We start from the raw sequence: 288,358 nt of genomic DNA on the forward strand, positions 1-288,358 counted from the left end.
AATCCTGAATTAATTAAACAGAAACCGAATTGCCTCTATTAGTTTCTCTGTCTTCCTTTGATTTTTTTTTTTTTTCTACTTTCACAAACACACTGGGAAAAGACTTTGGTGTGTATGGAAGTGAGCTAATTGCTCCCCAGAGAATGGGCTTTTTTTTTACACGGATTCGGTAATTTGGGAATAGGATGGATTTATAGGACAAGAGGTTTGTGAAAAGGAAAGGTTTTTATTAGTACTTCTGTGGAAGCGATCACTTTCCGGAGAAATGATTGCTTCTTGCCAATCGAGACAATAATTTAAATATCAAAGCCTGTGCCCTAGAAATGAAAGGCAACAGAAAATGAGGTATGATGGATTGATAGAGGTTTGGGGTAATATAAAATAGGCATACTGACTTCGAAAGAAGTCTTCATGTTCTCAGTGGGAAAAGTGTGTTCTTAAGGAGGTTTATAGCATAGAAGAAATCCCAATGATGAGGAAACCAGGGACAGAGAGGTGAGGAGACCTGCTCAAGGCAACACAGCTCGTGAAGGGGCAGAAGGGAGCCTGGGGTCAGGCCTCCTGCGTGTCCTTCAAGATTCTTTCTCCAGGGATGTTCTTTGGGGGTTTTCTTTTGAAGTTAAAGATAGTACAGTAGGGAAGATGGTTTAAAAAGTTAAACAGCTTTTCAAAGGTTTTATGATCTTGAGGAAAGATCTGAAAAGGTAGATTACAAGGCAATTTGAAAATCTAACTTGACGACACCTTGTTTAGTTTTAAATATTTAACAAATGGCAAAGGTGCCATATAAAATCAAAATTTGCTTCAAAAATAGTGTGGCCACTAGGAAAATTTTAATACAGATTAGTCCTCGTAATTTTCAGAAAAGGAAGGTGGGAACGTAAAATAGCTATTAATATGCAATACTAGCAAGACTAAGCATTTCTCTTAGCAACCTAAGAATTCCTTGTTAGAATGTTTTAGGAAATGATTCTGAGGAAAATACAACAAAATTGCTGGTATAGACGAGAGGAATCTACCGTTTGTTTTCACTTGAGTTTTGTTTGTTGCCATTTCGTTCTTTCAAATGGAAATGTATATTTTCTGTTTAGTGTCTGTGCCTTTAGTTGAGGTTTGAGAATGAAGTCATTTGGGTATTTGTGACCTCATTGTTTAAAGAAGAGATTGGAACTATGTGTATACCCAGGACCTGATGTATAATAGACTGATACTAACTAATGTATTAATATTCTTTGTGAAATAATGATCAGAAGTTCTTTTGTTTGGTTTCATTTATCCTGCTTTGGGTAGACTCCTTGTGGTAAGATTGTGAAGTGTATAGACTGATTAGCAATATGTATTTATTCTAAGCTGTTTATCTATTTATTTGTTTTATTTTTTCCCAAATCCTTTGCAGTTGGGATTCTTAAAGGTTTGTGCTCAATATTGCTCCTGGCATGTTTATTTCCTGTGATTATCCACTCTTTCCTCCTGCAACGTGAGAAAACTGTGACTAGGAAAGATTCTGGAGACAACTAAGCTGTGTGTTTATAGAATATTCTGGAAGCTGTCTCACGAGTTTAGTGCAGTAGATATTATTTTAAATTTTAAATTGGTTAAACTGGATTCAAGACAGTAGGTGTAATCTTAGGTCCTTGACTTGTAGACGTGACACATTGATCCCAAGAGGACAACATACAGCTCTACAAACCTAGTGCACTTCTGGTCATTCAGAAAGCAGCTAGCTTAGTGGACACTGCACATTGCATAGATGAAATATGGTGAGTGAAGGATGAGGGGAGACTATACTGTGTATTTGTACATGGATCTCTGTGAGCACAGAGAAAAGACTTACACGAGTATGAGTCTAAATATGTTTAGAAATATATACCAATGAAACCAAATGGTTCACAATGGGTCAGATAAGTAGCCAAAGGGAAATAAGAAAATTCCAGGAAATAAAAGATAACTCCTATGAAATGTAGTGACTTAAAGACCATCGGTAAATAATTGACTACAAATCTTGTCTTTAAAAAGCCATTTCAAAGGAGTAATAAACGGGTTCTGTCACAGCATGATAATGCAAAGAAACTGAATACAGTACATGATTCTGCACAGGTGCAAAATCTGAATGTGTTGAGTACATTAAGATGTGTTGAGTACATTAAATAATTTTTATTTTTTTAAAAAAGTCTCTGGACAAAATAAAAAGGAAACTTTTTTTGGTATATCTTTTAAAAATGTGTACAATTGGATTTATTAATTGCCCTGAGAATTTTAGTTTATTCAGAAATCAAGAGAGTAATCTTTGAACCAAAGCTATTTTCCTGTCTTTCTAGTGCAGTATTAGCTTCCCCATTTCTTTTATCATATTTTAGAAAAATCATGTTTCTTTTTTCAAATGCCTTTTTATTTATTTTTTTTAATTATCAAATGATTACATGTCTCATTTTAGATTGAATAGACAAATCTTTTTTTCGGGTGTCTGCAGGGGCTTGGATTTTCTGCTACATCTCAAAGCTCTTTTAATTCACTGCTCACAACCAAATTTACATCTTAATTGCAGAGTTCACATTTAACAATATAGACAGCATAATGCTACTGGTAATTAAGCTTTTACTACCTGCTTTTATACAGTATTCTCAGGCACAGTTTTTGCTATGTGAGTTCTCATCTACTAACTTGTCTGCATTTAGACCACAAATAAAAAGAATCAGGCCAATATCTTAGATATGGCTAAATACATGGCAGGGAAATTGCTCTCTTCTTGGGGGGACCACATCATGTCTGTCATTTTTATGTTCTGAATTTTAATGTGGCTGTTCTGTTTTAGTGTTTTGTCTTTTAAAGACCTCGGAATTTGAGAGGGTTGAGAAAAAGAGTTGGGTTCTGATTTAGTGAATTTAACACACACCAAATATCTGAACTAATTTATTTTGATCTCAAAGATTATACTATTTATGTCTGTAAGACAAGATGCAAAAGCTTGGTAAGCAGTAGAGCTGAATTATATCAAAACTGTGGGTCTTTCAACTCTCCATAAGGTAGCATTTATCTCTTTGCCATAAATAGCTTGTATCTATTTCAATATCCATTTGCTAGTATAAAAAATTCTGTATTTTAAAGTGGACCTAAGAAAACTCTGTTACATGGAAACTAAAAGCACGCTATATACTATTGGAGGAAAAACACCCTTCTCTTCTTAGATCCTCTTTTTTTAAAAACAACACTTTTGATTAAGTCTTAGTTTTGCAAATTATTATCTGTTTGAAACTAGTCCTTATAATGACCAGACTGTGTGATGATTTACAAACTGTTTCTGAGTGGATTTTTTAAAGCCTTTAGGGTGTGTTACGTGTAGAAACAAATATGTAAACTGCATTTTATTCGAAAGCTCATGTTTTGGGTAAAATCATATATATTTGTATATGTCTCCCAGTTTGGAAGCTTGTATTGAAATAAGTATATGATTAAGAACATTTCAGCGCACTGTTCAGTAATGCTCTCCCTTCAAAATGCGTTGAGATGGATTTAATGTTCTTTTTACCCCACAGCCCCCGGTCTCCCACCTCTGAAGCTGAAAAAGCCAATTTGCCCTACAGTTGTTTACGTTTGTTTTGAAAAGCTATGCATTGTCTATCGATATGTAGAGAGACAGCAGCAGGTAAAGAAATATTTACACGTGTAATTTACATGGGCATTTTCTCAAATTGTCCTGATGCACTATTTCCTCTTCCGTAGTTGTGTAAAACTGCATTCCACCTCAGGGATGACGATCCCAGTTCCTATGCCCGAAGCATTTGGAAGAACGTCTTTGATTTCTAAAATGCCCGGGATACATCAGGAAAACAGGAAAAGACACGAGTACGAATAAACGAGAAAGCACCTCACTACACCAGAAGCAGCCCCCAGTGGAATAAAACAGACAACGGCTGGACAAACTTAATTCTCTACCTTCCGCAGAATCCTTTCCCAAATTAACTGAGAGTCTGCGTGAGTTCTTCTTTGCCAGGCAAAAGAGATCTTAGGTTAGAAAGCAAAGAAAAATCCCTCCAGTGCTTAGAGAGTTAAGTTAGTTATGTTTCTTTGGTAGCTTCCGAGGGAAAAAAAAAAAAGAAAAGAAAAAACAGTCTCTAATGGGAGCGTTGCAATCTCCCTCGTCCTCGCTCTCTGTTTCTCTCCCACTCCCAGTTTTCAGCCCCCTTCCCTCTGTGCACCCTTGCTACCTGCCTGGCTCGCTCGCTCGGTGCAGCCTCCCGTCGCCTCCCTCCTGATTGGGCAGAGGCCCCCCAATCGGCTGCGCGCCTGGGCCGGTGGGACTGCATATGTAAAGCCCTACTTCATATTAATAAGCTCCAATCGGGGCTTTAAGTCCTTGATTAGGAGAGTGTGAGAGCTTTGGTCCCAACTGGCCGTGCCTATAGGCTTGTCACTAGGAGAACATTTGTGTTAATTGCACTGTGCTCTGTCAAGGAAACTTTGATTTATAGCTGGGGTGCACAAATAATGGTTGCCGGTCGCACATGGATTCGGTAGAACTTTGCCTTCCTGAATCTTTTTCCCTGCACTACGAGGAAGAGTAGGTACCTTTTTCTTTCCTTTTGAAACTCGTCGTGGGGGTGCGTGCGTGGGGGTAGACAGAAGGTGTCTTTGCACACTGATTCAGGTAATGCCCCGGGTGTGTTGCGTGCACGAGTGCTTGTTTGTGTCTGTCTTGTGCCTTTTGTGTGGAGGGTGAGCTCCTAATTCAGCAAGTCGAGAATTGTTCTCTGACTACAGTGTTACCTTTGAGTCGAAGCTCAGTTGGCTGTCGGTAAAACAGCTGTGTGACAGTCACTTCTTATTCAGGTGCTAAGAATAGGCACTTGGCACAAATGCTTAGTGAACTGTTAAAACGCATCTTTTACTAGGACCCATTTTCCCAAGGAAAGATGTTTTAAAATACAATATTCAAAATGATTTATCGTATTGAGTGCCTCTTATGTATTTGCAGTTTGACAGATATTTCCAGCTCCCTGTCATTTCTGACCGCGCAGAGTTAGAGGCAAAATTGCACATTTACTAATTCTCCTTCGGAGAACAATTTAAAAACTAGCCCTCTGCATTTCAGGGCTAGAATAATGTTATTTGCATGGTTAGCGTTAAGTCAGCACTTAACTGACAAATCAGTCCATTAAGTAACATGAGATTTTCACACATTATAAATATTTAAGGAGAGAAAAAACTAAAGATAAAACAGCAGTGACTTTTAAAATTTCCCCTTGAATAGACAATGCTGAGATTGTGGATTTATTTCATGTATCGTGTCCAGAAAATCTAGAAAAGTACTTTTGTTCTTAAATGCAGTTTAATTCATATTTGTGAATATCTTTATGCACATGGAAACATATATATATATATATATATATTTGGATTACTCAAGGTGAGAGAGAAGTGAGTAGGGGGTAGGAGAAGTAAATTAGGCATTCTTGTGTAAATGAAGAGGTCGTAAACTTAATTTCAACCCACTGTTAAGATAAAATATTAGTATATCACGGGAGCTGTCACTGGTTCATCTTTCTGTTGAGTCAGTTATATTGCTTTGCTTTCACATTACGGTAATACCAACTGTTATAATTCTGAAAAGAGTGCTCTTGGCAAACGTTTCTCTCTATAGATTGTGGAGAAAATATAAAACTCTAGAAGACGAGGTCGTGCATTAGAGGTAGATGGCCACTAGCTGCCCTTAGTGACTGCATATTGCATTGCTTTGTAATTAAGTAAGGGAAGAAAGTGGCTTGCCGTCTCAGTGGCTGCTCGTGTGTGAGAGAGTGTGTGTGTGTATATATATGTATGCATGCTCTCACACACATACACACTCACACAAGAGATATTAACCAAGAGATGGACTTAGGAGAAACTGAAAGATTGAAAGGCTGTGCCTGCATCAGTTTAAAACACGCAAAGGAAGAAACAAACTTAAATTGTGTGAAAATAAAAATGAAATATAAACAAAGGTAGAACTGCTCACTTGAGTGTAGTTTAAAGGTTAGTGCACCTGGAACTGTAGTACTGGAGAGTTTAAAATGTCTTCATGTCAGGAGGAATGCATTATCCAAGCTCACCCAGATTCTGAACTTTCTCTTGTAAATAAATAAACAAAACAAACTTTAAAAATCCCCTGGAGGCTTCTTTTAAAAGTAGTTTCCTTGAATTGAACTTCTTATAGCCAATTTGAATAATTTAGATAAGCCTCTTAAAGCAGATGCGTTGAAATGAAATCAGGGCACATGTCCTTTTGGCTTTGGCGCAAGATTCAAAGTAGCTTTCTTTTTGGCTCAATTAAAAGTCATCTTTAAAAAATACGGATTTATTGTCTGGATGCAGTTCTGATGGTTACGTGGTTCACTGGACAGACAGAAAGATCTAATGCTAAGCAACGCATCTGCCTTTCTGTCTCAATTAATAAACCACAGAATTTATACATGCTATTAATATTTATAGTAATTGTACTGGGTTAAACCCCATCACGTGTCTGTGTATACATGGAAACGAAACCAGAGTTATGCAGTTTCAGAGGAAAATATCGGACAATTTCTGCTTCCGAGGCTGTTAAAAAGATTCGTGCAATTTATTGACCACCATTAGGAGAGCCTAAAATGTTAACCTGTAACTATGTATTTTTTATTTTAGATGTGCCAGCATATTAAAGAACATAATACTTGCAAGCTTGTTTCACATTTAATAGCAGTAATAACTGATAGCATAAATAGACGAAAATAATATATCTGCTCATTTTGACATATGTGTCAGTCTAATCATTCTAAATGAGCGTGCTTGTCACATGAGTCCCTTTCAACCTCTGATTAAAATGTAACATTGACTACAGGATTATAGAGCGGACTTAATTTTACTGACTGTTTTAACAGTTGTCACAGCTGTTGGAAGAAGGAAAGGCAATTGAAACACTCCAAAACAGGCAGGGCGAGGAGGGAACAGTTTAGTAAATTTCAGCCCGATCCCTGAAATCCAGACATTGAAAATTAAACAGATTTATGTTTTAAGGTTCCTGTTTGGAACTATGCAAGTTTCATTTTGTCTGGTCCACTCTTTCTGGTTCAGAGTTTTGAATATTTTTCTCTGCTTCATCTCGCCTGATGAAAAGCTAGAGTAAATTGAAATACAACTATCCAAAAGTAATATTATAATATAAAAAATATATGGGATAAAAATAGGAAGGAAGGAAAAATTTATACAGTAACAACAACAGCAAAAAGCCTAAATCAGAGTGGATGCAATTTTTTAAAAAAAATAGGAGCTTGCCCAAGTCTCTTTAAATGTGATATTATTTGAGAACTATGAACAGACACTTTAAGTTTATTTTTCTAAGAAAGGATACTTAAACTCCAGACTTGGAGCTCATATTACTTTTCTTCCTGTTTCGTCTCTATAAATCTGTTGAAAACACCTGAAGCCTTAAAGGTAGGTGGTGTAGGTGTGGTTTTCAGAGGATTTCTTTGTAAATGGCTGGAAGTGACAACCAACTGCACTTAGGGGCGAGTGTTCCAGAGCTGTAGAGTCTTGTAACCTTGCCCATCACATCACTAAAGCATACAGATTAATGCTATTTTTCTAAAAATTAAATAATCACTGTACATATCCCAAACGCTATATGGTCAAAATAGCCAGACAGTATGTATTATGTAACATGTGATTTTCTCATTGGAGTAAACAAAAAAGTGTTCCTGAGTTAATGGAATAAATGTTGAATGGGAGTGGTGAGTAGATGATGGCACCCCATGTTTCACCAGCCCTTTGTGTCAATGTATTTATGTATAACCCTCTACACAATTGGTGGTAAGTTTAGAAATCCTCCTTTTACAGAAAGGGGTGGAAAACAGCTTTCCAATTCCTGGGCAGAGGCAAGGGTGATGGTGTTGGCTGGTCCTTATAGTGATGGTTTCTCACCTTAATGTGTTTATAGCACTGCTGCTTTATTTACTGAGCCTAGTGTGTTGCAGCGGTAATTAACCCATGTTATTAGCAAAGCCCTTGTGGATATCCATTAATTCTCTTGCATGGATGATCATTTTTCCAGTGTTTTCCCCCCAATAAGGTATCACTGTGCTTTTTTTTTTTTAATTCTAAATCGACGGCCTTTGATACATTTCTTTGATTTATCTGACCTGTAATATATATTGGCCATCTTATAAAGAATGGTATTGTAACTAAGCTTTACAAAATGCTAATAGAGGCCAGAGAAAAGATTTTTTTGTTGTTCTTTTCAAAGTAAAAGAGAAGAGAAATGAAGGCGTAAAAAGAAAATAATGCAGGGCATCAGTTTTAACTCCAAATTTTCCACATCTTAGAATTTATGATAATTTGTGTCTTTGAGGTCTTTTAATCAGATTTTTACTTAGTTAATAATACTTTAGGCATTTTTGTAAAATATTGAGCCAGCAGAAAAATACTTGTGCTTCCTGTGCTGAAAAAAGATAAGGTCCATCTCATTAGCAGGGCCATACTTTTGCAATTAATTTTAGATACATGGTGCTATTCATCAAAGAGGGCAGGTAACTTCTCTATGAGTCTATTTAACAATACTTTCACATTACTGCACTCCTGCGAGAACTACAGACAAAGGAGAGACCGTTCTTTTGGAGGGTAGGCATAATGCCCAATCTCAAGTCCGTATGACTTGTGAAAAATTCCTCAACATTTGTTTTAGCCTAGTGACCAAACAAAATATTCCTTTGTTTTACTTCTAAAGTGCTGTTCAGCACTGAAGGTTTTGCTTCTATTATTTCATAAAAGAAATTAAAACCTGTGCTTTTGGTTGATAGTTTGTCATACAAGTGGCAATGAATAGCAGTGATTTCTATCAAACCAATTAATATCCAATAAACTTTTGAGAATCACGTATCAAGCATTTAGAAATATGAGGACAGAATTTGATTCGAGGTATCGCAATAGAACTTTCAAGTCATTGCAGCCGGTAAGCGTTGCTCTGAATTTTGCTTCATAGCAAATTCATGGACGAGAGAAACAATGCAGTGTTGATCTGTTATAAGTGCATATGAGCTCCGGCCCTCGCCAGCTCTCTGGAGAAAATCTTTGATTACACTGGCCTAGTTTGTTCAGTTTTTATCTCTTTTACATCCACTGGCCTTGTATTAAATTGTCATTGTCCTAAAGCACATGAGATAGAAATGAATTGCGGTTCTCTACATTCTGTGACAGTGAAATATTTAGGTTCTCTTTCTCCAATCATACTTATGTGTGTATTTGATAGTGCGAGGATGACACCACGCAGCTCTGCCTCTGGACATTCTTCTTATTACATTTGGTATGTTTTGCTGTTGATTATTATTCTCATAGCCATGTGTATATGGATATACATGGTCTGTACCATTATGAATAAATAAATACACATATGGCACTTTAAAATCCAAAGCAGTCAATAGAATCCACCATACACGTGTGTGTATTTGTGTGCATGTATGGTATGCATATGAAATATGTATATATATGGGAAAAGGTATATATGTAGACTATAGTTATGCTGCTAAGCATGTTCATGTACATTTATATAATAAAGTAGATCTCAAGTATTATTCTAATCAGTCAGTTGCCAATTAAATTTGCCAGGCATGATTTTAACCTGGAATTAGTATTTCCCAGGTCCAATTTTAAACTGAATTTGTTTAACTACTATATAAAAGACAGGTAACAGGTAACCTAATAAGTAAATTTGTTTCTGATTGTATAAAATTTTAATTATCATTGCTAAATTTAATATCTAGTAATCATAAATAATTTGTAAAGTAGGAAATAAGCTACTAATATTAAATGCATAATTTAATGGTTTGGGCCCATATCCAAGAAACAGTTTTGGATTAGCTCTTGGCTATATTCTTTTCTTATACAAATGGGCCTGACAAGTATATCTTAATGTAAACGTGATAGCTTTCAAATAAATGCAAAAAAATGTGAATTTCATTTATCTGCACTACATAAATATGTCATTTGCTTGGGGTTTTTTTGCTAAAAGCAAATATAAAAAATTAATAAGTATTCTATTTGTATAAAGTACATCAGAGATTTCAGAATTTTTGAATTTTATTCCAAGAGGTAAGTTTAGAGGTCTGTGATTTTGCTTAGGAAATTTGAATGAGTGTTTTGAGAAAAGATTTATCCAAATGCTCTTTCTATTCTAATTCTTGTTCAAATTCCTGAATTCATTTTCTACCTTTATTTGTTTGTATAACACTTTAACAAATTTAATGTTTCTGCATTAAAAAAAAAAATCCTGCTGTTTCTCTATGGCAATCCATCAGATCAAAGTTACCTCCTATATTATCTGAGGGTGATAAGTGACAGCCTTCTGCCTTTTGAAGGATTGATCTGGCATCTTGTTTTAAGTTCATTTTAGACTCATACTTTTTAAGGTTTAGAAAAGTCAGCTAATGAAAATAATTTCCATTCAGAGTTTTAGCAAACACATCTTTCTTCTCTGCTTTTTTCTTTTTTTTTTATGGAAGTGCCAGATGTTTCTTTTTCTCTGATTTGGACAATATTTATCAATCTTTTCCCAATGTATTTTCTAATCAATTATACAAAACCATTGAATTGAGAAGATCTAGATTCTGTGTGTGTTGTGTGTGTGTATGTGTGAACATACATACATCCCCCTTGTAATTAAAAAAAACATTTTTAAATGTTTGGAGTAAACTTGCTTATTATGTTTTGATTTCTTCAAATGTTATGCCATTTTAATTTATGGCAACGCATATATATTTGGAAGATAACTCCCTAAGACAAAGCAATAAAGAAAAGGTACAATTTTAAATAAATTGGCTGCTCACTGGTCAATTAAAGTCCATTTCAGTATACTGGCATAAGTCTCTATGTACATTTGAATATAGATATATAACATGCAATATTAGCCATTAGAAATGCAGCCTATGGCTATATGGAATTCTTTCATACAATATAGTCAACAAAAACACGGGCTTTTGGCATTTAAAATCTATTACTTATTAAAAGTGTTAAACTCATGGAGAACCTACCTAAGATTAGATTACATTATTAAAAAAAGAACTTAAAAGTAAATTTATGTTTTAATTATAAAAGGAAATTCTTTGTCATAAACATTCCTGTACCTTCTCGTATTGCTTTGAGTGAAACAAAATTGCATATATACTTTTCATCATTTTGATTGGAAGTACACATTATATGTAATATGATTTGGCAGCACTTACCCAGCCAAAGAAAACAAATTAATATTGGGCATACTGAGGGCTGTCAGGCATATTACAGACATGTCAATTTAACTTTCCTTCATCATACACCTTCTCCACAAACAGTTGGTTAGGATGGTACTAAATAAAAGGGAAGCTACCAATGAATTCTCCTATTGTATCAGAGATTGATGGCTAGTAGAAGTGTAATGAAAACCATCTTGCTTGCTTACTTCTCTTTAAAACTCTGTAGGAATACAGAGAGCATAGATAATAATGGGTTTTGCAAAATAATAATAATAATAATAAGAGTATAACTTAAATTTGTTCAAATCTTTCTTCTACCTTGGAAGTAACAATGGGATTTATTTTTTAAAAAGTCTCTGAAGGGATGAACCTCAGTTGTTCTTAGTGTGAAGTAAATAAAGACTTTAAGAAGTGGAGAACCAGAAGGAGTGTTATCAATCCATTTTTAACAAGGAACGTCTCTGTTTTGTTGCACTTTACATATGTTTTCTGAGAAAGAAAAAAAATCGTGGGTTTCTTTTTGTATGGCTTATTCAATGTGCAAAAAATGAGATTTTAAAAAATAAATAAATAAAAATTAAAAAGTGAATTAAGAATTTGTACAGAGAAAATAGGCAGAAGCACACTAAATTCTTTTTTTTCCCTCCATGATCAGAATGGTATCTTTGTACATGATAATTCCTTTTCCATCTACTCTAGGAAGATTTGACTCACTTGTAATGGCTTTTGAGAATTTAAACAAAGGATTCATTAAATAAATACATTTCCTTTCCTTTTAGTACTCCCAATGTGAGTTAAAATATTTTAAAAGGTATACTTGTAAGGCAGTTAATATGTAGTTACATTTTATATTTATAAGAATTTATTTTGCTTTGAAAAGAATGTCTAAAATTATACCTAGAGTTAGCAAAAATAGTGGTAATGTGAAAAATTATGGAGACTAAGTTACTTATTTAAGAGAAAAAATTCAAATATGAGGTTGTTTAATTGATTGCCCTTTGCCTTCCGTAATTCCAAATTATTGAAGTACTTTAACTTCTCCAAAAATGTAAGATGGCCATGTTCAATTGTATTTATTTTTCCATGAATGAAAGAATACTCTGACAATGCTTTATTCACAGCCATTGAGCTATTAAAATAGATCAGATATTTTGAGGAGGAATGTACCTGTAACCAACTGTTCATGACCAAAGAAAGGGATGAGAATCGTGTTTTTTTCCTATCAGAAAGTGACTGTATACAGTTGGTGCTGGGTCCTATAAAATGACAGAAGCATCCCTTTTATCCAGACTTAACTGAGACCTGCCTCATCAGTCATGGGATCATAGTGTCACAGATGGAAAAGCAACCATCAGCTGAATTGTACTGAACTACACACTTGGCTAATTCATCTTATTGCTCTACACATCTAAGGGAAGGCTCATTCTGTTCTTGGAGTCTAGACAGAATCAGGAGTTGGGCTCAGGTGGGAGCAGGTGGCCGCATTTTTTTGTTCTCTCCTAGCCATTCAGCAAAGGGAGGTGAGGAACAAATGGACAATTCATGCACAGAAGCCCAAGCAGAGATTCTTTCCTAGGGTCAACAATTTGTTATTCAGTTGTTCAAGTAAATTTCAGATTTCTCTTCTGTTCTAGAAATGTCATTGTTGTCTTGCATGCTCCAAAGAACTACCCATGAATGATTAGGTGTGTCTCTCAATTTGTATGAACCATGAACTGGTTTAAGAATTTTTTAATAGACAGAAATAGAGAGCAGATCATCTACTTATGTTAGTCTGGATGATGCTTCTTTTTTCATACCTTTATATGGAACTATTCAGTTGGTTAAGTCTGAAGAATGAGAAAAATAATGAGGTTAAACACTCAAATTGTATTTTTTTTATTTTTTTATTTCCTTATAGTGAACAAAACTTTAATGTCTAGAGCATTTATGAGGGTTTTAATGATTGGAAAATCTATCCTGAGAATGTGGTCACCATATGTGACAGCCTTGCTTTCTATCTTGTCTTCAGTTTATGGGGTAAGTTCGGTGATATTGTCTATTGTCTTACTTTGCTTATGTTAAAGAACCTCTCTGCCTCCACATTGCAATAACCTGAAATGTGGGAAATGCCTGCTCAATTCTAAAAAACTTTCCTGAACCTCTTCAATCCCAGCCGTATTTTCTTTTAAAATTTGTTTCTATTCGTCTGTTTTGCTAAAGGATCATTTACTTTGGTAAAAGGTAAGTGCATGATATTTATCCCTCTTTGCATACACAGTACATTTTATTCCCCCCGTGATTTCCAAAGAGATTGCCTTAACTTTTCATATTTGTTTTCCTTTTGTTTCTGTTTGTTGTGCATTCTAGTTGAGTGCTTTTATAGTGTTTTCTTGGTTGTTGTTGGTTTGGGGTAGTGGCTGCTGACATTTTTGTTAAGTTAATGTCACAGCAGAGAAACCAATGGCAAACTGGAATCTGGCTACAGCGTGTGGAAGATCCAACTTATGTTTGATTGTGTGTAAATACAGTTAGTTAGTCGGGGGTTTATCAGATAGCTTGGCAGAAAGAGAGAGGAGCAGTACAAACTGTTTTCAGTAACTGTGCTGTTCATACACCTGATAAGATTGAGAGAGCTTTTCGAAATGCTGATAGCTTGGAATAAGAAAAGAATAATCACTTCTGCTGGCACCAGCTTATCGGGAATGAAGTAAAATGCCAACACTTTTGCATTAGCAAAAGTAAATGTTTTAGACACTCTGTGCCTTTTTTCATTCAAGTTAAATAGTCGGAGTGCTTTTGAGTGTGCTGTAATGAATAGCAGGATTTATTACCTTGACTAAATTACAGGTGACTATGTTGATAAAGGAAACTTCAGCATCAACAGCAGCTTCTGTGATAAGCAGGTGCATCTATGTTGTACATTCTCTGGAGAAATCAAGTATTCCTTTTTGCACTTCAATTCTATTAAACATCATTTCTGATGTAAGAAGATGCAGTTATGTCCTATGTCAGTGAAGCCTCCTTGTTTTCTAGCAAATGGGTGACAAACATTTGAAACTTAGCCTATCAGATTTGTAAAATGCTGGGGTGCTGTTAAATAAGTTGGGGCATCTGTAAGTTTATATCACTTGTGCTGAACCAGCAAATTCTTATACACGAAATCTTATTTTTTTCCTCAGGAATGCAATGAGATTAATTATAAATTTAGGGTACTGTAATGAGAAGATAAATGTATCTGTCCAAATAATAGTCCATTTTCAAGCACCTCCTCTGAAACAAAAGAGATATTGGTTTTGCTCTTCAATATAAACCATTAACTTTCTCAGCTCTACCATTTTCTCTGCTGTGTAACTTGATGCTTACAAATAATTTGGCGTATTCAGATTTGATAAATGATAGTGCAAGACCAGATTGATTGATTTTGGATTACTATTGATTACTCTCAATGAGATCACTGTGACACACTCGAATCAATAGTATTCGATTAAGCGAGGCACCACTGTTCTATACATTCAGCAGGAGTGGGGATCAGGAACAGAATGTTCACAAGCTGATAAATTGACAAAGCATTCAGCTTTAAATAGCTCTTTGTACAGCACTAGTTCCTTAAAATATATTTCATTGGAAAGTTCGTTTTTGCAACTCTGGGCCTTCCTGTGGAAGAACGGTCATCAGTTTAAGGTTTATTAAATTTTAACTAAAAACAACTGGGCTCCATTTAGGTGTAAAATAATTTAAGTACTTACTGCAGGCAACCTTCATGCTTTTGAGCTGTTGCTCAAAGGTTTCATTCTTTTACGGAGATGTCAATTGTAAACATAAAAATGCATCACTGGAAATGGAATGCTTTAAGATTCAAACTGAAATAAAAATTCCTGCCTCAGGAAAGCACTATAATCAAAATGAGGTGGTCTTCACTTCCTTCAGAGGCAGGCATGCTCAAGAGCAGCGCTGGAAGGCAGCGGCAGGTAGAACACCTTGATCAAGCTACTGATTCTTTTTTCCCTTCTTATCTGCGAGTATTCATCACGTCACCAATATTACATGCAAAACACTAAATATCATTTGATCTGAAAGCCGCTAGTGCTGCGGAGACACTGAAATCTTTCTGTCCTGAGCAAACTTACAAAGTCAGTCGGGAAAAAAAAATCATCCATGTTTCAAGTCCTTTAGGGAAGGACCTCAAGGATAAGATTTTCCATCATATTCCGTCGTTGTGCAGTCTTGGCACTCAGAAGGAAGCATTTGCTCTTATGTTATACGGGATTGCCAAGTTGCTTCTCAAAAGGTGAGCATTATAGTATTATAGTAAAATCCATTGAATATGTGAATGTTCTTACGTGCAAAACTTGACTTCCAATGAAGTTTTGACTCCTATGGCCTGTGTATCCAAAATCTTAATAGGTTCAAGTCTTAAATATACTTAGCTAAATTCTCTCTCTTGTTTTATTTATTTATTTTTTTGGTGAAGAAGATCAGCCTTGAGCTAACATCTGTTGCCAATCCTCCTCTTGTTGCTGAGGAAGATTGGCCCTGGGCTAACGTCCGTGCCCATCTTCCTCTACTTTATATGTGGGACACCTGTCACAGCATGGCTTGATAAGCGGTGCGTGAGTCGGCACCTGGGATCTGAACCCGCGAACCCCAGGCTGCCAAAGCAGAGCGCTGGAACTTAACCAGTACGCCACGGGGCCGGCACCATAAATTCTCTCATTTTGATAGTAATGAGAAAAAAAAAAAGAAAAAAAAAAAAAACTAGATGTGGCTTTCCGAGGGAAAATCAGTAGAAAAGTCAAGTTTGGAATCGTGAAATTCCCCAAAAAAACTTCAGGCTTTTTTGCATGAAAGTGAGTTAATAGGATTTTAATTAGACTGGGCTGAAGCACCTGAAATTGCCATTTTTATAGGTCAAAAAATGGTCAAATATCAGCAATTTCATGTGATTCAGCATAATAATTGAATTTATTCCTATACTGTTCATAGTCCGTAAACAAATTGAAAGCGACAACTGTGTTTTTTGTTTTGTGATGGGCTGTGTCAGGTTGTGGGAGACAGAAGGATGCTGTCTATGATTATGCAAGTGTATTATACTATCATTTTTTAACAACTGTTTTTTGTCTTTAGCACCATTAGAGAATTCGCAAGCATGCAGTGTTAAACTCTCTGAAAAAGTGTGCGTTTATCTGGCTTCTCACCTGTTGTTCTGTAGCTAAGCTCCTTCTGAGCATCCATGTAAATTTTTCATCTGCTGAGGAAGAGTATGGCACAAGCAAAAAGAGTAGGCTCCAAAAAGAGCACATTGTGAAGGGTAAATAGTTGAAAAGCAAATTGGGAAAAAGATGCTGACCCCTCAAATATTTCATCCTCACATTCATTCGTTAACAGAACTTTAATATGCTAGTTAGCGCTTTTTGTGCTCCCCCCAGAGAAGTATTAAAACTGTGCTCCATTAAATCTGGGCACCATTGTGGGTTAGACAGATGCAGAACCCCCCGAGCTGGCAGTGGAGCCCAAGATGCTTTATTGGCTATTGCAGGGAGGAAAGGTGCTACGGGAGACATAATAAAATGGTCCCAGAGCCTCTGTTTGACCCCCCCAGATGTGCAGCTCATAGTAGAGCTGTGCTGTGCTGGCCAATAGAAGCTTTCTGCGCCCACCTGCGGGCAGAATCGGGCTCCCAGATAGGAAGGAAATTGTCTCTGTCTGTCTTCAGGAAGGAGGGAGGGCCTCCGGTGCCATCGCCACCGCTGGCGATGTCAGCACGTAGACCATCTTGACATAGGGTCACGTCAGGACTGGGTAAGTTTTTCTCAGTCGGGGTGAGCGCACAACAGCCTACATCTTGTTTCAGAGAGGAAAGTGGGCGTCGTTTACTGGAACTTGATTGAGTGAGTGCCCCCGACTGGTCCCACTGTCAGTCTTGGAGTTTTCCCTTCCCTTAGTAGTGCATCCCCCTGTGTGTGGCACTGAATTTGATTTATCGCTGGTACTAAGATCAAAAAAGAAGTCATTCCTTTTGATGTTTGCTATTAGGCACACGCAGTGCAGGCTGGGGGGCGGTCTTAGCATACCAGTCACTGTCCTGGTCATACAGTGGCCACTGATGGCAGAATATATATTCTGTATCTCTGTTCATTTTGAATGTAAAATTCTATGAATAGAGAGATTACCAATAGGGTATTTTAAATTAATAATTGGGTTTGTTTCAGGTACAGATTCTTTTGGTAAGGACAAAGAGGAGAGGCTGGCATGTACACCTGATTAGAACATTTTTTTTTTTTTTTACTGTATTGGCATTAATTTTACCAACAGCCATAAAAAGCTGGAGAGTATAAATAAGCCAATGGGGTTCCGTGTTTCTTTCAAAAAGGATCAATTGGTTGCATTTATTGTGGGGTGGCCAACTTGGGACATCGGAGCCTGAGCTGCAAACGAGAGAAAGATTTTGCGGGGTCTGCTTCTCCCGTATTCCGGACCCTGCTCGAGCTTTGTTTCCAGCCCTGTCCAGTAGGTTTTGTCCAGCATCTCAGTTCGTGGGATTTCTCTGAGCGGCGTGAGCCCCAGCCCATCAGCAGGCTGCTAATCAGCAGCAGGTGTGAACAACACGAAACAGGATTAACACTGAACCAAAGTGTGTACTAAAAACAGAACCCCTGCCTTGCTTTTAAAAGGACGGCAGGACTGGGAGATAGAAGCCACTCTGGTGCCGCACACCCCTGTTTCCTAAACAGTGTTCAATGGACTATGCAAATAGCTCTGTTTAGGGGCCGGGAAGGCATGCAAGGGATTGTGGACTCCTCCCTCTTTTCTTTGAACTGTAAACTCAAAACTTACGTAGAAAATTCTTCTCAGACTTTCAGAGGGGAAGCAAAACAGAACAAAAGTAGTCTGGGTAGATCTTGAACCAGGATTACAGGTGAATATTGCAAAGGTACTGTCTTTACTTACAAATTAAAAGTTGATAGCCATTCAGTGTGCTGTATTTCCCACATCTAGAAAATATTATTGGTTAGTGCATTCTGTTATATTTTGTATTTAATTATGTGACAATTTATATTTTTACCTAGGTAGATAAACCACAAATAAGCAAAATAAGTAATTTCATTAGAGATTATAACCTCCCCTCCCAATTTTTTTTTCAATCAGCACTAACTACATAGGAACAAGAAAGCCAGCAAAAAAAAAAAATCATAGTTAATATAGGAAATTGCATGAGTTTAACAATTTGGGCATGGCATTGAATTTACAGCATATGCACCACTTTATCAATATTTTGTTTAGGAAAGATGGCATTTAAAAATACGTTTCTCTTTGAATTATACTAATTCTAGGATACACTATATATCAGATCAAAATTTGGATATCTGTGTTTTCTTTATTAGGTTTATACTAACTTGTATTTTGAAACTTTAAGACTTGGTCACATCCAGAAAGTGGTGTGAAATAAGGAAGTAACAATTCAATCAGCTAGAGAAATTGTATTTTATACGTATATATATATACATATATATATATACATAGACACACATACACAAACACATATATACACACAAATACAGACACAAACATAAACTAACTCTTCTTTAAACACACACAAAGCAAATGTAGATTTGTTTTGCATGTGTATATAATGGCATTACACTGATTTCTGATGCTCCAAAAATATGTTCAAATATAGACATTTATATAAAATGGATCTGTTTGAGGATATCATATAGACTATACTAAAAGAATAATTTTGAAATGTCAAAAATTAAAATTTTAATTATCTATCACTTTCAGCAGCATCTTATATATTATCTTTATTATCTTCTATGTCTGGGGCTTAAATGGTAATTACTTACTCATTCCTTCACCCTTTGCTTATACTTACTGTTTTTTATTTTTAAAATGGAAATATTTTTTATTTAAGCCTTTGCTACTACTTTTATTTGAGAAGTAATATTGTCTGCCAGTTTAATTGTGGCAGTCTTAACTCGCACCGAATACACCAGGAATATTCAAATCATTATGAAATATATAAATTCTAAAAGTACTATTTTGATTCCACCGTTACTATCTTTAAATGTTAATTTATTACTGTTTACCTTATCATGTGTTTCTAAGAAATGTCCATTTCCTTCTGTTTAGTATTATTAAGTACCTTCAGTTATGTACATTAATTAGATTGTGGACAAATAGCTTAATGATAGTTAATGAAATCAAGTTTAGAAGATATCAGTTTAAAATTGATTTTTGAAGTGTATATTTTATAACCAACTCTCTGGCGTCAAATTGATTGCTTATGGTAACTTCCCATGTTGCAAAAAAGATTACATGCATTCCTTTGCAATTTTTAAATTCATTAAAGTAATCAATTTAGTGCATTAAACTGCATTTTCTTGATCATTCATTCAAAAATATTTGACTGTGTGCAGGCACTGTCCTGGGCACTACGACCCTGAAATAAATGATAAAAATATAAAATGATCTTGAGTGCATAAAAAGCACTTAAAAATAGGACTTTTTATACCTAAGTCTCCAGTTTAAGTTTGGATCAGTCTTCAGGAAATGATTTCAGGAATTTAGGTAGCAAGAGTTTCACAAAAAACTTGAGCAAATTGAAGCTTCCATGCTGTTTTTCCGATTTTGGCTTTTTAGAGCTGATATGACGTTAACATCAGGAACACAATTAGGAATTGTACATTTAGATCCTGAATATTGAGAGAGTGTGGTTGGAGGTCTTGGAGCGCTCAAGTCTGGTCTAGCCTGTGCTCCTCCAGCTAAAAAGCTGGCCCGACACTGCTTCCTTGTGAAGCCTTTGAAGATTTGATCACCAAAGTTGTCTTTACATCTCAAAATGCTCTAATTTACTTGTATATGTGTGTATATGTTTGTTTTTAGACTGAAAATGAAAGGGGAAAAAATACTTTAAAAAGATCATGTCAGAAGAAATATTCCCCCCCAAAAAAGAAATATTTCCCAGATTGTAGGGAAAGCAAACAGAATTTATTTGAACTCTAGAAGGTTTATGTGGTTTGACTTGGAGGGAAAGGCCTGAATTACTAAATTCATTCTAATCGAAGTAAACGACTATTGAAAGGTAGTTTTTATAAGGAAACCTTGTCCTTAATCTTGTGATAATCTCCCAGTTACTGTCTTTGTCCAGCATTCCTGCAAAACTGGTCAACAGAGTTCCCAAAAGCCTGGGATTTCAATTTGCCCGAGGACTCAAAGACGGAATTCAAAGCAGTTTTGTCTCTCTGCAGCATCTAGTCAGTGGCTGCATTTTATTCAAGTGTTTATTTGTGTTTTTTGAAGATACAGATTGGTTTGCTTCAAGTCATTAAAATTATTGTCTTTTGCCTTTTTAAGTGTTTATAATGAGATGATTAGTGAAGTTGGGTAATAAGATTTATATTGGCATCAGTTAAGTTGATAGAAGGATTAAAATCATGGTATCATGGTACCATTGCCAATCGGAATATGCCAGAAATATCTCGGGAGAATTTTTGTCAAGTGTTTATGCTCAATTAAAATTTACACTACATGTTACTGAGTGATTGCCTCATGATAGTTTGGCATCATGGTGTTGCAAATTTTCAATTTCAAGTAATATGCAGTGCAATTTGTTTTGTGTTACAGTACTATAGAATTACAAACTTTGGAAGAGAAATGCCACACTTCTTGGAAATGACACTAGAAATATGAGACAAAGAACTGTCTCAACTTGGGCACAGCTAATATTTTCTGCAGCACCCAAAAGCTGTAAAAGTACAGTTTTTCTCTCCTCTACTTGATAATATGCAGAGGGCAGCTTACCTTTATATAAGAGCATTGCAGACATGAGCTGAGGCATCTTACCTGTGTTTTCACTTCGTTTGTGTTTTTGCAAAATATTTATGAAAATATGTTTTTTTCCTTGTGGTCTTCCTGACTCTTCCGGCATCCGTCCCCTTGAATCCTCTTTTCTTCGCTTTTTATTAAGCTGAGGTGGAATTTTAAAATAGTTGCGTCCTTCTTTATTCAGAGTGCCAAAATGCATTACGACACCTTCACCATAGTCTTAAAAAACTCACTAACAAAGCAGCAGTGGAAAACATCTCGAGGTGGGGAGGTGGGGGGTGGGGGGGAAGGCAGGGAGGAAGAGGGCGGCTGGTAATTTATGATTCCTCTAGTATTGCACGTAAAGGATTTGCCAGTGTGCCCCACTTCCACCCCACCCCCAAACTACACACCACTCAGGGTTCGGATGATGATAATGTACCTGGAAGGAAAAGGCAGTCCGTGCCGGAGCAAGCAGCATCAGACAGGGCGCCTTACCACCTGCCCCACCTGCTGCATCGTGAGTCCATCTGGTGACTGCAATAGCTCATTGTAGGCCTCTTCCGAGGAACATGCAGGCTGAAAAGCAGGCAGTGTGAATTATTTAGGTAGCTAGTATAAATAAATAGAGGGAGAAGAGGAGAGGCTGAGGGAACCTGATGCTCCCGTAGCCCTGGGAGCTTTGGAATGCTGGAACGCATGAAAGCATTCGATTTGCATATAGATTTAGATGTATAGATCATTGTGCAGATTACAAACCAATGAGTTTTATCTAGATTTAGATAGCGCTCAGCCTGTTTTGCCCTTAAAATATGGCCAGCTTCAGGTAGAGAACCTTGGGGACTTTCACCATAAGTGAAACTGATGAAATGTAATATTTTTAGGCATTGATTGAGCAGAAATAAAACAACTGTGTGCCCTCTCTGAAACAGATGATTTTTGTGTGTGTGTAGGGACGACATATTTGACTTTTTAGTGAATTGTGATTTATACATGTTGTGTCCTTTTTTTTTCCTACTGGATAGAAAAACATGGGAAACGTTTCTATGTTCATTTTATTTGTATATGTAGCCTGTCAAAAATATTTTAGTTAGCTACTGTGTACAAAACGCTGTTACTGAATTCAGCATACACATTAATGTATACCAAGTATGAAATGAAAACTTTCAATCATAGAAATCTGTGTATGACTTTGTGCGTTTTGGATCTAAATAAACCACGTAGACAGGCACAAACACTCTAGGAATTACCTGATTAACATGGAAACAAAATACTTAAAGTATTACTTAATACTTCACTTAAATTAACTGGAGTCAAATAAGTCATTTATACTGAAATAGACTCTTTATTGAAATAAGGAAAGTTTAAACAAAATGGTTTTAAAAGACTTATTGGTATCGTTTTGTATTTAACAAGCTAGGTTTACAAGGCTATCTTTGTCATTGACGTCTAGGAAGATCTCATTTGTATAGAAATGATTCTAAATTGTAAATGAAGGTTTAGAACTGTGAATGGAATTGGTAGTATCTAGACTTGAAACAAACTGTTCCTATTTTTCTTTCCTAAGAATCATTTAGAGGGTAATATAATTTGGGATTGGGGAGGGGGGCTTCATTTAAATTAATTTATGATTATGTACGCTTCTTGTTTTTACTGTATAGAGTAATACAGATATATGGATAGTGTTATATAGCTAGCCTGTTTATGTTTTAACTGACAAGCCTGTGATAGAGCCATGAAAAAGAGAACATGTTGGTGAATATTTCCCCTGGTTCTATATATATAGAAAGGCGTATGGTGTTTTGTGTTCTAGAATAGACTAGATTCTTTAGGGTTCATTTACTCCATCCCACTTGACTCAATTCAGTTGCAAAGTAAATTTAATGGATCTGCTTTTTTGAGTCAGTAAAGTGCTAGCCTTCACTTAAATAAGCAACATCTGTCTGGAGCAAAATATGCATGAAAATGAATCAGATTGCTAAAGCAAAATATAGCTGGTAACCCACTTCATATTTGTTCAAATAAAATCCTTTTTTATTTTAAGGAAATTTATTTATAACCAACCTCTTCCCAAAAGTATTTGAGATGATTCCTTTTTATCTGCATTTGAAACCATTTTCCAGCGCCAAATAAAATGAGATATTTGTCTTAAGCCAAGCAACTCTGTAAAATTTAAGGACATTAAATAAAATTCAAGAGGCAACACCTAGTTCACCCCCTCACCCAATCTTTCTTCTTTGGCCCCCACATTTCCTCTTGTGACATCCCAGCTCCCTCTCTCCCCACAGTAAACAATAGAACCCCCACCCCCAGCTTTGAAAACATGCCATTATAAAAATAAAGCCAAAAAAAAAAAAAAAGGATTATATTTTCCCAGAATTGGTAACAAGGACCTTTACTCACTCTTCTTAAGTTATCTTTTCCTGGAAAACAGTCTATTCCTCTTTGAAACTGTTTGCTCTTGACAGGCCAAGAAGGAGGAAGTTGAGAGAGACATGAATTAATTAGAAGTAACATGTGCATGTTAGTGGTGGTGGTTAACTACAAGAACAAGAGTTGATTCTGTTTAATTGGCAACTTCAGGGAACATGTATAGATATTTTGAGGCTCCATACATTTCATATACAAAGTAATGAAATGTTTTAGAAAAAGTTTTAAATATATCTATACGAGAACCCTTAAGCTTTTTACATATTGCCTTAAATAATCACTTGTATTCACCACTATTTAATGTGCTCACTTTTTAAATTTTATTTTTATTTAAGACTTACGAGCAAGAGTCCTCCTGAGCATTGCTTTATCGCCTTTTGTATTCCAGTGTTAGGGTGTTGGAACATCTCTGATCTAATCTGGACAGGGCCGGCTTTATATTATCTTTGAATAATTCACATATGTATGATTTCATCAAATCATGTGCTTGTGTCAACTTTGCCTGGAGTATATAATTACTTAGTTTATCTTAAACTCATGATAAAAAATATATTTGTTTTGACAGGAAGAGTTTAGAGTGTGTTTATTTCTATAAAATGACAGTGGAAACTAAGTAGATGAACATGTATGGTCACATTGTACTTGCTGTAAACTTCTCTTTTTAGCATTTTTCAGATTTCTTCCTTCATTCTCTTTCATAAGACCAGAAAATTCATAATCTGCAAGTTGATTTTATTTTTATTTGGTGGTTGTTTTCATTGAAGGTGTTATTTAATGACATGAACATCAACTTTTAAAGGAAGTTCTGTGCCCAAATATTTGTCAGGAATTTTAAAAGAGAAACTTCATAATTTGTCAAGGAAATACCCAGAAGGAAATTAATTAGTGTTACTATTTGCTTTTTAAGAATGCTGACTTTATGTAGTCAATTGGTAAGTCTAATTATTTAATTAGAACCAAAAAATAAATTAAATAAATGTTAGTAAAAGCCTTTGTGTAACACATTATGTATTTCAAAAACAAATCTCCTCTTAGTGGTCCTTCTTAATATTTGCCATTGACAGTTTAGTCAAATCAGCTTTATTTATGGAAGACTAACTGCTTTAAATACTGCTCTCTAATAGCGGTTATGGTGATATTAATTATATGGGATAAGTAGCAAATAGTAGCATCCATGTTACTTCTTAATAGCCTCCCATAAAGAACTTCATTACCCCATTCATAACAAAGAAGAAGGATGTAATATATTATAAATCATGGGTATTTATGGGCTTGTAAGTGGGGAGGTAAGGTGACCATTTGGGGTTTCCCCAAAGCAAGGCTAATAAATAGAATGGTATTTACTTAAACACTGAAGACAGTCAGCATGGCCTGGTCATCTTTTGTTTTGAGTTGTCACAACTGGGCCAGGCATGATGCCAGATTTCTTAAAATATATACTTTAAAGCCTGATTGTGGGGCCGGCCCGGAGGCATAGTGATTAAGTTCTCGAGCTCCACTTTGGCAGACTGGGGTTCGCAGGTTCGGATCCCAGGCGCGGACCTATGCACCGCTTATCAAGCTGTGCTGTGGCAGGCGTCCCACATATAAAGTAGAGGAAGATGGGCACGAATGTTAGCCCAGGGCCAATCTTCCTCAGCAAAAAGAGGAGGATTGGCAGCAGATGTTAGCTCAGGGCTAGTCTTCCTCACACACACACACACAAAAAACAACTTGATTGTAAGTCGTGGGAAAGAACCCATAGCAAGAGAAGAGATGGTTCTGCTGTTGAGTGCAAACAGGAGCAGCACCTGTGCACACAGAGGGATGAAGCAGTTAAGAGAAATCTGCCAGGGCCTTTCTGCTACCCTTTCTGGTCAAGATCTAGCAGAATACCCTCCTGTGAATCTTAGGGTCAGAGCTTGAGGATCCTATTGGATGCAGGAGTTAAAAATAATGCATTGTATTTTGGGATGTAAGATACTATGGTATAGACTCTGGGTTTGGAAGCCTGAGAACTTTATGCTGTTACTTAAAGTATGTTAAGTTTAACGATCTAATAAAATCACATGCAAAAAATGCTTGGTGACAGCAGGCACTCAATAAATATTTCATGCCCCCTCCTACTTTGCTCTTAATAAAGGGGTTGTTAGTAGCACTAGAAGAAAAGTACAAAACTGAGATTTCACTACTCAAAACCAAATTAGCTTCTTACCTCAACCGACAAATTCTGAAGTCAAAATGAGTCATAATAAGGATTAGTCAGGGAAGCTTGAATTGAACCTATTTCTCGTGCGTGTGTGAGTCCTTATCAGTCTCCCACTACTTATAATTGCTGGATTCACTTTCTGAAATTAGCAAAGGGGGAAGCCAAGTAAAGACAGAAACCTAGCCACTTGCAGGTTTTTTCCCTGCCTAGAATGTTCAGGTAAGACTAGGACTATAAAAATATAATATTTAATTATTAGAGGCAATGTAGAAATAAAACTATGAAGGAGAAAATAGAGATTCTACCAAATTACTGTGCCGTTAAAGATCTTTGAAGAGATTCTCCTGTGTTCAGTTTCTCCTATTTTTTTTTTTTTTGGTGAGGAAGATTAGTCCTGAGCCAACATTTGTTGCCAATCCTCCTCTTTTTGCTGAGGAAGATTGGCCCTGGGCTAACATCCGTGCCCATCTTCCTCTACTTTATATGTGGGACGCCTGCCACAGCATGGCTTGATGGGTGGTGCATAGGTCCACACCTGGGATCCAAACCTGTGAACCCCGGGCCACTGAAGTGGAGTGCAAACCCAACTACCACACCACCCGGCTGGCCTGTCTCCTATTTTTTAAACAGCATAGATACACCTCTCTTTTATTCCAATCCAGTTGGAATTGGAATAATAAAATAAACACTGCAATCTGGCTTCTGAAGTTAAGAGTCCCTATAATCCTTGTTACTAGCAGTATGAGTGCCCAGCTCAGATTTTTCAGACTCTGAGTGCACAAGTGTGTGAGTGCCTGTGTGTGTGTGTGTGTGTGTGTGTGTTGTGTTTGTGTCTGAGAGGTGGTCCTGCCTCTATTTCAAGCGAGTTTCCTGAAGGAAGAGTTAAATTAACTGGTCGAGCTGATTTTACTCTCCTGTGGTGATATTTTATTTATATGATAAAATGCTTGGAAAGTGATTAATTTGTCAGGGGAACATCTTGTGACTGTAAATTTGCTGAATACGTAATAAAATTGCCATAACGTAGATGGGAAAATGAAGACTTTTGAAAACTAAAATAGCCAAAGGGTCTTCCTATATTTCCATCAGTTTCTTTTTACTTGAATTTCTCCCCTTAAAAACAACAGCTTTGAAAGACTCCTAGCTTGCAGTTAAGGGAGGCATCTGAGCTGGTGAGGTTACATAAAAGGGAGAGAATGTAATGGGAGAAGCAGAGGTGGCGTGGTAGATGTTGGTGCTTCATTCTCTCTCCCTGGACCAACGATGACTGATACATCCATTAAATTTCAGCCCAGGCTGATTGACTGAGTGGATTTATATAAATTAAAAAATACAGGTCATATACCTTTTCTGATAGACTGTAAATGAGAAATAGGAATTCCTTTAAACCTCAAAGGAGGAAATCCATAGGCGAGGCTCTCTAGTCAATAAAGCTCTTCAGCGTCAACTCTTCTTGCTGTGTTTGTACAATAAGTTTTAGTTAATAGATAAATATTATACCAGCGCTTCCCCAACTTTTTCCAGCAAGAGGTAATTTGTAAATGAATTCACGCGGCGTTGAAGATTTTTCCAGCTTTTGTTGCAGTTGGAACTTGTGCTTTCCAGACATGAAGGAGGCAGAAATCATTCCCTGCTCCATTTTTTTTAGTGTAACAAGTGAAAATGGCATTAGTTAAGGAACAATGACTTTTATTCACACTCTCTTTCTCAGCAACGTGTCCATTTGTCCATTGGAATGAGCCACTTATCTTGCTTCCGGGTTTTTCCTCTTTCAACATCAAGAGTTATGAAAGGAAAATTCCATTTTTTCCCGGCCCTCCATGACAGGCAGACTGAAGATTGTGGTCATTTGGATTAAAAACATATCCATCACCACCAGCCGGCAGGTTATTATGATGTCTCCTTTGAATATATGAATTTCATACACTGCATGTTGGAAGTCTAAGAAGGCCAACTTTTTAGATAAATAATTATCCTATTGGTGATGTACAGCGTACTGTTGCCATATTTTCTCACTTTTACAGCATTCTTGCCCTTATCACCCATAACATAAATCTTTTGCTTTCATATTTAATAAAACTACTAGGGTAACAACCCCCTGTACTCAGTATATAGTCAACCAATCACATGCCATCGTTTGACTATCATTATTTGTTTTCTTGCGACAGATATTTTAGTAGACCGTCTGGTTTAAATTTGACAGCATATTTGATACAGCGATGCAGGTGAATAAGTGGATGACCTTACTTATGTGCTGGCTATGACCTCAGCATGCAGCCCTCAGTTTCATGAGGTTCCGTGGATAGAAAGATGGATGAATGAATAAAGTTCCCAGCATCAGTCAGCGTTATTATCTGAGCCTGCTAATCTGTCAGCTGAATTTTGGAGAGTGGGGAGAAATATGGACATGTTGGGGAAGCCTAGGACAGGAGTGACCATTTCTCAAGAGATTCATTCTTTCTAAGCCTCAGTTCCCTGAGTCACAGAATCTATGGTTCCTTAGGCGTGAGAGAGAGGCCATTACTCCATCTCTCACGGAGGATTCTGAAGTGTTGAAACCAAACTTCTTATTCCATTTCCCATTTCTTTTTCTGATCTCCTCCTCCCCCCTGCCCAAGTTTATTTCTCACTATGGACCTTAGTTTCCATGTCTGTAAAATTCATGCCTATACGTTGATCATCACTTACTGTGAGTTTGGTGGTTTTCCAGTAAACAAATAGGATTAGATAGGAGCATGGAGTTTGCATGAGGGCATGTATGCTCCAGGAGGAGACTTGAAATCTTATATCTTTTTTTTTTTTTTTTTGATGAGATTAGCCCTGAGCTAACATCTGTTGCCAATCCTCCTCTTTTTGCTGGGGAAGATTGGCCCTGGCCTAACATCCGTGCCCATCCTCCTCTATTTTATATATGGGATGCCGCCACAGCATGGCTTGATAAGCAGTGTGCAGGTCCGCGCCCAGGAACCGAACCTGTGAACCCCAGGCTGCCACAGCAGAGCACATGAACTTAACCACTGGGCCAGCCTGAAATCTTATATATCTATTTAGTTAACTACTATGCAACATTGGTCAAGTGTTTCGTGAGATGGACTCCACTAATTTTTCAGTTTTCCTGTTTCCTCTCAATATTTCCTCCTGGACTTTGAATAAGAACGAGACATATTCTTGCCCTGTCCTGCTGTCTGGAAAATGGACAGATTAACTGTCATAGAAGAGCTTTGTCTTAGGGCAAACAGAGGAGGCAGAGAATTAGGTTTTTGAGAGTGTGATCCAGCAGCTGCTGAGGCTGAGAACCATTGTGACTAATACTGTGCATTGTTGGAGTAACTCCACAGAGAAGTTTTCCACGGTTCTGTCATGAAGACTATGCCGCTAGTTGTAGGAGTCCTTTTTTTCCTGAAGTGGTAATAGATAGGTTTATCCACACCATCTTGTCTTGTTCTCCTTGTGGTGAGTTGCTAAGATGGTCGAATGTGGTTAAGCAATGTCAGAAGTTGTCTCTAGCTACATTTTTTTCCCAAACGTGTTAAATTAATTATCCACATTTAATAATAATTAAATTTTTAATAAGGTGGAGAACTCAAACCTTATTAGTTTCTTGCATAACTTCCACACCACCTTAATTCTTAGCGTGGATATTTTGACCTTCTCTGAAACTCACCACATTTTCCTTTGGAAAAAGATCTCATTATTTTTCACAGCCAGCCCCATTCCTTGCACTTAACAGATATTCGCTAAACATTTGTGAATTGATTCATTTAAAGCTCTGCTGTAAACAACTAGTATAACCTCTTAATCTCAGGTACTGAGAAGTTAAGGAGATCATTTTGTGTGATATTGTAAGTTGGTGAAAGATCACTAAAAGTCAGAAATCTTTATCAAAGTATTTAAATAAACACAAATCACAAGAAATCTCAAAAGATGAGTAATTTTTTTGTGAGAACCCCGGGTAAGTATGGACTTACATTTCAAAACTAGGTGCAGATTTACTTTCAGATTCGATTATTCCAAAGATTAAAAATGAGATTTTGTCCTGCAAATTTATAGTAACACTTTATTTTTTGTTTTGTTTTGTTTTTTTTGCTGACAAAGATTCACCCTGAGCTAACATCTACTGCCAGTCTTCCTCTATTTTGTATATGAGTCGCTGCCACAGCATGGCTGCCGATGAGTGGTATAGGTCCGAGCCTGGGAACTGAACTGGGCAGCCAAAGTGGAGGTGCCGAGCTTAACCACTAGGCAACGGGGCTGGCCCCTATAGTAACACCTTAGATTTGCATAACACTTTAAGCTTTTCTAAGTTTTCATATCTATTTTCTCTTTTGAGTCTTAACATTCTTGTGCATTAGCTAGTATAGGCGTTAATTAGTAACCCCATTTTAATGATCAGATTGAGGCACAATGAGTTATTTATTTTTTATTAATTATACATATTGATTCAGTTAATTAATGACAGAAGCTGGTTGGCCAGAAAGTTCTACCTAATATCTAGCTCCATTTTTCCATACTGTGAAATAAGTCAGTTTCTCCTTACTGGAAGGCTCTAATCCTGTACCGATTAAATAATAATCATACTTTAGCCTTCTTCTTTCTGTGATATAAATAATCTAGTATTTTATAAGTTGCTCAGTCATTTTGACTTTTCAACCTTATTATTCTTTGTTCTTGGTCATTTAAGGATTAATCTCCTCTTTTTCTTTTTGGTTTATTTTGGTCACATTTTTGTTATCACGGGTTCAAATAGTCATCACAGATAAATCAAGGCACTTACTGAGTATCCAGTTGTTTAAGAAAATTCAAACATTGAAAAATAACATCTTTAGAAGATTAGAGTGTTAGTAGGTACAGCTATGGCTACAGTTGACATATTTAGTTAGCTATTATAAAGTGTTGTTATTAAATCTTTGTGGTGCAGCATTTTGCAGTTCAGAAGACAGAATTCAGACATGCAAGTTCAGGTTCCGGTTCTATCGCAGTCCTGTTTCCTCCCCTGTAAAACGGAGATAAAACTTGTCTCACAAGGTTGTCTTAAGAACCACTGTGGGACTGTAACTTCTTTTCCCACCATTAAAGAGAAAAAGAAAAAAAAATTCCAGATATCCTCTTTGGACGTATGAAATCGTATCAATATTTCTTAAGAACGTCATCTTGAGAATTCAGCCTACTCTCTTAGAAGTGCCAGAATAGAGGACCATCTATGCCATCATCTTCATGACCTTGACTAACTGTTTTCTGGAGTCAGAGTTTTGTTATTTAAAGGAATGTCATAGACAGATATAAACCACACATAGAAACCCATGTGATCAGGTTTATAACAACATTAGTAAAAAATAATGATGCCTTAAACTGGCATAATGCCTTGCGGTTCATTCATTTATTGATTCAACAAACATCTATTAAGTGACAAATTTATTAAGTAGCTAATATGAGTTCAGCATAGTACAAAGTGTTTAGCATATTAGGTAGAATAGGCTGCAGCTCATGTCTTCAAGGAAAAGGTTAATTTTAAAAAAACTTTTTATGTTGAGATAATTGTAGACCCACATGCAGTTGTATGAAATAATACAGCAAAATACCCATACCCTTCACCCAGTTTCTTTCAGCGGTGACATCTTGCATAATTATAGTACAGTGTCACAACCAGGAAATTGACATGGATATAATCCATAGACTTTATTTGGATCTCACCAGTTGTATTTATTTATTTATTTATTTATTTACTTATTTCTTTGATGAGGAAGATCAGCCCTGAGCTAACATCCGATGCCAATCCTCCTCTTTTATTTGCTGAGGAAGATTGGTCCTGGGCTAACATCCGTGCCCATCTTCCTCTACTTTATATGTGGGACACCTGCCACAGCATGGCTTGAGAAGCAGTGTGTCGGTGCATGCCCTGGATCTGAACCTGGATCTGTACCGGGCTGCCAAGTGGAGTGCACGCACTGCACACACTTAACCGCTACGCCACTGGGCTGGCCCTCTCACCAGTTTTATATGCATTTGTGTGTGTGTGTTTCATTCTATGTAACATTATTGTATATGTAGATTCCTGTGACTACCACCACAGTCAAGATAAAGAACAGGTCTGTCACAAGGCGTTCATTTGTTTTATATTATACTTTACAAAAAATTATACTGTCGAAGAAATTTTAGCTTGACTCATATTATTTATGGATCATTAGGGGTGCAAAAACCGCTTTTGATAATGCTTTTTAATATTTATCTCATTTTTTTCATTCTCTTTGCACTATCTTAGTTCAGGTCTTCCTCATCGTTTACCTGGATGGATGTAATAGCTTCCTGGTTGGGCTTTAAATGCTGTGAGTTCAGAGATCTGCTCTGTTTGTTTTATCAGGTTATATGCCTAAAACATAGTAAGGATGAATGAATGAATCAATAAATAAAAAGCGCAGTGCTACAGCCAAAAGTGTATTTAATGAAAACACAAATTGGGTTATGTCTCTTTTCTTCTTAGAAATCTTCAGTAGCTTCCCATCGCCTACAAAATGACATCTAATTTGCATTCGGACCTTCCACGATCTGGCCCCAACCTACTTTCTGAACCCATAGCAGATGCCAAATCTCCCACGGTTTTCTTTACAACCACCCTCTCCTTTATTCTCTGAGCCTGTCCTGTGCTCTCCCACATCTGAGTCATCCTCCTTCATCCTAAAATGTTTCCTTTCTTCTTGTCACTGATATCCTTCTGAATTCAATGCAAATAATTCTGCAAATAACTTTTATTCAGTCTTCCCACAACTCACTATGAGAAATACTTCCCATTTGTTAATGGGAAGTATTCAGCGACTGAGGTTTGTAGATAACATGTCAGAGTCCACGTTAGTAAATGATAGTGTTGGTGAACTCAAGTTCAGCTTCTAGTTAAAAATCTTATAATCATTTACTAGTTCACCTGGCATTTGTTTTGTTATGATTTAAATCAGATCTCTTAGCAGGTTTACTGTGAACTAAGGAGATATAAAAATAGCTCTTCTGTGCTTAATGCTTTATCTCACAGATTCTTGAGATTGTATGAACAACACTTTCATTTAGGAAATATGTGCTCCAACGTCTAAAGTCCACCACTTTTTGTGTGTGTGTGAATTCATGTTTTGTTCATTCACTCAAAAACCCAGGTACGGGGTGTTAAGTGCAATTGTAGAAAGAGGCTCGTGGAATTGTGGGAACATCAGAGGAAGGAGTGTCAGGAAAGACTTCCTGGAGACGTGATACTCAGTTGAGTTTTTGCTAATGGCTATGAGCTAGCCAGATGATGAGGCAAAGGGAGAAAGAGATGCAGTGCAGAGAGAAGGGAAAGCTGGTTGGCCTTTGGGAGTTACAAATTGTTAAGCATTGCATATCTCTAAGGTACAAGGTAGGGAGAAGAGAGATTGGGTTGAAGAGGACGGCTGGGTCAGTGATGGTGAGACCCCAACTCCTTGGCTAAGGGGCTTGGTTATCAACCTGTGCAGGCATTAAAAGAGATAGATCATAAACTTGGCCAGATTTGTCTTCAGGAATATACCCAGTTTTATTATTCTGCAGAATCCTCTTTTCAGGAAAACGCGAATTCACTGTATAGTGATGTAATTTCTCCTTAGTTACTACTAAATGCTGTAACCTTTGTGTGTATGCAAGTTAAAGAATGAGAGATATGTGCTCTGTGATTTATTTCCTTTCCTGGTAAGGAAAATCATCCAGCTATTTCTACTTGAGAAGCATCTGGTAAATTGGTGATGAAATCATTTTTAAATTTATTTAAGTTACTCTGCAAATTTTCTTTCCTGGCAACTTCTTAGAAATTATACATTTCTTCTGAAATGTATAATTTTACCTACTCAGTTTTTACATATTATACCTTTTCCCATAATACTTTTTACTTTGTTTATACTTATGTCTAAACCATATTTTTAAAAATCAGATGACTCTCCCATTTTTCTTATTTCCACTTCTTAAATCCTAAATTTTTCTTTATCTCCCATAACACCTATCTCCTTGTTATAAACCCCAAACCAAACCAAACCAAAAAAATTTTGAAGCCCACCTTGAATTACTTACAATGACACATTACAACTCACATATTTCCTATCTGCTAAACATGGGCCATGTTTTGGGGGAAGACGATGGGGAACGAAGTAAGGTTAGCTTGCTTTACTTCTAAAATATGTAAATGAATGCTTGGAATTATTTTGTGTTTACAGCGACAAGTATTTTATAAGTTTTTAAACACAGAGTAAGGAAGGTATTTATCACTCAGATCAGTAGACTATGATTCACTATGGGTCTAATTTTGATTTCATGCTTTGCCTCATTAATAAGTTAGAAAATGATCTGGCCTAAGAGAAACCTGGAATCTGGACTCAGTTCTCCCTCTAATTCTCGGTGTCCTTGAATAAGTCATCTGTCTCTCTTCCCTGAGCCACTGTGTCCTTGTGTGTAAATGAAAAGGAGAACTAGGTGTTGAAGAATATTCTAGACCTGATTATTTAAGACCTGGTACAGGGCATAGGAATCAATGAAAACTTCCAGTAATACAAAGTTATTATGTTTAATTAACCTATTGTTCCAGAGTTTCTTTTTAGATCAATTTTATGAGATAAAACTTACATACAACAAAACGCATGTTTTCCATGCATGGTTAAATGAGTTTTGACAAATGTGATCCATTTAACACATACATCCACCAGGTGCCTCATGCCCCCTCCTAGGCAATCCCCACTCCTTGCTCCAGACGACCACTGGTGATTTCTGTCCCTACAGATTAGTTTTGTCTGTTCTAGAACTTCTCAACAGAATCTTAAGAGTATGTACTTGTACCCACCTTGTTTTTGCTCACCAGGATGTCTTTGATATCCAGCCATGTTGCATTTATCACAGTTCATTTCTTTTTCGTTGTTGACTAGGATTCCATTGCTTATATGTATATCACGATTTGTTTATCTATTCATCAATGATAGACATTGATTTGTTTTCAGCTTAAGGCTATTATGAATAAAACTATGATACACATCATGTACAGTTTTTTTTTTTTGTGGATATGTTTTCATTCTTAGTAAATATCTAGGAGTGAATTGTTGTGATCTGATAAGTGTCTGTTTAACTTTATAAGAAACTTCCAAACTATTTTTTCCAAAAAGGGTGTACTGTTTTATACCCCACCAGCAATGTATGTGAGTTCCAGTTTTTCCACATCCTTACCAGCATTTGGTGTTGTCCGTCTTGTGAATTTTAGCCATTCTTATGAGTGTGAAGAAAATAAAAATTTCTCTTTGATTTACAACTATCATAGAAACTCTAAAAATTATACAATACAAATTGCTATATGTAACTTAGGGATATCAGAATTAGCATATTCCTTAATGAATATTGAAAACCTTAACGGTGTTGTTTTATATTTTTATCATCTTTATAATCTTTAATTGCTCATATGCATTTATGACACCAGTTGATGTTTTTATAGGTGATGTATATATAATATGTTCGTGTCTTGTGTATGTGTAACTGTTACAATGTTATGGACAGTTTATCTTCTTCCATAATCTTCCATATCTCTTAAAAATCAGGCTTTTATTGTTGCTAATAGTTGAAAATATCTGGACACCTAATCAGAAGATTCCATCAGTAAAACAGGAGAGTCTTTCCTGAAAGTGTACATCTTTATATAACAGATTTAGGATTTTTTTAAAATTGGGTATTAAGATTTTACCAGTTCACTAATGGATTTTACATGATAAAGTCTTCCCTACAAAAATGTGTTTATGGGTGATAATCATGTCTGTCATGAAAATAAATATTTTGATCATGGCCTCTTTTAATTATTTACTGAAGCTGAGGGATTGATATCATGTGAACCAGCCAGCGTTCTATGCTACTGGGTTGGAGAACAAAAGGATAATTCTTCTAATGTTCATAGAAGAATTAGGTAGTGAGCCAGTTGACTAAACGTGTAATCAAAACTTCTCACCCCAGTATTCAGATAATATCTTTTCTCATTTTGTAATGTATGCCTGCGATCTTTATGTACTATTGCCTTTAGAGATAACAAATTTTCACAGCTTTAGAAAGCAATAAAATACATTTAACACTAAATCTTTACTGAGCGTAGTTTAATCTTTCTCTGATGCAGAAAGCACTTGATAATTTTATATCTCCACTACCTCGTTATTGTGAATGCCAGTTGTTGTATTGGCTAAGAGCAGAAATGATGGTCAAGCGAAAATGTGTGCTAATGGAATCTTAGACTGAGGGAGGCGGAGGTGTGTTTACCCATATACATCTCTTTATTTAAAAACCTGTAGGGTTTTTTTCTGTTTCCATTTCTCCTAGGTTTCTCCCCTACCCTGCTCTACTCTTTCTGAATATATACATCACTCTCTTGATTTTCTTAACCAAAATACTGTTTCAGGCTTTCTCTATGTGAAAACCATGACCAAGTGATTTTATAGCCAGTTCTGAAAGTGACTAAACTTGACAACAATTGTATTTTATGACAACCTCTGCTTTCATGTCCCTGGCCTACTTTGAAATCCGCATTTTTTTTTTTTTACCCCAAATATGAACCATTTCATATCTCTGCTTTGGCCGAAAACAAATCCTTTTACCAGGAATACATTTTCATGCAGGAGAGCGTGCTTCGCTCCAGTCACCAGGGCCTTAACACCTTAACTCTATAATATTCAATTTCTCACTCACCAAGAACCAAAGCTTTTTTTTTTTGTTAGTGGTTTGTGTTCATAGGGGTTGAGGAAGAATTAGTATTATGGAACTAAACCAGATTAAGGGGGAATGTGAATTAGATTTGGTAACAGATGGTGCCGTGGAAATTAAAGGTTCTTTGCGAATGGAAGCGACAGCAGCTTGCCTCAGTCCCTCTGACTCTCTCGTTCGTGCACTTGATAGACGGGTATAAATCATGACAATCCTGTCTTGACAGCCAATTTCGAGAATTTGATCTGGTTAAAGACACGGCTTTCCTGTTCCACTCACCGAAACCTGCTTCTATTTTATTTTTACACCGCACCTCGTCATGTTTAGAAAAGCAGACTCACCCACCTTACCTTAATGAAATTTTTCTTAATTACAGTTTTAGCTCTTTAGCGTTAATTACTTTTCCATTCAGCCTGAGTTTTCGTAATATCTCTGAGGGATTTTTTCTTCTTTTTGTTTCCCCACCCTTTTTACTCATGCGTATGCTTTTGTTGTTTCTAGATGCTTTTCATTGTCAGAAGTTGTTCAGAGAATTCTGTTTGAGAATCCTAATTACCAAAATCATTATTTTTAAGGAGAAAGGCTTTCCTGGGAGGTAGTCAAGTTACCAAATCAGAAAAATGTTTAAAGGTGTCAGAAGCAGTCACCAAAAATAGCCATTATTTCAACAAAATTGCATGAAAAGGTGAGTGACAACTTTTTTTGGCTAATAAGATTTTTTTCAGAAAAATCTTCTCCATCAGCTGAAATAAACCCCACAAAGTCAAAAGATGTGACCACAGTGTGGCCAAACCAGTTTGTGTCTAGGTTGACCTTGTGATGAGCTAGGAAATCAGAATTAAAATGCAGAGAATCTAAATGATTCTCTAGACATCTTGAACCAATTGCAAAGACATCCAGGCCCTCAGGTCTGAAAGCTCAAGAGACAAGAACTTAAGGTTGCATCTTACAAATCCACGTGGCACGTGAGCTTACGACATAGTGAGGAAGAGGAAATAGAAGAGAGGGGAAAAATCACTCCAGAAATGAAGAGACGATTCTTTGAGCGAGCCACTAACAGTTGGTAGAAATGAAGCTTCCTACTGGCAGTGAAATCAAATGTAGTAACAACTCCAGGGCTCCCCGCTGCTCGCTGACAGCGTGGTGTCACACACTGGGACAAACATTCACTTAAGCACTGATTGCACAGAATTGCCCTTTCCGCCAACACCTCCCACCAAAAAAACGTAATGAGCAAAAAGAGGACCATTTCTAGGAAAAACCGAGAGGTCTGCTCCCCAGCTCCCCCCAGATTGTCATTGAACGATTTGTTCTTTTGTAGCCCACTGGGAATGATTCCCCAGTTGAATGTTGTTGCTGTAGTTTCGCTGTTCTGTAGCAAGTTGCTTGTATAATTATTCCTTCTCCTGCAGCACACACACACACACACACACACACGGGCACACACACCGCCATGGTCCTGAATGGTGGCTGAGGGCAGTAGCAGCTAAGGAAATGGAAGTTTGGGAACTGGGCTTTAGTGTCACAGTCCTTGCTGTCAGGTCTGATCTGAATCAGACCAGCAATCAGGCCAGTGTGGTTTTTATGTGAGTAAAATATAGTTTTTAAAAAATGACGGAAGTTACTTTAGAAAGCATGAAGGCGAATCCTCTCATTTTACAAGCGAGGAGACTGAGGGTCAGAGTGGTGCAGTGACTTGTCTCAGGTCACACAGCGTCAGATCCAGAGCTGGAACTCCTGTCTCCTACTGTCAAGTGCTATGAAAAGACAGGGTTTCCTGGGAAAGAAGACGACAAGCTGTGGGAACTCTGGTGCAATACTTTTTTTTTTTTTTTAATCAGTTTTTCAGAATTGTGAATAAGATTTAGAAATTTTTCTCTGCATGTTTATTTTTGGAACTTTGAAAGGCAAATAAGCAAGTCCTTCCCATCTGAACTCCCAGCTTGTCGATGGCTTCCATTGGCTTTGCTGGATGCTGTCTCATTGCTGAATAATCTCTTTTATGAAACCCGTTCTGCTGCAGAACAAACCCTTCGTCATTTCCATGGCTTGAATTAAATATAGGTGTGCATATATGTTATTTTCCCTTGCCTGCAAATAGTGGCTTGTGTGTTTTAGCTTCAACTTCTCTTCAAGCAGCCAGCTCATTGAAATGTTTGAAAAAAGAGAACAGGGGAAAAAGTCTTAAGATGAATAATTAGCTGATTCTCCCTCCTCCACGCCCCCCTCCCACTCTCCTACTTCAGCTGAACAACACCTGATACCAACAGAATATCATCGTAACCTCTGCTATCATAGATCACCGCAGACCAGCTGCATTCGCATCCAGATGTTAACTACTGCAGACTAAGCTATTAAGTTAAAAGTATAAATATAGTTTAATTGCTGTCCAACAGGGAAAGATGCGGTTTGTTATCTCTGGTTGTACTGTGAATCTCTACTATGGAAATGTTCATATCTGCTCGAAGCAACCTTTGTTTCAGCAGTGGTTCCTTCTCAGCATTTAGAGTTCTCTCACCACTGTGATTTACCCACTTTCAGAGTGCGTTTTAGAGTTCCACTCCAAGTGAACTGGCCTCTCTCTATGGAGGCAGCTGGTTTATTGGTCGTTGTAATTGCTGTTGCAAAACATTTTCTTAATCAGTAAAGGGTGACATCAATATTGTGATCTCAGTATCCTTACGTCAGCTCCTGATGGCGTTCTTATTTCTTCTTTCAGTGGAGCAAAGAGAACAGGAAGGGAAAATTTGGGCAGCCTGCGCTTTCATTGACCTGGATTTGATTTGTGAACTCCATCACTGGAGTGCGTGTGTAAAGCAGCTATATTCGATTGTAATTTGTAAAGATCAGTACATAGACTTTCTATGAGTTGAGCGTCTGTTTATTTCTCCTCTACGAGATGCTGTGAGAAGGTCTTCATGTAGCTGTCAGTCCCCTCCTGTTGTGTCGGCGTTTTCTCTTCGGTGAGCTCCTTGACTACTTGGGAATTGTCTGAACACAAGCAAACTTTATTGATCCATATTTCTGTTTGAAAGACCAGAGATTTGTAGAAGTAGCAGACTATTTCTTTTCTCTAGGAAGTTTACTGCAAAGGAGGTCTGCTCATGGCGTAGTAAATCTCTAAGACCGAATAAATGTTACTTTCAGCATATATCATAAGGTTCATTTTGATGATTTATCTTAGGTAGTTTTTTACCCCATACTAACCTTCCTTCCTAGCGGTGGTCCCCAGCTCCTGCCCAGGGCTGTTTTACTCTATCCTGGGAATAGTGACCTGGTCAACTCTTGGGCATTTACTACCCAAGTGGGTTGACATAGGGTACACTATTCTAATGCCCTTCTCATCCTTAATATTTTGGTCCCAGGAGAGTCACGAAATATTCTTTGGAATCGGAGATAAAAGGCTTGCTTTGCATCAGTTGTGCTTCTGAGTTTCTGACTAGGCATTTCCTGAGATTCTCTGTCAACATCCATAGGTGTCACGGAGTTGGGCAGTTGTGAAGATATAGTTAATTAAGCTGCATTAGGGCAAATATACACACTTGTTAAAACACTTAATTTATCTCAATAATATTGATTACATGGCAGAAGTTTGTTTAAACTAAATGGTATTTTTCCCCTACTGTTAAACAGTCCTTGAATGCAATCTGTAGAATAGCTAATAGCCATCATCAGTTAAATATCATGTTAGTTATAAAGTAATGTCATAAGAATTGATTGGGACTTGGCAATGGAGGAGAGCTCCCCCTTCAAAGCCGATGGAGATGATTAGCCAGAGTTTTAAGCAGAATCATGGTTCATATAAACTGTGAATATTTTATAGACTTATAGCTACTCTATATTACATGAGTGCCCATTATATTAAAGAAAAGCTCAGACAGTTAATTATGCAAAGCATCATGTATGCAATTACCCAGCATTATTATGCATTTAACAGTTTTATTGATTTGCCAGTAGCTCACTTACTGTATTTAGAGCTATAAACACGGGATGCTCACCCCCAGATTGAAATAGGTCCAAGGAAACAAGCTAAGGATAAATTACACTGCTAAGGGCCTCTGCATCAGATCGAATCCTTAAATACAGAAACTGTCAACAATCATAATGTGCAACACATTGTGATAGCACGGGACCATTTCTTTTCCCATTAATAAACTTTATCAGCCAGGAAGTATCAGAAATCACCTAGCAATACAAATGGAAGCAACTGCAATTTCCTACATCTAAAATAGTCTGGATAACTTAACAAGGCGATCAGCAGTGGCCTCCAGCTTGCATGGCATAGGAAAGTGGGATGCTGGTGTATTTAGAGGCACTTTCTAAGGCATACGCATGCGTTAGAACACCCCCAGTCTTGGTAGGTTGCATGCTCTTATTAGTGCATTTCTCCTGCCATCGTTCTGGGCCTTCATTGCTGAAAAGTAATGTTCTCCATAACCCCTCCTTTGTTTTGGGTATAACAGCAAGGGTGGAGGCATAGGAATCTATAGGTCTTGCTCTATGTTGGAATGGATGGCCATCTGTCCTGGTTTGCCTGGGACTGAGGGGTTCCCAGGACATGGAATTTCAGTGCTTAAACCAGGATAGTCGACCAATCTAATGTCAGGACAAAATTGAGAAGTCTAGAACTTTCTTTGAGGGTTCTAGACTTCAATGTCTAGAACTTTCTTTGAGAGTTCTAGATTTCAATGTCTAGAACTCTAAAAGCAGACAGGGTTTCACTGAGGTCCTTCTGGTCGTGGTTTAGTCATTAGGTATGAAGTTCTATTCATGGGGCACTTACCTTTCAATGACTGGCTAGAAATGAGTTGCAAGTCTCTGGTTTATTTTTCCTAAATTTCCTTTTTTGGTGTAGCGCACAGCCTTTTACAGAATTGGGAAAGCTTTCTGCTTAGACAGAGGCTCTGATTTGTTACTTTAGGGAGCTGGCCCCTTGTCCCCACGCTACTTAACTACATCTCTGGTCAGTAACTTCAGCACCAGCATTGCAGGGGAGCTGTTTGCTTACTCTTGTTCTTGATGGAGTAAGTTGGAAAGTCTTTTAGACTAAATGCACAAGTTACTTGTTCAAAGGATCAAGAAGCAGCATTGCTAAATCATTGTGATCCTGTAATGCAGAAATCTGTTCCATTAGATGGGCCTCCACGTTTATGAAAGAAGGCCTGAAATGATGCATAAGTGTGTGTGCAGATGTGTGCACGTGTGTTTTAATCTTTCTGAGCATGTGGATCAGGATTTACAGTTCTTTCTTTACAATTAATGATCTCCTTCCGTTCGGTTAACCAGGCAGACCTTAAGATATTTCTTATTAAAAGAAAAAATCCTTTCTCTTCCTTCCCCAACTAAGCCAGTGTACCTTAATGCAATGATGATATGTTAGACCCAGCAGTTGTCAAAGCAGCGTATTACTGTGATGCCATAATGACACCCTGTCTCTCTAAAGTAGTCATGTTTTCTCAAATCACACGTTGCACCGTTGATTTCTGACATGACACTTCATCGGTCGCTCTCCTTTCTTCAGCATCACCATTCTCTGACAATAGCAGCTGGTGCCCATTTTCTTCCTAAGTGATTCGCATTTTTCCACTTTACGAGAGTGCAATTAGTTGAAGCAGGAAGCAAAAAAAAAAAAGCTCATTGTAAAGTAGCTTGCTCAAAGTTGTAACTCAGGCTGCAAAGGGAGCTGCTGGGGTCAGGCGCTCTGAAGCTGGGCCTCCGGGAGTTACAGCGTTAGTCTTGGACGTTTTCTTCAAAAAGCATTAAAACAAAACAAAAAACCTATAGGCTAATAAAAGCTTTTAATTTTTTTAAACAAAAATACTTAAATACTTAATCTGGTGATTCAGAAGGTAGAAAACCAACCAATCCTCGTAGATTCATTCCTATTTTGAATAGGTAGTGATTAGCTGCTAGAAATTGACAACCTTTCTTTCCAACCCAGAAATTCTGTGATTCATTGAGAGAGCTAAGGACTCTGTCTTCTTAGTTCTCTCTCTCTCTCTCTTTCGTATTTGTAAACTTGCAGGTTTGCTGACTTCAGTGTCCTTATATAAAAATTTTGGATATAAATTGATAAAGTGTTTGGAATTTATAATGAAGATAGGTACTTTTTCAGACTCTTAAGGATGACAAGGAAGAAAATAAAATTCTGACTTCTTTAGTTGGTTGTCATTTATTTAGACTGTTAAGATGTCTGTCACTGATATAGATATAATAAAAGTTTCAAAAGATCTTGCCTTAGTGTAACAATCAGGAAGGCCGAAGAAGACTGGTGCATACATGTTCCTTATGAGAGTTTTATGCACCATTTATTTTTAGTAGGGAAAGAAAGTAGTAAATAAATTTGTTTGGTATAAAATTCAAAAGATGAAATACAGCTCTTTGTTAAGAACTTACAGTTTGATGAAAGGGTTAGTAATCTATAAGCCCATGGAATATTAGAGTTATACCAGTGTTTAACAATTACAGTATTGGCTATGCTTACGTCCCAGACTCCTGGGAAATTCCTGGTGATTCATTTCAAGATCACACACTTACCTGCATCTAGGTAGAATCTTTGAAAACAATGAAACTTGATCATTATAATGTAAATTGAATATTAACTTAACAGATTATCTTGTTTTCCCCTACAGCAGCAAATTTAATGGATTCTTATTCTTTCTTTCTCTCACTTTCTCTTTATACATGCACATATATACACACAATTAACTTTCAAAAATTACATTTTTAAACAGTCCAGCAACCAAGAAGTTTTATTTGCCTGGTTATTAGTGTCTAGCACCAAAGATAGGTTTTACCCTTGTTGTCCCTTAGGCAAGGCTAGACGACAAGTTCCTATGTTGAAGCTTGAAAATCAGTGTTATTTGAGACTGTAGCTTGAACTGTATTGAAAATTCTTTTTGGGCCAGCCCCAGTGGCCTAGTGCTTAAGTTTGGCGTGCTCTGCTGTGGTGGCCCGGGTTCAGTTCCGAGGCACGGACCCACACCACTCATCAGTTGTCTTGATCCCCTTGTGCTTCTCTTCTTTTCTCTTAAAATAATAAAATAAAAACAATGGCCCTAAGGCTTTAAAATAAATATTTCCCACATTTTCCAATACATGTTATTTCTATTCATAATTCTTAACTAAACTTAGATTTTTATTAATCCAATGTGACCTAAAATTTCTGCATTAACAGCACAATATGGAATTGGGCTTATTCTCTTTGGCTACAGATAAAGCCATCATCTTGAAAATGGCTCTTTCTGACAAAAAGGTGTTCTTTTGAAATAAAGTCTTATTCACTACATTCCTCTTAGAGTTAATGTGAATTTTAGTGCCTCTAATTTTAGATTGAAGTGAAGTCTAGAATAAAACCCATCAGCTGACAATTGAATTTATAGATAGTTGTGAATATTTCAGGCTTGAATAATAGAGCTGTAGAATTTCAGAGACAGAGAGGGAGAGAATTAAGACCCACTGTAGTTTTAGGGTATAATGTAATGATGTCTAGGAAGTGTTCAGTGTAATGGGCTAAGTAGTAATTAGGAGACAACTGTGTTCTTTCAGAGATTCTGTTTAGGCTTCATTCCAAGTGGAGAGGGTGACTCAACAGAGCAGACCTCCAGCCGGTGTGGTGGTCCCTTCTGCCCCTTTCTACTCATGGATGAGCTGTGGATGTAATAGATCTATGTGTGCCACCTCTACCCCTGCTTGCTTGGCTATTTTTAAAAAATCAGTGAACACCTTTAAAAACTCTCTATTGGGGGCTGGCTCAGTGACGTAGCAGTTAAGTTCATGTGCTTGGCTTCGGCAGCCGGGGTCCGCAGGTTTGGATCCCGGGTGTGCACCTACGCACCGCTCATCAAGCCATGCTGTGGCAGCGTCCTGTATAAAATAGAGGAAGATGGGCACGGATGTGAGCCCAGGGCCAATCTTCCTCAGCATAAAAGAGGAAGATTGGCAACAGATGTTAGCTCAGGGCTAATCTTCCTCAAAACAAAGAAACAAACAAAAAACTCTCTATTGGCTTCAAGATATTTCTGCACTGGACTTTGGAGCCAGCCTGAGTTCAAATCCCGGCTCTTCCGCTTCCTGTCTGCATGACTTTCAGGAAATTGTGTGACGGCTGAGCTCTGTTTCCTAAAGAATAATACCTCCCGCACGAGGTGGTCGTGGGGATTAAATGAGGTAATATTTGTAAAGTGCTCAGGTCACAGCCTGGCACATAATAAGCACTTGATAAATGGTAACTCTGACTATTATTATTTCCACCGGGCAAAAGGTATTAATTAAGAAAGCAGTTGGTGTCTGCAAAGAAACATGTACAACCTGCAGCATAAATCCAGCTTGTTCACTGTCATTTACAGCTGCAGTCGCCACACCTTGTGTAGGAGAAGATACTGCCACTGTCCAAAGACTCCTTTGACAACTTGAACTTCCAGAATTTCCTTGCTTCCATCCAGGTTACTGCAAAGTGATAGACTAGGATTTTGGCTAAGACAGTTGAGTGGAGACTCTCAATTTTTCAGGGATTTAACCCAGTATATTTGACACATAAACATTTGATGACTTAGCAAATAACTGTTCCATAAGTGGAGGGTAATTTCTGACCTTGTTCCTTAATCAAGACTTCTGCGCGGGCTGGCCCAGTGGTGTAGCTGTTAAGTTCGCACACTCTGCTTCGCTGGCCTGGGGTTCGCCAGTTCGGATCCTGCGTGGACCTACTCGCCGCTCATCAAGCTATGCTGAGGCGGCATCCCACACAGAAGAGCTACAACCCTACAACTATGATACACAACTATATACTGGGGCTTTGGGGAGAAAAAAGAATAAAGAGGAAAATTGGCAATAGATGTTAGCAGAGGGCCAATCTTCCTCAAAAAACAAAAAAAAAGAAAGAAAAGAGTTCTGCGCTAAGGTTTCCACTAGAGATGCAAGAAAAAAAGTGTCCTCGTGCTTTCTGTCTGTCTGATTGTGGCAGCCAAGATTGAATGGGGGAATATAGAGGAAAAACACGGAGAGAATTTTTGCAACTCAGAAATAACCTTGTAAATAGTGAAGAGCCTGTTTTACTCCAAGGAAGAATCTAAAATTTGAGTTAAAAATAAAAAAAGAAATCTGCAAATTTTAGAAGTCTATGAGAAAAAGCCTGAGGGGAAGAAAATTGGGATGAAATTGACCACAGATGATGCAAAAAAGAGAGAGAAGAAAAGAGAGCCTGGAGAAAGTGTGGTGTTTTGTGATCAAGCAGCTCACAGCCACTCTCTTCTGGAAGAAGAAAAAAAAGAAACAGTGCCTTGCAGGCAGATGGCGAAAGAGTTAATTGTCATAGCTGTGAGAAATTCAGTGCCCGAGAGAGGAAAGGGTAGCAACCATGTTTTAGTACCCTAATAACTTCTAACTCTCGTCTAAGATCATAATGTATGTGCGAGCAGTCCAGTAATTATAAGGTAATAAGTGAAGTGGTGGGGTAAGTGCTCTAAATTAAAAGGAATTCGCAAGGCTGCTGTAAGTCAGCGCCGACCCGCTTTCTTTCAAACGTTGACTTGAGGAAAAGTGCTTAGCCCAGAGTGCAAGCAGGGAGACAAGGAGAGCGATCTATTAATTACAACGCTCATTAACAGTGACGGGTACAAGGCAGCAGATGCAGACGGGAGAGGACGCCGTAGTTCAGGCTGGCGAGGGGGATACTTTTTTCTTTCACTAGTTCTTGGGGAAAGGACAGTACAAGTGATGGGCGAAAGCCAGAAGATATTTTTGTGGATTTCTCCTTCCTCTTTGCTTTCTCTACATCCTGATTCTGCTTTACTTGAGAAAGCAGAACAAAATTGACAGTGTGCAGTAGATTGGTTAAGAGGCAAATTCTTGCTCTTGAGACTGCCTTCTTGGAACAGTTCAGCAAACATTCCTGATAGGAAATTCCATCTTTTTCTTCATTTTAAAGTAACAGACTGGTGGGGGGAGGGGGACCTGGAGGACAGCATGAAATTTGTGCAATGATAAAATATCATTAGATTTATAGTGAAAGAGGTAATTGCATCCCTTTGGTTATATTGTGACTACTCCCCCAAATTCTAGTGAATGACCATTACCCTGTGGGATTCCCATAAATCAACTTTCCACTGGGAAGCAATTATCTAAGTCCCTTTCTCAACTCTCACCTCTTCTTTCTATAGTGGGCTCTCAGAGGTTCTTAGAGACTACTAAAAGGGGTTTTGCACTGTGGCTAAGCGGAAAGAAAATAGGACCAATTATGTCTTTTCATCTAATTACCTTTTCAGAAATTTGATCACTTATAGGTCCAACAAAGAAAGAGGGGCAGTATGTTTCTTCTAGATAAGAGAGAGAGTTTGTCAGATTAGATGCTTCATCATATTTGCTTTTAGGAAGTATGATGTTAAAAAACCAAAAGAAGGGAGAAAAAGGGACCATCACAAATCTCATTTTTTCAGGAGAAAGTATGACACATTCTTTACTTTGCTGAATGTAAAGTATCAGATTTATAGATGTGCAAGTATACAGAAGGCTCAGATGGCTTCTCCTGATTCATCTTTCAAACAATGGCAAAGCACACACACACAAACACACGCATATGTTTATTAATCATTGCTGGTGATCATTTCACTAACTTTTGTGGGCTGTAGGAAATCATCCTTAAATATTGGCTAGAATTTTATACTTGATGTCTTTCTATATTACTAAATGGCTATGAAATAGAGCAATTTAAATAAAGAAGAACAGTGATCGAGGATATATTCCCTATGTGTCTTCGTCAGATCAATAAAAGACACAGTTATGCTTATGGAAGCGTGCTGACAAACAGTAATTACAGAGCTGAGGAATCATCTGTTCAGTCTTGAAAGTAAAAGTTTGATTCTGCTCATCATAAAATGATTGCAGCTTCAGAATGTGGAAGGGAAAAGTAGAGTGAGGATAAATACAATTTTAGAAATAATATGGGCTCTGCAAATCGCTCCTCTTCCAGGGATAAATTTAGCATCTGGAGAGTAGATTTAGATATTGACATGGTTCCTCCAGGAGAAAGGTAAAATAAAAGGAATTGGACTGTTAGAGCTTTTGTTTATGGCCTGTCTGGGCACTTTGATGTAACCCTGCCATGGCCTAATGCTGATTACCTTCTTGTAGAACAAGAGATATTGACTACGGAATGAATGATGTGTAATCCCCAGCTCTTAGGCAGCGCTCTCAAAGAGCGATGTTTTTAACATATGAATTCTTCTATTTTTTTTTTCCTCCTTTCATCCTTCTCTTTCACTTTCTCTATTTTTTCGTCTTTTTGTTTCTACCTCTTTGGTCTTTGTGTTTGACACTCTTTCCTTCTCTTTCTCCCTCTCTTTGTATCTCCCTACATTTCAGGCTTCTCTGCAGAATGTCAAACAAAGATCGGCACATTGATTCCAGCTGTTCGTCCTTCATCAAGACGGAACCCTCCAGCCCGGCCTCCCTGACGGACAGCGTCAACCACCACAGCCCAGGTGGCTCCTCAGACGCCAGCGGGAGCTACAGTTCAACCATGAATGGCCATCAGAACGGACTGGACTCTCCACCTCTCTACCCTTCCGCTCCTATCCTAGGAGGCAGTGGGCCTGTCAGGAAACTGTATGACGACTGCTCCAGCACCATCGTTGAAGATCCCCAGACCAAGTGTGAATACATGCTCAACTCGATGCCCAAGAGACTGTGTTTAGTGTGTGGTGACATCGCTTCTGGGTACCACTATGGGGTAGCATCGTGTGAAGCCTGTAAGGCCTTCTTCAAGAGGACGATCCAAGGTTAGTGTTGGACCTGGGACTACCCTACCCTCTTCCAGCCTCACAGGATGGTTGGTTGGTTGGTTTTCCTAGTCCTTATCCTTATTAGTCAAGTTTTGCCGTCTTAACTCTATCTTGAGTACAAAATAGAAATCGATTAAAATTGATAGTGGAGGATTTATAGAATAAACCCCCCCTGGATGTACCCCTTGTCAGTTAGTTCTGCTGTCACTGTGCCGTAATGATGGAATGATAGTAAACTTTGGGTGGAGTTTAAAAGAGCACAGCTCCTATTAGAGTAATGTGGGTCTGCTTAGCAGCTGAACAAGTGCACACTGGATTAATAGTGCTTTTTCCCCTTCGGTTCTTCTTACAGACACATGGAAATAATAAATACTTCAGACCAATGGTTCTGGAGAGCTTGTTCAAATGCAGATCACTGGGCCCCATCCCCAGATTTTCTGATTTGTTACACCTGGTGTGGCGGCCCAAGAATTCATATTTCTAACAAATTCCCTGGTGGTGATGATGATGATGCTGGTCCAGGGACCACACTTTGAGAATCACTGCTCTAGACAAATTTAATTATCTGCTACCTTCCTTCTTTTCCTGTGGTTGGATATAGTTTCCCCACTTTTTAATGACTTTGTATAAAAAGTCTTCCAAATAATGCCAAATTATAAAATAGACCTCCAACATATATAAGATATACCCAAACCTTTATAAATCTCAAGACTTATGAATAGCAATATCATTTCCCATATAAGACATAGAAAAACATGAAAAACTTGCGTGTGCCTCTTTAAACTAGTAATCCACAAATATAGAACTCAGCTCTTTTCAAAAGCTATAGATATATATTCCTACAGAAAATTATATTTTACTTTTTTAGATCCTTTGTGATACACTTTTGAGGAAAATAGGGGAAGGAAAGAATAATTGTTTATCGAGGATCCTCAGCACACCAGTGATTCTGTTCTGCTCAATGGTTTACAAAATGTGTCTTCTTAACAACCGGTTGTGGATAAAAGTGTGGCTTCTCACTCATCAGTGGTTCTCAGCCTTGCCAGCTCACTGGAATCACCTGGAGACTTTTAAAAAATACTGATGCCAGGGCTCATAGCCCAAAATTCTCAATTAGTTGGTCTTGGGTACAAGGAGGGATTTTTGAAAGCTTCCTGGTTGATGTTGAATATAAAGCCAAGGTTAAGAACCACAGTGCTGTACTGGGCTGTGTTCTATAACAGGGCTTCTCAAAGTGTGGTCGCTGGACCATGAGTGTCAGCCTCATCTGGGAACTTGTTAGAAATGGAGATTCCCAGGCCTCATCCCAGACTGCCTCAGTCAGAACCTCTGGGGGTGGAGCCCCACCATTTGTGTTTCACTAAGCCCTCCAAGTCATTCTAACGCTCTCCCAAGTTTGAGAACCACCTCTTTATATACCATGGTGCTGCTGATTTACCACTGACAACTAACTGTTGTCATCTAATGGTCCCTTGTTGGACATAACTGAAATCAGTTGAATAACTTAGTGATATACTGATTTTTAAAGTGCAAAAGAGATTATGTTTGTTAAACTAATCGTTCTAAATATTTTAACAAAATCCTGAAACACTTATGTGCACAGAGAGTAATCTCCCCTCCTTCCCTTTTGAGAGCATCTAGGAGGCCAAGTCTTCTTAATCAGTTGCACTGAAGATTTTAGTGACTGTCCTTAGTGGAATAGGTTGTACTGTCTCCCACTTGCTTTTGTGTTGTGTATTACATAGCTTCCTTGATGTGTGGCTGATGAATATGCAGTTAAAGAGTTTACTTAAAGTGCACAATTTTTCAAGACATCATAACTCTTACATAATAGAGTGGCTATTTAAGGCTAACCTTTCCATGGCCTTTTATAGTTTTAACCGAAGAAGACAAGCCAAGTTAGTGTGAGTATGCATGAATTACCTAAATGTTTTAATAGCTGTATCTTCATATTTTATGGATCCTCATTGCCATATTTTATTAGCATTTTCTTACAAAATCTTTCCTCCGCTGGATCTATGCTTTTTGTTTCACCTATAAATGGAAGGCATTAATACTCACCTCATGGAATGCTTAGGGATAAAATGAAATGTAAAATCACATGTAAATCCTTTCACTTTGGGGCATCTGAAAAACCTCTTCAGCCTATTGACTAATATTGCAAAATTTGAGAGTGAACACACACTTCAGATCTTTTGAGTTCTTATCAGCCATTGTCCAACAGTATTAGAATACTTATGTGACAGAGTACCTAAAATTTAAACTGTTAGTAATTCGATTTTGTGAACTCAGTTTATACAGCTCTGAGTTTAACTACACACAGATAAACAAATATTTTGGAATAAATTAACAAATGCTGTGTATGCTGACCTAAGCAAGAAGTTCTCAATATGGGAACCACTCCCATTCACTCAACAAGTATTTACTGAGAACCTGCTGTGAGCCGGGCAGTCTGCTGCCTGGAGATTCATCTTATCAACATCTTTTTAAAGCTTTGCTCCCAAAGGTTTGTGAATTGTGGTGAGTTCCACAGACAAATGTCTCCCGCCTTGAGGGAATACCAAATTTTTGGGGTAGGGTGGGGATTAAACTCCTTGGTCCTCAGTATGTTTTCTAAAGATAAAACAACAATGTGAAAAAATGTCCCGACAGATGTTTAAAAAAAATCATATAGCTTAGATATGAATAGCTATGCAATGGTTATTTATTTATTTACCTTTTTTATTGAGGTCATATTGGCTTTTAACACTGAGTAAATTTCAGGTGTACATTTTTATATTTCGGCTTCTGTATAGACTGCATTGTGTTCACCACCAGTAATCTAGTTTTTATCCATCACCATACACATGTGCCCCTTTACCCCTTTCACCCTCCCCACATGCGATGGTTATTTACTGAGCCATAATTGGAATAGAACAATTGCAATTCTATGCCTGATTCTTCCTTAGGATGCTGAAATGCTCCCAAAAGCTTAACAGAGCAAAGCACAGGGTGATTCCTGGCATTGATGTATAGTGCTCAGTTTTGCTCCATATTGGAGAAAGCAACTTTCAAGGATTTTGAGCAGGAGACAGAGATGTCACTGTCCAGATTAGCGCTCTGGACTGGCCCACCTGGCTGTGTTTGTAGCTGGCAGCTGGGCAGCACTCAGTAAGGGTACCCCGCTAGCCGCATCAGCGGGCGTCACACGGTGGTGCTTACTTAGCCCCCAAAAAGGCACCGAGGCAAATAAAGGGATTAAATTGTGAAAGTCTAATGTAATAATTAGGTGCTTGTAAGGAAGACAGGAACAGCCCCTCCTTTCTGTGGCCAAATAGTGACAGCGATTGAACTCCAAAGATGTTCACAAAGATGTGGCTGGAAGAATCTGTTGTATCATCACAGATTCTTATTCTGATGTTGAAGGGACCATAGAATCCATTCTCATGCCTTGAGGCAGAATTGCAGCCAAACTATGACAGATAGTAGTCTCTCCCTTCCCTCCCTTAAAGCTCTCCAGGGAATGAGAAAGGACTTCGAAACTCCCCTTAAGAACACGTCTTCTACTGTCTCACAACCCTTCTGGCCACAACATTTATGAATGTGGATTATTCCTCACCAGGACCTGGTTCTGCTCTCATTCATTTGACGGAAGGACAATATTCATGGGAAATGTTGCCTCTTTAGAATCTTTATTTCTTGTGATAATAATTTATTTTTAAGATTGGTTATAAAATATGTAATAAATATAAATTTTAAAAGTTGGGCAAAATACTTCTTAAATTTAGAGCCAAAAGAACATACTTCCAGAACACAGCTTGAGAAAAGTAATGAGAATTGTTCTTTTCAAAGCTGAGTGTGGTATTCCAGTTGTGAAAGGCAATTAATCATAGATTTCAGTGAAAGTCAACCAGAAAGGCATATTTTATTTATTGACTGTTTCCAGGTTATCATTGGAAACCTATTGAATGAGGTTAGCACGTAGGTAAAAGTCAAGGTTTTTGTTTTGTTTTTCTGCTGACCAATTTTTTAGAGGACATTGAGAGTTCTACCCTATCATCCAGCAAGGTGACAGTGGCAGTGGTGATTTCATTGTAATTTTCTAGGTTTATTAATTTTTGTGTTTGTGATATCGTTATTTTGATTTTTTTCTAATTCTAGTTTTGGCCTCAATTCGTAAATGACTGGGGTTTTTTTTTTTTTTTCTTTGGAGCTTCTCCTTAAGAGTTTTCCATGGACTCTTGTTAAGGAGACAATAGAAGGAAAATGTCTTTATACCCAAAAAAGGTCAAGACATATTTCCTTATTTAATGCGTAGAACACTAGCCCCCGAAGTTTTTATTTCTATATAAGAATATGGAAAATAAGCTTTATATTTTTTTATATGTATTTGTGTGGTTAATATAGCCGTTTCAACTGTTCACTCTAGGGCTGACAAGAAGCCATCCTTTATTCCTCCACTTTTAAAAATATGAGATTTTTTTTAGATATTTATTGTAGCCTGGATTTTGGATTCACATAAAACCACATCCAAATCTCAACCACTTACCAGCTGAGAGAGACCTTAACTTCCCTGCACCTCTCTTTCCCAGGTGGCGAGGGTTAAATGAGAGAATGTACTGGAAAGTGCCTGGTCCATAGTAAGTGCTCACTAAATTATTGACTTTGGTTGATATTGGCTATATGACTGGGACACTCAAGCACTGGGTGGTTCGAGTACTGTAGCACAAAGAGGTGTCCTTGGTGCTAAACTAGGATGCCTAACCTTTCTCAGCTCACAGCTGTGCACCTTTCTGCTGTGATAATGGACACTCTTTCCCCGTAGCCATTCCTCACAGAGGGTGCCCTTTTATATTAGGAGGCATTTAGGTGAGCTGACTGGAAAGTCCATTGGTTTTATGGTAATCAATTAACTTTTCGTTTGCTGTGACTGTGTATGGGAAACCGGGTAAATCAGAAAGGGAGCCGGGATTTTGGAACTTGCCTAAAACATCAGATTCCCAGTTGAGCTTAAGCCTGTGGGATTTAGGAAATGAAGCAGAATGTCTTTTCCACTTGAGACAGAAGAGTGACCATTATGAGAACTGAAGTCCAATCGGAGCGTTTGTGGGACCCAGGACAGGAATATAGTAGACACCCACATACCATATATGTAAATATTTAAAAGTTTATAAATCGAGGTAACAAACTGCTGAGCAAAATATGTTCTATTCTCTCTCTTTTATTTTTTTTGTGAGGAAGATCAGCCCTGAGCTAACATCCATGCTAATCCTCCTCTTTTTGCTGAGAAAGACTGGCTCTGAGCTAACATCTATTGCCAATCCTCCTCCTTTTTTTCCCCAAAGCCCCAGTAGATAATTGTATGTCTAAGTTGCACATCCTTCTAGTTGCTGTAGGTGGGAAGCAGCCTTAGCATGGCTGGAGAAGCGGTGCGTCGGTGCGCGCCCGGGATCCGAACCCGGGCCACTGGTAGCGGAGTGCGCGCACTTAACTGCTAAGCCACAGGGCCAGCCCTGTTCTATTTTCTTATTTGACAAATACACCTTCATAATGGCCTGGGAGGCCGGCTTTGCATTTTTAATTCTTAGACTCGTAGGAGTTGTATGTCAGAAAGAGACAGAAGAAGGAGAGCAGGTCCTTAGCCTGCAGCTAGCCCATTTCTCTTCCTCCCCCTCTACTTCCCGTCGTGTCTTGTATATAGTGTGGACACTCCTGCCCACATGTCCAGGGCCCATCCACCCTTCCAAACGGCTGCCCCTTGACCATGCAGAGGCCTCTTAATGTGCACATGAGCACTGCACTCCAGTCCAGGCCACCTTCCAGAGGATAGACCCAGCAGGGAGGCCCACACAGGCCCTGGAAGGGATTTTGTGGTGATTTCGCCATGGAATTTGAGAGTCCCAGGTACTGGGGATCATGGGGTACAAGGGGGTCTGCTGCAGCCGGGCTTATCCCCTTAGTCTGTTAAAGGGCTCCTTGCTCTCTGGATGCTTCTAAAGCTCAGGGCTTTTGGGTAGGGGCTCTTCTTGTCTGGGTCTAAAGGTTGCATTGATAAGAGCCTAAATATCACCATAAACATGGGGCATCAAAAAGCAAGCATTTGCCTGGAAGCCATATGCTAAAGGCTATGGGCACAGCCCTAGGATCTGATGCCGCTGACTTCTTTTCTGTATGGAATTGCTGACTCCTTCCTGAAGTGTAGTCCTAGAGGATCTTTCCTGGATGTTTTCTTTGTCATCATGTGCTATTTTAGTCTTAGAATATTTGCAACACTGGAGGCAATAAGAACTTACAAATTGAGTATATGAACAACATATGAACCTTCCAAAGGAAAAAAATAAAATATTGTCTATTTAACTTGAAGAGTGTTTAGGGAAAATAATTACCCCAGTTTATAAATGACAGCTTTAAAACTTAAATGTGTTCTAAAATTAAAATCCAAACGAATCTGGAAATGTTTAAATTGACTTGAAGAATCTCAGTGATTATCAGTTTGGGTGCCGTATTAAGTTAAATATTGAGGTAATATTTTCAAAAGAAATATTGTCTAAAATTCATTTGCTTTAACTCAGAGCTTGCTTTTGTTATAGGTTTAATTGACTTTTCCACTTTTTCTTGCATTTGATGACAACTTTGCCTGATTTTTGGAAATGCATTTATGTTGCCAAATGAGAAATATTATTCTGCTTCTGCTATTTTAATTGTTACCTTCACTGTTTATTTTAATAGTAAAATTTAGTGGTACAGACTTTCTCTGTTGGTAGATAATATGTATTATATGAATGGATGTTTTAGGAAACAGCATAATTTATAGTTTCAGTTCTCTCAGTTTTGGCTTAGTGAACCCAGCTCTTGGGATGAATGAGTAGTAATTCCTTTTCCATGGGTTGTTCTGACTTTTAGGAATTGACCTAAATTGTCATCACTTCTGAGGTTGTTAAAGAGCCACTGGTCAGAAAACTTTTTCTGAAAAGGGTCAGATAGTTAATCAGATAGTAAATACCTTAGGATCTATGGGTCACATGCCTTCTCTGTCACATACTCTGGTTTGCTTTATTTTATTTTTTAAGCTGTTTAAGAATATAAAAAAACACTCTGAGCTTGGGGCATATGAAAACATGCCTAGGACTCCACTTGACTGCTGGTCATAGTTTGGGTAACTGCTAGCCCAAAACACCCTCACTTTATCTTCCTTTTAGTTAGTATTGACTGCCAAGATTTTCATTCCAGAAGACTTCCTAGGCAACTTTGCATACATATCATTTGTTTACTGAAAGCAAATTCTCTATCATGATAACTTTAGTCTATCATCTCAGTCTTCAGAATATTTTTACTTTTTAAGGGATCAGAATTTTCTAGTCTCTTTTCACTATGACATGTAAGTGCATATATTGGCTAACTAATCAGAAAACAGTTCAGTGTAAGTTAAAATAAAGTAACATGTAGAGTGGCTGACAAAAAGTGGGATCTTAGGTTGTATAAAATAAGAGTGATTATTTTCAGAGATTAAATTGCATGGTTGGTCTTTGATCAAGGAAAAGAAAAGGTAATGATCTTCACTCTGTTTTTGTCCTTCAGATATTAAGAATTCAAATTTGCGACACCAGAATCTCTGGTGTCATTTACATGTTTATTAAACACATCATATTATGTTACTGTATTTTGAAAGTCATTTAGAATCGACGAATCATTTTAACTTTTGACTCAGAGGGTATATTTTCCAGTTGGGTGACACTGGATAAGAACCTGTCCCATGTGAGGGGTATATGCCAATGGCATTCGGGGAGGAAATGAATTTGCAATAAAACTTTTCATGCCAGGGTAAAATGTCCCACTGTAGTTCACTCTCAAGTTAGTGGGGTTTGATAATTTGTCAAATTAGGCAGACGAAATTCACTTTCTTAGCAGTGTGTTTGCAAAATGAGTGACTCTCCCTTCTACTGTGTATGTTACTTCAAAGTGGTTGGGAAGAAGGTATAGTATGCGTTTCATGTTCCTGTGATAAATTATATTACGTTTATTTTTATTTAAAGAAAAGATGTTTTGTAGTAGCAGTATCACTAATTCTTAAAAGTACAATAATTCCAATTAATAAAAGGACAAGCTTTTTAATAATTTTTAAAACTTAGTTCTCTCTTCATATTTTCACTGAACTTCTAATATATCTGTAATATGCATATATTCTCCATCAGTTCTACTCGGATATGGCCTACATTATAGGATCAGAAAAAATAACGATGTTATTCTGGATTATCTTTACATATGCGTACTTAAGACCCCATGCGGGCCAGCCCCGTAGCGTAGTGGTTAAGTTTGCGCACTCTGCTTCGACAGCCCAGGGTTCGCAGGTTTGGATCCTGGGCACAGACCTACGCACTGCTCATCAAGCCATGCTGTGGCGGCATTCCGTATACAAAATAGAGGAAGATGGGCACAGATGTTAGCTCAGGGCCAATCTTCCTCACCAAAAAAAAAAAAAAGAACAAATCAATAATAAAATTTAAAAAAAAAAAAAGAGCCTATGCTCTCTTTCATTTATTTTTGGAAACTTCTTTTTTCTTTAACAAAACCCTCTGCACTCAGAAAATAAAATCAGTTTTCCATGGTAGACCTGAGCCACTGTCCTGGGAAGTAGCCACAGGAAGGAAAGATGCTCTCAGAGGCTGATTGTGGGTGGAGCTGGCATGAGACCTGGTACTTCCCTAGTGGCAGGGTGATAACATCCTATGTCCTGAGCCACCTGGGCCACGTGAACATACCTCTTCCTGACTCAGTCGCTCTCTTTCAGAAAGGAAGTTCATTGCCATTTTTTCCAAGGATTTTGTTGGTGAGTAATTCTCTTTTCTTAGCCTGCCCTAGCCTACCACTTGTCAAATCCACAGGCTCTCCTGCCCTTGCACGCAATCCTTCTCCCAGCAAGTAACTGTTTACATGCTCAGGTCTGAGGGACTTTAAGGATCGGTTCCAATTAATTCTTATAAATGCCTTTTACTTTCCTGTCTGTTAGCAAGGTGGACTTTTTACATTTGTGATGGGACTTCTTAAGTTGTGGGGTGTGGCTGCTGCTTTTCTTGCAGATCACTGGACTTTCCTGAGGGTGTGCCCTCCTAGTCACCCTAGTATTATCTGATGACTGTTTTGATGTAGGGGCTGGAGGCCGTTCTTTGATTATACAATAAACACCCAAGCAAAGGTATCAGTGCCTCTCTTAACATTCTAATAGCTTTCATTCTTTCTTTCTTGTTCTCCCTTAATCCAGAACCCAGCCCTGACAAATAACACTGTTTTCATTCAGAGAAACAACCAATAAATTACCTTGTTAGGATAGCCCCAGTCTACAGAGCACCATATTAAATGCTCGAGTACAAATAATAGGAATGATATGTTGTACTCTATATTTTTCAAAATGCATGTTTTTATACATAGGTTAAAGTAATGACATGATAAGATGCTTCCTCCAGCAAACTAGACTTTTGATGGTGAACACGATGCAGCCTATACAGAAGCCGAAATACAAGGATGTATGCCTGAAATTTACACAATGTTATAAACCAACATGACTTCAATAAAATAATTAAAAAATAAATAAAGAAACTCAAAATTGGTTATGGCTAAATCCAGTTAGAGTAGATGGAAACGTTCACCCTAAATGTAGGGAAGAAAACAAAAAATGAGTGTTGAGAATTTTTTTGTCTGAAGTTTCTATTGATGTGAATGTGGGTCACTTTTTTGAGTAATTAGTTGTAGGAGTCAGTGTCTCAGTATGATTTGCTGAACCCTGAGGAAAGGATACATCAGTACTTGTTAAAATTCAAGTTTTGGAAGCTGTGAGACAAGTTATAAGGAATGGCAGGGTGGGGTTCAGAGGCATGGGTCAGAATTTTTTTGTTTACTGGTAAAGCCTAGGGCAGTGATTCATTTTTCTGATATATTACTTGATAAACTGAGATAATATCTTAGAGTGATAAAGTATACACACTGTATGGATTTACTTTCTTTTGAAGTTGTGATAATGGGACTCAACAACGTCAAGGCCTTGTCATTGGAGTTCACTTACACAATTTTAAAAGTTTTACGTAAAAGCAAAATTAGGTAAAGGATGCTGGTAAAGCATTCTAGTTTATACTAAAAGTAAATATAAGTTTATATTTAAAAGAAATGGTGTTTCAACATTAATTTTTAAAATTTATTTTATTTTTTTATTGTAAAAAACACATAACATAAAATACATATAACATAAAATGCACATAACATAAAAAATACATAACAAAATTTTCTATCTTAACCATTTTTAAGTGTATAGTATATTAGTGTTAACTATATGCATCTTGTTGTACAACAGATATTTAGGACTTTTTCTTCTTGCAAAACTGAAACTCTATACCAATTGAACAACTCCCCATTATCCCCTCTCCCCAGCCCCTGGTAAATATCATACTACTTTATATTTCTATATGTTTGACTTCTTTAGATACCTCCTATAAGTGGAATCATGTAATATTTGTCTTTTTTGTGACTGGCTTATTTCAGTTAGCATAATGTCCTCAGGTTATCCATGCTGTAGTACATGACAGGATTTCCTTCTTTTTTAAGGCTGAATAATATTCCATTGTATGTATATAATGCATTTTCTTTATCCATTATCTATCAGTGGATATTAGGTTGTTTCTGCCTCTTGGCTATTGTGAATAATGCTGCAATGAACATGGGTGTAAAATATCTTTTTGAGATCCTGTTTCCAATTTTTTTGATATATACTCAGAAGTGGGATTACTGGATCATATAATTCTATTTTTAATTTTTTGAGGAAGCTGCATACTGTTTTCCGTAATGGCTGCACCATTTTACATTCCCACCAAGAGTGCACAAGGGTTCCAGTTTCTCTGTGTCCTCTCTACCACTTGTATTTTCTTTTTTTTGATAGTGGCCATCCTAAGGAGTGTGAGGAGAATGTTTAAACATTTTTGAGGAGTTTCAGATGCTCCCCAATTTGAAGTTCTAATATTTTACCTCCTTTGGCTTATCCATAAGTAATTACATATGTGGACAATATAAATAGTTGTTTTCAGCCTCTTGAGTTAGTACAGTGCCTTTACCAATAATAGATGAAGAATTTATTAATTTGTCATAGTGATAATGAATATATTAGTTTTTACAATATGCCACACATTGTTCTAAGTGCTTTCCATTAATTATCTTATTTAATTCTTCCATCCTCTCAGTGAAGTAGATACTACTATTATAATATTATTATACTATCTTATTTATAGATGTGGAACTTGAGGCACAAAGAAGTAATTGCCCAAACACGACTGGGTCTCAGACAGTCTGAACCCAGAGCCTGATCTCTTAACTCCTCATTACCCTGCCTTGTATATTTTAAAAGCTTTGAAAGCATTGAATAATTTTAGACTGAATTTTTCTTGAGAGATTTTAGTTTATGGGCAAAATTTTCCATTAAGTTGTTAAAATAAAATAAGAATGGGTAATTAAGAATATTCCCACAGTTATGATGAGATGATATTGAAGGTTTTTAAAAAGGAGGCAGTCAGAAGTGAGTCTTAAAAATATCTAATTTTTTATAATTCATTTTCAGAAACGCCCTAAATATGGTTTAAGAGTTCAACTCTTCAGTCCCACTCTATCAGTTTTCTGTCTCAGTTTTCTGAATTTTTATCTGCTGACACTCATTTCACCACTCGATTTTTAGTTGTTAGTCTTCAATTGATCCTAAAAATGTACCTCCACACACACCACTGATAATACTTCCCAGACTCTTAAATTCTTGATTTCAGGAGGAAAAATGCTTATTTTTCTTCCTGTTTTGATGTGACGATGATTGTCCATTTGCATAAACTTTGTGACCACGATTGAAGACAGCTCAGAATTGATTTATTTTTTTTTTTCTTATGATGAGTACTAGTCAGAAGGAGGGAGGAAAAAAACCGTGATTATATGAATGTATCTGTATTTTTAAAGAAAAAAATTACATTCTTTGGGATTAAATCTTGTTTTATTTTGGTTTGAACAAGCTTAAAGAAACAACCACATTTTTATATACTTTTTTATAGGGCATCACTGAGTAATACTAGAAAGAAGAGAATTTAGGACAAGGAAATCTTGATTAATTTAGAATTTAGAGCTTGAAATCTGACTGTACCTTTAGAGTGAATCAGAAAGTACACCCAAAATCTGCATTCTGATATCCATTTTTTCAGTGCATACTATTAACATAGTTTCCATTTGAGGAAGATCAGAGGCAAGTACAAGAATCTTCAAAAGAATGAATCTAGCCCAAGATTTTGTCCTCGATTTCATCTTTTTTTTTCCTACCACCTCCAAAGCATTTTTACTATTCCCAAGGTACCTCCTTGCTTCTGGAACACCCTCACTGTTCCCCAGAGTCTTCAGACTATGTTTTATATGCAGAACGATTTCGAATGTTGTAAATATTTAAAGCAAAAGCCCTCCAACTCATTCTTCCATTGAATTCTTCTTATCAATTTACTAAGACTTCCTTTTCTAATAGCTGTACTTAACTTGTGGGAAGCTACTTTACAGGATTGTGAACAAGAATGGAAATAATGAATAATAGATTGTGAAGTATCATTGCAATCTTTTGTCCATATGTTTTAGATCAGGGATCAGTAAACCAAGGCCCCGGGGGCCAAATCCATTTTGCTAAAGAAAGTTTTATTGGAACTTTATTGGAGGGGTCGCAGCAGAGACTGAAGGACCTGCAGAGCTGAAATATTTACACTGTAGGCCTTGAAGAGAAAGCTTGTGGACCCCTGCTATTATATGAAGGAGCGAGAGTTAAACAAGGTTCCAGGAGGAGAGAGCGAGGCATCCCTTCTACCTCCCCTGGGCTTTCACCAAACAGGAAACTCCCCACCCTCCCTGGCTAACTTTTCCTCTGTACTCTTCCTCCCGGAGGAAATGCCGGGCACTTTTCTGCAATCCCTATCACAGCTGACAGTTTAGGTGCACGGGTTTCATTTCAGAGAGGAAAATCTTCAGGCACAAACACTACACGTTTGGAGTTTTCCTAGCTCTTGGACTTTCTCTGTTTTATTCTCAATCCAGCTGGCAGCCCTATCTGAGTTCCTGACCCTTGGGGTAATTAGTAATTCCTCTTTCTTCAATGTTTGTTTGCTGGTACTTCTTATAATGTGCCTGTTGATTTAACAGACCTACTGTCCCTACTAGCCTTTTGGCTTACTAGCACCGGACCAGAAGGAATTCTCTGCCTTCTCAAGTCCCTCTTAGCTCTTCTGCATCCTGAATCCCTCCCCCGGGGTATAGTTACAATGTTGTCATTATTGTCGATAATCAGTGCTCACTCTGTGTCAGGCACTCTGCTGGGTACCTTAAATACCACGGTCTCATTTGATTTTCACAGCAACCCTGTAAGGTAGCAGTTCTTAGAACCCATCTGCATTTCATTCACAAAGAAAGTAACTTCAAATTTGAACGTTTTCTCCGAGTCACACAGCAAAGGGTAGGACCAGGACTTGAAGCCAATTTGATTCCAGCATCTTGTTTGTGATTGCTCTTACACCACCTCCTACAGTTTAAGTAGACATCAGTTACCATCACTTGTATCAAGCAAGATTTCCCAAAATCTGTACCAACTTTGGAGGATGCATATAGATACCTGTTGAATACCTGAACTTGATCTTGAAGGAAGAATCTAACACCAATGTCTCTTTTTGTTTTTTTGGTGAGGAACATTGGCCCTGAGCTAACATCTGTGCCCATCTTCCTCCATTTTGTATGTGGGACACAGCATGGCTTGATGAGCAGGGCATTGGTCCGCGCCTGGGATTCGAACCTGCAAACCCTGGGCCGCCAAAGCGGAGCACTCGAACTTAACCACTACGCCACTGGGCCGGCCCCCCAACGTCTCTTTTGTGACAAAGTTCTGGGCACATTGATAGCATTCAAGAACAGAAGCACTTAGGGACACTATTGGGAAAGGATGTGCTTGCTTTCACCTGTTAAAGGTACAAGGAAAATCTCAAGATTGGTATGAAGTCAAGTTCCTATTTGAGTCATTTGCTTTGGTCACATGGGGTAGGATCCAAATGCCTGCACACTTGTCGTATGGACTCACTGTACCATTGGTAACTGCCACTGCAAAATGTAGACATTGAAACGTTTTCCATTGAAAGATAGTGGATGCATAAGACTTACTTAGCATCGCTTTCTTTCACCAAGAGTATTTTATTAACAAACCTTTCTTTTTAGTTGTCTGTTTTAAAAGAGAGAGAGGCTGACTCTATCAAGGTTGTTTAAAATTTGTAGATAGAGAAAGAACATATAAAAGTTGATGTTGGATACTGAGCATAGCAGATTTGGGGGTTATGATGAGCTCAGATACAATGGCTTTCTTGTGGCGGTGTCATTTTTGAGCTCTTTTATGAAGACTTCTGTGACCCCACCCCTACACTACAGAAGCTTAAAAACTAAGATGAAGTGGCTGTACACATCATGTAGGGGATGCGTTCCATACTGCAGGAGAACAGTTGCCTTTCCCGAGAAGATAACATCACGTGGAAGCGGAAAACATTGAATTTTTGCACACTGTGGGTGAGAGATATTCATATTCTCCATCATTTTCATCAATGAGTGTATTTTTATGATATGCTTATTATTCTCTTTTAAACATATTTCAGAACATGCCGTCCTGATTATAGATTAATCCCCCCCCCCATCATGAACAATAGCATTATTTGGGATCTTTAAAATGCATTGTTTACAACTTGACACCTGTTGCTTTGGTGACGTGGTCTGTTTGGTTTCTGTGGAATTAAACTGGTCACAAACCAGAGGGGTACAGAGACAAGTTGAGGGATTTCTTTGGGAGGTGTTGAGAGATTCCATTCTCTAAAAGCAACCCTATCCTCTGCCACAGCTGCCCTTGCCCCATAAGCCTGACAACAGCAAAAGACAATGCCAAGATCCACCCTCATCCTATCCCTCCCAGGCATCAAAATTTCCTTTCCAACCAGCAACAACAGCAACAACAACAGCTACACAAAACACCCTCTCGGAAGATAGAATTTCATTTTTTATTTCTATTCCAAACGACACTCAATTAATTACTTATAAAAGATGAGAGTCAGGCAGCACTGCCTTGTAGTTAGGAGCATAGACTTTGGAGCCGGAGTGCCTGGGTTTAGATCCTGGCTCTGGCACTTATTAGCTATGTGATTCTGGGTATGTTACCTCTTTTCTCTGTGTCTTAATTCTCTCATCTGCAAAATGGGGGTTCATATATGTAAAGCACAGAGAGGAGTGCCTGGCACTCTTAGTGTTTATTATAGGTATTGCAATGTGAGTTTTAATGAGTGCATTTAGGGAGCATTGGACTGGATGTCAGAAAATTTGAGTTTTAGTCTTTTTTCTGCAATGAACTAACCCTTATCCTTGTAAAGAAGGTCAGGTGATCATAGGTAGGTCAGTGCATATTCATTCATATCTCTGTGGTCTGCGTAAAATGAGGGCGCTGAACCAACTGGAATTTAGGATCTCTTTGAAGTCTAATATCCTATACATCTGTGTTGCTTTAGGCCAAATGATATATTATTGGTAGATTGTGGTCAGTTTTATTCTGTCCAATTGATTATACTTAGGTTTTTTTTTTTTAATGAATAATTTGGGGTTAACCATTAAAATGATGGAATGAGGAATAGGATTGCTAAAAATCAAGTTGACAGATAGTGAGTATTTCCTACGGCTTGACTAGAAATTCTCTTGGACACAGAAGGCTCTCAGGGGAGTAAGTCCTTGCCCTCAAGGAGTATGCAGTTGGGACAGGAGATGGGCAATTCAATAGACACATATAATAAAGTATGTTCAGTGCTAAGAGAGGGAGTCACCTGAAGATAAGTGTGAGATGAACTAGTTACAGCCCCTAGGGACCCCTACCTCCGTCTTGTGGGAGAGCTTTATTGAAGAAATGATAAACACATGAGGAGGATGACCAGGAAAGACAATGCTGCTTTCTAGGAACTTGGAGTAATTCAGCGTGGGAGTCAGACAAGGTGGTCGGGATAGGGGTAGAGATTGACCTAGGACTGTAGCAAGAGATACGACTGGGTTGAGATTTTGAAGAGTTTTGCAAATACTTTACCTTCAATTATAATCAGATTACACCCAGTCATAGGCAGTTTATGAACTCCACTGTGGTAACAGGAAATGTTCACGAGAAGATGTGGTTGATGTCTTGGAAATTTACTTCTTAGACAATTTGGTACTTAAAAAAAATAGCTTGAATTATTATACTTCTTCCTCTCCTCTTAGTATCTGTAAAATATAACTATATGTGCTGTAGTGGTTGGCAAGGCAAAATCCTCTTTCAACTTCTCTGGGTGAATGGCATATTCATTTTCACACCGTTGCATAAATCCGAGGAAGGTTGTTTTTATACTATTCCCAAACTCCAGATTTAGGTCTTAGAGTCAAAGTATTTAATAACCAATGGAATCTTACAATATTTCTCTCCTTTCTTCTCAGTAGGGAGATCAAAACCATATGTGGTTTTAATACATCTATTTCATGTTATGCTTACAGTGTTATAAAGCAGATATGAATTTTCCTCTTCTGTAATTTAGCAAACTGAGAGTAATACAAGTAAAGTAACAGTTCAAGTTCACACAGCTCATAAACGGCAGAGCTGGAGTTTAGACCTAGGTCTGCTATACCTTCCTCCCTCTTCTCTCCTCCTCTGCGCTCACTCATTCATCCTCAGATGTTTTCCTGACCCATAAGAAGGCAGGATGCTAAGGATGGACATACAATGGGCATACAAGAATTGTTTCCACCTTTTCTTTGACATGAACGTGCACAGTGCCTAGTGTTGAGTTAATTGTTGCAGAATTAAAGCAATAAAGGAATGGCCATATTCACAAATTTGGGGGAAACTGAGGCAGGATATGTCTTTCCAGTTTAAACAACTGGAAAAAAATTGTCTAAGTAATTTAACCCCATTTTATAGCATTGTTTTCCTGCTAAATCATTTTTTATTCAATACAATGGGGAAATATATTCTTGTGATTAGATATACCATACAGAGAAGTGGTCGATGCTGGTGCCCACTGTCGGCTCGGTGACCCTCCCAACACAGTTCACTGGAGGATGAAACCAGAGTGTGTGGTCTCAGTCTCCAGTCACTGGACATTGCTCAGGGTATATAAGCCTGGCTGCTTGTGGATTTCTTTCTGATCTTTTTTCCTTAAAAGTAAAGCATCATCAATTCCCGTTTGGGAGCTAGGCCTGAGCATCACTGTGAAAATGCAGCAATTTGTGCCAAGCTACTATCATGGCTCTTATATACTGTGTTTGTTATCAGAATTTAATCCTGTAGAACCTTAAAGAACCAAATATCAAAAGACCTTTTCTATACCCACCTGTCTCCCACCTCGTTTTTTAGGGGGTAGAGGGACAGCAGAAAGGAAAAGACCCTGAGACTTTGGCTAACCCTACATATGAAATTGCTTTGATAAGAACTGGATGTGACTATTAACCTGCTAGGACGCTCGTTTCCTCCCACCACCTCAACATGCTACAGCCTCCACTTTGCAGTGGTGTGGGGTCCCTTTAGTCGTCTGGCACTGCCATTCCTTGTAATATTTTTGAGCATCCTCTGTTAGAGCTTGAGGCAGATTCTTGAAATATCTTCAGTGATCTGAAGATCTTTGAAATTTGAAGGTAGATTTAAAATTTAATAATGGACAAAAATAATTTGGCATCACATCTTGTGATAGGGAGGCCTGTTTTGAGTGAATATGAATGACATATAATTTGACTTCTTCCTCCCCCACCCTCACTCCCCCCATAGCTTGTAAAGTGACTGCAGTGGCATTTCTAAAGGAAGCTGCAAAAAGTGTTCAGAGCAATCCCTTGGGAACAGGTATTGTGTCCCTAGGTAACTTATTTTGAAGTCTAACTTAGAGTGTATTCTTTGAAAAAAAAAATAGCACCCTTAACTTATATGCACATTGATAGGATTATGACTTTTTTTGCTACAGATGTGTAATAAATTATTATTCCATATTATGTAGTCCCAGCTATAGATAGTATTATTTTCTTTTTTAGGTGGAATGAGCAGAAAGTAGCTAGAAACAAAGGAGCATTAAAAATAAGAAAGAAAGGAAAGTTGTGTCGCTGTATGGAAAACCCTTTACTACTCTACAACAAAGAGAGGGTTTTCTTTCTTTCTTTTTTTATGTTTTTGGGCACTTAAAACAAAAATACTACAGATTATTGCCTGCATGGTTTTAATGCTCTGTAATTGTGTACTGAGGCAAATCCCATTATTTTTAAATCACTTAATGTTGGAAAACAATTGGATAAACCCCACTTGGAGTGCCCTGTGGGTCATCTCAAGCCATTTGGTTCTGTTAATAAAATTAAAACAATTGAGGGAAATATACAGATGCTTTCAAATTGGTTTTACAATTATGATGTCTGTATGTATGAAAAAGAGGGCAACTCTCAGGAACTACATAAAGCCAAATGCATCATTACTGTGTGCGAGCGATGCGAGTCGCGAGTAAAGATTTGACATATATTTTTATTTTGAGATGCCATGCTAATTTACATCATTCAGCCTTTTCACTGCCAAACTGTAAAAGTCCATTAAGTGACTGAAAGGAATATACAAATTATCCACTGGCACTCCAGGCTGGAGTTTTACATACACCCTGTTATTCTATCCGCCAGCTAGCTGCAAGATTCTATTAAGCAGTAAGTGAGAAAATTATATTGCCTGCAAACTAATTGTACAAAAGACTCTGAAATAAGTAATCAGAGCCCAGGACTTTCTGAAAAGCTGCCAGGAGATATTATAAATTGCTCTATCATTCTTGTCAGCCTGGTTTAAAAACCCAGAGCTTCCATGTTGATTTGGTTCCCTCTGCAACAGAGCACACTTCCCTAGCTATTGACAAAACTGGGAAAATTCCAGTCGTGTCATCAGTAGCTGCCCAATTCAGTCCCTGGTGCCATCTAACAAATGTGTCCCAGAAAATCGCAAGCTATAATCCAAGAAAACTCCGTGTCTGAAATGAGAATCCTAGACTGTGTACAATAACTTCTGCATCCTCCTGAATGACTGTCCAGCATTAACATTCCCAGGTAACCTCGGTTGCTACTGGAAATATTTTTGTCTAGTTTTCACTTTTTGTGAATTAGAGGAAAACAAGTGCCCCATAGAGATCATATGGTCTACTGGGAGTAACGTCTTTGAGCCATTACCAAAATAGATGTAACATTGTTACCCAGGTGTTTGGGGCAGCACATTTTTAGGATAAAATGCTTCCTTTATTGAATAGAAAAAGCACCAGGGAAGGTTTTTCAAGAGCAGAATCTTTGTAGAGTCTAACATGGATCAAAGACTGTTGGGCGGGTGATCATAGCCAGCAACGATGAACTAGGTAACTCAATGGGAGAGCTTGGAAATTAGAGAGGTTTCCCTCCAGCAAATACGTTCTTTAGAGTGATGTTGATTTGTTTTTCAAGATATAAACCAGTGTTACTTAGTGAAATCAAGGTTATCATCCATATACAAGACGAATTTATTGAAAGAGGAGATTTGGCTGAAAGATACCTGATTCATCATAAACAATTTCTATACACTTAGCTGAAAAGATCTCATTTATGAAAACAATCAGGACCACTATATTTTCTATCCATTCACAGTTTTACAAAAATGTTGTGTGTCCTATGGCTTTGGGAAGATTGCTTTACCCCAAGATAGTCATCTATTCATTCTTCCTGGCATAATTCAAGCATTTGCTCCTATGTGAAGAATTCACTGACTTTCCTAAGGGTAATCCTTGCGTTTGTGGGAATGTGTGTGTGTGCACCTTCATGGTAGTACAGAATACAGAACCACTGCACCACACACTAAGTTGTGTTGTTTTGTTTACATGTCTTGTCTCCTCTGTAAGATCATAGACTCCTCAAGAACAGGAACTACATCTTTCTATCTCAACTCTGTGCCTGATACAGAATTGCAGGCTCCTTGATGAGCACTGAGAATTCAGAAATGAATAAGACAGAGCTCCTCCCTCAAGGATTCATTCTAAGGCACTATTAAAAATTTCTCTGCCTCTACGTTTCTCTTTGTCATTGAAGAATTATGGAATGTAATGGTTAGAAAGGGAACTTAGAGTACTTTTTTATATGTCCTCTAAAACTCTCCTGTGGCAATGTGACAATTTCCCTTCTGTTTTTTGAAGAAATTTAAAAATCTTTACTCAGTCATTCATAGAAGGGTCATTCATAGATTTAGCTACTGTTATTGAGTCACTCCTAAATATTTTCTCCAATGTGGCTCCAAATCTTAGAGCACCTATTTTGTAAATAATAATACGTATTATAATAAGATAAAATTAAATAACTCTTTTAGTGCCATCTGTCTGTATTTTCATATCTTCTCTTTCTTTTATTCTTGTCCTATTTATATCAAGATGCACTTTTATTTCCTTTAAAGCCTCTTATAGTTTTTTTTTCTTTTCACACTTTACTCCCCAGAAGCCTTTGTATTTTTCTCATTTTCCCCTTGATGATTGCTCCCTGTTTTGCCATGCATTTTTTGTCAAAGCTACCTTTCAAGATTTTCAAAAATTAACTAGATTTTCTTCTACTTTTTTTTATTTGTGGAGCGGTTTTCCTAGTGTTCTTAATATTGCTTCCTAATAGGCCATCCAGCACACTCGACCTCGAGGATGGTAATGCACCATAATTGATGTTCATAAAAATGACCTTGAGATATCAAGAAAATATTAAGTAATTCTAAGTGCATTATTTTACATACATACTACTTTTTGGTGGGGGATTTCTGTATGGCATAAGACATGGTCCTTGCCTCCAGGATCTTACCATCTAATGGGTCATATGCATGTGAAAAGGGTAACAAAATCTGGCATGTCTGTGTATGATGGGGGTTTCTAAAAAGATATGAGAACCAAGAAATCATTTTCCACTAGGATGGTCTGAGAAGCTTTCATGCAAGATTTGAGTGGAATTTGAGTTGAACACTGAGCCTTGGAAGTAATTTTAAAAAGGAAAGAGGGTCAGAGAGAGATCATTCTCAGAGGGAAGTCTGAAGGACACAGCAAAAAATGAATATATGGACTTGGCTGCCTCTGAAAGTTCATATAAGGTAATGATTGTAATATTGCTGGAAAAGTAGGTGAGAGTTAGATTGGGGCGGGGATTTTGTTTGCTAGTCTAATGTTTTATATTTAATTCAGGAAGCCATAGGATTCCATTGATTTTTTTTTTTTTTTAATTAGGGCAGCGACACGATCAAAGCAGTCATTGGAAGAGGTCTAGGATAGTGGTATGCAGCATGGATTAGAGGAGACAGAACGCCCAGTTAGGAGATAACTGCCATGTCCAGGTGTGGGCTCACACATACTGACTTAGCTTCCTGTCAGAAGTGCGTTGTTGTGATGGGTGAGGATATAATTTTCAAAGAGGAGGAGGAACTAGTTTGAAAGGAAAGATGATTATGTGTGTGATGGTGGATCATCCTGGTAGAAGTTTCCAGCACTAGGTTAAAAGTGTGGGACTAGTGCTCAAGCCTTGATACTAAAAAGTGAACAAGATATGACTTCGTTATGGACTTTTCAGAAACAAAAAAGGGAAAGAAACGCTGTTTGGAAAACATTTTTTTCTTTCTAACTCATCATTGTTTAGCTCTTCCTAAGAAAGCAGAAACCTGAGTTTCTTTTTAAATAAGTATAAGGAGGGGCCAGCCCAGTGGCTTAGTGATTAAGCTCGTGCCCACCGCTTTGGTGGCCCAGGGTTCGCGGGTTCAGATCCTGGGCCCAGACCTACACACCGCTCATCAAACCATGCTGTGGCAGCGTCCCACATGCAAAATAGAGCAAGATTGGCACAGACGTTAGCTCAGGGCAAATCTTCCTCACTGAAAAATAAAAAAGTAAAATAAGTTTGAGGAGAGCCATGTGGAGTGGAAGGATTTGGTTGTAGAATACTAATTAACCCCTAGGAAATTACTAGCAACACTCTCTTGCTGCAAAATAAATTTTCAGTGATGGTTAAAGAAACTCTGCAGTGAAATATGGTTCATCAGAAGTTCAGATTCCAAATTCTTTTATTCTCAGACATGACCCAGCCAGTCTGGTTCCTTTGACTTATCCTTGGTTTTCTGAGTATAGCATCAGTCATATCTCTGAAGAAGGTGATGGTGTGTGCTTCTCTTGATGCAATTAATATTACTCTTGTGATTTAACCTCTTATGTTAAAAAGTAGTTGCTTTTATTATTATAAATGCCCTGAATTAGAATGCTAATTTAGTCAAACAATTTTGCTAGGCTTATCTCAAGTTTTATAATGCACAGCTTTTTTTCTTTTTTAAGTTGTGCATACTCAACCAATTTTCAGTAGTTATAAGCAGTTAGGTATTACTTCCTGTTGAATTAGCAGTTGCTTAGTAGTGGAGTCTTTGTACAATCCTGCAATCCACTAATGTGGTATTTAATGAGGAGACATCAGTCTGGAGAAAGGTAGTCAATATAAATCAGTGTTTACAAAGTGTGATTAACTCTGAAATATTTCATCAATGCTGTGGTCCCAGGCAGACTCTATGCTCATTACCAGAATCTGCGTATGTTCCAGGGGACTTGGACGGACCCTGAGTGTTACAAATATGGAGCAGCAAAATTGCAATTATGCTCGGACCGTCTCTGATGACAATTTATGCGTTTGGTGTGATGACCTCCTCCTTCCCAAGAGGGCAATAAACAGAATGCATTTTCATTAAGATACTAATGCACTTAATCACAAGGGGAAAGGGTTAGGAAGTAACGAAAGACCTTCAAGCACTATGTGACAGAGCTGATAGGGGACAGAGGCTTTATTTTAAAGGCAGCTTCTTTACAAAGCTGTAGGCGGCCCCAGAGCACATCCCACACACTGTCATGGGTGCTCATTGAAAAAATTTTGAATTGAAGTTTGGATCTTCTTCTGGCTACATCCTTATGTAAAATGTTCATGTACTACCATAAATAATGTAAACTCGAATATTAAAAATATAATTTCATAGCGATTTGTTCTTATTTATAACACTTCCATGGAGCTGGAGTGTTTAGCATTCATTATGCAAGTAATGTAACAAACATGATCATCATTTTCATCATCATCAGTAAGCATTCACCACGCATAGAATTCTGCTGTAAGGCTCTGGTAAGTGCGGCAGGAAGAACCGTGTAACTTCAGTTCCTGCCCTCTGGGAGCTTACTGCCAGGTCCCAAATTAGCCTGCTGATTGTTTTGCACAGTGAGGTTTATACTCTTCAGTGTCAGAAAGACAATAAGGCTGATGCATCAGAGCATTCGTAGCCAAAAGACATCCAAGGTGGACGATACAAGAATACAGTTTTGATGTTTATGTTTTTATGGAAATAGTCTGCTTTGAAATTTCTTTTGGATCCTAAGATTCTGAAAGACTGTTACTTTGTGTGGGTGGACTAAGCATAATGTTTTAAAGGCGAATTTTAAACTCTCTTTTGAAAAGCTTTACCCTACGTCTTCTTCTTGCTCAATGCATCTTCAGTGGTGACAGCAGAGCATCTGCTTCATGACATTTGCAACATCCTCATGAATCCCACGTGACTTTTTTTTTTGAGGGAAGGGGGCAGCAGTAACAGAGTTGGCATTGCCTGGAGATGCTAATATTTCCTGGATCTTGCAAATCTAACAGCTTCTTTTCTTCTAACTCTATGTTTTAGGTAATATAGAATATAGCTGCCCTGCCACGAATGAATGTGAAATCACGAAGCGCAGACGTAAATCCTGCCAGGCTTGCCGCTTCATGAAGTGTTTGAAAGTGGGCATGCTGAAGGAAGGTAAGGCACTTTGCCAGTGGCCCTGTGCGTTGGGTGGGGAATGGGGGGAGGGCGTGTGCAGAGAATCACAAAAATGTTAGAGAAACCAGGAAAAAATGGGGTAACAGTAAGTACCCTGAATCTAATGGCAGAATACTCCTTCTTTACACCTGAACTTTCTGATACCTCGTGGCTAACTGCTTGACATCGACAGGATGTACAGCTAAACCCACCAGGTATGCTTGGCAGTTCTGGTCTTTTCATCTGCACAATTTGCAGAAGGCAAAGGATGAAGGACAGCCAAGAGGCTACTGTCATTGTCTTTTTGCTTTTCTTCTCATTACTTGGTTCACAGAGAGATTCCTCCCATCTCTACTGAGGCATAATTGGCAACTAAAAATTGTATTTGTTTAAAATGTATGACTCAATGTTTTGATATACATATCTATTGTCAAATAATCGTCATAATCCAGCTAATTAACATATATATCACTTCATATAGCTACCATTGTTTTAATTAATCTTAGGTTTAAAGCACTCTATTTTTTCCTAATCTTATCTTTTGGACTTATTTTCTATTATAAAGAGCTTGTAATAATGATATTAAAATTGTTTTCCATTTGCTTTCAGTTGGGGATAACAGCCACAAATACCAAATAGTAACAATGGACATGTATTCTGTGCTAAACAAATTGCTTAAGTTCACCCAGCTAACAAGTGGGGGAGCCAGGAACGGAACCCACATAGTCAGATTCTAGAATTCACTCAACTCCTCCATCGATATCAAAGGTGCTGAAATATTTGTGTATTTCAACATGTCTAGTAAAACTAATATTTTAGCTAGGAGATAGGGAGAAATTGTTCTTTTCTCTGGAAGGCCTAGATTTAGTTAAGTTTTTTGTTTTTAATGTATCTCTGTACATGTCTGTGCTTTTGTAGATGTGTATATTACATCCTGCCTTTAGATTTTACTGTTTCCTTCTCTTCCAAAAATTTGCCAGAGTTTAAAACAGATATGGTAGTTTTATAAAGTAGCAAAGTAAAAACGTCGTACTTGAAGTTTGAAAGAAAATTAGCTAAATAAAATATTGAAATGTATGGCTGTTAAGTCATAGAATATTCTTGTCCCTGGGGTCAGCGCTGTGAGTTGGTATATTTTGTTGTTACCGGAGATCACGTGTTTTTTTAACTTCTAAACCCAGATAGATCCAAGTGTTTTACTCCTCCAGAAAGAACCTGAGTTTCAGTTAGGTGTGGCATTGCTAAATCTGATAATTCTTCCTGGTTTGCTCTTATTCTAAGATTTTTACTGTGAACAATGTTATAAGAAGATGAGTGGATCAGATTGTATTTGGGTACGTGGAATTCATGCTGTCTTTCTCTGCGTCTTGTCCGCTAAGAAGTAACTCGTCCCTTGACTAGGAACGAAGAAGACTCTCTCAAATTCTTCTCATTTTCCACTTGATAAGAGCTGTAAACAAATAAGCGTATAACTTTATAATTAAAGCCTTATGAAAAGATGACCAAGAAAAATTGCCAAATAATAAAATAAAAAACAAATTGCTAAGTTGTATGATTCAATTTATATATAAGTATATTTTTATATAAAATATGTGTTTATATTAAATTTATATTAAATAAAAATTTTTATAATAATTTATATTTAAAAAGTAGAGAGAGAGGGGGGCCAGCCCCATGGTGTAGTGATTAAGTTTGCCTGCTCCAGATATGAGGGCGATCTCGCCGGGACATCTGTCACCCCATTTATCGCCAGGGTTGATTTGGTTGATCTGGCTGGCTAGGGGGGTGTCCCCTTCCTCCCTCACCGCTCCATGTGCGTCCCTCGCGAAGCTGCGTGCTGGGTTGAAGAGGACGACCTTCCCCGATAGAGGAGGACCATTCTCCCATCAAGGGTATACGAGTAGCTGTGCGCCCCTGCTGGAACCTCCAAAAAAGCTCTCAAGTTTGCCTGCTCCCCTTTGGCTGCCCGGGGTTCTCAAGTTTGGATCCCAGGCACAGACCTACATACCACTCATCAAGCCATGCTGTGGTGGGCCTCCCACATTCAAAATAGAGGGAGATGGGCACGGATGTTATTTCAGGGCAAATCTTCCTCAGCAAAAAAAAAAAAAAAAATACATTGTATATATGTGTGTGTGTGTGTGTATCTATAGAGAGAGAGAGAGAGAGAAAGGAGAAAGAATGGAAGGCGGCAGATATACAGTGCAATGGTATATGCATAGAGCCGTGGAAGGAAGGATAAAGATTGGTGATGGTGTTACACTGGTGAATAAAAGTGAGGATGGGGTAATCTTCCCCTTTTCACCATACCGTCTTTGGTGCTGTTAGGATTTTTCACAGTTATGTTTTACATTTACAATCCATTTGCTAAATAGTTATTAAGTTCTTCCCAGGTACCAGGCACTATTCTAGGCTCTGATGATGCAACAGCGACAAAGGCCCATATGGTTGCTCTTGCTAGAGAAAGCTTATATGAAAAATGCCAAAAGTACAGTTTGAACCACTACGCCACTGGGCCGCCCCCCGAGGGTTACTTTTTCCAGGTGGAAAACTTTTTCGATCTTAGTAATTGCCTTAAACCCTAGAGCGGAATAACAAACAAAACGTATTTCAGAATATAAGCGATAATAATCATCAGTGATTGACGGTCAATTTTTGGTCTTCATATTGCCACTTAGTTGAGCTGTAGAGACTCAAACTAAATTTATGCTCAAAGAGGCTTAATTAAGAGTTGGTAGTTGAGGACTCATTATTTTTCAAAAGAAAATCAATTTTTTTAAATGATATAAATATCTCAATTAAAACTTTGGAGGCCAGCCACGTGGTTAAGTGCACACGCTCCGCTTCAGCGGCCTGGGGTTCTCGGGTTCGGATTCCGGGGAACGCACCAACACACCGCTTCTCAAGCCATGCTGTGGCAGTGTCCCATATAAAGTAGAGGAAGATGGGCACGGATGTTAGCCCAGGGCCAATCTTCCTCAGCAAAAAGAGGAGGATTGGCATCGGATGTTAGCTCAGGCCTAATCTTCCTCACTAAAAAAAAAAAAGAAAAGAAAGGAAAAAAAATCTTTGAAGTCATGTATCCTAGATTTGGATTTTATTTCAAAAACTAAAGTGCGTGGAGCTATGCCTCCATGTCCAGGTAGATAGAATTTTTTTGATCAGTTTGATTTCACTGCTGTAATTTACTCAACCGTTTGTGCTACCAGGTTTAAGGAAGAAGTAGAAAAAATATCCACTAAATAATTTTCCCCATTGTGATTTTCAAGCAAGAGCAATCCTGAAGGGTGGTTAGAGTGACTGAAGAGGTGTGAACTGTGTTTAATTAAACATTGTTGGTGAAAGTGAGTGGGACTATGCTTATCTGTAATTCACACCTCTTCAGTTGCTGTTATCAAGCCTTTAGAGGGTCTGTTTTCAAGGGAGTTGCTGCTGTTGCTGATACACTCAAATAATAATTTATTTTCCTTTACTTCCTTATGCCCACTTGGATGGGAAAATGTCAGTTCTCTAAGCTTGTCCCCCCCACTAGAAAGGATGGAATGGTTTTAAGTAAATATAGAATATTCTTTTTCTTTGAACTTAAAAAAAAATGCAGTGAAATATAGCATTACACCCTGCATATAAATACACAATTATGCTTGGCCATCTCCTTGGCTCAAGACTTGCCTTCTCAGCCTGGAGAGAATGATAACATCTTAAATGTATCTTTATGGATGGAGAGGGATTTCGGTCCCATGTAGCATGTCAGAGATCATGATGTAGTAAATCTATTCAAATGTAAACCTGTTCAATTCAATTACCAGTTCATAATAAAATTTGCTGCTACAACCCCCGTGTTGACCACAGCAGTCCATACAGGCTGATGGCACAGCAGGTCTGGAAATTGACGGACAAAATCTATTTAAACAAAAAACAACATTAGTTCTAGAATCTGAAATGAAATCAGATTTCAACAGCTTTGATGGGAATCTTCTTTCCTTTAACAGGTATTTTTATTCCACTGGCTAAACACATCTTAGATAAAGTGCTGCCTGAGGGAAATGAAGAAGTTTTCATTAAAAAGGTGGTTTATAGAAAAATGAGACTCTTACTCTTTTAAAAATAATAATCCTCAGTTTTATTGACTGGCATTTCTACCCACGATGTGAGGAGCAAAAGGGAAGTGATGACTTAGTGGGTAAACAATTCCAGTTGCCTCACGTTTCTTATAAGATATAATTTCTCATTAGCCAGCACCAGAATTATATCTGAATGAACATTTGATTTTAACATTAGAATTTTTGAATCAAAAAATTGTTATCAATTGAAGCAAAGAAACAGTTGTGTAGAGAAAACAATGAAATACCACAACATAACAAGACTTTGAGAAGTACAGGTAAAAAAATGATGGTTTGTTCAAATCCTAAATGGTGCAAAGTGGTTGTACCATTTTGCATCCTAAAAAATCCCCTTCTCTCTTTCTGGGCTCTGCTGATGAGCCTCACGAATGACGGGCCAGCATCATTTTTTCAGCACTGTACCGTACTGTATGTCAGAGAAAACCCATCTATTACAAGATATCTGGGCTCAACACTCCCTTTTCATTTTTTTCAGGTATTGCTCATTTGAAGGAAAAAACAAGAACTAATCAAGGTGCACCTATAAATCGGGTCAAGATTTATTTTTATTTTGATCTCTCTCTTTGGTCATTTAAAGGCTATTGTAGGACATTCTGTTCTGTTTTCTCTCTATCATGGCGAACGGAGACACTTTATGAAAGCAATAATTATTTTATTTAGATACAGAATTCACTGATCAAAGGATTGAAGGGCTTTTTGCTGTTTATTGGCATGCTGGTTTCCCCTTAGGCAACTCAAGTATTTTTCTTTAACTTTTGCAAGTGAGAACAATAGATACACATTTATGCACAACATTATAATCCCCGGCCAGGTCAGCCTGTATGCCAAAGTGTAGATGAATCAAGGCAGCATGGAGCAAGTTTAGTTATCTCATCCCAAGGTAGTGTGCTTTTTACTTTGCCTTTAAAAAAAGCATTACTTAACCTTTCTAATCTTCCTTCCTTTTCATCATCTGAAAAATGATGATAGCAATAATAATATTTGCAAATAAAGTATTGTTGTGAATATCCAATAAGATAGTGCAGGTTAAGTGCTCAGCATACCACGTGACCTAGAATAAGGACCAGATCAATATTAGCTCTTGTTGTTGGAGGCAGTAAGGGTCAAGCTTTAGCGTCAGGTGGATCTAGATTGAAGTCCTGTCTCTACCATCTTTTGGACCCGGGGCAACTTATATAACCTCTAGGACTCACTTATTTCAGCCTGTTTATTTGTAAATATGGGATAGAAGATATAACTTACCTTGTGAGGTTTTTGTGAAAAGAAAGAAAGCTAACATAGACACGGAGTCTGGCAGATGGTTGGCGGGAGACGCTATGAGCTAGAATCTGGATATCATATCATATTGACCTGCTGAACTAGCACAAATTCATGTAAAATTTGTTATTCTTTGGTAATATTAATGGCCTTAGGGGTCCTTTCCAAACTTTTCATAGAAGCAACTCAATAGGTGAAAATTTCCTCAGAAATTTCAAGAGGAAATTTAGTCTTTAATATCTGGCCTTAGGTCAAGTGAAGAGAGACAACAATATAAAAAGGAAGAACAATATAAAAAGGAAAATATATATTGTTTTCTATTGACGACAGTATAAAAACAGTAAAAAAAGGATAAGGGACTTCAAGCCAAGCACAAGTTTTTACCAACCACATTATAGGTGAAGAATGCCTTTAATTCCTGATGTAGATTCAGAAAAGAGAACTCATTCCTTTGTCTACCAAAGAAAATGGACAAATCCTGCACATTTTTAAATGTGCAAGAAGAAATACAAGAATTCCACTAACCTCGTAGGTACATTAAATTTTACTGAGGACATTTTCGTATCAGAGAATAGTGGAAAAAATCAGAGGATGGAAATAAGTTTTAGTACACCTCAATAAGTATTAACTGAGAGCTTTCCCCATGTGTCTGGCAAAATATTGTGCTTTAGCTTTTAATTCTGATTTTTCCACTACCTAGAATTGTGATTTGGGGCAAGTCCATTCAACTCTGTCTTCATTTCCATATGTGAAGGGGAGCAGTTCGCCTACTTCCTCGCCCATCTCTTCTATTCTAAAATTACATAAATTTTGTTTAAAAAAAGATATAATTTCCACAGAAACATTATCCCAATATATGACACAAAGATCCTTATAATTATGATGATGATGATTATATCCATAAGTTTGAAAATACAATAAGAAGTATGATTTGATAGATATGGCTAGTGAATTGTGCTATTTTGTTAATTTTGTCTTAACTGAATAATTCTTCGGATGCTTTTCATCTTTTTAGAAAAGCAAGAAGTATGTTATTTTTGTCAAAGTTAACAGCATTGAGAGTTGAAGGAACAGTAGAGCAATTAAGAGACATTTAAATACTTAGGAACTGAAGTCTTGATTATGTATTTTTATCTATGTTTGAAAAACTTTTTCTTCATATTTCCTCTCAATTCTTGCTATCTCTTGTCAATATATTGAAGTGCAGTCAGTAGAGTTTTATTTTTGTGGGCATCTGAAATCTCATCACAGATTGCTGTATTGCTAACAGTCAGACTTATTTGAAGTTACATTTTTAAAATAAAAATATTGACATATTGGGAGAGGAGAAGAGCAAGTTTATATAATTTTAAATGCCTTGTAAATACTTCCTCTAGGGAAAAATGAGTCGTTAAAATGAAACAAATAACATATTTATATGTTTTATTGATAACAATATTTGCTTTTCAAATTTGATTTGACTTCTTTAAAGTAAGTTTCTACTATAGAGGTGCTCAATATTTTTTCCCACTTTGTAAAAGTCTAAAAAATAGAAGCACGATGATTCCAGGTAGGCAATTTAAAAAAATATGTAGAATTTTGAGTCCTCATGTTGAGAATGAAGTCAAAGCAGAGGTTGGGAATCAGCCTTTGGAATAAATTGCCATTCAATGTGGAAAGGGCACAGGATACTAAGGCTTCATTATCACCTAAAACCTCACCCAATAGAGAAAAGTGGGGCCCTGGGTGTCAGATTATCGTTAATCAGATGAGGAGCCCAAGGTTCAGAAAGTTTTGGTGACTTACCTAGGTTTCCATTGCAGATAAAATGGGAATGGGATTAAAAGTCGGGTAGGTCATATTCCCAGGCTTATTTTGTATCTCTGTCAAGCTGTGTGTTGCAGCCTTGGCCAAACAAGGGAACTTTCTTGTTCCAGTCTTGGGTTGATTGCCCACAATCTCAGCACAGCAGGCCTGTAGTGACCTGAAATATTCATTTGGGGGTGGAGGAAATGGGAAAGAGTCCTGGCGCTCCCAGGAAGCAGCAGAGATTATGGGTTTAACAAGAGGTTTGTACCTGAGGTGTACGTGTAAGTGACATTCATAAAGAGGGGTATTCTGATCTCAGGGGACCAAGTTTCTCACCTGGGGTTTGATGGGGCCACTGAAGATACAGATAACGGTGGGACTGGTCCAGGAAAGGTCTTTACAGAATAACCGAGCAGCTAGAGTATTGGCTGATTGTGAGTTGAAGAAGACATTGTGTATCAGGAGCTGTGGAGGTCAAAATGGCAAGGTTTAAGACACTACTTAGAACCATTCGTTTAGGTCTATTCATTTTCTTCAAGTTGAGTTGGTATCTGTCTCTAGATAGGGAAAAAAGTTAAACTAAAAAAGTGTGGGGATCTAAAATGATCTTTATTTTCATTCCTTGATGGATCTCCAGTACCTTAAAAGGGTCATGTCGTCTATTCCCTACTTAAATCCTTTGGCTTGACAAATGATCCTAAATCCATCAAGAGTTACCAGACTCTATAGAAGGGAAGACCCTATCTTTTGCTCTGGCTCCCGGATTAATAGAGCTGACCTAATTAAGCTATGTGCAATGTCCTAATGTTTAGCAAATCTATCGGTGGAAGAAATGGTAGGAGTATAGAGGTGGTAGTAACCCTTCTTCCACATTGGAGGATTCTTTGTGCACAGGCCCTGTTTATTCTAAGCTATCTCATCACAATCCATAGGATATACTTCCTATTTCTACCTTTTAGTTTAGAGAAGGCATTTGTGTATGAGTGTTTGTGTGTGTGTACGTATATACATATATATGAGACAGAGCACAGATTATACATTTATTCATTTAGCTGCTGTTACATCTCTCCAATCAGTTGTCTTGAGCCCCCAGGATATAAAGAAAAATGATCCCAGAACTGTTTTGCTGAAACCACAGCTTGTATCTTGATTTATATATGGTAGTGGGGACTCAGAGAGTCTTCTGGGTTTACCCAATCAGCAGGAGGAGCAAAGAACAACTTACTTGTCCAATTACCCTTCTGTTTCATAGCTTCCATTTTAATAAAATGTTCGCTTAACGGGTGTAGCATTTTCCAGGTAGGTTCCCTTTAAAAAACATAAAGCTATTCAGGTCATTTAGTAACAAGCAGATTTGTTTTTGCTCCCGTAAAGAACCTGCTTAGTACAATTTATCCTAACAAAATATCTTTTGTAAAAACCTCTGAAGAAGACATTGCCAAGGTGAATTTTTTTTTCCTCAAGTCCAATGTCATTATGCTGCCAAGTCGAAAACAGAAATTATTGGTAGGGAAATTTGGGTTCCTACTGCCTTCAAAAAGCAGAACAAAGGAAAAGAGAAAGCTTTAATGGTATTCAAGGAAAATATTTCTGTGTTAGATGACAGTTAATAGAACTGCATTGACCTCACTGGTATTTCTTGCACTCTCTGTTGTAATATTATCCTAAGAAGCTCCCTCATTAATGCAGAGTATTAAACAAAACTCCCAAGTTATATTATAAGTAATAGCAAAGAGCACCTTTTTTGTGAGCTTTGCTTGACATTAAGCCGTTTGGGAATATATTTAAGGTACCACAAAAAGTTATTTCGTGTACAGATACTGCATTACCGGATGGTGATTTTTTTTGTCATTCTTTGTTGGTATGAAACTTGAATAGTCTGTCACAAAACGAATAGTGAAGATTTTGAAGGTAAGAGTAATAACACATCTTCTTGAGAGCTTAATATGCATTAGGCTCTGCGCAATGTGCTTTCATTGGATTTTTATTTTTTTGCTAATCCTTCCAATGACCCCCAGAGGTGGGTATTTCCCCCTTTCGCAGAGGAAATAGAAGCTCAGAGAGATTACATTGCTTGCCAAAGTTCTCACAATACATGATGGAGTCTGGATTTTATAGCAGGCATTCTGGCTCTGGTGTCTGTGCACTGTATTTGTTTAATACAGTTTTTTTTTTTTTTTTTTTGTGAACCACAGGAATATTCATGTATATATTTAGCTTGGGATTCTTCAGAGGCTATGGGTATTATGAGATACTGAGCTCTTAAAAGATTACTTAAGTAAACCCTTTTTTTTTTTGAACCAGGGCTCAATACATTGCTCTGAGTTCTTCACTTAACATCCAGAAATAGAATGAACTGTGTCGGAAGGCAGTGAGTTTCCCATCACTGTGAGAGATGTCGTGGAGAACAAGTTCAAGTACCATGTGGGGATTAGACTAGAATATCTTTTATGGTGACTTCCCATTCTGAGATTCTTGAGATCCCGACATAAACTTTGGAATAACTCACCAGTTTATCAACTGTGTGAATAAACATCAGCAACACTCAAGCTGTTCAGTTCCTGGGAACTCTATTTCAGGGGTCTATGTATTTGTCAAACAGTGTATGACATCTTATTTAAATCCAAATTGCAACAGAGAGGAACATTTGGCTTATGGCATAGTTTTAATCTCTGACTCCAGTTTTTAGGAAGTAAACTTCAGAACCAAATTCCTTATAAATTTTGCCTTTGTAGAGAGGAGTGAATTAGATTTACTGACTTTGAGCACCATCTGCCTCAGTTGTTTTGAAGACATGACCAGAGTATATCACTGGGGTATTACCATCTTATCCTTTTTTTTTTTTTTTTTTTTGCTGAGGAAGATTCACCCTGAGCTAACATCTGTTGTCAATCTCCCTCTTTTTGCTTTAGGAAGATTCACCATGAGCTAATATCTATGCCAGTATTCCTCTATTTTGTATGTAGGTTGCTGCCGCAGCATGGTCGCCGACAAGTGGTATAGGTCCACGCCCAGGAATCAAACCCAGGCCACTAAAGTGGAGCATGCCAAACTTAACCACTAGGCCATGGGGCTGGCCCTCATCCATTTTTATAAACAGGGAAAATTTGATATACTAATATTTAAAGGTTTTTCCATGATTCTGTGTATAGTCTGTGTGGATCTTAGACTATCTCATACTCCCTGTGCATGCCTGGTTCTGGGGAACCATTTTATTTTCTCCTATCTATCTCTCAAAAATACCACTTATGTTAGAAATGGAGTAATTAGATTCTCTCATGTGAACTTACCAAACTCAGCACCAAGAATTATTGGAACTGAATGAATCTACCCTTGCTACCTTTGTGTTAGAGAGGACAGAAAGATTGAAATGATAAGAAACAGTTCTTTTAACTCCCTTCCTCTTGCTTTAATTGGAACATTATTAAAAGTTAATCATTTATTTGACTGTCCCCATTTGTCATTTCCATTTGTGAACTTGAACTAGGAAGCCAGCATTTATCTAATATGCTGCAAATTTTTATTCCTTTTGGATTATAAAAAATCCCCAATGGATTTTGCCCCAAGGGGGGAAAAATCTGCTTCAACATTTGCTCGTGCACTAGAAGGCCAGTGACAGCATGGTAAGTGGTGAGGGAGGAGGGAGGGGAGACCCCAGCCTATAGGACTCTGTTTGACATGTAATTTTTTTCCACTGGCTTCCAGACAACAGATTTCTGTTCTTTTTCCCCAATGCACACATGTATCAAAGTGGCATTGATGTTTATGACATCGTGCTTAAATTTAATGTAAAGAAATTCTCTTATACATTTGAATAAGGCCTGTTTAATGAAGTGCTTCTGGTTTTATTTCATTTGGGCACCATTCCTAACTTGTTAGTTACCTTTCTTGTTAAGACTCTACAGAGTCCTACTCTGTCTATGTTATATCAGATTTCGTACACGATTTTGTTCATTCCTAAGTCTCCCTCAGCTGAAAGTGAGCACTGGTCATTTCTTGAGAGGTTGCTCTGTAGTCTTGCCTTTTTCTCGCTTAGTAGGTTGTAGAGCCACCAACCAGCTTCCCTAAGGCAAGCTGTCTGCAAAGGAACAAGCCAGCTGGCTTGGCCAAGGTTGATCAATGATGAGAGGCAGGCTGGGTTCCAGGTTCACAAAAGCCACTCAGTGGAGAGTAGGTCAGCGGCTTCCCCAAAGCCAATTAGCTGGCAGAAGTCGGAGGTGCCTGGTGCTAGCCAAATTCCCTGAGCCTGATGGTACTGGTGGGGAGTCCATCCTTGGGCTTCCTGGCAAACCAGACTTAAGTGAATGGCAGATTGCGCTGTTTGAGAGCCAGTGTGGCTTTGTGGCTACTAGAACAAATATCAGGGACCTGCCACTCCCACCCAGCCTTACCCAGGGAGACTGCCCAGCCCAGGCACAATAATAACTGATCCTCAGGTGCGATGGGTGTCAGCTGATTAGCCACATAAATTTGTTTTTATCTGACTTCAGCTTAAATGCTTGTTAAAGTTGACATGAGTATGAATCATGCCTTTACAAGAGAATAACGTGGAAATGGTTTTGGAAGCAGGAAGTATTCCAGAGACTTTGACAGGAATGTGGTGATTTCTACTGTTTTTATTTTTTTATTTTTTTTGCCGAGGAAGATTCACCCTGAGCTAACGTCTTTGCCAATCTTCCTCTCTTTTGTACGTGAGTCGCCACAACAACATGGCTGCTGACAAGTGGTCTAGGTTTGCACCCAGGCTCTGAACCTGAGTCGCCAAGGTGGAGCATGCTGAACTTAACCACTAGGTCATGGGGCCAGCCCCGATTTCTACTATTTTTAAAAGCCCCAATTATAAGAGTGTCTTCCTTTATTGATGACTGTCCTTGTAATAAAATGGGACCTTTGGCAAAACCCAAAGGGAGGGTTTCTTAGCAATTCCTCTTTGGTTAACCAGTTTCTGCAAAGATTATGTGTATCTAGGATCATAATCCCTTCCTTATTTTTCTCAACTATTACATTTTCAACTATTAAGTCTTTTCTACATAGGGCGTGTAATCATCATTTTAAGATGCCTGGACTATTTTACTAGAGTTTTTAGATATATTGGGGATGTGGGGAATTTAAGGAATAGAGTATGTAAGAATGAGATCATTTACATTACCTAGTTTAACTCAGCATCTGTTTCTACTTAGATCTGTACTAATTTTCATGTCTGTTTCTTAGTTCCAGCCAGCATGTTACCCCTTAGGAAGTTATGTCCGTTTTGCTCAGCAATAAGTGTTTTTCTTGAGGCCACCTGAGCCCTTATTTAGTAGCTTCTCCCTGGACAGTCCAATTAATTTCCCCCAACTAAACTTCTCCCTCACACATAACTTTTTGGGGCTAACAACTTCCTCTTCCTCCCCCTCCCTTTTTTGTTGACTTATTTTGTTCCAAAATTTCCTCTAAAAGCAAAGTTTCTTCACAACTGTACTGAGTTGCCATTTGGTGATTCTCAAGCTTATGACCTTCATAATTATCCCCTCCTTATCCCCACCTCCCATGGAGTCAACTCTCTGCTCTCTTAGAGGTTTATCTCCAGGCCTATTAAGTCTCTTCAGTATCAACATTATCATAATCATTAGTATATTTGAAGCCAATTAAATGACAATTACTTTGACCTTAGCTAGTCTTAGGTTATTATCAATTCATGCATAATTTGGAAATATTTGGAAGGAAAGTGGATTCTTGCCTTACGGTCTAATCTGTGTAAATATTTCTCTCTGCTATCTGAGAAATCCACTCTGCTCTTTATAACATCTAGAGTTGGGGTCAGGTTATTCCTCTAGGAGCTGCTTTCTAGCTCCTTATGGATCCAAATGATACGTATTTGTCAGGCCCATCTCCAAATGTTTATTCATCCATCCTTTATCCACCCATTCAATGAATATTTTTTGAGGCCTTGCTCGATACCACTCACTTCATTAAATGCCAGGGATTAAAAGTGAACGGAACAAAGACCGGCCCTGTGGCGTAGTGGTTAAGTTTGGCACACTCCACTTCGGCAGCCCGGGTTCTCGGGTTTGATTCCTAGGTACAGACCTACAGCACTCGTCAGCCGTGCTGTGGCGGTAACCCACATACAAAATAGAAGAAGATTGGCACAGATGTTAGCTCAAGGCTAATCTTCCTCAAGCAATAAAAGAGGAAGATTGGCAACAGATGTTAGCTCAGGGCAGATCTTCCACAGCAAAAAAAGAAAAAAAAAGTGAACATGACAGACAAGTTTCTGCCCTCGTAGAGTTTATGATCCATCATAAGCCTGATTAGTTACAGTTATATAGGTTTCCCCCCTTTCTGAATTTCACCAGCATTTATGTTATGTTTCATACAGTTTAACGTTTTAACTTCATGTTTTCCCCTTGGAAGGTAGAGTATAAAGATAAAATACTTGGTCCTTCAGATCAGATGGAGTCTGTGACTGTTGACTGAAGCCCTCGAAATGTGTCTAATGCAATTTTAGTTAATTTTCATTAAATTAAGTAGCCCCACGTGGCTGGAGACTACCATATTAGACAGTGCAGAAATAGAATCTGATCCACTACAAACTTTACTACTTGCTAGCTATGTTATCTCAAGCAAGTTCCTTTACCCTTTTTAAGCCTTATCTATAAAATGGGGGTTGTAATTATAACTTCATCTGAGGATTGTTTTGAAGTTTAAATGAGGTAATAAATGTCATATTCTTGGCACAGTGCCTGTTAAACAAGCACTCAGAAAATATTGTGGTAGTCATAATCTTTAGTATTCTGTTTGCCACATAGTATGTCTCATAGGGAAAAGCATAAACAACTTGAGGACAGGCACTGTGTCTATTTCTAGCTTAGTCCTCCGTAACAGCTAGCATAATAATGATCCCATGGTAGATGTTCAATCAAATATAACTGATTAATTTTTTCTTTCATTTTTTAGCCTACTTTGTAGACTTTCAATGACATTATTAAAACTTGAATGCAGAAATAATTTTGTCATAAATAATAATTTTAGAAACAATTCATGGGCTATCATCCTATATAAATTACTTCTCCATTTTCCTTTATATGTGTGTGACCCTGACAGAATTGTATTTATTTCAGAAGTTATGCTGTATTGAATTTATATTGAATACCCTGACAATATGGCAATTGGTATATCCTGAGTCCAAAAAAAAAGAAAAAGAAAAAAGATGAAAAATGACATTGGTTTTCATCTGTCTTCCCCATAGACATTTGATAAGTTCGTGAATATAAATGAGAAAACTAAGACCTATTTTAAATAACTTGTATAAATAACTTGCCTAAGATCAGACAACTAGTAAATGGTAAAGCCAGGATTCAATCTGGATTTCACAGACTCTGAAGGAATATGCTGTATTGATATTCATAATGAAGCCTTTCGGTTCTTCTCTTAATTAGTTAATCTTACTGGAGTGTCAAGAGGTGAAATATTATTTCTGCCACATGGAAGCCACTGGTCTTTGCTATTACTTCCTTTTGTGACCAAGGAAACCTTTATTTCAGGGAACGGTTTTGGAGCCAGAGCTGTCAGAATTCCAGAATCACTCCTTGCTGGGGCCACTCTGAAACAAGAGGGCTATGCAGTAACAGGAACATTTTCTGAGTTCTGTATATATCGCTCTCTGCAGGACCACAATATCATTTCTTAAAGTTTCTATGTAGAATATTTCTACCTTTTCTTAGAAATGGTTTAAATAATGCTGGAGCTACTCGTATTTCTGAACAGCACCCCTTCCGTGGAGACTTTGATAGGCTATTGTTTAGTGGAAGAAACTGACAGTGCCTAGCATCTGTCCCCAAGAGGCAGTCCAGGTCATTGTCTGATGATTTCATTTTCCGTTTGTAGCATCGCTTTCGTGCTCTGCAGTCAACAGGTCCAAATTGGCAGTCTGTGAACAAATGTATTTTTCAATGATTCCATAAATGTCTATAGGTCTCTCCAGAAGTCATTAATTAGGATCTGGAGGGGATAGTGTGAAAAAATAAAGCTTGAGTAATAGGGACAAAATAAAAGGAAGAGAAATTCAATTCAAACGCTGTGTGCCTAAGAAATGGTAGAGAATCTCTTGGTTATCTTGCAAATCTTTAACTATTTGGTTATGTGCTCCAGCAGAGAAAATCTATCAAAAATTTTGTTAAAGTAGAAAAGAACAAAATCCCCCGGCTTTTACAAGTAATTCTACTTCTATTTTCATGCCACACAGGAGCTGGCCTGTTTGAAAGTTTCCAAGCTTATAAAGCTAGGAATTCTTCCCTTCCTCAGCTTTCTTACTTCACTTGCAGTTACAGAATCTAACTAGCGGCCTCAGTTAATGCATTGATTTTAACTGGAAACCCTGAAGGAGACAGTGCTGTAGTCAGCTGAACTCTTAAACAGTCCTGGGAGACCAGTGATTTGCACATCGGAAAACAGCTAATGGGCCAGGGAAGCAGAGGTTAGTTTCAGGGCTGTTACTACTGTCTCCTTTCCATCACAGTGAAAGAGATCACTGATAAAAAGTCTTCTGAAGTGAAGTGCTAAGGCACCTACACCGTATTCTTTTCCTTTATTTTTACTTTCATTTTTCTTCATGGCTGGATATTTTCAAGAAATTCAGAGCTGAGGGAAGAGGGGGGAAAAATGATGAATCGTTAGTTTCTTCTCATATTGTAAAATTCTAGTAGGTAGTGTGATATCTTACAAAGGCATGGGTTTAATATGTTTGCAAAATAAAGATAATACATTTGGAATTGTATTATAAACACATCACTCTCCATGGCATATTATTAAGATCATGGAATTTGCTAATAGACAGCCCTGAGTTGCTAAGTTGCCAGTTACTAGCAAGTTTCTTAATGTCTCTAGTCTCAGATTTTTCATCTATAAAATAGTGATGATATAGTAATGCCTATCCTGTAGAGTTTGCTGTGAGGATTAAATAAGATAATGTATTTAAAATACTTAGCACAATGTCGGACAAATATAAGTCCTTGGTAAATGTTAGCTATTATTATTATATTCATCATCACTATTATTTCGTTGTTCAAGTGTTTAGGACACTGCCTAGCTAACCCCAAAACAGATTGGTTCTGCCTGGTCTCAAATGTCATCTTTCTGGAGTTCTTTTCCCTCCAAAATGACCGAGTGCTCCGTGCACAGCAGGCCTGAGTTGTCTTCACACTGCTGCTCTCCATGACTTACTGGGGTCAGAGGTCCCTGATATTGCTCTGTGTGACTCCAGCCCAAGATCTGAAGGTGACAGGCAGGGTCAGCAGAACCTGCCAGAAATACAGAGACCCCTCCGTGGATTGTGGGGGGACAGCAGGAAAGTCTGTCACAGACCAGAAACAAATGACCTTGAATCCATGGAGTAGCTTCACATCCAGATCATTGCTAACTTTTCCCAGGTGTCATTTCTGGCATGTCCAGTTACTTTTGTACATGCTGATGTGTTCATTCAGTCCTGGCTTTTCAGGATAAACATTATGAGTCATTAGTGAAGAGAAGGTTTTCACCTCCACCTAGAACTTTTAACAACGATGCCATCCCATAAGACTGTTCTGTTTTAGGTTTTGTTTTTGTGGGGGTTTTTTGGTGTTTTTTTTGTTTGTTTGTTTGCTGAGGAAGATTCGCCCTGAGCTAACATCTGTGCCAGTCTTTCTCTATTTTGTATGTGGGTAACGGCCACAGCATGGCCACTGATGAGTGGTGTAGGTTCATGCCCAGGAACCGAGCCCCAGGCTGCCAAAACAGAGCATGCCAAACTTAACCACTAGGCCACGGGACCAGCCCCTGTTTTGTTTTTAGGGCTTTAAACAATCGGGTTTAAAAGTTGCAGGTCACTTGGAACCCGCGAGTTCTTTACTTGTCTTCTCAAGTTCTGCCTGAAAGGCACTGTTTCAGCAAGGGAAGTGGAGAGTGTAAATTACCCCTGCATGGGAGTCGTTCTCCCCGTGCTCCCTTCCTTCATCTTTCCCTGCCTCCTTTTCACCCTAGGATTGACTTGAGAATATCAAAGAAATGGCAGCATCTCAGAGTTCTGTATGGCACCTGTACCCTTTAAGGCTGGTTTTGTGTCTACACTGCAGTTCTCCTGGCAGTGGTTTCAGTCCCAAAGTATGGAGGTTGGAAGGTTTGGCCTAGAGAGAAAGAGAAAGCGAAGAAAAAAGGAGGAAGGAGAGAGAAAGGAGGGGAAACGAAAAAGGAAAAATAAGCTTAAAGTACAGATGACTTAGTTCTCTGCTTTTCTTTTTTTTTTTTTTTCCCTATGTGTTTGTTTATTGTTGTTATTATCTACTACTTAATGAAGGAAATCATACGGTATTTGACCTTCTCCCTCTGACTTATTTCTCTTTGCATTATACCCTCAATGTCCATCCACGTTGTCACAAATGGCTGGATTTCATCGTTTCTTATGGCTGAGTAGTATTCCATTGTGTATATATACCACATCTGCTTTTCTTAAAACTTGCTTTCTTGAACATGGTTTCTGTTCTTTCTCTGTATATACAATGGCAAACGGGCAGAATACTGATGATCAGAATGATGTTTGAGTCTCTCTCTATAGCCCACCCACCCACACCCCCAGTGTCCTTTTGGGGAAGGAGGAAATGTATCAGCCCCCCAGGTTTGTTCCTTTACTAAGTTGCATCCTTGAGTGAGAGACTTTCCCCCCTGGGCAGTCTGGTTACTAGGTGGACTGCCTGTGGAGCTCTTCCTCCACTGGCTCGTCTCTAATTAAAATACTTGCTATGAACGATTTTTAAGCACTGGCGCTTTAATGAAGTTAGAAAAAGGATTTGGAGACAGTTTGTGAAGACTTCAAATTGTTTGAGTTTTTTCTCTAGGGAGAACTGTAAAGTCTGGAGGCATTTTGAATTACTTAAAATGTATTCCATTTTGTTCTTTTAAAAATTTCTCTTTTAGTGGTGCAGAGCTGAAAAAAAGCTCACTACCCACCTCCCCCCCTGCCCCCCCCCCCACCAGGAAAACACTGTAACTCTTGCATTGCAAAGTGGCTTCTTGGGAATTTACAAGTCTTTGAATACTGTTATCTAATTAAAGGGATGCCTGTGTCTTTAATTCTCATTGGCAGTTCTACCTTTGACCCCCACCGTAAAGTCGCATTCATCCAAGATAACCTGAAGGTTGGTGCTTATCCTTTTACTGATGCCTGCAGCTCTGTGCCTCAGAGATACTGGGCTGAGCAGGAAAACAGTGATCTCTACGGTTCTGTGTAGATCTATGGAGTGAATTCCTCTGTCCATTGGTGGTTTACTGCTGACCAGTCAAATGCTGCATAATACCTTCTGTTAGAGATCGGAGTAGCAGTAATTTGTCATCAATAGCTGTAATTAGGTTTATCTACCCTTTTAACCAATACCATAATCTTTACCATGTTGTTATTGTTTGGGGCCATTGAGAGAATTCTGAAAAACTATTTTAAAGATTGATTTCAAAGCAGTTCAACCTTTAGGGATCCTTCGTTTTATCCATCCCACATTCATTTTCCTCTCAAATATTCAAATGCCTTCTCTGAATAAAATGTCATGAGAGCATGTCACGTATCTGAAAAATAATTAATATAATTGACAGGAATGTCGGTTTTCTGCTGAGGTGTGTTTCTCCTAATCCCAGTGTGCAATCTTTAATATTGATCCAGTTGTTAGGAAATCTTGTCAGTCTCTGCTTACCGTACCTTGGTGAAATATTTTCAGGACTGAATTTCCTTGCACTACATAATATTTACATCAGTATTATAATAATCATTTGACGAAAATGGGTTTCCTTTCACTTTTGCGCTGAGGCATGTGTACATAACATGTATGCATGCTAGGGGTATGTGCAACGTACAGTGCTTGCCTGGAGTTGACAGTTTATTCATTGTGTACATTGCATAGAATATTGCAAATGGCACATCAGTGTGTTGGAATCTAGGCAATAGGAGTTCAGCACTTAAAGTGTCCAGGTTGCACCTGACCTAGCCAGAGCCTGCCAGCCTCTGCAAGCCCACTGAGAGCATCTGTCTCGCCACCGCCCTGCTCATGCTGTCTCCTCTGCAGGCCCTCCGATTCTTCTGACTACGAGCATAAATCATCCACCTGTCAGGAGCTCTTGCCGCCTGGATTATGCAATGTGCCTGCCTTCATTTGGAGGTGGTGTGAGCAGAAGATTGCGGCAAATGGTTTGCATTCATTTTCACGCCATCCCAGCATTTCTTCAGCTTTAATGAGGGGATTAGGGTGGTGACAATGACTTTCAGAGACAATGAAAGTCTTCAAGATTCCGGAATTTGCTTTGTATGTTGGAGATAGCTTAGTTTGAGATTTCATTTTTTTTTAATCCCGAATAAATCAATGGTTTAAACAATTAGGCAAAGGAACAGGGTATTGTGCAAAGCCAGCTGTCTACAGCTCTATTTATTGGGTTTGTAATAGTTTTCTCCAGCTGACAAACTTAAAATCAGTCAAATTTATTGCTGATCTTTAATTAGTTACTTTTATCTTTTTTCCGGGGTTGCATTTACACAGATTGGGGAGGCCCCATCCGCTCCACCCACCCACCCCCACTTTTCTCCTGTGCTTCCTTTTCTTGCTCTGGAATTAAAAAACTAGACACTCTTCAATAACTTCAGCTTTGCTAATCGTTGACTAATAAAGGTGAATCATGCTTTTAAAAAAACCTCCCTTTTGTGTTTTTAATTTTAATCTTCCCTGGTAGATTTAGAATAACCTCTATGCAAAGACTGAAATTCCACTCCCTCACCACCAAAATGTATTAATTTTTGATTAACTCTGTAGTCATGTCAGCTTTATATAAAGGATACATACAAAAACATGAAATTATCCTTTTCTTTAATTAATAGGCCCTTTTGGCATATTCAGACCTCAACCAAAATGAGACCTAAGTAGGACCGTGTTTATTTGAAATTGAGAGAATGAGAATTGCAGTGATTCTGCTGCTTTTGAATAGCGAAAAGTTTTCACAAATGCTGTCATCACATATAGAGACATAAGTTGTCATAAGATCAGAGGATTGAAAGGAAAAATCGCTTTAAAAATAGGACTTGTATCAGTGAGCCATCAGCTAAGATCAGAGCAGTGAGATATGAGATTATATATGTTTCATAATATCTTTTAAAAATGCTTGGATATAGTTTAAGGCAGGAATATTAATGAATTAAATGATATGGTAGTATACTGGACAGAGTATGTGTGTTTTCTAAAATACAGGATTGTTTTATTGTCACAGAGCCTCAGATAAAGTAAGCATGGGATTTAAATTTCTACGTAGGTTTCTTTCTTAGAAGCCTCTGGGATCTGCTGCATGTGTTTATCTGCTGAAGATGGTATTCAGGGTCCCTCAGGAGTGGGGGGATGACAGTTCTCTGCTGGAGTCCTATCCCCCTGCCTACTCTTCTCAATCTTCTTTCCACCATCAAAGCCAGAGAGCTTCCTTGGGTACATGTGTGTGAATTTTATTAAAATCTGAGACACTAACATTCATGAAGAGTAACTTTGACATTCCTTCCACTGTGTGTGTGTATATATGTGTGTGTACATGTAAATATTGTATGTGCACATGTAATACATATATGTATAGTACCTCCATATATAATACATATGTATATGTATATAGATATATCATACATATACATATGTACTGTATATGTATTATATATGTATAATACATATATAATACGTATCTTATATACAAATACATATACATATACACATACACATTCGTATATCCCTTCTGATAAAATACCTAAATTAGGTTTTTGTATTAATGCTGAGCACACTGAGATTTGTTCTACGTTGGGAGGTGGGGGAAGCAGAGAGTTAACAATGCTCTAGAGAGCCTGGCCCTTTTATAAAATAATTATTCAGAACTGAAGAAAAAATAATTTTTTCCCTCAGCAATAGTACCTTTTTTGTGTGTGTGTGAGGAAGATTAGCCCTGGGCTAATATCCGTTGCCAATCTTCCTCTTGTTTGCTGAGGAAGATTGGCCCTGGGCTAACATACGTGCCCATCTTCCTCTACTTTATATGTGGGACGCCTGCCACACATGGTTTGACAAAGTGATGCCTCGGTCTGTGCCTGGGATCTGAACCTGTGAACCCCGGCCACCGAAGTGGAGCGCACGAACTTAACCGCTATGCCACCGGATAGTGCTTTTTAACAACTTAGTTACACAGAAAATTCTTTAATGTGGTGAAAATACATTTTCCTGGGATTCAGCAAACCAACACAATTTGCCAAGGTAATATACCCCTCAAATCTGGAAGTAGCAGCTTTCTGTCTGCTGTAAAGGAGTCGCTGATTCTCTCATGTGCTGAGAAGGTGACTGTGTGGAGACACAGTTTGAACAGAGCAACTTCCTGTGGGCATTTTGAGGAAGCATTTGGTCTCAGTGAATGAAGCACACAGAATCTGAGTTCTGAACTTGGAAGTTTATTAGCCAACGAGTAACAACAAGTTAACCTCCCACTCTTCGTGCCAGTTTTTAATGTGATAGAAAAAGCATCACTTTTTTCCTTCTTTTCCCTCTGTAGTAACCTGAGGGACTCAGCTTCCTAGAACAGAAAATGTGTTTCATCATCATTTTTTTTCCCGTCACTGACAAATCTAAATTTATGTGTATTTAAATAAAAAGAAAACAGGAACATTTGAAGAGATAAATGCAACACAACACTGACAAAGTCTGATGAAAAATCTCGCTCTTTTATCTATGGAGAAATTAGGTTTATCATCAGGAAAGCATTCTCTTTTCATTTTCTGAAAGGTGCTTTCTGACAGACCCTTTGCAGTGGACGTCACACTCACAAAACTTGCTGTCACAGGGCTATTTGAATATGGTGACAGGCTCATTATCATGTTGAAGGCTCCTGACAACATTGCAGAGGGGAAATGGACAGGACTGCCAATCAGCTGTTGAAAAGACTGTGGTTGAAATAGGGTTTTTTGTTCCGAGAACAGTGGTACAAATTGACTGCATTAATTCTTTTTATTATAACCGTGCACACTGTAGTTAAGAGCTCGGGAGGGTTTCCATTATCAACCCCTGTTTTCAGCAGGTTTATTAGCTGGGCATAAAAATTTGTTCCCAGCTGAAATTTGGCAGAGGTAGAAGCCTTTTCCTGTAAGATTTGAGTGTGTGTGTTAGTTTTACCAACAGTTAAAAAAAAAAGTGTCAAAATGAAGTTTGATGAGCAGGTAGACAGAGCTTCTAAAGTCTTACTAGAATTCACTAGGTTGGAAGGGAAAAAGAATTCAAGCTCATAATCTGGGATTGTGATTTAGGGCATCAGAGGCTCTCTGATCACAGAGAAGGAAAGAACTTGATGATTTACAAACCAAAATTCAGAGGAGTGGCTGTCATGAAGCAGATAGTTTTTCATGGCACTCTTCTTGTTTGTCATCGAATTCTGACTTCCTGGTAAAAAAGCAAGGTGCTTAAAAGTCAAGTTATTTCCGCAAAGTTTCCAGTGACTTCGCCACTTCATCAAGATTTCTCTTGTAATGGTGGTGTCAGAGTTTCATCTTTTTTGTGGGTATGTGTGGCTTTTTTTTCTTTTATACAAGAGAAGGATTAACTCACTAGAATATCTAAAGTAACATTATTCAAGTAGTGTTTGAAGCCAACAATTAACAACAGCAAGAATTATAAACTGGCTTTCTTTCCCCAACTTTGAGCCCTGTGAATGTAGGTAAGACTTGGTATTTTACCTAAGTCTCCACTCCAAGGGCACCCAAAAAAACCCATCAAATGCTAACCTTCACATAAGGCAAGGGTATTTGTTTTCATAAGTTTTGTGTAACGGTTTCTAATGATCCCTGTTCTGTTCAGTGCGTAAGTTACTTCCCGGTGGTATGACACGTTAGGAACCCACAAGAGGGACATTAATTATCCTCTGCCATTTGGTGTATTTCAGCATTTACACACTTGATTAGACTCTGCTCTGATGAAAAAAGTTAGCATTCTTATATAAGAGCCAAATTCTCCCCAGGGAATGATTTAGATATTGGAACTAATAAGTCCAATAGGGAAATTTGACTTACCTTCCAGAGTTATTCCATTCTGACGTAACTGGCTATCTATGTCTTAAATTTGCTTCTCACAGTGCTATCTTATATCCATACGCACCAAGCAAGCCAAATTATTTGGCATCCAAATATTATGTTTGGGAAAAAATATCTTTCTTTCCTTTTTTTATGTTTAACAAAACTGAACCCTGAAATCTCCACTTTTCACTCATTGGTTTACGTGGCGATACACCCGTGGCATTTTAGTTTAATTCCTTCATTTATTCCTTGATTCACTCAACAAAGGCATATTGACTACCACCTTCTTCCAAGGTGATGGGGATGAAAAGTGAGCAGGAGTTTGAGGAGTTTACTGTCTGGTTGGTGGAGGGAAGGGGGTGGTGGTGGCAGCAAGGTGGCATGGGAGCACATTCCCATGTACATGTGAGCATCTGCCCCATCTTGTTGGGTTTATGAAGAAAGTGATGGATGAAGTGATACCAGAAGAATGAGCACCTAGTGAAAGACAGGGATAGGAGACCAGAGTCCCCAGGAGAGGGCTGTTGATGCAAAAGCTGAGAGGCTTTGAGAGAGTTCTGCTCCTTTGAGGAAGTAACAGTTGCTAAATGTGGCTAAAGGATCATGGGTGGTACAAAGAGGCAGGTTAGTTGTGCTGAGGATGGAGTCAGGGACTCGATAATGAAGGATCTTGAAATCTAGTTAAGAGTTTTAGACTTTGCCTGAGTTAATGAGGAGTTTTTGTTTGTTTGTTTGCTTTGGTGAGGAAGATTCACTCTAAGCCAACATCTGTTGCCAGTCTGCCTCTTTTTTTGCTCGAGGAAGAGTAGCCCTGAGCTAACATCTGTGCCAATCTTCTTCTGTTTTGTATTTATTTGTGAGTCGCTGCCACAACATGGCTTGATGAGCAGTGCAGGTCCGCGCCCAGGATCCAAACTCACATACTTGGGCCATCGAAGCGGAGCACACCGGACTTAACTACTATGCCACAGGACCGGCCCTTAATGAGGAGTTTTGGAAGGTTTTGTTCTTTCTTGTTTTGGCTAGGATCAGATTTGTGTTTTAGGAAGAACACTATGGTTATAGCCCATGCCCAAGGGTGGGGTATGCCTAGACTCGCTGCCATTTTCAGAATTAATTTTATTAATTTTCTTTCCAGTTTATTTCTGTGATCTTTCTTTCCCCAATCAAATTCAAAAACAGGAATTTTTGTTCATATGATGGTAATAATCAGGCCCATGTTCATTCATGTGCTTCTCAACTCCAGAAGTAAGACCATAAGGGAGCCTATTGCAAATTGGCTTTGAGCTTAAGTCTTTGAGATTTGATTCTGTCAGGCTCAACAGAGTTATTTGTATTCACAAACAGAGTGTTCACTGTGAATGGAGAAAGGGCACGATGAACATTTGTGGCTCCAGACTCTGAGATCCTTTCCAACTCTGAGTCCATTATTCTAATCACAAGGATGTACATGCAGAGGGTGTTAGAAGAAAGCACACCATCAGGCTCTAGGTCTATTGTACAGTTCATAGTCCATGAACGTTGTAAAATAACTGTCCTCATAGAGGAATACATAATATGCTCTCTAGATAACCATACCCATGCCTTAGTGATGAAATTAGTTTTCACATGATTCCAAGCACACCTTATATTCTGTAAATATAAAAACAAAGCATAAGAATATTCTCATTTTCCTAATACTTTAAACTTTGTCACCTAGTATAAGAAAAAAAAAACCTTTTTAATAATTCCTAGAGCATATTTCACAATTATCAAATAAAAATTTATATTTAACTTGACCGTGCTAAATGAAGCCTCCATAATAGGGAAAATAATGATTTGCCTGTCTTTTATTTCTTGATAGAATAGTCCTTATAGTGTGTAATGCTTATGCTGTGACTGAATTGAACACATTTCCACTTCAAATAAGCATACTGTAAGAATTTTAGGTTTCTGTCCAGGTATTTGGGAAATGGGACGTAAGTTATCTAACCAAAGTAAAAGTTTTCATAGCTTTATATCGATATCATTGCCTACGTTTATTTCTTAACCCTTCACAGCAAAGTAGAGTATTACCTTTTTTTAAGCTGGCACCACGCTGTAAAAGAAAGCATTCCACTAGATGGAGCAGAGTGGAAGTCAAACTAAGCAGAAGCGGAGTGTGTTGACAAGCTGAGTTGGCATCTGAGAAAGTAAGAACCAGATTCAATGAGACCGTAAAGAAAAGGAAAGGAATTCAAGGGCGGGATGCATAGGAAGCTGGAGGTAGAGGGAAGTCGTGAGAGAGAGGAGGCTTATGAATGATCAGGAAATTTGTGAATTAAAAAAATGGCACTTAGAATGAAGGGATTTCCAAATTTACAGATGACATTTTAAAATTCATAGCTTCAGACTAGTTATTTTTGTATTGATTAGGGTCATTTTAATTATTATTTGCATCCACAAGGAGCAAGACTTTGTATATCAAATCATACCATCATAACCATATGTAATATTTATTCCAGTTCTGGAAACCAGTGCCTTGAAAATGGGTTAGAAAATCTGCTCTTGAGGATTCCCTTGACCTTCAATATACATTAGTGGCCACAAACCCCAGAGCTCCTGCTTTTCTTATGTTTTAAGTCTTCTAGTTCTGGCAGAACCACTGAGCACAAAGATATGGAAAAATAAATCTTAGCTCCATGGAATAAACTTATGGTATAGCATTACTGTTTTAACTCCAACCTACTATATGTGTCCATCCTTGCCCTGAGTCTGTCTCAATATAAATAACTCTTGTACTGCCTCTCTTGAACCTCAGATGATTATCCCTACTTTTGCCTTGTGGAGCCACACAGAAGTTTATACTTTGGTGCGTATGAAAGTACTTTGAAAATCAGAAACTGCTCACTTTTCTCTTCTTCACGCTTTTCCAGGCTAAGTATCATTAATTCTTGCCTAAAACTACTTGCAGACCCTTTATTGTTCTGGTTGTCTTCCTTTCATTATTTTTTACTTAATAAATGTCCTTTTTAAAAGCCTGGTTCTCAGACCTGCACACAATAGTGCTGCTGTTTTATGACTAAATACTGCCTACCAGATCTGTTAGCTCCATTAGATATTACAGCATCTCTTCCCAGACTGTTGATGCTGTTCACCTTCTCATCTGCTCCAATCCTCAGGTGTTCTTTCATGACTCATTATCTAGTCTTTACTCCCATAGTCTTTACTTACCTAATTGATTTTTCAGCCTAATCTTGAATTTTACATTTAGCCTTATTAGATTTTTTTTTTTAATCTTCTGCAGTTGGATCCTATAGAATCACTTCATCATCCTATATACATTTCTTCTTTGGTTCACCTGTAAATATCATAATAAATTTGAAATCTTTGTCTTCAAGTCATTGTAACTAATATTGAGCAGGACTTACCATAAGAATTCCTAATCCACCTCTGGAGTTCTCCTTCCCTGCAAATTGACATTAATTCATGAATACACATAATTTGAGTATGATAGTACATCCAGCTGTGAGTCCACCTAACTCTAATGTCATTCAGCCTCAAATTCTTCTAAATTTACTATCCTCCACCCCACAAGTTTCTGTCTTGTCCACAGGATTTTCATGGAGATTTTGTTAAGTACCTTGTTGAAAGCACTATCAGGATTATCTGTGGTATTCCACTCATCTACTAGGAGAATAACCCTATGAAAAAGGATAGGAGGTTTTTCATGCTATGATATAATTTGACCTTTACATTTATTTTCTTCCATTTTAAAAGGATTAACTATTCATTCTAGAAAATGAATGTGGAAAATGCAGAATAGGAGGAGGAAGGAAAATTCACCACCAAAAGGTAGCTAGTGTTTCTATTGTGTGCTTGGGTTGAGCACATGCTTGCTCTTAGGCCACTGAGCTTAATTCACTCCAAAATTTGGTAAGGGGTACACATCAGGATCTCTAGTTGATAAAGTCCTCTGTTTCCCCTTTTCTGGAGAGTCTAGACATGTTCACATCTATAGATGGGATTCTTCTGTTCCCATGGTTTCTCAGAGATTAAAGAAAGTACACCTTTAGTTTCATAAGTACGTACATTATCCTAGTACTCTAGATGTAATCTCCTTGAGCCTAGAATTTTGACTTTTATCAAAATGTGTAGATGTTCTCTTATTATTTTATTTTGTAGCGTATTGAGTTTCATGCTGCTTTAGTTAGAGGATGGAGGAAATAGGGAAAAACAACAACAAAAAAGAAGCAGCAAAATAGTTTACTATCACTTGGTCAATTGTTCCTATTACATTATTTTACCAGCCAGGCTCTTGTTGGCAATTAACAGAAATCAACTTTAGTTAACTTGAACAGAAAAGGAATATACATGAGCAGGAAAATTGGTAGCTCAGTGATCAATGGGAAACACTGAGAAACAGGCCCAGGAATTGGGCAGGGGCCGCAGGACACTGAGTGCCTGGACTACAGCTAGTTCATGCCCAGGCACATCCTCTAAAGGACACTACTGTGGCCACCACAGGAGCTGTGCCCACTGGGCACTGGATGCTCCTGGGGTTGGCCCTGGAGTAAGTTCTCAACACTCCCTTCTTTGAGTCATATTCCCTTCTGGGAGATCATTTAGGGGTTCTGATTGGCTGAGCGTGTACCCACCCCTCGCTGCTGGGGCTCAGATTAGCAGATGTCTTGAGTTTTAGTTGTCTTGTGGTGGGAGATGGTCCTCTCCTCTCCCTAAGATTCCCACACTAGTGGATGCTCAAAATGGAAGAGGCCAGTGCCAGCCAGCCATAAATAACCACTTATTATAACCATCCTTCCTAAACATATGAAAAGCAAGACAATTAAAATGGACTAAAAGACATTTGGTGTTTTGACATCTTTTATAAGCCCTGGCTAATTTGGGAATATGTAGTTCTTATCCATGATTTCTTTCCTTCCTTTTGAAATTTTTTCATCTTTCTCTCCTTTTACTTCCATTTTTTGTTTGTTAAAATTCAAATTTGCAAAAGAATGGCCTGTGGTGGGATGGTATATTAGTAAGGTTCTAGGCAAGAGCCAAGGGTTCCACTTTTGACTGTACCACCTAGTAGCTTTGAGCCTTAAATAAGCCATTTAGCCTCTCTGAGACACAAATTCCTCATCTATAAAATGGAAATAACAATACCTACATTGTAAAGTAATTGAAGAACTAAAGAGAAATGTTTCAAAGGAGCAACTCTATAAAAGATGTTCAGTAAGGGATAGCTTTACATTACCATTAGCCACAATGGGTTCTGAAGAGAATGCATTCTTTTCTTCCCTTTTGAAATTGTTAACAGTTTAATAATTAGATTTTAAAAACTAATTAGGTATCTAAAAACTGACTTTCCTGTTGGAGTCATGGTCTGTTGTTAATCTTTCAATTTTTCCATTTCAAAAGCAAATTTATAGCAAATATAATTTTTATTATTATTTCTCTCTGCTCTCTTTATTCACACGTATATTTCATAGTTGTAATCATAGTGTGTACATTACTTCTTACATATACTTTTGTATTTTTCTTAAATGCCATGTTATTAAAAATTAATGTCATAATTCACCTAATTATTTGCTTCATGGGGATCATTTGTTGTTTTGGGTTTTTTTCCCATTATAGGTAAGATCATCCTACATATCTTTACAGTATTTTTTTTCTTTTGAATCATTTCTTCAGGATAACTTCATAAGGGAGGGAAACTAGGTCAAGTTGTATGGGCAGTTTTATAGTTCTTGATGTGACATAAACATCACTGAATTTTTTTACATCTGTATCTATATATACATATATACATATATTAGAGTCTAATATATGCATTGCTGGCATCACCTCTTTCACTATTATAAACTGCAAGGTGATATGGTCACTTACTCTTGAGATTTGTTTTACTTCCACACTCACCGATATTTTTGCCAACAGTGCTTCCTTATTGTAGAGAGTGACGCTATTAACTCTCTTGATATTATCTCTTTCTCCTGAGACATTATTACATTATCAAGCAAGATAGTCATGAAAACTTTTTTTAGACCAAAAATATTATGATGATGCCCATTAGGCACTGAGAGCTGCAGCTAGGTTCATTCATTCATTCATTTGATAAATGCATATTGATCAGCTACTAGGCACCAGTTAGTCTTGTGTTTTGGGGATAAGGTGATGAATAAGATATGAACCGTGCCTCTAAAGAGTTCAGTCTATGAGAGATTGTTTTTATAAAGTAATTATAAGATATCAAGAATTGCAATATTATAGGTATGTAGATCGTGCAAACAAAACTCAAGGAAGGATTGCCTGATTCAATCTTGGAAAGTCAGGGAGGGCTTATGGCAGAGGTGACATCCAAATCCAATGCTAAAGGACAAGTAGGAGTTAGGGAAGCAAAGAAGGGTGACTCCAGAGAATTCCAAATAGAGGGAGTAGAATCTATGAAGGAGAATGGCACTTTAGGCAACTGCAAGTAATTCAGTTTGGCATCTGAGAAGGTGAGTGATGAGAGATGAGGCTGGCAAGATACGCAGGGTCCTGATGGAGATTGTCGCCAAAGAGTTTGTATTTTATCCAGACGGTAGTGGGAGACACAATGAAGAGTTTAACCTGGGAGCTGATAATGATTAGATCCCCATTTTTATAAAGATAGTCCAACTGTAGTGTGGCCAAGGGACAAGGCAGCCAGCAAGGCCAGTTGCAAAGACACCAGTTAGGAACCTAATGTAGGAATCCAAGGTAGAAACAGTGATAGACTGAAATCAGATATTAGCCCTGTACTGAGAGAAGTGGGCAGAGTCAGGAGGTAATAAGGTAGTGAACTAGACAGAACATTGTAAGTGGAATTCAGGACAGGGACATACACAGTCATCTCTGACTTAGGCTACTGAGTCAATTGTGCTGCATTTCAGTGCCCTAGGGAAACCAAGATGAAGAGCAGGACTTGGGGTGAAGGGGAAGAAGGGATGCATATAGCTTTCGACATGCTGAGTTTGAGGTAGGATAGATGAGTAGAGATACTCAGTAGGCAGAATGGAGTGCTAGAAGAGATGTGGGCTGAAGATGAAACTGTGGGACCAGGCAGTGTATGATGGTAATGAAAGCCATGGGGAAATTTGTTTAAAACATAAAAAGAGGAGTGCATTCGGGACAGGATCCTGGGGTTGCTGATGTTAAGTCAAGGATAGGGGGAGAGGAATCTAAAGAAGATTAAGAAGATCAGAGATGTGGAAGGAAAATCCGAGAGAATGTGCTATCGCAGAGGCCAAGGAAATGGAGATTCAAGGAGGGAGTGGTTGAAAAAAACTGTGAAACCTGGAGAATGGTCAATTAAAAGAACTGAAAAGTATCTTTGGCTTGGCAACAAAGAGGTCAACACTGATTTTGGCAAGAACAGTTTCATTAGAATGGTGTGTGCAGAAATCGGGTAGTGGTACTGTGAGGATTTCATGGGATGGAGGAAGTAGAGATAATGAGCATCAACAAATTTTCCCCCAACGAGGTGAGGGAGGTTGAAGAGAGAGAGAGGGATAGAGAGAAAGAGAGAGAGAGAGGTAAGGAGAGGAAGAGAGAATCAATGAATAGTGGCTAGAAGAAATATAACAATAACTAAAAATAACTGAGTTATTAACCATGTTGCATACTCTTCTGAGCACTGTATATGTATATATATGCTCATTTGATTCTTACAACCATCTTAGGAAGTAGATATTAGTATCTTCATTTTACACATGAGAATACTGAGACACAGAAGTTAAAAAGTTTCCTGAGTTTATATAACTTTTAAGTGCTGGATCTGGGATTTGAACCCTAGCAGTCTACTCCAGAGTTTGGATCCCAATTACTACAGTATATTGCCTCTTATGTCACCACCTCTAGCAACCTGGAATTTAGTCTTTGTTTAGGGAAGCATGATGTTCTCAGGTGAAAAAATTGGAAGACAATATTATAAGGATCAACCTCATAAAGGGAACCAATGTTAATATGTGCCTGGGTGTAGGTAGGACAAAAGCGATCAAAGGGTGCTATGGGGACAATCCCTGTGTATTAAGGATTGATGGGTAGGGTGGATGTAGTTTAGAGAGACATTAAAAGACAGCCGTGATAGTTGAGAGTTAACGTGACAAACAGTTGGGGTCCAGTATGGGTTCCTAAGGAAGGAGCCAAGCTATTGTTTTGTGAATCCTAATCCTGTAGAAGTAGGCAGATTAGATGAAAGGGGAAAGAGACAGCTGGTAATCGTGCTAAGCTAGGAGGTAGTTTCATTGGCCCAGGTATTAGGTGATCAGTGTCTGACTGAGGGTTGTAGCCTTCAAAGGGGTAATTCTGACAGAGTTTATGAAGAAAGAATTAAGGGGTTTGGTATTTGAATGAAGGTCCAGGGAGGGGTGGTGGTGGGGAACAACTCAATGAGACTCAATTATTTCAAAGAAGCAAAGTAAGAAACCAGTGGCTGGGAAGTGGAATTGGGGAATGTGGGATTCCTAACTGGTATGGGAAGAAACAATTTGTTTGAAACAAACATGTTTGTTGAGTGCTTTCTCTGTCCTATGAGCCGAGCCCTCTGAGAAGTATTGAACGTGGATTCATCATGAGTTTAGTTCAGGGGTGCTGGGTTTCAGAGTAATATTGGGGTAGCCAAATCAGAATGACTCACAGCAGTTAAACTATGGGGCTGGAATCTGGGTCAGAATTTCAGGGATGGAGATATTTATTTGAGAGCAGTAACATAACGATGCGAGTTGGCTCATGGATTGATTCAAAGATAGTCTAACCTGAACAAGAGTCTCATTTTTTGTGTGTGTGTGTCTCTGTGAATTTCCATGTAGTATTCAAGGGGGGTATGCTGAATATTCGTTTCAGAGTATATTATCTGGTCCAGATAGGGCGTAGAAATGATGTCTCGATCACCTGTCATCAAATATCTCCTGGCGCTTTTTTAGAGTTAGCACTTGGACCCCAGGGTCATGGCTACAGTCTACTGTAGAGGTTTCTTACCTCTGGGAAATTTTGACAGGTTTCTTAGAGGTCTGGAATTATTTCTGTTCTAAACTGTCTTCTATTATTAGACACTGTTAAGTATCTAAATGCTTTTCATCTTTGCAATGATAAGTGAACACAGTAATGGAAACTCACAGTATTGCTGGAAAAGAGCGAAGGTAAGTTTCTACTCATGGTTCTAGAAATTTCTCTTCAGATTTTTTAGTGCTCAACACCCTACTGCCTATGATATAGGAGGGAATGAGACCAAGGCTAACATTTGGTGGCCACTGTGGGTTTTTTGTGCCTCCCTGGGCTTTTTTTATAGGTCTTAGTGGAAATAATATTGGCCGAGCATATTTTGGGAAAAAGGAGAGTGTTTCAGATCTTTTCCAAATAATATTACAAGTCTGAGAATATGGACTTGGCTAGAGGAGATTGAGTTATAAATGATAATCCTGCTGGAACAGAACATTTAAGCTACGTGGATATACACCCTGAGCACACTAAGTATCTACTCTCTATGTAGACCTGCCTTTATTATTTATTTGTTTGTGTTTCTGTGCATTTTGCTGTGCATGCACACACAAGCTATTTATGCCCATTCCAGCCTGCATACGACACTAGCAAATCCTCAATGTATTTCTCATATTTAGTTGCTCTCAACTTGAACGTCATTCAGAGGGTAATGTCTCCTAGAAAGGTCATTAGTTTAATGTAACGTGGGTACATTTTCAGGGCTGCAGGGTGTAGTTATCCTTGTCAGTATTTGTAAGAATCTGACTAGTTCTAAGAGGTCTTTCTTCCTTCCCTGCACCCGCAGAAGTTGATAAAGTAACTCTTCAATTCCCTTAGTCCATCAATAGCCGAATTTTGACACTGAGTCCTTTCCTGCTTTGCCAGAAAAGCAGGGGCAAGGAATATTTTACATTAGTACTTCCTGGTCGCACATGTGGGGATGTTGTTTATAGGATGCAAGAATTTAGCTAGATAATAATGATGTGGGTGACGCTAATCTATATAATGCTGCAAACAAGATCTTTCCTCTTCCCTGTATTATATGTGCTCTTAAAAGATAGAGTTGAATGATTTTGACTGATGCCAAGTTTAGTCATAAGTTGCACTGTATTGTGACTATAGAAGTAAATATTTTGAACTCCTAGAAAAAAAAGAAGATTGTTTCAATGATGATATCTTTGATGGAAAGCATTTAGATTAGTTCACATGACTCTATCTCCCTCGTTTCTTTATTTCCCTATCTTTAAAAAGTGCCAATCTCATCTAGAAATAGGGAAATTCCTTTCAAAGACACTAGTAATTTATTTATTTTGAGATTTCAAAAGGCTCAAATCAATGTAGAGTATTTTGAAAAAAGAAACTTGTAACCAGAATGATTCATACGCATCTAAAATTCTTCGGGAAAATTCTGACTTTATAAATTGAGCTTACAAGAAGCAAAACACTGATAAAAAGCATGGTCTACTAATGACGTCATTAGGTTTACCACCTTACAGGGAAGAATATATATAATTAAATGTATGCATGTGTAAGATATTATATAATTATACATATAATTTTTCTTTGTTTTCCACTGGAGCTATTTAATAAAAGGGAGAAACACACGTTTCTTTTAATATCATAGTAAACAAATTTTCCATTATGTATAGGTCATTCTAATATGTACAGGGAATTTCAAATGTAGAGTCTGTGCCCCTAAAAGGCTAATGATCTAGTTGGGAAAGATCAAAGAACATCTAAAAGAAAATGAACAGTTCTCGAGAGCACAGACAAGGTCCCATATAAATATGGCTGACACTAGCTATCAGAGTTCAGTTCCTGAACTGATTAAAGATGACCAGAGTGTTTTTTGTTTTATATTTTTGTGAGGAAGATCAGCCCTGAGCTAACATCCATGCCAATCTTCCTCTTTTTGTTGAGGAAGACCAGCCCTGAGCTAACATCCATGCCAATCTTCCTCTTTTTGTTGAGGAAGACCAGCCCTGAGCTAACATCCATTGCCAATCCTCCTCCTTTTTTTTTTCCCCATTTTCTCCTCAAGGCCGCAGTAGATAGTTGTATGTCATAGTTGCACATCCTTCTAGTTGCTGTATGTGGGATGCGGCCTCAGCATGGCCGGAGAAGCGGTGCGTCAGTGCGCACTGGGGATCTGAACCCGGGCCGCCAGTAGCGGGGCGCACACACTTAACCGCTAAGCCACGGGGCCGCCCCGACCAAGTGTTTTAAGAAGTCCTTTAGAAGTGGACTTTGTACTATTTTGAAAGACACGTTAGTTCTTAGGACTGCAGAGGTCAGGAGGAAGGACTTTCCTCATAGGGATAACTGTGGTCAGCAAGGTCACACAAGTGTAATTTAAGTCACAGGTATAACTTAAGCGGCGTTTTCAGGATACAGTAAGTATCATTTTGGCTACAGTCAAGATTTTGTGAAAGGCAGAATTTGCAGATAAGGATGGAGAAGTAGATAAGGCCCAGATCATGGAGGGTGTTGCTTGAATTCCAGACCAAGTATGTGCCCTGCGTCCTCTAGATAGTAGACATCCAGTTAAGGCTTTTGTGCCTTAAGGGAAGTCATGGGGGAACATGTGTCTATGGTAGAAGAATGGAGAGAGGGACAGGCATGGAGATATTTCAAGTGTCAAACAATGAGAGTTCACATGAGAATGGTGGCAGAGGGACTAGAAAGAAAGAGATGGACTTGAGAAACATTTCAAAGGCAGAATTAGCCTGACCCAGTGCCTGACTGGATTTGGGAATATAGTTGGAAGGAGCGATAATCACTTAATCAGAAAAATCAGTGTAGCCATCTATGGCAATAGATTAGTCCCTGCATGCCATCAATCTGCAGTTCTGAACAGCAAAGCCAAGATGACTTGAGAGAGTGGAATTTTGTCTTCTGTCATTCATGACTCGCCCCCAAATGGCTTGATCAATTATAGGACATTCTGCTTCCTCAAGATGACAGTGTGGGAATGGCATTGCTGAGAACTTTATATATTGACTAGATATGAAAAATACCTGAGGGGATCCTTCCTTCTAAGGGGTGTGGCTTTATCATCATGTGGGTTAAGATCTTTCTCCATCTCTTTTTCCATCACCTAGCAACAAAACACAAGGCTGCAACCAATGGCTGTCTTTTGATTGCACATGTGGAATTGACAAAAGTAATCACCATGTCTGACCCTCGATATTGCACCTTTTTGTCAAAAGTCTTTTAAGTACATATCACAAGGATGTTTCTTTTAGTAGTATCATGAGGTAGACGGGCGTATTTTTCCAATAAAACATAAAGAAAAGAAAATTCTTTAAATTGGATAATAAATTGGATTTTTGCCCATATGGAAAGGATAGGTCAAGGTTAGTGCTTTGAGTGCTTTAGCCTAGAATAAGTAAGCAAAATTTTATACATAAATATCACTTATATGCCACTTACATTAAGTTTCTGCTGTGGATACATATCAAGGGCCGCTTTCAGGGTCTTATCCATATTCATTGGCTGGTGTAAAAGCATACTGGGATGGGAGTCTTCGTTGGAAAACACTGTGCATCTTGACATCTCGTGTCCAAACTTGGTGTCGATATTGATATTATCTCAAGAGATAGCAGATTACAGATTGGTGATCCAAACATGTTTAGAGATCAATCTCCTTTCCTACATCATTCAAAATACCTTTCTGCCTTGAACTATTTTCTAAAAATAGAGAATATTTAAATAGATAGCTGCTCCAAATGGTAACTACAGACTCAGATCAAAGGATCATGGATGAAGGGAGATTACCACTTTATAGGAACGTACAGTCTTGTAAATATTTACTTTTTTTTCTCTAGATCAAATAAAATACATCTTACACATTTTCCTGGATCACATATAAGTGATTAAACCCCTTATTCATTTTTTGCCCACAATGTAATATGAATGAATTAGAATTAGTGAAGGGAGGATTGGCTTATATAATTCAAATAATTACTCCAGCCCACTGAAATTCATGCATGTTGTCAAGAGTAGGCCTTATTAATTCTTTTTATTGGTTTGCTATTTCTTTAGTGGTTCTCTAAACTCTTTTAGAGAACACAAACGAATGAATGAATGAATAAAAAATTGAATAGGTAAAGAGGATTCTCTAGGAGCAGCATAGTATTTAAACTAGCAAACTGGTTCTGTGATAGACTGATCTAAAATGTATTAGATAATAATGATGGTTTAAAGTTAGAATTTAACTCGTGTTCTAAGTGCTTTAGGTGTATTAAGTCGTTTCATCCTGAAAACAACATTATGGATTAGATGTTGTTTTTAACCCATTTTCTAGATGGGAAAATTGGGGAACAGAGGTATTAAATACCTTACTCAGAATCACACAGCTGATAAGTTACAAAGCTGGCATTCAAACCCAGATATTGACTTCTGAGACCAGGCTTTTAAAAACTATACTATACTATTTGTTATTATAGAGTAGAGAGCTCTTAAATTATATGAAAAGTTCTTTTCTACATATATTGAGAGCTTTTTTAATATCAGAAGGGATTATTTTTTAATTTTTGAAATGTTGGGGGGGACCGTGAGATGGAGAAGCTGTGTGCTTTGGATCTTCTTGGCTCAGTTTTGTATATTCGGGGCTTCTCTAATTCACATTGAATGAGCATTTCAGTTTAAAAACATTTTAAAGTATCTTGGTGACTAGGTATTTCCAGTTAAGTTAGACTCTCTGCTAGCCACATGTGTTGGGTGTACACTGTGGATTATTCAGTTATCAAGTCAGTTTCCTGGGTATCTATTAACTCTTCAATCAAGCAAACCACTCTATGTTATGCAAAATGTAATTGGATTTTGATATTTACCTAAAAAATATAATTGGGAAGGCAAACGTGCTTCAGGGGAAGGGACCATAATACATGGCAAAGTGTTATTTGTAGTCTTGTGTCTTCCATCACCACTGCATATATGTAGAATATAGCAGAACTTCTAGTTTATTGTTAGCTACAGTTTTGCAGGAAAGAAATTAACGTCCTAATTGTAAAGCTCATATAGCTGCCATATAAATTGTTGCTGAAGCCTACTTATTTGACAGGCAATGAAAGTGGGAGACGTTAATTCCCATTTCTTTTTTTTTTTTTTTTGATGAGGAAGCTTAGCCCTGAGCTAACATCTGTTGCTAATCCTCCTCTTTTTGCTGAGGAAGATTGGCCCTGGGCTAACATCCGTGTCCATCTTCCTCTACTTTATGTGTGGGACACCTGCCACAGCATGGCTTGATAAGTAGTGCATAGGTCCATGCCTGGGATCCGAACCTGCGAACCCCGAGCCACCGAAGTTGAGCGTGTGAACTTAACCACTATGCCACCAGTCCGGCCTAATTCCCATTTCTTTGAAGAAGGGAAGCAGGAACAATGACAGTCACAGGCCTTTTGATGAATTCATTATCACAATAGAATGAAGATGGCCCCCAGTATACCTGATGGTTTCTTTTCTCTGTTTATTCAGATAATACTTCTGAAAACATCATTTGACATTTTTTATTTAATATTTTCTATAAATTTCTGATTCAGGCATCTCTGTAATTTCTATAATTATCGCCCTCTTTCATACATGTGAGCAAGTGTACACACACACTCCCCTCAAAATCAGGATATTAGGAAGTCTTTCATTTCTCTGATTTCGTAGTGTTATATATATTGTAAATTCACTAAACAAGGAAAATAGCTAAGGACCCACATATTAGTGTGACTTATTTCTCACTGGATTTTGTGGCTCTGAATGCTGTGCCTAATGAATTTGCCATCCACGAGCCTCAAATTCTGACAGAGTCTACAGGATTCTAGTGAATGTGTTTGCCAGTAAATCACCATCCCACAGAAATCAAAGCGACCTGTGTCAATGGCACGGCCGTTCTTAGAAGACTTGGTTGTTGACCCCAGACCACCCGGTCTCCCTGAGTACCTACATATATCTCTCACTGAGAATTTCTAGTGGCCTACTATTCAGTCATGTTCATTGAATTTACAGTGATCACTCGTAACTTTGAACACATAAGGTAAAGAAAACAAATTCCACCAATATTTTTAGGTTTATGTTCTACACTGGATTTATGTGCAAATTGCAAGGGTCACAATTTTGAAAATTATTTTCTTCAGCATTCTAAAATGCTGTGAAAAACCAACTAAATATTCTAAATATCAAAGTGCTTAAGGACTAGAACTTGCATGAATATTCTAATTTTTTTGTGTGTGTGTGAGGAAGATCAGCCCTGAGCTGACATCCCATGCCAATCCTCCTCTTTTTTTTTTTTTTTTGCTGGGGAAGATTGGCCCTAGGCTAACATTCATGCCCATCTTCCTCTACTTTATATAGGACGCTGCCACAACATGGCTTGACACGTGGTGCGTCAGTGCGCGCCTGGGATCCGAACCAGTGAACCCTGGGCTGCTGCAGCGGAGTGCACGCACTTAACCGCTGTGCCACTGGGCCGGTCTGAAGTATTCTAAAGAGTTTAAAGTGAAAGTGGGCCACATATGCATAGTTATATACATATGACTTATTTATATATATATGTAAAATCAAGTGGTGTACATGTGTAAGTGTTTAGCTAGCAAAATAGGACATGGTACTAAATGAGGCTAAGGTTGCAGGCTCAATTCCTGTCCAGCCTGTTTAGTTAATTCTGTTCTTTTAATCCATAGATTGAACCCCTGACTCTTGGTCGTATCTGGTATAATACCGCAGCTGGTCCAAAAAGGCAGAGCAAATGATTCAGTGCAACTCACCCCACTATAGGGAAAACAAGCAAATCTATCAGGATAGACCCTTAGTGTATCTGTTCTTTTGAGGGCAAGTTTAATTTTACTCTCAAATTCAATGTGATTTTGATGTTTCTATGTAAGTCTTGTTAAAATATGTAAGTAGGGCATTTGCTAAACTGTCTTTATTTAGTGTTCTTTTAAGTGATCATAAAATTGTAATGACTATTATTACTGATACTCTAATAAGTACTTCAATGAATTTTTTGATGGTTAAATATAATTTGTATGTTGTTCTGGAATCTCAATATGGGGATTTTAATATTGAAACATTACCGTAAAATATTCATGCCATCAGCCTTCCGTATTGCTATACCGTAGAATAAATGCATGTTGATTTGAACTTAAATCTTTCTGACAGTCAATGGTTTGGATATCACAGAATCTTGTAACGCGTTCGTCATTCAGCTGAGGGAAAGTGACTTGCATTTTCAGAGTATTTATAAATTGATGTTAAAAACCATTTGATTCTAGCCAAGAAGACTCTTGCTCCACAGTCTAATTTTGGACATATATGTGGGTTACTTAAATAGAGAGATAACATTAAGCTTTCAGTAGCAGCAAGTGCTGGGTGAGGTAAGGCCAAGAGTTAGCATTCCTGTTATCAAAATGCTATTGTCGGACTGAAGGACCACACTATATGATCATTGCTGAATGGTCAAATAATTTGAATTCTTTTGGACTCTGCTGTGTGATACCAGATTTCCTCACATTGTAAGTCCCCCTCACCCCCTGAACGTTTTTTTTTCAAAGGCAGACCAGCAATTAGTAGGAAAGATTTCATCTCCTATGCCTGTGATTAACTTGAGGCCAAATGAAGTAGCTCGTGAGACTGTGTTCATGCTGCTATTTATGTAGACCTTAGGCACAGGAACAGACTTTTAACAATATGACGGCTTGGGATTTATGTTACACATCATGAAGCATTTTGTTGATGCTTTATAAATAGCGTCACCTATTTATAACTTTGAGCCACTATTCTTTTAGTGGCATTCTCAAGTGGCCTTCGGTTTGGTTAACATCAGCCGCTCGTGTGCACTTCTGCTCTGTGGCTTGAAAAGTTCAGTGGCAATATGGGTTTTAGCCAGCCAATCTCATGAAACTCTGGGAAATTGTTAAGAGGTGGAGAAGTGACGATATAATTGACATCATCTAAAAAACGTGGAAAACGTTGAAAAGAAACAGATAGGATGAGTTTTATATTATGAAAATGTCATTTGACAGATACAGAATGGTAATTTTATTTGAAAAGATCTCTACATACACTGAGAGTCTTATATTCCATTAAAAGAAGAAAAGGAAGAAAAAAACCTGAGGTGACAGGAGATTCCTGTGGGGGAAGAGCTGTCTGTGCATATTTCAGGGAGTCTGTGGGGGACATTTATTCTCATCTTGGAGGTAGAGGGAAGATTTTAAAGTTAATACTGTTTCTGCCACCTTACTCTTTGCTCCTCTTGTGCTTACAGGCAAAGGTGAAAAGCTGCCCTTTTTCCCCTGTGTCTAATAGAGGATCTACATCAAAAGCAGGAAAGTGAGAGAAGAGAGAGGAGAGTGAGGAAAAGAGATCAGCTCAGTGGTTTGTGGCAGCCTGTAAAATCAGCAAAGGCCTTTACAGAGACAGGAGCCAGCAGAACTCCCACAAAGTAGAAGTAACCTGTTAGCAAATGCAGGCCAGTTGACAAGCCCGAATGACTTCTGTTTGTCGTCACCATGGGTACAGATCAACAAACAATTCTAACACATTTGCATTTATCAGCATTGTGGAGAAAGAGCAAGATGAAATGAAGGGAAAAAAAAAACCTTTCTAAAATTTTTCATGTGGCACATTTTGATTTGGGGAGGATTATTGCGAAGAGAACGTTGGTCAAACCTGCATTTTCTGTGTTATATGCCCTTTCCCAACTGGTTCAGAGCAGGATGTATACTTTTAACTCACTCCCAACCTCCCGGTAGGCTTTCAGTGATAACAAAAGCCACTCAACCCCGTAGGTTAGGATAGCTTTGCGGTAGTTCCATTCTAGATATCTATGGGCACACAGTAGTGGAGCCAAAATCCGGTAGACCTTCTGTGATCATCCATTGCAGCACCCCTCTTAGTAACTCCTGACAAAGTAGAGCTGCTCGCCATAGGCCCTGGACCCCTCTCCTGGGGATGAAATGCCTTTTCCTGGCTATAGAAATCAAATGGATGACTCCTGTGTGATGTTCAGACTGAAGTTGAGGCCTGCCTTTAATAGGCAAGGTCTGTAGGTCTTATGCATCATATTCTCCCTTTCCACATATGGTAACAATAGGGTGATGACAGGTGTTAAGGCCTGGAGAGGATATAAAGGTCCACCATAATAAGAGTAGATTAGTGTATATCGCAATGCCATGTGCCAAAAAGGGAGGTGACTTCTCTGTCCCAACTGATTACTCTGAAATGCCATAAACTGGGGTCTGCTCTGTAGCCAGCTGAGTTTCTGAAGCAAAGTCATTAACAGGGATCATACATCAAGTGGGATAGTTACTTTAAAATGTGGTTCAAGGAGCCCAAAGTAAAGGAAATGAACCAGGATGAGCAGAATAAGTTGAGCACTCACAGAGTGAGCTACACAGTAGAAAAACATTTTATGCCTAAGAACCTTAAAGTATAACCCTAAAAAAAGTGCTCAAAGAATCTAGATATCCTTTAATATTTTGTAAACAAAGTGGTTTCGGAGTGATTTCCCTGAAGGTTGGCGTTACCCTGCCTAAAGGTTTGTGGTCAACAAAAGTCTTTTGGGAAAGATCTTTAGCCACTTTGAAGTAGAAAGTCAATGCCTATTCTGAAATGTGACAGGCTCATAAACCTCAAACAGGTCTGAATGGAGTGGAGGCAAGAGAGAATCAATTCTCCCTGCCATTCTAGTAGTTAAAAATCTTAGAAACTTTCTTCCATCAGTTTCTCGAATCTTCTATTTTCTTTCTTTAAAGACTAAGCCAGCTATAATAATCCGGCAGATTATACATATAAAACACACTGAGAGGTCTGTTAGTTAATCTGGGCTGTGGGTTCTATCAAGCATTCCTCAATTATTTCCCATAGTCAGTGTTTTTTTTAAACCTGGCAGCGATGTCAGCTTCAGTAAGTGAAGATGCTAAGCTCTCTTTGCTGTTTATGCTCCGGTGCCTTATTAAATGCACCAGCTAAACAGAAAATGCGGTATAAATATGTTTCATGAGTCATTTAAGGATTCAGCCAAGAGACATTGCAATTGACTTTTGAGTCCATTTTTAGAACAAACTCTTTTAAGACTCTTCTCAACAGGAACACTTCCCCGTGTGCTAGAACTGACAAGACTGTATGCATTACTTTATTTTGATACTGACATTTAAACAATAAAATAAAGCCATTTAAAACAAATAGTAGTGCTTTAAGTGTCTGGGCTGTCAAGATATCAAATTATACAACTTGGAAAAAATCAGAATTCATTGTTAATGGTATGCACTTAACACAAAGGGTCGCTGTGGAGGACTCAACAGACATATATTCCGCTACCATGTTGGAGCTAACAGGCTGTATTCCTTTAGATAGAATTGACTATATTCACTTAAATGGACTTGACTCTAGTACAATCACTGTATTCAAATGTCAAAAAAAAAAAAGAGAGAAAGAGGATGTCACAGAGGGTCACAAATTATGTTGAATTTTGACAGATTGTAGCCTTGCTTTACAAGAGCAGTAACATCTCATTTGTCACTGTTTGATCTGTAAGTGCGGGAAGGGGAACGGAAGGCCCTCCATCTCCGCCACAATTTAATCGCTCTGAGGCCGGCCATGGTGGTGGGAGCCACCTGCCCGTGTACCGCACTGCTGATCTGTTTTAATTTAATCGTCCGTCAGCTGGATGAAAGCATAAATCGTCTCTCTTTGATCTGCAAATGGTGTGTTTTTGTAAAGCGGGGTGTGGAATCGGGGAGAAGGGAGTTCAAATTTAGTGCAACCTGAACAGTGTGGCCCTACGGAGCCACCAAAAGTGATGTTTTACTCAACAGGAGTTGCAAACGAAGAAAAAGACTCGCATGAAAGTTAGAACCAAGCAGGGAAAAATAGTGCAAGGAAACCTATTTGTGTTAAAAGGTTAACAGTGAAATAAAAGCTTATGAGCATAATAAGATATTGTTCTCAGAAAACTAAAAACAATTCTTCCATTCATCTCCATCATCTTTCAAATACATTTTGTTGTTGTTACTGTTTAAACTTTGGCTTCCAGAGACACAACAGAGGAGAATGTTAAAGGAGGTTTTATATTGCCACTTTGAATGATCAACATTATTAACTCAACCTGAAGTTTTCTAAGGAGCATGTGAACAGTAAAAGATGACTTTGTGAAAATTGGGATGTGTTGAGAGACAAACTACTTTTAAATAAAATAAGTGAGATGATGATTGAACACAATAAATGTTACATCAAAATAGTTATTATGAGCCTTTAAGTGGTCTCATAGACAAACATTTTAAGGTGCTTTCCACATTATTTCATAGTCTATTTCCCAGAATCACAAATGATGTATTTTTATAAATAAAAAGGAAACACTTTGTAACAATTCTGCCAAAAATAAAGTGGGGAATGAAGAATTGTCAAAACACATTCAGTGTTTTGTAGTTTTTAAAATAATGATTTCTTACCATAGAGATTAAAACAGTAGTATAGGGTTTCATAACAATTAGTAGAAACTCTTCGACCATTATAAGATGTTACCATTATGATAGTATTTTTATGACTCCTGTAAATAGAAACTTAGAGGCATGCTACAAATTTTTGTACAAAAAATTTCCAACATATTTTTTAAATTAATAACCAAACTATTTCTAAAGAAGTATCCATTTCAGGAAAAATCCCCAAGAGTAACCCAGAAATTTCCAAAAGACTTCCCCCAGTCCACAGGGAATCACTTCACAAACCAAAGAAAAATTCCCCCTGAAATTCTTTTAGGATACCATGGAAAGCAGAAACAATTTATAGTTCAGTTCGAAAAGCTAAAATTTCTTCACTGGTAATGGTTCTAATAAAATTGCCAGCAGAGGAGAAGGCCCCTGAAGACCAGTTGAGTCATTCTGCTTATTCTGGCCCATGTATTTAGTTGGCTTTCCCCTTCCATAATTCCCATTAATGGCTTTTCTAAGCAGTATTTGCATAGGAAATATAAAGGTGTCTCTGCCACTTACATTTATTAAGTTATTCCACTGTGCTGCTGCAGGCTCAGAGGTAAACATCGCTGAGCTTTGAGGTTAAATAAGTCCCAGAAAGCAGTTTTGGAAGAACCTGAATTTTTATAATGGGATTCTGAGGAGTGTAAAGTAAATTGTGGTTGTGACACTAATGTTAGTGTGAGTTAAATGGGAGAGCAGATTATGTGGATTCTTCCCGCCTTGTAGGGCAAAGCTCTGCTGATGTGTTTGGGCCTCCAGGAAAGGAGAGGGGGGAGATAGAAGAAAGAGGAATGGAGAGAGGAAGTGTAGAGAATGTTACGTTATGTATATATTTTGGGAAGTGGTGAAGGGCCCCCAACAAGCTCCTTTAGGTGTTCTTCACTGTAACCCAAGATATCTACTCTTCTACTTCAATTTTACAGCATCTTAGAATTGAAACAATTTTTTTCCTGACTTTTCCTCAGAGGTAAGTCCGTCCTTCCTTCCTTCCTTCCTTCTTTCCTTCCTTTCTTCCTTCTTTCCTCCCTCCCTCACTCCCTCCCTTCCTCCTTTCTTTCTTTTTGAGCAAGAGTAAATTTTAAGAGCATCAAGTGTACAGACTACTGTCATTAGACACCTCCCAGAATTCATCCTTTTCCTAATCCTTGCATCTCTTCACTTTCTAAGCCTAGTGGATTCTACCTACAGAGGATGCTTTCAATCCTTCTCTTTCTAGTCATCCCCTTTGCCACGACTTTAGTACAGATCACTTTCCTTTATGGCCTAGGCTATTGAAATAATCTCCACTGGTCTATATGTCTTCAGCACCTCTGTTCCCATCATCTTTTGCACCACATAGGGTAAAGACCCAACTCCCTAGAAGTCAAATAAGCAACCATTCACAATTAGAACCTAATTTATCTTCCTAGCCTTCTTCAGGTACCATATGTTTTAACCAGCTTGCTCTTTTCGGGATTGCCTGCATATAGGATGCTTTTCATGTCTCCATATCTCTGCTTGCTCATTCTCTCAACATGAACATCCTTCTCACCCTCATCTTTGCCTGGACAAGTTCAACACATCTAAAAGAAACCACTTCTATTTTGTGAAGACTTCCTGAATCCTCAGGCAGAAGTAATTGTTTCTTGCTCTGCATTCCCATAGGATTTTTTACATACTTCTAGCATAGCACAAAATACATTACAGTGAGTTATTAAAGAGTCCCCAGTGGGTTCTGGGCCTTTGAGGGCAGACAGTAAGTTTTATTCTTGTCTGACCTCCTCCCCTTCTGCCCCGAAACCCAGCATAGTGTTTGTGACCTGAGTCTGTGTTCCATCAATATTGATGATAAACTCATTGGCAGTGGATATTCCAGAAACTTTCTTTAGAGGCTTACTTGAATTTTATGTGTGTCTGTGTGTTTATATGTGCATTATATTTGTTAGTAGGCTTAATATTTATATACACTCATAAGATTTCCTATCTAGTGACTCCTTGCTAGGATCTGTTACACCAACTGAATTAGTCCTTCAGGTCATTCTAATAGTCGTTCTGGCTATTGATTTACGTGAAAAAGAAACACAAGGAACAAAGAGATAGAGAGAAGACTTTGCCATTTATATTGAGGACCTACTGTGTGCCAAACTGTGCTAGATGCTTTTTATAATCTTAGTTATACCTCTCAGAGGCAGTACAAGAGGTAGGTCCCAGTTCTGCCATTTTGTTGCATAAACTTGGGCAATTACTCATCCACTACGTGCTTCTGTTTCCTTTGCTTTCTTCCTCATAGGGTTCTTGTAAGAATACATGAGTTAATACATGTAAAGCAGTTAAGACGTTGCTTTGATAAGTGTTCAATATTGTCCACAAATAAGATGTATATATATATGTAAATTTACTATCCTCATATCCTTACAGATAGGGAAGTTGAAGCTTAGAGAGTGGATATCCTACCCAAAGTCACACAGTAAGGGGCAGAGCTAGGGCAAGGGGCAGGGGTATGAAATGCAGAGCTTTAGGCACTTAGGTTTTTCTTCCATTGCGCACATCTCCCTCTCCAACATTCACGATCAGAGCGTGTCTTAATCATTGGTTAAAAGATTCAGAAGGAAAAAAAATTAAGATGGTCTTATCACGCTGAAGCTAAGTCAAATGGAAAAAAAAAATACTCCTTTAAATAGTCTTTAAATGCCTTCAAGCCCTGTAAGCTCTGTTGACTTAACCTATTTACAGAGATGGGGAAATTAGGGAAGGATAAAGTTGGTTGATGGGGATATTGTAAGCCTGTAGTTTTCTAAACTCAGTGTTAAATCCTGCCAACAATAAAAATTCTGGCTGGGGAAATGGCAGCATCTTTAGGATCATTTTGGAAGCTGCAGCAAAAGAAAATATACACATTGAATTTTGTACAATTATTTCGACTTTCCTCTCAGGGCACTTTATGTTTTTAAAGATTACAAGTCTATTTCAATAGCTTATAATTCTGTTGCTAAATGTGTGACCTCTAAATTGAAGGCACACCTGCTATTGTGCACTCTGCTCTGTACCAAATACTGTATAGGGAAATAAATGAGGGCCAGGCCCTTCTGTGACAGTGAACTTCACTTTCGAGGAGACTGATCACTCTTGAGAGGTGATAAATGCCAATGGAAAGGTACAGTAAGCCATCATATATTAAATATGGAAAAGTACTTTTAAATAATACTGAAATGTGCAAAATACAAGCTGACAGCCTCCACCAATAGAATTATGGGCCAAGATTTTGTTTGACAGGATTAACTAATGAAAATTTTGACAAGTAATGCCAACACACACAACCTATATATTAGCTAATATGTCAACAATGTTATTTTTATATCTATGTCTTCTATCTTTTTCATGGCAGATTATTTTAAGATAAAAGTAGACTTGTTAAGTGGTTTTCAGTGAAGATTATTTAGTGAATTTCAGAGTATGGAATTCAATCAGATCGTAGAATCTGATTGAAATAGTTAGGGATTCTACTTAGCGTTTTTTCATAAAACAGATATTGCCGAAATATGAAACCTCAGTTATTGCTTTTGCTATTTCTGGATGGAAGTCTCAATGCAGAGTATCAGAAACTTTGCCCACCTGGGGTTTACGGCTGCTACAGAAGCTGTGGCAAGGATGAAGTGAGCTCTCCTTGGTGTAGATAAAGATGTTACTCTATTCAAGACTCTCCCAAGACAAGTACAGAGTAAGTGTTGACTTCTTTGAGAAAAGGTCTGTGGTCTCTTCATTTGATGTTTCTGTGCTAGACGTTGTGCTAGGCTTTAAGTATACAATCGTAAACAAAAGCCAATGTGATCCATGTTCTAGAAAAGTTTATAATTTCATGAATAAATGTAACTGTGAAGAGGCTATGTAGCAGAGGTAGATGATGCCATGAAATTCTACGTGTAATAAATTAACAACACATCTTATATCAACATCTAATGTTCTACACATTACAAACACTCATTTGGTATAGATCTGTTACAAAGAGGTAGCTTTCATTGGAGATTGTACAATGCAAAAGAGAGGGTGAAAGAAAACTAAAACAGAATAACTAGAAAAGATGTTCATGTCCTGGAGACTCCTTAGAGCAATACAGAAGACATCCGTGTCATTTATTTGTGTATTTTTCCGGAGAGACACTTCCTCCTCTCTTTTTTTTCTAGATTATCCTAGATATATTGATTTCAGAAGTGTTTTGTGGACTAGAGGAAATTGGTAAAGGTGTTTTTATAACAAGATGCAACCTGATGGCTTCATTAGATTTTAATAATATACTTGGAGATTTCTGCTTATTTTAAACGAGCTACAATCCCTGAGAACCATCAGACTTAGGAACTGTATAACTGTGCGTTGGGTTGGGGAGACTGGTTAAGCTAAAGGTGGCAGTTCATCCGTTGTAGAGCCAAAAATAGAACACTGGCTTCTGAGTTCAGCGTCTGGGCACTGGAATATCCCACACATTCCATGCACAAGGGCCCAGTAACATTCTCCAGCCCATCGTTTCTGTGAATTAGATACCAAGAGCTCCAGGGAGGATTAGATTATGATTTGGAGAATCTATGATACCCTAAGAAGGTTTTCGGATGTCTAAAAATATCTTCCTTTCTGTCTTGACACTTAGAGGAAATCTATTTCATGATCGCCTCAGAAAGAAGACTGAAATGAATCTATGACCTGAATGCCTACATTAAATATTTGCCCTAAAATCTATGAGACCAGGGCAACTCTGTATATATGAAATACGCATTGTTTCAGGAGAATATTTTCAGAATCTGCAGTCATGACAAAAGTAATAAAGGAGGATAATATTTAAGTTGATAAAAGATGCAAACATGGCTTTATTGGGTTTCTAAATTCAAATTAAAAGAATAAATATTTCATCAGTGATACTAATTAAAGATTGGTCAAAGATTTGTCTGTGTCTCATATAGCAAATACCAATCAGAACTGATTAAGAGAAGTAACATTTATTGGGCTGCTCAGTTATAGAAAGAAATGATTACTTGAAGTCCATTTTACTGAGTAATGGTTATTTGATTATAACTTGTTTTTCAGACAACATTACTACTTCTTGATATCGTGGCACTCTGCTCTTTCCACAGAGTAAAATTTTGATCTGGAGGTGGCAGAAATAATGCTTTGGGATTAATTATATATTAATTATATAATTATAATTAATTAATTATATAAACTTTATTTATCAGTGGTTTTGTGTGGTTACATGTGCTTTTTGTGTTTTCATCTGGTGCCGCTCTTGCTTTTTAAAAAAAGCCAATTAAAAATTGATTGGCAGGACTATGATATTCAGGAACTTATCTTTTGATCAACATTGTCACTTTTCTCACTTTTCTGTTTTAAGTATCTCTATGTCTCATTAGACGCAAAATTCTGATAAAATAGTGTGTGTACTCAGTTAAAATAGCAACTGAGGAAATAGAGATTGGAGAAAATGTAATATTAGGCCGTGGTCGCTGGCCTGGGTCGCCTGGTGTATCTTATTGGGGCGGTTCTGTGGTGGGGTCCAGCGGCTGATAGATCAGAAGCAGGCATGAATATGGACACATAGGGCTTACGCTGCAACATCTTTCTGTCCATTTCATTCTTTAGATTTTGAAGTATGTAAATTACCATGCAACTGCCCTCTCTGTCTACCTTTCCGGACCATCGTGCTTGCTCTAGATTTCTTTACTTCTGTTTTGTAAGTTAGGCTGATGCAAAAGTATTTTTGCTTGTCTACATAATAAATGTAAAAAGTGAACCAGAGGTCACCATAATCTAGCCTGTGCTAATGTCAGCCTTAGTCGCCAGTTTTTTGGGCATCTAACTCCATTCACTTGTCTCAAGGCCAGGGTCGTGGGGGTGTGGGGATGTGGTCAGCATTGAGCTAGGGAACTATCTCTAACCCTCTCAGGAGTCTGAATGTGATGGGAATAGATCTAGAGATTTCTTTTGTACTTTCTAGGTAACATGCTTTCATGAATGTAGAAAGTCTTTACAGTTTCCTAAGGACAACAAAACCATTATGGATTCAGTTGCTATCATATACTGAGAGAGTTCTCTACGAACAGCCTCTTTCAAAGATCTACAGATCAATCTGTGGATTTATCTAACGATAAATTACCTTTCTCTGTTAACCAGATGAAAAGAACTAGAGCATTGTGACGTCTTCTCTTTCCCCCCTCAACAGTTGGGCTGTGCACTTATGTAGACATGTGTCTACCTGCAGCTGTTTTTCCGAGCAAACATATGAAGCAATGAAGAGTTAAAATAATTCTCAAACTGACCTCTGCATGCTGCTCTCACACTGTCTCTCTTTCTGTCTGTATGTGTTACATACCAGGTACATTAAAATTCACATTTAAATTTCAAATGAGTTAAATACACCATTGCTTTCAAATAAGTGACTGATTTTTGTTCCTCTCATGTTATATTAATATTAATATTATGGAATCCTGTACCCTTGCATTCCTGGCTGACTATCTGATAATTGGGTTGGGGGGGGTGGAGTACTGAGGGTCATCTTGTTTAGCTTTATCTCTGCAAGAGAAAGAGTGGCCAATAATAAGGGAAAGCGGCAATAAAATGGTAACAAAAAATTGAAAAGAAGATTTAATCTCTGGCCAATTTGAAACATATCCCAGGGAATCCATAGAGAAAAAGATAAAGTGTGACGATGAGTAAGTTAACTAAACACATTACACTGTGTGAGAGCAAATGGAGTTAGTCCATTGTACATGTTTAATTTCCTATTAGTCTCCGGTGTTTACTACCACATCTGAGTTGGGGCATCTGTAAATTCAGTTAAATACAACGCATTGTCTAAACATATCACAGTTCCAATCAGTCACCCCAGCTGCTGATAAGAAGCCTGTTGTATTATTGAATCTACAATGGGGAGGCTCTGCAGGCACCAAGATAACAGCTAGGTATTTCACTTTTAAGTATGGAAAGAAAAAAAAAAAAAAGGAGCTGAGCTGCTGCCTTTGCCTTTACAGCTCTGACATTTATTACTGCGCTCAGATTTGCTTTATATAGTGATGTGATTTTGTTTGGGGATGCATTATGTCTTTCTTTGGTTTTAACTTAAACCTGTGAATCAAAGAGAAAGAAGGGAGCAGGGACAGCAAAGTATTGCAAACAAACAAAAAAATCAGCTTTCCTGTTATTAGGAAGATAGTAACAGCTTCTTCAGAAGGTGTTTTTGGTTTTGTTTTAATTTAAGCTCTCTTTATTGATTTTTGCTTTTCTTCTAGACGGGGCACATAAGGATGAAACTCAGTCTTCTGTTTACTTTTCTCTCTCATAGTTTCTTTGAAATTTTTATTAGAGGTCCTCTGATGATTGATTTCAGAAAGCAAATTACTTTGGCTCTGATGAACTAGAGGGCAGATCTATGCATAATATAGCAAATATCTTTCCCAGGTTCCACATACAATTTTTCTTTCCTATGATTATTATTACTTTATTTAGCCTTGTATAGTTATATTACACTGATCATTCTACATTGGTGACAGTATAGATACATAGTTATTTTTAGATATAATGCTATTTTATATTAAAAAAATTTCTTTTTGCAAGGGAGATGTTAATAGGTATCTCATTCCCGAGAAATATTCACATACCATTTTCTGAAACCTTATTCAGATACTGGCTATTATGTTGTGTGAAGATTATTATGTTACCTGTTTCACACTTTGTTTTTTAATAGAATGATTGCTAATCTTTTACAAACTACTCCATATGTCTAACATTCACGTATTTGTGAAAGTACAGATCGCACTGCCTTCATTGCATTTTATGAGTTTATATTTCCTCTTTCCCAAACAGATGTTTTACTCCAGCTGCTGTTTGTTTAGTAAATTGGTTCACGGGCCATAGTTCTGTTTTCAGATAACATTAAGGATCTGACCAAAAACATTAATGAAAAAAAAAAAAGAACACCTCAGTCCTTTATCAAGTTCTGGTTTGAGCTCTGTTTCTTGGTTACATGTTTTGGCCTGATTTTGCACTGTGGTTCCCTTTACAATCGCAGCCTCGTTGTACACACACATTCACCCGCCTCTCACATGCAGCCATCTCCCTCTCCCCTTTCCATCCACCTGTCCACCTGGTAACAAGCCAGAGCAGCCCTAAAGCCACAGGGCTAGGGTTTCAATATATTCCAAAGAGTATTCATCCTGCACACGAATACTACAGTGTATTTGGTGACAAGCGATGATATAATTTGTCTTTTTAAGGTTAAAAAATAAGCTTTTAGAACAAGGAGCAATAGACAAATGGTTTAGATGATAGAGACAATGTTAAAGAATGTAAATGTAGGAGTGAGGTGTGAACATTAGGTATTAGCAACAGATTATTGGCTCATGAAAGTGACCCAATCCTTTTCTAATGCCATAGGATGCACTTTTATAGAAAGGTTACTGTTTCTTAGAGATGAGGTTGATGATCTAGTTACGAAAGCGCTCTTAAGCCACATGCCCTTTATCAAGCTATTGTCTCTCAGCCCTAAACCCACCTTTTTGTGATGCGGGGGCTGGGATTCAAGGCAAAAGGAGGGAGAAGAAATCTGATCTTTATGTTTGCTTCCTGTTGACTTGTTCCTGACAGTGCCACCCCATCAGAGACCCTTTGTCCTGGCACTGACAGTTGGCACCGTTTCTAGCTCTTTCTGGCACTTCAGATCAAGCCGCATCGTGCACCTCGGAAGACCCACAGTAGTCACTGGCTTCTGCTGCTCAGAGGTCTGAGTCGCGGCCCATCAGGGCCTCTTCTCCGGGCTTCCAGATTCTGATAGCACTGCACTGAATTCTTCCTTTTGTTCCCACAGTTTACAGAAGCAATAGTTGCTTCCTGCAGTTATTATCCCAGTTTTATTTTTGCTCTTACAATTCTCCAACACCCTTTGAACCAATTTCTTATGCTAAATTCTCCCTGTTGAAATGCCTAATCTGGATTCTGCTTTTCTGTCTGGATTCCAACAAAGATGGAGCAACGATTTCCTAATTTTATACACATGATTTCTTTTAATGTCACATCCTTACTTCTTCACTGGGTACTAGAATGTGTGACTAGGATGTTATGGCATAAATTAAACAATTTTCCTGTTTTCTTTACTGGAAATCTCACAGTTTTATAGACTAGTTTGGAAATTACTGAGATCTGTGAATCACTGTGTTTGTTTTTATTTTTTGTATGTCTGTAACTTAAACTGATTTGCAGAGAATGATCTTTTGTGGAATATTCACAGGCTCCTTAGCATTCAATAGTGTCTTTTTATGGTGAGGATTAAATAGAAATCTATCTTCATCCAGCTAGTAGTCAAACCAGATAAAGCAGATAGATAAATACAGTTATAGCAAATATTTGCAAACTACTTCAGGGAAAATTAGGATCGATTTATGGATTGTGTCAGTCTTCTGGAGAATGGATGAATAAGATAAATTTTAAAAAAGTTTGTGTAGAATGTGTGTTTTGAGTTATATTTTAAAGTAAGCAAAGGAGTTTAGTGTTAAAAGTGAACAAGAGGAAATATTAATGAAAATTAAATGATATTTAAAAACTACATAAATTATCTTTAAAAATGTCATTCAGCACATTTAATGATTAAAATGAGATTTTAAGTATCAAATATAAAGGAATAAAATTAATGTGGTTATTGTGATCAATACACATAGCAGCTAAATTCAGTAATTTAAGTAAAAAGATAATACATTGAAATCTTTATTATCAGATTTTGCTATCTATAGCAATCAAATTAAACAGAGTATTTCTACCTATTTTTTTTTCCATTCTGCTATGTATATCGTTTAACACTAAGTTATGATACAGCAGAAAAATTATTTTGTCTTTATTTTCTTCAATGGCAATGAAAACAATGTCAGATTATTGGTTAGGTATTAATTTAAAGGCTAAATTAATTTACAGTGAGTCTATATTTATTTTATGAACCTTGAGCATGAAGAAAATCATTTCAGGGTTCTGTTATCTGTGAAGATGTTGCTCAGTGAGGTAATTCATTAAATCATAATTTTGAAAAGTTGGTTCATCTAGACTGTATGTCAGAGAAATTCTTGTAAATTTTAGAATAATCCCTGCAGATCTTTTCTCCATTGCACTGAATCAACAATCCACTTGGGAACATTTAACCTGGAATAGATAATCCAGGGAAGCCTGGCATTAAAATGGCCCAACTGTTCCAGGTCAGAGTAGGGATTATCCCCACACAATGGCTCATGGAAAAATTTTATTAGCACCTGTTATGGTTGGCCCTCGTTCTGATTTTCTTATCCCAGCCTTATTGTTTGAAAAGTGCAAAGAAACAGATTATATTTGGTATTGAAGAATATTTGCTTTCAAAAGCAAAATTTTATTTTTTTGCATTGTGTTGCATATCAAAAGCTGGTATTTTCCCAGAATAGTCTCGAAGCCTTGTGAGGCTCGTGACAAGCTGGGATCTGTGGGCATTGAGCCTCCTCGGGTGAATGTAATGGAAGAGGAATCTTCTGCACAGCATAGCCAGGTCCTCCTCATTCTCCCACTAATCATTACAAAATCCCTGCAGATGTCACAGGCTCATTCAGGCCAGCACTCTCTGTGCTAATGTGGTTAATAGCCTTAACTGTGTGTTAAACCATTACTATATTTGAAAGCACCAGGCATTTAAGCTGAACACAGAAAGACTAGGATTTATTCCGACATTTTCATACATTTTTATCTTCTGCTCATTTACTAGCTGTGTGACCCTAGCCAAGTCATTCAACCATTTTGAGGCTCATTTATTTATTTGTTAAATGGAGGTATTGTAATAATGCTTCCAAAGGCCCATTTCAGTTGGAAAAGCTTTGAATGGATTTCAGTTTTTCAAGTTGTATAGGGTACTTTAAAAAAATTCTAGAATTTTATGAAGCATGCTATAGAAAGCCTGGCAAATTAATATAACCTGATACTTTTTTTTTGTCTTGATGCAAGTGATTTCTTCCTGTGTCGTTATTTCTCCTTGTAAATTGTAAGTAATAATATCTGCCTCCTGTTGTGGTGATTAATGAAATAATCTTCCAACCTGTGGGCAAGGGGCTTGTGGGCACAACAGCTATGACAAGGGACGTGGGAAAAAAGCCACTGAAGAGAAAGCAACTGAGGAACAGTAACTTGCACTTAATATATACTGTTTTATATATACTACATGAATACTGTTTAGTAAATGTTTTCAATAATGCACCCACTTGTTTCCCCATAACACTCAAGATGTGTTTCTTATATATAGCTTGAATCTCTAGTTTTCTGGGAGATTCCCTCCTTCACTGGGGCCCACGGTCTGCGTTTCTAGGTTGCCTCTGACGTTGGCCCCTGATGCGCACAGCGCCCTCGCGGTGCTCCCAGGCAGTCCCTGGAAGTCTGCGGAGGGGAGCCCCAGGGAGGCACTGGGGTGCGCTGGCCAGCTGTCCTGCACCGGGCGCCCCCTGCACCCAGCTGCCCGCCTTGCGAGCAGAACCCCTGGCCTGGCGCCCATCGGGGACCGTGGGGGGCAGCCTGCGGGTGGCCTGGGGCTGGAGCTGGCAGCTCGAGCCTGGCGCTCCCTCCCACCCGCAGCTGCAGCCGCTGCCGCGTCCGCTGGCCGGCTCGGGAGCCCCTGCAAGGCCCTTAACAACCTACCGGGGCCAAATCCCAGTGGAGGATTTGGGAGGAAGGCAGCAGCCGCTTTTTCTCTCTCGTAATTTGAGATGCTATTTTATCTTTAACAATCTGCTCAGAAGGGAAAGCTTGGGGTGAAGCTATGTGTCAAGGAAAGAGGATGCAACCTGTGTACAACAGGAACGCCTCTGTTATGTTTGCTGAGATCAGCTTTACAACCAATCGTTCTGCATTGGTTTCTCTTGATGTACATACACTTAAAAAATTGAATTAAGTAAGGAAATCTAGCTGAAAACTACATGATCCTTTAGTCTCCAGTTCTTTCATAGGATTTGGGATAAACGCAGGAATCGTGTAGACCCCAAAAGTGGATTTCTGGGGGGAAGGATTCTTTTTCTTTTTAACTGACTTTATTTTTTAAAACAGTTTTAGGTTCACAGCAAAATAGAGCGGAAAGCACAGAGAGTTCCTGTATACCCTCCTCCCCACACACGTGCGCAGCCTCTCCTACCATCCTGCGCCAGAGTGGTATATTTGTTGCAATTGATGAACCTACGTTGACACATCATTATCACCCACAGTCCGTAGTTTACATTGGGGTTCACTCTTGGGGTTCTGTGAATGATGTGTATCCACCATTATGGTCTCACTGCCCTCAAAATCCTCTGTGCTTCGCCTATTCATCCCTCCCCCCACAACCCCTGGCCAAAAGTAGATTTTTAAAAATTACATATCCATGAAGCCAGCCATGGCATAGTGCTTAAGTTCGGCCTGCTCTGCTTTGGCAGCCCAGGTTCAGTTCCCGGACGCAGACCTACACCACTCGTCAGCCATACTGTGGCAGTGACCCACATACGAAAAATAGAGGAAGATTGGCACAGATGTTAGCTCAGGGCCAATCTTCTTCAGCAAAAAAAAAAAAAAATTACATATCGGACAAGGAGTTTCTCCCTAATTAGTTGCTTGTTTTCCTTATGGACTGCTTCCACCTCGTAGAGAAGACATTGTAGCATGAAGCCTTCTTTCATGGGTTAGGTTGTGTTAACAGGGCTATTAGTGTGTGTGTGACTTCCTAATCCCCCTTCTGCTGAGGGGCATCTCCAGCCCCACCCGTTTTAATTAACAGGGAAATGCTCATCTTATTTTGGTACACTGATTACAGGCAAAGCCAAAGTAGAAGTCAGTTTGAGATCCCAAGGGATTTCAGTGTTAAAAAATGCATAGGGTACCTTTTTCTTTTCTTTCTTTCTCTCTTTTTTTTTTTCCTTTAATTCTCCTCCTCCATGAACTCTAGATAAGCAGCAGGCCCGAGCCAGATTTCATTACCATCACGCACTCTTCATGGTCATCTTTTAATATTTGAAAGGATCATTTGTTAACTGGAAATGGTCAATTTTTTTTTCTTTGGCTTTTGAAATATAATTTTCAATTTTTAATTTGATTCATTTAGATGAAATCATTAATCAGGGTTGAAACTGAGTTAATTTTCTGGAAAATAAATGAGGTTGTTACAGTGAACATTATTAAGTGGGCTCTTTGTAAGAAAGGAATAATAGCTGAAAATCTGGAATACTTGAGAACTGGAGCACGTGGGTAAAAATCGAAAGGATTTTTTTCCTTGTTAAGTGGAATAATTCATTTTAAAAATTAGTTAGATCGGAGGCTTTTGAGCATTAAGCATCATAAACACCCCATTAATTATATTAGAAATTGTAAATAGCAAAGTTTTCAGAAATTGTAAGGAAAGTACACTGTGTAGAGCTCTCTTTCTTGTAAGGATGTGCTTTATCTTTAATATACTTTATCTTTCAGATGCTTTATTTTCAGATTTTTAAAACCTTTGATTTTGGTTTTATTATAAAATAAATCAGAAAGAAATCATTGGGACCCATTACAAATATCCAAACCTATGATATGTTTAGTTCGCAATGCTTCCTACATGACCTGATTTATAACCAGTCTCCTCCAGGTTATCTTCCTTTCTTAACCCCATATGGCTGTTCTCACCACTTTATCCTACATAGCACTCGGGGATTCAGTTTATAACGTATTATTTTATAATATTGACTATTTGTTGATTTTAATTGTTGTATTATTTCCTATACATATATTTGTCTCTTTTAACTACATTTTACAAACTTTGAGTGTCAGAATTGTGAGTGAATTATAGCAAAGCTATAGGGTTTTAAGAGTCTAGCTTGGAAAGAGATCCAGCCCTCAGACCATGTCAGCCCTCTTTTTTTCCACTGGAACCTGGATCAAATTTTGTCCATTAGAGAAGAAAGCATATTTCACTAGCTTACTGTGGGGCACAGCATGACTTTAAGTGATTAGGATGGTGAGCAAAATGCCCTACCTATGAAAATGAAGAAAGCTGAGATTTGGCCAGACATCTAGCCATCTCAATTCCCTGTTTAAGTGAGATGCAGGTCACTGGAGAATTCACTGCTTGTGATTGCTTATAATTCTTGCCTCCATTTCTTAAAGTTTTACACTGTGGATTTTCTATACGAACAATTGCTTTCAAGGCTTTTAGTTGAATGTTCTATGTAGAGAAGTTCCCATCAATGCAACTCAAGAGATTTTTATTGACACTTCCATGAATGCCATATTACCCATTTGTAGACCCGTGTAGCAAAAGCACAATCAACTCAGCCCACAAGTTCCAAGATAACCTGCTTAAGGCTTAAGTTTGGTTGGCAAGATGAATTACACCATCGATTCAACCTCTCCATGTATTTTTCTGTTATTTCTATTCACAGTTCTTCATTTCTAATCTCACAAAATAATATAAATGAAGAATTAAATGGAAATATTGGCCTATAGACCTCAACATGTTTCTCTAAGATATCTTTCCCCCTTCCATCATAATGAGTTAATACATGTGAAATATTTGCGGTAGTGCCTGGTTCATAGTAAGCATTGAATAAATGTTTACTACTATTATTATTATTATTATTATTGTTACTTGCTGAAAAATGAAAGAGGAACAAAACGTATATGGTTGGTATGCATGTGTGTAGGATATTTGTGTGTGAGTGTGTGCAAGTGTGCATGTGTGTATGTGTGCCACTCTCACTGTAGCTTGAATGAAGTTCTTTCTATAACACAAATCTGATCAAGTTATCCATGTCTGTCTCCCTCATTTACTCACATTACTTACTCCACCACTTAAATTCATCTATGGCTCTTCAAATATCAAAAGCTAAAGCCTCCGTTTTCTTTGAGTTGTTTCGCAGGATCTACAGGACGAGGTCCCTTCCTACATTTCAAACCTCGTAGCTCGTCACTCCTCAAAAGCCTACGTTCCTGAATCAGCACTGGCCAATAGACCTTTCTGCTGTGATGGAAATGTTCTGTGACTGCACTGTCTAACATGGTAGCCACCAGCCACCTGTGACTATGGAGCTTTTGGAATATAGCTAGTGTAACTGAGAAACTGAATTTTAGATTTTATTTTAATTAGTTTACACTGAAACTTAAGTAGCCACATGTTGGACAGCACAGTTCTAGATCCTGTTTTCACTTGCTTCTCCGCCACTGCTATCGTCTGTAACTAAAATTTCCTTCCATCTTCCTCATCTACCTATGCACCTTCACATCTCAACTTGATGATGCTCGAGGACCTTCCTTGACTTCCCCAGAAAACTTACGTTTTCTGCCTCATGCTCCTCCTAGGGCCTGGCCCGTACTTTAATTAGAAAGCAAGCATTACATGGCTGTAATTATTTATCTGTACACCTGCCTCCCCACCAGACTGTGCGCCCTGGAAGAAATACTCTAATATTGCCCCTTGCCTACCACAGAGCCTGACATAAGAGGAGCACTTCATACATATTTGAATAAATTGAATTAGGTGAATATAATGAGGCCAACAGATAAAACCAATCACTTTTAGATGTGATAGAAAATTAAATGTGTTCCACTTATTGTTATTATTATTATTATTATTGGACGGGGCAAGTTTAAACATTTTAGAAATACAACAGAGAAGATCCTCTAGCTGGTCAGCAGCTCTTACCTTTATCACAAACATGGTGGCTATCCAAGGGCCCAAAAAGCAATGTATAGTCTTAATTAGTTAACCTGTCCTCTCTGGCATTTGCAATACATTTAACCCTAGGAATTGTATAGCCTTAGTACTCAGGATGCCATGGCCAGATCAGATTTGGCCCAAGTCATATTGCAGACAGATGCAAACATATGCCACTGATTGCAAAAAAATTAAATTTAGTTACTATTTGGACGAGGAAGCCTAAGCCACGATTCACTTATTTCGGAATTGACTGCATTGTGATGGTTTAGCCATCTGTCTCACATGTGAAATGCTCAAGCTCACATATACTTGTGACATTGAAATTGGCTAGTGGTGTTGGCCAAAGTGAATACAAATGTTTAATGTTCACAAACAGAAATTGGTTTAGAGATAGCTGCTCCGTTCTCCTCCCTCCCTCCCCTGCTCCCTCACGCCCAAGTCTTCAGACGTTGTAAAATGCAAGTGAGGCCAGTGGAGGAGTAAAATGGCTCAGCTTTAACTTCCTTGTTCCAAGGGAGGCTCCTAGGTCAGTTGCAATCCCTTTCAAACATCCTCCTCTGACTTTGCAGACAGAGCACCACCCCCTCCATCCTAAAGCAGGGCACTGGCCCTTTTTGTTTTCTCGCACTGAAAATAAAGTGTTCACATGAGCTCATTTACTCGGAGTGAAGTTGGCAGACTTATCAGGAGAAGAGAAAGGAGCTCTGAAGATGAAAAGCTCTCACAGTGACAGAAGTCTTTATTACTTTGGGCAGTAATGGAATGCGGTGTGCACAGGCTAAAGTGACGGCTACCCAGAGCATTTAGGGAAAACCAGAGCAGTAATCGTGTCTTATGTTGTTCCTCATCTGACTTTCTCCACGAGCCAGTTGACCCCAGGGATGGAGCTTGTACAGGTTGGAAGCAATGTAAGGACGCGTTTTCTTCTCTAGAGAAAACGGAGCTGCGGGTAATCCCTGATTGCTCTTTGAATTGGCTTTGGGGCAGCTTGTGTCAAAATAATGCATATGAAACATGGCAATAAACCTTTGTCTTTTCCCTACACGACTAGAACACCCAACTTGTTGCAGATTTTTATTTTTTATTGTCCTACCATTTTTCTACTAAAATTATGTGGAGAAGAAATGCTATTAATGCTTCGTATGTGTTTTTCATAATCCAGCGTTGTAGAAAATAAAATCACTTGATCCCAAGGGCTTTGAGGCAGTTTAAGCAGAAATTCAGCATTCTAAAAAATCAGAAGTTGGGGAGAAATAGCCGGGAATGCCCTTAGCTTTTTCACTGAGTTGTACTTGAATAGACAGCTAATTAGGTTCTCTCAAAATTTATTTGTCTCCAGAAATAGAGGAAAAGTGCTAAAAGCATAATAGAAATGAAATCTCTGCTTCTCTCTTTTGAGAAATTGACATTTTATGCATTTGACATTTGATTCTAGCAGTTTATTTTTTAAATTATTGGAAATTCAATTCTCTGAAATAATTTAAACAGATTCTTAATGTCCATGCCTCTCAATGAATTTACAGTATATATTTTATCAAGTGGAAAAATAAATAAGCCCAATTATGATTGATTATATTAGATTATAACAGGTGTGGCACACCAGAGTTTTCTGTGTCTGTATGTATCATGATGCTGTCATTCTTGAGCTAACCTGAGTTCTTAAAGTAATGAGAGCTGAATGCCAGGAGGAATAGAGAATTTTACATGTCAAGTGAGCCTTCCCAAGTTCATAATACCAACCTTGAAAAAAAGGCCATGTTTTCTATCATTAAACATTGTTTAATGCGCTACGTGACATTTTGTTTTCATCATACTGTTTTCTCTTTTCAAACGTGTATTTAGAATATTTGCCTAGGAAGCAACATCCCTCTCATCTTTCTTAGAAGGAAGAGAGGTAGATTTACCACTCTCACACAAGTACTTGCAGGATTTTTTGCAGAGGAGTTTATGGAAACGTCACCTCCAGCGTAGTCTACTCTCTCCAGGATGGGTTGAGTGGTTGCCTATTGCGATGTGACAGATGCTATAAATGCCCCAGGTCTCAAAATATCTTCTCTACCAAGATACTACTGAGCCCTGAAATTCAACCAATAAAGACTAATTTCTTTGCATTGCCATTGTTTCCTTTACATGTTCATCCTTCTTGGGAAAGAATAAGATGAAGACCATAAAGAATTAATATTTACTGGGTGTCTGCTATGTACGAGGTACTGTGCTAAGCCTTTTAGAAATGTTGTTTTTCTAATACTTCACACTAACTCTGCAGAAGAGGAGGAAAATGATACTCAAAGGTGTTAATGAATTGTGCAAGGGTCAATAGCAAGAAAGTGTTAGAGCAGTGATTGGAACTTAAACCAATCATTTTTTTCCACTTCACTTCTTTGTGAACTAAGTGATCAGATTTCATTAGCTGGTTCCAGGATGCTGAGCGCTCTGGTCAGCGGTAGGATGGAGGTCGAGGACCACTTTGAAAGGTGGGAGTGATAGATGACAGTTTGCCAAAGGTCTTCCCTCTAGACTGGATGGCTAGCCACACGATAGGGCTGATGGGACCATTGAGCAAATAGGTACTTGTGGGCTATCCTCAAAATATCCCAACTTGAAATAGTATCCAAAGAGATATAAATATATCATTGTCCCTGAAAAGCATAAATTCCTAGATAGGAATATGAAAAACTAAAAGTCTAAGGGAAGGTAAAGAGTATTTGTAATGCAAATGTAAATAGTAATAATAGCTAACATTTTTTGTACCAGGGACACATCGTCTCACTCAGTCATCATGTGTCTGGGAGATTCATACTGTTATTATCCCCATTTTACAAATGAGCACGCTAAGGCCCAAAGAGCAAAGATCACACATCTGGGAAGTGTGGAGCGGGTATTTGACCCCATCTCATAAATTTAAAGTCACAATGCCGCCATTAAGGGCTGCCTTTACACCAATTATAAAAAGTTTCCTTGTGTTTTGGAATTCGCACTACTATTAAGACTCAGTCAGTGTGAGTGGGATAAATCCTAGAATTATTCACAGGGAATTTATTCAAACTTATATATAGCTCCTTTTGATTTCAAATCTGCAAACTCTATCAAATTACTTTAAACTAGATAACTGTCTAAACTTTTACAAAGTGTACAAAGTGGTAGGCTTATTAGGCTTTTAGAGGAATAATTAGAATGCAGGTAGTTATTTTCAATTGGCCATTATCAGAATCCAATCTTCTAGACAGTGGTTGGCCTGGTCGTCAGAGATGTTCCAGTTTGAAAAAGACAGGATTGGAGTGTGGAGGAGGGCCAGTGTTGGAGTTGGAATTGTCTTTTTAATGTCTTTAAAACAATGGGTCTATATTTCTATTTGATTAAAACAGTAAAGTTGTGCCTCAAATATATGGAATTCACCAACAACTATAATTGATTTTGTTCATTTTCCTTTTTTTTTTCTTTTCACTTCTTTAAAAAAAACCACACAATTAACAATAAAGGACTGTCCATTTTAGTTAAAAAGCTAAGCAACAATGGAAAAGAAGATAGATTACTGCAGCCTTCCATATGTTAATTGAGATGGCTTAGTGACTGTTACTCATTCACATTGAGCAGCCTGAATAATACCAATTTATTTCAGTAGCAATTCTTTGTTTAATTGATTTCTTCTTTTTTATAATGCTGAAATGCAGACAGTTCCTGTATATAAGGAAGGCGGCCATGTGGTACTGATGTTAGATGTTAGTTACTCACTGTAATCCACAAACCTTGTAATGGATTGAATCTGCCTCAATTTCCTCATTTGTGAAATAGGAAACATAGCAATACCTAGCTCTCAGAGTGGATATGAGAATCAGAAGAGGTAAGCTAGGCAAAGTGCTTCATAAACCAAAATATAGTACACCGATATTCTTCAAACGGTCACCTCTGACAGGTTTTACCAAGATGGTAGCACCATCCTGAAATTGCACTAACTCTAGTATCACTAAATTCAATTGAAAATACAGGTTCAAGATGTAGAAAAAGAAAATCAAAATCCTTTGGTGGATAAATGGGCATTTTGGTATCATTGTTTCCAGGTAGAACTAACCTTTTGGATTCTGGGGAAAAGGAGAGATGAGGAAAAAAGAGAGAGGAAGGGACCGGCCCCGTGGCCTAGGGGTTGAGTTCAGCACACTGCTGCAGCGGCCCGGGTTGGGTTCCTGGGCATACACCTATACCACTTGTTGGCAGCCATGCTGTGGTGGTGACCCACATACAAAATAGAGACAGACTGACACAGATGCTAGCTCAGGGCGAATCTTCCTCAAGCAAAAAGAGGAAGATTGGCACAGATGTTAGCTTGGGGTGAATCTTCCTCAGCAAAAAAAAAAAAAAAAAAAAGAACAGAGAGAGAGGGAAAGACGGAAGAGAGAGTGAGCCACACTGAAGGAACTAGAAACAAAAACATTAAGCTCAAGGAGTTACTGAAAACTATAAGACCAATCTATTTCCATTGACACAAAATATGGGTTTATAATTAAATTTATGTAATTTCCTTGACTTGCATGACTGGCAATTTTGAAGATTTCAGGGCAGTTATTTTGTAGAATGTCCTTAAATTTAGGTTATTATAATGTTTCTTCATGATTAGATTTGGGTTATGAATCTTTGGCAGGAATATCACAGAAGTGATGTGGGGATCTCATTATGTCATATCAGGTGGCACAGGATGCCCTGTTATCTCATTACTGATGACATTACCTTGATCACTTGCTTGAGAATATCTACCAGGTCTCTCCACTGTAAGGTTGCTCCTTTCCCCTTTGAGAGTCATGAGAACTTTGTGGGGTGATAATGTGAGACTATGTAAATATTCCATTCCCCACCCAAACTTCAGTTTGTTTATTTCAATATGGACTCATAGATTCCTATTTCATTCAGTGAGTTATAGTCCATTGCTATCGTTATTTATTTTGATGCTCAAATTGTCCCAGGTTTATCCAGTGGGAGCCCCTTCAAGCTGGCTTCTTGTGAGTTATTGACATGTCCCTGTCATTCTTGATTCGCCTTCTTACTTTTCTGAAATGAAAAGACGATCCAGCTTCATTTTGTACTTTCTGTGCCACAGCCTTAGAGTCAGCCATTTCTCCAAGGAGCTTTAGTTCTTTGTAGAATGGTATAGAATGGTGGAGAATGGTATTAAGAAACCAAGATCTAGACATTATTGCTGCTGGCTTTTTGTCATTCTGAGGCGTTTTCCAATACCAACGACCAATTCTCTGATTCTCCAGATACTACCTGGGTGTCCAATAATTCAATTCAGTTCCAACGCTGTCTGCCTGGAGTTAGCATCAGATCCCACAAGTTAAGGGCTCAGTCCCACAAGACTGCCCCCACTTTCCATGCCAATTGCAAGTCCCAGTCCATCCATACTTTTGGATAAATCTAAGGTTCCCATGATCCTCCTGAGATTTGATAATTTGCTAGAATGGATCATAGAAATCCAGAAGACACTTTACTAACTACTACTGGTTATTATAAAGAATACACCTGAGGGACAGCCAAATGGAAGATATGCATAGGGCAAGGTATGGGGGGAGGTTCTGGTGCTTTCCATGTCCTCTCTGGGTACACCATCCTGCCAGTACCTCAATGTGCTTACCAACTTGGAAGCTCTCCAGACTGTCTCTCATCGTTTGGGGTATTTTATGGAGGTTTCTGTTAAATAAGCATGATTGATTAAATTATTGGCTATTGGTGATTAACTCAATCTCCATCCCCTCTGTCCTCCCGGGAGATTGGGGTGGGGAGAAATAGGGCTGAAAATTCCAAGCTTCTAATAAAGGCTTGGTCTTTCTGGCAACCAGCCTCCATCCTGAAGCTATCTAGGGGCTCAACAAGAGTTGCCTCATTAGAACCAAAGACTCTCCTATCACCGTTATTTGTCAGTCAGACAATTCCAAGGGTTTTGGGAGCTGTCTACCAGGAATGGGGACAAAGACTATCTTTCTGTGATACCACAGTCGTCGTTGTTTCATTGTTCGCATCAATGGAACATCACCTTACCACAGGGTAGTGGTCATGTGTCAATAAAGCATAAGCTTTAGGAGACAAATGTTATTATCCCATCCTTTAGTTACTGAATGTGAGTCTGATGGAGACACCGTCTTGTGGCCTGTACTCTCTTGTGTGAAATGAGGTTGAGTTCGTAGTTCTCATGTTATGAGATGTCAGACAATAACTGTATATATTTTAAGACTTGAAGTCACAGAATAATATCCAGTCTTTTGGGTTTTCATCATTAGAACCAATTCTACTGCCCTCTGCTTTTATTTTCTCCAAATACCTGTAACTAAATCTTTAGCCCAGAAAACATATCAATCATCTTTGTAAGTGAAACATAATTTTACAGGCTGTAAGGTTTCAATAGGCTTCTTATTTCCTAAACTCCAGACAGAGAGGAAAGAAGCCAGTTTGAACTCCTTTTTTGTGTATATCGAAATTCTTTTGCCCATCCTTAACATATGTAATATCCTTACATAAATCTGTGTTGATTGTACCGATTGTTAAGTTTATAACCCTCAGAGTACTTCAAAGTACTCTAGAGTGATGTCTCATAGGAGATTGGTTCTTTGGGGGATTTAACAAAAAATAACAGAAATACCAAAATTAATCTAGTTCCATACTATGGATCTTAGAACTGTTGGTAGCAGGAAGCTTTGTGGTTTTTCTAGAAAATATAAGGCTGGTAAAATTCCTAGTTTATTTGTGTGTTGATATCTACTCCTTTATCTACTCTTTTTTGTCAGTGTATTAAAGAAAATACAGGGCTATATTGCAACCCAAACACTAAAGGTTTCCTTTAAACACGCACACACACACACACACACACACAGACAAATACAGCAGTAAGATAGGATATAATAGTTTCCTTTTTGTTATAATTCATTATAATATAATTATATACTAGTCATACTGTTAATAATGATTGCTTTTAGAAGGGTTTGGATTTGGATAAGGATCTATGATACTGAATATATTTTCATCAGGGTTGATAGAAAAAAACATTTTAGAGCCTGCCCCATAGCCTAGTGGTTAAGTTTGGTGCACTCCACTTAGGCAGCCCAGGTTCGGTTCCCAGGCGCAAACCTACATCACTCACTGGTGGCCATGCTTTGTCAGCGACCCACATACCGAATAGAGGAAGATTGACACAGATGTTAGCTCAGGGCGAATCTTTCTCAAGCAAAAAAAAAAGAAGATTGGTAATGGATGTTAGCTTAGGGCGAATCTTCCTCAGCAAAAAAAAAAACACAAAAAACAAAAAACAAGAAAACATTTTAAAGCATATATATGCACACTATTTTTAAGACACTCAATTTTATCATAACCTATAGTAATATTGCCATGTGTTCCTTAAGTTGATATTATGTTCTTTCTTCAAATTTTACTATTACCATTCTTTTTGCTAAATTTGTAGGAATTCCACTTCTTACTGGTTTCTCCTCCCTTCGTTTGCATGGTACAGTAATCATCGATTTTCCCCCTCTTACTCTTAAAATCACCCATTCTTAGATTCCTTCTGTGATTTCACTTGTTGTCTCTCCTCTGTATTCATGAGTGGTTCCCAAGATTGGTCCCAGCCCTCCTATTCTACTTTCTGAAAAAGAAATCTACACCTATATTTTCACATATCTGTGTTGTGGCTCAAGTTTATACCAGGTAAGTTTACATCAGTTCTGAGTTCTGTGTGATATCTCTTGGATTTGCCCATATCGTCTCAAACTTGACAAGCATAAAACCATACTTTTAAGTCTTTGTTTAGAAACTGATTCCCTCTCCCAATTTCCCCCACTTTGGCCAAGAGCATTGTTTTTCTTTCCTTTAGGATCTAAACTTTGGCACTTCTTTTGACTCTGTCTTCTTTTCCCCTCCCACACATTCAGTCGTGACTCTTGGTGATAACACACTTCATGTCTTTAGATCCCTGCCTCTCACTTTGTTCCCATTGATTGCATGTCCTCAGAGAAGGACACAGTAGATAGTCAAAGTGCTTGTTTGGGGGTCCGGGGGGCAGGGTAATCAATGAGTGAAGGATCTGCTTCTCTTTTCTTTGCTTCTTTCTTTTTCCATTTCTTCTTATTTTTATAATGTTTTTGAAGATTTGGAAAATGGAGATACATATATATATATATGCTAGTATAAAGAGCACTTGCGATTAGCAAACAAGTCCAACGTCTTGATCACAACTTAACTCCTCTGAGCCAAACTGGAGATAGTAATCCTATATTTACAGCACTGAGTTATAAGAATTAAATGAGATGATCTATATGAAAGTGCTTTGTAAACATTAATAATTCACTTGAGTGTTTTTTTGTGTGTGAGGAAGATTAGCCCTGAGCTAACATCTGTTGCCAGTCCTCCTCTTTTTTAATTTTTTAAGGATATTTTTACTTTTATTTTTTATTTGTTTTTTTGGTGAGGAAGATTAGTCCTGAGCCAACATCTGTTGCCAATCCTCCTCTTTTTGCTGAGGAAGATTGGCCCGGGGCTAACATCCCTGCTCACCTTTCTCTACTTTATATGTGGGACACCTGCCACAGCATGGCTTGACAAGCAGCATGTAGGTCTGTGCCTGGGATCCAAACCTATGAACCCCAGGCCACTGAAGTGGAGCATGCAAACTTAACCTCTATGCCACTGGGTGGACCGCTCACTTGAGTGTTTTTTTTTTTTTTTTTTTTTTTTTTTGTGAGGAGATCAGCCCTGAGCTAACATCCGCCAATCCTCCTCCTTTTTTGCTGAGGAAGACAGCCCTGGGCTAACATCTGTGCCCATCTTCCTCCACTTTATATGGGACGCCGCCACAGCATGGCTTACCAAGCAGTGCGTCGGTGCGCGCCCGGGATCCGAACCAGCGAACTCCGGGCCGCCGCAGCGGAGCGCGCGCACTTAACCGCTTGCGCCACCGGGCCAGCCCCTCACTTGAGTGTTTTTATTTACCGTATTCCAAAGTTTTTGAAGTAGAGGTGATTAATATATTTGAAAAATTGGAACATAAAGGTATTAAAGTTATAGTTACTTATTTTTATTTTATATAAGACAATGCCAGAGTTAATTTCTAATAATAAATTTATTAATACTAATGGTCCTGATTGCCTTTACTTTTTTGTTGTTTTTTTAATGTACTAGTTCTTCAGTCTCACATCTTCACATATTAAAAGGTTATAGAAGAAACAGTAGCCCAAGGGGACAAGAGAGATAACAGCAGTATAATTTGCAAGTTTGCTAAACTCAAATAGTACTGACTTCATGTGCTCAAATCCCTAATGATCAATGGACATCAATCAAATTAAACCAGTAGATTGAAAATAAAGGTGAAATCACAGGTATAATCCACTTATTTATTGATATTGGTTCACATTAATTGATGATTGAGCATTAACCACGGGGAACACATGTTAATGTACCATGCCCACAAAGACACAGAGGAATTCACACAACTATCTGTGATACATTTCATATTCATTTCATGTTTATACTGTTGCTGTTAAATGGGATCTTACTCTATTCAGAGCTCAGGCATCAAAAGACGTTTAATGTAAAATTAGGATTAATGGCTCAATGTAACCTTTCTAAATGGAGTCATGCTTCGGAAATGGACACACCTCAGCAATAACATACTGCCTGCACCGAACACTAATTATCATGTATTGTGTTCATAGCAAGCCTGCAGGCTATCCCTGCTTTAAAAAGGTTTATTACTAAGGAGAGAACACTATACATGTTTCTTACTCCCTAATGGTTTCCTTGCAGACCCCTTTTCTTTTGTCTCTTTCCAAATAGTTGTCTTTAAAAATATGAATTCTTTTTTGAAACTCTCAACATAAATGCTTTTATGAGAGTGGGAAGGGAGGCAAGCCTTCTCTTGTGACAATTATTTTCCCTATTTTTTTATTTATTCATTTTTGGGTTAATTTAGTCTGGCTAAAATTACATACATATTCATGTTTCTTAATAAGAACAAAGCTTTACTCTTGGTTATTTTCCATAAATTTGTCCTCATAAGCAATTTGATAGACATGTACTTTAACTATTAGAATGAAAGTTCGCAGTGAATCTGTGGAACTTGGTTTCAGATCTATAATTCATTAACTCCTTCCCCAAAGGTACACATGCTTCTTTATCAGATTAAAATAAAATTGCTACTGCTTTTTTTTAAAATTTCAGAGTGGGCAAATATTGTAATCGAGGTATAGATTGTCTAACTATTACTAAATGCATTAAAGTTTCTGAATGTAATTTCATTTTTGTCCAAAGCATTGATTTGAAGCAAAATTACAGACTTTAAAATGAGTTATAATTTTTTGAAAATAATTTTCTTGCTCAGAATTCCATAGAACGTATGTCTAAATTTTTATACCTTAAATATACCATTATTTTACTTCCATTGCCAGTTTATTATGTGTTTGTATATAATAGGTTTATAATACCTATTCATACTGAAGTTTCAATGATATGACACTATTTATTAAACTCTCAAGTATCATATGGGTGTTGGTTGGACAACAGGTATAGAAGTTGTAAACAGGATAAAATGTCTCAAGTATTATAACAGTGCTAATAGAGGAAAATTTTGGAAACCCAAAATTTACTTAGGCTATCAGCTCCCTTGGACAAGTAGAAATTGACATAGAGTTTTCTATGATTTCACTTAGTAGTTGTATAATTATTATGTATTATATTTTTTAAAAAATTAACATCAGTCCTCTAATGGCCATAATGCACCTTTTAACTTTGTCATTAATTTGCTTTAAAAGAAAACATTTACCACTGGTTTTCAAAATGCACTTGTTTCTTTTACGGCAAAAATATGTTTAGAAGTTCTTATTTTCAAATATTTTAAAAGTAATTTTCATTCCAGAGTCCTGGAAAGATTTTGCTAAACTTTGTTTTGGTAAGGTAGCTGAAACCCAGGTAGAAACTTTGCCATACAGGAAAGTAGAAAAGTTGCAAAGATTTGAATTTTCAATTTAAGGAATCATTTCTCTGGTTGTGAATTATCATTTGTATTGTATTTACGTTTCATTATATGGAAAGTGGAATATGGTTACTTACTGGAATTTCTTTAAAAAATAAAATAACTTTTTAAATATAAAAGAGTTAGCTTTATTTTTATGTATTTTTCATTGGATTCAGTCTTCGGGATTGATAAAATTTATATAATTGATCCTATATTTTTATTTATGTTGCATTATCCAATAGCAACACGTGATGGTGACGTTTTTAAACTGATGTGCAATTGTTCACAAACATCTATTTTGACATGGTTTGAAATAATTAACATCCTACTTTTGAAAGTATTTTTTTCTGAAAAATCAGGTTTACTCCCCCATTTATTGATTCAGTGAATATTTTAGGATTTATTTACTCCCTTATTTTTGTATTTAAGTACTTGATTTCAAGAGAAATTTTACAATTATGTATTCTAAATTCAGATCTGTCCACTGTGTTCTCTTAAACAGGCAACATATGATTCAAATTTAGAAATAGTACAATGTTTGGTGTAATTACATGCTAAAGACTGGACATGAAAATTCAGACCGTGTTAGCAGTTTACTAAATGTGGAAATATAGATTTAGAGTCCATGCCATATTCTTTAATTTACCATTTTCTTGAATTGTATGTCAATCTTGAAATAAAAAATCTGTAACAAGCACCAGGGAAGCGTAAAAAATACAGTATTAAATGAAGTATTAAAAAAAGTATTTTTTGTAGATGATTTTTTATACCTCCATACCAGGCCCCTATCATATCTTATTTAACTTTTGAAATTTATCACAATTTTGGGCTGAATATATGTTGATAGATGATGAACTCTCATATTTTTAGAACCAATAATTAATAATTCCAGTTATTTTTAGTTTCATCTTTGTTAACAATAAACTTTTATTTGATATTTTTGGTACCATGAGATCTGGAACATTTTAACATTTTCCAGTATTTAGCATATAACTGGTCTTAAAACTACGCCATAACATATTCATATTCTTGGATCATAACCTCAGCAATAAAAAGTAAGTCATGCTATGGAGGGATCTATAGAGAATTATAGAATTTAGCCCTAGCTTAACAATACCTTTCTTATTTTCCTTTATAAGTAGCAAGTAAAATACATGTAGAAGTGATATGAAAATTTTTAAAAGATATGCAAATTTTTTATCATGGTTGGGAAATTATTTGAAATCTGTGAAATAATTTGAATAGTGCTATGCAAGGAATACTCAGAAGAGTTTACTGATGTATTTATGTTTTTCCCATTTATAACATTTAAGTTTTTAAAAACAAAGCACATTGATTTACAAAAAAATATACTTTTAGAAACATCTGATCATTCCTATACATATATTCATAAAACATATTTGTGTGTACTTAAATTTATTAATTTATTAATCAGTTAATTTATTGGCCAAATGGAATAAGAAAGAGAGAATAAGGGAAAGAATGACTTTTCTATGTTTCCCCACCAAAACACACAAATTCTTGACAGTCTTGACTGTTTCCCGTAGGACGTAGTTAAATGCATGAGTGAACCAAGATAAATGACTATCCAAAACTTTTCTTGAAATCTAAGTATTGTACTTTTTCCCATCTCAACATTGTGATGGAAATGTTATTATGACTTTAAAGCATGTTCTCGGGCTGCTTTAGTGGCCCAGTTGCTGCACCTTCTTGACCTGCCATGGGCTGACTTGGGTTCAATTTCACGGTCTTTCATTTCCTTGGGCAGCAGGGACTCTGAGTGCTGAGAGGGCAGCAAGGAAGCCCCTGTGGGTGGAGGGGACGCCTCACGCTGCCCAACAGCAACCTTCTTGACTGGTTAGGGCACTGCGGTGACAACTGCCAGGGGATTCCTATCTAGTGCTCTTGATGGCAGTAGAGATGAGAGGCTTTGAAAGATGTAAGTTGGAAGAAGCCATTACCTCTCCGTCAGAAACCCACATTGCTGGAGTGGTTTGGTGCTAATAGGCTTGTGGAATAACCATTGAGTTCAACAGGTGGACACATTTGGCTTTCATCTGTTACTAACAAGTTTATGTTTTTACTGATCCTCGCCACAGTGATATGTTGATCCGGGACCTATTGCTGGCTGTCCAGTATGTGTCATGGCTTGTTTAAAGACTCATTTTTTCACCCTGTGTAATATGTTATTTGGCATATAGCAAGTTCTTCATAATGTGCTTGCATATTCTTTAAACATTAATAGAAAAATAATTTTTATCATCTTCTTTATAGGTTTTATTTTTTAAGCACTCAAGAGTATTTTCAAATTAAATTTCCTTCCCTTTCCTTTCTCTCAGAGTATCATTTGATAGTCATACTACCTTGGCCGTGTCCTACCCACACCCACCCCCTCCAGTTTTTTATTCTAGCAGCATCTCCTGGTCCTTTGTATTCTGTGATCTACTAACTCAAAGAAGCACTGTTAAAACCTGATTCCTCCTAGGACTGTTCCAGAATGCATTCAGCATCATCTTGCTCTCTTGCCAGTTTAAAGACCCTCTCTTCCGTATGATGGAAGAAGTTGGGGGAGAAAGGGTCCAGGCTAACAGAAGAGTGATTCTTTGTTAGCTAATTCCCAGTGATGATTAATTTGGTGTAATCTTAGTGACAGTGGAGATGCACCAATTGTATTACAAGAATTGACTTGCAGCTTCCAACAAATTTCACTGGGCAGAAAGACCTTCCTTCGAAAATTGAAAGCATGTGGTAAACATAAAGGATGAATTTAAAGAAAGCCTTTGCTGCTGTTTAGTATAAATAGCAGTGGAGACCTGGGCTTAGTAGGAGATTCTTTAAGAGGGCTTATGTGGACCAAAATATGTCGACGTTCTTTACTGACAGGTGCTATGTATGGGCATGGATGATTAAATTTTTACTTTTGTTTGAGATGATTCCTAATGAAAATCCTTATATTTTATATTTTATTATTATACTTGAAACCCTACTAAATAGTATTTTAAAGTTAGAATTTCAAATGTTGCCTATAGAACACTTTAAGCAGATAGGTCATTGAATTTATACTCATGTAATGAGGGCCTAAGTAAAATAAAAGAGTAATTTCCAAATAGCTACCAACTTGTAATATGGCCAGGTTAAATATGACTGATTTAACCAGCCAATTGTCAGACTTGGCTTCTATTAGGGAACTTCTAACAGTAGGCCCCTGTGTAAAAGAATGTAGACCAAAGGCTATAGCTGGCAGACTAAGGGCCGCCAATTAGCTAAAATACTGTGTGAACATTTAAACATTGGGTGATGTTGTATAATAATCCAGATTGCTGGCTTCTTATGGAAATGGGAACTCTCATAACACTGGACTCACATTCACGCGTGCCTACCGCTCTCCCACAAGGCTATATCACATTGGCGCTGGCAGAGGCTGTGCACATTTGTAGGGCAAATGCCCTCTGATTCACCACAGTACACTCCTCATTCTTTTTTAACACATAGTCCGTTTCACTCCTTCATTCTACGTAAGTAGTACCCGTAGTTGTTTGAATTTGCCTCCTGATATAAATGTTAGTATAAGCTCACATAACATGGGCTCTCTTTGGAGGGAAACATTTTGCAAATAAATAATTCTCACAAAATCACTTGGCCAGCCAAATCATTATCAGGAAAATAAAGAAACTGAGTAATGTCTTGTTGGTTTAGAATTGTGTGTGTGTGTGTGTGTGTGTGTGTGTGTGTGAATCTCTATGTATCTATGTACATATACATGTATATATACTATAATTTCTGAGAAAAGGATCGCTATAGATGTTGAGATGAAATATTACCCATTGTGGTATGTTTACTGAAATCTGGTCGTATTGAGCCAAATGTCTTTTTATTTTTAAACTCTAGATGAAATTCAGTGAAATAACAGAATAGCCATTAGTTACTCATTGGTTGCCTTCAAAATATCCATTATTAGGTCATAGTCTCCTCTCAGTGTAATCTAGTCTATATGTGGTAAAATGCCCACAAATCTGAAGCTGTTCGTGGTTTTCCATACTTCAGTCTCCACAGCGACGTGCGACAAGCATTGATCTTTTCCTAATGCGGTAATAAGCTAGAAGCATTTTTCAAACACCAGCGCTTTATTTGGTTTATTATGATCAAGAACAAAAGGAAATGCATTTGGCCAAGGTCACTGGGAGGGGAATGCTAAGACCTGTGCCAGAAAGCCTTCTGTTCTTCTGGTTCATTAATGCCTCCATTTGGCTCTGGTCTTCCCTGATTTAAGATAAATGAAGTATGTTGATATTTCCAACTGCCAAGGCAGTTGTACTACTCTGAATCTGCGGGTCAATTCCATCCTTTTAAGTACACCGTTTCATTCATAGAATCTCAGACTTGGAAGAGAGCTTAAGACGTGATCGAACTCATTCATCAACTTCCAGGCAAGAGAGCAATAAAAATGTCTCGGAAAGAGAATGGTTTTCTTTCTTTGTCAAATTTCCCAACTATAGGGACCTATGATCTTTCTTGCTCAATATTCACTATCTAAATATAATTCTCATTGGTAAGCTTTTCTTAATATTTATCTGGAGTTTTTCCAGCAAATCAAATATTGTTTCCTCTCATATTGTCCAGGATGAATATGGAAAAATTAAACTCGGATGTCCTACCTGTCAGCAACTCCTTTTTCTCAGTGCATCATGCTACTTTGTTTTCTTCAAGTTTTCTATACCTTTCTAAAGTTTTAATATACTAGTGCATTCAGGAAAACATGCCAAACAAGAATTACTGAGAGAATTGACAAGAGGTTCATATCTTTCTGTGTGTATATTCTGGGTTTAGAAGTATCAAAAGAAAAACAATCAAATAAAAAGAACCTGATTAATACATGGCTATAAAGCACATTGTAAATTCATTTATTTATTCGCTTACTCAGTGTTTTTTTTTTTTTGGTGAGGATTGGCCATGAGCTAACATCTGTTGCCAATCTTCCTCTTTTTGCTGAGAAAGATTGGCCCTGAGCTTATATCCATGCCCGTCTTTCTCTATTTTGTATATGAGATACCACCACAGCCTGGCTTGATGAGTGGTGCATAGGTCCACACCCAGGATCCAAACCTGCGAACCCCACGAGTCCCTGGCCGCCTAAGCGGAGTGCGTGAACTTAACCACTATGCTACTGGGCCGGCCCAAGTTACTCAGTGTTTTTGAGTGCTTACTATAGGCAGGCATGTGGTACATACTGCATGAGTAATATACAATTAAAACATACACCCAAGTCGTTTGGCTATATTTTGATCCTTTGAAGCTGTTTAAATTAGCGTGTCATTTCTCGTCATGCTCTCAACCCTCGATTTTTTGTGAAATTAAGCTGGATCTATACAATAAATAAAATATCTTGAAATATGAGTTTAGCCCAGGCTGTGTTTCAAAAATATAGAGAGAGCCAATTGACAGGAAAAGACTAAGAAAATGTGGTTTGAAAAATTGCAAGGAGATTTTCCGGGGTAAATTCTGCCTTCTCCTCCAAGAGGTAGTGACACGTGGAGTCCTTACTCCCAACATCTAGCCTTGAACTGCCTTGTGCCTGGAAAAGTGTGTTTTGTCTTTTCTTGGCACGCTTTGGGATTTAAATATTCCTCCTAGCATTGTGGATCATTTTGAGTATCCCGGAAGTATCCTTCCAACTATCCCTCAGGTAACAGCCATACACAGGGAAGTTTATCAGGAAATTCACAACATGGTACAAGTACAGTCTTTCATCAGCCAAGACCCAGTGTATTTGGCATCTGGAGACATCATTAGCATTTTCTATATTCTTTCATACACTCTTCACACATCCTAATTTAAGAATAAAAGAACAGGTTGTGTACTACACTCTGTCACGATGCTTTAAATGTACAGTTTTCTTATTGACCTTCAGAGTATGCATTTCCCTGGTGGTGAATTTCTTTGACAGAAAATTTTTATCCATTTAGATTTAATTATGTATAACTCTCCCCCAAATCTTTAACATTATATATCAAATAAGCATGAATCTGGAGTAGCTCCTTATTAAAACCTAGATTCTCAGAGTAGTAAAATAAAGATGTCCTTGAACATTGTCTTGAAAATCAGATGTAAAAAAGAAATGTCTTTTTGTATTCATGTTGTCTGCAGCAAATCAAACTGAATTTATAGTCCTCTTGCTGAAACCAGGTAGAAGGGAGATTCTGAAACTATTCAAAAGATCAAAGGGTGATAAATGGAAATTAATTGTACAGGAAACATTACTTATTTAATGTCTGTTATTGATAGCCTTTTAATATTTGCCTTTATTTAATTTTAGTGAATATGTCATCTATGTGCAAGTGCTTTCTTGTTATCACTGCCACTCGTGATTCCCTCACCCCAGTTTTTCTTGTGAGGTCTTAAATTCTTCAACACTCTAATTTGTCAACTTTGGGGGAGAAAAACTGTATTTTAATTAGCTTGAAAATGTGCCACGGTAGCTATGTGCTCTTGTGGACGTCTCAGGGCTCAAAGCAACTGGGAATATATTCTGATTCTTTTATGTTTGTTTTCTCCACTTGTGAATTTCTACAAGGCTTATACCGTTCTCTCATACTCTCTCTTGTTTTTCTTTTCTTTTTCTCCATTAACTTTCCTCACAAATATTTAACAGCACAATTGGCGGAAGAATGGGAGTTAGTGATGATATATAAAGTTGGTTGAGAAGGGAATGGAAACCATTGTATTTTCTTTATTTCATATCAGCCCCTGCATTAACTCATTGCAGAGTATCTCTCTCGTTTTTGTTTTTTTTTTTAAAGAGTGGTATTTTATTTTATTTTATTTTTATTTTTCGTGAGGAAGATCACCCCTGAGCTAACATCCATGCCAATCCTTCTCTTTTGCTGAGGAAGACTGGCCCTGGGCTAACATCTGTGCCCATCTTCCTCCACTTTATATGGGGTGGCGCCACAGCATGGCCGGACAAGCAGTGCATTCGCGAGCACCCAGGATCCGAACCCCGGCCGCCAATAGCAGAGTGCGCGCACTTAACCGCTACACCACGGGCTGGCCTCTCTCTCTCCTTTTTTATGTTCCTTCTTTTCTTCTTTTTTTAGTCTGTTTCGGTTGCTGTAACAGAATACCATAGACTGGGTGGCTTATAAACAACAGAAATTTATTTCTCACAGTTCTAGAGGTTAAATCCAAGATCAAGGCATTGGCAGATTCAGTGTTTGGTGAGGGCTTCCTGGTTCATAGACAGCCCTCTTTTCGCTGTCCTCACATGGTGGAAGGAGCTAGGGAGCTCTCTGGGGTTTCTTTTATAAGAGTTCTAATCCCATCCTAAGGGTGGCACCTTCATGACCTAATCATCTCCCAAAGACACTATGTCCAAATACCATCACATTGGGGATTCGGTTTCAACACGTGAATTTTGGGGACACATTCAGTCCCTGGTAGCTGTTGTTTACTCCGCTAATGACTTAACAGTGGAGCCACTAGACTCCACTATATTCCTCTCCATTGAATGAAACAAAATGACTGTGGCTCTCATCCCAGCCACTTGAAAACCAGCTTGTTTAATTTCATATTTAATTCATTTTTACAGGGTATTGAATTTTGCATAAACAGTATTTGTACTTCTGTTTACACAGAGCATCCCCATGAGTGCTGTGCATTGTTATTACTACTATTATTGTCTTAAACTTATTGCTGCCAGTATCACAAGAAATAAGAAATGTGTCACAAGAAAATTTCTCACTGGTATGAGATTTGGGCATGTATACATTAATATGATATTCACATTTAATACCTATTGAACTAATTTGTTTTCCTACATATTTTGTGTTAGGTATAATTCTCTTTTCACATGGCCTGGACAAGTATATTATGTTCTTTGTACTAGATTTGCTTTATTTCAAATCTCAACTTTGCCAAATTGTAATCACCAGAAAAATATTATTAACCATCGTGTGTCACTTTGGTATCTTATAATTGGCTCTCAGAATTTCTGCTTGAGCCTGGTAATACATTTTTATTATCTTTGGTGAGTTACTAACAAATTGGCCAAGACTTAAAGTTTTGCCTCCTAAAATCATAAGCTTCTCTTTGGAGCTTCATAATTTCCTTCTTGACTACCCATGTGACTTAGCGTGACACATGCTAAAACCAAATGACCTCCAGACTCACTGCCACCTTTCTCTGTCACTTATTTCCTTTCTTTTTTTGAACCTATATTCTCTTTGACATCCACATCTACCTTTCCGGTCATTAGATTCTGCTGTATTCTCCTCCATTGAATGAAACAAATTGACTATAGCTCTCAACCCAGCCACTTGTAAACCAGCTTGGTTGATTTCATATTTAATTCATTTTTACAGGGCATTGAATTTTGCATAAATAATATTTGTGCTTCTGTTTACACAGAGCATCCCCATGGGGTGCTGTTGGCTGTTATTACTGTTATTATTGTGTTAAACTTATTGCTGCCCGTGTCACATTTAATTGTGAATTAGAAGAATCACTTTTTCTCATGTTGATGTGCAACCACATTTCATGTCTTTACCTAGTAATTCATAACTTTATTCACAGGAGAAGGCGATTTCAAAAAAGATAAAGGAAAGAGTCACCGTTGTTAAATAGTAACAAGACAAAATCGAGTTTAGATAGGCATAAGTCACAGCAATATCTTTTTCAATAGTTTATGAAAATTTTTAATAGACAAAAAGAAGGAAAGGGAAGATTTTCTCTTTTTCTTCAAACGCAGTCTCTATGTTTAGCAAATGCAGGCCAAGCATGCTCTCTCTCTCTCTCTCTCTGACATCAAGCAAAGTAAGAAATAGTGCCTTTTGAATAGGAGATTTCCTTTAATTACATTGGAGAAGTGATAATGGTAGGTATTGCATGTTTAATGTAATGTTCTGGATGCCCCTTTTTCTTTCTTTTTTTTTCCCTTCACAGCCACCTCATCTTGAGCAGAAATAAAAGGTTCAAGGCTTGTCAGCATCAGTTTATAGATAGCTGTTTAAAAATAATGAGATATTGGGTATTGTAAGGCTCAGGGCCGTCTTGCCAGACTCATTTATTTCCATTCCCCTTTTGTCAGAATTGCAGACAGAAGACATTCAATTAAAACTTGTCACCTGTTGCAGATGACCTAATTTGTACTTGTATGTGTCATAGATTAGGGCTCCGTGCTTCAGATGAAGCAACTTTACCCTAGATGGAACAACATTTCCCTTGAAAAATATTTTGTCTATGGTTATTTCAAATTTCTATGATTTTGATTTCGGTTCCAATCCGGATTATAAATTTAACACATATGCCCCTGAACCAGCCAAGAGCAGTGAATCACACCTTGAAAAAAACAAGAAGGAACTGAGCTGGGGTTATGTCCTGTGCACAGAAATCAACAAATGCATTTGGATGCAACTTGAATGGGAAAGAGAGGGAAGCCTTTGTAATTTCGTATGCAAGCCTCCCGTGTTTAATAGTCTAGATAGCTATCAGGAGACCAAAACGAAAGACTTCCCCTTGCTAATTGTTAATTCATCTGTAGAGCAAGGAAGTTTTAATGTGAGTCACAGCTTTTATCTCTTTTAGTGATTGAGGACTCCATTTGAAAAAAAAAAAAGGCCCGCCTAATGGATATGCACTTTCTCTTCCTGTGTGATTTTTTCCTTTTGTTTCTGCAGATCTATATGGTGTTTCCACATGCAACCAAGCAATTTCCAAAGTTCCCGAATCGTTGTCATGATATGCCAGCAGAAGTATATATAACGATTGGCCAGGGCCTCTAGTGGAAAAGCCACCGTCTGGGGCTCCCTTCTGAACTGTAAAGTTCAGCCCGAATGTTGCTTTGCCTCTGTGGCCCTGGCAAAACAGGCCTTGTCTAATTTGCAGTAACATTTTTTTTTTTTTTGATGAGGAAGATTGGCCCTGAACTAACATCTGTGCCAATCTGCCTCTATTTTGCATGTGGGACGCCACCACAGCATGGCTTGACATGCAGTGCGTCGGTCTGCACCTGGGATCCAAACCCGAGAACTCTGGGCCACCAAAGCAGAGTTCTTGAACTTAACCACTATGCTCCTGGGCCAGCCCATGCAGTAAAATTTTAAGGAGGAACAAGGAACAAGGAAATTGATATCTCTGGGTCCCTGCCTCCATGGAAAAGCAGAGTGACTGGATCTTTTTATCTCTTTGGGTTTACCCACAGTCTCACAGCTATAAACTTTTCTAAGTGAAGACACCTTATGGAGTAATAGATGCAAAGTTAGTAGCCCTTCAGTTGAGTAAAAGTATTAATTATTCCCCCTACTCGTTCATCATTCTACCCACCTCTTTCCATGCACCCCGTAGAATGATGCGAGTATTGTTTACCACAATAATGGGGTTTTATCAGCCTGTGCTTCTGCTTTTGGAGTATATACCAAATGCTCTTTTCTGAAAATAGAATTTGATGACAGAGAAGCAGTATAAACATAATGCTTAAGAATGTGTGTTCCGCAGCCATTCTCCCCAACTACTGCTCCTGGCTCTGCCTCTTGCTGGTTCCAATTTTCTCATTTGTGAAATAGGTTAATAATAACACCAGCCTCAGAGGATTGCTATAAGGATTAAATGTTCACATATGTAAAACAATGAACCCATTGCCTAGAATATCATAAGCTCTCAATAACCAATGACTGTTAGTAACTGGCTATTTTGGTTTATTCCAAGACACTTCATTCAGAGATTGATTCATTCAATTAGCAACGAAGACATTGCTTGGTGGGGAGATTTGGGTATGAGGAGTCAAAAACTGTTAAAACAGGAAGACAAGGGGGCTGGCCCGGTGGCATATAAGTTCGCATGCTCTGCTTTGGCGGCCCCGGGGTTCGCAGGTTTGGATCCCAGGCGCAGACCCACACACCACTCATCAAGCCACGCTGTGGCGGTGTCCCACATACAAAATAAAGGAAGATGGGCCAGATGTTAGCTCAGGGACAGTCTTCCTCAAGCAAAAACAAAAACAAAAACAGAACGAAAGGGACTAAATTATGAAGCCATATCTAGCAATATCTGTGTATTTATTGGGAAAGGACAATAGTTGTTAGAGAAGATATCTAGGGGTTGGGGTGTTATATTGTCTCATATGATCCTCAAGAATTTAATATGGTTAGGTTCTCCCTGGAGTATATATGTGAATATACAAATAATTTTCACTCATCCCCTTACTGAGAAGCCTGTAAATACGCACAACTACTCTAGGTTAAACTGGTACACTATGTCAGGACATTGTCCCAAAGGAAAACCCACTCAGAAGCTGCCACCAAAATTCCCGCTGCTGTGTCTCCTACTGCGGATCTGCCTTTGCTTCTGTTCCTGCAGCACCTCAAAAGGATGTTCTCTTTCCTCTGTTTATGGTGGTTCCCTCACAGAAATCTCAGGAGAATTCAAGGGCGCTGCTAGGTACTTCTCTTCCTAAAGGGAAGGAGCAAGCTTTCCTTCCACAGCAAAGAGAGCTGCTGTATCAAGAAGACACAGTGGAGGAGACAGTTTCCACCCTCTTCACCACATAGTTTTAGAAGTCTTGCTTTTCCAGTCTGTTCCCGATACTCAATTACAAACCATGTTTGATAACATTTATTCAATACAACTATCTATTTAGAATTCATTAAATTCACTAATCTTTTAAAAATTAATTCACTATCATTTAAAAAAATCATTATTACTTTAATATGACTATTTGCATCCTTCTTAAGTATTCCAGGGATCTGTGTAATTAATGTTTTTAAGAAATTTTGTTTGGGAACAGCATTAGAAAGGACTTGTCTTTAATTTAGGAAAGTAGCCTAGGTATCCTTGTGTAATTCTCTGAAGGGGAGATCTTGTATTATCCTATGAAATGCCTCTGACTTCATGCTATTAAAAATGTGAGAAATACTTTTGACTTTGGACTATATAATATTATACAAATTTGCATCTGGGCGTAAAATGTCGACTTAAAATTAGCTGACCTAAGAAGACCTTGTGCTGAACTGTTTTACTTCTTTTGGTGTTTATTTTCCTTACGGCATATTTTTTTCCTCCTTGCCCTATTCTTGCTTTCTCAATTTTGTAAATTCTGACAATGTATAAGATTTGTAATTCCCTTGTGGCACTGTAGGCACATGCAGTTTTCGAAAGAAGAAGCAATGTGAAATGTTCTACTTGGTAGGTAATGCTAACTATTAAAATCTTTTATTTTAAAAAAAAGATAATGGCATTCTCCACATGAATAGAACATCCAACTGCCTTAATTAACTTCAAATCTTGTCAGACATGGAACATCGTGGGTATCTTATTTCCTAGGAGAAATCTTATTTTTAAACTTTTTCAAAACTGGTTTACAAGTGAAGTTCAAACAGAAATTGTTTATGTTTAACATTATAAAGATATAAAGAAACAGACTTTGTTATTTTCAATGGAAATATTTGGATTAGTTAGATATTTCCTTATGGCAAATATAGATTTCCTGTGTCTTGATCATAAATATTGTTGTTTTTCTTTGTTTGTTTCTGCTAAAATAGTTAATTTGAGACTTTTAAATGTATTAGGTTAATTGGATAATTATCAGTTTTCTACTTAACATTGTATTGTGTGCTTATAGCTAAACTCAGGGAAAGCATCCCTCTTTTTGATAGAATTTAGATCTATTCTGTATCTATTCTAAAATAATCACATACCTAGATGATATTATTAGTGACAGGGATGAGGAGTAAATAGAATGAGACACGAAATATTTCTATAAATCACTTAGACATCAAATAGTATCATTATTTGGCTGGTATCCTTTGAATTATCTTATCATTCCATCATACCTCAAATCTGTTTACCTACAGAATTAAGGAAGGGTAGACTGTCAAACTCCATAGGGATAGATTTTCAATAAATGATCATGACGCAAAATATTTTTCAATAAAGTAATATAGTAATATTTCAACAAAATGATATAATGGCAACTTCCTTATTTTCCTTGGCATTTTAAGGTTTATAATATATTTTATAATTATAAAATATTTTAATAATGCATTTGTATAATATCTAAATATATTAATATAGCATTGGATCATTACAGGAAAACATCAGGGAGAATATTGTCTTTCTATCCATCTGACATTTGGAAAAGCAAATAGGTTAAGAAACTCATCAGAATTTACAGAGCTAGTTAATGAAAGAGCCAGAAAACAAAACCTCAACCATTCTGACTTGCAAACTATGCTTATTTATTTATTTTTTTACATATTCTTCATATAATATTTGGGAATAAATTGTTATATTATTACAGTTGAAAACGTTAAAAGGGAAATCTTTAATCTTTTCCCAAAATCATGATTGCAGACAATGAATGAAGCTAATAGGGATTTATAGATTGATGATTAATTATCCTTCATTTTGATATACGCAAGGCTAAAAATTTTAAGCCAGATAATCCAAGAAATTTTCTACGAATTAGTGGTAGTTACAAATAATTACAAAAATATTCTTATTTGGTGATTTTTTTTGTGTGAGGAAGATCAGCCCTGAGCTAACATCTGCCAATCTTCCTCTTTTTTTTTTTTTTTTTTTTGCTGAGGAAGACTGGCCCTGGGCTAATATCCATGCCCATCTTCCTCCACTTTATATGGGATGCCGCCACAGCATGGCTTGACAAGCAGTGCGTCGGTGCGCTCCTGGGATCTGAGCTGGTGAACCCCCGGGGCACCGCAGCAGAGCGCGCGCACTTAACCACTTGCGCCACTGGGCCAGCCCCTTTATTTGGTGATTTTTATTAGCTTTTCATTTTTCTCTGAGCCCTCTTCATTTTTTTATGGATATGTATTTATTTTTTAGCTCAACCTATCATTTGCGTGTTGCTCATTGCTCTCCTACTAATGTGAAATTGTGGTTTAAATCTATGTCCTAGGCAAGTGCAACAGAGTTAGAATCTTCATTCATTACATTTGATTTACAGTATTTTAATTTAAACTTCAGTAGCATTTTTTGCTGAGGAAGATTCGCACTGAGCTAACATCTGATGCCAATCTTCCTCTTTTTGTATATGAGCCGCTGCCACATGATGGCCACTTACAGATGAGTGGTGTAGGTCTGCACCTGGGAACCGAATTTGGCCCACGGAAGTAGAGCATGCTTAACTTAACCACTGGCCCATTACTTTTTGATTAAATATTTCTGTTCTTTGCTATCTACCTTTTATCTCTATGAAGTTAGCATCCTAACTAAGAAGAAGTATAGTATCCCAGTTATGCGGAATTTGTTTTCCATCTACTTTTCTTACAATTATGAGAGGTGCTGGTCATAATCCGACGTTTGGCCTGCTCTCATCCTTCCCTTACTGGTGTTTTAATTGTATTAATGTCTTTAATTTTTAAAACATATTTTTATAGAAAACCTTTAAAAATAGAAATATGCTGAAAATATACAGATAGCTTAATGATATCTGTATAGTATTGTTTTATCAGACCACTTAAAATAACATTATCAAAATATCAGTGCATATGTTGTATATGATGAATATAAATAAACCTGTTTGTTTTCAAAGATGCACAAATAAAGAGGCTGTGTCCACATATGTGAAGACATATTTGGGGCTGGTTTAACTTTTAGGGCTATGTCACTGTGTATCGGTGTGTTATGTGATTGTCCTGGAAAAAAAAAAACCTAGTTTTACTGAGTGGTGTTTTTCCCCCAATAGAACTGAATAAATTGATGAATAATTTTAGTATGATGTAGAAGTTGTTGCAGATGTGTTACTAGGACTTGGGTTTAAACATTTCACCGATTATGAAGTCAGCTAAACTAAATCATCATCATCATCATCATCATCATCATCATCATCATCATCATCGTCATCATCATCGTCATCATCATCGTCCCACTAGAAGATGCGTAAAAAGCAGACTTTTCAGATTTTGGAAAGAGGTTAAAAGCAGTAGCATTGTTTTCTACTTGGTTGGAAGTAAGTGAAATTGTTGATATTTGCCTACTTTTGACCCCCTGAAATGGGAATGAAAGTTTCACATATATGAGTCAGTAAGATCTTTTAAAATATATTGACTCTAGAAATTTTTACCATTACTTGTTATCCAAACTTGGCAGGAATGCTTTTCTGCCTATTGACTCTCTGTCAATTTTTACTATGAAATTACATAATCTGAGCCTTTTTTTAGGAGTATCAATATCTAATTTTTTTCCTCTACAGTAATCTACTGAGTATGATATATATAAAATTACAAATCATAAAAGAATGCTTTGTCTAACTGATCGTTGTTTTAGGAAATAAAGAAAGTATAAAACCATGGCTCGTGTAAAAAGTTCTTGAACGTTTAGAAATTGGACAGATACGTGGATGGATGGATGGATGGAGGGATGGATGGATAGATGGTACATATGGATGCATGAGAAAGGTGAGATAGATACCCACACACAGGAAGGGAGGTAGGAGAGAGAGAGAGAGAGAGAAAAGGAGAGAGAGAGAATGAATGTAAGAGTGAGAACACTCTCTTAAATTTTGGCAGAGCATGTAGAAACTAATATGAATATTTCTGTAAGTCAGAGTTCAAAGTTGAAAGGAAAGGCATAGTAATGAAATTACTTGATAATACTTAAGAATCTGTCTCTACAAATATAAAAAATAACATGTAATACATAAAAATTCTGTCAATGAAGAGTGTATTTTTTCTTCATGATGTGTAATAGCTAATTTTCAGTGTTGCACTTTTCCCATAGACTTGACCTAGTTGGCTAAGCTGATTGGTAGCGTTAGTGTGATATGACTGTGTCAGAATTATTTCCATCCAGAACCTTGACTGAGGTCTTTGAGCCACGATCCTCTTCCATAGGCCTTTGTGATGGGAAAAATCCATTGTCAGAAACTCACCAGCTCTGACTTCTGTATTGGAAAATACGTAGTATATTGTTCAATATTGGGGGATATGGGAATATATTGCTAATGGTGAATGCATTCCCTGACGACACCAAAAGCAAATTTAGGAGTTCAAAAACCTAATCAAGTTTTATTCTATAAGCTTTCTTGGGTCTAACAATTTTAGAGATGTCCAAAAATATTCCATCCTTCTTTAACCTGACAATGTCTGTCTTTATCCTCATTTGTTTTTCCCTGTCTTCTCTTCACACCTCTAATCATATCAGCTTATTGTTCTCATTGGGTTGGAGTTGGATGAAAAACATGTTAGGATACAACTAGTATCATATATGCTTTTAATTTTCTAATGTGATTTTGAATTTTAAAAACTATTCTAATGAAACAGGTTTGAATGTATCTTAGATGATGATTTTGAATTTTAAAAACTCTTCTAATGAAACAGGTTTGAATGTATCTTAGATGACCAGATAAAATGAGACCACCTTATATAAACTGGAAAAATATCTTGGCGAAAGTTTTGAAGAGGAAGAAATGAAAAAAGATAAAATATGATAATAGAGGAAAGAAGGAGAAAGTGTTAAACTTTAGTAAATATAGACACATTAAAAATAGAACATTAGAGGGGCTGGCCTGGTGGCGTAGTGGTTAAGTTCTTGCACTCTGCTTCTAGTGACCCGGGGTTCACAGGTTGGGATCCTGGGTGTGGACCTATGCACCACTTATCATGCTATGCTGTGGCAGGCATCCCATATAAAGTAGAGGAAGATGGGCACAGATGTTACCCCAGCGCCAATATTCCTCAGCAAAAAAGAGAAAGATTGGCAACAGGTGTTAGCTCAGGGCTAATCTTCCTCACACACACACACACACACACGCACACCCACACTAGGAATTAGATGAACAGAGGCACAGAACTCTACTGTAGGCAGAGAGTGCTTTAAAAGAAGCACTTAGGAAAGATAGATTCTTTGTGACTCACACACACCATTATTTTCAGTGAATACTTAGACACTGTACCTAATCCCTTTGCTTTTTGATATTTGTTTATTTAAACCTACTTAATTACTCTTGAAATTGTCTCCTGATTTCATTTAAAATCTGCTCTGATGTTTCAGTATGACGTGTCGGGCTTTATCTAGAACCAAGTGTATGTGTGTTTCACGAAAAGATAATCAACTCTTTTTTTTTCTGCTCTGAGCTAACATCTGTTGCCAGTCTTCCTCTTTTTGTATGTGAGCCACCGCCACAGCATGGCCACTGACAGACAAGTGGTGTAGGTCCGTGCCGAGGAACCGAACCTGGGCCACCAAAGCAAAGCACACCAAACTTAACCACGAGGCCACCAGGTCTGGCCCAATCAACTCTTAAAGTAGTATTATTAAGATAATATGAATAATTGTGTTTTTCTTTATCTCATGAATCAGTAATAATCCTTAATTTTTGACTATATATATTCACCTTCAGGATTCACATAGAGATATACCAGCCCTTCCCAAACTGTTTTGTATAACTCAGATAACCCACAACTCGGATGTTTCACATGTTATTAATAAATATTCCAAAAACAGTACCCTTGGTTAAATTGGTTTGCAAAACATTGCATAGGCTATATCTCCCTCTGAGAGTTTTATAGAGGCTGTTTGCATATTAAACGCTCTGAGAGGCCCTTCAGTAAAATAATAATTCTGATGATGCTGTTAAGCCAAATCTGTTTTCTAAACAATTTGAGAAATGCCAAAATATAGACAATGAATTACTTGGCTGAAATTATTAATGGATAATGTTACACTGTTTTATCAATTAAGGTACAGCCTAATACCACAAAAAGATCCCCTTACCTCCTTTTACTCCCAAGTAATCTTTTTATTTGATAAAGATTTATATGGTCCTGTCCTAAAAGTTATAATTACAGCCCAGAAACCAGGTTATTAACAAGCTCTTCCCCACCACTCTGCCATATAAATGAAATATGTCTTTATTTTTATTCCCTTTCTTTCCCTTTTGCCTCTTTCCTTAATCTTATAAATCCACTCCAACAAAAACTCCCCCAACCCATCACTCTTTGGGAAAAAGTTTTACTAAATGCCAGTCTACTTTGGCCTACTTTCTAGCTTCACCCTTAAGCTCTGCCCTACTAACATATCCCTCCTTTGACATCCTAGCTTTCTGAATTTGGGGGGACGCTCCTCTTTCTATCCTGTGTTCAGTCCAAATCTACTCTCAGTTTTCTCTCATTTGAAAGAAAATACAAATGTATGCCAAATGTAAATAACTTTCTTTTTCTGAGACATGTTGACATTATAATATGGAGCCACCCTTGCATCTGGTCTTGCGTCGTGTAATTTTGGCTCTCCACAACATGTAGGTGCTTTCAATTCAATTCAATTTCCAGGGGTCTATATGGAGACCTCTGGTAGACCAGGAAGGATTCCATAGCTCTCTGGGTCTGCTGGTCTACTTGATCCTACACAATGAGCTTTCAAGGAGGACTGATAAAGAGGATACTTTTTATTGCTACTGTCTTTAATTTGAGAAACTTCACTAGTACCGAATAACAATTTCTTTGTATTAATTCACATGGAAGTGTGCCTTTTCTTTGATGTGTAAATATGACTTCGATGGCCTTGCATAAAATGTCTTTCAGGTTTGTCATCCTCTGCCAGATTTGGTTTCCAACCACCCGCAATCTTGGTTTAACCACCACTTTTTCACATTCCTCTAATCCCCCTGGACCATTCTGCATTCAACACTCTGTCTCCATAGCACCCGTGGATGATACTCTCTATGTGTTTGGTTGGTCTCAAAGATAGCTACCTCAACAGTAAGCCAGTGCCTGTCTTTGCCCACAGGGGTGCGTCTTGACAGAGTACGTGGAGGTCGGCAGAAGTACAAGCGCAGAATAGATGCGGAGAACAGCCCATACCTGAACCCTCAGCTGGTTCAGCCAGCCAAAAAGCCATGTAAGTACAGCAGATATATCTGGCTTTCCAGCACACGAAATCCTCCCAGTTGGCTCTATGTATATCAGTTTTGGCATGCCCATCCCTACTGACTCCAAGAAGACTTATCTTTAATGGGGGGACATGGCTATTTTCCCAGGGATTGCCTTTGAGGAGCAAAGCAACTCAGCTAATTATCTTTTTTTTTTCTATGATTTCCTCCGTCCTACCTTTTTTCGCCTAGTCATTCTGTGGAAGCATGAACATATTAAGGCACAGCTTATATAGTATGAATTTTACATTTACTGGTTATCTTTATTTTCAGAGGTACATAAAATGGATCATACTGCTATCATTAGTTCATTGGAGCTGTTAGTTTCAGATTTCACAAGAAAGTGATTTTTGTAGTTTTCACTAACTAAATGAGTTTGACTGCTCAACCTCCCAATGAAAATACATTAGGAGCCTCATTAATTTGGAGCGATAGAAGGTTAACACACTAGCCAGCAATAGATTAAAACAAGAATGGGCCCTACTAATAACAAGCATAGGTTGGTGGTTCCATCTCAGATGCCCTTATGGGCATTACGAATTGTTTTTAAAGAGCCCGTGGTTTTATAATGCCAGGTTGCAATTTGAAAGGATGATGGGTACATTGCTAAAATGCAAGCCCCATTCTCTTGGTCATTAACTAAAAAGAGCTGGAGTATAGATTGAGGCAATAACTGTATCCCATTTTCTGAAAAATCAGTTCATAGCTGTAGTGCAACAGAGCTAGCATTTTAGGATGTTGACGCATAGAGTTCATATTAGGCGCTAGAATTACTTTGGTGGAAACACTTCTCACAGTTAGCTGTCTTTGTCTCAGAAGACACAACCAGCTCTCATCAGAGGAAGTCGCATCTATAGCAGTTCTAGAAAAGATGCGGGTAGTTTTTGATCGGCTTTCAAGGGACGAGAAAAAGTGTCCTCTCCTAATTCAGATTCTCCAGGAGGGGTCACTGCTGTGCATCATACATGTGAGCATATGGGCATCTGTTAAATCAATAAAACAGACCCTGAACTGTAAACGAAAGGACATTTTCGCTATGTCAAAGGAAAAACAACCAGTTTTACATAAAATTAAAGCTTAAGTGAACATATGGCATAGTTTCCTTTTGCCTTTCCAAAAAACATTATGTTGATTATGCCTTCAATTGTCCAATCTGGCATCTTCTCAGCCTGCATAAGCTGTTTGGCTTCTGTGGATACAATCTAGGACTGCATTAAGCAGATTTTGCACATTATAATAAAAAACTTTCTGATAATACAATAAAATGCAATAAACACTAATGCTTAATTTCATTAGAGGTTTAGCTTGCCTGGATTCAATAATATACAGACTGCCCATTTCTCATTTGTTTTATACAAACATTGACTGAAACCGTTGAGAATTTCCTCTACTGAGAGAGAGATGAGCACCAGCCCGTTTGTAAGTCCACATGAATGAGGAACGTCTGTGGTTTTCTGCATGAACCTGAGAAATTGGGAAGTGGCTTGTCGAGTACCTTTAAGAAGATTACAGCAATTTCAGTGAGCCCCATTTGTCTGAGCTAAAGAGGGCCCCTAATAAATCATTACTCACTATCTCAAGGCCTCTGTGTTAATTTCGCTTAGTCCATCCAATTAGTGTGTTTTTGTAACAAACATTTATAAAACTTAATTTTCAGATCCTGTCAGATAAGTGTCAAGAGACTGAACACGGGCTTTGCTGAGAAAGTGGCTGGGGGAGATTTCTGGGCCCTGACTGATTGTTTGTGTATTACGAAAGCCCAAGAATGAAAAGTGGGTTCTATTGATTCTAATTAGGGAAACATTAAATAAGATTTACCTAGATACAGTGCTGCCGGCAATTCCATTTTCTGAGTGACGGGAATTTCTAAGCTTCAACCAAATTTCTCTGACCCTCCAGTCAAGTATCCATTGACTTGGGTAACAGGTAACATTTTCCTTGTACTAAAAGAACTAGAATCAAGATTTCCTTCGGTTACATTTTTGTGCCCTTTATTGTTGCATTTTCTTCTAATCCTGAGAATCTAGTGGTTGCTGACAGGTGTTGTTGCATTGTCAGAGCAATGAAAGTTGAAACTTTTCCAAGCGTAACTAAAAATACGGGGTGTTGTTTCTATAGCATATACAGGAAATAAATGTCATTCTTTGCAAATCCTGCAAATCAAAAAAAGAATCTCTATTTAACTTTAAATGTTTTTCTAGAAAGTATGATATTTGGGAATATTTCCTCCCAAATCTGCATTTTAATTGGATGATAATTGAATATTACTGCCAATATGAATGGTTATCTGTTGATTATTTGCAATAAATAGAATTTATGTGGCAGCCATAATAATGAAATTTTAAAATATGTCAGCAAAATCGCTAATTATGGTATGGATAAGCCTGCTTGTTATTTCATTAAAGGAGACTAAAAGAATGCTATATTTTCAGTTCTAAGTAAATGAAATCTTGCCAATTTGGCTTAAAAAGTGAAAAACTTACTGTGAAAGGAAAATGATCCAGTAAATGCAGAGAAAACTTTTCCTTTGCTCACAAAAATCCCATTTAATGCCCTAATTTTCTAGAGTAATAGTACATAGAACATTGAAATGTTTGGGTTTATTCCTACCCGTTTGCATCTCCTCACTTAGAAGAAAGTATAAAATCTAAATCTCCACGTAGAAATGGAAAATAGGGCCAACAAGAAAAATCATTCTGTTAGCAAGGCTTTACAACCCTTCCATAAACTCTCACATGCCCCTGAGCCATAAAACACATTTGATGTGATGCTTTCCATTTGCCTCTAGTGTTTATTTCATGAAGGATTTTAAAAACATATATCACAAATTTCAGACAGATAAATCTGAACCAGAGAAACTAAAGACAACAGATGAAAAGAGAGGATTAAAGAATTAGACACTCTGAAGACAAAATACTGTAACGTTTAAGTAGGAGTATTTTTCTGCAAGCTGATATTGGCTATATTGGGAAGATTGGCTGGGTGTGTGGGGAGGGGGAGAAAGGAAAGAAATCCCTATTTAATGCATCCCACAGAGATAGAGTTATATAGTCAGTAATTCACCCAGGCAGAAGGGCTCTGACCTTTGCCCTTCTTTAAAGGAATTAAGACAATTAATGACTTTCATGACCATTATGACTGTAGGCATTAGTAGTTCTTTGCCTCCCACATTATATTCTATATTTCAATGGTTTGCTGTGGATTTTTATTTTAAAGCTGTTGTATACTGTTTAATCTGTTTCCCCAAATCCTGCTTAAGAATCAAAGAGCAAACCCAGAAAGCATCTAACTTCTCTTATCTATTTGCTATAAAAAATTTCATTATCTATTTGCTATAAAAAATTTGAAAGAAGAAGAAGAAAGGAATACATTCCATTACAAATTCAGCAGCTTTGTTCTTGCTGTGCGTTTTCCTGGACATTGTTTAATATACATATATTGAACCGTAAACAGAATATTTGGGGTTTATTGTTGGCGATTTGAATCATGAAAAACGCAACACACTTTAGGGTTTGTAAAAGAGGGATGATGCTACTAGTGATTTTGCAGTGCTCTGGTCTGATCCTGCAGATAACAAGATTGTGTCACATTTGTTGGTGGCTGAACCGGAGAAGATCTATGCCATGCCCGACCCTACCGTCCCCGACAGTGACATCAAAGCCCTCACTACACTGTGTGACTTGGCCGACCGAGAGCTGGTGGTTATCATTGGATGGGCGAAGCATATTCCAGGTACATTTTCTGAAAAGAAAAAAAAAAAAATGAAAAAGAAAAGATTGCAATTAATTCCCTAGGTTGTAGATGTAGATGTAGGCAAATTCAAAATTTTCTCATTAAGATTTTTTTTAACCTTTACATTTGTTTTTATCTCACTTAATTTAGACCTTTCCTAATCCTAATAGAGTCATAAACCTTTTTATGTCTGTACCGTCTTGAACTCTTGTCCATTATTTTTTCATATATGAAGGTACTATTGCCAACATAAGATAAAGAGAATAGAACTTTTAAAAACATTACTTTTAAATATTTAAAATTCTGAGCTTTCTCCTAAGGAAATACTTCTAGTTTTTCTTTTCACTTTAAAAAATCTTTTTGTCAGCAGTAATCTAATGTACCTTTTCTCCTTTTAAGAGTCACTCATTTTGTTGTTCCTGGTGGCTATTTATACTGAATTGCTGTTCATAGTCACAAGCTTTGCTTTGGTTTACAGTTAGATATTTACCACGAATTTACACATAAGTTATGAAAATAAATGTTAAATTAACATCATAAGTTTTCTCCTTTGCTTACTTAAAAGTAGTATTTTTAAATCTCCTATCACTTTATTTTTTCTTGACCCATCCTGTAGCATCAGTAAACACACACCCAATCACAAGTTTTGAGAATTTTAATAGTCCACTTGAATTATTTTTTGTGTGTTTGTTTGAACTTTGATCTTCAAATAGTTTGTAAACAAGTTTTGGAGGGATGAGCAGTGTTTTTCTGGTACAGTTAACTTATTTCTGTCTCCTTAAACTAGTTTGTCTTTATGCTTTGAATGCTACAGTAATTTCTTTAATCAAATTGATGGAAGTCCCTTTCCCAGCCCACACTGAAACCAATTTATTGGTCATGATACGCCAGCCATGTTGCTAACAGTCGTAACGAACTGTCAGGCGATATCGCAGTGAAGCTAATTTGAAGTCATTAGGTGTGCAGCGTGCAGGCGACAATTTGTTACAGTGGTTAGGAACACAGCTGACATTTCTGAATGGCTTGGTTCGGCGCAGTTCTAGATGAGGCCAAGCAAATTGTAAACTAATTTAAACATCACTCTGTATTATACCAGCTACTTTGTCTTACACTGTTTGCTAATAAAGCACCCTAAATTAAGTCAAAACTCGTTAAATAGGTGAGCTTGAGTGTGTTCTGTAGAAGATACCTACACAAGGGCTACTGCATGTAATAGAAGGGTGAGAATTTGATCAGATGGATAGTTGATGTTGCATTTCGATTGTAATCACACCTAGATGACTTTTAGAAGAAGCAAAAAAGACACAATAGGATATGCTAAAAGGTGTTAAGACCTTTGGGAATTGTGGCAGTGGGAACAGCCAGAATTTGCTTAAAGGATATATGGAAACTTATTTGGAAGGAAAGTGTTATGAAGGGTTTTAGAGCAGAAAGAAACAAAGCTAACATTTGTTGAAGTGTCCAGAGACTTTTTTTTTAGATCATCAATATATATTATACCATTTATATTTATATATTTTATCATTATATATATATACACACACGTGTACATATACATTATATATACATACGTGTACACACACATATACATATATGTACTCACATATTTGAAATATTGTTATTCTAACCCAGGGTTTCTCAGCCTTGACACTATTGGTATTTGGAACCAAATTACCTTTTCTTGTGGGGGGCCATACTGTTCATAGTAGGATGTTTAGCAGCATTCTTGGCTTCAACCCACTAGCACTCGAGTTGTGACAAACAAAGATGTCTTCAGACATTGCCAGATGTCCCCTGGGGAGCAAAATTGTGCCCCCTCCTCCCCAATTGAGAACCATTGTTCTAACCCAGGAATCAGGTATTATTATCTTTAATTCTAAGATAGGGAGATTTGAGGTAGAGAGAGATAAAAATGCTAGCTCAAGTTCACAAATGCCTTCCAGTGCCTTCAAAGCATATATTTAGCATTGCTTCCTGGCGTAGAATCGGGATATTTTAATGTCCCAGTTGATTGCGCTTGAAAGAACTATTTCAAAATAATGATGATGATAGTGTTATTGTTATTAATAACAACAGCATGAAAAGCTATGTCACTATGATTGCAAACCACACATTATTTCAGAGAACTCTGCCCAAGTTCTCCCTGAATACAGGGATTTGTTAAAACCATATTTTGATATTGTACGGATATTCCATAATAAGGACCAATAAAAGTCAACAGCTCCTTCCCATGTTCTCTGGTAAGGAAAAGTGAATGATAAATTTGTGGGTCCAGTTGTGCATCTGAGTAGAAATGTCAGCTTACAAAGGAACTTGTCACAGTAAAGGGGCTCTAGTGACTTTTGTGAAGACAGTAACTTTAAATAACTATGAGTAACAGCATTTCCAGTGGTGGAAACAATTACTATACGATTATGTGTTCAGTCTTAAGCTGAGGCTTAGAATTGGTGGGCACTGACGTTATTTTCTCCCCATAGCAAATGCCACAGGAGGTCACTGTGGGGTGATGATTCACAACTCCGGTTTTTGTGATACCCTGAGGGTGTTTTGAATGATTGCAAGGAGTATCTTGGCTTTTCAGAAAGGGATTAGCAAAACCAGAATAAACTGAAATTCTTTCTAACTTTTGAACAATGAGTGGGCCATCCAGCATTTTGAGGTAGGAGAGGATGCTCTTATATCAGAGTGCTGGTACACCTGGGTTCAGGGAGGTTGGACACAGCAGCAATGTGGAGTTGGTTTAGGAGGGTAAAGACAAAAAGAATGTAAAGATAAAAGTCACATTTCTGCCTTGATAAAAGTAAAATCGTATTCTTGATAAGGGGACCCAGTCCTGATAACTGGGGTCAGAGCTGAAATAAAAGCCAAATCCGAACTGAAATTTTGGCTGTCTGAGTCTTAACTTCAAAACTTTTTGTTTTTGTAACACTTATGTTAAAATTAAAGTGAAATCTTTTTTTAAATATACTAAAATTCCAGGCTTGGCTCTCTTTATGCTGTTCTCAGTTTGTGTCATAACACACACAGACACACACACACAGACACACACACTTTTTTAAAATTAAATTTAACATCTAAGATAAGATCAGTAGCCTTTCTGCTCTGCTGGGAATGTACTTTTGTATCCTTGCTTTTGCTACATAAAAAAGTAAAGAATTCAACAAAAGAAAATATTGAAGAAAAATACATATGGAGTGGGTTTTTTTTTAATCAGTAAATAGAATTAGTTGACTTACTTAAATAAATCATATAAATGGAAAAGCGTGTTGTTATGAAACATGACCAGACTTTATCTATAGAAGAGAAAAGATCACAAGGTCTTTAGAAAATGCTTGACTTTAGTTGGAGGAGCATGAGGGCACAAGAACAGATGATGGTGCCCTAATAGCCCTTTTTAAGAATGACAGGGCCCCGCCATTAGCATCCTTTTATATCCTTGGAAATTGCTCATGCCTCGCTTTTCTGGTTCCTATCTGCCTGACTCTTTTTTATTTCTCTTTCAATTTCGTCTGCGCTCGGATAAGCGCATGCTAACACAATATGATTGAGCTGTAAAATGGAACGCTGTCGCCTCTAATCTCTTTTATGTAGATATGGAGGTACTGCACACTGCACTTCATTCTCTCCCCATTGTTGGCCTTTTTTAGAATGGGCTGCCAAGTAATGGAGGCTCCGTCAAATATTAGAGCTAGGTTTCACAGGGTGTGATAAGACGATTATCAGCCCAGCCGTCAGATCTATTATTGTTCTTCGCAGTTGATTAAAATATTATTATGTACTGTAACTTCGTTAGCAAAATGCAGAAGATGCTTAGTTAGAGGATGCTTTAAAAAGCATACCCCACATTAGCTGACCTATATAAGTGGCTTAAATATATTTATGGATCTCGCCAGACAGTTTACTTTAAAAGAACAGAAAGGTATTTGAACAATTAAGGGGATGAATGCATTTTAGAAAACTTTTTCCTTTATTAAATATGGCAACTTTTCAGGTAGGCTTGCTTATTTTTAACATGAGAAATTAAACAATTACTAAAAAGGAGGACTCTGCTGAAGTTTGGGGCCTCTTAGTCACATTTTTAAAATCATGTCTACTGTAATAACATCAAGCAGGAAAAAAACAATTTTCCTACACACAAGTGAAAGCAGAAAATATTAAGCTCTAAAAGAAAACCACACTAGGAAGATAATGTGATAAAACAGTCTTTATGTAAGTTATTCACCAGAAATCTAAAGTATAAAAACCAATATTTTCCATTTACACTGGCAGATTTTTTGCAAAAGCATTTAGTTAGAATAATGTATCAAAAATTGCTGATTGAGTTGGCTTTTTATATTTTTCTTAACAGAAGTATAGACTTTTCTAGAAATGACAGAAATCTCTAAAGTACATAGATTAACTATTTCTAAATTAGGATATAAATTTTGTGGGAGAATACCCAAGAATATTTTGAACATTTATTGCTGATGATACTGTTTAAAGATATATTTATTGTTTGAATTTATTTTATGTAGAGATCAATTTTTAAGATTATAGCATCACCCAACCAAAGTTGTAGAGGTTTTTCCTTTTTTAAATGCACATTACTTATCTTAAACACCATTAAGTGATTACGATGTGTGCAAAAGCACAAAAAAAAGTGGTGAGAATAATTAGTGTAAGATTATATTTCTATTTTGTAACACAAAGTGTGTTTCCATGTGTATATGTGTGTGATTATGGTTTGATATTCGGGAAACAGGGCATGGTTGACTGAGAGAGAGTTAAATCATATATAAACAGCACCTAATACTGTTTTGGATCTGCATCATTGGCACTTGAAAAATGTTTTATTGATTAGTTGATTAAAAATATGCATAGCACAAAACTGTTAATGGGCTGTGAGGCTCTACCCTCTGCCCCATCCCATAACTGAATCTACATATAGTTGCAATTTCTACTTTGCTATGAATGACTTAAAGCGATTATAGCTTCTTTTCTCAGGATTAATTTTTCTTTTGTGTGTGTAACATAATGATTTCAGTAGTAAGAAGTAGTTGAGTCTTTTAGTTAAGTGGAGAAAATGTAAATTTAAGGCCCAAAGCCCTGGCACTTAATAATACTATTTAAATTATAAGTATATTCAATTACCAAATATTTGGAGGTTATATTTAATGTACCTCGTGGCTATATACCTGTGTACCTGTAGTTGTGGTTTATAAGGGTGGAATGATTCTGAAAGTAAAATAAGAAAACCTGAGTTGCAGTTGAGTAATTTTTTGTGAGTTACTCAATTGCTCTAGCCATTAGTTATATCAATCAAATGAGGAAAAACATATACATGCAAGTTATACACATATGTCTAATTAATTTGCAAATTATAAAGCGTGACCTAAACATAAAATATTCAGCATTCATTTTAGTTTCTAAGAACCTGCACATATATTTGCCATTTTATTGCGATTAAAACCAAGTGATCCAAAAAGTTAGTATTCATAAAAGCTATTTCAAAAAATATTCAGAATAAATATGGCTTGTAATAGAAAAGGGTGAGGGGAGGCTTATGTAAGCAGGAGGATCCTTGTATGGATATTGTCATCATTCTGTGCTAGGTGGGCAAGATCATTAGCATCTAAATAATTGAGTCCTTCCTCTTTGGCCAAACCTAAAATAACTGAATGTCTATATCAGTCTCTGAAGTCACGACTGTGATATGGAAATATGGGATATGTTGTGAAAAAAAAAATAATCTGAAATACCTCCTAAGGACTTCTTCATTTTCCACAGCTACCCTTGCTAAAAATGGGAAAGTATAGATCAACATACAAGTTGCAAAGTTTCCTAGACTGAGACCTGATTTTAAGAGACAACCCAAATATTGTCAAAGATGCTCGCAGAGACCTATCCTCACCACTCAGTGCCATTGTTTGTGACCTACTGCAGCGTTCTGTCACCATGCTGAATTACCTGTGCTCATGTGACCTCTCTTCCAGCATTACTTCTGCTTGATTACTAGATGTCCCAAAAATATATTTGCCATCCATACATGGCCATGCCATTGTACACCTCTGACCAAAGAGGAATCCTGATTTCATAGCAATCAGGAATACAATTTAAGTATTTGAGTGTCTGCTATGTACCTAACACTACATTTGATACTATGGCAAATATGAAAGATATATATGACATATCTCTACCCTGAATCATGTATCTATGTCTCCATAAATATACATGCATATGTGTGTGCATATATATGTGATAATCTCCTTTTTCATGGAATTAAGCTTTAAAGACAAAAATAACTAACATCTACATAGTTCTTTATTGTTTACGAAGCACTTTCACAAATCTTATTGGATGTCCACAACAATTCTGTAGGTGTTCTGTAGGTAGTTTTATTCTTATTATCCATATTTTATAGATGAGCCAACTCGCGAGTCAGGAAGTTTGACTCATACTATTAGTGATTTTACTCGGATACATAGATTATTTAACTTAAATGACTTTTTACCAGTAGCTTCATTATGTCTTTCTTCCCACTCCTCAAATGACAAAAAAAATTTGTCATTTGTTCCACATTACCTGCTTCTCATAACAAGTCTAGGCAAATGTAATATATTTGCCCTATTAAATTTTATCTATACATTTACAAAATGAAAGATCAAAGGAAAAAAGGATGAGTCAAAAAGGAAATGTATGACACATCTTCAAATTAGTAAAAATCAAGGTATTTGATTGGTAGTGTACCCTAGACATCCCTGATCGCAAATTTTAGTGAAACAAGGAATCACTGTTTAGCTGCTACTCATCTGAATAGTTGGAAAAGTCCTTAAATGATTGGTGGCTAAAATTGGATGCTCCCCCTCCCCAACTCTGCTCAGATTCACTGCACATTGAATTTGATTGAGAGTTATAGGTAAAATAGAGCAGAAGTGAGTTGCATGACTTCCAACCATGGCAAATATCAAAACTAGCAGCTTTACCACTTAACATTGAATCAGTTTCTTCCTCTCTACTTCTCTCCTTCTTTTCCTTCCTCCCCTCCTTCCTTCCTTGCGTAAGCATTTCGTGAGCTCTGTGTCAGGCACTGTGCGTGAAGAATACACACATGCATACAGCACGGGTTCTGCTTTTAAGACCCTCACAGTGTAGTGGGCGATTCAGAAGGATGAACTGACGACTATAACCCAGTGATGAGGGCCGGGATAGTGCTCTCACACAGAGTCGCGTGGAAGGAGCAGGATGGGGAGAAGGTGTGGCGCGAGGCTGGAGACAAGGGCAAAGGCCCCATCATGAAAAATCTTGAATTTCACGCTAAGGAAATAACACTTTATACTGAAGGCAATGAGGTGCCGTTAAGATTTTTAACTGAGCGACGTGATTGGAACTGCCTTTTGAAAAGATCAAAGTCAGAGCTTTTGAGACAACTTACGTAAAGATTATCCAGCACTTTTGAAAATAACGTTACACTCCTGACTGATGAAGATTTCTATAAGTACTATGTCCTAATATATGGTAACATTTTCAGGCAAGTTCTTGGTAATTGCTAAGCTCTTTAGAATGATAAGGGAACAGGATGAGTCCAGTCATTCAGTTTACTATATGTCATGATCTTTCAGAAGCCTGAAATAGCCTGAAATCTACTTGAGGATGATCAAAACGTTGACATCCTAGAGAGCTGGCCCAACTCCTATCTTTCTGTTCTGGAACTCTGTTAATGAAGCTGTTACTTCTGACTTTTAGGTTCTCCTCAAGGCTACTTGATGAGTTAAAGAGAGAAAGAGTTTTGTGTCTTGTGAAAAAATTGTTCTATGAAAGCTGATGAAATTTGGATAATCCATATATGCTGAAATGCTTAATTAAAGTATCTTTTTCCACTTCTAAAAGGAGAATTTGAGGGAAAAGAGCAGGACAGGATGCCCGCATGTTTTGTTTCTCCATTCGCTCCTTTTTGACCCTCTCTCCAGCCCTAATCCCACCTCCCTTCTGTGGGCTGCTTGCCCTTTTTCCCCTGTGTCCCCCTTTATCTGCCTCAGCCAATCTCCAAATGAATGCGTGTCTATCCTGGCCTTGGCTTTGACACTCTGGATATATTGATTAATAGTTGCCCTAAGCTCCTTTTAGCAAATCAAATTTTCACTTTTAGCAAGGATTTCGCCTCTGATTTATTCAGCAAAGTGAAATGCACTAAATTGACTTTGACATTCAGGGAAAATAGCTGAAAAACAAAGAACAGAGGAAAGAGATATAAATTGTGTGGCAGCTGGAGACTTCCAGCATCAGAGAGACAGTTTTGTATAGAATACAGCGTCATTTAAAAGCACTTCTTAATCACACAGAGAGGGAACTTCTTCAGAAAAAATTTAACCGCTGAGTTTTCTTTCTGAAAGAGCAAGTAGGTATTACTCAGCTGAACTCAGAATTTCTGGTACCATACGTTATATTTTGTAGATAAAAATAGCTGTGTAACCAGGATTGCACAGATCAAAATTAGTTTGTGAAAGCTAGAAAGTAATGTAATTATGTTGGAAAAGAAACCTTGAAGTCATCCCACACAAAATAGAGTGGTTAACTTGAAAGTATTAGTGCGTTGTAGTAGTGTGTGTCTTGTGAAGAAAGGAGCTTTTTCATCACCATAAGGAGAATTTGAAATAATTTTGAATCACACACTTCGGTGTAGAGAGGCCTGTGGCTTTGCTCCTCTGTATGCCTTATTCCCAAGAATGTCAGCCTTGACTGTGTTCTTTTATGGAACTAAGTCAGCCTACTTCCTTGTTAAACCAAGCTTCAGTGAGTAAGTAACTATCAGGTTCAAGATACAAAGTGTGGTTTGATGTGTAAAAAGACATAGCGCTGGTGTGGATGAAGCAGAGAGGAAAGGGTGTTGAACTGAACTCACAATGGGTGCTTGGGGAGGAACTAAAGGTGTAAGGAATATCAGGGACTATTTTTTGATATTGCTATCTAATTGACTGTTGCATCACCTCTGTTGAGGGATTATCAGAGTAGCAAAAGGAGAGGGGGAAGATGAAATCTACAGCTGGAATTTGCTGTTCATTTACCTTCTTCCTGTTCAGTATGAATTTTCCTTCTTAACCAAAATCGGGGTCCACATAGTCAAGGCCCCGGCCTCCCTTGAACTACATATTTTATTATTCTCTTTCCTTTAATTTTCAACAAATCTACATCCAAAGCGACCCAAGCTATCCATATCAGTGGCATTTTACAAGTCAGATAATTTCTCAACACTATACCACATGTACCCATAGGCATATGGTTTCCCTCAAATTAAGCTGCCTCTTCCCCATCAGGCCACTTTTCAACCCTCATAAATGATTCTTAATTGGAAGAATCCAATTAGAAGAACCGATTTAACCTGCCCAAATCATTTTAATTGACCATACTTTCTAAAAAGTTTATGCTTTATGATAAACAGACATAACACCTCCACTTGTTTATAAATACCTTGATATTTCTCTTAAGTAGAGAAATTTTCTTTTTATCCCAGAAAAGAAAAAACTATGATTTTTTTTGTCTGAAGCAATCAACAACTTTTATTTTTTATTTATTTTTGTCAGGTTATATTTTTTCCTCTGGCAGGAGGCAGGAATGATGTACAAAGTATACAAATGCCAAGAAAAGGGAATATTTAGCTTTTGTCTTATACTTGGATCTCTTATGGTGCCATTCAATATTATTATTATATGAATTAAAAAGTCTTAGGGGGCTGGCCCTGTGGCCGAGTGGTTAAAGTTCTGTGCGCTCTGCTTCAGTGGCCCGGGTTTGCAGGTTTGGATCCCGGGCGCGGACCTACTGCACTCATCAGCCATGCTGTGGCAGTGACCCACATACAAAACAGAGGAAGACTGGCACAGATGTTAGCTCAGGGCGAATCTTCCTGACCAGAAAAAAAAAAAAAAAAAAAGGCCTAGTGCATTGTAATTTAGTTCAAGAGAAAAATATACAGGATAAATACCACTCCTTGGTAATTCTGAGAGCTCTGTTCAATTCAACATATTAGTCCTCAAATTTTACCAGTCTCCATTAATCACATACGTTTGCTTCCAATAAGGAAATTATATTTCCAGTGCCAGAGTGGGCATTAAGGCCTAAGTGCACATTGTTAATATTATAAAATCAAGAAGGAGAAAGGACTGATGTCTTCAACTGAGTTTAGATTAAGCAAATGAATAACTGGATGTCCAGGTCAGCAGCACAGCCTGTCCAGTTTCAGAGTCATCGGAGCCCAATTAAATACCGTAACTCCAGGGGTGTCTCTGAAGAGCAGCTCCCTCCTCTCCCTGTGAAGGAGGCTTCACACCTGCTTAACCTACATTAGGAAAGGATTAATTACCTGAAGTGCGGGGCCCTTCAGCCAGTCAGCACGTTTGTGGCAGGGCACATGGTGGCCTGGACTGAGGTGGGAGGGAGGGAGAAGGGGCAGCTGGGGGTTCGTGGGAAATCTAACTCCTCCTGACGCGGTCAGCACTTTAGGAAAAAGAAAGTCCAGCCGTACTTATTCTTGTGCTTTTCTGCGTCATGGGAGAGCCCAGTGGCAGAGTGTTTTCAACACAGATTTGTACACATAATGTAATCTATGCAGAAATAGAAGTATAATGATGTACACCTGAAATTTTTACAATGTTATAAACCAATGTTACCGCAATAAACAAAAAATTAAAAAAAAATAAAAATAAAAATAAATAAATTTAGCAGCATAAAAGAGGGCTATTCAAAAAAAAAGAGGAATACACTCGAGAAGGTTGTTTCAACCGTGCATGTTCCTCAGGTTACCTTTTTGTGGAAAAACATAGAATAATTATTTAAGGCATTTCAGATTTATTTCTGTGAATTGCTGTTATTCTGAACTAAAGTGATTTGTGATAGATTTTCCCAAAGTTTCTAAAAAATGCTTGCTTAGAAACATGCTTAGAAGAAGCTTTGTGACACCCTTTTTAAATAAATGGAATAATGTCAAAGAGAGATCTCTTCCCCCCCAAAAAAATCAGTTCTGGGATGATAGAGCCAGAAAGGACTTTAGAGATCATTTGCTAGAACTTTGCTTTTTTTTTTTTTTTTATTTTTGGTGAGGGAGATTGGCCATGAGCTAACATCCGTTGCCAATCCTCTTTTTGCTGAGGAAGATTGTCCTTGAGGTAACATCTGTGCTCTTCTTCCTCTATTTTATATATGGGAGGCCACCACAGCATGGCTTGATGAGCGGTGCATAAGTCCATGCCCAGGATCCGAACCTGCAAACCGAGGGCCGTCGAAGCGGAGCTCGTAACTTTAACCACTATGCCACCAGGCCAGCCCCTTAGAATTTTGCATTTTAAGAGGAGGTACTCTATTGTAGTGGGCAGTGTACCATTTTTGGAGTTGGTTCAAATTCCGATATTGCTACATGCTGTGAACTCAGTTTATTTATGTATAAGATGGGGATAATAATGTCTGCTTTATAGCTTGCCAGGACAGTTCAGTGAGCAAAAGTACATGAAGTGCCCAATCCCATCTTTGATGTGTAATTGTAAGTGTTAAATAAATGTTAAATGCCTTTACTTGCAAATTCACTTGTGGATAAAGACACTTAAGACCAGGAAAGTTGAATGAATTACCCGGAGTCACAAGCTGGTCAGCAACAGAGTTGAGACTAAAACTCAGGTCTTTTAACTACCAGTTGGGCACTATTGATATTTATCATTGTCACTTCCAGTTTTTCAGGCAAGAATATACATATATATGCACAGTATTAAATCTTAGCAAGTTATCATCTTAACTTTCTCTCTATTCTATATTATACTACACTATATTGCATTATATACAAACATATATATATTTATATAGACAATATATTGCTTTTTTTTTTTTTTGGTGAGGAAGATTAGCCCTGAGTTAACATCTGTTGCCAATCCTCCTCTTTTTGCTGAGGAAGATTGGCCCTAGGCTAACATCTGTGTCCATCTCCCTTTATTTTTTTATACGTGGGATGCCTGCCATAGCGTGGCTTGATAAGCGGTGTGTAGGTCCATCCCTGGGATCTGAACCCGCGAACCCTGGGCCACCAAAGCGGAGTATGCAAACTCAACCACTACGCCACTAGGCTGGCCCTTGACAATATATTTCTTTATGATAGACTAGCAGCGAAAATGTTATAGAAAAATTATTGTAGTATATTTTAAAAATTGTATACCACTAATTATAAGCAATAAACCCATTTTTTCTTTTGTTAATCTTTGATATAGCTTGGGTATAATATCTGGGTATATCAGATCAAACCCCTTTATTTATCTATAGGTCTGGCTTAACATCCTTCTGTTTCATGCAGGGGGAGATAGTAGAGAGAAATCCCTGACTGAGGTGAGGTTAGGAAACATGGCCTACAGCCCAAAGTGGCCAAGAGTTTGCAGGATGGAGGATCTTGATGCGTAGCTACATGTCTAGATGACATAAGAATCAAATTACATGGATACATGAGGTGTGCCTTATTTATAAAGCAAAGAGACAGGAGACATATACTCGCTATATAAACACTGATACTATCTTTGAGAACAATGTCTCTGGCAGATCAGTATATAACGTTTGGTTAAAATTAGCTTGTGAATAATCCACAGAGTTTAATTAATGTAGTCAGTTATCCGACCCATTACACTCGGTGAGGGTTTTAGGTTTTAACATCTCTGTATTTGCCATGAAACTTTAATTCAAACTTCCAAGGCAATTTTATATAGTTAGAATAGAATTATTTATTATTTAATTTGAATCTGACCATACTATATTGTTATGGTTGAATAAATTTTATATGGGCTGAGAATGGGTGATGCAGTTATCTTCAAAACATAAACTAGGAGAGTATTTGAGATATCTGAATATGGTAAAAGTGCTGTAAATTCAGTTTGACATTTTCCTAAACACTTTGTAATATTCAATTCCCCAACAAAAATACCATGTATAATATATTTTTGTAGCAAGCTAATACCTATTCCTTTATGCACTGAACCAAAATGTATATATTGAGAGCCTACTATATATAGGCCTTACACCAAAGTTGCTGTTTTGGGGAGACTGTCTCTGTCATTACTTTATGATTATGAGGCATAGTTGATCTATCAAAATGCTTTTGAACTTTTATTTCAAGAATGTTGCTTTGCAGCTCATTCAGGATTACAGTTTTCATTTTCTGTCACACATACTCAAGAATCTAGCAGAAATGGGTTTTGCTTGTTTGTTTGTTCGTTTGTTTTTCTGAGGAAGATTCGCCCTGAGCTAACACCTGTGCCAGTGTTCCTCTATTTTGTATGTGGGTCACTGCCACAGCATGGCCACTGACAAGTGGTGTAGGTCCACATCCAGGAACCGAACCCAGGCCACTGAAGCAGAGCATGCCAAACTTTTAACAACTAGGACATGGGACCGGCCCCAAGAAATGTTTTAAAGTGATCTAAGTCAGATGTCAACCATGCTTCCTGGCCCAGTATTTCAGAGTCTACCACTCTACAACTCTCCATCCCTCTGTTCTGTATATCAGTAATATTTTGTGGACTAAATTGAGGGCCAGCAGCTGCCCGAGAGCATTTTTATGGTATTTTCCAACCATATATATGTGGTTGTTCTGAACCCATTTGGATTTTAAATGGTTAAACTACCTGGGAAATGGAGTGGCTTCATGAACAGAGGTCTACTTACTGCATTAGGGAGGATGGCAGTATTTTTACTTTAAGAAAAAGTTTTTCATTTGCGTTGACTTAATATGGGAATCTAGAGCTGATTAGAGCTGTAGCTTTTCTCAAGATTGTTAAGGTCCCGTTGCATCTCCTGCGTTAACTTTTGTTCTTGCCTGCAACAGTTCAGAGGTGTGGGCTCCATGTTGCATCCATACTTTGCTTGTTATCCTCTTATCAAGCTCTTAGCATCCCTTTGTTTATTTGAGGCGACAGGAAGACTGTGTAAAGGCTGCTTAGTCAGGGATATCAGCCTTGTTGGCAGGGGAGTGATTGCCAGTTGAAAAACAAGGCATTATTGCTCATTTTTTCCCTCTTATTAGTTTGATTACATTTGCAAATCAAATCAATCCATCAGACATGATCAGGCCTCGTCCGCATTTTAAGGAATAGTAATCTCCGTCTAATAAGATGCAAATGTGTCACATCGGTAAGTAACCAATAAATCATCGTCTTGTCTTTGGCAATCATTAAATATCAGAACCAACAGTCAATTTTTAGTATTTTCAATTTGCGATATGCCGCTGGAATATAAAGATAGATGGACGTAATTACACAAACCAAACACTATTTCAGTTCATTCCAGACAGCAAATTTAGTGGAAGGTATAACTGGCTTGTCATCACACTACATTATTCCTAGCGGTTCATGCAAAGTTCACAGACGAGCTTCAAATGGACATTGTTTTTTTTTTTTCAACTTCTATCAACGTCCCTACAATGGCAAGCAAACTTGGATGTAAGGACTTGAACTGACTTCCGTATGGCTTTGGCCGTCCGGTGCCAACATGACAGGAGACATATGCTCTCTCCCATCAGAAACTGCTGGCAGTACCAGCTCCAATCTTTGGTATTTTCTATTACGAAGAAGATGAACTCACAAATGTAAAAATAAAGAAAAACAAAAACAACCAAGAACTCTTCAGATGATTTATACCATCCTCATCTATTTTGACAGAATAGTTTCCCTCAGGCGGAAAATGTGCAGACAAACTTTTATTTTTCTAAGTTTCACAGTTTTAGAGCTTCTCTGCTTAGGCAATGTATTCTCTTCACCTAAGCCATTCTTTGTGAAAATGTGCATGTATGCAGTGATATGGCCAGGGAAGAAAGAGTGTGTTAATTTTTGGCACAATAGTGAAATGTTGACATATATAAAATTTTATAATTCAAAGGATAAGAAATGAAATTGTTTGGATGGAATATCTGATCTAGATGTCTTTTTCCCTAATTATGCTTGCTTGGCAACTCAATATCTTCCGATGAACTGTGGCAGTCGCCCGTTTATTTATTCATTCATTCATTTGCAGAAATTGTCTTCTCACCAATGGAGGATCCTCCCCAATCTCTCTTCGTTGACTGTATTTGATTATATCAATGCAATCAATATTCATACTTTTCCGTCCTTCCTCAATATTTTTCTCTTGTCTCTCCATTTCTCTTTTTCTGAGTTCTAATATAAAAAAACTTTTTGAAATCGTTGATCTGATGAAATTGAAAATTTGCGACATTTCTCTCTTTGATTTTGTTTTTCTCTTTAGCCTCATCTAGTTACTGACATCACTTTGATTCTTTCCCTTTCTTCTCTCAAAAGTTATTTACTTTCTCCAGTGTAAGCTACTAAATAGGATGTGAAGAACATATTTACATGACCTTGGTTCACCTGCTACTTATTTTGGTGACAGTCGTCATTGACTGATTTCAGTTTGTCTTAACAGATTTATCATATTCTTTATGGTTAAAACTTAGAGCTTAACATTTGGCAGTGCCAGTCTTTTGGCCTGCTAGAGAAAAGTAGTGAGAGAAGCAAAGTCTTTGGAATATTATTTAATAAAAATATCTTATTTAAAGTTGACAAAACTAAGTTTTTGACTGTGTTGCTTATTCATTTTAAATGTGTTGGCATCTGTATGATAATCGCTCTACTGGACAGTGGGATACCAAAGTAAACAGGGTAGATATGGTCACACCGTCATGTAACTTAGAGTCTGTTGAGGGATACAAACAACCAAAGAGGAAATTACAACACGGTGTTCTAAGTGGATTGATGGGGTAGCACAGCACACTAAGGGACTCCAACTTTGGGAAGCAGGGAAGGCTTCTTAAAGCCTTGAAAGCTTCTTGTGTAGGAATCCAGGGAAGATAAATGTATAGGGAGGTATCAAGATGGAGTTTTAGTTGAGCGTTAGCTTCCTTCTGTTAATGAAACCAATAGTGCAGGTTAAACAGGCTCATTTTCTGCCCCATTTGTGAGCAGGTCTGGAGAACATCATTCGTTGAAGAATGAAGAACATTCTTTCAAATTTTAAGAAATTATCATATAGAAGTTGGATTAGACTCTGATTGTAGACAGGCCAGGAAGTTTCAAAATTAGACAATGAAAAAATACACTAGCTTGAGGTCATGGTCAAGACACTTTGAATCAGCATAATAAACTTCTTAAATGTCTCACATGTGTACCTGTTGGATGCCCTCTCCATGCCATACATTTGGGCAGGCTAATGCACCGTCACTTTAGGAAAACAATTTTATCCTCTTCTGCACCTCTTCCTGCACCATATCCACTCGACTTTGTAGATTTCTAGCATTCTTTTCCTTTCTGCAAAACTGTTGTGAATTTTTTAAATACAGCTCCGTTCTTTCCAGGTGATGGTTTTGCCAGCCAGCCATGTAGCTCAAGGAACCCCATACATAGCAGCAATTGCCAGGAACCCCTATGAGTTACAGCTGATGAAAGCCACACAGCTCATGCCTTTGAAGCTTTGTACCAGAACCTTATGCTCTCTCTAACCGATTTACATACCACCATGGTATGTTTAATTTGCTTTTTCATCAAATCAATAATGGGTCTAATTGAAAAAATTGGCAGTGCTACGTGCAACCTAACTACTGATCTCAATGTTTGCCGGCGGAAGGGAATGTTGCATAGCTCTGTTCAGACACCTGTGTTATTGGTGTGCTCCTGCTACTAATGCGTACAAAAACAAACATTAATACAGGTGGAGCATCTGCACCAATTGATCACTATGCTATGAGAATTAATCACCTGGCTTTCAGCTTGAAGAATAAAATTTACATCTTTAATGTATGAAATGTATTACCACGCACGCTTGCACCACCGACTTAGGGTGATGTCAGCAGCCGAGCACGTGCAGCCCCATTCAGATGTGTTGCCCTGGACATGTGGACCTGGGTGTGTAAACTCAGGGCCAGGCTTTCAGCGCTTGATAGCATACTTAAAATTTAGATTTGAGACTTTTTTGTGAGTAGTGATTGGAAAATATTGGGCAAGTATGAGTCAACCTAAGAGACTAATGCTTTGAACTCTGTAAATTTGACTGCAAAAACTGTATGATGAAACTTCCGAGATGGAATTTTATTTTTTCATCCCAATCCAGAATGGATTTGGGCAACATCATCGTCGTCATAGAACTGCATACACTGAGCACTCACCAGATGCCAGGCCCAGTGCTAATTGTTTTTTATACATTATCTCCATTGTTCTTCCAAGCAACTCTGTAATTGAGGATTGCCTCTGACACAATTTTATTTTATTTATTTATTTTTTAAATTATTTTATTGAGGTCATATTGACTTATAACATTGTGTAAATTTCAGGTTCTGACAGTAGTTTATAATGGAGAAAATGGAAGCTTAAAGAAGTCAAACAACTTTCTGAGATCACAAAGTTAATAAGGTAGAGGATGAGATTTAAATTCATATTTTTTGGAACCAAACCCTGATTTTTATCTACTCTGCTAACCCAAATTTCTGATAAACTAGTTCATTTTTTTTTTTTTTTAAGTTCCAACCTGATTTTTTGTTTAGCGCAATGGGATCTCAGAAACTTCTGCTGACAATCATAGATTTCATTGGTGCATCCTAATAATTGCAAGACTGGCTACATAATTGGTGGAGTCCAAGGCAAAATGAAAATGCAGAACACCATTGTTAAAAAATTATTAAAAATTTCAAGATGACCACAGCAGAGTGTTAAACCAAGTGCAGCTCCCTACCCAGGGAGCTGGGTTTCACATCCATGAAACTGGCCTGCTGTTGCTGTGAGAGTTGGAAATTTTACATGGAGACAAGTTTAGCAAATAAAGGAGTCCTTCTTATTCAAGTCTGGGTATAGTTAGGTCCGGGAAAGTGCTACATAGACCAAGACAAGCTATTTTTGGTACCCTCATTCTCAACAACTAGTAATTCATTTAGAAAGGAAAAGATGTTTTCCATCGTTCCTAACCAGTGATTCCCACCCAGGGGCAATTTTGCCTCACAGGGAACATTTGGCAATGGCTACAGACATTTCAACTGTCACACTCAGGGAGGCAGCAGGGAAGGGGGAGCATCTAGTGGGTAGAGGCCAGGGTTGCTGCTACCTAGTCTACAATTCATGGGACAGCCCTCCACCCCTTGGTCCCCAAGAAAGAATTATTCAGCCTAAAATGTCAGTAGTGTTGGGGTTGAAAAGCCTGTCTTAAACCATCATACTTAGCAGGTTTTTGAGTTTAGTATTCCATTTTGCAGATCTTGTAAATGAATACATAAATAGATATGGTAGCTTCATGACCAGAGAGAAGGCCTCACTGCACCAGAAACCACCTTCATCAACAAGATCAGTAAATATTTTTCAGGCCGCCAAGGTGCATTTGCACCAGCCAAACTCTAAGTTTTATCTTTGGTATTTAAAAATAACACAGAAAGGTTAGTGAACTCTGAAAAGTGACCATGGCACATTTGAATTAAGAGCTTTCTTGGAAATTTTATAGGAGATATTTATTGTGTGGCTAATTACATACTCACATATAATGGTGAGTAAGGAGCCATTGTAACACATTGAGGAAGCAATATGCATTTTAACAAATATATAAATATGTCTTTATTCATCAAGCAGAAACATTTTCTTAGTTATCTGGATGTGATGTTTATAAAAATTTATAAACATTAAGTGAACATTAAGTGATCATTAAGTGATAAATGTTCTAAGCACTCAGGTAAATGTTATGTATATTTAAAGACTTGAATTTTTTGACAGAGAAATCTTTTATATGAACTTATACAAATAACATCAGAATAACTCTAAAGATGTTAATATTAATCTGGACATTCTTAGAATTGGTGAGTTGGAGTGAGTATGTCCCAAGCTTGTCAATGAGTGGTATAAAGTTTATATAGAACCATTATATGTAAATATATTGCTGTATTGAATAAATAGTTTGGCAATTACTTGTAAACATGTATGAGGGTATATAATTCGACTTTTCCTGGCATTTCCTAATCATTAAACTGTTTTTCTAATCATTTAAGAGGAAAAACAATAAACCATAATAACCATATTTTTACGTAGAAATTTCCATTTAAGCAAATTTTATGTCACTGTCCTTCGGCTCAGTGTCTCTCCGTCTGGAGATAATATATCAAATTTCAAACAGCCCCACTCCCTATAACATAATTGAAAAGGAACAGAAAAAAAATTTCTGGGTAACCTCTAAAGGTATTGTAATTATGAAGGAATCCCTCAGCCTCTCACTCAAAGGCTATTTCAGCCCTCTCTATGAACCCTTCTAACTAGCTTGATTCTTCTTCCAATACACAGCAAATTTGAGGAAAGATTGATGCCAAGGGGAATCCGTGGACAGCAATAGGAAGGAAGAGTCTGCATGCAAAAATATTACATGCAGATCAAGAACTAAGAAGCCTAGACCTGGAGGCCATGTAGCGTGAGTTTGGGCAGCCCCACATTCCTCAGTTTCCTCTCCGGGCAACTCACTGAAGCTCAGGCAACTATCTCACGGTAGTTCTTGGTGTGCTGATTCTGAGTCATCAGGAAAATAAAATATGTATTTAATAGACTTACTTTAAGAAGAGAAATACGTAATGATTTTAAAGTAATCTACCCAAGCTGACTAAAATCTTTAAAAAATGTTCTGAAATTTTATATAATGAAATTCACCTAGGTGAGATACTGCCTTCCTTTACAGGTCTGAATTATTATTACTATTAGTGAAATAATAGTAATGATAATGATTGTCACTGGCATAGGGATGCTCAGATTACAAAATGATTCCAAATAAATTTGATGCTCACTTGCATTTAATACCTGTAACATCTTTGTGAGGTTGTTATATTCACTCTCTTAAATGTTCTGATAAGGAAACCAAGACCCAAAGATTAAGTGATTTTCTCCAAATTCACACACTTGACTCTGTATGCACCTCTATCTCCTGAATAGTATCACTTGGGTAAATTACTATTCACATTTCACAAGATATGTGAATTCAGTTTGTCAAAAGTGTCTGTTATCTTGATTTTTGGAACAATTTTCCAAGATTTTTGTTTTCATTTTTAACATGTATTGATCATAAACACAAAACTGATAAACTTCTGTAATCTCTTCTGTCTATTTTTTTAGATTGCTCTATCTCTTAAAAATATATATAAGCAACTTTGTCATTATGATGTTAAGTGTAGATGGAATCCTACAAAGTTTAGAATGGTGTTAAAACACTGTTCAATTGATGGCGAGCGCTGCATTTTTGTTCAATAGAGTGAGAGAAGACACTGCAACTGTAATAATAGTTTTGATAGTGAATCAATGGAAATAAATGAAATAGTGGTAATAATACAAGCTGGAATGCAATATTTTTCTAATCCAAATTTTAGTAGTTAGTCTCCAAGAGGCAACAATTAGACATTAATATTGAGATAATAAAACAAAATTAGAAGCTCACTGGAGTCCTAATGTGATATAAACATGTGTTGCCAAGATAATCTTCCAGCTTTGGGGTTCAAGGAATTTAATTCTTTACTTTTCTGAAGCTGTCAGAGATTAGTAGAGGCATAGAAGAAATTTCCTGGATGTTTGTGCTGAAGAAAGAATGATGTTTTAATCCTTAAATTTTTTTAATAGTGATAAATAACTTCAAAAAATTCCAGATAAAAGGATGTATAATGATATTCTTGAAGGCAGATTTGGAAACAATCATCTACGACCTGAAAAATTGTGTGTTTCCATGGCTTTGGGATGAACATTATGGTGCTGTGAGAAATTTCAGAACACACAATTTCTTGTCAATGATTTGAAGATGTTCCCATGTGCATTGTTGCAAATGGCGACAGTGTAGTCAATTTCCCGTTTTATTTGTGTGGTGCACTTAACTCATAGCATTTTTCAATGGGGTACTATTGTGATTCTGAGTGGGAAATTACTTATTTTGCAGTACTTTTAGCATCCTTTGGTTCTTCCACTAAACGTCTCAGTTCAAAAAACACCTGCATATATTTCCAAATGCATCTTCTGAGGGGAGAGGGACAGAGTGGGTAGTATTGTTGGCTGAGAATAATTTGAGTGGAAATAGACGTTAAATTTAGACCAGTACAAATAAAAATGAACTTTTTTGTGCATGGCATATGCAAGACTATACGAACCATACAAAAGTGTGGACATAGGGCTCCATTAGCAAATGAATAGATAAATAAGTAGGTAGGAAAAAATTCAGTTCTACAACATTATTGAGTTTTTTTGTGTGGAATGTGCTGTTTTTAAAACACCATCTAGTCATTAAAATCTATTTGAAAAAACAGTATACAAATTTGCAAGTTTAAAAAAACAAAGATTTCAAGGACAATTCCAGACACTTGTGGAATAAATGCTACAATGTCCTAATGTCCCAATGTCCTACAATGCTACAAGTGTCCTAACTCAGAATGAGAAAACGGTAGCTTTCTCAATATTATTGAAGTGTAAGCTCCCAAATGGCATTCCATCTCTTCATTCTCCCATTACTTTGGTTGCTGATAGAGAACTCTAAGGATGTATGTGATGCATGATCCATCCTTGCCTGAATGTGGCTCTCTGTTGCATACTTACATATTGATGTCTCATTTACATATGTATTTAAGAGCTACAGCTGATTTTTAAGGATTACTTCATAAGGACTCAAAAAGAGGTGCGTCCTTTTATTCCTCCAGGAGAGCAAAAATCTTGAATCTTACTGAAGTAATTAAATGAGAAGTCCCACCTCTGGGAGGGAGATAGAAAATAGTTCAAGAAAGAGAAAAACATGGAGATCAGCAGGATGTGAGCATTAGAAGAGATTTCTTTTGCAAGTACCATAGAAAGGATAGGAATTGATCACCCAGGATTAGTACTAGAATCACAAAAGTCTGCCTCTTCCTGCCCACACACAAAACACACATAATACACCCACAGAATGTAATATATCCAGTTCCTTTTTTTTTTCCCTCCCCAAAGCCCCAGTGCATGGTTGTACATCATAGTTGTAAGTCTTTCTAGTTCTTCTATGTGAGCCACCCCCACAGCACGGCAACTGACAGACCGGTGGTGTGGTTCCATGACCGGGAAGCGAACCTGGGCTGCCAAAGCAGTGAGAGCGCCGAACTTTAACCACTAGGCCATCAGGTCTGGCTCTATCCAGTTCTTAAAGACTCACCAAAGAGTACATTTTGGGTCAGGTTATTACCAGGAAATTGGCCTGAGTTAGGCTCCCAAAGCTGTGGACAGAAAGAAAAAACCCAAACCCTTGATAGTCGAAGCTCCCAGGAACCTACTCTCTAGTCACACTCAGAGATCACAAGGTTTGGTGTGACAGCTTTGAGGATAAAAGTAAATGGACTATTTGAGAAAAACTAAAGGTTTGGCTGAGAGGAAGTCTGGCAGGATTTGGTCTAAAAATGATTACAGACATAGAATAAAATAAAAGTTCAAAAACATATTTGGAATTTATCCTGACTTTGTCTAAGACAGAGAAAGATTTAGGTCTTCTCTTACAGTCCCTCATCTCATGCTCATGGCCAGGGTATATAGACTAGCTGATCAGAAAAATGATCAACAGACTCAGAAATATCTGAACAAGCCTGCTTTGCTTAAATATCATTATTTCCTAAACTTATTATGAAACAGAAATTCACACTCCATAATGTGTAACAACGTAGGAGAGAAGATAATGCCATTGGCTAAGAGATAACATTTAGCTCTCAATCCTTCTGTGATCCTATTGAATTTGCCTGTTAAATTCTTGGTGTAATTAAAGCAGATAGGAGCATTCATAGACTTTGTTGCAAATTGATATGATCTCCTTTGTCTGTGATCTAAGTGAGATTGCCCTGTAGTTTTTAATTTAGCAGGTTAAGAAGCACAATTAAAATATCATGAAAAAGATCATAATCAGAGACCGTCTTTTGGGTTGTCCCTGCCAAGTTGATAAAGGGATCGGTGTATTTAATAATTACCTCCTTTGCTGTACATTTGTTCTATTTGTGGGCTGAAGTGTTAATAAATACCTTGCGCTATTCCAGCGGGAAAGGCTTTCCACCTAATTAATAAAACTTGGAAGAATACCTAGGACATTGAACCATATCTTTTTTATTAGTGCTGCCTGCCTCAAAAGAGAATCCCTCTCTCCTCACCACATTAGTAAATGTCATCTTCCTAGGTTATAAAGAAACCTCTTGAAAAACTGCCGGTTTTCAATAGAAATAAAAAAGCAAATTCTTTGATGGGTTTTTTTTTTTTTTTAAAGAAACAATTCAACCGTTGAATTTTAAGTAGCAAAAAATCCTAATCAAGCACAACAGGAATTGTTCTGTCTAAAGAACATACCTTAGTAAAAGGACCGGAGTAAAGAAAGGTTCATATTGGGATATAATTGGCTTTGAATTAGTCTTTATTTCTAGCTATTGTTTCTCCTGTGGTTCAATTACTCAAGTGCTTTCTAGGCCTTCATCCTAGAGAAACTCAGAGTTTAGCATCTAACACCATTATATCTACACCGTTAACTGTTAAAATTTTTAAATGCCAAGTGACTTGTGAATATTTTCATTTATATTAAAATTGAACTTAGAAATGAAAAGCTTGAAGACACATTATTTCAAACACAATATTGACTAATAGAGACAACTTGCTCTTATGAGTTTATGCCTTGAATGAATATTTGAGCACCTACTTTGTGATGTAAAAAATAGACCAGCCAACAAAGTAAATAAGATCCTTTGTTTATGGCCACATTTAGTCTTTAGTTAGATGCTTAAATTATGAGTCTGATGTTACACCTTTTTGTTCTAATTAACAGTATGTAATAAGAGGCTGGCCCCGTGGCCTGGTGGTTAAGTTCAGCATGCTCTGCTTTGGCAGGCCAGATTTGGTTCCCTGGCACAGACCTACACCACTTGTTGGCAGCCATGCTGTGGCGGCAGCCCACATACAAAAGAGAGGAAGATTGGCACAGATGTTAGTTCAGCAACAATCTTCCTCAAGCAAAAAGGAAGATTGGAAACAGATGTTAGCTCAGTGCCAATCTTCCTCAGCAAAAAAAAAAAAAAGTGTAATAAAGGAAAAATATGTGTAACAAATCATCTATAAAATTTTTCTCTGCATAGAGTATGGAAGTTTACACCCATTTCATTATATACAAATTGTTGAGTACATTGGCTTTGCTGAGATTCTTCAGAATATGAAAGTAGCAGTAGGTGAATTCTACGAGAGGCGTTAATGAGAGACAAGACTCACAAAGCTACCTCTATCACAGGCATGTGATAAGGTGGAAATATTAAAGTACATAAATTCTACATCAAATGTGGCCAGACGGTATCTCCTAGAATGGTTAGGGAAAGGGAAATAGGGTCTATTTTAAATTTCTTTGTTAAATTATGGTATTTTTCTTCCTGTTTATAACTTCATTTCAAATATTACTGTAATCCAATTAAAATTTATAATAATATTTTTTACACTGCTCTTTAGAGGGCAGATTGAAGAAATATTTTGAAAGAAAAATTTGTGTGTGTTTTTCTTAAATCTCAAATTAAGTTCATTGGTCTTCCTTAATATTGAAGGTGGCATAAGAAACTAATATATTTTGAACACCTTGCATTAAAAACCTACTAAATTCACAATACAATACTAGTGCTGAGAATACTGTCATTCATCTCTTCATTCATTTATTTGAGGATTTTGTAAAGCATATACTCTGAGGGAGGCTTTGTTAAATACTAATGATGTTGCAGTGGAAAAAAAGTGACAAAAAAATCCCACCCTTGTGGAGTTTAAACTCCAGTGAGGGAGACAGAAAATGGACAGAAGGGACTGTATGTGCAAAGGTCCTGAGGCAGGAGTGTGCTTGAATATTACAGGGGTAGTAAGGAGGCTCAGGTAGTTGGAGTAGAATGACATGGGGATGGGGCAGGGTAGCAGAAAATGAGGTGGGGGAAAGGGGTAGAACTGACGGTCACAGTACTTTCAAGTATATCATCTCATTTAATCACCTATGTGTTAATATCCTCAATAATCACCTAAATTAAAATTTTATACTTTCAAGCGATGCTAGGGATATGCCATCCTTGTTAAAGGTTTATGCTATATGTGAAAATTCTCCAAATTCAGTAAATAAAGAAATTGTCAGCAAACACATTTTAGCACGTGGCTTGGCCAAAAATGCCCATGTTGACTTCATCCTTTCTTGTATCTGAGGAGCAATCCTTCCAAAAATTTGATGTTAGACTTTATTTCATTTGTGCAATCAAAATGGTTATCCTCATTTCCTAGACTGTATTTGGAATGTTGGGCTTATATTTTGAGAAATGAGTATACGGTCATGCGTCACATAATGATGTTTTGGTCAACGATGGACCGCATATATGGCGGTGGTCCCATAAGATTAGTACCGTATAGCCCAGGTGTGTAGTAGGTTATACCATCTAGGTTTGTGTAAGCACACTCTACAATGTTCGCACAACAATGAAATCGCCTAACAACACATTTCTCGGAGTGTATCCCCCATGTTAAGTGACACATGACTGTACATATGAAAATCAAAGTAATTTTCAACATATATCATGGCAACAAGTGTTTAAGTCCCACTATTGCTAATTAGAGTAATTGTTAACTGATGTGACATTTCTAATATAGTGACGGAATTTGTTTTCCTAAGGACCATGAGCTTTCTCATCTTTTTGAATAAGATAATTGTTAAGAGCATTTCCTGGGCTTGTATCCTGTGCTCTTATGGACTTCATTTAATAAACACCTGGGAACTTCATCAGACTGTGGCATTTAGCTTTTCAGAGTTACCTGGAAACAATTTTGCTGTGAGTTGGGTGCCTGGCATGCTGGAGAATTAAACCTAAGAATGTGGAGCAGTAGCTTCGTGTTAGGCTGGGGAATATGACCATGGTTAGGGTCCTTTTAAGAGATTTTAGCATGTTCTTTTTGGGCTCAGGAATGCATTTGCTGCTTTTTCGCTCTCAAACTCTTTCAGCTTCTCAGGCTTATTCTGTGTTCCCCTTGAGGAATTACACAGCTGCCTGAGTCACCTCTAGCTGGGCAGCAGCAGTGGAAAGTCTTCTCTGTGTTCTGACTTCCAGCCTTGAGAGCAGAAAGAGGGACCAGGAATGGGGTGGGGGGAGAGGTGCTTGGAAGCTCTCTAACTGCTTGGCTGTTAGCAGAACCCGGCAGTCTTGGCTTCTTAAGACTCACTGATTTCGTCTTTTCCCAAGCTGTGACCACTCTCTCTTCCCACCACTCATTTATTTTTTTATTTTCCAAACATGGACCAAGATCATTTAGGTCCTTGAGACCATGCAAGCTCTGAGCATACGCACAAGAAAGATATTTCAATTAGGGCCAGCCCAGTGGCCTGGTGGTTAAGTTCAGTGCATTGCGCTTTGGCGGCCTGCGTTTGGTTCCCAGGCACGGACCTACACCACTCATCGGCGGCCATGCTATGGTGGCGACCCACATACAAAATAGAGGAAGATTGGCAAAGATGTTAACTCAGGGTGAATCTTCTTCAAGCAAAAAGCAGAAGATTGGCAACAGATGCTAGCTCAGGGCAAATCTTCCTCAAGCAAAAGAAGAAGATTGGCAATGGATGTTAGCTCAGGGTGAATCTTCCTCATCAAAAAAAAAAAAAAAATCTCAATTCAAAAAACACTGCTTTTACCAAGCACTGGGGGGTACAAAGATAAGTGAGTGGTTTGATATCATAGAAGAGATAATGACTTCAGTGGTATAAACACAATGTGATCATGGAAATAAGGCAAAGTGGTAGAGGAGAAAACAGTAGATAAGGAAGCATCACCCTCCCTAAGGTCATGAAGGAAATGCTTATAGAAAAATATTTCAGATATGTATGGGTGGTTTAAGAAGCATTTTCCCCGCAGAGTGGAAGGGAAAAGGTATTCCACACAAAGATATGGAAATATCTAAAAAATAGAAGCACAAAAGAGTATGGCTTGTTACGGAAAAGGTAAACGATGGTTGGAACATAGGAAGGAACCATGCTGCATGGTGGTTAAACTACAGCTTCTGGACTCAAAAGGAATGGGTGCAAATCGTAACTCTAGTACTTCTAACCATGTGATCTTGAGTGGGTTTGTACCTCAGCTTCCTCATGTGTAAAGTGGGAAAGAGAACAGTACATGCTCCACGAGGTTTCAGTGCGAGTTGAATGCTTGCAGCTGCCTCTCTGCTTTCCCACACCTAGTCAGCTTTTTAAAATGCAAGTCAGATCCTGTCTCCTCTGCTCCAAGCCCCCAGTGGCTTCTCATCTCACTTGAAGGCAAAGCTGCAAAAGTTTGCAAGAAGTTGCAAGGCCTGTGTGACACGCGTGTTCCCATTACCCCTCCAATCCCACCTCCTACTCTTCCTTTCCAGCCACAGCGGCCTCTTTACAATTCTCTGAACTGTAAAAAGAAGGCTTTTTCTTCAGCGTGTGCCTTTGCCGTTCTCTCTGCCTGGCAAGCTCTTCCACAGATAGATGCCGGGCCTGCTCTCTCAGCTCCTGCAGATCTCTGCTCCAAAGTCCTACATCAGGGAAGCTTTCCTTGACAGCCCTACTTAAAACCCTTCTGTGGTACGTATTTTCTCCCATAGTTTTGTGGATTTTTTTTCCTCCATTGCACTACTATAGTACGGCCTCTTGTATGTGTGAATTTTTTTTTCCTTCTCCCCAAAGGCCCAGTGCATCGTTGTATATCTTAGTTGTAAGTCGTTCTAGTTCTTCTATGTGAGCCACTGCCACAGCATGGCAGCTGACAGACGGGTGGTGTGGTTCCATGACTGGGAAATGAACCCGGGCCACCAAGGCAGAGCACACAGAACTTTAATCGCTAGACCATCAGGGCTGGCCCCACCTTTTGTGTTTTTATTTGTTTATTTTCTCCCCACTCCCCACCCCTCCAAAGGTAAATCCCCAAAGGGACAGTGCTTTGTCTTTTGTTGTATCCCTCCTGCCTGGCTTATAATAGACACTTGACAGATAAATGGAAGTGCTTAGCATGGTGTCTGGCACATAGCAAGCCCTGAGTGGATTTCATAAATTTTTATCATCACCATCATTCAACAAGAAATAAAGAAAGGTAAATTGAGCCATGACTGTGAAGGATTCAGGGGACCCCACGGGGAGAAACCATAAGAGCAGAGAAGAGATGATCTCTGCTTAATATAGATCTAGTAGAAGTGAGATTCACGTCAGGGAAATCATGAGTTAGGTTCAAGTGGGAGATAGTGAGGGACTGAATTTCTATTGGGACAGGAAATAAGAGGTGGAACTAAGAGATATTTCATAGGAAAAATTGAACATAGGAGGAGAGTCAAAGATAACTCCAAAATTTCGATTCTAGCTTGTACTTGATGATGCTCCAGGAAATTCATTGGAATAGGTTTGCAGGCGATGAGTTAATTTCAGACATTTTGAGGTGAGATGCCTGTGGTACATTTTGATGGGAATGGCCTGTAGGGAGTGGGAAATATAAAAGGCTAGTTCTTCGAGGAGAAGTGTGTACTGGTATTGCAGGTTTGTTACATCCATAGAAATGGGGAGAGCAGATAGGGGGAGAAGAGAAGAAGCCAAGGCAGAATTATTGAAAGTATCACATGCAAAGGATTGGCCCAAAAGGATGAAGGAAGACCAGGAGAAAGATGTGGTATAAGTGCCAACGGGATGGGGGAGTGTTTAGGGAAAAGAAAGGGGACAGAATGGGCTAAATATCTCAAAGAGATCAAATAGGATCTGAAAGAGGATAGGCCATTGGATTTGGCAATTAGATGATTGTTAGTGACTCAGTGTGAGAAAGGAGCTGAGACACAATCCAGACTTCAGTGGGCTGCCAATGAATGGTACCAGAGAAGTGTAAATACACTATTTTTTTAGGAATTTTGATGGTGAGAGGGTGGGGGACGTGGAGAGGGAGATCCACACAGACAGACAGAGAGAGAGAGCTAGCTATGGAGGAGGAGCCAGTATGGAGGGAAGATTTTATGAGAATAGAAGGATGAGGGAATAGAACCTCAAGAGAAGGAGAAATTAACAGACACAAGAAAGGGAGAGGGGCTGAGCAGAAAATTGATGGAACAAAATCTTCAATGTGGCCAGGGCAGATGGGATTGACAACATAATAAAGGCCTTCTTTGGGAAGAAGGAACAATCCCTTTTCTTTAGAGACAAGCAGGAAGGTGTTAGGAATGGTACTAATGGGAAGGGAGAGTAGGTCAAGGGCATTTATATCCAATATTCTCCATTTCTGCAAAAAATGGGAGGTGAGATCACATTGGCAAAATAAAATACAGTCAAACCTGTAAAGGGATCCAGGCAGAGAGACTGTCCGTTTGTGTAGGGAAGGTAAGTTTTGGATCCACGCTTTCTCCTGCCCAAAACAAAGAACATCAAAAATAATAGAATGTTCAGTCTGGAGTGTACGGTAGACTAGCGCATCCAGTTGAGCAACCTTGTCTGGTAGATAAGGAAATTGAACGGTTCAGTGGCTAGGATTGCTCAAGATTGCAGAGCTAGTTAGAAGCTGAGATTGTACTGAAACCAGTTTTTCTCACTCTTAATCTGTCCTTTTTTTTGGGGGAGTGGGGGGGAGGAAGATTTGCCCTGAGCTAACATCTGTTGCCAATCTTCCTCTTTTTGCTTGAGGAAGATTGTCCCTGAGCTAACATCTGTGCCCATCTTCCTCTATTTTGTATATGGGACGCTGCCACAGCATGGCTAGATGAGTGGTATATAGGTCCACGCCAGAGATCCAAACCCACAAACCCTGGGCTGCCAAAGCAGAGTGCACAAACTTAACCACTATGCCACCGGGCTGACCCCTCTTAATCTGTACTTTCAATGAACTGTTTCATGTTGTGCTTTCTGGAGACTTGATGCCACTTAAACCAATATTACATCCTCTTTTATACGCACCACCCCCCTTACACACACATGCACCCTGCCTCCCTGCCAGTCTTCAATCTCGAAATCAGCCTACATGCATCCTGCCCCTTTTCTTTCTTGCCCTGTGAGGTCCGCTGTTTCAGATTGCAGCCTGAATTGCATCGACCCTCAGAGGGGCTTTTTCTCCTGGAGAGGCCACGTCGCAGACTGGCTGTCTGGTCATATTCGTGAAATGAGCCAGCATGAGGCTGATGCCGTCATAAGGACTGAGGGCATTAGCTCTGCGAAGTTGCTGCCATGTCCCAAAGGCAGAGTTGAACTAGATGCTCCCTGGAGTGTAGCACTTATGGTTGTCAGATGAACCGCCTAGCTGGCCCTGTTCCACTAAACTTGGTATTTAAAAGGATCTGCATAAATGCTCAATTCACAAAAAGAGATATCTTGGAAATATATTAAGCAAAACATAGCTTTATTATTTCTTAGGCTAGATGAATTCTTACATCCCAAAATGAAATATTGGAAATGAAAATATTTTTGAGCTACAGACATTTTGGTTATATGTGATTTTATTTTCCCAGTCTACATTTCAGTGTGGGATTTTGTTGTTCTTGCATTATTTTTTTTAAATGGTAGTATCTGTAAAAAAGATACTCCTGAGCTATCATCTAATTTGTTTCGGAGGACTTATTTTGGATTGCCGTATGAGTGCAATGTGCAGGGAAAAAAATCCCAGATAGCTGGCCTTTTTTTTTTTTTTCCTCACCACTGAAATAGATGTTAGGCTATCTGAGTAGTTTCTGTCCTTTAAATAATGCACTAAATACAATGCTCATGGACGCCCTCACACCCCTTCCTTCTCTCATTTGATTTCGAGATACAGCGAATAAATGAGACGTTCACTTGGGTTTCGCTGTCTTTTATGAAATCCAACCCATTCTGGAGTGAATGAGCGAGAGACGCAGGAGGCCCCCTTCGTGGGAGCAACTGCCTCTCCCAAGTGCCTCATCCTCTCTCTGTCATCCCCAGGCGATGTGCCTGCATTTGTGTGTGTAGATTTATAGTTTATCTTTATCTATGGCTTCATCTGTAGGTAGCTATTATAGCTGCCTTGCCTGGATATTGTTTGGGCCTGATAGATCTGTCTGTAGTTCATCAAAGGGGAGCCGAGTGCCTAAAAGCCATCGGGTCCAGCTGAGGATGACATACGAGCCATCAGCCTTGGTAATGGCTGTAAAATTTCATAATTACACGGCCTTTATTACATTGCATAATGATCCTGAAGCAGTATGGAACAATTAATTAAGATTTTCAACCGTGGCTCTTTCAGAAATTAAAAGGTGCTAGGAGCTGAGAAATGGGGATCTGTCTTGTCCTAAAAGCATTAGGGATGCCTAAGAAATACTTTCCTAGGCACTTTCATTTTTTGTTAAAGAGGAACATCTCCCAGTTAGAGAAAAAGCATTAGTATCCCACGCCTATTATGAAGTTTTTATTCCAACTTCAAAACTGATATTTTGAAAGGAATGGGAGTAAACAAGAGCTAAGGGTCTATATAACTCCCCAACTTTCCTTTTCTCTTCTTTGGAAAATCTATTCAGCTGCCTGCTGTAGCCATTTATCACGTTTATGGTTGTTCATCTCCACACATTAAATAAATGCGGGTTCTGAGATAGGGGGTCACTTACTGCTTACTATACTATGCTGACGGAGGAGTTTCTCTTACACACTCTCTCATATCTTGAGGCATTAAAATTCTTTCAAGATCTCTACAGTTTTGACTGTCATCCCCAAAGGAAGACTTTACTATTTTCATTTATTATCCTGTGAATGCAGCATGTCACATCTAATATATACCTTTTATTTATTTTTTTCCATAATCTCATCTTCACACCCCATAAAGAGTAATTAAATTTGGTGAGTGCCTGTAAGACCCACTAGGATTTGCTATTTTTAGATAATAACAGAAGCTAAAGAAGACTCTGTAGTATCCGTACGCATGTGTGCATTTACACATATACATTATGACACATCCTTCACTTGATTTTTCATGTCAAGGAAATGATGATTGAGATGGTTGCATACAATAAAATACCAAAGAAAAGATAGTGAAAATAAGGTCAGTATTTTTCTTAGGATGATTCTAAGCCATATCATGAGGTTTCATCCATGTATTTGATAAAAAATAGATATGTTTCAAGGAAACATTATCAATGGTATTGTCAATTTAAATGAAAGAAAATAAAAAAAAGAAATCCCTGTCATCATTGTGATTACCCATAACTCCTGGATATTGTTCTCGTCAAGTATTATTGTTTTTAAATTGACAATCATCATGTAACGTCTTACGGATCTAAATATTTCAGGGGAGACGAAAACTCCCCCTGGGCATCCCCAATAATAAACTTTCCGCAGAAAATTTGGAAAAGATGATGCGTTTGAAGGAGGAGCTGCTGCTCAGAGTAAATTCTCTTGCTGAGGCATTTAGTCCCTTAATAGGAATTTTCTGATCTGCTGTCATTCTTGTTCACACACCGAGTGTCACTGCCTCTAAAACACTTGTCATTCTTTAATGGAAACAAAATAGTCATTGCAGCCAGAGCCACAATGTCATTCCACTACCCCTTGCTGCGTCGGCAATGGCGAAAATGACAGAGCGGCTCTCAGTAGGGGTAATTAAAATGTAAATATTGATATTTTATTATTTGAAATTACTTTCCAGTGTGGCATTTAATATCTCTCCATCTGTGCGGCTCTGTTTAGCGGTCACTTTAGAGCAGCTCTGGGATACCAAGCAGCGGCTTGATCCCCGTTATGTCAAAATGCTTGTTGCTGCTTAATTTTGATATCTAATTAAGTGGAAAAGTACAGTCCACACTGTAATCCATGGCATCTTAACCAGCTGCTTGGGTATATTTAGAATTAATCTCCACTATGGAGTCATCCTAATGTATGCAATTAAGAATCTGCCAATGGCTAATTAGGTGTATTAGAATCAGGAAGTTTTTTTTTTCTCTCTCTCTTTTTTTCCCCCTCTTTTCATTTTGGATGGTTGCAGACATAAGAGTCTCTGTCTCCAGAGGTAGTCTTAATGCTGCTCAAATCGAGTTAGGAAACAGGGCGACTTCTGATTCATCCATAGACGGTAACCCTTGTATTTTTCTTTGCGTATTTCCTCGAATCAGCCTAATACAGGAATTTCTAGGATTTCCTGGATCTATGTGCAGGATCTCAGTGACATGAAAGGGACTGGTCACAGCATAGAGGAGAGGAGGGATGCAATAATAAATGTACTTTTCAACAGATCAAAGCAGCAAGCCTGTGAAGCATTGCCTTGGGTGCTCTTGTTCATTTGGGGAGGAGAGGAATTACAGCTGAGAGCTTTTTAACAGCCACATTTCCCTCCTCCATTCTACTTTTGAATGGAAGAGTGTCTCAGAAAGAGTTATTGTAAGAGGCACGGGTTCGGTTTGGATGTTATGTATCCGTGGTAAATACGACAGGCAGCCTTTTGCTACTGATAACGATTCTGCATTCATGTGGTTGAGGAATTCCAAGAGCTGTGTTGTTTCCTGTTTTTGTTTTTGTTTCATTTTAACTTGGCCAGTTATCCAAACCGGGGGCAGCGTAGAGAGGAAGAAGGGAAGGCAGAGAGGAATCGAAGGGGTTGCCTCTATTGTCAATGAGAAGATAAGTGGTAGCCTCCCCAGTGGAACGTATGCCAAGCCATAATGACTTAGCGCTGCTTGAGCCAGCAAACACCAGCCGTGAACTTGGGAGTAAATATTCGTAAACAGATCTTCATTAGCCACCGAGAAAAATAGTGTGGGAGCCTGACTTGAAACCAAATTCTTGGGGCTAGAAATTCAGAGAAGCTGTTTTTCCATGCTGCCCAGAGCACAGATATGCCCAGATCTTTCAGCACAGATAGCGAAGATTTCTAATATTATTTGAATGTGGAGTTTCAGGGTCAGCGTGCTATAATTTCATATCTGTGACATGCATCTCATGGCTAACATATTTCTTCTACATTCTTTCATGAATACATATGACACTTTATTTTTAATGGCCTGTACTATAAATCCTGTAACTTCTGTTTATGCAGAAGACTTCCTGATTATTTTTTTCTGCCTCTCCTCCTTCGAGGGCATATGTTGGAGACACTGAGTTATAGTGTTTCTCTATTTTGGGAAAATCAAGGAAAGCACACCTGAAGGATTTTCTTTTTTTTTTTTCTGCTTTACTTGTAACTAGTGAAAGTGAGAGAAGGGGAGATGTTAGTGTTAACTCCACAAACACCAAGTCTTTAAGAATTAGCGCTCTTGTTGGAATTTGTGTTTCTATATCAAGGGACCAATTAGGTAAATTCGAAAAGATTTGAAGGCGTGTTATTTAAAATTATATAGAAATTATAAGTGATTTTCTCTTAGAGATCCCAAATCAGTTCTTGGTCGTTTCAGTGAAAGTATACAAGGTGATCACAACTCTCTATTCTTTTGTAGCTGAAATAAAATTTTCAAATTTTTAGAGGAGCTCATGAAATTACCCAGGTTTTCACAATGCCAACATCATTTCATATGTGCAGGTGTGGCCTTCACAAATGGAAAATGATAACAGAAAGACTCCTTTGACAAGATACCCTGAGCCTCAAAGACAGCAACTCTGCCTTCGTTAATGCAAGCAGATGCACTGGGAGACACTTTGAACTCCCACCTTCCTTAGACAGACAATATTTAATCCAAAATCAGATTGGGATGGATCAAGCATTTCTCTTTTCCTTCTAATTTTCTTTTGTGCTATCTCAGTAAATATATATGTATTAAAAAATATTTTTTTTTATCCACTACAGCTTATTCCTCATTTATCCAATGTGTGGAATGTGCTTTTAGATTCTTCAATATCAAAATATTACATTAGGTCACATATAACAGAAACAAAGCAGTCATGGCTAACTTTCTATTTATAGATTTCCTTCAGTAGTTGAATGTTCCCAAGAAAGCAGTTCATTTAAAAAAAAAAGTGATTAAACTTCATGTTTGTACAAAAGAAAAACTCACAAATTTCATTTTTTTGACTTAAAATATATTTTTAGGTCAGAAACAACAGTAAAAATAATCAAATATTAGAAATTATAAAGGAAAGTAAAAAATACCGATAACTTGTTTTAAAAGTTAACCAAAACTTACAGTTGAAATTGTTTCTCCAATAGTTCTAAAGAGTATTAGAGGCACTTATATATCTCTCACTGAAGTCTGACAAATGATATGCTTAACTTACTGGCTAGTTTATTAAAACTTTGGATGGGGAAAAGTATATATTTGATCCTAAAATTTATGTTATCAAAATTTATCTTCTTGTATTTCTCCCCATATCTCTATTTTCAATGCAAAATTATGGCCTTCAACAGATATAATTTGTTTGCTCAAAAGTCCAAACTCCCGGGGCTGGCCCGGTGGCGCAAGCGGTTAAGTGCGCGCGCTCCGCTGCGGCGGCCCGGGGTTCGCTGGTTCGGATCCCGGGCGCGCACCGACGCACTGCTTGGTAAGCCATGCTGTGGCGGCGTCCCATATAAAGTGGAGGAAGATAGGCACAGATGTTAGCCCAGGGCCGTCTTCCTCAGCAAAAAAAAAAAAAAAAAAGAGGAGGATTGGCGGATGTTAGCTCAGGGCTGATCTCCTCACAAAAAAAAAAAAAAAAAAAAAAAAAAAAAAAAAAAAGTCCAAACTCCCAGCCCAGTATGTACAAAAAATGGAAAAAATAACAAAAATAACGTGAACCCACCACCTGACTTATTAAAAATATTTTTGACCCACTGCTTGATTTCCTCATGGTCCCATCTGACTTCTGTTACACTTAAATGGATTCTGCTTTACTTGCCCAGAATATTTGCACAGGGCTATCTCTAGCTATGGTTGTTCTGACAGCAGGTAGAAATAGTTCCCCTTCAAAATTATTATGTAAGAAGAGATATACAAACCAATTTGATAAACCTGAAACATGTCTAAATGGCATTTAAATTACATTAACACCTACTTGTAGAGACACAGTGAAAGGTCATAACCTACAAATAGCATCTTTGCTGTTTGTAAATGTCTAATTTGCTGCTTTAAAACGAGAAGGCACCTCACTCCCTCGGTGCAGCTCAATGACTGTAGTGTTGCAAATACTTCTGACAAGTGAGTTTACTTAGTGAGAATCCATTGTTCTAAAATGGACTGAGAGGGAGATGCCGCATGAATGCATTTTTATTGCATTGCCTTCTCTTTGCTGTTTTTGATTCAGAGAGAGGAAACCCATAATAATAAAAACTCAGGCTTTCTCAATCTGCTTGCCATTTTTTTTTTTTTAAATGTGGAAAGTGCCTTTATCAGTTACTTGGGCTCTACAAAACTAAATTTGGAATGGTACATCCAAAAGCTAGATTTGAAATCTCCTAAAAATTTATATAAAAAAGTAGACATTCAAATTTTTATTCCTGCCAGTAGAAAGAAGCAATGAGCATTTGTTTTCATTCCTGCCCTGACTAGGTTAGGATTTCCGAGGTTAAAAATTCTAGCTACAGAAAATAAATTTATACATTGTCAAAATAATTGTATAGCTAGGATAAAGTAGAGAAATTAATTACAGATACTTGTAAATAATAAAAAAGTCATTGTGACATTATCATGGAATCTGTTGTGATGGTTATTTGTAAATATGAGAGAAAGCAGTCAGGTCATATGATAAAAATGTCAACTTTAATTACAAATTAAAAAGGAACTGGCTGAAGTTGAGAAATTTAGGCAGGACTTTATCGGAGTTTAAGTGGCTCCAAAGAAAATTCTATACTCTATAGGCACTTATAAGCAAATAACTTTACATACAATCAATCAGTGCCTTAATAAACACTTGTTGAATATGAAAAAACATTAAGCAACTTTTCTTGTTATGCATTCAGATATTTTTTCATGGGGGAGGGGTCCAGTATCTAGAATGTTCTCTTCATTTCTAGCCACCAATTCTTTTTGAAAGTCAGTCAATGAGTTAAGGAATTACCTATGCATTCATTTGGCATATTTATTGAGCATGTGCTGTGTGGCAGGCACTGTTGGAAGTGCTGGGGATACGGCAAGGAACAAGGAAGAGGAAGTCTCCACTATGAAGAGTTCAGAGAATGCGACGACCCACTGAGAAGGATACAGATATATCTGTAAGGCAGCACATCATCACACCCATTTCTTTACTTGCGTTTATCTTTACGTTGAGCTCCTCCTTTATAATTTTCAACTTCACAACTGTAAATGCCACTGGATGCTACACAGAAACATTGGTAATGGCAGTAGGAATGGAAAGAAACGTGTGCATTTGATTTCAGAAATATAAAAGAAAATACAGTGATAGATCAGTGAAGGACTAGGAGTGAGGTGGCTGGTGGATGGTGAAGCTACTCATTTGGAAAGTTGTGGAGCTGTGGGTTTTGATGTTGGGGTTGAGAAAATGAGCTCACTTTCCCACCTGCTAGGCCATCTAGAGAGGAGTTACAAGGGGAAGGTTTTTCAGGAAATATGACAGGAAAGAGAGAAAAGGGCCAAATAGTGAAAGAAAGTCCATATTGTGCCAGAGAATTTCATTTTTGTCCTTTAGAAGATGTGGAAGCCAAGAAAGCATTTTGATCAGTGGATAGCACACTTAGATTTCATATTTAAAAGAATGCTTGAATAGCCATGGGTAGGATGGAAGAGGAAAATACCAGATATAAGGATTTTGGTGTCTCTTTGTCCCAAAAGAGGTGATGGAGGCCTGAACCACGACTATGGAGGGGAAAAAGGAGAGAAAGTGATCAACACATTTAGGAAGATGTGTACAACCAAACACCAATGTTTCCTCCTCTGCATATACATATGCTTTGATCATTCTTAATGGCACCTACCTTTTTTTTCCTCGTTATGGTCTAATCTACTTTTATGGTACTGTAAAATCTTAGAAGGCAGGGATTATATTGTCGTGCTCATCTTGTACATTCTGGTGGTTCTAAGCAGAGTGCTTCACTTATCGTAGATATACTAAATATTAATTGATTTGAATTTCATTACAGTGGAACCATTGGAAACCTAATAATGTAGGGCTGCACCAAGGCTTTGGGAACATTTTTCCCACCTTCTCATTTTATAGATTAGAAAGCAGGAACCAGAGAAATTGAGTCATTTCTCAGAGTCACACAGTTACTTGGTGGCAGAGGTGGCACGCAGTGCTAGGTCTACTTACTCTCAGTCCAATGATCTTTGTCTGAGGTGCTCACTGTTACCCACAGAGCCTTGTGCTTCATGTAAGAAGTTATCAGTTTGTTACTCTGAATCAAACAGTGTTGGAACTCGAAGATCCTTCAGTAGTGTCTAGCCTACATTTTGCATTTGACAGATGAGGAGTCAACTGTGGGTCTGTATTAGTTTCCTCAGGCTGCTGTAACAAAGTACCACAAACTGGATGGCTTAAACAACAGAAATTTATTGTCTCTCCGTTCTGGAGGCTGGAAGTCTGAGATCAAGGTGTCAGGAGGGTTGATTCCTTCTGAGGGCCATGGGGGAGAATCTGTTCCATGCTTCTCTCCTGGTTTCTGGTAGTTTCAAGCATCCCTTGCCTTGTAGATGGCATCCTCCTTGTGTATCTTCACATCATTTTCCCTCTGTTTCTATCTCTGTGTCTAAATTTCTCCCTTTTTTTGAAATTACAGTCATATTAGATTAAGACCTACCCTAATGACCCTATCTTAACTTGTTCGTCTACAAAGACCCTATTTCCAAAGAAAGTCATATCCACAGGAACTGGCAGTTAGGATTCCAACATCTTTTGGAAGGATACAGTTCAGCTAACAACAGGGGCCAAGTTAACACCATTGATTGTAGTGTGGGTGGAACTAGAACCCAGATCTCCAGACCTCAAAGTCACTCCTCCCTCATATATATCACTCAATGGCAGTAAACCCTTAGCTTTTGGATATTTGACATTAAATATTTCCCTTAGATTCTTTAAAAGTCTGTGGAAATGTGTGTCATCCTTACAGATCCCCAAAGTTCAAGACAGAGTCAGTATGCACTTATTTTGGTGGTGTGATTTTTAAATCAAGTATTAGACCAAATTTGCTGCAGACTTCTTGGGAATTTCCTGAAGAGGATAGTGCCCACATATCTGATGTCCAAGCTGGACTGATTTTCCTTGGACTACTACTGGTCAGTGCCCCATACCACCCTATGATATTTCTTGACCCAGTCCTACCAGTAATTGGGTAGAGCAAGTCAGATTCAAACACGGGTTCTTTGTCTTTCAGATAAGAAATGTGGCTTCAAAATGGTGCTTCTCCCTACTCAGTATCCATCTAATCCCAAAGTAAAACTGAAAATGCCCTTTTATAAGATTGTTTTTTTAGAGTCCTATATTATATGGCACTGCCTTCCTTTTTTCTTCTTGGTCAGACGAATTTTAGTCACATCCAAAAGGAGAACTTTCCAGGCAGAACTTTCTTGTTTTCAACCAGTACAAAATAAAGGTTGTAGGAAAAGAAACCCATTAGGTTTCCCTGCTTTAAAGCAACTCAGCCCAGTTTTGCCTCCCTGTACTCCAACAATTTTTCTTTTTTCTTGGCTTCGATGAAAGGATGGAAGAAGAAAAGTTGAGGCCAAGTAAGAAGGAGTTTGGGGAAAGCTAAGGGAATGATTTCAGATCCTCTGTAGTCGTTCAGAAGTGGTAGGTAAGTGGGATTTCCAAAGAGGAGCTGCACCCTCCATGTAGATATTCTCTTCATTCATATTTTGCATTCCTCTGCCCTGTATCTAGTCTTTTTTTGAAAGCAGGTTGGCAGTTGTTAATCACCCATTCACAGAAACAAACAAAAAAGATCTTATCATGTTGAGGCTGTGTTGTCACTTAGAAACATCTTTCCTTGGCTGCTGTTATACTTTTAATTTTTTTAGCAAGGTGGACTGGGAAACAGGAAACAATTCCTAAAGAAAACATTCCACCAGTGCCGTGAGGGCATGTTTTTGATTTTTGCGCCCATGAGTGGGCTAATTGTAAACTCATTTGGCTGTTCGTGTAATCAGCATGAGTGGTCAATAGCCAGTTGCAACATAATCTCAGTTTACAGGGATAATTCTATCTTGGACTGGAAGATATTACCTTTACAATTCTGTTCTTCCCTCTTTTAACTTATCACCACTATCTAGATCATTTGCTAAGTTTTATAGACGGTGGTCAATTCCGCCACATCGATATAAAGTAATTTTTGAATCTGAGTTCTGTCTTTCAAATTTTCACATATGTCCTGTGAAACCACTATTTTAAAATAATGGGTCCATAAAATCTTTGTGAATACTACTTGAAGTATAAAAACAGAACTACAAAAAACAGATTCTTTATGGAATCCACAAATGTTGAAACAAATGGTCAAATTTTCAAGAAAGGGAGCTATCCCATTTTTGTCAGTTACTCTTATGTTTCACCCAAACCAATTGTGATTGGATCTAAATTATTGAAATCTGGATTATGGTCAGCCTAAAAGAGTAAATATGCAAAGGGCAATGTTGTAGGTATTGTATCTAATGCTTAAGTACTAATATAATAGAGAGAGAGTAATTATCATCCCTTATAAAGAAAATTCTTAAATAAAATGCTTCTGATGGCACCAAGTAGATGTTCCAGCTTTCACTGCTTAACTCGAACGCCTGCTGGGTTCCAGTCCATGAAGTCCATCTTTATGAAAAAAAAAAAACAAAGAACAAAGATTTTAATGTACATTACATATATATATATTAATATATATATACGCACTACAGCCCCAGAGCTGTGTGTTTTGTGAATCATAGAGCAAATGATATGTCTGCTTATATGTGAAAAGAGCAACTGGCTTAAAAATACGGAGTAAGTTTCTCTCTAACAAGAGTTATGCATCTGTGTGTCTCTTGGCAGCTAAGATCAAGTCTTCATGCTGTGGTTATTTTTTTCTCCACTAGTTCCTATAAACGTTAGGTTTATTCGTATGGGAGAGAAAGAATCTAGTTTCTGCCACATTGCTCAGTCAGCTTCTCTCAATGAACTTTGTTTGCGAGCTCAGTGAATCATTATGGCATAATTACAATTCTAGCATGATATGCTGTTTGTTGAAAAGTGTCCATTTTCAGTGGAACAAAGAAACTACAGTTCAAAAACTGGGAGCGGGCAAATCAATACCATGATTAACTGATATTAACAGACACCCTGAAGATCTAAAATGCTGGCTCTCGGTTTCAAAAAAGCAGCCGAGGAGAAAATGCCTGGCAGGGGTTAAACCCAAATGGCTACACTGCAGCCTATTTCTGTCAACACTCCGTTCGGGAAATAAACATTTATGCTTTCTGAAATGAAAGTGTATTTTTGAAGACTAGCCGTCAGATATTTTTTGCCCTTCACACTTTCAAATGCTTAGCCTTTTTTGTAAGTTGACTGCAAAGTGCATCAGTTTGCCAGGCTCAGAAAAAAAAAAAAGTACTTGACAAGTGCCCACAGCACCACTGTCATTCTCCGAAGTTTCCAGTAGAAGCAGGCAAGAGGGTTGGCGCAAAACATGCTTTCTTCGAGCCTATTACTGCAGGGGTACCTGCCTCTTGAGATGCTTTTCAATCCTTCCAAATGATGTTATTCCCCACTGTCATCTGGTTTATTTGGAGCACACTGTACTGCAGATAAACACGCTATTTAACTGCGGGTCAAGGTAGAGAGACATTCTGCTCGCAAAATGCCCGAGATACATTAAATAGCACTGACTCCAGGACGGAGATGAAGAGAGATCAGAGTTGTCAGCGATATGCACGGAATGGACTGTAGCTGGGGAAGGAAAAAAATGTGCTGTGGTATCAGTGTATTTTAAAAAGCTGTAATACGGCTGAACATTTAAAACTATAACCTGTCACACACCGAAGATTAAGATCCCGGGATGTACAAAACATAAAGTTCAAACGACACAACTGCAAAGCATATTTTATTTCACATGGGAAAGAGGTTTCTCTCCAAAGATAGCTCAGTGTTATAGATGAGGACCTCTAACTTACAGCCTCTTAGCTACAAAGTAACACTAACTGCCTGATAAAAGCAGAAACAAGTAACTATCATTTGGATACAAGTATGTGTGTGCCAATAAAGCAATAGTGCTTTTAGCAAATTCCTTAGACTCAGTTTATTAAAACGTACATTTTCATTTAGATCTTGGTCATTTAGGTTTTTATTCTTTGCTTAGGTCTACTGATAAAAATATTATTTTATCCATGTGTCTGTATGTATGCAAAATATAGCCAGCACTCCTAAAGGATTGGTAGAAGAATTTGGTGCAGTTAAAATATAATCTCTATTATGTATTCAGCCTCCTTAGTGACCAGGTGAGCACAGCTCTCATGACAAGGCTGTTTGCTACTCAGGCATCTGGGCAGTAGAGCTCTTAGTTGCTTCCAGATGGCAGAGGTGTGGTAGGAAGGGGTTAAAGTATTGAGATTCAGCTATTTCTAGACCAAAAAGAGACAAAAGTCCAGACTTTTATTTGTATTGTGTAAAGCATGAATTGTCTTTTTTCCTATCATTTTGTGAAATTATACCTCCTTTAATCAGCTGAAATGGACTTGAGGATATCAAGGAAGCAAACTTGTGAAACCTTTTGTGCTAGATCCATCTTCCCATACTCCCCTACCAAAAAGAAATAAAAAAAGACCCTTTTCTTTACTGTTTTCCTTCTTTTTATTTCATTAAGAAGTGAAAAGAAAAAGTTAGGTTTACAGGAAGGAGATACACACACACATACAGCTATCGATATAGAGGAAATAAATTACAGGATCCACCTTAAAAAATGAAATGTTATTGTTTTTTGCTTAATTAAACCCCAAAGAAATGTGTGAAACATGGTTATGGCTGAAAAATTGTTAATTTGTAAATCACAGGGACAAAGGGGACTCTGTGCAACTTTAAAGTTTCCGTGCACGTAAATGTCGATAGCGTGCCTTCTCCATCATCAGCACTAAATTCACATTGATGCCTCTTTTCTTCTCCGTATTGATCCTTCCATGAGAACGTAGATTTGTATCTGTTAATTAATGCGTCCTGAAACAGCGTTTGTATTAATCAGGCAGATAAGAAAAATTGGATGCCTGCATCCTCCTGACAACCGTAAAAGTGCTGGCCCTGATAAAATCGTGGATGGACCTCAATAAAAAAGTTCCTCCTTCCACTCAATAAACTAATCATCCTGCTTTTAATTATTCGGCAGAAAGATGTGTGGAGATTGGAGAATGTGTAAATCTATTTACTAACAGCAGTGTCTGGGAGGGAGAATAGGGCTGTCACAGGAAGGTGCTGTGCGCTACGCGCTCTGTCCATCTGCTGCTGCAGAAAAACTGCTCTTGGGAGCTTGAAAAGGAAGAAGAAAACGATGGCAAATTGAAAATACCATCCCTTTTTGCTCATGACTTCCTAGGTGGTCATTTATTTTTTCACCTACGTAATTGACAAAAGAAATTCCTACTTAGTCTCTTTCCTTGAGTTAGTTGAATTTGCGAGGCTTCTTTTTTTCTTGGGAGGGGAGAATAGAAAAAGAGCAATGTTGTTTGTTTGTTCATTGTGAGTATAACCTTCTCAGAATCAAAAGCAGATGGAACCAAACCCGCTCATATTAGATCATTATTTTTCTCTTTTGACTCTCTGTTTAAAATGCTATCAATGGTTATATTTCCAGTTCTAAAAGGATATTTATTAATTTAACCCCACATGGCAATAACCCAAAAAAAAGGAAAAAAGATGTACACAGTCAGTCCAAAAGAAGATCTGTCAAGTAATATGTAAGCAGATTTGATAAACAATGAAAGAAATGCTTTTTACACATGCCTAAATACCCCCTTAAGGAAAGCTTGACTAATCCCTTTTGATGATTTTATTAAACATTCTAGGTAATGTTGCCAAATGGCAAACTACTAGTTTTCACCAAGAGGTCAAGAAATCTTTTCCTTTTTCTTATTGTGCTGTAGTTCCCAATATCACGTGGAGTATGGACAATTTGATATGAATACAGATAACAGGGGCCTGCCCCGTGGCATAGTGGTTGAGTTTGGCATGCTCTGCTTCAGTGGGCCGGGTTTGCAGGTTCGGATCCTGGGCGCAGACTGAAATAACAACAACAATGACCATAAGCAAGAGCCTAAGAAGATTGGGCAGCAGTGGATATTTATGATTTGGGTAACAGCATCTAGAAGGGGAGTAAAAATATTTTTTTGTGTGTGAGGAAGACTGGCCCTGAGCTAACATCTGTTGCCAATCCTCTTCTTTTTGCTTGAGGAAGATTGTCGCTGAGCTAACATCTGTGCCAATCTTCCGCTACTTTATGTATGAGACGCTGCCGCAGCATGGCTTGATAAGCGGTGCGTAGGTCCACGAACTCACGAACCCTGGGCCACCGAAGCCAAGCGCCCAAACTTAACCACTACACCACCAGGCCCACCCCTAAAAATAGATTTTGTAAGTTGCATTATTAAAAATTTCCCCCTTCTATAGAATTACTGCTGGTAGTACCTTAAATCATGGTACCACCGTCCTCAAAAACCATGAGTGGGTGGTCACCCTCGGCTTCCTGGGCATAACCTTGGAAATGAAAGTGAAATTGTAAGAAACATTTCTGTTTTAGGACTCTTGGAAAAAGTATGTGGCTGATCATCAGGTATATTCACTAAGACTTCCTTTTAGAGTCTAGATCTCATCCCTCTGAGATATAAATACATATATTTACTCCTAAGTATGTTTAATTGTATGACCTCATCTTTCCCTGTTGAACCACATTTTCTCTTTAATTTTTTTTGCAAAAGTTTTCTGAAGCTCAGAAGGGACTTGAAGCATGTACGTGTGAACGCAGACCAGATTTTTAGTAAAAAATTGAAGCAATCATCCAGATACTTCAGATAAAAATAATACACAATATAGCTATACTTATTGAATGCATATTATAAATTAATGTTTTGCTGGATGTTATTTTATATTTCTCCAAAACAAAAATTAAAGTATAAGTAAATTCTCTTGCTCCAAGTGGAGCCAATGTTTAAATTCAGGATCTGGCTCTGCTCATATCCTGTCCATCAAATGCCATCACCTCCACACTTAACTTCTTAAATACCTGGATCTTAATACCAAGAAGGAACTTGCTATTCTATTTGGTGAGGAGGCCAGACTGCTAGGTCTTCCACTCTTTTTTATGCCAATAATCACATATTAAAAAAGGAATTCATGTTAAATATCAGTGGGGACAAAATATCCAATTAAGAAGCCTCTTTGGGGTGTAAGTATACTCATCTTTCACCATGTTTGTGTGTATTGTAGAAAAATGTTTCCAAATCGCACTCTACTGTGTAGCCTGAATTGTTTGTTTTTCTTTATGTTTTGGCTTTTCTTTTATGTTGTTTATCAACAGTAGTTTTTAGAGATGAGGTAGTTGAAAATCTGACTTCCTGTAAGATGGTCATGCCAGAAATCAAGTACATGTAAAAATTACATGGTATTTTCTTCTCCAGTGAAAGAAACAAAACTACTTTTCTGTTCTGTTCTCCTCAGCTGTGCCTATATACCTTCGAGAAAACACCAACAAGTTGAAAGCTGGTTTGTGACTTTTACTTTGCCATTTGCAAAATGACCAGGGGAAAATTTAAGAGCCTCTAATCAGAGTCAAGTGTAATTTTGACCACTGATGCTGACGCCGACTACCACATGAAACTAACGTTGCGTTGTGAAGTTATGGCTTTAAAGTAACTTGATCTGCCCATCTTCCCATGCAGGCTTCTCCACGCTGTCCCTGGCGGACCAAATGAGCCTTCTGCAGAGTGCTTGGATGGAAATTTTGATCCTTGGTGTCGTATACCGATCTCTTTCATTTGAGGATGAACTTGTCTATGCAGACGATTATATAATGGATGAAGACCAGTCCAAATTAGCAGGCCTTCTTGACCTAAATAACGCTATCCTGCAGCTGGTAAAGAAATACAAGAGCATGAAGCTGGAGAAAGAAGAATTTGTCACCCTCAAAGCAATAGCACTTGCTAATTCAGGTTGGCATATTGACGTGGTCGTTGTTACATTTTTTAATATGTCAGTTATACTCCTTCCCTTAACTTCTTCAGGGATTTGCTATACCCAGTTGTCAATTCTGAATGAGTCAGCAAAATTATAGTTATTATAGCTTTCTAGTGAAAAGTTAGAAATAAGTAAAATCACCTTACAGGGAATTATTTTTATTTTCTTCGCTTATTTGAAGCTGTGGAACTTTTACCACCTAAGGCATTTACTCATTTGGACGGTTGCAAAGCAAAAGCTCTTATGGGAGTAGTGTAAGCAGACACACTCAGGACAAAATTACCTCCATTGTCCAGTATGCACAAGTGAAAATGTGTGAATTATGGATACATACAAACTGTTTTTTCCCCTCAAAAATGCAAATTTTGGGGGCTGGCCTAGTGTCGTAGTGGTTAAGTTAGGCCCACTCTGCTTTGGCAGCCCAAAGTTCGGATCCCAGGCGCCGACCTACACACTGCTTATCAAGCCATGCTGTGGCAGCGTCCCATATACAAAGTAGAGGAAGATTGGCACAGATGTTAGTTCAGGGCCAATCTTCCTCAAGCAAAAAGAGGAAGATTGGCAAGAGATGTTAGCTTAGGGCCAATCTTCCTCACCAAAAAAAAAAAAAATGCAAATTTTACAATTGGAAAAGTATATTTAGTGTTGTTTTTAATTTTGGTTAACAAAGAACACTCTGTTTTCTGACATTCTGGAATTCTCTAGAAGTCAAATTCTGCTGAAGGACTATTTCCCTCAAAGGTACTACGTATGCAGTAAGGGTTAAGAATTATGGGAATGAACGGTCTTTGCATTTGAACTGAAATGTACTAAAATAGGGAGCAACCTCTGATAAGTAAAAATCGTTGGTTCTTTGTTGTTTTTCCCTTTGTGCCTCTCCTAACGCTTTTTGGTGGTCTTAAGTCTCTTTTAGCATTTGCATAAAGTTCAGGATAGATCCCTCCTTAATGACGTGCCGATCATTAGATACCTGCGTGTCAATAGCATGCTCTGATGCTGTGTACCATTGACAGTCACACCGTGCCCCTCCATCTACTTTTGTTTTGACCCTATCTTTGAACTTTATCTTGGTTGCTGGCCAGTAGTTTTCCCTTTAATTACAAGAAGGAAACTGTCAATAAAATCTGTTAAATGGGATGCAATGAGTGGCTTGAATGGGCGGACGGCTATTTGTTCAAATTCTGCAGCATTCAAGGTATTGACAGTTTGTTTTCTGGGGCCATATGTGACGATCAATCTCAGGCTGGGCTCAGCCACGCTGAAAAATGAAAAACCAGATTGCTTTTGCTTACTTGTGGATGACGACTTGGTGATTTGGCGAGGTCCTACTGAGATGAGACCTTCTGCCCAAATTGCCCCCATGAGAGCCAGGGACGCGTGACCGTTTTTAGAAATAATTTTTAATTGATTTTGTAATTAACAGTTCATCTACAATATTGATGCATGAATCTTTGGACTGATAGGAGGGAAATTGTTTTCAACAATGAAGTTGTACTTTCCTATTTGTCTTCATAATGGAGTTGAGCATTTCACACTTTTAATTGCAAACGTAGCCCTCTGCCTTATCGCACCATTTACTTCCCTTCTCCTAACTCCCCTGTGAAACTGTAAAATATGATTCTTTATGACAAATGGCATTGTTGTTACAAACCCTCAAGAACCCCTTGTCCTGCTCTCTAGAAGACCAAAGTGGGAGATGGGATAGAAATTTCTTGAGAATTTGTTAGTTTGTATGGACTTCACATTTAAGCATCTCTCCTAATTAGATGAAAGATTTTGCACCAATAGTTTGGGAAAGAAATTTTTATTTGGTAATTGTATAGTTATTCTAATTTAAAACATTTACTCGGTTAATTATTTTTAAAATACCGCAAGCATGTTTTATATCTTTTATGTTTCAAATTGCTTTTTTAAATTATTAATGAATCATGAATGTTGAGCAATGCTAAAACTTCATCATTAAAATAGCCAAAATTTTATAATTTTAGATGCTATGGGTTATACTTTATGGCTATGGGTTATAATGCAGAGTACCTGAATTAATTAGTAGCAGCATTTCTGTCTCTGTTGTTTAGAAGTATAATCATTAATATTTTGATATATAAATATTTGAATCCCACATACTCTGCTATTAGCAGGAGGAAGTGACCTACTTTAGAGCAGTGACTGGTGATTAGAAAGTATTTAAAGAACTAGTTAGTTTATTTTTCTTGTTTAAAGCCAGAAATGCTAGCTAACTTTCTTTTTTCCTTATCATAGTACTGATTAGCATTACTTTTTCTCAGAAAATTTCTCCATGGCACAAAATTTTCTTGCAAGTTATTTTAACATTCTTTTAGCTGCTCAATACCAAGAAAAATTAATTGAATCAGAATCCATGATAAAGAAGAAATGATTAAGTACTGTAAGGACTATTTTAATTTTTAAATTGTGCCACCTCTCCTGTGTTGTATAAATATGGCCTTTCTCTTACCCAGTCAACCTGTAAGCCCCACCATTTTAGCTTGGGTTGAAGCACTCTGAAAGTCATTTTCTTTGATGCTGTCGGTAATGATGCTATTTTATTCCATTTTTTTGACCATTAATTGAAGGACAGCAATAAAGTTGTAGATTCGACCTTGCTTAGATCCAATGATTCTTAAACTGCTCATAAACACATCAATAAGAAAATATTTTAATACTTTTCATAAACACCTTAAAAGATTATCTTTTAGTGTTTACAAATTTCAAGTTAACATAAGTGACTTTTTATGCAAAAAAAAAAAAATTTTATTGTTATTTATAGGTATCTTAGCATTCCCTGTGTGGCTGTAGGTGCTAACAACCATTGTCTCATTAATCTAAATTTCAGCTTATTTTAAACATCTGTCTTTGTTCAATAATTATAAACACTGTGCTTATGCTTGGGAAACAGGGAATTGGCTTCCTGATAATGGCTGTCGTATTTTTTGTAGCTATGTTTCTGTCATATGTGAATTCAGGAATACTTACAACACCAGAACACCATTGGAAGTGTATTCCCTATCTTCAGGTATATGGCTAAAAAAAACCCAATATATCATGAATTAATACTGTAATTTTCACATTCAAATATTTGAAACCCTAAATAATTGTTGCAATTATTTTTGAAGGGAAGAAACTCACAGGCTCACTTAAACTATGTATTTTCTTATTTTTGAGTGCCAACAACCTCTTGAGCAATTATTGCATCCCTGATACATCCCTGTGGGATTGAATTTAAAAAGAAAAATCTAGGGGTCAGCCCAGTAGCATAGTGGTTAAGTTCAGCATGTTCTGCTTTGGTGGCCCTGGTTCACAGGTTCAGATCCTGGGCATGGACCTACACCACTCATCAAGCCATGCTGTGGCGGCGTCCCACACACAAAATAGAAGAAGATGGGCACAGATGTTAGCTCAGGGCTACTCTTCCTCAAGCAAAAAAATAAATAAAAATAAATAAATAAAAAGGAAAATCTAGGTTACAATTTTAATGTTGTAATTGTTAGGCCCCAGTTTTCCCATGTGTACACCGAGAGGTTAGACTGATCCCTAGAATTCTTTCCATTTTGGAAATTCTATGATTCTATGATTAATTTTGTGTCTTTATTGGAAAATATAGTGATATATTACCACAAGCATTTTGGGTAAGATTATATCATTGTGATTCTATTCTCTCAATTGATTCTATTTATTCTATGTCTAAGAATTTGTTTGAAACTAAACTATTATCACTCATCCCAAGGTCGTATACTCATTTTTATATAGTGGAAGATTCAAGGTGTTTATGATTAAGAATTACTTTAATCTGCTCACGTCACAAGACCCTCAAGCTCTGTAGGTGTCTCTCACATCCCAACTGCTGTGACCCCGGCCCTACCCCTAGCCTGGAGCCCTGTGAGCCCAACCCGTTCAAGAGTAAACAGACTGCTTGCTAAAAGTCAAGTTTTCTTTTTACATCTATACAGTACTTCTGGAATAATAGCGTCCATTGATAGAAAGCTGCAAGAAATATTTTGGTCATCAATTTTAAATCATGAGTGATTATAACCACCTCATCACAGTATTTTGTTCTTAGAGACAAGTAGTCCGTGTGCAGAGTTATAGTGTAATTTCAAGGGATAGACTGGAATGGGCACCATATTTCATTAGAATATTGGACCCTCATAAAGTTTAGACTAGTGTTTCTCAATCTTTTCTCATTATCACTCCTTTAGGATAGTCTTTTTACATATATTTTTCCTAATAAATCCCCAATGAAATATTAATATCACAAATATACTACGTATCTGTTTATGTACTGTATATAATATACATTTTACTTAAAAAGAGAGATTTTCTTTTTCTACTCTCCAGTTCCAAATTTCACCTCCTGTGAGAATGCATGGCTTAGCCATGGACTGGTTTTCACGTCTGTAAAACAAGGCAGGTGAATTAGACATTAAACAATGTCTAATATCTCCTAAGTGGCTTAAAATTTTTTTCGGTTACTTTCAAGTGAGGATGATGAGTTTGGTCATATATTTTGTGTGTGGTGTGTGTGTATTTGTGCTGAATTTGCAATGTAGAAATATTAACATCTTCATGGATCTGAACAACTAGTAAAAGTGGAAAACCTCTTTAGTTCTTTAGTATCTACTGGGCCCTCACACAATTTTACTGGAATTTTGACTAAATTTGCTGATTTGATATTCTGGAGATAGTTTTAGCTGTTGGTCAAGAGAATATCCTTTTTTAGATTCTTTTTGTAGACATTTCTTTTTCTTTTTAGCCTCTGCTTGGGAATCTCATTTGATTTCCACAACATGCCTATGAAGTAGACATGTCCAATACCATTTTACAGGTAACTGAAGTGAACTGATAAAGATGTGTGGCTACTGAGAGGCAGAGGGTTGGACCCTCTGTCCCTTGCTATCAATAAGCTATCTCTATTCCACAAATCAGTATATACCATGTCTTTAAAAGAGTCAATGCAGAAGACTTTAGCCATTGCAACTTCACATCTGCCAACTTAAATTAGTATTCTTAATTTAGTTTAGTATTTTGTGCCCACTTCCTTTATCTTGCTGTCTTCTTGGAGTTCTAGTACTATAAAGCCACCCAGGAAAGTGACAAAAAGAACTGGAGACAAGATGTTTACCAGATTATAGCATCTTATAAGAAATAAATATGGGTAGGTCTTTTATGGCAGGTAGATATTTATTCTTAACTTTTACCCAGACCAAACCGTAATTAATACTATCAGGTAAATCAGAAATCAAAATTATGACTTTCCATTCCCTAGTCTACTTTTCTTTGGGTTTTGCTCAAATATACCATCACTGTTTCGATTACTTTAATTTTATTTAACATGATATATTTGGGATTTTTTTATTTAATATAACCCTTAAATTTCCTACATATTATGATATTTCAAATTTTTATGTAAAAAATAAAGGCTGGTTCTTAAATGTTTCTTATCATGCTCCATGATCATTATGCCTTGACATAGTATAGGAAATATTTGCTACAAGTATATCTGTGCTAATAGGCACATAAAATACTTTGCTGTTGCTTTACTTCCAGGGAGTAACATGACATCTGTTTTCATTTACAAGTCTTAAGACAATGAGCAGTCTGTTACAAAAGGTCATTAGCATGGTGCAGATCATTTTTGATGTTGTGGAAGGTGAAATATTTACCACCCAAGTTGGTATCAACATTCACTTATTGGTATAGTTGTCTTTATCACTTCTAGTCAGAGGAGTTAGAAAGCTCCTAGAAAATTGTAAGATACTGGAGGGAAAGGAAAGGCCTTGGAATTGTAAGGAAATAGAAAAGACCTAGCAGGGAAATCCCATTATCCAAGGGAAACATAACAATGATAATGATAATTTGGGATTGTGCGGGAAGCCTGGAGTAAAGAAACTGTGGACCACAGGTGGTTCAACATTTCTGTGGTTCAACATTTCATATAAATATGGTATAAGAGTGATTTATATGGCTAGTGTAGATGTAGAAGACTGTCTTGACAACCAGGGCAAGAAATGAAGAAAACAGCTTTCCCCCCAAAATAAGTGTGTCTTAATGGAAAGCTGGGAAACAGAAGTTCTATTCTTCTCAACATGGTTAAGCACAAAATCAGAATTATTAGTACTATTTCCAATATTAGAATTATAACTTTTCTGGGTTAGAAAAGATCTAAAAGGTTTTCGATTCAACTCCCTACTTGATATGTGAATAGCTTCCTTGGTATTTCTGCCAAATGTTTCTACAGTCTTGATAGTTCCCCTTGACTCACCACTTTCTAGAAGGCACCAGTCCATCAGAAGTTTCTTACGTCCCGTCTTTATCTCTTTCACCATTTGAACGTAAAATAAAACACAAGAGTTTACAAAACCAGAAAAAACAAATGTGTAGCTTCATGAGTAGATGAGCTTCCTATGGCTGCTCTGACAGTTTACCACAACATGGTAGCCTTAAACAACACATATTTATTCTCTTACAGTTCTGGAGGTCAGAAGTCCATAATCAGTTTCACTAGGTTAAAGACAAGGTGTCAACAGGACCACACTCCCTCTCAAGGCTCTGGAGGAGAATCTGGGTCCTTGTCTTTTCCACCTTCTAGAACAGCATTCCTTGGCTCATGGCACCTTCCTCCATCTTCAAAGCCAGCACAGTAGCATTTTGCTTCAGTGGTGACATTGCCTTCTTCTTCCTTTGCCTCCTTCTTATAAGGACACTTTTGATTTTATTGAAGGCTCATTTTGTGTAACCTACCACAATGAATATATAAGCAAGGTCAAGAAATAAAATTTTGTAAGATATCCCGGAAACCCCTCTGTGTGTCTTGTCCCAGTCTCAATCCCCTCCCTTCCCACAAAAGTAACCAACATCTGGTCCTGACTCACAGTCATCGCTTCTTTATGTTTCATGATGGTTTTATTACTAAACGTGTATCCTCGGACACAATAGTTTAGGCTTGCCCATTAAAAAAAATATTTTTTCCTACAGATTTTAAGTCTCCTTTAATCTAAAAGTTCTTCTTTCATTGTAATTTGCTTACAATTTACCTGTTGAAGAAGCCAGGACATTTGCTTTGCTGAGTCTCCCACAGTCTGGCCTTTGCAGATTGCACACCCTAGGTGCAGTTCATCGTTTTTCTCTGCCCTTTGTGCTTTGTACAAATTGACAACTGGATCCAGAGACTTAATCAGGCTCAGGTTGGATCCCTGTGGCACCTGTAAGTGGTGCATTGTTCATTGGGAGGCACATAATGTCTGGTTGTCTCTCTTTTTGTGGTGATAGCAGCTGTTGATGCTCATTACCTGAATCCATTAATCACTGAGAGTTGCAAAATGATCATTGTAATTTTATTGTTTCTTTTTTCATTCAGTAGTTGGGGTACTTATATAAAGTGATGCTTTCTCTCTTCTCTTATTTGTTTACCAGTGTGCAGTTAGTATAGGAAAGGTAGGATATATACTTGATCTTTTCTCTTTATTGACCAGTTTTCAAGATAAAGAATTGGTACCTTTTTTTAATGTCATTATAAACACATATATTTAAACCTATTCAGTGGATTTCAATCAATTGCAGTAGTAATCCTTTTGGAAGCTCAAATTGTCCCATTTTGGGTCAGTGGGAACCTCTTCAGGTTGGCTTCTGGAATCTTTTTGAATGATTTAGTAGTTGTAGATAGTGTCCTTCCTATCTAGTATGACAAGAAGTTTCATACTTATCTTAAATATTTCCTGGGGCTGCTCCGGTGGCGCAAGCGGTTAAGTTTGTGTGCTCCGCTTGGGCGGCCCAGGGTTCGCAGGTTCGGATCCCGGGCACGCGCCGATGCACCTCTTGTCAAGCCATGCTGTGGCAGCATCCCATATAAAGTAGAGGAATATGGGCAAGGATGTTAGCCCAGGGCCAATCTTCCTCAGCAAAAAGAGGAGAATTGGCAACAGGTGTTAGCTCAGGGATGATCTTCCCCTCAAAAAAAAAGAAAAAAATATGTCCTGGCCAGGGCCTGGAATCCAACTCTACTCTGGGTGCTAGTTTGCTCATTACTCATTACTGCGCTTCTGGGTTGGCCATTCTTCCTAGACCCCTTCCGTGGACAGAGCTAGGAACACAGACACACGTACACTAATCCTGATTTTCTGTGTGAGTGTGTGTTGTGTATCTTGGACACATTTGCCACTTACTCTTGTTGTGAGTGTTGTGTATGGATTTTTGGCTTTGCCATCTAGTTGTTATGTTTTATCATGTGCAGATTTGGAAAGATTAAAAAATCTTGCTGCCACCACTGCCTTCTTTCTAGAATCCAGTCTACCTATTTTTAATAAAAACTTTATGATAGGAACCTTTTTTAAAAAATTGAGGATCAATTCTCTGTGTTAATCAAGAGCCAGTTTGCATGGCAGTCAACCAGTGTTCCTCAGCACCCACGCCGATTGCAACCGAGAGGATCACTCTGTTAGCCTCCTCATATATTGCATATAAAACTTTTGAGATGCAAATTATCTTTTAGAAAATAGACCTTGCTCTCTTCTCTGTCTTTTCCATCATAACTATGTTTCCTTCCTTTAGTGATTGGAGAAAGTCACGTTGGCTGAAATCTTAACTACCCCTCTTCACGTAGGTAGTTTACGAACACTAAGGAAAATCAACACCTATGTTCCCCAGAAAAGCTTACTCTGTCTTGGTTTATATTATGTACTAGACTTGACTCTGAATATACTTTGTCTGTTTCTATTATTCAATTCCACCCTCAAAATCAGACTTGGCACCACTGAGAAAATATTGCCAAGAATGAGCTTCTAGTCCTGAAGATAGTTCCCAAATAGTTGGGCTTTCTAGAGTAGCTATGCCCATGCCCACAATAATTAATATTTTTATCATAGAGAAGGGCAGTATTTTATCCCAGGTAAGATATACAAATAAAATCTTCTTTTGCAATGGCTCTAAGTCTCACTGAATTTTGCAGCTTAGGTGTAAAGATATTTAGCTGTCTTTCCAAGGTAAATGATCTGAACTAGACACACTGCTTTAGGATCCCACTTCACAGAGTAAAATATTGGAATTTAATGAAAGGATTCTATTTTATTATTGAGTGTTGAAACTTAATATATGGGTGACAATACATGTACCATTTGAACTCTGGTTATCTTTTGAAATCTTGATACTTTTAGAATAGCATCTGTTTCTCTTATTGTTTGGTTCTGTAGTTCTCAACCCTGCTGGCCCAATCTGGCCATAGAATCACATAGATTTTTAAAAATACTGATGTCCTGGACCCAGCTCCAATTTTCTGATTTAATAGGTCTGGGCTTGGGCTCCAGCATCCTAGTTTTTTTAACAACTCACCTGGCCTTTTTAATGTATAGCCTCGCCCTGTCTAATTAATTCATAAACCTATGATTTCCATTATTAAGTTTAACTGGTTCCCATTAGCACAAATACTGGGACTATTTCCTCTAAAACATAAAGTTAAAAAGAAACCAGCACCACAACCAAAGCTAAATAATTACCTAAATTAAGGCCGGTTCTGTTGAATCAGACATAAATGTATAAATTTAGCCAAAGAACAAAACAGAGATTAAAGCCACAGAGCCAGAACTTGAACTAGGATCCCTAATGGAGATTAATATTTTCTTCAGCAGTCTGCCAGCTGAATCACGGTCTAATTAAATAGTTCAGATTTAGTGAGTTTGCATTTCAAGTGTTAGCAGATCCGAGAATGGGTAAAGCTAAACTGAGTTAGAATCTTTTCTGTAAATGGGAAGTTAAATTATCATGGTGATTTGATTAAATCATTTTTAAATCTCTCAAGCTAAATCACAGCCTTTAAAGAATAGTTTGAAGTCTTAATTGCTGTTTGTGAGCGTATCTCTCTGCTATTTGTTCTTGCCTCATTTCCTGTGACATCCTGTAATATATCTCCTGCCGGGCAGCAGTAGTGGGGAAGGCAAGACTTGAGGTGGGGGCTGAGGTGACTGTACCACTGATTTCAGGCGTTTAAAGATCTGCCATGGAGAAGAAGGACGTTTATCCTGTATTGTTCCAGTAGTTAGAACCAGGACCAGAGGATGGAAGTTGGAGACAGATTTGGGAAAAGAGGAAAGAGACATTTCTAGTAGTTAGTTCTGCCCTTTGTAAAATAGAATGTTCTACATACAACTGGAAATGTCTTCATTAGAAATGTTGTTGATGAAGACGGAAAGTTGAATGAGATGAGCTCAGCCGATAATTTCAACTCATTTTTTTAAAAAGAGGAAATGTTGGGGCCGGCATGGTGGCATAGTGGTTAAGTTCTCGTGCTCCACTTCGGTGGCCCGGGGATCACAGGTTGGGATCCCGGGTGCAGACCTACGCACCACTTATCAAGCCATGCTGCGGCAGCGTCCCACATACAAAATAGAGGAAGATGGGCACAGATGTTAGCTCAGGACCAATCTTCCTCACACAAACAAAAAAGGAAATGCCGTGTCCAGTGCTATAAATTCTAGCAGCGTAATTCGATTCAAAGAAACCTGAATCAAAGAATCTTTGAATTTAAGCCAAACTCTGGTACTTAGTACCAGTGCCCCCTAACTTGCAGGGCTTTTGGAGATGAAATGAGGCAATGTTCATAAAGTGATTATCAGAGACCTCACCCGAAACAGGTATTTAATAAATGGTTTATTTAGTATACCATGCTCACCATTTTCCCTTCAGACAGCACTTAAGTGTAAAGGTAGAAATAAAAAATATCCAAGCGTGTTGTCTCCATCTCCATGACTATTTTTCTGTCACTAACGTTACCAACTCTTTAGCCAGCTTCAGAAATTATGTATGCTGGTTTCTAAGAGGAGACACATAGGAAGAGGATACGATTGCCATCCATCCAGAAACCAGGTTAGAGAGAAGCCTCGGTAGAAACAATTCATAGGGAAAGGCCAGGATATATGTGGGGGAATGTCTTGAGTTCCACTCCAGGGCACAGCTATCAACATTTCCAGCCTGGAAGAATTCCTTCTTTTGGCTCCATCAGGCAGGATTCAAGTCCTAGCAGTCAATACTTATAAGCCACTTATATTCCAGATTATTTAAAACTCTTCTTAAAGAAATATGTCATTAACCACCTAAGGCAAATCGTGGTCAATTCACCAATGATGTGGTGAAATGATTCAAAAGGACAATGTAAAAGAAAAAACAATAAACAAAATATAAGGAAGTTTTAAAAACACATTCCTGCTTATAGCCATCAATCTTTTAATTACTTTGCCAAATCTTTGTTATCATATGTTTAGCCACTTGATTTTAAATTGCATTTCCTCCCTCTTTTTTGTGCATGTGATCTGATATGTGAATTATGTGAAAGATTAGGCTAACTACACATATCTTAGAGCTCTGCATTCTCAGAGAACTAGAATTATTAAACATGAAGAATCCCCCAAAGACTCCATTATGTGTAATTAACAGATAAACTGTCATCAGAATCAATAAAACGTGCTAAATGATTCAAACTTGTATATAATTAAGTGTCTGTTTCCGAGCTCGAGCTGTAACTTATTTTTCCCCCCACATCTCACATTTCTTGCAAGAATGATTGTGGCAACCCTGTTAACCCTTTCCTTGCTTGATTGAATTAGATTTTTAAATTAGTCACTTAAGGGCAAAGTTCACCTTCACAAATGTGAAAATATTTCAGAACTCATTAATTTAAAGACTTCCTTTGTTTTCCAGTACAGAAGCAGACTCTATAAGGATCTTTTAATGAACTGTTAACAGTGCACTAAAAATCCTAAAAGAATAAGCAATTTATTGTGATTTCTGTACAATCTACAACCAATATAGTGTTAGCTTCAGTGTATTTACATGTAATTCTTAAAATCTTAATCATCAACCTTTTTCTTTCCTTTTGTGAAATATGGGCTTTATGAGGGCAAGATCAGAATTTCAGAGAACTTTTACCCCCACAGCATTTTGACTAATACTTTTAATAGATGGCCTTCCATAATTGTTGAATGAAGGAATGACTACATAAATGAGATAATGAATAAAATAGCCAAGAATGTAATCTGTTAAAAGAAAGTCTTCTCTTGCTTAGGAAGAAGAAACTCACACGTTTTAAATAACGGATCTTCTATAGTAATTCCCATGTTCTAAATCATTATTGGAAATTATCTACAGTAGTGAAATTTAGGGAAAAAAATCCAGATTTTGGAAGTGTGATATTCTCTGAGCAAATCACAGCTTAGAGATGTTCAAGAATAATGTGTAACTTTCTTAGCTCTATTCTGCATAGGTGTATTATTATTAATCTTCTTGTTGATATTGTTTGCTTTGTTGTACAGACTCCATGCACATAGAAGATGTTGAAGCCGTTCAGAAGCTTCAGGATGTTTTACATGAGGCCCTGCAGGATTATGAGGCTGGCCAGCACATGGAAGACCCTCGTCGGGCTGGCAAGATGCTGATGACGCTGCCCCTCCTGAGGCAGACGTCTACAAAGGCGGTGCAGCATTTCTACAACATCAAACTAGAAGGCAAAGTCCCCATGCACAAACTTTTTTTGGAAATGCTGGAGGCGAAGGTCTGACTAAAAGCTTCCTGGGCCTTCCTACCTGCACGCTGAAAAAGGGAAAATAAACCCAAGATTGATGTCGAAGAAACTTAGAGGTTAGTTAAGAACATCAAAAATCAACAAAGACTGCACTGATAATTTAGCAGCAAGACTATGAAGCAGCTTTCAGATTCCTCACATCTTCCTGATGAGTTTCTTTCTACCTTATCTCATCTTCTTTTCTCCTTTTCTTTTCCTCTTTATTTTTTTTTTTTCCTCCTTTATTCCTTCTCTCCCTCATTTCTTGGCTTCCCTATTACTGGTTCCCTCTCTCCCTCATTTCCTTCCTACCTTCCTGCCTTCTTTCCTTCCTCCTTCCCTCCTTTCCTTTTCGCCTCCTTTCTTCTCTATGCTCCTCCCTCTTTGCACATCCTCCCCTTTTCTTCTAAATGTTAAATAGCTCTAGTTGTAAGAAAACTTCTCTTCCTTTCCTTTTCTTTCTTTTCTCCTACTCCTTCCTGCCTTCCTTCCTTCCTTCTGCTGCTGAACTTCTAAAAGAGGTCTCTAATTGAAGAGAAATGGAAGCCAGCCCTGCCAAAGGATGGAGATCCATAATATGGATACCAGTGAACTTATTGTGAACCATAACGTCCCCAATGACTAAGGAATCAAAGAGAGAGAACCGACGTACCTAGAAATACAGTGCAACATAACGAATCGACTGAGTGCAGTATTAGATTTCATGGGAGCAGCCTCTAATTAGACAACTTAAGCAACGTTGCATCGGCTGCTTGTCATTGCTTTTCCATCTAGATCAGTTACAGCCATTTGATTCCTTAATTGTTTTTTCAAGTCTTCCAGGTATTTGTTAGTTTAGCTACTATGTAACTTTTTCAGGGAATAGTTTAAGCTTTATTCATTCATGCAATACTAAAGAGAAATAAGAATACTGCAATTTTGTGCTGGCTTTGAACAATTATGAACAATAAATGAAGGACAAATGAATCCTGAAGGAAGATTTTTAAAAATGTTTTGTTTCTTCTTACAAATGGAGATTTTTTTGTACCAGCTTTACCACTTTTCAGCCATTTATTAATATGGGAATTTAACTTACTCAAGCAATAGTTGAAGGGAAGGTGCATATTATCACGGATGCAATTTATGTTGTGTGCCAGTCTGGTCCCAAACATCAATTTCTTAACATGAGCTCCAGTTTACCTAAATGTTCACTGACACAAAGGATTAGATTACACCCACAGTGACTCTGAGTAGTCACGTTTATAAGTTCCGCACATGGAATACAGATCCATAGAATTATCAGGAGTGCATCTCTTTTCCTGGGAGGTACAGTCGCCATATGATTTCTAGCTGCCACCGTGGTTAGGAATGAGATACTGCCTGTTTGCAAAGTTACAGAGCTTGTCCCAGAAGGAGCTGTGAGCCAGTATTCATTTAAGAGGCAATAAGGCAAATGCCAGAATTTGAAAAAAAAAAAAAAAATCATCAAAGACAGCAGACGCCTGGCCAAATTCTAAAACCTAATCTATATGAGTTTGTTCATTTAGGAATGTTTGTTTAAATTAATCTGCAGTTTTTACCAAGAGCTAAGCCAATATATGTGCTTTTCAACCAGTATTGTCACAGCAAGAAAGTCAGTCAGGTTCCAGACTGTTAAGAGGTGTAATCTAATGAAGAAATCAATTAGATGCCCCCGAAATCTACAGTCGCTGAATAGCCAATAAACAGTAACCTCCATCAAATGCTATACCAATGGACCAGTGTTAGTAGCTGCTCCCTGTACTATGTGAACAGTCTTATTCTATGTACACAGATGTAATTAAAATTGTAATCCTAACAAACAAAAGAAATGTAGTTCAGCTTTTCAATGTTTCATGTTTGCTGTGGTTTTCTGAATTTTATGTTGCATTCAAAGACTGTTGTCTTGTTCTTCTTGTGGTGTTTGGATTCTTGTGGTGTGTGCTTTTAGACACAGGGTAGAATTAGAGACAATATTGGATGTACAATTCCTCAGGAGACTACAGTAGTATATTCTATTCCTTATCAGTAATAAGGTTCTTCCTAATAATAATTAAGAGATTGAAACTCCAAACAAGTATTCATTACGAACAGATACACATCAAAATCATAATAATATTTTCAAAACGAGGAATAATTTCTCTAATGGTTTATTATAGAATACCAATGTATAGCTTAGAAATAAAACTTTGAATATTTCAAGAATATAGATAAGTCTAATTTTTAAATGCTGTATATAAGGCTTTCACTCACTCATCTCTCAGATGTTGTTATTAACTCGCTCTGTGTTGTTGCAAAACTTTTTGGTGCGGACACAAACTATTGCTACTTTGTGTGCTTTAAAGAAAATACCTTGGGTTGATACTTCATCAACCTAGTGCTAGAAATACTGTGTATCTATCATTAGCTATATGGGACTGTATCGTAGATTGTGGTTTCTCAGTAGAGACGTGACTGTAGTGTGATTCTAGATAAATCATCATTAGCTATTCATTCAGATGGTCAATAACTTGAAATTCATAGCTGTGATAGGAGTTCAGAAATTGGCACATCCCTTTAAAAATAACAACAGAAAATACAACTCCTGGGAAAAAAAGGTGCTGATTCTCTAAGATTATTTATATATGTAAGTGTTTAAAAAGATTATTTTCCAGAAAGTTTGTGCAGGGTTTAAGTTGCTACTATTCAGCCACACTATCTATAAATAAAATATAGACACTATATACATTGTTTTCACTGTATCACATTCAAGTACTTGGGCTTCAGAAGTAAGAGCCAGCCAACTGAAAACATGAGATGGAGATATGCGAGAAGAACGAAGTACAATTTTTAGTTTTCGGTTTAAGTGACTCTCGGCATTACAAAGAACAAGTATCTCACAAATAGGAAATACTAGTGAAAATGTAGGTCTAAAAGAACTGCACGGGCTTTAGGGTAAATGCGCAATTTAAACCTCAGTGGAGGTCAGTTTCTTCAAGTTTCAAGCAAGACCATTTACTTAATGTGAAGTTTCGGAAAGTTATAAAGGTGTATGTTTTAGCCATATGATTTTAATTTTTCTTTTGCTTCTTTTAGGTTTTTCTTATTTAAAGCAATATGATTGTGTAACTCCCTGTAGTTACACTTGTGTTTCAATCAGATCAGATTGTTGTATTTATTCCACTATTTTGCATTTAAATGATAACATAAAAGATATAAAAAATTTAAAACTGCTATTTTTCTTATAGAAGAGAAAATGGGTGTTGGTGATTGTATTTTAATTATTTAAGCGTCTCTGTTTACCTGCCTAGGAAAACATTTTATGGCAGTCTTATGTGCAAAGATCGTAAAAGGACAAAAAATTTAAACTGCTTATAATAATCCAGGAGTTGCATTATAGCCAGTAGTAAAAAGAATAATAATAATAATAAAACCATGTCTATAGCTGTAGATGGACTTCACATCTGTAAAGCAATCAATTGTATATTTTTGTGATGTGTACCATACTGTGTGCTCCAGCAAATATCCATTTGTGTAAATGTATTTATTTTATATTGTATATATTGTTAAATGCAAAAAGGAGATATGATTCTGTAACTCCAATCAGTTCAGATGTGTAACTCAAATTATTATGCCTTTCAGGATGATGGTAGAGCAATATTAAACAAGCTTCCACTTTTGATTGCTCTTTTGTATTGTGTTTTTCGCCCCCACTAGAGAACCAAATCAATAAACACTGCCCTTTGTTGCTTCCATTCAAACAGTATCTCTGAGTACCTGTTCCCTAAAAATAAAGTCGGAGTTTAAATAAGAGCTATATAAAGGCTTGTCAGAATGAATTCTAGGGTGCCAAGAGACATTTTGCATATTTAAGAGTATGCAAAGTGTCTCATGGCGCATTAGAATTCATTCTGACAAGCCTTTATATAGCTCTTATTTAATCTTAAGGCATCTCCACATCATCTTGCATTACTCAAAATCATCGCCTCTATGTCAATGTCATAACAGGAAACTTTCCCCCTATTTTAAGATCATATTAAAACCTGCTAGAGAAACCTATTATTTCCCTCCATCCACAATTAAATCATGTGCGAGCTGCGGGCTTGCTGGAGCAGCAGTGGAGTTGCTGACCAGATTTCCTGAATGGGAAGTCAACAGCAGTGCTTATAGATCGGTGAGCCTGAGCAGGGGGGTTGTCTTCAAATTCAAGAGGGTTAAACAGCGCTGCTGACAGCAAGTGGCTTCCCCTTGCCTATTTCGCTCGGAGAGGTTACGGCCCTGGCTGCTCCGGGTCATGCTGCACGTCCACTGGACCCTCCTGGAGCCATCACCGAGGTGCTAATATGTGCTTTCTTGGCTTCTCTGCATATCTTGAAAGTGTTTGCCCACCGTATTTCTCACCTTTCAGAGGTGTCTGGTTCTCTAGAGAAATAAGCTGATGACACAAAGATCACTAAACCGAATCAGATTTAGGGACATGAGGTTACCTAAATTACTAAAATGCAATAGGCAGCAACATAACTCAGAGTTTTCTTTTCCTATTTTAATGTCCTTTGAGTGGAAATAGCTCAGCATAGAATCAGACGTGTTTGACTTGATATTTTCAAAGTACTTGGGTGGAACAGAGACGATGCAAGATACAAACCCGAAAAGAAATAGTGTCTGTAGTCTTCCAATGAGGTCCTCATTTAAAAATCTATCTTATGCACACACACTTTTAAGAAGTTGTCAGAATTATCTTGCTCGTTTTTATAATTTAGAATTATTGCAGAGCAAGTTTCCAGTCCTGACATATTTAGCACAGATGCCTCAGGTGTAAAAGAAATTACAAAGTAGGATTTCGACGTTTTAATATGTTGTATTTCTCTGTATATAAACAACGAGTAGCTCTGACAAGTGGATTATGTATTTGTGTCAAAAAAATCACTTTTATTTTCACCTGTTGCTTGTAAATGATTTTTTTCTTTAAACTAGTGGTTCCCAACCTTAGCTGCATATTGGAATCATCCAAAAGCTGTTAAAAATTCCCAGTGCTTCTATCCCACCCACCCACAGAAGTTTGGGGTTTCATTAGTCTGAGACATGGCCTGAGCTTTGAAATAGTTAAAAAAAAAAAATTCCAAGTGATTCTAATGTGAAGACAAGATGAGGAAACCATTGCTTTAAATTTTTATACATTTCTTAAATAAGACAGGAATATTCTAAAAAATGAAAAACTTTTCATACATTGGCCCTGAATTTTTGTTAGGATTTTAGACTATTTTTTTTCGATATCAAGACAAAGGACTTAATCTTTTTTTTTTTTTTTAACTTACAAAGCCAATGAAATAACCTTGGATCATTTTAACCTCTACTTACCTGCCACCCCATGCCCCCGCTTCCCATCTCCATCCTTCCCCAGCTCATGTGGAGAACACATTTTATTTGATGACTCCCAAGCCACATCTTTTGGTTATGCCCCGTATATAAATGGAGATACCTGCTCAAAAACTTGTGCAGAATGCCTCACAATCCTTTTTTTTTTTCTTTTAATCCTGCTCATTTGCCCTTTTGTGTACGTTAAAATTAAGTGGTGGTGTCCAAAATACCTGTTTTTCCCTACTAAAAAACAAAATTACAACAAAATTGATTACTTGGAATGACTTCTCTTACCTATATTTTCCAAGTTGCTGATTTAGGTAAGAGGTAGAAATGAGGTAGACTATTTCATTCTTGGGCTTATGCAAAAACTTTAGGTACACTTTGCTTATTATGAAATTTAATTTGTGATTAAACTGTAAAAGAAAAGAGAGAGATGCTTAAGGTTTTTGAATCATCCACAATGGTTTACAAACTGAATGGGTATGTCCATAGTCTAATAAATAGTGAAGTGTTTACATGAGTGTTGCCAGTCCTTTCAAAGAGTCTAGCTTCATGCCCCTTGGTAGCGTGAAAAAAAACAAAATGAAACAAGTAGCAGTGAGATGGATTGCACATTGCATCTTATTATGAAAAAAAAATAGAAAAAAAAGGAATTTCAAAATATAATCCCCCTTTCCCAGGAGTATTTGTCTTGTTCTCCATGAAGTTAAAGGTCTGAAATAATGTGCCCATCAGGGGCTCAATGTTGCATGTCCGTGCCAGTCGGTCCAGAGCCTTGTTATGATGGTAATGACCTACTGAAACGTGAGCTTGGATTGCAACAATACAATTGCTACCAGCTCACCCGCTGGGAGAAATATTTTATTATTGTCAAATGTCTTCCATAGAGATTTGTTTTGCCTGTTCCTGTTTAAATTAAATTCAAAGCAGAACTGCATTATTATTTCTCTGGAGTATATTTGAGATAAACAACTAGTCTCAAAATTGAGGATTCCTGGCTAGTTCAAATTTGTTTATTAGCAGAAAAATTACAATAGGTGACACCATAGCTGCAGGAATGTTATGATTGCAGCCACACAAGAGATTTACGTACTGAGACTATGGCCTAAAAGCAAGAGAACTCTCTTTTTCGTTACAGATGCGAGCCAGATCAATAATTAACTATTCCATCACTTGAAGGACCTTAAAAAAACAGATGTCTCAATATAGTAACACATTGCCATAACATGCCACAGGATATTGGATGTGAGAAAATTTGCTCCAAGTAAGAAGTGTTTTTAAACTTAAGATCATAAACCCAATGTGTGTGTGTGTGTAAAAATATTTTTAAACAGTAGCATAGTAGACATAGCACAGAAGCCCAAAGCATGAATGAAAATGCTCTTTGAGCATAATATACTTTTTCCAATATTATTTTTAAAAAGAATTGAAAAGAATGTTCTAGAATATATGGAATCATTTGGATCATTTTACCAAAGGCCCTATAATGCAGCTTTGACAAAGGATTCTGAAACAGTGATGCTTTAGTCAATACAAATTTTGTTACATGCAGTCAAATTAGAACTGGACATTATTCTACAAAAAAATGTCTTAACGTTGGTGAAAATCCTAGTGGCCTGTGTGTTTCATAATGGACTGAACTTTGGCAAGCTGATTTTGGGAAATGCAAACAAACTGTTGGGAGGAATCCCTAAAAGGGCCTAACAAGAAAACGTTTCAGACTAGCAGGAGCATTAAATCACGTGATTCACGCTCAAATTGGATCTGCCATGCTCAGTCGAATTTCACAGTTTTCTTGGGAAGTGAACTGGCTGCTATTTAAAAAAGCAGCACAGAAAACTCAAGCCAGAAGAGGTATTTCCAAAATGAGGTCTAGAGCTGTGTAAGTGTTGGCTTTCTTCCCTTAAAATATGTGATTTCATACCATAACAAATGAAAAATACTAAACATTAGAGTTTAAAAAATATCCTGCAGATATTTTTGTATTAATCTCTCTGAGATGTTTTTTCTCCACTAGACTTTTATTTTGCCTTGATTTTCCTTTAGTGAACAAAATGAATTGACTGGCCCTAAAGTATCAACTTTATGCTTATAAATCAAAACAGATATATAGCCTATATTTTTAAGGGTATGTATTGAAAAAAAAAAATCCCTTCCTCCACAGAAATAATACGTAGTTAAGAGTAATTTCTGGGTGGGGTAATAAGTAAAATGGTGTTTAGATATGAGGATGTTTTTGCACATAGGGAATTCTATGGCACTGACTTCCTTGTGGTTCTGGTTTAATAGATTTGATCGTGCTGAAATAGACAGGAAAATGATCAAGGGAAACAGTGTACCATACTAGTTTCATGAGTGGACTTCGAGTCATTTATCCATGGGTTCAAATCCCAGGTCTGACACTAACCAGCTATATGATTTTGCTACTAAAGCCTATTCAGCTTCAATAAATGAGGATAAATATACTATGAAAGGGTTGTTATTAGAGTCAAATTAGATAATTTAAAGAAATACCTTGTACTTAACAAAAACATTTAATTTGGTGACAATTAATTTTGTTTCTGTTTTTTTTTCCTTTCCCCAAGAGAGGCTGGATAAGACTCCAGATAATCAAATTGCGACTGGAGGAAAAAGTCATTAGGGCAGGGGGGTAAAATGTAGGTATTTTAGATCCAGATGCATCGTGACTCTCTGGGGAGTGTCTCTTGACTGGACAACACTGACAAGGTATAAAGTCAGCATTGACTTGGCTACTTACAAGGCTAATTTGGCCAGAAGCCAGTCATGGACATAACTGTGTACTGGGCACTCTGCTAGTTCTTTGAATGTATTATAAAATTTAAAATTCACCACAGCTTTATGAGGTAAGTACTATTAATATCTGTATTTCATAGATGAAGAAAAGGTGGCTCTGAGAAGTTAACTTGCCCAAGGATCCTATAGTTAGTACACAATTCAACTAAATTTGAAACCAGTTTGTCTAACTCCTGAGTCTAATATCTTAAAACATTAACCCTGTATTTAACCATTTCTCAAAATCGAATAATAGTGGATCTTTTCTTCTATTTGGACATATGGGACACAGGGTTGAATTCATTTGATTGTTTAGATCAAGGAATTCTGTCCTCATCCCCTGATATCACTTTCATTTCCTTCCTCCACCGTAAGTCTCCCTGTGAATCCTTGGAAAATAGATAATGTTGGTTTGTGTGGGTGGGAATTTTCATAGACAGAAATGGTGCTGTGTTGACTATCTGGTTCTGCTTCTTACTTTTTACTCTACACTAGATTTTTAAGATTTTCCCATGTTTTAGGAGGAAATCTGATGCATAGTAGACCACTGGAGGCACAGATATTGACTATTGGTATGTTTATTTTCACTACAGAAATTATTCTAGAGAATTAGATCAGTTTGAACTCTCACTAGCAATGTGTTCAGGTTTCATTTTCCCTCCGCAGCATACAATTTTATTTTGCTCTTAAATTTTTACTAATTTGATTATTTTTAAAATAGCATAGTGTTGTTTTGAGTTACACTTCTCTGAAATCTTTTCTTATTCTTGTATCAGTTCAGGATCTCCATTCTGTGAATTGCCTGTTGTAACCTTTGCTTTTTTTTCTATTGGGTTTCCTATCATTTTCTTGTTCATTTGCAGGGGTTCTTTGTGTATTCTATATCTTGATCCTTGTCAGTTTCAGTTTTAGCAAATGTCATCTCCTAGTCTGTCATGCATCTAGTAACATTGACTTTTGTCTTTCTTCACTAGAAATTATTAATTTTCATAGAGTCAAATTCATTAATTTCACCCTCATGCTTTCAGAATTAAAAATATATTTTTTGAATTTTTTGCAATTATTTTTACAATTTATTTTTTACATTTAGGTCTTTTAAAATGCAGTTTGGATATTTTTAACATGATATAAGATTCAACTTTATTTCTCAATCTCTTTTTTCCCCACCAACGTATGATGTCACATCTCTATTATGCCAAATTACCATATATAAAGTCTATTTCTTGATTTTTTTATTCTGCTCTATTACTGCCACAATGCCATATTATTTTATTACTATAGCTTTGTAGTTTGTCTTAATAGCTGACAGAATGTATCCTCCACTCACTCCCACCCAATTTGTCTTATTTTCAAATTCTTAGTTTTGGGGGAAATTCTATTCTTCCTCATAAATCTCAAAATGATTTTTTTTTCCTCCCCAAAGCCCCAGTACATAGTTGTATGTTCTAGTTGTAGGTCCTTCTAGTTCTTCTAGAGGAGCTGCTGCCACAGCCTGGCTACCGACAGATGAGTGGCGTGGTTCCATGCCCTGGGTACCGAACCTGGGCCACCAAAGCAGAGCGCACCTAACTTTAACCACTAGGCCATCAGGGCTGGCTCTCAAAATGTTGTTTTAAGTTCTCAAAATGATGCTTCTTTATATTTTGTTAGAATTTTTAATGTACAAATTAATATGGAGAAAATGAACATTTTTGCAAATCAATATCAATTGAGGTGTTATATCTCTTCATTTATTCCTCTTCTATTTCTTTAATAAAGATATTTTAAAATTACCTCCATAAAGTCTCATGCTTTCTTTGAGTCAGTTCTTAGATATTTTATAGATTTGTAGCTCTTACAAATTACAACTTGTTTTCTATTATATTAGTGAATTATTTTTTGTTCTGTTTTGTTTTTGAATAAAAGAGAGCCACTTCATTTTGTATGTTGATCTTGTACTTGAGAATTTGCTGAACTTCCTTATTAGTTCTAATTGTTTGTTTACAGTCTTGGATTTTCTATGTAAATGATCTACATTCCCTCTAAATTCAGATTGTAAACTGACCAGTTTATTTCTGAGTCCATCTCTTTCTCATTGTCCCCTATTATGGGCAGTTAAGAGCAACAAACTCATGCTTTTAGCATCTGTCTATAAACCATCTTTCCCAAGTCCATAAACCTGTTAGATTCATTTTCTTTCTTCCAAGTTACTAAAGGCAAAACTTTTACGAATGGGTTGCCATTTTATAAGGTTAATTGCCATTTTTCCAGCCTTTGGTACCATTTTTCCAACTTCTGTCAAAGTTCCCCACTGCCTTTATCCCAAAGCCACTTCCACATATTTTAGGTTTTCATTACAGCAGCAAGTCCATTGCTGGGTACTGATTTTTCTATCCGTTTTTGCTGCATAACAACCACAAAACCTCAGAGAGGAGTAAAACACGTACTTATATCTTGGAGTTGGTTGGAGTGGCTAGATAGGGCTGGACCAAGGGGCTCTACTTCAACCTGTGGATCTGGCTGGCTCACGTCTGCTCCTCATATCTCACTCTGGGGTCCAGCTGAAGGGGCAGCAGCTACTCAGAGACACTCTTACCATGATGATTACAGAGGGCACAAGAAAGCAAGTCCCAAGGCACAAGCATATTTCAAGCTCCTACTTGTTTTATGTCTTCACCTCCCATTGGCCAGAGCAAGTCATGTTGCCCAATTCAGTCAAAGAGCAGGGCAATACACTGCAACTTTAGATTTACATGGCAAAGGGTGTAGACACAAGGAGAAATAAAGAAATAAAGACAATAATTCAATGTACCACAAATACTTTGATGATTTCTACTCAATTTTTAATTTTTTAATGACTGCATTCAAAGCCATTGCTTTAGCAGTATTCCACAAAATTTGACATGCAGTGCTTTTGCTAGCATTCCAAAATTTTTCTTATGATTTTTCTCTTTAATCAAGGGCTTTTTAACAGTGTGATGTATATGTGTATATATTTGCAGGTATATGTTTTTAAATATTTGTTGTTATTGATTTCTAATTATATATATATATTTTTGGTGAGGAAGATTAGCCCTGAGCTAACATCTGTTGCCAATCCTCCTCTTTTTGCTGAGGAAGACTGGCCCTGGGCTAACATCTGTGCCCATCTTCCTCCACTTTATATGTGGGATGCCTGCCACAGCGTGGCTTGATGAGCAGTGCGTACATCCACATCCAGAATCCGAACCTGCGAAACCTGGGCCGCCAAAGTGGAATGCAAACTTAACCACTACCCCACCCAGCCGGCCCCTCTAATTATATTTTTTTATTATCAGAGAACATAGTCTGTACGAGGTTGAATCATAAAATTTAATAAAGCTTCTTTTGTGGCCAAGTTAGATGCAATTTTTGAGGAAGTTCCACTTGTGCTCAAAAAGACTGTGAATGCTCTGAATGGTGGGTGAAATTTTCATTTTAGCACATTATTTAAATATTTCATCACTGCTTATTTTTGTCTGCTTGATATTAGAGTTTCTTAGGGGAATGTGTTAGAATCTCCAGTTACACTTACTGATTTATTTGTATGTTTGTCAGTTAATGCTTTATATATTTTGAGTCTATATCATCAATTACATATATGTTCATTATCTTCACGACATTTTGATTAATCATTCTCTTTAACAGTAAATAATATCTCTTTTTAAATATTTTTAAACATAGAAAAGTGCATAAGACATAGATATTCCTTAATGAATTCTCATAAAGTTAACACCCATGAAAGCATCAACCAAGTCAAGATTTAGCACACTGTGAGTTTCACAAACATCGCACCCATGACCCTTCCCCAAAACAAAGGTAACCATGACCCACTTTTCCTTCTAATCATATACCTCTAAACAACATAGTGGGAGTTTGTCTGCTTTTGACATTTATATAAATTGAATTATACAGTATATAATATTTTGTGACTTTTTTTTTCAATCAACTTTACTTTTGAGAAATTCATCCATGTTGTTTATCTTCAGTGCTGTATACTACTGTTTATTTTTCCAAATGATGGACTTTTGGGTTGTGTACAGTTTTTCCTAGTACAAATGATGCTTCTATAAACCCACTTGTTTATCACATCACCTGGCTTATATGTACACACATTTGTTGCTATAGTCCAAGGGTAGCATTACTGTATCATAGAGCCTGCCTAAGTTCAACTTTAATAGATAACCCTAAACTATTTTCCAAAATGGTTGTTCCAATATACCATCCCACTAACAGTGTGGGAGAAAGTTCTAGAAGTCTGAATGTTATCACATACTTTTAAATTTTAGTCATTCTGATGACTATGTAGTGATATTTTATAATGGTTTTCATTTTCATTTCCCTGGTGACTAATAATATTGAGCACTTTTTAAATTATATTTGGAGATCTTTTGTATGGAATCTCTGTTCCAGTCAGTTGCCCGATTCATATTTCTGGTGGCGTGTCCTTTGTAGGTGTTTTTAATATATTGTGGGTAAGAACCACTTGTTTGTCATACATGTAGCAAATAACTTTAACTCTGTGGTTTGCATTTTCACTCTCTGAATGCTATGTTTTGATGAAGAAGTTCTTAATTTGAATATGATCCAAATTATCAATCTTTTCCTATAGTTCGTGCTTTTAGTGCCCTATATTTAAAAATCTTTCCCTTCTTTGAGGTTATGAAAATAGTTTCAAATATTATCTTCTAAAAGTTTTATTGTTTTACCTTTCTCTTTTATGTCTTCAAACTACCTGGAATTGATTTTTGCATATGACATAAAGTGGAGGTCAAGTTTTCCATCTTTTTGATTTTCTATATGGACATCCAATTACTAAAACACCCTTTATCAAAAAGCCTGATTGGGGGGCGGTGGCGCAAGCGGTTAAGTGCACGTGCTCCGCTGCAGCGCTCGTGGTTCCCCGGTTGGGATCCCAGGCGCGCACCCATGCGCTGCTTGTGGAGCCGTGCTGTGGCAGCGTCCCATATCAAGTAGAGGAAGATGGGCATGGATGTTAGCTCAGGGCCAGTCTTCCTCAGAAAAAAGAGGAGGATTGGCATCAGATGTTAGCTCAGGGCTGATCTTCTTCATGAAAAAAAAAAAAAAAGGCTGATCTTTCTCTACAGCGCTACAGTGTCACCTTTGATATGCACGGGTCTGTTTCCGGGTCCCTTTGTCTGTTCTATTTATCCATTTGTTAATATTTGTGCCAATCCTACACACCCTTAATAACTTCCTGAAATACTTATAAGGCTTGATAGCTTCCAGAGCAATCCTTCTGCACTGTTGTCTTTTTCCTAAGTATTTTGGCTCTTAGCATTTCTGTATAAACTACAGAATCATCTTGTTAATTACACACAGACATACACACTTGTTAATATTTTAATTGGGGTGATATTGAGTCTATAGATCAAGGTATAGAAAATTTATATCTGTGTTACAGTGAGACTTCCAATTCATGAGTATATTACAATTCTCAATTGTATTTTTCTTGAACATTTTTATGCTCTTGTAAAATAGCATCTTTAAAAAAATTTTGAGTTCTTATAGCATAAATATTGTAAATATTTGAAAAATTTTCCTGCTATTGTAAAGGATATATGTCTATAGTTAGTTTTTTAAAATTTCATGTTCTGCTTTTTGCCGATATACAAAATTGAAGTTTCCTTTGTGTATTTATTTTGCATCCACCAACCTGGATAAACTTAAGTATTAATTCTAATGATTTATCATTGATTTCTTTTGAATTTTTTACATATCCACACATATCTTTCACACATAATTACTGCTTTATTTTTTCCTCTCTCAACTCATATCTTTTACTTCTTGCCTTTGTCTTATTACACTGGTGAAGACATTTTATGTTGAATAAAACTGGTGAGAGCAAGAACCTTGTCTTATTCCCTATCTCAAAGGAAAAGTTTCAGCTTTCACCATTAATTTTGATACAGGTTCCTTGTAGACACTCTTTAATAGATTAAGGATGTTTTCTTCTTTTCCATTGATTGCTAAGAATTTTTATAACGCGTGGATTTTGAACTTTATCATATGCCTTTTCTTGCATCTACTGAGATATTCTGTGATTTTTCTCCTTTATTCTGGTAATGTGGCAACTTACATTGATTGCTATTTTAATGTAAAACTAATTTTGCATTCTTGAAATAAATCTACCTTGATCATGGTGTATTAATCTCTTTATGTATTGCTGAATTTGGCTTGCTTATATTTTGTTTAAGAATTTTTCCATCTTTGGCTGGCCCCGTGGCTTAGCGATTAAGTGCGCGTGCTCCGCTGCTGGCGGCCTGGGTTCGGATCCTGAGTGCGCACTGACGGACTGCTTCTCCGGCCATGCTGGGGCTGTGTCCCACATGCAGCAGCTAGAAGGATGTGCAGCTATGACATACAACTATCTACTGTGGCTTTGGGGGGAAAAAAATAAATAAAATCTTTAAAAAAAAAAAGAATTTTTCCATCTCTGTTTATGAACAATAAAATCCTATAATTTTCTTTTTTCATAATATAATTGCCAGATTATTGTATAAAGGTTATCATAAAACAAGTTGGAAGAACGGTACCTCTGTGTCTTTTCTCTCTGGGAGAATTTGTAGGAGATTGGTGTTATTTCTTTGGTAAAGGCGTGGTAGAATTTGCAGGGAAACGACGTGGGTCTGACGTTTTCTCTAGGCAAAGTTATTTACTTGGGATTATATTTTGTAACAAGTATAGCACCATTCAAATTTTTAAACGTCTTCTTGTGTCGTGTTTGGTAGTTTGTATTTTTGTAGGAATTTGTGCATTTCATTTATATTTTCAAATTTATTGGCATAACATTTTTCACAGTCTTCTCTTACTAATTTTTTAGTGACTTCAATTTGTATAGTCAAGTGGTTGTTTTAATTTCTTGTGGCTACTGTAACAAATTACCACAAATTTGCTGGCTTAAAACAACAGAGATTTATTTTCAGGCTTGAAGTCTGAAATAAGTCTCACTGGTCCAAAATTAAGGTGTCAGCAAGGCTACGTTCCCTCCAGAGGCTCTAAAGGATTCTCCATTCCTTGCCTCTTCCAATTTCTAGGGGCTGCTAGCATTCCTTGCCTTGTGACCATATTAATCCAGTCTTCAAGGACTATATCTTCAAATCTCTGCTTCATCTTCACACGGACTTCTCCTCTGTATGTATGATATATTCCTCTACCTCTCACTTATAAAGATATTTGTGATAGCGTTTAGGACCCACCAGGACAATCTAGTATAACCTCCCCATCTCAAGATCCTTAACTTACTCACATCTGCAAAAACCCTTTTTCCAAATAACACGACAATTACAGGTTCTCAGGATTCAGACCTGATGTCTTTGGGGGCCGTTATTCAGCCTGCTACAGTGGTGTTTCCTTTTTCCTTTCTGACATTGGTTATTTGCATACCCTCCTTTTATTTCTTAGTCAATCTCTCCAAGGTTTATGAATTTTAAAAATTTTCTCAAAGAATAAGCTTGGATGTTTTTTACTTCCTCTATGATATGACTGCTGATATACTCATTTCTATTCTTATTCCGTCCTTTATTATTTACTCCTTAAATTCACTTGCTTTATTTTTTTAACTTCTTGAGATAGATGCTTACTGATTAGTTTTCATCTTTCTTTTTTTTCTAATATATGTTATGGAATTTCCTCTTTGACCAATTTTCCTCATCCACATATTTTAACATTTAGTGTTTTCTTAACATTAAATTCAAAATACCTTCTGATAGCCCCAGCTATTTCTTCTTCTTTAAAAGTATACTTCTTGATTTCTTTTGGTTATTAGTTTCTATCTTAATTGCACTATAGTCAGATGACATACTCTATAAATTCAATGCTTTGAAATTTGTTGAGACTTACTTCGTGTCTCAGTATATGGCCAACTTTTGTAAATGTTCATATTTGCTTGAAAAGAATGCATACTCTTCAGCTGCTGGTCCAGTGTTCTATATATTTCCATTAGGCCTACTTTGTTGATCAAATCTTCTACAATTTTTGTAATATTCTAAAATCCTACTGATATTTTGCCTGCTTGTTCCACCAGTTACCAAGAGAGGTATATTTAACCATCCCAATGTGATTATGGATATGTCTATTTCTCATTGTAGATTTGTCAATATTTGCTTTATATTCTTTGTGGCTATGTAAATGTAGACTTGTTATATGGTTGAGGCAAATGACACCTTTACCATTAAGAACTTTCCTGCTTTAGCTGTAGGATCCATTTTTTCCTTGAAGTCTACTTTTTCTCATAATATGGCTCCACTAGAGTTTGTTTTTTCATAACGTATGTTTTTCCATCCTTTTTTTTTTTGGCCCTGTTGTCTTTTCCTGCTTTGCAAAGACAAACTGGATGGGGAGCGGAGGTGAAGGTGGAAAGGGGGGGAGAAAGAAGGCCCAGGGAGAAAGCTGTTCCTCACTTCCCCAGCCTCTCTCCTCCTGTGTGCTGTCTATTCCTCTTCACCTCTTGGTGCAGTTTTCCTCCCACATGGTACCTAAAGTATTTCTCCCTTTTTTTTTTTTAACACTTCGTAAGTTCATCTCATTTTTGTGGCATCTCCAGTGTTGAGTGTAGGGGGCATTATAAGCAGCTCATGCTGGTTAATAGTCCTGATGCTTTGAAAGAGAAAAAAATGTCATAGATCTCCAAGATTTACTTAATTATCTTTTACAATAATGTTACTTAAATAATTACAAATGCCAGATTAGGTGCACTCCTTCTGCAATTATACAACAAAATAAATCTACAAAGTAAATTCAAAGCGAATATATAAACAAATTGACAGATGATGCTATTTTCGTAAAACTAGATTATTTGGTACAATGTCAATACGGTGCCGGCCACTAAAACACAGGTTCTATGGCATTTGGCATTTACATGCTATTGTGAATGCAGATGCGGAGAAGGTTGTGGTTGAGCTAGCACCCCGTGAGTCGAGTCATGCATGTCTATGAGGGTCTGCACTTGCCTGGTCAGTATCCTCATGCTGGAGGAACTGAGACATTAAATAGCTGATAAAAACACCATAATAGGTCAAGAGAGAGTCCATGAGAGAAATAAAAATGCTTTTCCCTTCCTTGGCTTTTTGGACAAGGGGTCCCACATTTTCATATTGCACTGTGTCCTGCAAATGAGGTAATCGACCCTCACTGTGAATTTGACTCTACCATTTTTCTCTATATAAACTACTCACAAACCTCTGTTCTAAAGTACACTGTGCTTTCATTCAGCATGCATTTGGTGCCCAGACAGTGTTATATATTAAATAGCCCTCCATACTTTTCTCTTATTCATACAGAAATTTGATGCCAAAGTTATGGTGGACACACACTCAGATGGGCACTGAAATTTCGGCAGCACTGGGTGGGCATCCAGATGGATTGAAGCAGGCTTAGTGGTAAATATGTTTGGATTTTTATTAAAATAAATCACAAAATTAATATTAAAATTTTTTAGGGAGAGTTCTTGTACCCTACAATGTGAGAACATTGAAACAGAACAAAACTATTGATTTAGCATATAAATCCAAAATAACAGTCTATGAAAAGTCAAACTGAGTTAAAGATAGCTCACAAAAATTAAAATCTCAATAAACTTTGACTTTGCTTACCTATATAGAACTTTTGACTGAGGTTTTCTGACACTGTGGAAAAGTTATTCAGTCACCTGATCAAATTATGTTAAATCTGGCCGAACATGAGTTTGGTTAAAGTCAACATACGAGAAAACGAGAACTTCCTGAGAAAGATTGGCCCTGAGCTAACATCTGTGCCCATCTTCCTCTACTGTATATGGGACGCCGCCACAGCATGGCTTGATGAGTGGTGCATAGATCTGCACCCAGGATCTGAACCTGAGAACTCCAGGCTGCTAAAGTGAAGCACATGGACTTAACCACTGCGCCACTGGGCCGGCCCCTGTGTAGCCGTTTTTACGTTAATCCACAGCTCTTTCACTTAGCTTCTGCCTCATTTTGTGGTTTCATATGTGGTACATGTTGAATTTGTAGATTCGCCAATAGTGGTAGTCCTTTCTTTTTCTGCTTCCCGGTTTTGGTTCCTTTCTCATAATTGCCATGGAATAAAATCAATTATTTCTGAAAGCCTGCAGTGTTTCACATATGTGCATTTTTGTATTTTTCAAAGTTATTTGCGTGTGACTTTTAGAAGAATCTTGGAGATTTTCTAAGTGAAATTTCCAATGATTACTTCAGCATTCTGGTCTAGGTGTACCCACAATAGCTAACAGTTGGACCATGGAAAGAGTCAATATTGCAGCCCAGTTAATCTAGAATACAGATATCTTTACTTATACTACCCTTTTATGGTATAAACAAAGTTATAGCATATTAGAACTGGAAGTCACTGCATGGGTGATCTGGCCCGATTCATTTATGTTACAGATGAAATGTCACTGAGAGTGTTTGAAGCTTCAGTTCGTTACTTGATTTTTTCTTCTTCATTCCATCTTTCTCCTATTTAGTGCCATGCCCTCATCATTTTATCCTTCAAATGACGCTACTCTGTGTTAATTGACTTCCTGTTCTCTCTTCCCCTTTCCATCTATCTTGGGTCTCAGGTTAATTATCGTAAAATCTGCTGATTAATACAATTGTCTGTCACATCAGGCACAGAATTTTTTTTTTGGCATTAAGTACTCTCTTTGTCTGACCCACCCTTCGAAGCCAGCCTTATCTCCAGGGTCCCAGAGATCCAATCCTTCCCTCTGTCTTCAATGCCACAAGTGTGTGATGTTCTTTTCTTCTTTCCCACCTTGCTCATGCTGGTCCCTTCCCACTCTTCTCAAGGAAGTCGGCCCCAGCTTATATTCCCTCTTACTTTCCTTGACATCTTGTGGATCTGCGCCACGCAGTGTAGTTTTTCTTTTCTGTTGAGTATTTTGAGCTAGAAAGCAAATAACTCAAAGCCAGAGCACCTTTCTCAGATTTTTATGTGTATCATTTCTAACCTAGCACTGCTACTGGGCATGTAGGCTGCAACCATGTCAATGACTGAACCCCTAGGCTCGTTCTAGGATTGGCACTCTTCTTTCTCCCTTCCTCTCATTCACTAGTTCATTCAAGAAACACCTTTCTGATGGCTAGCTTTGCCCCCTCACCTCCTTTAGATCTTTGTTCAAATCCTCAGTGAGATTTTCCCTAATCACTTTATTTAAAACTGCAAACTCCTTCCCCAGCCTCACTCTCCCCTTTTCCTGCTTTATTTTTCTCCAGAGCACTCACCATCATCAAACATTTCTCTACAGAGTACCTTACTTACTCATGTGCTTGTTGCTTGTCTCCCCTCATAGGAGGTAAGCTCCATGAAACAGAGTTTTTGTCCATTTTGCTCATCACTGAATGAACTGTGCCTAGAGCAATGTCTGTTTCACAGACTGAAGAAGTATAGGCTGAGAGTTCATCATGTGCTGGGTGGCGTGGTACCTGGAGAAGGATGTGAAAAAATAGGCATATCCCCTGCACTCACGCAGTTCAATGTTAGAGGGAGGACAGGCTTTGAGGAAATGATTAAGACTATAGGGAGTCTTTACAAAAAGGAAGTCCTGCCTGCTAAGGAGTGTGAAATGAGAGCCCTAATGAGAGCCTCACTAGGTTGAAGAAGGCCTCTCTGAATAAAAAATATTTGAGCTGAGAATAACTAGCTGTTAGATTCCCTGAGGAGAGAGTGTAAGGGAAGGGAATACACGGGTACCGGAGATCTTAAAGCTATGCATCAAATGCTTGCTGGATGACAACAACTAGAGGCCAATTTTTGACCCCCCGTTGTACTTTAAACCACACTTGATGGCATGTAAACCAATTGTGCGCCATGGATGTTTGCCTTTCCAATTGGTTCTTTCAACCCCCAGCAACACTGGCACACTCCCAATGCAGCTGACCGGCCTAAAATGGCCATATACCTTACAATACATTTTAAAGGAAAGTGTAGACCTAAAATAATAAACAAAAGGTCTTAGAAAGCAGTCCTGATTATTAGAATACTGACTAAATTGTAATTTTCTCCCTTTCTCTCCCATTTTCAATTTTTTAAGACTGTATTTGTGCTTCCTCACACAAAATCTATATGGCTTTCTGTCCATAGAGCATTCCCTGGCCTGTGTCAGAGCTGGGTACCATCTGGACCTGCTACTGTTTTCCTTGTGCCAGATGCTTTCTATGGATGGGGAATTGGTTCTCATCCTTATGCCCACTACTTTTCCTTCAGTTTAAGGTTTATATTCATTTATCTCAGGTTGAAAAGTAGAGGTATTTTTCTTGAAAGTAATTCTGTCATCATCTAGCCTTCTGTATACATCCCGAAAACCCACTCAGTGGAATTGGAGAGGGATTAAATGACTAATTCAGACTAGTTTTAGTAAAGCTATGTAGGAAGTAGTTTTAAAAATTTAACATCCTTGTTCTCAAAGTGACATTGCTGATGTATAAAACTTTTCACACCCCATCCATACTTGTTTGGTCTTCATCAAAAGGAGATAAAATTAAAATTTAACCACAAGAAAGGGGGCAGAGGCCTATAAAAAAGAAACTTTTTTAAAAAAGGAAAAGGAAGTACTAGTTATTTCAATTAATCTTTCTGGGACGGACCCTGTGAAGTCTATTATAATCTCCATTTTTTAAGTTAGGAAACAGAGAAAGAGAGAAAATAATTCAGTGAGCAAGTATGAAAGAATGAGACTTGTATCCAGGTTTACATGCCTCTAAAGTCTGTGTTTATCCATCAAGCCAAGTGGCCTCCAAGAAGGAATGAATGCATGAATACAGGAAGATAAAAATAAGGGAAGCTAGAAAAAGGAGGGAGAAACAGTGTGTTTCTTTCATGTATAGCTTTCATTCAACAACTGCAGGTAATTAAGTGGTTTTCTGGATATAGTATTATTCTTTGCTAGCTTGATTGTGGAACCAGTACTTGATTTCCCAGTATAACATTGCTAGATATTGGAAATTAAATTAGAATGTCAATGGAATCCTCTTTAAACCAAATGATGTACTTGAATGTTTGTGTCCATGGCATGTGAAGACACTTCTACTGAGAAAGTTGACAGGGACAAATAAGAGAAACAACTAGACAGTCTTATACATCAATTGATAGCTAATTAGGGGTTAAATGGGAGGAAGAACCAAACTCAAATTCTCCTGCCTTTTGCTTTGCTCCCCGGAAGTCAGAGGCCGTGCCTGGTGGGTCTTGCTGCAGCTCTAGGAGTTGCTATTCCACAGACAATGAAAGAGGAGACTATTCTGTGACTCTTCCATGGACATCTGTTAGGTGATCTGTGCAGGGAGCTAACATCCCTCTGTCAAGGGACTTAGAATCTCGGAAAGAAGAACAAACACACACACACATTTGGAACTACGAGAGATCGAAAGAGAATGTAACCTTCATCAGGACTGCTCAGGAAAGGTATCAAAAAAGGTGCTTCGAGTTGGTAGTACAGAAAACCAGAGATCAGGGAAGAATCCTTTAGGAATGCTTCAATGTAATTAGACACCAGAGAGGGTAATACTTCTACCTGGGACTCTTCAAATTGTAAAAAAGTTCAGAGAACCTGGGAAGTGCTAACCAAGTATTATAAATAGGGTAGAATAGCAAATAAGGAAGAGTTGAAAGAGCTCATGCCAGCGATTCACTGAGTTTCACCTGGAAGTGAATTTCCAGGTGAAATTGGATGGAGGCCAGAATATCCAGGGTCTTGTTGGTGATTATACCTGCGACTTTTCACAAGTCATGTCATCTTTTTAACAGTTAGTTCCGTCATCTAGAAAACAAGAGAGTTGCATTAAATTATATATGAGATCTCTCTCAGCTGTAAAAACGTGATTCCAGATATGTGAAGGATGTGTTTCTAAGACAGGTGCTGAGAAACCATTCACAGTATCCAAAGGAGATAATTAGGGGTTTAAATAAAAGGCAAAGAAAGTATGCAATTAAAAATATTCTCATGTCCTTAGATTATTCATTAGGTCCACTTAGATACTATAAAATTACGACAGACAACCATTTGCTGTGGACAGTTTTGGCATAATAGCTACCATTTTTTGGTGTTTCTGATGGGTCGTTATATTTAATACTTTACATATATTATTTCATTTAATACTCAAGACCTATGAGGTAGGGTGCCATTATTGTCCCCACTCTGACAATGTGTAAGCTGAAGGTTGCAAAGCTGACATAACTTTCCTCAGGCCACACATGTACTAAGAGGCGGAGCTGGGATTGGACCTCAGTCTGTCCTACCGCAAAGCACTTGCTTTTCACCTTAACGACCCGGTGTCTTAGATCAAGAATGGGCCAGAGGGATTTGTGAGATCCCTTCTTTGATTTTGTATTCATGGAACAGCTGATAAAATTTTGAGTACAACTTCTTTCTTTCAGATGTTACCTATCACAGAACAAATATCTAGTGTTTACAGAAATAAAAGTTCTATTACATTTCTTCATGTCAGAGTGTACAGAGGGTTTATGTGCTTTTCTGGGAAGAAAAGGAAATACAGATGTTTTGCAGGTAATAAAAGTTTATTTTATGTCCTATTTTCTTTAATAGTGATTGCTCTTAACTTGGAAACTCTCCTGGCATTTTGCAGGCAATAAAAACGTAAAAAGAATGCTCTTTGCAGAGTTTCACAAGCCTGGCCCCCAGTTCATAATCTGGCAGAAGGCATTTGCAACCTGATTCTAGAGTGGTTTATCAATATATCCAACAGAAACATACAAACCAGGGCCACTCTTCTGATCTGCCTTGGGTCAATTCTTCCATCACTGGAACCTCATGCCAATTTGAGAAAATGCTGAGGAAAATATGTCCTGCAAGGAAGAAACAAAAATGAAAAGTTGACTATTGCAAAGTAAAATTTATAATTTGATATTAATAACACTTAATTGCTCTCTGATTAAATATTCTTGTCCAAGCTCAGGGCTAGTCCAGAGCAGAACCATAAAAGAAACTATGTTCGATGCCTTGGAAAACTCCTTTTTTTGTTGTTGAGGAAGATTGGCCCTGAGCTAACATCTGCTGCCAATCCTTCTCTTTTTGTTTGAGGAAGATTCACCCTGAGCTAACATCTGTGCCCATCTTCCTCTATTTTTGTATGTGGGTCACCACCACAGCATGGCTGACAAGTGGTGTAGGTCTGCACCTGGGATCTGAACCCACGAAGTGAAGTGGAACATGCCGAACTTTAACTACTACACCACGGGGCCAACCCCAGAAAACTCCTTTTGAGGGATCCCCATTGCTTACTGTAACCTTCTGCTCCCCAGATCTCTGTAAGGTCCCATTCTGAGTGATCTTCAGGGGTCAAGTCTTGTTCTCTGAACCATCTCTACTCTTCATTTGGGTCTCATTGGGCTTTTCTTGCTACTAATGAATTAATCTGGATGAATGGGCATGGGCACCAGTGAATTACTTGCCTTTTTAATTTTAACTTTTTAAAAATAAAATATCTATTTGAAAATTACTGCTCTGAACTAAGCATCATGGTGGGTGTTTTATGCAGAAGGGCTCTGAGTCTTCCAAGAGCCCTGCAAGATGGATATTTATGGATGAGGAATGGGGGCCTGGAGAAGTGAAGGGATTTGCTCAGGGGCCCACAGAGACTAAGTGGGAGATGATGACAGCAAAACCTGTGCTTTCCTCACTCTTCTGCATTTCCTCCCCATGACTTTTTCGTCATGGCCATTGGACGTGATGCTAAAATTGTGAGTTCTCAGGCTTCAGACAGACCCATGTGTAACAGTGAAGAAAGAGGAGGGGTGCTTAGCAGGTCCATCTCTCTTCAACTGAATCAACTCTGGAATGTTCTATCCTCCTTGTTAATTCTCTCACCACCTACAAACATCTATTATCATAATAATAACAACAGTACCTATCACACTCTCTTACAATTGCCTAATACTTTGTTATATTGTATCAGCTATATCAGGAAAGAGATCTTCGTCCCAGCAGCGTTTTGTTTATTCTCTTAGCTGCTTTTTGAAAGTTCAGAGAAGTAGTAACACTACTTCCTAGACATTTTGAATTTATAGAGCTTAACTGGGAGGTACAGTGGAAATTCAAGATAATTCTATAGTTGTAATTATTTTATCCCATTGTGAGGGGACTCTGAGGAAACTTATCACACGTGTGAGTGGTTGATGTTTGGTTGTTTCAGTGGCAGTGGCTGTTCAGGGAGAAAGAAATTAAGAAAATCTCATGACCTACTACAATTTATCAATATTGAGGTCAATGTGTCCATGGCGAAACAGTTGAACAAAGTATTTTGCAATTTATAATGACACTCTTGATTAAATTGATGACTTAAAGGATAGTGGTGGCTCATGGTTCTGAGAATAGGTCTTCCTAGTGACCCCTTTTGCATACATATCTCAACATTTTAAAGATCAGTTGGCGGATTGGATCATGAAGAGCAACACCCAGGAATGCTGTCAGTTCACAAGCATCAGCAACGGGGATATATTGTAGTGTCTGTTTACTGATCAGAACAGGTGCTAGAGAAGGTGCCCTCAGGGAAAGAACACAGGGGTCCCCAACCAGTCCTAAGTGGTGAATTGCAATCAGGGACTTGTGAGGAAGTTGAGGAAAGGCTTCAGAAACATTTGGCCAGACACAAGCTGTTGGGTGACAAATATAACAGTATCTCAACAGTTACAGGCTCTAACAGCGCTGGAGGCAAGCTGACCTTTCTATCTACTTTTTCACAAATGGAAAAAAACACAGGATTGCGTTAGGATCTAAAAATATGAACACCAATGTTGAGTGGCAAAGCTAGGAATCTGCCGTCTCCCATGAGAATTTCAGAAGGGGTTTCATTGCCACGAACTAAATGGATTTTTTACTCTTGGAATACAGGGGATGTTAATACTGCTTACACCTAGAGAAGGAGGATTCTGTCCCTTGCTCAGAGACTTTGTTCTAAAGAACTTTTTTGCATTTTGCCCACACAGAAGTGTCGCTTGTGATTAACCCTGAAGAAGTTAAATAGCCAATCCTTATAGAGGGTCTCTGAAATATCAGCAATGTTATTAGAAGTTCAGCGGTTTTTGTTTTTGTTTCTTAGCTTTTGAACTTTCTAAGATTATCCTGCAAATAGGGGTCTTATTACATTATCTTAATATTCCTAGTAAATAGCAGTTTATCTCTTGCTGGCTAGATGGCTCTTCTCAACACTTTCAGCTTCCAAGTCACCAAGTCTTACTAGTATTTCTTGCGTAATAATAGACATATGTTTATAATAATAGATAAGTCAAATGTGACTGTGAAAAACCTTTAGAAAAAGCCTATCTAACATGAATGAACATATTAAATAGGTATACAATGTCTTTTGTCATCACATGATTTAATATTTAAAGTTCACACAATCCCTGGGACATAGCAGGACTTAATGATTGTATAAGTAAACTGATGTGCATAAAAATGATAATACTGACATGTTTAAAGAAAATTGAGATACTACATAATAGTTTTAGCAAGTAGGTTGATTGCCCTGGTAGCCTCAACACAGCATTGAGGACCTAGATATTGAGAGTTTAAAATGGAATATATCCAATAAACTACTGTAAAGTGTACTCATTTAGTTTGATTGATATGTATGTGTGCCAGGTACTACACTTACAGCTGTAAACCATAGATAAAAAGGCACACGTCTATTTTCAAAAGGTTTGTTGGATACTCAGATACAAGTGTAGAGTTTATAGATCACATATAGTTACATTGCATGTATACTACATGTAATTTTACATGTGTATGCAAACTTGCATGTGATATCTATCTATGGATCACCCAGGAACATCAGAGAATGGGAGGGAAAAGATAAATGCCTTCCACTAAACATCTACTACGGAAAATATCATGATATGTACGTCGGTATTTACTCACCATAATTCTGATGATTTGCATTTTACTCTCCATACTGCATGGATACTGAGGCTGAGAAGAGAAGAAAAATTGTCTAAGGTCATGCATCTTATAAATAAAAGAATCAAGTATTGAACAAAACATTTGTGGCCCCAAAGCTTTCTACCTCATCTCCTCCTCCTTCTATCTCCGTTGCACCATACTGCATCAAATACTGCACACATTTTCTATTTATTTGGGTTTTTTTTTTCTTGCCTTCATAATGCAGTTAAAATATTCTTTCTTGGCCCCCTATGCTTGCTTTTGCTGAGTGTGTAGGGGCAAATGAAGATGAGAGCTAGCCCAGGAGATTAGTGTCTGATTGTACAAGGCTGACCAGCTGCTAAAGAATGGGTAATTCACAAAATAAATCTCTAATTATTATCTACTCAAAATATAAAATGTAGGAGCTGGAAAGGACCTTAGAGGCCTCCTCCTTCATTTTACAAATGAAGAAATTGAACCTCACAGTAGCACAGTTAGTTATAATCCATTAGTCAATCACTTATTAAATGGGGCAGCAGAGAATTTTATTTGGGGATTATTCAAGCAATGATTTGCAGGAAAAGACTTATTATTTGTCACTTAGATTCTTCCCACTATTTTTTAAACCATGTTTGCTAAAATAAATATGCATCTTCAGAACAAGTGGATTACTGGTATGTTCTTCTTGCCTGGGATTATGAGTTTCCGAAGGGTTGGATGGAAACAAATTATAAGGGGAAAACTAGGAGAAGCTAATCTTTGCAGATTAATTTGGTTCTCCCACCCCAGTTTATGAGGCAGCAATCTTGCCATGCTTATTGATTATCAGACAAGACTACTAATCCCCTTAAGGTCATTAAGTGTACTTAATTAAAGAGCAGTTAGCAAGCTTCTCTTTACTAAAGTAATGTGGCTGTTAAAAGTGATTTGTACTTTACCAATAAGGTAGCTATTAATCTGAAGGTCAATTTGTCATTTATATTTCCCCAAACAAATATATTTGGTAGGTCAAGTGAGCACTGATATTTATCACACACACCCTTGATACACTGTATCTATAACTGTCAATTAAAAAAAAATCTTCCAACTGCCCTGTCTGTATAAGAGAACGGCAATTCCTCTCTTTTTGAGCATCCCACCCAATTATTGTCTCCTTAACAATCTGCTACCTTCCCCCTTTCACCAAGGGTGTTGTAGGGAATAGAGTTGATTTGAAAAATAAAATTTTTTCTTTGCAACTTGCTAGGTTTCAAAAAGAATTTGAACAAGAATGAAGGAAACAAACTCATATGATGGAGTTGTTCCAGAGATTAAAAAAAAAACTAAGTTCACAAAATTCACAGTTGGAAATCATAGGTTGCTTCCTTTGTTGTAGATAATTCACGGTAGTTGTAGGAATATGGAGATGACAAAGTTTATTGACTGGCCTCCCAAAGCAATCTCTGTTTGATCCTTTACTCTTTATTTTAGGACTACACTTGCAATACAGTAAATGCTCAATAATATTGCACCCACTAACAAACACTTGTGTGGATGATTGGGTATCAAGGGGTTCCCAAGGAAAAAGAAGAGTAATCACATAAACCATGTAGCTCTAATGAATGCCACACGCCACTTCTGCTGGGTTGTGGCGCCCAGTGCAATGGAGTTCTTACGGGAAAGACTAGGGAAGCTCCTAGCACTCAGAGAAGTGATAGCGAAGCCAGGCGCTATCTCACTGCCTTCTGTCTTTCTTCCAGGCTTCATGTCTATTTTCCGATTGGAAAATGGATTCACAAAGATGGTTCTCTCATTTGGGAACACATAAGAAAACATTGAGCTCCCTAGAGAGAACAGAACCAAACAAGCCAACAAGGTTTTATTAACAGAGGTTATTTTTGGTCTGTTTCTCCAGATTGCAGGTCAAAAGGTTAGACCATGATAAATGGGGAGAGAAAAGACTGTTGTGTTTCTGTGAGGGGAGCAGCGGGGGAAAATATATCTAAGTGTCATGTCATTGAATGACAGGTAGGGACATTCTTGACCCTGTCTGACTCCAGATCCCTTTACAACCTCAGCTACAATTTCCTATTGGTATCCACCTTCAGAGCTGGACCAGCTCTGCTAAACCTAACAATGCGGTGGCTAGCACAGCTGGCACAGGCTCCAGCCAACTAACATCAGTCAGATTTCCCTTCTGGCTCTAGAGTATCAATGTGGTGGTGCTGAGATTGTCTAGTGATTCTAATTTTGCTTTTGGGATGGAGACAAATGTTTTGGGGTAATTACCTGGCTCTTTGGGACTATCTCTGACATATTCATCCTTTGTATTTCCAACCACAATTAATCTGACATACATAATTCAGATGCACTGTTGTAGTACCAGGAGAGCAGTTTGATGAGCCTAGGCCCAAATTAGGAGGTTCCCAGAAGGCCATCAGCAGAGCGTTGAACCTTGGGGTTGGAGCCAGTTAGTAAAGCTTAGGAACTTAGAGGTGTAGTGTGAAGAGCATAACAACAAGGAACATTCATTAAACTTGTTGGTCCTACCAGGCATATGATTACCTCTCTTATCACACAAGCACCTGAGAGATATTATTATTAGACTCACTTGGCACTTTAGGGGATTGAGACCCAGCAGGATCCCCCATGCAGTAAGGTGACTCTGGGTTGAAGCGCTGCTCCATTATACCACCACTTTAAAAGGGCAGATGAATGAGCACTTAAGAGGGATAGCCAGAATCATCCCAAACCATGCCCCACCAATACTCAAACACTGAAGGGCTAATGACAATCGTGACTCTTACTGCCAAGGTGAGTGGTAGGAAAGAGGGATGTTGCTTCAAGTATGGTGTGTTACAGTAGGTTTCTTAAGCTGTCTCCAGTCCACTGGAAGAGTTGAACCCTAACGTAAAACTAACCACACTCCAGAGAAAAGTATTTGATCGTGTTCGTAGTATTCGGATATTGTAATTATGCACTAAAATCATACTGTATTGTTCAACATTTTTATTAGACTCAGGATTGTTGCATTTAAAGCAGCAGAAACTAAGACTTAGTCATATTAATCAAATTCTTAACTTTCACTCTGTAATTGGCTTTCCTAGCTGTTATTCTGGGCTTTTCTTTAACTTTCTTTATATGTGTTCGCGTTTGCCAATGTCACAGCCATATCCAGGACATCTCTTTAATATTTCTTCAGTGACTATTAAATTTGATTTAAAAATATATTCATTTAAATATTTTCAAGCTGCTTACCAGTTAGCAGTATTTTTAATGTCCTATTTATCTAATACAGTTGTTTGTGCCATTTTCATAATCAGATAACGGTCATTAAACCATTTTTGAGATTCAATAGCACAAAACCATTTTTTCTGTTTATGTGCCCTGTTAATATCGGAGCTTACAGTTACCATGGTTTAATGTTTCAATTTTTAAATATCATTTATGTTTATATGAAAAGGATCTATTATCTAATTGTGAGGATTATTTCCATTACCTTCCAGCGTAATCTCTGCAAATATTGGCCTCCATATTTCTTTGAGCTGACAGATTTTTTAACCTTGGGCATTTCTCAGGGCATCATTCAAAGTACTGTTATTTACCCTTAGTTATTAAGTTGTTTTTAAGACTCGATTTGTTTAGAGCAGCTTTAGGTTTACAACAAAATTGAAAGGGAGGTGTAGAGATTTCCTATATGCTCCCTGCCCCCACACACGCATAGCTTCCCCCATTTTCAACATCACTTACCAGAGTGGTACTTTTTTTTTTTTTTTACCAAGGATAAACCTACATTGACACATTACAATCATCCAAAGTCCCTAAGTTCACATTACAGTTCCCTCCTGGTGTTGTACATTTTATAGATATGGACAAACATATCCATAAATTCATCATTATAATAGCATACACAGTATTTTCACTGCCCTAAAAATCCTCTCTGTTCTTCTTATTCATGACTCTGCCTCAACGCCCAGCAACCCTGGCGACCACTGATCATTTTATTGTCTCCACAGTTATGTCTTTTCCAGAATGCCATATAGTTTGAACCATCTATATGGCAGATCGGTTTCTTTCATTTAGTGTTACACATTTAACATTCTTCCATGTCTTTTCATGGATTAATAGCTCATTTCTTTTTAGCATTGAATAATATCCCATTGTCTGGATGTCCCACAGTTTATTTATCCATTCACCTACTAAAGGGCATCTTGGGGCTTCCAAGTTTGGCAGTTATGAATAAAGCTGCAATAAACATCTGTGTGCAGCTTTTTGTGTGGACGTCAGTTTTCAACTCATTCGGGTAAATACCTAGAAGCATGATTGCTGAATCCCATGGTAAGAGTATTTTAGTTTTTTAACAAACCACCTAACTGTCTGCCAAGGTAGCTGAACCATTTAGCATTCTCACCAGCAATGTGTGAGAGTTCCTGTTGTTCACATCTTCTCTAGCATTTGGTGATGTCAGTGTTCTGGATTTTGGCTGTTCTGATAGGTGTGTAGTGGGATCTCATTGTTGTTTTAATTTGCATTTCCCTGATTATGATGTGCAGCAGTTTTTCATATGCTTTTTTGCCATCTGTTTATCTTCTTTGGTGAGTTGTCTGTTAAGGTTCTATTAATAGCTGAAACATAAGGTCTTTGTAAATTTTATCCAACATCACTTGCAATGACGGGACAGAAGATCCTTCCATGACAAGACTACCAATGTATCTCTTTGTTCAGCCTTTCAATCCTCAGAAGTGGGGTTGCTTTGTGCACCATGTACCTGCTACACAGGTGACACCTCCTGAGGTGGCTCTGCTGGCTTTGATGCATCTCAGTCCCACAAGCTGGCTTCTCCCATCAGTGACCCAGGGCACCCACCACTTCTTCCTGTGCACCTTGCCTTTTCCCAATTCTGGCACCAATGTCATCAGTGATTCAGACTCTCTACGTATTATGGATAAAGTAGTATTAGTTCCCCTTAGCTTGATTTATGTTTTCCTAAAAGGAGAATGATTCTTGTCAGGAGTAGCTGAGAATGCAAACATTGTGGCAAGACTTTTGGATTTGGGTTTAGGAGTCCCAGGTTCCAATCCCTTCTCTCTTATTTACTAGAAAAGTCACTTACGCTCCCCAAACCTCAGTATTCTTTCTTAAAAATGGAGATGAATGTCACCTACTTCTCAAGGCTCTTATGAAGATTAAAGTAGATAAGCGTACATAGATATGGTTTGTAAATTGTAAAATACCATACTAAATTTAGATGTCCCCAGACTTACTCCCAGTAGTAATATGTGCAAATGTAAAGACTTTAATAGCATCTCCTATGTGCCAGACTCTGTCCCAAGTGCTTTATTACATCATTTTGACTCCTCCTAACGTCCTTGAGAGATGGGTACAGCGAATATCTCCATTTTACAGATGGGTAAACTGAGAGGTTAAGCAACTTGCTACAGTCCATAGCTAGTAAAAGAATGAGCTAGAATTTGACTGCAGAGTCTATGTTCATAACCACTATATTAAGCTGCTTCTTGAATAACGATAATAATAATGATGATGATGATAATTACATCACAATAATATACGTGTTTTCTTTACGGATCAGTAGGTTTGACTTCTTTCTGATCATCCTACAGTCTTTAATCATTGACCCAGCTCCTGAATAAACATTTTTGGTAAATTAGGGGAATGACTCAGCTTGCAGAAATTTAAAATACATGTCCTAATACAGCAGGTCAACATCTCATTTCCCCTTCTGGTGACAGTGTTGTTAGGAACAGCTAAATTTAAATAGTAATATATTTTCATTTGATATAAAATATTAATAATGATTTTAAACTATATTTTCAAGGAAATTATTGGTCACATCTGTGTCTACAATGTATTCTGCCACCTTCTTTATTTTAGCTGTCTTCAATTTAGATAAAACGCATTAAACTTGTATTTATCTCTTCTCAGGTATTCATGACACTTTAACGATTGTTTAGTTACACTTAGGATTGTCATCCCCAGCATGTAGCTTGCCAAATGGAGTTACAATATATGCTAATAGATGTGAACGCTTCCTAGCTGTATTGTAAAACTTAGTCTGTAACCCCACGAATCTCTTTATTGAGTCCCCATTCCCCCTGATGGTTGAAGATTTTTTAGTCAGTTCTGGATTTTCTCAGTTATTCTAGATTTTAACTCAGTTAATTAAAAAATTTCTCTTCTTTATTTTACCCCCATGAGTAGCATTTAATTCCTGGGGCTCACATAGCATCATGACACCACGGAGACGTGTCAGCCATGATGAGGTTGGCTGAGATGGCCACAGTTCTGCATGGTCTCTGGTCATCAATCATGTATTCAGAAACTTCCTTGGTCTGAACTCAGGACCCTTTTCTTTACATTGACCAAATCTCAACACTTACACAATTCTTTTAGGGGCATGGGAAATTTGAGGAAATTATCTTGTGCCGTCTGCGCTTCTGGAGATTTGTGGGAACAGAGCGGAGGAGTTGGAGAGGATATTGTCTCCTGACTTCTCTACCTGAACCTGCCCCTGTTTAATACCCCTAACTTACACTGCTGTTCCTGCATGCCAGCATACGATCTCATTCACTTTATTGGGCTCCACCTGAGTGACCTCAAGCCTCCCTTCTTCTGCACCCTTCAACTCTGCTCCATCTCTCCTCCTAGGAGAAGGATCATGTTTTTTCCAGCTTGGGGTAAGAGTAGGGGTTTGGAGATGAAAAGAGTACAATACAAAATTGGTTCTGTATGATGGCACATTCTTGCAGATCTTTCTTTATAGGAAAAGTATTTACACCCACACTAAAACTTCGACCCGAAAAGCAAGATGATGATGATTTTGTCCGATCACCCCAGAGTACAAGTTTTCCTAGCTGTGGGTGCTCTTGAAATGAGAGAGGGTTGAGGTTAGACAGCATATGGGACTGGGCGGGAGGTGTGCGTCCTGTCAGTATCATCTTACCACGTATATTTAATTGTACTTCTCCAATCTAAGTCAGTGCAATTGACTTAGTCTCTTAATGCTCTTAGTGCTAAGAGAAACACCTGTCCACTTTCTCTTCTTTTTTTCCTTTCCTTTTACAGGTGTGGTGCAGTTTGCATTGCTAAAGAAGGAATGGTTGTAGTTCTGCTTCTTTGCCCCGTAGATGTCCTTATCTAGCCATACATATATATATATATATATATATATATATGTATTTTTTTTTTTTTTTTTTGCTGAGGAAGACCCACCTTGAGCTAACATCTGTTGCCAATCCTCCTCTTTTATTGCTTGAGGAAGATTAGCCCTGAGCTAACATCTATGCCAATCTTCCTCCATTTTTTTTTTGTGTGTTGGACACTGCCATAGCAAGGCTGATGAGTGGAATAGGTCTGTGCCCAGGAATAGAACCCGTGAACCTGGGCTGCCTAAGCAGAGTGTGCAGAACTTTAACCACTCAACCATGGGGCTGGGCCCTCCAGCTATATTTTTTGACTGCATGTTGCAGGGCATTTGATCTCTCTCTCTCTCTTACTCTCTGCAAGCTCTGGACTATATTCTGCCCTTCCATTTAAATTTTTGTTCAATTATTTACATTTGTTAGCAATTTAACGTTTAATTTTAAAATGTACTCAACTATTAACATTGTTTTTTTGAGGAAGATTGGCCCTGCGCTAACATCTGTTGCCAATCTTCCTCTTTTTTTTTTCTTTTTTCTCCCCAAAGCCCCAGTACATAGCTGTGTATCATAGTTGTAAAGTTGTAGCTCTTCTATGTGGGGCACTGCCTCAGGATGACTTGATGAGCAGTGAGTAGATGTATGCCCTACCCCTGGCCGCTGAAGTGGAACACACAAACTTAATTGCTACACCATCAGGCCAGCCCCTTAACATTTTAACAAATAAGAATTTTTAAATGAGGGCTCAAATATCTAAACAATGTACTTATTGTTTCTTTTCAACATATTTTTCTGATATTTATTGATGCGCCCATGTAATTTTTTTGTACCATCTTGTTTTAGACAATTGAGATACAGCAATGAACAAAGCAGGTAACAGTCTCCACGTTTATGAAGTTTGTATGCTCTCTTAGAAGATGATTATTAGGTACTAACCATAAAAGATGGTGAGTGCAATGAAGATGGAATAAAAGAATTGAGTATGTTATAGCCATAGTTTTCCAAATTTGCCATGTGGTATAAAAATAGAAGAAATATGTACCTGGGATCAAACTGAAGTTGAATCATTCCATGACCATTCCTTGTGACTCCTATGGGAGTGGGAATGTTAACATAGATTCACCACTAATTAAAATATTACAACTAAGTATAAATTTGATGCTTCCCAGGATGTTAAAGAGATCCTATAACTGACTAAAGAAAGGCATATGATGAAACTACAGTTTCTTTTATTATATAAGAAATACAAAATGTATATAAATAATATACTTTATTATTTTATTTCAACATTAAACGTTACAGGTATACAGCATGATACTGATAAGTTTGACAAAAACACTCTGGAATGACATTCAGCATATTCATCCACAAAAATAGCCGTGACTACATTGGAATTCGTTGTTAAAAATAAACCAGCATGGAAATATGACTCACTCATAATCAACTAAAAGTTTTTGTTAGGAAAATGGCACCAATGCAGCAAGCTGAAACATTTAGGAAGCAAATAGTTGGTTGGTATGTTATGGTGGAATTTGTATTGATATTTTTAAAACAATCATGAGAAATTTGGTTGGCTTTGTACTAGACAACCAGAAATAAGATCACACCTCAGGAGTCTTGGTCCAAAATTATATTTGCTTTTATAGATTTTGTTTCTTATCAACTCCAGTACCTTTTTTTTTTTTTTAAACAAAGATTTCCTTTCACCAGAATTGTGCCCATAATGTGCAGCCCTATTTCTATAAACAATGCCTGCCCTATGGCTAGCCAGATAAATATGCAGTTTGCATGTTGCTGATTAAAATGAAAGTCTGTATATGTATATGAATGTCTGGTCACATTTAAAAAGAAATCTCAAAAGCTGACAAAATACCTTCCCCTTTTCTATACAATCCAACAGCTTGAGTTCTTGTATACCCGCTAAGCCTTATGCCATATCTTTTCAACAAAGAATGAACCCTTGTATGAAAGGCAGCCAGGAAGACTTTGGCTTCATGGATCTGCATGAAGCAAATGCCCCATGAGAGCCTCTTCCTGCTCCTTCTCTCCTCTGTTTCAGAATCCCTGGATGCTGGTCTTTGAATGATGTAGCAATAGGTGCTCATGGGATTTCTACCCGGCAGTGAGAAGAAGCCCAGTTTTAGATCATAATAGACCAGCCACTGGTGGAGAACACAGAATGTTATCAGTCAGCTTTTACATTGGTTTCTTGGAAATGGATTGGGGGTGGGGGTGGGGAGCAAAGGAGAAATTGAGTAGAAGATGCTGTCCCTTGTCAGTTTCCAGAGTTACACTGGGAGACCATGGAGACATTTACTCTCAACTATTCTTACCAGCAGCCACTGGTAAAAATTAATGTTCTTTCAAGAAGAGGCAGATTGAGAATAAGACAGCTACTGCTGATATGGTCAGAAGAGGTCATTTTGCAGATTTACATCTGAAGGTGTAATTAGAGAGGTCCTTGCAAAATTCTTAACTTCCAGGAGTAAATTATGTGGAAGCTCACTATTTTCCCAGAACATCTCAAAGCTGCACATGTGAGAAAAACACCCTGCCTTCTAGTTCTGAAACCAATCAATACATTCATCCACACCAGATTTCTCACTTAGGTCATTTATTTACCTTCTAACTGGGTCGTAAAAATAGTAACAATAGTTGAAATCGTCAAAAGGCAAAATTTCTTTCTCTCTTCCAGAAAAGATGGGAGTGGGGTTTATTTGAGATCCATTTGTCTTGCCTTTGCCAATAGAATTCAACTATTTTACCAAACTGCTTTACCGTTTACATTTATGAAGTGGGACTAGAAAAATTTTTTTTTACCCGACATACATTTAATGTTTGATGGGCATTGTGTGAGGTGCTGGGAATAAAATAAAAAAGAATAAATATATAGAAAATGACAGTCAATCATCTAGCACTTAGCTGTTGGCTATGTTGTAGATGTTGAATAAAGGTTATTTATTGGAAGGATGACTAGCATAGGAATATATCCCTATATTGGTAGCTCTAAAGGAATGGTCCATCCACTCTGGGACAGCCTGGGAATGTTTCTCAGAGGAGGTGACACTTGACTTTGGTTTCTCAGTATGATTGGGAATAATAGGAGAAGTCCATTTTAAAATAAAGATCCTATGATGTGTGAAAGACATGAAGGTACAAAATACGGAGCATATTTAGGAAACTCTGAGAAGTGTGGTGTGATGGGAGTATAGGGGGCACGTAGAGAGAGGATGGAGACGGGGCTAAAAGGTGGAGTAAGGTCCAGGGTGCAGAGAAAGGATGGCCTTGTATTATACTCCCTATTGCACATTCAATAAAAACAGTACCTGGTTTTTAGTAGGGATTGAATGGATATTTATTGAGTAAATGAATGGATGGATGAATGAACAGATAGTTGAATGGAATGAATGTTATGCAGACGGATGGAATGAATGTTATGATGTCATTAGTCTTCTCTTAGAGAGGTCATTCAGAACTTTTGAACAGAATGGTGACATCACATGTATAGCTCTGATGAAAAGTTTGAGGGCTGGAATGATGGAGAGACTATGTCAGGGAGATCACTGATGTAGCAATGCAATTGTCTGCTGACAAGTTTCTAAGGGGAACTTTGCCTAAGGTAAAATAGTACCAAGAGAAAGAGCTAGATACAAAGCAGAATCAATAGATATTGTTGACCCACTGAATATTGGGGATGGAGAGTTGAGGGTGAGTGGCTGAGCAATTGCTTCAGACTAGTGGCCCTTGAGGAAGCTCATAGGTTTTAAATAGAGATGTCCTGTAGGTAGTTAGAAACATAGGTCTGGAAGTCACATGTGAAATGTTGGTGTTCGGGATACAGCCGTGGGAGTCGTTAGACTATAGATGACGTTTGTGAAGGAAAAAATGTGAGGGTGGAATTTTGAGGATTATTAAATATACAGAAAGGTCGAAAGAGGAGCTAAAAAATACACGGAGAGGGAGACCCAAAACAACAACCAATTAAGAGAGGACCAGGAAGAAATGTGACTATTCCATATTTCTTATTTGCTCACTGGGACACTTTGAGCAGTGTCACGTCTTGGAGTCCCTGAATGTAATTTTTTTCCAGTCCATTTGAACTTTTCACTTATCCTAATGCCCAAACATTTTCTATTGGTTGCTGATTTAATACAATTATGCCATTTGACTTGGGCTTCATGAATATTTAGGATAAAATGGTGCTTTCTGATATTTTCAGAAAGCTGCTTCATTATTGTCTTATATTAAGATAATCTTTACTTTTACTTCTTCATACCAGGTGAATACTTTGCACCATATTCTAACTTTCAAAGTAATACTAAGGACGCAGGTATACTGTTGAAATCAGGCACAAACCTAGAAAAAACAGTGAAAAACTTAGGCTAGAACATAAGATTATTTTCCAAAAAGAGGAAGAGGAAGGAAGGGTAGAGGTGGGAGACATGCACACCAATCCTGCAAGATTAGAAAATCTCAGGTTTCCTTTTCTTCTTTTGAAAACCGTTTTGTCCAGTGGGATTTGTCTGCTACTCAGAGAAACCAGGTGAGTCAACTTCGCCCAACTGGGCATTTGTCCAGATCCCAGATTCGATACAATTTAGCACAAATGATCAGTCTGTGCTGAGAATAGCAGGGTCCACTTTTCCACAGTTCTCCAGTGCTTTTGACAGAGCTTTGAGGGGAATTTGCGGCGCTTACGGGCACTAAGTCATTAGTCAGCATTTCAGTCAGCACCAGCCTGCTGTGTCTTTCAGGACCCAGAAAGCAGCACTTGCCCCTTCAAGAAAATCAGGGAAAGTGTGGAGCAAAAGGGAAATCAATTAATTCTACAAATAATAACAAATACTAATAAGGTAAATGAGATCATGGGAACAAATTAAGAAATGCATTGCATTTTTTTTTTCCTTAGACACAAATTGGTTTTTATAAATTAGGACATTAATGTATATATAAATCTGGTTGCTACTTACACCATTAATTTATTATCCCTTCCCGAGACAAATGATAGCTATTTAGATTCTATTAAAAGCATTAGTCGAATTTTTGAGCTTGTTTATGAAGTGAGGACGAAGTATCCAAGTTCCTCCAGCATAGCTACCTCCTGTCTATTTTTATTCATTATTTATTTTCTGAGACTCATTAAAAAGATGATTTTACTGTTATCTTTAAAATCAGAATATATACTACTCTATTCATAAACTTAGAATTAATATACTGAAAGAGAGAGAAAGATCACTGGATGGTCAGAGTATGGGGTTATAATTCTGGCTATGTTTATTATGGGACCCTGCAAAAATCTGGTTTACTTAACCCTGAATTACCCTTACTGTGAAGACTACATGCATTTATAATTTTTGATAAAGCTCACAAGATTTTTCTTCTCTTTTCCTAAAATTCAAGCACTTTCCTTAAGACAAGACAAGGCAAAAGAATACATAAGATAGTGAGAAATATACTCTTTCATTTAATAATCATTGAGTCCCTTCTATGTTTAAGAAGTGTGATACGGACGATGAATACAGTAGTGAATAAGATATGTCCCTTGAGGAGTTTGGAGTTCCCAGTTCACAAGTCTACCGTGGAGACAACACAAAGCAACTATGATATATTTAGATAACCATAACAGATAGAATTTTAAAAAATATGTTTATTTGCTTACTCATTTATTCCACAGCAGATTTGATGTAATACACACACACACAAATACACACACTTTTACAAAAGTAGAAGTAGATAATAGTTGAAGAGAAAGGAAAATATGGACAGTAAAATAATAGCAAATAAAACCAGGGATAAAATTGCACTCAGACAGTATACCGTTTGGGTCCATGCAATTGGGATTACTGAGATGGTCAGAAAAATTGGTCTGTAAGCTTCCCAGAGGCCAAAACAAAGAAGAAAATAGTCATTTACAAGATTAAATGCCCCAAAGATAAAAGCATTGTTTCGATGATGTCATCTGTAGACATCATTTATTGGGCACTTATGTTTCTTAGTTGATTCTCCCAATAACTCTGAAAAAATAGAAGGACAGAAAGGATAGGTAACTTGCTCAAGGATCCACATCCAGTAAACAGCAGAGCTGACATCAGAAGTCAAGGCTGTTGGACTTCAGAGCCTGACCCCCAAGTAAGCTATACTGTCCTCTTCTCTAATCCTTACTGTCTCACAAGACCCTGGGACAAACTGTGCCTGGAGTCACTAAGATGTGACATCATAGAGGCATTTCCAAAACGCCATGGGAACATAGAAGAGGAAATATTTCTGTCTGTATATGTGAGAGGATGCAGTGAATTTATAGAAACATTGGCATATACGCATTTTTAAATAATTTGTATGTTTTTAAGAAAACATTTTTTACGATCACCCGGATTCCTTTCTGGTTGTTTTCTTCTAGACATGCAACCACACCAGCATACATATCTTCCTTTTTTTTTCCTCCCTAAACCTTTTAAAAATTCTAGAAGATACAATGTTGGTTAGAGATCGACTCACAAATCTTATACTAAAAAATTTATCTACAAGGTCTGGCCCGGTGGCGCCGTGGTTAGTTGTGCGCGCTCCGCTTCGGCAGCCCGGGGTTCATGGGTTCGGATCCCGAGGGTGCACTGACGCACTGCTCTTCAAGCCATGCTGTGGTGGCATCCCATATAAAGTAGAGGAAGATGGGCATGGATGTTAGCCCAGGACCAATCTTCCTCAGAAAAAAAAAGAGGAGGATTGACATCGGATGTTAGCTCAGGGCTGATCTTCCTCAAAAAAAAAAAAATTATCTACAGTGCTCACAAAATATTTAGAAACATGCCAAAATTTGGCTGCAACATGTCAGATTTCTTTAATCAATAGGCCAAGGATAAATGCTATTTCAAGCTGTGTTTGAAGGCTGGTAATCAGTAAAACAGTATTTTTTTATGAGTTGCATAAATGCTTTGTGGTGTTACTGAAATATCTTAATGAATGTATTTAATGAGTTCCATTTAAAATGTGATGTTATTTACTTGTGGGACTAAATGATTCATTCTATCCAGACATCGTGCAAATCCAAAGGAACATTGTTTTTTGCCTGCAGTGCAGGGTGAACCAGAAAACTCTAACTCCAACTGGTAGTCGCTCTGCTCTGCCTGTGTGAGCTGTGTGCTGTGCCCACAGGAGATCTGGGCTGGACTCTCCATCCAGGAGCCTCTGGTCTGGTATCCAGGCTTAATTGAATAACAGCAGGGGCTTCCACTAGAAGAGATGAGATGGCCAGTCAAGATGGCTGCAAGGTCAAGAAATAGCCTCAGAGGAAGTAGTGTTTATATCACAGAGTTGGGGGAAGATCAATTTCCAACAGTTAGTGAGTTGCTGAGAAGAGTTTCGCTTTATTGTAGGATGAGAAAGAGTGAAGGCAAGGGGAACACTTACTATGCTAGAACCTTAGTAATCAGTGTAACTCAGAGCCAAAGCTCTTACTTTTCTTTAAAATCTTCTTTATTTCCGTCTCTTTTTCCCCATGATTTTATACTCCATTCATTATACTAGGTAATAATAATATCTAATTCTTTTTTAATTTTTTGTTTATTGCAGTAACATTGGTTTATAACATTGTATAAATTTCAGGTGTACATCATTATACTTCTATTTCTGCATAGATTACACCATGTTCACCACCCAAATACTAATTATAACCCATCACCACACACATGTGCTGACTTATCCCTTTCACCCTCCCCCCTCCCCCCTTCCCCTCTGGTAACCACCAATCCAATCTCTGTCCCTATGTGTTTGTTTATTGTTGTTATTATCTACTACTTAATGAAGGAAATCATGCGGTATTTGACCTTCTCCCTCTGACTTATTTCACTTTGCATAATACCCTCAATGTCCATCCATGTTGTCACAAATGGCTGGATTTCATTGTTTCTTATGGCTGAGTAGTATTCCATTGTGTATATATACCACATCTTCATGCATTCGTCCCTTGATGGGCACTTAGGTTGCTCCCAAGTCTTGGCTATTGTGAATAACGCTGCAATGAACACAGGGGTACATGTATCTTTACACATTGGTGTTTTCAAGTTCTTTGGATAAATACCCAGCAGTGGAATAGCTGGATCATATGGTAGTTCTATCCTTGATTTTTTGAGGACTCTCCATACTGTTTTCCATAGTGGCTGTACCAGTTTGCACTGCCACCAGCAGTGTATGAGAGTTCCCTTCTCCCCACATCCTCTCCAACACATGTTGTTTCTTGTCTTGTTAATTATAGCCATTCTGACGGGCGTGAGGTGATATCTCATTGTAGTTTTGATTTGCATTTCCCTGATAGTTAATGATTTTGAACATCTTTTCATGTGTCTGTTGGCCATCTGTAGATCTTCTTTGGAGAAATGTCTGTTCAGGTCTTTTGCCCATTTTTTATATTGGGTTGTTAGTTTTTTGGTTGTTGAGATGCATGAGTTCTTTATATATTTTGGAGATTAATCCCTTATTAGATGTATGGTTTGCAAATATCTTCTCCCAATTGTTAGGTTGTCTTTTCGTTTTGTTGATGGTTTCCTTTGCTGTGCAGAAGCTTTTTAGTTTGATGTAGTCCCATTTGTTTATTTTTTCTATTGTTTCTCTTGCCCGGTCAGACGTGGTGCTTGAAAATATGTTGCTAAGACCGATGTCGAAGAGCGTACTTCCTATGTTTTCTTCTAGAAGTTTCATAGTTTCAGGTCTTACATTCAAGTCTTTAATCCATTTGGAGTTAATTTTTGTGTATGGTGTAAGGTAAGGGTCTACTTTCATTTTTTTGCATGTGGCTATCCAGTTTTCCCAACACCATTTGTTGAAGAGACTTTCTTTTCTCCATTGTATGTTCTTGGCTCCTTTGTCAAAGATTAGCTGTCCATAGATGTGTGGGTTTATTTCTGGGCTTTTGATTCTATTCCATTGAATCAACATAGAAAAATCAGTTGCATTTCTATACACTAACAATGAAGTAGCAGAAAGAGAAATTAAGAATACCATCTCATTTACAATTGCAACAAAAAGAATAAAATACCTAGGAATAAACTTAACCAAAGAGGTGAAAGATCTGTACACCGAAAACTATAAAACATTGCTGAAAGAAATTGAAGAAGACACAAAGAAATGGAAAAATATTCTGTGCTCTTGGATTGGAAGAATTAACATAGTTAAGAAGTCCATACTTCCTAAAGCAATCTATAGATTCAATGCAATCCTTATCAAAGTTCCAACAACATTTTTCACAGAAATAGAACAAAGAATCCTAAAATTTATATGGAACAACAAAAGACCCCGAATAGCTAAAGGAATCCTGAGAAAAAAGAACAAAGCTGGAGGTATCACACTCCCTGATTTCAAAATATACTACAAAGCTATAGTAACCAAAACAGCATGGTACTGGCATAATAGCTAATTCTAATGAGCACCCACTATGTGCCAGACACAATACTAAACACTTTTACACATATTATCACATTTTGTCTTCCTAGCAACTCTGTGAGGTAAACATTGCTATTATTAGTATCCCAGTTTTACGTATGAAGAAACAAAGGCTTGGGGCTGGCCTGGTGGCATAGCAGTTAAGTTTGTGTCCTCCACTTTGGTGGCCTGGGATTCACAGGTACGGATCCTGGGTGCGGACCTACATACCATTTGTCAAGCCACGTTGTGGTGGCTTCATGCATACAAAATAGAGGAAAATTGGCACAGATGTTAGCTCAGGGCCAATCTTCCTGACCAAAATAAATAAATAAATAAACACACAAGCACACACACAAAAACAAACACACAGAAGAAACAAAGGCTTGGTGACTTTGCTCAAGGTTATGTAGGTATTGACTGCTAGAGGTAGAATTTTAATCCAGCACTTAGCAACTAAATTCTCTTGGCATTTATATTGTGATTTATTGTTTTGAGTCAGATTTATTGTTATTAAATCCATATAGTAAAATTCAGTTTTTTAAAATGTATGGTTCAATGAGTTTTGACAAATCTCCACAATCATGTAACCTTCACTCCAATCCAGATGTAGATCTGAACATTTCTATAACTCCAGTAAGTTCTCTCATGTCCCTTTATGGTCAATCCCCTTCCTTCACACACAGCCCATGGTAATCAAATTGATTTCTGTCTCTATAGTTTTGCCTTTTCCTTAATATCATAATAACGGAATGATACAGTTTTAGTCTTTTGCTTCTGGATTCTTTCACTTAGCATAATGTTTTGTAGATTCATCCATGTTGCATCTATTAGTAATTTGTACCTTTTCATTGCTGATACTTTTCCATTGTATGGAGATACCACAATTTATTTATCCATTCACCACTTGATGGACATTTGGGTTGTTTCCAGTTCTGGGTTACTTTAAATAAAACTGCTATTAACATATAGGTACGGGTCTTTGTATGGACCTATGTTTCATTTCTTTTGAGTAAATACCTAGGAGTGAGATTGCTGAGTTGTGTGGTGTGTATTTGACTTTATTAGAAGCTGCCAAACTGTTTTCACAAGTGGCTGTACCATTTTGTATAAGAGTTTCTCTTGCTGCACATCATCATCAGCATTTAGTACTGTCTATTTTTAAATTTCAGCCATTCTTATTGGTGTGTAGTGGTATCTCATTGTGGTTTTATTTTGTATTTTTCCTAACATCTAACGATGTAACATCTTTTCATATCCTTATTTACCATCTGCATATTTTTTTTGTTGAAATATTTGTTTAGCTCTTTTGCCCATTTAAAAAATTGGATTGGACTTCCAGCTTCTGGTTCTGCATGTAAGAAGTTTGGAAGTTGCCACTCCATCCTAACAACAAGTAAAAAACTGAACAAACTGAAAAATCAACAACTCTTCTTGGGTCCATAAGAGGCGGAATGAAACAGAGCAAATAGCTACCCCCAAGATTGGAGAGACAGATAGTTTAATACAGGTCATCGCTGCTCACTGGAGCAGAAACCACAGCAGGACCCAGTGCCAGTGGTAGGAAAACCTGAATGGTAATTGACAAATTGCTGGAGGCTCAGTGTGGACAATTCAGAGAGTTAAAAATTCCAGGGGTACCTAGTCATATAGAGGTTCCCACAATTTTGTGAGATTTACCTTCAGGAGCTCAACCAGGTTCCCAGAATAAATAGCAGAAAAAAAAAATCTCATGCTTTTGGTAGGGGGAGGGGAGAAGAACCATTTTGAAGTATACCAGAGCACTCCGTTCTTAACAAGGCCTGCTTTCAGGGGAAACTACTTAACCAGGGCCTAAGCTGCTGGGTTATTATCAGAGACTAAATGACCTGGGGAAGGGAAATACCTAACTCCAGCCCACTCTAGTCATCCTGTCCCACCAAAGGGTGGGTGGGGGATGGAGGAACCTGAGAAACTCTTGTAAAGTTCACAACCCAGAGGTGTAGGCTCACTAAAAGACTGAGACGTAATCACAGGACTATAGATTGCTTCCCTTCCCCCCACACCTCATCACCACATCACTAAGGCCTATTTACAGCACTTCTTTTTACCCGGTACATCATGTCTGGCTATTAAGAAAAAAATTACAAGGCATACAAAAGAAAAAACAAAATTTGAAGAGAAAGAGAAAGCATTAGAACCAGATATGGCAGAGATGTTGGAAATATTAGACCAGAAATTTAAGACAACTATGATTAGTATGCTAAGAGCTTTAATGGGCAAAGTAGACAGCATATAAAAACAGTTGGGAATATGAACAGAGAGATGGAAATTCTAAGAGAAAACCAAAAAGACACACTAGAGATCAAAAACACTGTAAAGGAAATCAAAATTGCCGTTGATGGGTTTATTAGTCGATTGGACACAGCTAAGGAAGAATCTCTGCGCTAGATGATACAATTGAATCCTCAAAAACTGAAAAGCAAAGAGAGAAAACACAAAACAGAAAATCTAAGAACTGTGCCACAACTACTAAAGGTGTAACACACACATAATGGGAATACCAGAGGGAGATGAGAGAAAGAAATGTTTGAAACAATAATGACTGAGGATTTCCCCAATTTAATATCAGACACCAAATCATAGATCTAGGAAGCTCAGAGAACACCAAGCATGATAAATGTGAAAAAAAAAATACACCTAGGCATATCATTTTCAAACTACAGAAAGTCAAAGTTAAGGAATAAATCCTAAAAGAAGCCAAAGGGAAAAATATCTAACCTATAGAGGAACAAAGATAAGAATTATATCCAATTTCTCAGAAACCTTACAAGCAAGAAGAGAGGGAGTGAAATATTTAAAACAGCAGCCTAGAATTTTGTACCCTGTGAAATTATCCTTCAAAAATGAAGAAGAAATAAAGACTTTCTGAGACAAGCAAAAATTGAGGGAATTTGTTGTCAGTAGACCTGCCCTGCAAGAAATGTGAAAAGAAGTTTGTTAGAGAGAAGGAAAAGAATATAGATCAGAAACGCAGATCTACATAGAGAAAGAAAGAGCATCAAAGAAGAAATAAGTGAAAATAAAACAAAAACTTTTATTTCTCTTATTCTTAATTAATCTAACAGATAACAGTTGGTTCAAAATAATAATAGCAACAATGTATCTGATTATACATGCTTATGTGTGTATCTTATGCACATATAAATTCTTATGTATGCTTATACATCAGTGAAATGAATGACAGCAATGATACAAGGAATTGGAGCAAGGAATGAGGATTATTTTGTTACTATAAGGTGCTCACACTACCTGTGAAGTGGTATAGTATTATTTGAAAATTGCCTTGGATGAGTTATAAATGTATTGCAAATTCTAGGGCAACCACTAAAAGAGGTTAATAAAAAGAAGTATAAATGATATGCTAAGAAAGGAGAGAAAAATGGAATCATATAAAATGCTCAATTAAAGCCACAATAGGCAGAAAAAGAGTGGAAGAGAAAAATAGAAACAAAGAACAAGGGCAATAAATAGAAAACAGTAATAAATATGGTAAATATTAATCCAACTATATCAATTATCATTTGAATGTCAATGGTTTAAAGGCACCAATTAAAACACTGAGATTGTCAGAGTGGATCAAAAAACATGACTCACCTACGTCATCTGCAAGAAACTCACTTTTAATATAAAGACACATGTAGGCTGAAAGTAAATGGATGGAGAAAAATATACCATGCTAACACTAATCAAAAGAAGGCAGTAGCTATATTAATTTCAGACAGAGCAGATTTCGAAGTAAGGAAAGTTGTCACGGATGAAGAAGAGCATTACATAATGATAAAGGGGTGAATTCTCCAAGAAGATATAACAATTCTTAATGTGTATGTACTTTAGAACAGAGTGTCAAACTACATGAGGCAAAATTGGTAGAACTGGGTGGAGAAATAGATGAAGCCACTATCATAGTTGGCTTCCCTCTCTCAGAAATGGACAGATCCAGCAGGCAGACAGAAAGACATAGTTGAACTCAAACACACTATCAATCAACTGGATATAATTGACATCTATAGAAAATTTCATCCAACAACAGCAGAATACACATTCTTCTCAAGCTCACATGGAACAGTCACCAAGATAGATCGCTGGGCCATAAAAGACACCTTAACAAATTTAAAGAATAGAAATATACAATATCTGTTCTCAGATCACAAAGGAATTAAAATAGAAATCAAAAAACCAGAAAGATAACTGGAAAATTCCAAAATATGTGGAGATTAAACAACATGCTCCTAAATATTACCTGAGTCAAAAAGGAAATCTCAAGAGAAAAAAAATATTGTGAACAAAATTAAAATGAAATCTCAACTTATCAATATTTGTGGGATGCAGCAAAAGCAGTGCTTACATGGCAATTTGTAACATTGAATGCATATATTAGAAAAGAAGAAAGATCTAAAATCAATAATCTAAATTTCCACCTTAGAAAACTAGAACAGGAAGAACAAATTAAATCCAAAGTAAGCAAAAGAAAAGAAATAATGAACAGAAATCAATGAAATTAAAAACAGGAAATCAATGGAGATAATAAAGGAAATCAAAAGTTAGTTCTCTGAAAAGATCAATGAAATTGATAAGCCTCTAGCCAGGCTAACTAAGAAAAAAAGAGATGACAGAAATTACTGATATCAGAAATTAAAGAGAGGACATGACTATAAATCCCATGGACATTAAAAAGATAATAAAAGAATACCAAGAATAACTCTATGTCCACAATGTTGAAGACCTAAATGAAATAGACCAATTTTTTGAAAGACGTAATCTGCCAAAACTCACACAAGAAGAAATAGGTGATCCAAATAGGCCTATATCTCTTAAATAAATTGAATCAGTAATTAAAAATCTTCCAAAACGCACAGCATCAGGCCTTAGTCGGTTTGTTGGTGAATTTTACCAAACATTTAAGGAAGAAATGATACCTACTCTTTACAATCTCTTTCAGATGATAGAAGCAGAGAGAATTCTTCCTAACTCATTCTATGAGGCTAGCATAAACCTAATAAATATCAAACCAAAGACAACACAAGAATAGAAAACTATAGATCAACATCTCTCATGCACGTAGATGTAAAAATCCTCAATAAGATTTAGTAAATCAAATCCAACAACGTATAAAAAGAATTACAAATGATGACCAAGTAGGATTTGTCCTATGTATGCAAGGCTGGTTCAACATTTGAAAGTCAATTAATGTAATCCATCACATCAATAGATTAAACAGAAACTCACATAATCATATCAATAGTTGCAGAAAAAGAATTTGACAAAATCTAGCACTCATTCATGAAAAAAACTCATTAAACTAGGAAAAGGGGAACTTTCTCAATTTGATAAAGACTATTTACAAAAAACCTACAGCTAACATCATACTTAATGGCAAGAAACTTGAAGCTTTCACACTAAGATCAGGTACAAAGTAAGGATGTTCCCTCTCACCACTCCTTTTCCATATCATACTGGAAGTCCTTGCTAATGTAATAAGGCAAGAAAAGGAAATAAAAGGTATACAGATTGGGAAAGAAAAAATAAAAATGTTTTTGTTCACAGACAACATGATTGCCTATGTAGAAAATCTGAATGAATCAAGAAAAAACTCCTGGAACTAATAAGTGATTATAGGAAGGTTGCAGGATACAAGGTTAATATACAAAAGCCAGTCATTTTCCTCTATAGCAACAATGAACAGGTGGATTTTGAAATTCAAAACATGATACCATTTCCATTAGTGCCCTCCAAAATGAAATATTTATATATAATTCTAACAAAATTTGAACAAGATCTATATGAGGAAAACTACAAAACGGATGAACAATATGAAAGAAAAACTAAATAAGTGGAGAGATATTCTATGTTAATTGATAGGAAGACTCAATATTGTCAAGATGTCAGTTCTTCCCAACTTGATTTACAGATTAAATGCAATCCCAATCAAAATCTCAGCAAGTTATTTTATAGATATCGACAAATTGATTCTAAAGTTTATAGGAAGAGGCAAAAGACCCAGAATAGTCAACATGATATTGAAAGAGAAGAACATTGTATTCTTTAAACTTACATGTGTTATATGTCAATAATATCTCAATAAAGCTGGAGGGGAAAAAGAGAAAAACAAAGTTGGAGGCCTGGTGCTACTCAACTTTAAGACTTGCTATAAATCTATAGTAATCAAGATAGTGTGGTATTGGTGAAAGAATAGACAAATCAATGCAACAGAATAGAGACCCCAGAAATAGGTCCCTAAATATATAGTCAACTGATCTTTGACAAAGGAGGAAAGGCAATACAATAGAGCAAAGGTAGTCTCTTCAACAAATAGTGCTGGAACAACTGGACATCCACATGCAAAAAAATGAACCTAGACACAGACTTTACACTCTTCACAAAAATTAACTCAAAATGAATCATAGACCTAAATATAAAACACAAAACTATAAAACTCCTTGAAGATAACATTGGAGAAAACCTAGATTATCTTGAGTATGGTGATGCTTATTTAGGTATGACATCAGAGACATGATCCATGAAAGAAATACTTGATAAGCTAGACTTCATTAAAATTAAAATCTGCTCTGCAAAAGACAATATCAGGAGAATGAGAAGATAAGGCACAGACTGGGAGAAAATATTTGCAAAAGACACATCTGATAATGAACTGTTATCCAAAATATACAAAGAACTCTTAAAACTCAGCAATAAGAAAACATACAACCCAGTTAGAAAATGGGCCAAAGGGCTTAACAGATACCTCACCAAAGAAGATATGCAAATAAGCATATGAAAAGCTGCTTCACATCTCATGTCATCAGAGAAATGCAAATTAAAACAATACGAGACACCTATTAGAATGGACAAAACCCAGGAGATTGACACCACCGAATCCTGGTGAGGATGCAGACCAACAGGAATTCTCAATCATTGATGGTTGAAAAGCAAAGTGGTACAGCCACTTTGGAAGACAGTTTGTTAGATTTTTACAAAGCTAAGCATACTCTTACCATATGATTCAGCAATCATGCTCCTTTGTATTTACCCAAATGAGTAGAATACTTACGTCCACACAAAAATCTGCACATGGATGTTTATAGCAGCTTTATTCCCAATTGCCAAAACTTGGAAGCAAGTCAGAGATGTCCTTCAGTAGGTGAAAGTATAAATAAACTGTAATACATCCAGACAATGGAATATTGTTCAGTTCTAAAAAGAAATGAGCTATGAAGCCATGAAAAGACATAGAGGAACATTAAATGCATATTACTAAGTGAAAGAAGCCAATCTGAAAAATCTACATACTGTATGATTCCAACTATATGATATTCTGGAAAAGGCAGAACTGTGAGACAATGAAAAGATCAGTGGTTGCTAGGGTTGCAGGGTGCGGGAAGGATGAATAGACAGAGGACAGGATTTTTAGGGCAGTAAAAATACTCTGTATGTTATTATAATAATGAATATATATCATTATACATTTACCCAAATCCATAGAGTATACAACACCAAGAGTGAACCCTAATGTAAACCATGGACTTTCGTTGATTATGCTGTGTCAATGTAGATTTTTTCCTTGTTAAAAATGTAGCATTCTGGTGAGTGATGTTGATAATGGGGGAGCCTATGCATGTGTAGGGGCAGGAGGTATACGGGAGATCTCCATATCTCCTTGTCAATTTTGTTGTAAACCTAAAACTGCTTTTAAAAAATAAGGTGTTAAAAGAAAGTAAAAAAAAAAAAAAGAAATAGTTAAAAAAAATTAGATTGTTTGTCTTATCATTGAGAGAATTCAATATATATTCTGGATATAAGCCCTTCATTCATCTGTTATTCATTCCTTCTGCTTGTCTTTTACCAAATAATCAATAAACATTTATTATCTATTTCTTATTAGACACTTTAGTTGGTTAAATAGTGTCCCTCCAAAATTCAGGTCCACCTAGAACCTCAGAATATGACAGTATTTGGAAATAGGTTCTTTGCAGATGTAATTCATTGAGGATCTCGAGATGAACTCATCCTCGATATAGGGTGGGCTCTAAATCCAATGACTAGTGTCCTTATAAGAAGAGGAGAGGAGAGAGAAACAGAGAAGCCATGTGAAGACGAAGGCAGAGACTGGAGTTATGCTGCCACAAACTGAAACCACTAGAAGCTGGAAAAGGCAAAGGATTCTCCCCAGAGCCTTCAGAGAGAGCATGGCCCTGCTGACATCTTAATTCCAGTCTTCTGCCCTCCAGAACGGTGAGAGAATAAATTTTTGTTGTTTTAAGGCACCAAGTTTGTCTTCGTTTTTTGTAGTAGCTCTAAGAATCTAATACAGACACTATTCCAGGAAATTTGGGCTACTAAAATGAACAATGTGTAGTGCTTGTCTTTAAGAAGTTTAAAAAGGGATGATGGAAAATAACCCAAGAACAAGTTCATGCATATGCATACTGAAAGCATGTGCAACATGTTTACAGAATTAGCAATATTGGAACTTATTTTTAAAAGGACTATTGGGCATTGCCTGTTCAGATGTAGGGTGGGAGGAAGGAGCAGAGCGGTAAGAGAGGCAGAGCAGATGTGGCAAAGTCATGGAGCCTGAGAGGACTTGGTGGGGATGGAAGTCGTGTGAATCTCACTGTGGCCAAAGCAAAGACGGAGCATGGTAGGAAATTAGGTTGAAGAGGTTGGGAGGTGGAGATAATCTGAACAGCCTTGTATGCCGTGCTCAAGAGTCTGTTTTATTTTGTAGGCAACATAGAAGAAGCCAAGAACTTCAAGACAGAATACAATGTAGTCAAACATCAGTACAGTGGAGTGATTAAGAACACATGTGCCTGGACCTGAATCCCAGCTCTGCTGCTTACTAGGTATTTAAACTTAGGCAAGTTTCTTATCATCTATCATCTGCAAAGTGGAGATAATATAGTTCCTAGGGCAAAGTGCTGAGGTGAGGAGTAAGTGAATTATTTAAACAGGCGTAATTCTTAGAACAATGTCAGGCATATACTAGGCATTTAACTGAATGTTAGTCATCATTATCTAATGTGCATTTTATTAATAAAAAGTTTATTCTGGAAGCCACGTGGAGATACTGAGGCAGAGACAACAGTGTTGAAGTAGTAGCATTCATTTAAGCAAAAGTCTGAACAATGTGGTGAGAAGGAAGAAGAGGTTTTTGAAGATATTTCTTATATAGAATCAAAGGGTTGTACTGATCAATGTGATGTGAAGAATTAAGAAAGAAGGAAAGATGTTGGCTCAAAGATTTCTACCTTAACACACAATAGATACTGGTGCCATTACCAGAGGGAATATACAACAAGCAATGGGATTCTGGAGAGAGACGGTAGGGAGTGGGAGATACATTTTGTTTTAGACATGATAAGTTTAAGGTGACTGTGATATCCAGATAGAGAAGCTTAGAAGACAGTTTAGAAGGCATTCTAAAAGAAAGGGAATGGATGGAAATTCTTAAAGTAATATTTCTTAAAGGGGGCCCCTTGAACAACACTGTATGAGAATCATCTAGGGCTCTTATTAAAAATGCAAATCCATAGATCCCATTCAAATCCTACAGAATCAAAATACCTGCCAAGCAGGCTTGAGGAGTGGCATTTTAAGGATTCTTCCTAGGTGATGCTTATGCATATAAGAATCATTGGCTTCTGGAAAACCTATAAACCTCCCATCCTGGCGGTTCACTAGAATCATCTTAGGAACTCAAAAAAATATTGATGCCTGGGCTCTACCTCCGAGAGATTTTGATTTAATTGGTCTGGGAGGGGGGACCACAGCTTCAGCCTATTTAAAAGTACCCAGGTGGGTTGGGCCTGGTGGCATAGTGGTTAAGTTCGCGCGCTCCGCTTCAGTGGCCCGGGGCTCGCAGGTTCAGATCCTGGGCGTGGGCCTACACATCACTCATCAAGCCATGCTGAGGCAGTGTTCTGCATAGAACTAGAAGAACCTACAACTAGGATATACAACAACTATGTACTGGGGCTTTGGAGAAAAAAGAAAAAGAGGCAGATTGGCAACAGATGTTAGCTCAGGGCCAATCTTCCTCAAAAAGAAAAAGGAAAAAAAATGAACTTCCTTTAAAAAAAGTATATTTCAAGGAGCAAAGTCTAGTTAAGGAGAAGAAATTCAGAGTTTTAGGTGTAAAGAGGAAAGACAGTTCTCTCCCTGAGAATGAGAGGTGAGGATGAAAGAAGAGGGTGGTCTGTGGAGATGGGAGCATATTTGCCATTATCATCTGCTGTGGAAGAGGAGGTTGGAGGACATTGGAGGGCTGGAGGAAGTGAGTATTGTTTGCATGGGGAATGCAAGAGGAAACTCACTAATGACCAATATAAACACAACTGGACAGTACTCAGGAGTCCCACTGGGATCTGAAATCGTAGATTTATAGTGGCAGCATACCATATAGCCCAGTGATTTTCCCTAGCAACATTTAGGAGTTTATATGTACAAAATAGAAGGCTGTATCTGGGTTAGGTCAGGCAGGGGAAGGGTGAAAGGACAGAAGTAGAAGTGACAATATTTTTAGAGCACTGTTAATGTGGTTGATAAAATGAGTTTGTGATGTGGGCTGGTATGTGGGGTGGAGAGGCTAGCCTGGGATAATAAAGAAGGATGGTGCAAGGATTACTAATCTTCATGAGCTCCTGCTATAGGTTTAATGGAAGTGAGGGAGTGAAAAAGAGGTGGGAAGAATGAAGGTAGTAAACAGTAAGTGGGATTTCTTAGTTTAAAGTTTCAGAAGGGGTGAAGAAGTTGGTGACTACAATGCCATTGGTGTATTTAAGAGAGTGAATTGCTGATTGTAGCAGATTAATGGTAAAATGAGATGAGAGAGAGAGAAAGAGAGACCAGATGCCCGGGTTCTTCATGAACTTGCATAGTGATTTGGGGTTGCTAGAAGGGAGTGATGAATTTGATAAAGTCGGGGGTGTAGCCCAGGTTTGTAGGCTCTGAAGAGAGACAGTCTTGGGTTGGAATCCTAACTCTATCCCTTACTACCTGGATAATGTTGGGCCGATTATTTCTGAGCCTCAACTTTTTCACTTCTAAAAACAGAGATAACGGTAGTTATTACTTCCTAGTGGATTTTTATTATTTTACTTCTAGGATAAATAAAATAAAGCAATTAACACAGGTTCCAGTGCTTACAAATGCTCATGAAACATTAACTCTCTAATTTCTTCCCACCTTCCCTTATTCTTGTGCCAATCAAAGAGTCTGGGAGGCCATCAAGCAGCTACTTATGAAGTGTATACTAGCACTAACAAACTCTGTCATTAAGGTAAGCAAGAAACAGGCTTTCATTTTTCTTAAGTTAATTTCAGCTCATAGAGGTTTTCCCCAAAATTGCAACGAAATTTTGTGGAGCGTATCTAGTAAGGAGATAATGACGAGGGAGGCATCTGTTCTACTGGGAGGCCAGCGTTCAGTTTCTCCCTTGGCTCTTGATTCAAGCCTGTCGTCATTGAGACATTGCTTTTTTGCCTCTGTTTCAGTGCACTGCTTTGGAGTATGGAAAAGAGCCCAATGCTTCAGGGCATTTTTTTTTTTTTCCTTTTTAACACTTTATTAGAATATCCATATGAAAACTTGTTTTTCTGTAATAAGAGTAAGTAACAACAGAGTTCTAAACTAAGAAACCAAATGTTTTGGGCTCTAATCCCAGATTTTTATGAATCAGAGAAAATCTGATTTCCTGATATAAAAGCTGCACTTTCATAACAAAATAGCTAACAAAAATCAAAGGGCATCCCCTTTTTCCAGCTTTCTGATGGTCAAGCTATTTTTTTTTCCCCATCCCTTCCCAAGTACCTCCACTCCCTCCCGTCCATAGCCTATATCCAAAGTAGTGTAGGTTCGAGTGTTTGGGAAGGTTACCCAAAGGGAACCTTTGGGAGCCCTGTAAAGGCTCCCAAAGGGAGCCCTACCCTTTACAATTCTCAATGCCCCTGCCCACAAGCATTTTATGACTGTCTAGGGAGCTCTTTATTCCCTTAAGGGATTTGACCTTTTTAAACCAAGGTCATAAAGAGAGCTCTTTTACCCTCTCATCGCTTTTCTGCCCTATCTTAGCCTCCCTTGAGACAATGAGCAAAGAACTTGGCTACTTGGGAAGGATGGGATGTGAAGGAAAATAAATTTTGTGGAAAAATAATCAATTAGTATTTCAGAAGAGTCAACCATCTCTCTCTCTCTCTCTCTCTCTCTCTGTATATATATAGATATATATATAGACTATAAATTTTCCTTCTGACACAAGTGTACTCTCAGTCTTTTATCTAACCCAGGCCAGAAAAATAATTAGTGATGAAAATTCTAGACAAAGTCAGTATGCCATTTTGTAGCTATGTAGGGGATTGCATAATAGAGGGGCTGCAACTCCAAAGAGGGAATAAGAGAGAGAACCCCCTAGAAGTAGCCTGATTAAGTAGCAGCCTCTTCTGCATAGTTTCTACATAGAATTCAAAACTTCTACATCTCGTTGAATAGTGAGTACACTTTGGAGAGATTGAATAATACTGCAGGGGCACTTGTATGATATAGACACTTGCCTCATAGACATGCTCACTGCCTCCTTTAAAGATTCTTCATCATTATTTACCTTAGAGTAGATGTTTCTCATTTTAAAAAAGCCTGATAGAATGCAATTGACATAAATTGTTTTAAAAATCTGGTCTAAAGTGCTTACAAATGAACTTTATAAAATTCTTTTAAAATGTTCAAAACATTTGGTTAGCCTAATTCATAGTATGGAATGTAACTGAACTGAAGATTTGACAGCAGACTTCTCTTCTACATTAATAAATCTCACAAGAGAAAATATAACTCTTATGTTCTTTATGCAAGATTTACAGAATACACCTGCAAGGGCTGTTGCATTGTACCGCACCGTGGGGGCACTATTCACACTGTATTCTATGTGAAATGTGCTCTTAAGGCACAATTCTAGACACTTGCTATGTGAGAGAAGAAGCAACATCAAGAAATTAAGGATAAGGAAGTTGTGGTATAAAAGACCAAAGCAAGAGTATTAAAATCTAATAAATAGGGATTGAAGTCCAATTGTTCTAAATTTAAATATAAATCAGTACTGAAATGAGTACTGAAATTAGTATTTTACTGAAATGAGTTGTAAAGAGGATTTTCAGTGCAAACAGCAAAAACAATGATTCTAAATATTCTAAAAAGTAGGTTAAGACCAAGAAAAGCTGCAAGTAGAGAGAAGTAAAGAAGTAATTAATTCACCACCTACTAGAGGTGGAGTCAAAAGACCTTTTTCTTTTATTTGTAACTTTGACAGCTGGAAAGCTATGTTAAAGAATGTTTTGAAAGAATAAAATACCTAGGAATAAACTTAACCAAAGAGGTGAAATATCTGTATACTGAAAACTGTAAAACATTACTGAAAGAAATTGAAAAAGATACAAAGATATTCCATGCTCTTGGATTGGAAGAATTGACATAGTTAAGATGTCCATACTTCCTAAAGCAATCTATAGATTCAGTGCAATCCCCATCAAAGTTGCAACAACATCATTTTTCACAGAGATAGAGCAAAGAATCCTAAAATGTATATGGAACAACAAAAGACCCCGAATAACCAAAGGAATCCTGAGAAAAAAGAACAAAGCTTGGAGATATCACACATCCTGATTTCAAAATATACTACAAAGATATAGTAACCAAAACAACATGATACTGGCAGAAAAACAGACACACAGATCAATGGGATAGAATTGAGACCAAGAAATAAACCCACACATCTATGGACAGCTGATCTTTGACAAAGAAGCCAAGAATATACAATGGAGAAAGGAAAGTCTCTTCAACAAATGGAGTTGGGAAAACTGGACAGCCATATGCAAAAAAATGAAAGTAGACCATTATCTTACACCATACACAAAATTTAACTTAAAATGGATTAAAGACTTGAATGTAAGACCTGAAACCATGAAAATTCTAGAAGAAAACATACAGGAAGTACGCTCTTTGACATCGGTCTTAGCAACGTATTTTCAAGTACCATGGCTGACCAGGCAGGTGAAACAATAGAAAAAATAAACAAATGGGACTATATGAAGCTAAAAATCTTCTGCACAGCAAAGGAAACTATCAACAAAATGAAAAGATAACCTAACAATTGGGAGAAGATATTTGCAAACCATATATTTGATAAGGGGTTAATCTCTAAAATATACAAAGAAGTCATACATCTTAACAACAAAAAAACTAACAATCCAGTTAAAAAATGGGCAAGAGACCTGAACAGACACTTCTCCAAAGAAGATATACAGATGGCCAACAAACACATGAAAAGATGTTCAACATCATTAACTATCAGGGAAATGCAAATCAAAACTGCAATGAGATATCACTTCGCGCCTCTCAGAATGGCAATAACTAACAGCACAGGATACAAGTGTTGGAGAGGATGTAGAGAGAAGGGAACTTCTCATACACTGCTGGTGGGAGTGCAAACTGGTGCAGCCACTATGGCAAACAGTATGGAGATTCCTCAAAAAATTAAGAATAGAACTACCATATGATCCAGCTATTCCACTGCTGGGTATTTATCCAAAGAACTTGAAAACACCAATGCGTAAAGATACATGCACCCCTGTGTACATTGCAGCGTTATTCACAATAGCCAAGACTTGGAAGCAACCTAAGTGCCCATCAAGGGACGAATGGATAAAAAAGATGTGGTATATATATACAACGGAATACTAATCAGTCATAAGAAATGATGAAATCCAGCCATTTGTGACAACATGGGTGGACATTAAGGATATTATGCTAAGCGAAATAAGTCAGAGGGAAAAGGTCAAATACTGTATGATCTCACTCTTAAGTAGAAGATAAAAACAACAACAAACAAACACATAGAGACAGAGATTGGATTGGTGGTCACCAGAGAGGGAGAGGGGAGGGAGAAGGGCGAAAGAGACGATTAGGCACGTGTGTGTGGTGATGGACTGTAATTAGTCTTTGGGTGGTGAACATGATGTAATCTATGCAGAAATAAAAGTATAATGACGTACATCTGAAATTTATACAATGTTATAAACCAATGTTACTGCAATAAAAAAATTTTAAAAAGTTAAAAAAAGTGAATAATTTGAGACTTGTGATTCAAAATGAATGACTGAGCTCATGCTATAGCACTTCCTGCCCCACCTCTAAAAATGTGACTAAGAGGACCAAAAATCAACTCCATAACCACACTGAAACAAATAGGGGAAAACTGAGTGCCAAAAGCTAGGAGAGAAAATTAGAAATGGTAAGCAGAGGGTTCCAGATTGAGAAAGTAATCATAGTTGAAAGCTAAATGGGACCTTAATGCCACCGAGGGTGGAAGCAGTACTTGGGAGCAGGATGGAGCAGAGGCAATCCACAGGTTGATGCGTTATCTGGTTGACTCTTGCAGCATCCCTAGCTTCCTTCTCCTTAGGCCAGAAACAAGTGACAGGGGCAGAGGTTAGATGTGGGAGCTTGAGGCAAACAGACTGGAAGTCAGCGCACCCAGACGCTGATTAGATCGGGAAGAACAGGGAACGCTGGCAGCCACAAAACCAGAAACTTAAAGATCTCCTTGATTTTTCACTCTAAATATGCAAGAATACAGAGTATAGCCTTAAGTCCTGTATATCTTTCAATCAGGTGGTCCAAAGAGAAACTGCAGACTATCTAATGGACAATTTTCTACTATAAAAAAACTGCACATTTAGGACTCATCGGACATTTGAGGAAAACTCACCATTGGAGAGAGGATGGATTCAAAACACAAAGAGTTTCTAACAGAATTTGGACTATAAACAACATAGCTTCGAAGAAATGTAAGTAATATCGCCAGAGCAAAACGCAGGACTATAAAAACAGATTAAATAAAGTCCGAGAAATTGAACTTAACTGTTGAAATGAAAAGCTTAAAATTTGGCTGGATTAGCTCAACGGACACAGCCAAAAAGGACATTCGTAAACTAGTAGGTGAGCAAAGAATTTCTCCAGAAGTAGCACAATAGGTAAAGAGAAATAAATATGAAATATGTAGGATAAATACATTAGTTTTAATAATTTCGTTAATAAAATGTCCAGAGGGAAAATGTAGAGACCGTGGAAGAGAGAAACTATCCGAACCACAAACAGAAGATAATTTCCTGGGACTGAAGCAAAATAGGAGCGTTCATGTGAAAGGCTTAACTATGCCTTGCAGCAAAAATTCTGAAAATGACTCCACATCTAGACTCAACATATGGAAATTGCAGAAAGAGAAAATTGTAAAACCCCAAAATTGAGAGTGGGAGAAACCTGATTAGCTACAAAGGCAGGATAATCACTATATTATTAGGTTTCTTATCAGAAGGTAGTGGAACAAATCTAAGATGTCAGGACAAATAACTTTTGACCTAGAATCTATACCAAATCAAAATATCATTCAAATATGAGAATGAGACAAAGACATTTCAACTATGTAAGAACTCAGAAAATTGACCATTCACAGGCATTCTATGAAAAAGAAAATATTCTTTCAGCAAGAAGAAAATCAATGTAGGAGGTAGAAATGAAATGTGAGAAGAAACACTGAGTTAACATTAATAAAATTCATGGATATTCCAGGTAAATGTTGACTATGAATTTAAAATATAATTTGGAACTAAAATTCCAAATGACACCCACGTAAAGAAGAGGAGAGGGGGGGTGTGGAAGCAAGTAAAACCATGCTGAAATTCTTGACTTCTTTAGGTAAAAGACAGAAATTCTGACTAACTCTGCACATTTTAAGGAAAATAATATGGAGGTAGAAAATTGAATAGTGTAGCCATTACAAGAATACGAATAAAATGTGTAATTATTCACTAATGAGAAAAAGAAGATGGACCAAGAAGCTTGTTCAAACCATATAAAGGCAGAAATGCAAAAATAATAGATAGCATAAATAAATAAATCCTAAAGTATCAGCAATAATAATATCCATGGATTAAACTCATCTATTAAAAATGTGGCCACTGTCTGATTGACTTCTTTTTCTTAACATTTTATTGAATTATAACATATATGCAAAGTGGACCAATCGTTAAGTGTATTTTATACAAACTGAACATATATTTTCACAAGTTGAATGTCCTATGTAACCAGCATCAAAATCAAGAAACAGAACATTTCCAGACCTTCAAAAGCATCCCCTCTTCCCCACCACCTACCTCTTCAATGCTACCTCCATCCAGGCATTTCTTCTAAGGGAAACCACTATATTGACTTTTGTCATATAGCTTAGTCTTGCCTGTTTTTGAATTTTAGGTAAATGCAATCTACATTATGTACTCTTTCATGGATGGCTCTGTCACTCAGCATCATGTGTGTGAGATTCAAACATGTCATTGCATATAGTTGTAGACTGTTCTTTCTCAATGCTTCCTTGAGTTTCATTGTATGAATATTTAACGATTTATTATTTATCCATTCTATTGATGATGGACTTTGGATAGTTTCCAATTTTTAGCTATTATGAATAGCACTGCTATGAACATTATAATACGTGTAAACATATGTCTTTTCGTATGCATGTACACATTTTTGTTGAGTTTAAACCTAGGAATGGAACTGCAGTGTATAAGATTTCAGTTGTGCCACATCTTTGTCCATACTTGGTATTTCTTGTCTTTTAAATTTTATCCATGTTGGTAGAGGTGCATTGTTGTTATTGCTGTTATTTTTTAATTCTCTGATCTTGGAGGAGGTTGAGCGCATATTCATATGTTTATTGACCTCTTGTGAAAAGCTTGTTCAAGTATTTTGTCCATTTTCCTATATTGTTTCTATCTCATTGACTTGTAGGTGTTCTTTGTATACTCTGGACAATAATGATTTATCAGACATGGCAAATGATTTATCACACTCTGTGACTTGCCTTTTTACTCTTTAGTGATGTCTTTTGATAAACAGAAATTTTTAAGGTTAATATATTTGAGTTTTTTATTTCATATTATAGCAAGTTGATCCAGAATCATTTATTTATTTAAAAAAGCAAAACAAAAACAACAACAAACCTTTCTCACTGCTCTAAAGTGCAATATTTTCATAAATGAAGTGTCTATATATGTATACATATGTTCCTGGCTTTCTACCCTGTTTCCTTTGGTGTATTTGTCTATTTTTGCCGGTGCTACACTATCTTCTTGTAGCTTTATTGTGTCTTGATGTCCGGTACTGGTCTTCACCTTTGCCAGCTTCTTTTTACTTCAACTTTGTCTTTTTCTTCTTCATGACTGTCTTGACTGTTGTTTATCCTTTTAGTTTCATATAAATTTTATAATTAAATTCATTTATAATTAACTCTGTTGGGATTTTGATTGGGATTACATTGGATTTGTTGCTCAATTTGTGGAGAATTGACATCTTTATACTATTGAGTCTTTCAGTTCAGGAACGTGGTCTAGCTGTCAATTTATTTGACTTATATTACTCATTGAAATAAAATTTCATGCATTTCTTGGGAGCACTGACTCTTAACCCCCAAACCACCAGGGCTGATCAATGATGATATATCTTCCTAAATATTTGGAACAATTTCCTGATAAAGTCATCTGTGTATGGAGAGTTATTTGTGGGAATATTTTAAATTACAGATCCACTTTCTTTAATAGATACAGAAATATCAGCTTTTTGATAAATTTCTTTTTCTAAGAATTTTCTGTCTATATAATTTTCCAAATTTATTGGCACAAAGATATTAACAATGTCACTTTTTTCTTTTTAGTATCTGTAGGTTTTACAAAGTGTCCACTTGGTATTGGTAAAGTTTGCTTCTTTAATTTTTTTCTTCATCCATTAATTATTAATTTTATTAGTCTTTCCAAAGAAATGACTTTTGGTTTTCTTGATATTTTTCTGTTATACAATATTATTTGCATAGATTTGTGCTCATTGGTTATTTTCTTTCTTTTATGAGGGGGAGGTTCAATTTATTCTCTTTCAATTGCTTGAGCTTAATTGCTTGAATAATCAATTTTAAATCTTTTTATCATATATGCATTTAGGCTCTTCATTTCCTTTTAAGGTTTTGATGTCTTATTTTCATTATTGTTAAGCTCAAAATATTTTCTAATATCCATGTAGTGATTTTTTTTTTGATCCATGAATTATCTAGAGATATATTGCTCAATTTCCAAACACTTAGGGATTTTCTGAATATCTTTATTATTGATTTATAGCTAAATTTTGCTGTGGTCTGATAAATACTTTGATTTATTTGAATCTCTTGAAATTTTTTGAGAATTACTTCATGGCTCAACATGAAAAATTTTGGTAAATATAATATGTGTATTGAGCACAGTGCTCTCTATATGTTGACTAGGTCAAGTTTGTTCATTTTGCTAAAAAAATTTTTTTAATCATTATTGATCTATTTATTACTTACTAAGATAGGTGGGTTAAAAACATTTGCTTATGATTGTGTATTTGTCTATTTCCCTTTTAATTCTGTCAAATATATATATTTGGAAATTAAAATAGAAACATATAAACTTATAATTTCTTATGTTGTTCTTGTGGATTGACCCTTTTAGTATTATATAATGTACCTCTTTATCTCTAAAAATGCTTCTTAAAGTCTACATTTTCTGAAAATTTTATTATAACTACCCTGGATTGTTTGGGTTAGTGTTTGCTTGGTATATCATTGCCCATCCTTTTAATTTTTCTAGAGTACCCTGTAAGCAGCATATAAACTGATGATCATGGTCTTTTAATTTAACTATATAGTCCATTAACATTTAATGTAATTATGGATCCTCCTTACAATTTGTTTTGTATTTTCCCATCTGTTCTATGTTACTTTTTTTCTATCTTCTTGTCCTCTTTGGACTAATTGTTTTAAAATTTTATGTTGTTCCATTTTTCTCTTTACTAGCTCATATTTATATATTTTTCTATTCTTTTTGTTGTCACACAAGGGATGACAATATGCATCCTTGATTTCTTAGAGTCAAATATAAATTAATATTTTTTCAGTTAGACAGTGATAAACTCTTTAACTTCATTTATCCCATCCAAATTTTTGTTTGCCTTTTGTCATTAAATTGATTTACTTTATTCTATTTAAATGTCCCCAAACATTACTTTTATTGTTTGGTACACTGAGTACTCATTTATATTTACCACATATTTTCTTTTATGTTTACGTTCTTTCTTGTATCTCTCCCCACCCCCAAGTTCATTTTCCTTCTGATGGAAGGATTTCTTTTAGTTCTACTTTAAGTGCAGAAGTACTGGCAACAAATTCTCTCAACTGTTGTTCATTAGAAAATACCTTTATTTCATCCTTGATTCTGAAGGTTATTTTTGATGGTTATAAATTTCTATGTTGTCATTTATATTTCTTCAACACTTCAAAGATGACATTAAATTGTCTTCTGGCTTCCATTGTTTCTGTTGAGAAGTCAGCTTTAAGTTTTATTCTTTCTTTTTTAAAGGTAATTTAGGAGAATATTTTAAAAGTTATTAAATTTGCTTGTTTATATCTTTGTTATTCATGTCTGATCTTAGTCACTATGGTCAGAGAATGTGATCTTTAAATCATCTGTTTTTAGTAACATAAAAATTTTCTTTGGATTGTAATATATAATATTTGTAAATGTTTCATCACATTGGAAAAGGAGTTTTAGTCTCAGTAGGTATAAACCTTGAAATATGTCTATTTCAATGGATTTATTCTAACTTATTTCACAATGTGTCTATTGTAATAGATTTACTGTTCCAATTTTCTATCTTAATTTATTAATACTTGGGGAAATAAATATGTTAACATCTCCACAATAATTTTATTTTCTAAAAATTTCTACTTGTACTTCTAATAGTTTTTACTTAAAATTGTTAGATTCTCGTCTCATAAAGTCCATGTCAGCTTTATGTTCATTATGAATTGCACCAGGGTGTAGTTTTTCCTTGAGTTACACGTTTTAATCTATCTTTCTTTTTATATCTTTCATATTATTTTTAACCTCTTTATTTCAATACAGTTGCATGATTTTTAGTTTTCAGTCACACAAATTGAGTTTCAAATTCCTCCTCTGCCATTTATTCACCATGTATCAGTGAATGCCTCAAATAACAGTTTTCTCATCTGAATAATGGAGTGTTGTGAGAAATAATGAGAAGATATGGAAATCTCTTGTCATAGTACCTGTCACATTGTAAGCACTCCATAAAATTTAGTCATCATATTGTTAGTTGCCTGAGTAATACTAATATTAAATAAGAAAAATAAAAAACAATAATTGAATGTGCTATGCCAAATAAACCCAAGGAAAGCAGGAGGAAGAATTAAAAGGGATAAAATAGAAATCAGTAAGAATGTAAACAATAATATTGATAAATACATCTAAGAGCTAATGCTTAGAAAACAAAATAGATAAGTCTTTGTCTAGTCTAATGGAGAAAAATAGGAAACCAACTAATAATAAGTAGAGATTGACATAATTATGTGAATATTTTGTCCAATTCTATGTTAATAAATTCGGAACTTTTGATAATATATATAATTTTCTAGAAAAATATAAAAGTAAAATTAGGTCAGAGAAAATATATCACAAATATTGGGAAATTTTATTTATTTTTTAATTTTAATTTTAATTTTATTGTGGTAAGAACACTTAACATGAAATCTACCCTCTTAACAGATTTTCAATTGTACAGTACAATATTGTTAACTATAGGAATAGTGTTGTACAGCAGGTCTCTAGAACTTATTCATATTGCACTACTAAAGCATTAAACCCATGGATTAACAATTCCTATTCGTCCTGCCCCCTTCCTTTGGAAACCACTGTTCTCTGCTTCTCTCATTTTGATTATTTAGTTACATCATATAAGTGGAATCATGCAGCATTTGTCCTTCTGTGACTGGCTTATTTCACTTAGCATAATGCCCTCAATATACATTCATATTTTCACATATGGCAGGATTTCTTTCATTCTTAAGGATGGATGATATTCTCTTGCATACATTTTCTTTATCCATTCACCCATTTATGGACACTTAGGTTGTTTCCACATCTTGACTATTGTGAATAGTGTTGCAATGAACATAGGAGAGCTAATATTCTTCAAGATCTGGATTTTAATTCTTTTGGATAAATACCCAGAAGTGGGGTTGCTGCATAATATGGTAGTTATATTTTTAATTTTTTAGAATCCATCATACTGTTTTCTGTAGTGGCTGCACCATTTCGCATTCCCACTAACAATGTACAAGAGTTCCAATTTCTTAACATTGTCAACACTTGTCTCTGTTTTTTTTTTTTATAATAGCCATCCTAAC

General features: G+C 37.5%; 1 protein-coding gene across 2 annotated transcripts; it reads left to right on the top strand.

Moving 5' to 3' along the window:
- Nucleotides 1–4,383: 4,383 nt before the first annotated feature.
- ESRRG (estrogen related receptor gamma) lies at nucleotides 4,384–227,158 on the top strand. 2 transcript variants are annotated; one of them, XM_058533698.1, is made up of 8 exons: nucleotides 4,505–4,558; nucleotides 13,126–13,244; nucleotides 47,698–48,113; nucleotides 71,866–71,982; nucleotides 161,027–161,137; nucleotides 164,739–164,900; nucleotides 210,578–210,847; nucleotides 223,184–227,158. In XM_058533698.1, exons 2-8 carry the CDS (start codon nucleotides 13,240–13,242, stop codon nucleotides 223,426–223,428), a joined length of 1,326 nt encoding a protein of 441 aa, XP_058389681.1. In that variant the 5' UTR covers nucleotides 4,505–4,558; nucleotides 13,126–13,239; the 3' UTR covers nucleotides 223,429–227,158. The 2 variants fall into 2 exon arrangements, with proteins under 2 accessions (XP_058389680.1, XP_058389681.1); XM_058533697.1 differs by lacking the exon at nucleotides 13,126–13,244 and having other exon boundaries at nucleotides 4,384–4,558.
- The last annotated feature ends 61,200 nt before the right edge of the window (nucleotides 227,159–288,358 follow it).

Source organism: Diceros bicornis, chromosome 38 (genome assembly GCF_020826845.1).
Source record: "Diceros bicornis minor isolate mBicDic1 chromosome 38, mDicBic1.mat.cur, whole genome shotgun sequence".
NCBI lineage: Eukaryota > Metazoa > Chordata > Mammalia > Perissodactyla > Rhinocerotidae > Diceros > Diceros bicornis.

Coding starts and splice junctions, on each gene's coding strand:
- ESRRG (XM_058533697.1), top strand. CDS start 4,503: ATGGATTCGGTAGAACTTTGCCTTCCTGAATCTTTTTCCCTGCACTAC. Junction 164,901..210,577: donor ATGGGCGAAGCATATTCCAG/GTACATTTTCTG, acceptor CTTCCCATGCAG/GCTTCTCCACGCTGTCCCTG. Junction 210,848..223,183: donor AATAGCACTTGCTAATTCAG/GTTGGCATATTG, acceptor TTTGTTGTACAG/ACTCCATGCACATAGAAGAT.